The sequence below is a fragment of the Dendronephthya gigantea genome, unplaced genomic scaffold, assembly GCF_004324835.1.
Source record: "Dendronephthya gigantea isolate DGI-Jeju-01 unplaced genomic scaffold, DenGig_1.0 000077F, whole genome shotgun sequence".
In the NCBI taxonomy this organism is placed as follows: Eukaryota; Metazoa; Cnidaria; class Anthozoa; order Malacalcyonacea; family Nephtheidae; genus Dendronephthya; species Dendronephthya gigantea.
The window spans coordinates 42,042-330,399 of record NW_021163087.1 but is presented as its reverse complement, the minus strand read 5'-3'; the positions used below and the strand labels follow the sequence as shown (position 1 = coordinate 330,399).

The 288,358-nt window shown below is 35.8% G+C and overlaps 21 protein-coding genes, 1 long non-coding RNA gene and 1 pseudogene across 22 annotated transcripts; 14 read left to right on the top strand and 9 right to left on the bottom strand.

Annotated features, from left to right (window-relative positions):
• The first annotated feature begins 534 nt into the window (after positions 1–534).
• Positions 535–8,089, top strand: LOC114532045 (alpha-N-acetylgalactosamine-specific lectin-like). The gene is made up of 5 exons (XM_028553634.1): positions 535–596; positions 803–1,138; positions 1,330–1,372; positions 5,981–6,151; positions 7,104–8,089. The coding sequence occupies exons 2-5, from the start codon at positions 806–808 to the stop codon at positions 7,331–7,333; spliced, it is 777 nt and encodes a 258-aa protein (XP_028409435.1). The 5' UTR covers positions 535–596; positions 803–805; the 3' UTR covers positions 7,334–8,089.
• A 4,494-nt stretch (positions 8,090–12,583) lies between these two features.
• LOC114532058 (C-type lectin lectoxin-Thr1-like) lies at positions 12,584–17,440 on the top strand. Its single transcript, XM_028553646.1, has 5 exons — positions 12,584–12,658; positions 12,864–13,199; positions 13,399–13,441; positions 14,559–14,729; positions 15,854–17,440. Exons 2-5 carry the CDS (start codon positions 12,867–12,869, stop codon positions 16,084–16,086), a joined length of 780 nt encoding a protein of 259 aa, XP_028409447.1. The 5' UTR covers positions 12,584–12,658; positions 12,864–12,866; the 3' UTR covers positions 16,087–17,440.
• A 1,539-nt stretch (positions 17,441–18,979) lies between these two features.
• Positions 18,980–23,266, top strand: LOC114532081 (ladderlectin-like). The gene is made up of 5 exons (XM_028553671.1): positions 18,980–19,013; positions 19,139–19,474; positions 20,421–20,463; positions 20,799–20,957; positions 22,405–23,266. Exons 2-5 carry the CDS (start codon positions 19,142–19,144, stop codon positions 22,632–22,634), a joined length of 765 nt encoding a protein of 254 aa, XP_028409472.1. The 5' UTR covers positions 18,980–19,013; positions 19,139–19,141; the 3' UTR covers positions 22,635–23,266.
• Positions 23,267–31,064: 7,798 nt separating this feature from the next.
• Positions 31,065–32,854, bottom strand: LOC114532055 (zinc finger protein ZIC 4-like). The gene has a single exon (XM_028553644.1). The coding sequence runs from the start codon at positions 32,599–32,601 to the stop codon at positions 31,390–31,392; it is 1,212 nt and encodes a 403-aa protein (XP_028409445.1). The 5' UTR covers positions 32,602–32,854; the 3' UTR covers positions 31,065–31,389.
• A 21,613-nt stretch (positions 32,855–54,467) lies between these two features.
• Positions 54,468–55,846, top strand: LOC114532093. Its single transcript, XM_028553681.1, has 2 exons — positions 54,468–54,851; positions 54,952–55,846. Exons 1-2 carry the CDS (start codon positions 54,579–54,581, stop codon positions 55,534–55,536), a joined length of 858 nt encoding a protein of 285 aa, XP_028409482.1. The 5' UTR covers positions 54,468–54,578; the 3' UTR covers positions 55,537–55,846.
• A 22,633-nt stretch (positions 55,847–78,479) lies between these two features.
• Positions 78,480–86,376, top strand: LOC114532026. The gene is made up of 3 exons (XM_028553620.1): positions 78,480–79,575; positions 83,422–83,595; positions 83,866–86,376. The coding sequence occupies exons 1-3, from the start codon at positions 78,480–78,482 to the stop codon at positions 85,152–85,154; spliced, it is 2,559 nt and encodes an 852-aa protein (XP_028409421.1). The 3' UTR covers positions 85,155–86,376.
• A 1,883-nt stretch (positions 86,377–88,259) lies between these two features.
• On the bottom strand, positions 88,260–90,597 carry LOC114532096. The gene is made up of 5 exons (XM_028553683.1): positions 90,516–90,597; positions 89,966–90,107; positions 89,424–89,566; positions 88,675–89,330; positions 88,260–88,363 (listed from the first exon to the last, which is right to left on the bottom strand). The coding sequence occupies exons 3-5, from the start codon at positions 89,564–89,566 to the stop codon at positions 88,260–88,262; spliced, it is 903 nt and encodes a 300-aa protein (XP_028409484.1). The 5' UTR covers positions 89,966–90,107; positions 90,516–90,597.
• LOC114532025 lies at positions 89,776–92,482 on the bottom strand. The gene is made up of 6 exons (XM_028553619.1): positions 92,459–92,482; positions 92,070–92,214; positions 91,162–91,289; positions 90,516–91,002; positions 89,966–90,107; positions 89,776–89,851 (listed from the first exon to the last, which is right to left on the bottom strand). Exons 2-6 carry the CDS (start codon positions 92,209–92,211, stop codon positions 89,776–89,778), a joined length of 975 nt encoding a protein of 324 aa, XP_028409420.1. The 5' UTR covers positions 92,212–92,214; positions 92,459–92,482.
• A 1,002-nt stretch (positions 92,483–93,484) lies between these two features.
• Positions 93,485–95,808, top strand: LOC114532024. Its single transcript, XM_028553618.1, has 5 exons — positions 93,485–94,266; positions 94,326–94,447; positions 94,740–94,792; positions 94,905–95,143; positions 95,231–95,808. Exons 1-5 carry the CDS (start codon positions 93,813–93,815, stop codon positions 95,470–95,472), a joined length of 1,110 nt encoding a protein of 369 aa, XP_028409419.1. The 5' UTR covers positions 93,485–93,812; the 3' UTR covers positions 95,473–95,808.
• Positions 95,809–99,215: 3,407 nt separating this feature from the next.
• LOC114532022 lies at positions 99,216–106,100 on the top strand. Its single transcript, XM_028553617.1, has 3 exons — positions 99,216–100,311; positions 104,151–104,324; positions 104,593–106,100. The coding sequence occupies exons 1-3, from the start codon at positions 99,216–99,218 to the stop codon at positions 105,879–105,881; spliced, it is 2,559 nt and encodes an 852-aa protein (XP_028409418.1). The 3' UTR covers positions 105,882–106,100.
• Positions 106,101–113,953: 7,853 nt separating this feature from the next.
• LOC114532021 lies at positions 113,954–118,004 on the top strand (annotated as a pseudogene).
• Positions 118,005–118,959: 955 nt separating this feature from the next.
• Positions 118,960–138,091, bottom strand: LOC114532101 (aflatoxin B1 aldehyde reductase member 3-like). Its single transcript, XM_028553687.1, has 13 exons — positions 137,555–138,091; positions 124,498–124,580; positions 124,191–124,252; positions 123,879–123,942; positions 123,468–123,510; positions 123,137–123,283; positions 122,171–122,220; positions 121,897–121,976; positions 121,016–121,082; positions 120,391–120,491; positions 119,978–120,132; positions 119,668–119,748; positions 118,960–119,249 (listed from the first exon to the last, which is right to left on the bottom strand). Exons 2-13 carry the CDS (start codon positions 124,552–124,554, stop codon positions 119,182–119,184), a joined length of 975 nt encoding a protein of 324 aa, XP_028409488.1. The 5' UTR covers positions 124,555–124,580; positions 137,555–138,091; the 3' UTR covers positions 118,960–119,181.
• On the top strand, positions 125,170–129,368 carry LOC114532099. Its single transcript, XM_028553685.1, has 6 exons — positions 125,170–125,516; positions 126,168–126,428; positions 126,820–127,138; positions 127,740–127,853; positions 127,950–128,084; positions 128,176–129,368. The coding sequence occupies exons 2-6, from the start codon at positions 126,168–126,170 to the stop codon at positions 129,237–129,239; spliced, it is 1,893 nt and encodes a 630-aa protein (XP_028409486.1). The 5' UTR covers positions 125,170–125,516; the 3' UTR covers positions 129,240–129,368.
• On the bottom strand, positions 130,059–131,435 carry LOC114532100. Its single transcript, XM_028553686.1, has one exon. It carries the CDS (start codon positions 131,257–131,259, stop codon positions 130,114–130,116), a length of 1,146 nt encoding a protein of 381 aa, XP_028409487.1. The 5' UTR covers positions 131,260–131,435; the 3' UTR covers positions 130,059–130,113.
• LOC114532097 lies at positions 134,467–147,195 on the top strand. The gene is made up of 17 exons (XM_028553684.1): positions 134,467–134,800; positions 136,295–136,378; positions 136,782–136,909; positions 138,230–138,287; positions 138,884–138,932; positions 139,158–139,262; positions 139,605–139,777; positions 140,119–140,214; positions 140,676–140,711; positions 140,990–141,057; positions 141,535–141,637; positions 141,776–141,892; positions 142,517–142,574; positions 143,084–143,200; positions 144,164–144,228; positions 144,927–144,965; positions 145,361–147,195. The coding sequence occupies exons 1-17, from the start codon at positions 134,504–134,506 to the stop codon at positions 146,489–146,491; spliced, it is 2,724 nt and encodes a 907-aa protein (XP_028409485.1). The 5' UTR covers positions 134,467–134,503; the 3' UTR covers positions 146,492–147,195.
• Positions 147,196–150,145: 2,950 nt separating this feature from the next.
• Positions 150,146–164,274, top strand: LOC114532013 (low-density lipoprotein receptor-related protein 6-like). The gene is given in 18 exon segments (XM_028553611.1): positions 150,146–150,310; positions 151,489–151,900; positions 154,070–154,470; positions 154,549–154,677; positions 154,827–155,027; positions 155,461–155,559; positions 155,562–155,655; positions 156,292–156,683; positions 157,212–157,334; positions 157,686–158,079; positions 158,643–159,178; positions 159,424–159,838; positions 160,288–160,490; positions 160,961–161,164; positions 161,637–161,759; positions 162,011–162,232; positions 162,592–162,741; positions 163,139–164,274. Coding segments are annotated over 18 exon segments (4,935 nt in total). The 5' UTR covers positions 150,146–150,255; the 3' UTR covers positions 163,921–164,274.
• Positions 164,275–165,975: 1,701 nt separating this feature from the next.
• Positions 165,976–166,967, bottom strand: LOC114532020 (ryncolin-1-like). The gene is made up of 2 exons (XM_028553616.1): positions 166,712–166,967; positions 165,976–166,079 (listed from the first exon to the last, which is right to left on the bottom strand). The coding sequence occupies exons 1-2, from the start codon at positions 166,965–166,967 to the stop codon at positions 165,976–165,978; spliced, it is 360 nt and encodes a 119-aa protein (XP_028409417.1).
• Positions 166,968–168,953: 1,986 nt separating this feature from the next.
• Positions 168,954–172,914, bottom strand: LOC114532019 (fibrinogen C domain-containing protein 1-like; the record flags this gene model as incomplete). The annotated part of the gene is made up of 3 exons (XM_028553615.1): positions 168,954–171,228; positions 172,204–172,587; positions 172,881–172,914. Coding segments are annotated over 3 exons (687 nt in total), but the record flags the coding sequence as incomplete, so codon positions are not given.
• A 4,486-nt stretch (positions 172,915–177,400) lies between these two features.
• Positions 177,401–182,523, top strand: LOC114532075 (microfibril-associated glycoprotein 4-like). The gene is made up of 3 exons (XM_028553666.1): positions 177,401–177,721; positions 178,174–178,560; positions 181,773–182,523. Exons 1-3 carry the CDS (start codon positions 177,496–177,498, stop codon positions 182,030–182,032), a joined length of 873 nt encoding a protein of 290 aa, XP_028409467.1. The 5' UTR covers positions 177,401–177,495; the 3' UTR covers positions 182,033–182,523.
• Positions 179,401–181,384, bottom strand: LOC114532077. The gene is made up of 2 exons (XR_003687921.1): positions 181,116–181,384; positions 179,401–179,652 (listed from the first exon to the last, which is right to left on the bottom strand). It is a non-coding gene; the product is annotated as an uncharacterized LOC114532077 (long non-coding RNA).
• Positions 182,524–189,226: 6,703 nt separating the features above from the next.
• LOC114532071 (microfibril-associated glycoprotein 4-like) lies at positions 189,227–192,424 on the top strand. The gene is made up of 5 exons (XM_028553662.1): positions 189,227–189,354; positions 189,692–189,915; positions 190,271–190,280; positions 190,915–191,304; positions 191,879–192,424. The coding sequence occupies exons 1-5, from the start codon at positions 189,264–189,266 to the stop codon at positions 192,127–192,129; spliced, it is 966 nt and encodes a 321-aa protein (XP_028409463.1). The 5' UTR covers positions 189,227–189,263; the 3' UTR covers positions 192,130–192,424.
• A 46,328-nt stretch (positions 192,425–238,752) lies between these two features.
• Positions 238,753–239,552, bottom strand: LOC114532018. Its single transcript, XM_028553614.1, has 2 exons — positions 239,229–239,552; positions 238,753–238,838 (listed from the first exon to the last, which is right to left on the bottom strand). Exons 1-2 carry the CDS (start codon positions 239,506–239,508, stop codon positions 238,753–238,755), a joined length of 366 nt encoding a protein of 121 aa, XP_028409415.1. The 5' UTR covers positions 239,509–239,552.
• A 6,487-nt stretch (positions 239,553–246,039) lies between these two features.
• On the top strand, positions 246,040–248,913 carry LOC114532017 (microfibril-associated glycoprotein 4-like). The gene is made up of 5 exons (XM_028553613.1): positions 246,040–246,103; positions 246,424–246,647; positions 246,995–247,004; positions 247,635–248,024; positions 248,600–248,913. Exons 1-5 carry the CDS (start codon positions 246,040–246,042, stop codon positions 248,836–248,838), a joined length of 927 nt encoding a protein of 308 aa, XP_028409414.1. The 3' UTR covers positions 248,839–248,913.
• Positions 248,914–288,358: the final 39,445 nt, after the last annotated feature.

The window sequence follows — 288,358 nt, the reverse complement described above, 5'->3', positions numbered from 1 at the left end:
AATAAGTTAATTTTATGAAATCCGTCCTAAATTCAGGCTCAAGGTCCTAAAACAAAACAGGTCCAATGTCATTTGTGGTTGCCACCTGTAGAATATTTTACATTTTAAAATTGAGCCTGAGTTTACTTGCTCGGGTATTTTCTTCATACTATACGCTATATAATAATAATCATAGAATAATTCTACCCTCTTTGGAGTTTAATTTATTTCACATATATGACAGTTGTGAAAAATGTTTCGTCACAAGATTATACCGGCAAATTGCGGGTACTCAAATACAGAAAATTATTTGAAATTCCTTCATTACGAGATTCATCAAATGAATTTAGCTTCGGCTGAACTTTCGATCTGGTTTCACGAAAACTTCAAAGGACCATAGGCTCAGCTTGAGCTGAAATTTTCTACTGTAACTAAATTACCTTTGAATGAAACGTCCTTGTAATCATGCAGCCACCTGTGTTGTGGTAACCAACCGCATAAAATATATCCATAGCAATGGCATATAAATAAAACCACTTAAACTCACGGTACACAGTTGTTAACACTATCAGTACCGGTTTGAACAAATTGTGGATGGTTTGCAATTACGCGTTAAGGTAAGTTTCACACGTTCCTTTTGTGGAGTTCGCATCTTCTAGATTTTTATCCCATTTTGTGTTGTTTCTTCCTGTAGCTGCCTGTCGCAGCAAAAATACCCCCTCCCGGTCCGTACACGTACGACTGTGTTACATAACTGTAAACGTCCGTATATACTTATTGTATTGTATTAAATCTACTATTCACATCATCAAAATTGCTTTAGAAAATGAGTCACAATTGGCTGATGCTTTGCTTTGCGATCGGTGTTCAATGTTTGGTGTTTCCACTTACAAATGCTGGCCAAGCAGATTCGTGTTTTTCCTCTTCTTTCTCAAGAGCCATTGGTTACATCCTTCAAGGATTTTTACTTGGTGAAATAGAAGTCGATTCGATTATTGAATGCAAAAGACGATGTGTTGCCATTGCAAATTGCAATTCATTGAATATCTTGTCAAATTCAGACGGAAGCTTCATGTGTCAGTTGAACAGCCACCTTAGAGAGAGTGGCTTGAAGGAACAATTTGTACGTCATGCGTCCGGGGAATATTATGGTTTAAAGGTAAGTAAGTAATCCAGGATAACACGTATATCCTTTGTTAGTGATACGGATAGCCGGTGAATTAAATTCAGTTTTAATTAAGAGGTGCCGACAACCTTCAGGAAAAGATTGCTTTGAGGATGCTCTCGATTTTGACGGTATAAACTATGTAATCGAATTTTCAAAAATAACACCATATTTTATCATTATAGGAAAAGAAATTGTGCAACGATAATGGAAATACTTGCAGCTCCGGTGAGAACCTTTCTTTATAAGAAACATTCCACTGCATGAAAAACCGCGTATTCACAGGTGAATACGTGCGAATATGAGTTCGAATATGGTCCATATTCACACGTATTCACAGATATTCACTGTGAATATCCTCGGAATATTGGGGGTATTCCGATGTGAATACCTGTGAATAAAACACACCGCGTATTCTGACCTAGAATACCTTCGAATACTCTGTGAATATTTTTCAAGACCTAGTATTCACACTTCGGCATAGAAAATGTGATTGTACGCATGAATACGGGATAATCAACGAGTTATATTGTGTAAATATTGCAGGAAATGCGTTTATATACCACGGAATAGGCAAAGGTTGTTTCAGTTCAATGCTGGTGTCAACTGTTATCGAGCATTTTTTCTCATCACGGTCAGAAATTGAAATTGCGCTTAATTTGTTTAGGCGACAGACAATAAAGACAATAAATGTTACCAAACGCACGATGATTTTTATTTGATTAATTTTTTTGCTGCCGCAGGGATGTCGAGTATCGTATATCCTCAGTCGATGAGCGCTGAGTAGCCTCGTAAGTCGTAAAAAAGCTGTATAAAAAGAGAAATATCCATCAATTTCTTTAATTACCTGTGTAAAAGAAGTTATATATAAAAAATACTTTTATTTTTGCTTGGATACGTAAACACATGGGTAGAAAGTTGATGATTCTGTATCGTCAAAAGCATCCGTAATCTATACAGTTCAGTGTTGGGAAATCGTAGGAAATTTCCTTTGGGAAATTTCCTCTTCGACATGTTAGTGACAATTTTTGCGCCAAGGAATTGCGGCGAAATTGCGAATAAATGGCGAAATTCGGAGGTCGTATAACAGTAACAAATAAATGTCTTTAAATGATTCCTCGCAAAAGTTGTCCAGTTCCCTTTGTTTACAAAACGATAACATGGCACAAATGTCAATTGGTTTCAACCAGGGCGCTTATATATAAATGCGTGGTTTCAACAGAAGTTCAAGCTGTTCAACTTTGAATTGTTAAAGATGTTCGCGATGCCCCAAAATAATTCTTGTGGCGGCGCTAAAATCAGGTAAGTTATTTAATAAAATAACAAGAGTTATGTCATACTATAGTCCTGAAACAACACAACACAACAACAATAGTGCGAGGCCAACGCTTTTACGGCTGGGCTCATCACTTTTTTTGTTTTTATTAATATAAATAGATTACTATTGTGTTTATTGTAGCTAATTTGTACACAGCTAACTGTACCTGCTTGTAAATAAATAAATTGTATGATGGTTTTCATCAATCCTACCTCCATCACACACTAATTATAGTAGGTACAAATGTTTGCCATTTCAAAGCCATACTCAATACAAACAAAATTTAAAAGTTTGCCAATACTGAAAAGGGACATTACTTTCTTACCTACCACAAATATTCAGAAAGCTGCTGTAATCATAACTTTAACATAACATAACCCTTAGATAGACGTTTCAAGATGCATTGAAATGAGGTGCATTGGTGCATTTCATGAGGGTTTTTTATATTTTAGGCAAAATTTATATATTATAGATATATATTGTTATATAATTGTCACAGAATAGCTAATGATTGATTGCCAAAAGATTGAAATCTTAACAATCAGCTGCCCAAAGACAGAAATCTTAACAGCTTAGAAATCAAAGCCAGACTGTGTTTTTTAGCTATATATAATACATATTTTTTAACAAAATAATGGCCTATATTTTTCCTTTTAGCATATATGAATTATATTTACACTAATATTTACCACAGAATAGCTATTGAACTGGTTGCCAAAAGATAGGAATCTTAACAACCAGCTGCCCAAAGACAGAAATCTTAACAGCTTAGAAGTTCATGCTAGACTGTGTTTTTAAGTGAAGCCTTTTAACATTGCCCTCATCATAATTTATAACTGAGACTGTTTACTGATTTGTTTGCAATTACTTTTCCGTACATAAATTATAATCACAATACTTAAAGAATATACCATTAAAGTGTAGATGAGTTTACTACAGCTTCTCGATGTTTGCATACTAGGAGTAGCTATGTGTATATACAGCTTTAAGTTCATGGAAGAATTTGTTTCCATTTTTACCCTAATTGATTAGCTTCCAAATTATATGAATGGTGTGTACATTGTACATTGTACATATACATTCTCCTAGGAATATTATAATTTCATTACACTGCATAAATTCTATACACAACAATAAAAACAAATGGCCATGCATGCAACATCAGCTTTTACCATTATCATTAACCTTTCGGATAATAATCTATTATAGCTTAAGAAAGTTTGCTATCTATTTTGTTCAATAATTGCTTTAAGGTGGTTTTAATTGTTTTTAGCCATCAGGGGTTGCAAGATTGAGAAAATTCCCAAAAGAGTTGGCCTTAACTTTGCTAAAGATGAAGAGGATTTTTCACCCAGTGAAAGAAGTTCCTGATTCATTATCTGCTCACCTATAGTTTTTAATATCTTACCAAGTGAAAAAACATCACTTGCTTTGCTCAACAATTTACTATTAAGTATAATTTCTGACATACTCCAGGAGCAATGTTTCATATATACTAAAACAACATTGCTTATAAATTAACAATCAGCTGATGAAAGATTGAAAATCATAACAGCTTAGTAGAAGTTCATGATAGGGTGTGTTTTTGCTACATATTTTTGAACAATTTGTGATGTTCCAATAATATTTTATAAAATGTGAAATGTTGTAACCCATCACATGTACATGATCTGTTAAGGACTGTATAAAATTTAAATAATTGACTGAAATCTTAGTATTGCATTTGATCAACCTTGATAAACCACATTAACTGTGGATAAACCTACCATTGCAATGTGTATGACTGCTATGCAAATTAACATGGCAACCTAAAGATTATGCATGTTTGTTCATATTGATATTTTCCTTAATGGACAGACTTGAGGGACAATAAATGCCTAAACATTCGCACAGGCTGCGAACGCATAACCCATTAACCTCTAATATCACCAGGTAATTTGTTAATAAAATGTTGAGATTACTCCCAACATGGTCATAGGGTATAGTCTATAGGCCGGCTATTGAATTCAACTGCACGATATTTAGTCACTTACCGAAGAGGTCCCTTACGCACAAACAGTATATGCGTTTTCGGTTTTGAACAATAAAAAATCCTTGAAATACGGTTAATATTCGTTATCATTTTACACGTATTAGCGAACATAAGGTGCTGTGGAAATCGCGCCATGCAATCTCATTTCTATTTCGCGCATTTTCTTCATCAGACTTTGTGGGAATCGTAGCATACAAATACTCGCCGGCATGCTCTTTAACTGCGACCAGAGTTTCCAGACTTTACCAAGCCCTTGGCATCCTTCACTCTCTTCCCTTATTTATAAGCGCCAAAAAGATTTCTTACAGCCACAAACGCACGATCTCCTCGTTCAATGTTTATTAAACTCGAAAGCGCGCTTTTTGGTTTTTGCGCCAAATTATTTATAAAATTCCACTTCAATTTTTCAGCATTCAAAATAAAGTTTAAAAATGTCAGCTGATGAATTTATTTTGTGGAAACACGGATTAAGTGAGAAGTGAGATATTCCAAGTGTGAATATTGGTCAGAATACGCGGCATATTCACGGCGTATTCACACTTAGAATACTGAAGAATACGATGCCATATTCACACTAATACTCCATGTCGGAATACGCTTGCAATATGTGTTTTATTCACACCCGTATTCACATGTGAATACCTTGGAATACGGCGCTTTTCATGCAGTGTCGTAATATTTAAAATTAGTTTTAAATATTAATTTAAAATTTTTGTATTTTAAAGGATGCAAGTATTTTGTAAGTTTAATATGTGGATTTATCAGCAAATGTATGACACCTCGTTCTTGATATAGGATCAGTAATGTAGCCAGCCTGTCAATTTGTTCCGCTATGCTAATATTTTGGTGTACGTGTTCACTGATTGTGAAAAAAATAGATTTCTAAGATATGAATAATTATAATAACTCAAAATTTATATAGCTGGACAAAATCGTCAGGCTGGCTACGCCACTGAATAGGATGTAACTTATACGACTTCGATCATTCAGCAGAAACAAGTATTATAGAATTTCACCGAGTTGGAATATATGTTAATTGCTTCCCCTCGATTTTGCGTGCATATTTCTGGTAGAATATGAAATATATTTGTGACTGAAATGGAACTGGAATTATTCTAAGAAAATTGACGTAAACATGCATAGCACCGCATTTTTCTGAAAGGCTCAGCTACAGTGCATTCTACAATTTAAAATTTACGTAATTGAGCAATTCTATTAAAGGTATTCTTGAAAACTAAATAGCTCCTCAAATTATGACGAATTAAAGCGTTAGATATGTTCTTTGAAGTTTTGCATGGTGTTATTAAACATAGTTGTCAATTGCTTTTCATTTACCCAGTGTAATTTAGTTATTTCTAACCTTTTTTAAGCGTTAGAATCAACAGATTTGGTGCATTACATTACCGCGTTATAATATACTGGGGATTTATTTTTTTACAAGAAACAATGTATGTTGACTGTGATATAATTCAATCTTTGATTTTAGTTTCGTCTTGGTTTGCTTTCAATCAGAGTTCTTTCCAGCTTGTCAGCAATCGCCTCACATTTGAAAATGCACGAAAAGTTTGTCAGGAGATGAAAGGTGACCTCGCGTCCACATCAAGTGACGAGGAACAGGCATTCTTGTACAAAATATTTCTAGATAGTAATCCTCCGGGTGAGTACTAAAGTGAAAGTTAATTCCTCACTAACAAATATCCGTTGACAAAGCGCATGGTCGCCAATGCCGAATGCTAATTTGAGATAAGCCGCGTTCAGATTAGTAGGATGAGGAACCCTTTAAATTAATGGTCAAAACGAGAAGTTGTCATAATAAATCTTAAGAAGTTTAAAGGACCTGTTACACGGTGCAATTTTTCTTGCAACTTGCAATACAACTCTATTTTTAAGAGATGTAAATTCTTGCAGAGTATTCAAAATGTAAGTGTAAAAAACGTACATGGAGTGTAATAAACATAAAGGGTTCGTAGTTGCCAAATATACATCTCTTAAAAGTAGAATTTCATTGCAAGTTGCAAGAAAAATTGCACCGTGTAACATGGCCTTACGAATATCGCTTGAATGGTGGGAATACTTTTGCTAAAGCGAATTTGAAGTTGCATCTGACGAAACTTTGAATGCCTGAACTCAATTCAATTAATTAATTTAGCTTGTAGGTACACCACGTTAGTATTTAATACTGCAAAAGCTTCCGGTCCGTTAACCTGGGCCTTCATCAGTGGAATTGATGAAAGCTTTGCAGTATTAAACACTTACGTGGTGTAGCTACAAGCGAAATTACTTATCGATTGTCACCAATGCAAAAATACCAGAATATTATCAATTCAATTAGTTCGTAAAAATAATCTAATATTCGCGCTTTGCGCCTTTTTTGAGGCAAACGGAAGAGAGGTGGTAAAATGTTTCAGGGAATTTGAAGGAGAGGCGGAAATATTCGAGGCATGCACGAAAAACCGCGCAAGGCACCAAGAATGGTTATCTCCTAGGGCTGGGTGAATATCACACTGAACCTTGAATGAATCTATAGTTTTATGCAGGGATATTCTGTAAACGAATAATTGTTAAAACAATAGTGATTTTCCTGAGCTTATTGTGAATTTCAAATTCAGCGGGCAGCCAAGTGTATGTTGGGTTAAACGATATTACCAAAGAAGGTGTATTTGTCTGGAGTGATGGATCTCCAAACCTATACGCAAAATTCCGTAGCGGACAACCCAACAACGACGGGAATGAAGATTGTGTTACATTGGAAGAAAACTTTGGTGATGCTGTGTTTAATGACCGACAGTGTGTTGAAGAAAAAAGATTCTTCTGCGAGACAAGTCTTGTGAACCTTTGAGTTATAAGTATTCAGTAACAATCTCGTGGAATTCTGCATGATCTTAAAACAGAATGAAACACTGCAAACACTTTCACTAACCTCACCATAATTAATAATTAAATAAATTTTTATGTGCTTACATCGATATAAACTTGTAATTTAAGTAGCAGGTTTATCCACATTTAGGTAAAGCAAAATTTCTTTCACTCATAAAGGCTCAAAATTGCCGCAAATATCTTATGTAAAATTATGATCTACGGACAGTTGTATACGAAAAATTTGAATCATTTTGTGATCACCGCTTTGTACGGGTAAAACGTTACTATTTTTGCTTTTTTATTTTTTTTTCAAAATTTTCAATTTTTAGAGGTACTTCATGTTATTGCTTTGTTTAATCACCCCACGCGAAATCTACGCACCGTTAACTTTTGATTAGTTAACCAACAAACTGACTACGTTTTGACCAACGCAGTTAAGGCGTGTAGTAACTAAACTGTCTAGTTATAACGCCAAATATACTAAACTCCAACTATCTTTTTATACAACCGACTACAATAAATGAGATGCAAAGTTTAGATTATTCGTCTGCGAAAAACTCAGCCTGTTGTACTGAGAGAAATTTTGACGTATTTTACAAAAGTCTTCCTAAATATAGCTATATATATATAGTCTCGCTTTCTCGTTCACCGCACATAAAGCAAGCAAGCAAGTGATATTGCAACATTGTAATGACACAGAATATTCTAGAATAACCCCTCGTTGTAAACGGGCTTGGAACAGAAATTCATCAACTTGTTTTTGATTTACTTCTTTGATGATTTTCGCTGAGATTCGGCGTCTCATGCCTTAAGCTTATAACAATGCCGAGACCTCTCTCGTGTAAAATTTGCACATATTTCGCCATTTGAAGAGGTGTGAATTTTTTCTGCGCTGGCCAGTAAATTGCGGGCCTAAAGCTCTTTTTACAACATTTTCGTTCAAATGGGTTTTTGCTGTTTTCAATGTGGCAAGTCAACGAGATTTTGCTGGGATTTGTTTTCAACAGGCAATTTTTTTTAAGTTCAAACCAACGAACTTTCATTTTAAGCTGCGAGAAGATGAGGCAAAATGCTTGTAAAAATAATGTCAATTTTTAAGACAGTTATGAGGCAAGGAAATTTTTTCGGGAAACTACGGGTAAGTCAGTACGTAATATTTTTTCAGCTTTTTAACTTTTTTATTATAAGAATAAAATGTTTAAACATTTTATACTAGATCGTCACACAAGACTTGAATCACTTGATTGCCGTTCAAACTTGGTTATTTTCGTGCATTTTCAACGCAATTTTGTGAGAAATCTAGTCGAGTGCCTCAAAAGGAGAGCCGCTTTAAAAGAGCCTTTATTCTATAAACTTTTTATTTTTACAGGAATTGTTGTAAAAATTCGGACTGATACGAGTTTTGACACATTTTTAATCATTATTCATTTTAATCAAAATTTGGCCTCATATGTTTGATATGCGAGATAAGAAAACTCAAAAAATCTATCCGCACACTGTGAGCTCTCGGCTGAGCTAACAGGCACGAGTAACGTACCCCTAGCTCAGCTGATACCTCTCGTGAGCTGCAGGCTTTACGAGGGTAGTCTGACCACCTCCCAGCATCCAACCAATGCGAAATTCCTATTGTTTTTTTAATTCTATTTATTATCTCACAAATGCAACATGTTTCGTTCCTCTTTGCTCCACCGGCAACAGTGAAAAATATTGATACGTTTTCAAGAAAAGGCAAGAGAAAAACAAGCGAGGCTTTAGTTTTTTGTGTATTCATTTTGTTTTGGCTTTTAAACACTGAGCTATATATAGTAATTATAATAATTCCTGGAGGACTTGCTTCTGTCAAAAAAAGTGAAGCAAGAAACACGGCGGATTTTTTCGTGCTGACGCCAGATATGGTCCCACTGGGCAATGGTAATGACCACTGACGACCGCGATACAGTGCTTTAGGCGCACTCCTTCGCCCTCCGGCTGTCTTCGAAAAATATTTTGGTTTTTTTATATCTTTTTTCAAATGAATCCGACTATTTTTTACTACTTTTTCGACCTTTTATAAAAAAATGGACTCTTTTTTCAGTGCGTTGATGCAATTAGTCTCCAGAAGGGATAAATATCGACTCATACTTGTAAACCGATTTATATTTACTTCTGAAATTTCAAACAGCAATTGAGATTCACGCTTATAGTTTTATCCGCATAAATTGTTTCTCATATTGTCAAAGAGGACTACTAGACTGGTCAGTTATGTTTTAAAAGCTGGCAAAAAGCCAAGTTAAATATAAAGGACAAATGGGAAAAATATTTCTGTGTTTTTTGATCAGCTTTTTCGGCTAGTTTGGCAATCTTGGGCCTGTTCAAATTTTAGGTTAATTCTTCAAATGAGAATAGACTATTCAGAATCAGCTGCCCTTTGGCTAAATGACATTGATTATTAATTGTTTTTCACACATATACCACTATGATACATAGCATGAGATTTTCAACCAGCTAGTGAAAGACTGAGTCTGAGCACAATGACAATGAACTGATTCTCACATACAAAGTCAAATTGTAGTTCATAGTTAATACTCTGTCTTATATATCATAAATGGTGAATATGTAATACCACTTAAGCCAACCAAGCGTACCTAAACGTAAATAATTTCCGTTTTCTGAAAATATGATATGAAAAACTTCATATTCAAATTCTTTTCAGATTTTAGTTCGCCAATGTTTTCAAATATCACCATTATTTACTGAAAAATTTCAGCTTTTAGTAATCGTATGCCACATTTAAAGCACGAGAAGTACGTGTCAGTTGTGTAGATCTTAAAATGAAATTAACAAATAGTAGAAAAAAGGTCGAAAAATAAAAATTCATAACGAAAACAATTTACCGCTAAGTGTTTTCAAAAAATATGCAGGGGGGAGTGAATGTTGGAGCGGGCTCAATATTGTGCCGTGTCAGTGGTCATTACAAAACATTAGGAGCAAGTCCTCCAGGAATTAAAATATAGCTCAGTGCTTTTAAACTTTTAAATACCTAAATTTTCCTGTGCTTTTAAGGGAAGACGTTCTCGCGTGTGTCACGCGTATGCCACATAACACACACACTTTTTTGTTCGCGAATTCTCTGACAAAATTCCCACCTCTTGATCATAATATTATGTGTTTATACACTTGCAATATAATGGTTAGTTGCTAAAATGACATTACTGGGGAACCTGTTAAAGGTGATATAAAAATATGGAAAAATTGTCATAACGGTACTGAGTTTCTGCCCGTCTTAAATCAAGCTCGGCAACTGCAATATGTAAGATAGAAGTTGCTTTAATTCCAATATATAGTGCCTTATATAGTTCTATAATAACAAGGCAGCCATCTTTGATTGCGAAATCCCGGCATTATGAACTATTACATGCACGAAGATCTTAGAAAGTTAGTGAGTAAGCTATATACCGTTTCCCAGAGTTGTAAAATATAAAATTTGTGACATGCCACAGTCCAGAGTTATAACATCTCATGCAAGCAAATTCCATGTTTGCGTTCCGCACGTAAAGCAAGCAAGCGTTCAGTTCTCCAAGCTGGCAACTTTCGTGCGAAAAAATTAAGCCGAACGTTATTAAACGTTTCACGTTTGTCCAATAACAGCTTTCTATTTACGGTTCAGCGCTGTTAGCCAATGGGAAACTGTTTTTTAACGATTGTTTCGTTCAGTAATGAGACTTTGCGTTCGTTTAACACCTTCGGTGAATGTTAATTAGTTAGTCGGTCGCAGATTCAGTAGTGACACTTTGGAGGAGTTTTGTCATTTGAAATGAAAATTGATTTATGGAGGACTTGCTTCAGTTGAGACGGAGTCCGAACCTTTAGTTGGGGGGCGTGGGAGACCGTAGGAGAAGGTAAGGGAACGTAGGAGAACGTAGGAGAACGTAGGGGAACGTAGGGGAACGTAAGGGAACGTAGGGGAACGTACGACAACGTAGGGAACGTAGTGCAACGTAGGCGAACGTAGGCGAACGAAGGGAAATGTAGAGGAACGTAAGGCAACGTAGGGGAGCGTAGGGGAACGTAGCAGAACATACGGGAACGTAGGTGATCGCCAAGATGGAGTGACAGAATTGATGAGTGACTAAAGAACTCAAAGTTGCCAAAATTATCCCTATTTTGGAAAACGTTGTCAAAAAGACGCTGAACACAATCTGTCTGTGCCTAGTAGAGGCGCGCGGTTAATAGTTTTTTACATCTTCTGTGGAAAAAATACCTCGCAGCAAGGGTGAAACTAAATTGGATCATGGTGAGTAATAATTTGATTGTACACTTAAAAGTAGGAAATTAAAAATAAAGCAATCACATGACCAGTGACTACCTGCGCCACGGCAGCCAACCGCATTTAAAGCAATCAAAGTTTCTCTTAACAACAAAAAACAAACAAAGACAATTTACCTCAGGTTTAAACAGCAAAGTTATTATTCCTTAAAATAAGTTTCTTTAAATCGCATGGATACGACAAGTATTAATACAACAGAACTAGTCATTGAAATTAAAAAGGATTGGAAGTTTCAGACGTTGTCCAAGTTCTATTTACAACTTAATATATCAGGTCTTGTGTTCGTCTATATTTTATGCCGAAACAATTACTATAATCTATTTTGTGAACATTCCTGTTATCTGTAAACTTCTAACTTAACATGCAAAAAATTAAAATCATGCAAAGCCAACGAATAAGTTAATTGTATGAAATCAGTATTTGTTTGTCGCGTGCTACTCGAGGTCCCAAAACAAAACAGGTCCAGTGTCATTTGCGGTTGTCACCAGTAGAATATTTTATATTTTAAAATTGAACCTGAGTTTACTGCTCGGGTATTTTCTTCATACTATACGCTATATAATAATAATCATAGGATAATTTCATTCCCTTGGGAGTTTAATTTATTTCACATAAATGACGGTTGTGAAAACTGTTTCGTCACAAGATTTTACCGCCGGGCAAATTGCGGGTACCCAAATACAGAAAATTATTTAAAATTGCTTCATTACGAGATTCATCAAATGAATTTAGCTGCGGCTGAACTTTCCATCTGGTTTTACGAAAACTTCAAAGGACCATAGGCTCAGCTCGAGCTGAAATTTTCTACTGTAACTAAATTACCTTTGAATGAAACGTCCTTGTAATCATGCAGCCACCTGTGTTGTGGTAACCAACCGCATAAAATATATCCATAGCAATGGCATATAAATAAAACCACTTAAACCCACGGTACACACTTGTTAGCACTATCAGTACCGGTCTAAAAAAATTGTGGATGGTTTGCAATTACGCGTTAAGGTAAGTTTCACACGTTCCTTTTGTGGAGTTCGCATCTTCTAGATTTTTATCCCATATTGTGTTGTTTCTTCATGTAGCAGCCTGTCGCAGCAAAAATACCCCTCCTGGTCCGTACACGTACGACTGTATTACATAACTGTAAACGTCCGTATATACTTATTGTATTGTATTAAATCTACTATTCACATCATCAAAATTGCTTTAGAAAATGAGTCACAATTGGCTGATGCTTTGCTTTGCGATCGGTGTTCAATGTTTGGTGTTTCCACTTACAAATGCTAGCCAAGCAGATTCGTGTTTTTCCTCTTCTTTCTCAAGAGCCATTGGTTACATCCTTCAAGGATTTTTACTTGGTGAAATAGAAGTCGATTCGATCATTGAATGCAAAAGACGATGTGTTGCCATTGCAAATTGCAATTCATTGAATATCTTGTCAAATTCAGACGGAAGCTTCATGTGTCAGTTGAACAGCCACCTTAAAGAAAGTGGTTTGAAGGAACAATTTGTACGTCATGCGTCCGGGGAATATTATGGTTTAAAGGTAAGTAAGTAATTCAGGATAACACGTATATCCTTTGTTAGTGATTTGGATAGCCGGCGAATTAAATTCAGTTTTAATTAAGAGGTGCCGAAAATAGTGTTCTTCAGGAAAAGATTGTGCTTTGAGGATGTTCTCGATTTTGACGGTATAAACTATGTAATCGAATTTTTCAAAATTATACAATATTTTATCATTTTAGGAAAAGAAATTGTGCGAAGATAATGGAAACACTTGCAGCTCCGGTGAGAACCCTTCTTTATAAGAAATATTTAAAATTAGTTGATTACAAGTCTAAAATAAAATATAGGCTGGTAATCACCGAAACCTGAAGCGATTAATAAGTACACAATTTCTCTGACGTTGTTTTAACACGAAGGTTTCTGAAATCTAAAAATTTTATATGCGATTTTCCTCTTTTGATAGATGTGAACGAATAATCAGTTACAAATGCTTTGATGTACAAGCGCTCTTATTAGAATATCAGTAACTAACTGACTCATTTACATCTATCAAAAGAAAAAAATCGTATTATGACAGAGAATGCAAAAGATGCTTTCGGAAAAACTTGGATTTAAATTGATAGTAAAAAATCTACAATTTTGGGACATTTTTGGAGTGTTTTGAATAAGTAAATGGGTAGATTTTGTATTTTAAAGAATGCAAGTATTTTGTAAGTTTAATATGTGGATTTATCAGCACATGTATGATGCCTCTGAACTTATTTGTCAAATTCGTTAAAATTTTTTTGGTGCGGTAATTATTTTCTGTTTGAAACGGAATTGAAATTTTGCTAAAAATTATACTAGTTGTAGTATTTAAAACTATTCGTAGCACAACTATGATTATTGTTGAATTTGATAGCTCGAGAGTCGACTTTATAATAATTGTTCTCGATATAGGATTTCACTTATACGACTTCGATCATTGAGCAGAAACGAGTTTTATACAATTTCACCATGTTGGAATATATGTTAATTGCTTTCCCTCGAAATTTTCATGCATGTATTTCTGGTAGAATATAAAATATATTTGTGACTGAAATGAAACTGGAATTATTCTAAGAAAATCCTGAAAAGGCTCGGCCCCAGTGCATTCTACAACTTAAAATTTACGTAATTGAGCAATTCTATAAAAGGTATTCTTGAAAATTAAATAACTCCTCAAATTATGACGAATTAAAGCGTTAGATATCTTCTTTGAAGTTTGGCATGGGGTTATTAAACATAGTTGTTAATTGCTTGTGATTTACCCCATCTAATTATTTATTTTTATTACGGCGTAATAATACATTGGGATCTAGTAGTTTTTTACAAGAAACAATGTATGTTGACTGTGATATAATTCAATCTTCGATTCTAGATTCGTCTTGGTTTGCTTTCAATCAGAGTTTTTTCCAGCTTGTCAGCGATTCCCTCACATTTGAAAATGCACGAAAAGTTTGTCAGAAGATGAAAGGTGACCTCGCGTCCACATCAAGTGACGAGGAACAGGCATTCTTGTACAAAATATTTCTGGATAGTAGTCCCGCGAGTAAGTACTAAAGAGAAAGTTAATTCCTCAAAAACAAATATCCGTTGACAAAGCTGCATGGTCGCCAATGCCAAATGCTAATTTGAGATAAGCCGCGTTCAGATTAGTAGGATGAGGAACCCTGCTAATTAATGGTCAAAACGAAAAGTTGTCATAATGCTGCTACACGGTGTAATTTTTCTTGCAACTTAATTGCAACTCTGCTTTTAACAGATGTAAATTAGTGATTCAGAGTATTCAAAATTTAGGTGTAAAAAACGTACATGGAGTGTAATAAACATAAAGGGTTCGTAGTTGCCAAATATACATCTCTCAAAAGTAGAATTTCATTCCAAGTTGCAAGAAAAATTGCACCGTGTAACAGGGACTTAAGAATATCGCTTGAATGGTGGGAATAGTTTGGCTAAAGCGAATTTGAAGTTTTATCTGACGAAACTTTCAATGCCTAAACTCAATTCAATTGTGGTAGATTTTTGTTGTGTTCTCCACAACGAGAGAAAATTCACCGCTTTATATAAACCAATAACTTTAATAATGAAGCTTTCTCTTTCACAGACAATCACAATTCTTTTACACTACGACTTGCTTTGCTAAGCATTGTTCTTATCACCTGTCAATCACCACTAAATATAGATGTTCGATTACTTATGTCTAATTATATTAATATTAATTATGGTTAATGTCAAATCCCTAGTTTTAACATAAATTCCCGACACAATTAAGTAATTTAGCTTGTAAGTACACGACGTAAGTACTTACGTGAATACTTACGTGGTGTACCTACAAGCTATATTATACTTATCGATTGTTACCATGCCAAATACCAGAATATTATCAATTCAATTAGTTCGTAAAAATAATCTAATATTCGCGCTTTGCGCCTTTTTTGAGGCAAACGGAAGGGAGGTGGTAAAATGTTTCAGGGAATTTGAAGGAAAGGCGGAAATATTCGAGGCATGCACGAAAAACCGCGCAGGGCACCAAGAATTGTTATCTCCTAGGGCTGGGTGAATATCACACTGAACCTCGAATGAATCTATAGTTTTATGCAGGGATATTCGGTAAACGAATATTTGTTAAAACAACAGTGCTTTTTCTGGGCTTATTTTGAATTTCAAATTTAGCGGGCAGCGAAGTGTATGTTGGGTTAAACGATATTACCCAAGAAGGTGTATTTGTCTGGAGTGATGGATCTCCAAATCTGTACGCAAAATTCCGTAGCGGAGAACCCAACAACTACGCTGGGAATGAAGATTGTGTTGCATTGGCAGAACCACTTGGTGATGCTGTGTTTAATGACCGATCTTGTGATGAGGAAAAAGTATTCTTCTGCGAGACAAGTCTTGTGAACCTTTGAGTTATAAGTGTTCAGTAACAATCTCGCGGGATTCTGCATCATTTTAATTTTCAAAACAGAATGAAACACTGCAAACACTATCACTAACCTCACCTTAATTAATCATTAAATAAATTATTATGTGCTTACATCGATATAAACTTGTAATTTAAGTAGCAGGTTTATCCACATTTAGCTGAAGCAAAATTTCTCTCACTCATAAAGGCTCAAAATTTCCGCAGGTATCTTATGTAAAATTATGATCTACGGACAGTTGTATACTGAAACTCTGAATCATTTTTTAATCACCATTTTATGGGTAAAACGTTATTATTTTTTATTTTTTTGTTTGCTTTTTTTTCAAAATTCTCAATATACAGGGGTACTTCATGTTATTGCTTTTTTTATCACCCCACGCGAAATCCACGTGCCGTTAACTTGTGATTAGTTAACCAAGAAACTGAGTTAACAGAGTACGTTTTGAGCAACGCAATTAAGACATGTAGTTAACTAACCTGTCTAGTTATAACGCTAAATATACTTAACTCCAACTATCTTTTTATACAACCAGTCGCAATAGATGAGATGCAAAGTTTAGATTATTCGTCTGCGAAAAACTGAGCCTGTTGTACTGAGAGAAAATTTGACGTAATTTACGAAAGTCTTCCTAAATATAGCTAGTCCTGCTTTTTCGTTCACCGCACATAAAGCAAACAAGCAAGTGATATTGCTATTGCAACATTGTAATGACACAGAATATTCTAGAATAACCGCTCGTTGTAAACGGGCTTAGAACAGAAATTCATTTAATTGTTTTTGATTTTCTTTTTTGATGATTTTCGCTAAAATTCGGCGTCTCATTCTATTCAGCCTTTTCACCAGCAACGTTCTTTGCATCGATATTGCGAACGCCCGGCATTATGAACTTTTACATGTACGAAAATCTTAGAAAGTTAGTGAGTAAGTTATTTACCGTTTCCAGAATTGTGAAATATAAAATTTGTGGCATACCACAGTCCAGAGGTATAACACCTCATGCAAGCAAATTCCATGTTCGCGTTCCATACGTAAGCAAGCAAGCGTTCAGTTCTCCAAGCTGGCAACTTTCGTTCGAATAAATTAAGCCAAACGTTATTAAACGTTTGTCCAATTCTTGATTGCTATTTTACGGATTCAACACTGTTAGCCAATGGGAAACTGTATATTTTTAACAATTGTTTCGTTGAATTCGTTCAGTAATGACACTTTGCGTTCGTTTAACGCTTTCGGTAAATGTTAACTCTAGTTAGTCGGTCGCAGATTCAGTAGCGACACTTTGGAGGAATTTTGTCACTTGAGATAAAAAATAATTCATGGAGGACTTGCTTCAGTTGAGACGGAGAACGAACCATTAGTTGAAACATAGGGGAACGTAGGGGAACGTAGGGGAACGTAGGGGAACGTAGGGGAACGTAGGGGAACGTAGGGGAACGTAGGGGAACGTAGGGGAACGTAGGGGAACGTAGGGGAACGTAGGGGAACGTAGGGGAACGTAGGGGAACGTAGGGGAACGTAGGGGAACGTAGTGGAACGTAAAGGAACGTATGGGAACGTAGTGGAACGTAGGGGAACGTAGGAGAACGTAGGAGAAGGTAGGGAACGTACGGCAACGTAGGGGAACGTAGTACAACGTAGTTGAACGAAGGGGAATGTAGGCGAACGTAGGGGAACGTAGGCGGGCATAGGGGAACGTAATGGAACGGAACGGAACGTAGGGGATTGCCAAGATGGAGTGATAGAATTGATGAGTGATTAATGAACTCAAAGTTGCCAAAATTATCCTAATTTTGGAAAACGTTGTAAAAAAGTCGCGTAACACAATCTGTCTGTGCCTAGTAGAGCCGCGCGATTAAAAGTTTTCTACATTTTCTGAGGAAAAAATACCTCGCAGCAAAAGTGAAATAGAATTGGATCATAGTGAGTAATAATTTGATTGTACACGTAGTAGTAAAAGTAGGAAATTAAAAATAAGGGAATGAAATGACCAGTGACTACCTGTGCACGGCAGCCAACTGCATTGAAAGCAATCAAAGAGTCTCTTAACAACAGAAAACAAATGAAGACAATTTACCTCAGGTTGAGACAGCAAAGTTATTATTCTCTAAAATAAGTTTCTTTTAATCGCATGGACACGAAAAGTATTAATACAAGTAGTCATTGATTGGACGAGTCTCAAACGTCGTCCAGGTCTTGTGTTTGTCTATATTTTATGCCGCAGCAAACCTATTTTGTGAACTTCCCTGTTAACGGTAAACTTCTAACTTAACATGTAAAAAATTAAAATCATGCAAGGCCAAGGAATAAGTTAATTGTATGAAATCAGTATTTGTTTGCAGCCTCCTACTCGAGGTCTCAAAACAAAACAGGTCCAGTGTCATTTGCGGTTGTCACCTGTAGAATATTTTACATTTTAAAATTGAACCTGAGTTTACTTGCTCGGGTATTTTCTTCATACTATACGCTATATAATAATAATTGCAGAATAATTTATCCTTTTGGAGTTTATTTTCATTCACATTATTAATATGACAGTTGTAAAAACTGTTTTGTCACAAAACATGATTATACCAGCAAATTGCTGGTACTCAAATACAGAAAATTATTAAAAATTGCTTTGTTAGAGATTTATCAAATGAATTTAGTTCCGGCTGAACTTTCAATCTGGTTTTAAAAAATTTATAAATCCTATACACTCAGCTCGGGCGGAAATTTTTTACTGTAGCCAAATTACATTTGAATAAAAACGTCCATGTAATCATGCAGCCACCTGTGTTGTGGTAACCAACCGCATAGAATACAGCCATAGCAATAGCATATACATGAAAACACTTAAAACCACTGTACACAGATTTTAACACTGTCAGTACCGGTTTGACCAAATAGTAGATGGTTTGTAATTACGCGTTGAGGTAAGTTTCACACGGTCCTTTTGTTGATTCTGCATCTTCTGCGCTAATGAAAACATCAAAACTTCATAATCAGCTGTTTTGCTGTAAGTCTCTTTATCATTACTCTTTATATCAAATTTATTTAGAAAATGAGTCACAATTGGCAAATTCTTTGTTTTGCGATCGGTGTCCAATGTTTGGTGTTTCCACTTGCAAATGCCAGCCAAGCAGGTTCGTGTTTTTCCTCCTCGTTCTCAAGAGCAATTGGTTACATCCTTCAAGGATTTTTACTTGGTGAAATGGAAGTCGATTCGATTATTGAATGCAAGAAACGATGTGTCCTCAGCGCAAATTGTCATTCAGTGAATATCATGTCAAATTCAGACGGAAGCTTCATGTGTCAGTTGAACAGCCACCTTAAAGAAAGTGGTTTGAAGGAACAATTTGTACAATATGCGTCCGGGGAGTATTACGGTTTAAAGGTAAAGCCGGGGACAATAGTCCATTTGTGGGTGATTTGAATAGAATGGTTTTATTTATGCTCATCTTGAGGTTTCGTTAAGCGGTTAAGCGAAATATGAAACACCTTGCTAGCTGATGCAAGATGACAACATTTACTGTTCTCTTTGTGTGATATGACTCATTCCAAAGTAGTCAATGTAATTCTACAGTCTCTCTGAAACATGATAGAAACAAAATTACATATAACGGGGCAGACGATACTAACGATATTACTGGATATATCTATTACACCAGTCTCAAAATACATAACTTCTCCATGGTACATTCATAGTTTACATGGTACATTCATAGTTTACATGGTACATTCATATTTTACATGGTACATTCATAGTTTACATGGTACATTCATAGTTTACATGGTACATTCATGGTTTACATGGTACATTTATAGTTTACATGGTACATTCATAGTTTACATGGTACATTCATAGTTTACATGGTACATTCATAGTTTACATGGTACATTCATAGTTTACATGGTACATTCATAGTTTACATGGTACATTCATAGTTTACATGGTACATTCATAGTTTACATGGTACATTCATATTTTACATGGTACATTCATAGTTTACATGGTACATTCATAGTTTACATGGTACATTCATAGTATACATGGTAAATTCATAGTTTACATGGTACATTCATAGTTTACATGGTACATTCATAGTTTACATAGTACATTCATATTTTACATGGTACATTCATAGTTTACATGGTACATTCATATTTTACATGGTACATTCATAGTTTACATGGTACAGAGTAGCAATTTTTCTTGAGCAAAATTTTTAAAGATAAAGTCTAAAAAGAACGTCTTTTGGAGGAACCTCGTTATTGTGCATGTAGCATAAAGTTACACCCTACAGTTTTTAATAATTATATTTATGATTTCATCGTTTCAGGAGAGGAAATTATGCGAAGATAATGGAAAGAATTGTGGGCTTGGTGAGTACCTGTTTAGAGAAGATAATAATGTGGAATATATATAGTTGTGGAGTTTTGTTCATCTTGAGGTGGCTCAAACTTTGCAGTTGAAAAATATCATAGCCAGATATATACATAAGATATCAGAGTTGATGTAACATCATTGACAAATAGTGTTATTATATATCACTTGTCAAAGCTCGCTGTTCCTAGCCATTCATTGGTCGAGAGCCGAATCACGCCAGAGTGGCGAAATTTTGATGTTGCTCTGATTTACTGTAACATAATCTAATGTTAAATTATTTAAACTAATAAAGTAATGTGACATAGTCTAATTTGCTGTGACATAATTCTAGATGCATCTTGGTTTGCTTTCAATCAGAGTTATTTTCAACTCGTCAATGATGTTCTCGCATTTGAAAATGCACGAAAAGTGTGTCAGGGAATGAATGCTGACCTCGCCTCTACATCGAGTGAGGAAGAACAGGCATTCTTGTACAACACCTTCATGAATCGTGAGTACTACGAATTTAGGCATTATGTAATAAGAAGTTAAAGGTTCTTAATGAATCAATATCTGCCAATCAGCTAAATACCCATCGAGCTAATCGGCTAAAATCCCCCGCAATGCACCAGGCCATTGTTTCCAATAAAGCCAGCATTGGACATTTTGGCTGCATTGACAAATCTCGTAGACGATCAAGATATCACATCTTATCTCTCATTCGACGAGTTCTGCATGCTAAGAAAAATTTTACCTAATTCTATTTTGCCACTCTTGGCTCATCCTAACAACGCTCCCTGCGATTTGTCTTAACATGGCGTCCTCACATCAACACCCCCCCCCCCCTGTCACGAATATTTAAGTTCTTGATATACCTCTCGTGTTTTACTTGCAACGTTTAAACAATTTCTCGATGTCTCGTTTCCATTCTCCTTTTCTCGATTTTCTCTCTCTCTGTGCTCCTCCTCTTTCATTTCTGGCAGACAGCAATAACGTAATGATAAACATTAGGCAATCAACACTAAATGATCGTTCCCAGCAGATCATGGGTATTTGCACCAAGACGTCTAACTAGACCAGCAAGATCTCTCTTTCTATTAACTAACTGCCAATTGGTTCGCCTTGTCTTAATTTGGTTTTTTTTAATTGTTGAAAATGTTTCATTGTTCTCCAGATTACTGTTAACGCCACGTGTGTAATGCTTCTGTAAGCATGAAATGACCCTGAGGGAATAAAGACGCTCAAAACGCGAATAAAAGGGAGAAGCGCTAATAAAAAAAAACTAGAAATACATGCATGCAGCAACCCCTCGCTATTTCAAACAAAGTACACAATTTCCTGAGTTAACCTGACATAAACTTATATTATGAAATGACACAAAACTTAAATCTGTCTGTATCATATTTTACCGAATATATTATATATCGTTATTAATGTTTCCATCATGCGATGAAAAAATAATCATAAAGCTAGGGTAAACATTGGCCGTTCAATTTTGTTGCATTATTCCATGGCGTAAACTAAGTAATGGTTTAAAATTAAAGTGTCAAACGCTCAAAACAGTTTAAAATCTTCAGAGACAAAGTTAAATTGCTGACGTTCGCATTGAAATACAAACTTTCTGTCTTAGCCAATCAGAACGTTCGTTGATTACCAGATGTTATTCGCGCATGCGCATAAATTACAAAACCACCCAATGTCAACCGTCCATGACATAGACTTTTGAGAACTTTGGATTCCCAGCTATGTTATCCCGGGTTTCGGGTGTAATTCCTAATCTCCGAGCGGAATTAGTACTCTCGCAGGCGCTCCGCACTCGCTCGGGATAAAGTAAAATAGGTGCCAAGCAAGAAAAAAATGGTGGGAAGAAAAGGCGAGAAACATTAGATTCGCCGTCCCTGGGGCGAATATTTGTTAAAATTAATAGTTATTTTTTGCTTCTTTGATTTGAAATTTAGCGGGCGACACATTTTTTGTTGGCTTAAACGATCTTGTTGAAGAAAATGCGTTTATCTGGACTGATGGATCTCCAAATGTTTACGCAAGATTTTTCACTCCGCAACCTGGCAATGATCCTAACAGTGAAGATTGTGTTGTCATCTCCACCTTAGAGAATGGTGGGTATTCTGACGTTCCTTGTGACTATAAATACAAATTTTTATGTGAAACAACTTTTGGAAACCTTTGAGTAAATAAATTCTTTCGATATAGTACGCAGTATCATGGCAATCAGTATAATTTTAAAATAAAATGTATTACGGTAAAATATCCAGTAATTAAACTAGAAGTACTTTTAACGAACTTGAACAATTGAAACTTAATATTAATAAACTTCTCAACGTATATTTTAAAAGCTATATACAGTAGGTATAGGTACTGACAATCATTGAGTCATATTATTTGGGGTAGTGTATGTCTCGAAAACAAAAACATACAGGGTAAACACAAAAACCTAAACTTGTTTGACGCCAAAGAAACGCAGGGTTTAAAATACAAATTCTGTTCATTAGGCGCAAGTTTGGGAAATGTTTTTTTAATCACTTCAGACAATTTTCGTGTACATTAGACCGATAAATAAATTTCTACCTACGCAGTGAGGAAGGCTCATTTTTTCAGCGCATGTGCATGTTTAATGTTATTCAGCAAAATTTTATTCAGTGGATGAAATGCAAAACTTTTCATTCTTCGGCTATTATCAACCGCTGAAAAAATGAGCCTGCTGTAAATATTGAAAGACGGTTACCAAATTCTCCAAAAATTTCCAACACCACCCCCCCCCCTCCAGTTTAATTATAGCTAAAATTGTTCATTTTTATTCATCCTGTAAATTTACCACTCATAATAATTATATTATGCACAAATAATATTAATATGAAAAATATAAAAAATATCACTGCAACAATAAATGTAATGAGAATTCCAGAATAAACTCTCGTATTGTAAATTGATCTATTGAAATGGTGAAGCGTCCATGGTTTCCGCGTAATTTCCTTCAAAATTACAATGACGAAGGAGGGAAAGATCTGTGTTGATAAGATATATTATGCATTCATTTCAAAAGTTCTTTATTTCTCTCTTTTGACATTGCTAGACCACGATAAGGACAGCCATATCCGGCAAATAATCCGGAATCCCTGATTAAGTATAAAATGAAACATACTCCGATAAACAAAGACATCAGGCAAACCCAAGATGTAAGTTATAAGAAAGACAAGACGCAATATTCAATTGGTGATATCTCGAGTCTATTTTAGAGTTATTGTCAAAATTTCTGACAACGTTTCTGAAATAGAGCAGAAATATCACAGATTAAATACTTGCGTCTTGATTTTCCTATATCGTAAATCTGCCAAAATATCACAGTGTAACCTGGTTGGTTTACAGTTTAACATTCGACGGTTAAAACAAACGTGATAAAAAGCTTGCAAATAGCTGTAAGCCATCTCAATTCTCCAAGGCTGAGAAGAACAAAGAGAGGTGACAATCCTGACTATCCCATAAATACACACTAACCGCTCGCTCTTGTCAGCTATTTCTGTAGCTCAGTGAGTGACAAAAACATTGGACCGGTACCGCAAGAGCGTACGTTTAATATTTAATTTTTTTGCATGGGTCATTTTTTATTGCCTGTCCCTTCCAAAAAATGATATTTTTGCACAAATCTACTTAAAAATGAAAAAAAAGGTTTCAAGTGGTAATGACCACCTTAATACTGATTTTCTCAACTTTTCCTACCTTGAATTTGGATCGTGTAAAAATTCCTCTCAAAACTGAGATAAGAAATCAGTATAAACATAGTCATCAGCGAGTAAGTGATAAAAATTAAACCTCTATTTCTTCGATTATGTCGAACCTCTGCATGCATGGTCATGCAGGTTCGTATAGACCCTTAAGTCTTAGAATAATCGCATGCAAACGCGGTAAGATGGATGTTATACGGAGTTTGATTGGCTTGAACCACCTTATGGTGACACTATCAATTGAAAACATCATCAGTTTTAAATTTTGGCGCCAGATTCGTGACAACATGCACGTATTCCCGCATGACTAAAGAGTGTCTAATCAAGCAATTACAAAACGCGTGCGTTTTTTTGAGTATTTTATGCCCGGCGTGATAGCTTTTTTCTAATCACATGGATTGATGTAATAGAATGTGTTAATATTTTTAAACCCTCCCATCACAGTTATAGCTTAGACCACCCATGAAGAAAGTTCGGTTTCTGGAGTTCTTTTAATCAACGATTTATAAGACATTACTAATTACTTCATTTCATTCATGTTTTCCGCTTTCTTTGCTGGGAGGAGTCGATCAATTGACGGTGGAGTCCTCAATATAACGACCTCCAGTGATGATGTATTGAGACCATCTGCGGAGAATTTGCCATTCTAGAATTCATAAACAATGCATGTGCGTACATTAAGGCCTTTGCCAAATTTACATCGCTTAATGACATTGACTTGCGCTAATTTTTAAGCCGATGAGTTAACGCTATTGTTAGACAAACAACTGCATTGTAGTCAAATATACTCAGAGTTGTGCTGGTTGACTATTATAGTTAACAAGTCACTGCATGGGAAGCGTGTTGCCCTCGCTCGCTGTTACTATTTGTATGTATCAGTTGCCTTGACTGTTTACTTTGAATACAAGGGGAGTAGTGATTGCTATTATCCATAGTCAATAACAAAATAGTATTTGATCAAACAGCAGGACTGGCGTGAAGTACGTATTACTCGTGTTTTGTATTTCGACCATTTGAACATTTCCCGTGTTCTAAAAATAAGCATGCAAAAATCGGAAAGAACGAATTGAGTTCAATCATTAATTTTTTTCTCACGCTCATAAAAGATGAGGTTAAATATATAAATATAGAAATCTCGATCTATATACGCAACCTTATGTCACCCTACCTTAAAGGCGGACTATAAATCTCATAGTGTGTGAGGAAATTAGCCCAGCAAATTGCATGTTCACTTGGCAACTGAATACCACAATAATATCAGATAAATTCACTCTACGGAAATAGATTGTATTATCCCTTTGGTCATAGCCAGGTTTTGCTTATACAGAAAAGACTTATTTAATGTTTGAGCGTCGAAGTGACGTAAGCCATTTTAGATCACGACAGCCGTTTTTATGTTTGCTGAAATAGCAAACTTGAAATCCTTTCCACTGCCGTTCTACATTTCACTTAGATCTCACGTTCTGAATTACGGACCGTTAACGCGGGAATGTAGCTACTCTTAAAAATTGTACGACGACCGTGTTGTTAAAAAATATAATGTAGCGACATCTTTCTCGCTATATATTCATGAAGACCGACCTTTGACTAAGCAACCTCGCGAGGATTGTTCAAAACATCGCGGGGAAGAGTTAGAAATATTATGCAAATAACTGGGGATACAGAAATTAATACACATGCATTCGGTCAAAATCCGATATTTTTTCCATTAAGGAAAAATTCGCATCTAACGTATCTTGATTCCCTGATATAAAAGTTTATATATACATATATGTATATCTACTCTATATAGCTAATTTTCGTGAGTAAAATGGCATATTGAGTCAGTGATGACTTCTTTTCCTCAGGGGTTTTCCGGATTTATGCTTTTGTCTGCTATCATAATTATACTGCACGCAGGTCAAAAATGAATGGGGCTTATATCCTGGTTCCCATTTTGGTCTAATTGTTGTGAGCAAGTGTTTTCACCGATGAAAAATAAACAGAATGTATATTTCATTTTGTTTTTATTTTCTGTATCCTGTCATTGTTGACTGCATGCACAGAGAATGTTTTATCACATCAACTACCTTGACATGCTCACGAAACGCCCGACTAAATAGAAACCAGGTTTATATATCTGAACTTTAAAAATCGTATATTAAAATGAAGCAATGCGCGTATAAGATAGTTTGACCTTATGGTGTTATTCTGCAGATATTTACGGTGTTGGATTCCAAACACTGCGACTCTAGAAGTCAGTTCAGGCTGAGGTCCCGCTTATACATATTACGGGATGATAAATCTTGGACCTTATACATTCAATTTATTTCCCTGTTTACGAATAATTTCTATTTACATGCATGCATCATTTAGAAGAGGTATTTCCGACAGTCAGGTGAATTAGGCCAAATTCATGTCAGGATTAAATTTTTCTATCCGTAGTTCAACCTTTATGCAACTGCATGGAAATGGAGAAAAAATAATTTGTTTATGACATGCTCTGCCCTCTATAGCTCGCAAATTATCGTAATTTATCGTAACCTCAGTCAAAGTTTCCTCTAAAAAAATTCCAGCCTATATGCGTTCTATATAATTTATATGTTTATATATATGTTATAGCCTATATATAAAGGGCTCCCAAAGCCGGCTTATATAGTATTTGGTTTAGCATAGAGCTTCCATGAAAGTCGAAAATCTTAACGGCTCGTAGATAAATTGGAGTTTAAAAGCACGCATTAATGAAATCATATAAGGCAATATATTCCTTTCATTTTAGCTTTGAATTGTAGCGAAGAAACATGCCTGATATAAAAATTGTCACGAAAACATATAAACTATAGGATCTTATAATGATATCTTACATCAGTTAATATATATATAGGTAATACCGAGTATACTGATTTTAATATTCATCATGCATCTTGAATTCGGCTGAATTAATACGCATTTTCCGGGCTGATATTATGGCGTGCGGTGACCGAAATCATTTCTTTAAGTTCAAAATGATAATATGAAGTAGACTAAAGCCGGCTGTAGCATGTAAATGATACCACTGGCACTGGCAAAGTTTCAAAACAAAATTGCATGGTCATAATTGATGAAGTCAACTGGCTGTGATGCCATCGCACTAGAAAAGCTTTGAACTCATTCAGAAATGTTCAGAATTGAACGGTTTTCTCTCAGTTAAATAGTATGCAAATATACAATTATCGTCATGGGTAATCACTTTCATTCAATATAAGTATACTTTGATCTTTGAAACACATTCCATGTAGTGCATGCACATAGTCTTGAGTCATGTTGTATAGGCCTAGGCACAGAATTAAGCTGCTTCATTTCCACAGTTATTGATAAATCACTACAGTTAGTTTATATGAATTTTAATATTGATGCTGTTATATATTCTTGCACTTAAAAGTATAAAGAAGCTTTTCTTATATCAGTAATAGCATAGAAATATAGATCTTGCCTAAATGTTTATATATATGCCCTGTTTCTTTGACATCACTAGCTGTTTTCATATTATTTCAAATTAATGGTACATGCATGTTTGTTAATGCCAATCAGTGCACTAAGCTGAACGACATTGAACGCTTTATAGCCTAGTGTATATATTAGTTGATATTATATATTGTGCGCGAAGAAAATTCATCTGTGTGAAGGATTTTATAGCAAATCCTTGCAATGCATGTTCCTTATAAACAGCAATTGTAGTGATTTTTTTGGATGGCTTGAGTCTTGCTCAAAATATAACAAAGCAATTCGTTATTAATTTTACCAGCTATTTCTATACACACTCCTAAAGATTTTATAAATTGTTCCAATAGAAGTCGTTTCATATAGCATAATCATGCACACCCTGTCGGTGTATATATACACCTTATATATACATTTAATTTAGTAGCTAGAAACTATTTACATTATCAGCTGTCATGATATTTAAACTGATAGTTAAAATAGAGTGATGATGAAAAAAATAGTGTTTATTTGAAACATCATTGTGTGATTGTTATCTGAAAAGGTTATAAACAAGTTTATACTTTAATCAGAATCAATGAAATGAAGCGGCACGGCAAGGCTGACTGGCAAGGCTGACTGCGGAATAAACTGGATTTTACACTGTACATTAATATCTCTAAGACTATGACAATAAAAATCACTGCATTAAAGGTGTATTTTCCTTTAGTTATGATGTTTCTCGACATGCATGCGAAAACGAAACTACAGAGAAGAGATAGCGATATCTGGTGATCGAAAATATTTAAAGATATTTAAAGCCGACACGCCTTTTTATATGCGTCACCCAAATGCCCAATATATAAGTCTGTGTATGTCATCATGCATTTCCACGTTATTCCTGCATGATATTTGAGGGTAGGCAACAATTATTCGGTGAATCCTCAGCTGATTTTAAATACACAGTGCATGGTCAAATGAAAAAATCATATTCGACCTTATAAAGATTGGATACTGAACTACGCGCGCCATACTTAGTCATGCAGATAAACCAAAAAAATAAATATGATATTGATATAGGATTCAGTCAACGTGGCGTTTGAAACGCCAGTGCCATTATGGATACGAAAGTCGATAGAACAATAAAACTATAAACAATATTTTGTTGCCAAAAAAACATAGATGCATGGATATAAAAATGCTTGTGAGCAGAATTATACGAGATGCCATATCGCCCCGGCGGCATGCAAGATTGATTCGACAACTTAAAATTCCTCAGCATATTAGTTTTTGTTGACCTCTCGAAAATATATGCGGGAGCAAAATAGGGAAGTAAAATAAAACTAAGAATAAAACTATAAACACACATTTTATTAGATTTTTCAGATTTAATCTTACAGCTGCACTTTTTTTCTGAAATCTCGGTTCATATGTACATTAGACATTGTTGTCGTTTAACGACTTACATCCCCCTCAGTCAAACCCATCTAGACCAAAAATATAATTTACAGCACGTTTATAAATTAAAATACATTTATAAAACTAGAGATTTTGTCTAGATTTCACAGCACCCTACAGAAATCGTCGGGAATTTGTGTTCAAATTTGGTACTGGTCAATTTTGTTTAAACTTCTGCCCTTATAGCAATATTATCAAAAGTACGTTTCATACAATGTTTACATTTTTACAATGAGTTCTTCTACTGAAAGATGATATGAAGCACAAAAAAGGAACAGAAGTTTCCTTCTCAAAATTCAAAATCTGGAATTTGTGCATGACCTTTGAAATTGTCTATGGCCAATACCTAGCGGTTTAAATATGAAATGCATGGACATGCATGTTAAGATTTGTTTGAAATATTCGACAAAGAAGTCATCAATCTGTGTGTATTATATATAAAGACAAATCTGATCGTGCTAGAAATCTATCTATAAATCGACAGGATACATTCAAAGCTATGTACTGTGAATAACTGAGGGCATGCAATGCTGTTCTCAACTTCAATTTCAAGCAAAAACTTATGTTCGAGTCACTGAGAATCATTTTTCTCAAAGCAAAACGTGTGATAATAAGCTTAACAATCTTATAATACATGAGGCAAATACATCAAGTAACATGCGAAAATATGTCAAGCCAAGTTGAATCTCTCATACAAAAATCCAACTCCAAACATTTGTTGAGGAAAAAATCCGCGAAAACATGTCTGCTTTAATTCATCGCGAATATAGTCCCAAAAATAGATCTTTACTATACCTTGGCCTTACTGCATGTTTCTGCTAAAGATGCACTTATTCTAGGACTTTAACTTCGTGCAATCTACCTTACGATCTTTCGTGTTTTATCTTACAGCATTTACACTGATTGGAATACTTGTATTTGCAAGTCATTCTCTGCTTATCTCTTCTATTTTCACAAAACTTCACACTTTTTGCTTATAGATCAATCATTATCAGCTTAAATTATCCCGAACATAGGAAAAACCAGCCATTAAAGATTCGCAAATGTTTATATAGAAAAGCAAAGAAATATGAATTGAATTTATTCAACCTTATCTTTGTTTGATCCGGTTCAAAATGTGTAGCTATAATGCCGTTTTCAAAAATCTAAAGCAATTTGCAATTTGGTTCAAAGAAGAACTTTGACAAAAGCAGTATAAAAGATATACTCGGTACTTTGATTGCAAAACAAGATAAAATTTGGAAAACATTTGCCAAATTTGTGGCTATATCATGCTGTAAATATGAAATGAAAATCGTTTTTCTTTATTCAAAACACCAATTAGTCATGCGAGAACAATTCGATTTGATGCTCAAAACTCGAAAAAGGTCACCAACCTCACTGCTTTTTGCCATATTTTTACCTTTCCTTAAAACTTTTTACTTAATTAATCCCGTAGATTTTTGGTATGCCAAACATACGCCTTTGCACTTATATTAAGTACAACGTCCAGTTTTTTTTAATCTAAGAGCGCTACTGATGTTAAAATTATCCTTGATAAAATATATTATATATTGATCTTTCCAGTATCTCAATTTTGTACATTAAAGCAGAATCATGTATATGAAATTCCATGAATGAAAGTTAGTTAACCCAATAAATAAATGAGTTAATATTCGCAAGTGAGAAAATTTGTAAACACCCATTAATTAATACGATTTGACTTAGGACTAACATATATCTTTACTTTTCACAACTCTCAGTCATATAATTATTGAGAGCTGGATTAAGAAATGCTGTACTTATGCATAATTATTAGAACTCTAAAGTTTATTAAACATATGTGCAATTATAGATGAAGAAATTAAACATACTAAATTGGAAACAATGCAACCTCAAATATAGAGAGTTAATACATCTATAATTGTAAAGATCTCTAACCCTATTTTCTAAGAAAGAAAAATATTGTTAAAAGCATATTATTTAAACTTATATTTACTTATTTACCTACATCTAGTACTTGTTCATTGCCTCTCTTATGGAGTTTTTCCTGCCAAACAAGCAGTCTATATACACAATCATTTTCCAATCCTTTATACCAATGCACTGTTAATTTCCCTAAAGGAGTTTATATGGCTATCTCAAATCTTGTTGAAGTTCATCTTTTATCACTATATTTTTTCCGATCAATCTACAGCTTATAATCTCAATTCTCAATGCTTTTTGTGCGGGGCCCTGTCGCTGAAAATTTCACATTGTTATATAGATTCACTAAAATATCAATATATCAAGTTGTTATAGATTGGTCAAAATAGTACAGAAATAAATTTAATACCATGATGATGTTGTAATCTTGCTTGCTTCAGAGACTTGAGATTTTGATCGAGTTTCATTTGGTAGAGGAGATGTACTTGGTGAAGGATAATCATCATCTTCAGTTCTAGAGTCATCATCGCCTTCGCCGTGCAGTTTCATGTGTTTTCTCAACGAACTTGGGTGAGTATAACTCTTCCCACAACTGTTTATCCTACATGTGTAAGGCTTATCAGAGGTGTGGACGTGAGAATGTTTCTTTCGATCACTAGAGTTCGCAAAACGTCTATCGCAATTCGGAAAATCACAGACGAAGGGCTTCTCACCGGTGTGGGTACGTTTGTGTATCTTCAGATTTTCCGATCTCGCAAAGAACTTTCCACAACCGCGAAACGGGCATGCAAACGGTTTCTCTCCCGTGTGAACACGAATATGATTCACAAGTTTGTACTTTGCTTTGAAAGGAAGGCCATTTCGAGCGCAATTCTTCCAGTGGCAAACGTGAAGGGATGAATCATTCTGGCTTACATGATCATCGTTGATATGACGGACAATATCGTGCATCATGGAGAACTGCTTGCCGCATGGTTTGCACTTTGGAAAATACTGTGGATCGATCCATTCGCAGGTTAGTATTTGATGTTGTGGTCTAGGAGGGTACACGAATGGTCCTTGATGTTGGAAACCTGCGTCACAGCCCTGGTATAAATACATGCCTGTATCTGCAGGATTTTGGAAAAGATAGTGAGATCTCACCATGTCTGGTTCTGAAGGGTAAATATTACTGCCACCCGGCTTGTGCTCTGTTTTGCCAGGATAAACTAAGGAGTTGCAAGAGCTGCCGTGAATATTTGGCTGGGTTGTTGGAGGAAAAAGAGTTGGACATGACGGTTGGAACATCGAGTTATGCGATTGTTTGTAGAGAGTCGGGATATACTCGTGGTTTGGATGCTGATCTCGGCCATGAGAACGTTCATAGGGGCCGGGAAGATGATGATTTTGTGACGTCCACGGTGGGGGAAAGACGTAAGGTTGGGATGTGAATGATGGCCGGTTATCTGATAAGTTCTCTGTAAGTCGTGTACTGACTGGCGGGAGATGAGGGAATATTGGAACACTTGGTTCAATATGGTTGTATATTGGATCTTTAGTCATGCCACTTACTTCAGACGAGTGAGAAAATCCGGTGCTTTGATTGCCAATGATGCGTTGATATGCCGATTCCATAACCTTCGTGCCGTGTGTAACTTCCTTTCAACTCTTCGCTGTGAGAATGCTGGGCTTCACTGTTTTCCACTTTCTGTCAAAACAGCGTAGCGAGTGTAAAACTTGAGGAGGCGTTCTTTACATATGTGTCCCTGTGACGAGATCTTATGATTGATTGCTGGACGTCAAAATGAGATGCAATTCAATTCAGAGCAATCACTCAACACCAGCGGATTAAAACACTAGGAATCGTCACTTAGTGTTGTGCCGCTTTTCCAACCTTGCGCACACGACGAACAAGAGGCTGCCTTAGTTTATCTCGTGTAAAGACTGGGAATATAATTCATATGAGCGTTGGCTTCCAGTTGGTCTAGTTGGGTAAATGGCACCTGTAGGCTTAGTGAATATACCGTGAACACCTCAGTGTGTGTTGATTGTATGAAACAAATGATTAGAAATCAGCACGATATATTTCTTGTTCAACATTGCAAATGAAAAGCAATTTATAACGCCAAGTACTGGGCTTCATACAGTTTTTCATTAGTCAAAAGACAAAGACCTCGCTATGGGGTAGAATAGTATAAAATGTTCCCTTACTTTGATAGTGCGACTTCAAATTTTCCCTTCTCCAACGAGATGAAAAAATGTGAAACTATTAGCCATGAAACGAATATTTCTGCGGGCAAACCGCACGAGAGGTTTCCGGATTAACACATAGGAAATATAACAATCCTAGCGGGATACACTCGCAAGATTTCATGATAAATAATCAATTAGATTCTCTCCTCAAGTTGCAGAAGAACCTAGAGTGTTGCGCGCTGTATCGCTTGTCTTTGCTACGGCCTGATTTGATTTCACACTAGAAGGTGATGTGTTGTAGAACAAATAGTTGAATAAGAGGTCAATTTACGAAGGCGTTAAAATCTCAATTGGATAACCCCTCCCCTTGAGATCTTATCATTTCATGTTAAAAGACCGACAAGTGCCGTGTACTTAGAGCAATAACCATTGTTTCCTGCCGTTCATAACTTTATATCTTTCTCATCAAAACATCAACGTAAGCTTAGTATGATCGCCACAATGCCACAGCGGCTGACATGTTTTCTGCCCGGAGAGAAAAACATCCAACATAAGGGAACTTTGTACGTTGACTTCAGTGCAGGGGGTTCTTACTATTGTATAAATAAAATTAATCTTCTTTACGGAGTGGATAGAATTTTAATTTGTCCGGCCTCCTACTAGTTAGGAGGCGGTGTTGAAAGCATTTGATGTTTGATGAGTAACAGCATACGAGGGAATATAATGTACTAAATTGCATATAACACAGGAAAGATGCGTTCTCGTGTTTGACGAACTAGCAGAGAGTAAGTGTTAGCTTGCTGTGAATATTTTGAAATTGCTAGCTAGGCATGGGATGCAGTATATCGTTAATGTACAGCAGTGATCACAGCTGTGAACTACATGAATTCACAATGATCACTATAAATAACATTTCAATGTTCTTTCTTTCCAACTACATCTCTACATCCTAACAACGCTGCGAGGAAACTCGCCTTCAGCTCACTGTAAACAGTCCGTTGGATCGATGATCGTTTGATTCAGTCGCAATCGGTCTCGCGTAGAAGGTGGGTGTTTTGATATTAGGTTTTGTGTATATACCATTTCCAACACACGCGGAGATACAGTTACAACGCGAAGCGTGACTAATCTAAGATGCTTTCCCGTTAGAACAAACTAATTGATTAATTGCAACTTTTTCTCACACCGGCGAAGCAATATCGAACGTATTGTAAGCAAGCATAAGAATGTTCTCTCAACTTGGTCAATTTACGGTTTGCGGCTGCATAATAATAGAGCGATCTAGGGGAGCAAGTCTCCAGCGTTTTGAATCAATACTTTATTTATAATGAGAGGGTAAAAATAATTTTTGACGCACTCAGGGTTACGCATGTTTAGAAAAATGAAGTGCTGAAGTAATTTTACATATCTTATCACTGTAGTTAATCATTACAACATATTGTTTATCTACACTAAAACAACCATTTGTGATATTGGACGTGAATCGCTGCAGTCACTAAGCATGACCGCTTCGTTCAGTATAGTCATTTGCAGTGCTATTGCATGGCTTTGGCTGTGCCGGAAAATAAAACAAAACACAAATAGAGTGTCAGTACGTACATCATTATGTACTTTATCTAATGTACAATTTGAATCTAATAGATTAACGCAACTGCTTTTGTCTACACGCTAATTGCTGTATTACAGATATACTAAGGTATAAAGATAATAATTGATAAAATCTACTATGTGTTTATCACGACAATGCGGGTTAACCTTTAGACAATGCTAACCTCTACGGAAAATCAATTTAGCTCAGACTGTAAGATGATTATATATTATTATATGACATTGCCCATTGGCAATTTTCCCACGATGAATTGCATGGTGATTTCTTATAACAGTATTCAAACATGCCAGATCAAAATACGACAGAAAATACGGCACATTTCATGCTACACTGGGCAGCGAGAGTGCGTTTCATACGCTGCAAACTCGTTGGTTCAAACATATTCGCGCCTTTCGTGGATTATAATACAGACTAAACCAGTTATTAACACTGAGATACGGATATTGTGTATATAATTATACCATCAAAGATGAATAGGTTTGCTTGTGCCAGTATGTAGTCTCGTGGCATTTTTTTAATAGTTTATGCTGATGAGATCTTTGTTAATTAACTTGAACCTACGAACCAGCACATGTCACATTATCAACACAAAATTTTCGGACATCGATGGATTTTGGCGCATATAATCATCTAATAAAGGCATAGTAACAGCTCGATCATTTCAACGTGCATTGAGTCATATATACATATAACTCGTTTACATAGTACCAGATTCTCTCCTCACGACCCTTCGTTTGCCCTTATAGAGCAATGCTTATTAAATTGAGATATCTATATAGATGGTATATTTATAAGGTATATATAACTATAAGGTCTCGGAAATAGAATTAGCTACAACCTTTTAATAACCACAAAATTCTAACCTGTTCCGATAGCAATTCGGCATGGTCAGTATATAGTAAAGGGGGCATATAGACCGGCGATATCGTTAGATACAGTATAATATATTATTTCGATTAGATTCAGAACGTTGGTGAGAAGCGCAACGTCTGAACTAGGCCTAACATGGATACAATACAAATATGGTAATATAAAGTAAAAGAGAGAAAGAACTTTAATGGACATAGTTTATACCACAGAGTGCAGGACATTTTATCTTGTCGTTCAGCTATAGCGATGGCGATGGCGATGGCGATGGTTAACAGCGGCAATTTACTTCTTGTCATACTTATTGGTTTAACAGATTCAAGAAAATCTTCACAGCGTTTCACTACATCTGCATCATAAATACCTACAAAATTGGAGTTATCCTGATGGCACGGATAATGACTGCATTGCAGAATCGGTCGCGATGCTTTGGATCAATGTCACAACATTGTGATAATTGTATTCATGTGGACTGCACAGAATTCTAGTCAACGCGACTAATTTCAGACCATCATCCTTCATAGCTACATACATGTCGATTATATTTGATTTAGGAATGAAAATTCTCCAATATATAGGTCTCGGCATATATACTATTTAGGATTATATTTATATGGATCATAATATGGCAATGCCGGACGCGGAGAGCATGTTTGCTTTATAATTTTTGCAAAATTGAACGTTCCTTACAAAAGGGGGATTATTCTTACTAAAGGAGGTTTTAATTTTTCCCAATGGCATGAGTGTGTAAGAGCTTGTTTATTCTTAAATTAAACGACGCTTGTCGCAGATCTATTTGCTTGACTTCACACATGAACAGTTTTTAGTAAATAGCATTACTTTGATTTTTGAAGTCTTTCCCGACCTTTCTATATAGTTATATCAATCGATATAACTGTATTAACTAGCGTCTAAATACTTATAATATAGCTATAATCCACGAAGGCACTTGATATATAAGATCAATCATTGTAATGTCGCCTTGAACGCGGCTGTATGCATGTATATAGTTTTTCATCGGCATTTCACGCCTCCTGCAGTAAAACTCTTAAAATATTTAACACATTTCGTTTACTATTTCAATCATGACATTGTTAAACGTGCTAAGACGCCTTTTGGGGTTTACCGCAATTTATGCTAAAGAAATGAAATCAAAATCAACTCATCTTACGGTTCGTGTTATAAACAAAAAAATGTTCCTTTCGACGTGAACTTCACCTCTTGTCAACGACTAAGATGATCGTATTTGCTAGTTCTACAATTAACTTTTCGTTTTGAAATTACTTTGTTTTATTTACCTAGCAATCTTACAATATTTTTTTCATTTCACAATATTCAATTCGAATTTTTCAGTGTCCATTATACCACTTAAAAAGCTCTTACATTTAAATACACAGATCATTTTGTTTTGATATCCGTATGAAATCTTCGACAACAGTCCGGCATGGATTGACTGATAGCTATCTTAAAGTACAAATAAAAAGTCTGTCAACACGAAGTGTTTCCCATGCAGACTATGTTATGCACTAGGTATAGACAATGCAGGACATATCCGGTCAAAGTTTGTCAGAAAGGGGACTTGAAAATAAGTGGCCTAATTATAAATTGTTTGATTGCTCGCATAAAAGTACCCTCCTCGAGCACATTCGGAAGTTAGTATGTATTCATGGATTAGAAATTATGGAGATTATGGATAATGTGATTAGAATTTTCGAAAGCCAACACTTATTGATGATATATTATTGTGAAAATTCATGTCACTACCCAATATGCAGTAACGAAAAAAATTTCAGAAGAGACTTATTATGAAACATTTTCTTCATTGCTATTGACAAAAGCGCATCTAGAGATGCATAATTATGTCAGGTATTAGGAAAATACAATTATTTTATCCAGTGAAACAACGCAATGATTATTTTTATCGTAAATCTTATGACCCCGCAGATTGATGTCTTGCCGCGATACTTTTGATTTATTGAAAGCAGTCATTATAATCAAAATTCTGCCAAACCAGGTAAGATGTGTTTAATCGAATTATATTCTAAAATGAATATAATTTTAAGAGCGGTAAACGTTTATTATATAATATTAGACTTCAAATCTTACAAACATCAACATTGAATACCTCTTGATAATATTTTGGCCAATACTAATTTCTGTAGTCATGCATCATCAAATTATCCCAGTCAAAGGGATTGTATGAATATAGTCCTTTTCCACACAGTTATATGCAGAATACAGACACTCTATAGACTATATTTCTGTGTTAAATAAACGTTTAAAAATGTAATATATTCTTCAATTTAAAGACATAGGAAGAATTTAAGTTTATTTAACATTGTTGCTCCACGCATGCATGCACTGCCAATAACTGCACGAGCACTCCGTGCTTCCTGATTAATCAGGGTTGTATGAAATTCTGCCAACATCAACACAATGCAACGTACAACGTGCGAATTAGAATTCGACGTATTTTGAGTATTGACAAGGTAGAATAGCATTACGATTGCTTCAGTTTATCCTGTAATTGCTTCAGGTAATCTTTAGATAATCAATTGCTGCTTTAAGTTTTGTGTTGACAGGACACTTACGAGTTAAGCACTTTGCACTTCATTGAGATAAACAGATATAACATTGGAGGGAAACTGCAATCATTTCTATATACGGACTTTAAGCATGTATGACGGCAACACGATGACGACGCGGCTTTTAAACACTTCTTTACATAAATGTGGCTATTTATGATTTATGAATCGTATCAATGCGAAATATGACATTAAAAACACCGGGTTAATGTTTGGTAACAAATTCTCGAGAGAGAGAATAATTCGAGGTAGCGTTCGCTGTGTCTTGAAATATGCGTACGTTCTACACAGGACGTGAAAATCGACGTTTTGCACGTCGACAACGTCTAAAACTCCCATAGCTCTTTTATTTAATTATTCATTTCTTTTCAAAGACCCATCGTATAAGTCATGGAAATTATGCTTAGATGCTTGATGGATATATATATATAAATGACGCAACTATAATAAGCAGTCAAGGAAATATAGATATCAGTTAGTCAAATCTAAAACTTTGAATTAATATTTTTCAAAATATCTTTACTGATAGCAATTTAAATGAAGCATGCTTTCGCGCACGCGCAGGTGTGCAGGCATTTTCTGCTTGAGGATGTTTCCCCTTTTAAATAATTTTTGATGAACTGTGCACAGGCTGCTGGACATTCGAATTGTTTCTTTTCATTTACGAACCGAGTACAAAGGATGCATGCATACGCGGTTCGACCTAACATCATATGTCATAATGCTTATGCGAGCAAGCGTTTTCCTTCCCAATATCTTCCAAAAAAGATTAATTCTCGATTGATTTTAAATAAATTTAATAAGAAAGCAACTCTACTTATTGTGCTGCAAATCAATAATAATAATAACAATGATTATAATTTTCATACATTCATATTCCTACAGGCAACTATGGCAACCAATTAGACCCTGTACCTTCTAGCAATTAGTTATTCGAGTCTCATTGACGTGTGTCGCTTAAATTCTTTACTATAGTTTTCCTTACACCTAAAGTTTTCCGTGCGTAAATAAATATCACGTAACTCGCACCATATTGGGCGAGACGCGGATACGGACGGACGAAAGGACGGAGTTACGGAAAACCTCTGTGGTTCGATAAATTGTTTCAATTCATTAGTTGTTCTTCGTAACTCTACATGTGCTATTTAAAACAGCATCTCGGCAAAATATCTACAATTTAAACAATTTGTTTCATAGTTTGTAGTAAAATATAAAAAGTTTACCTACCTACCTACTTACCTACCTACCTATCTATTGTACCTACCTACCTACCTACTTACATACCTACCTACCTACCTATCTACCTATCTACCTATCTACCTACCTACCTACCTACCTACCTACCTACCTACCTACCTACCTACCTACCTACCTACCTACCTACCTACCTACCTACTTACCTACCTACCAACCTACCTACTTACCTACCTACCTACCTATCTACCTACCTACCTACCTATCTACCTACCTACCTACCTACCTACCTACCTACCTATCTACCTACTTACCTACCTACCTACCTACCTACCTACCTACTTACCTACCTACTTACCTACCTACTTACCTACCTACCTACCTACCTACCTACCTACTTACCTACCTACCTACCTACCCACCTACCTACCAACCTACCTACCTACCTACCTACCTACCTACCAACCTACCTACCTACCTACCTACCTACCTACCTACCTACCTACTTACCTACCTACCTACCTACCTACCTACCTACCTACCTACCTACCTACCTACCTACTTACCTACCTACTTACCTACCTACCTACCTACCTACCTACCTACCTACCTACCTACCTAACTACCTACCTACCTACCTACCTACCAACCTGCCTACCTACCTACCTACCTACATACCTGCCTACCTACCTTACCTAAGTACCTGCTTGCCAACTTACTTGTACCTGTCAATTAACTCATTTTTCTAACCCAAGGTAAAGGATCGCTGCACTCATTAGAGTGTTACCGATCATTTAAAAATCTTAACTGATAATCATCGCACTTGCAAACTATGAAGTGACCGCTATTTACTCATTAAAATTTTAGCAGGATATGGAAGAAAAGAAAGAAAAATTGAAGCTGTAGAAGATTTGTTGAAACCTCTGAGTATGCGTTAATGGCAAGATGGAGTGTAGACCAGTAAGCCCAGTTATGGGCAAGGAATATATCAATTATATATATTAGAAATATAAGACAGAAGTATAATAATTATTTATTACTTGTTCATACATACTGAAAAGCCCTATTGGGAGTATGTTTTATGTATAATAACAATAATAATAGTAATAATAAAGTTTTGGACCTTTATAACTAATAACTAAATAATTTCAAATGTATTTAACGAGCTTTTAAAACAAGTGTAAGTTTTAATTGCGGATTTTTCTCTAAGATGTCTTATTTGACTGAAAACAATGATCTGACCACCATGTTAGATAATTTATTTTTCTGAGTATTGCTTATTATAGTGTCCTTACACACTTCCTTCGTCGTATTAGCAATGTCCAAAGAGATATCTTAAAATCCACTCCTAGTTTTTGACAGAGAGAGCTTCGATAAGTACATATTCTAAGCTTCAAAATAATACTTTTGTATCACAATCGCTGGAAACCTTAAGGAGTTCCTAAACCAAAAAAGTTCACATATTCCAGCTACGCACAATGAACAAAAACATGCTTAACGCTTCAAGCTTCAAACGCGCGAATTCCATGCTTATTTTCGATCGATATGGCACGCATCAACTGCATGGAACCATACAGCCAACACTTGGGTCCGGGTTTGAGATTGAAGTTTCAAAACTAATTTCAATTCCCACTATACTGGTCACATGATTAGTATGAAAGAAATCGAAATAGACGACATTTGCAATAGCTTTAACTGCTTTTTGTGAAATTTGGTGACGGCAACAACTTCAAGGGAAAAGAATAAATGTTTGAAATTATTTTGAGTGTTGAGAATAATATCCAGGATCACAATCTTCTCTCAGACTATATACAACCATCTTCTAGCTTCTATATATTAGTATATTTTCTTTCTATATACACCACCATCTTCTTTCTACAACGTCTTTCAATGTATCACCATCTTCTATCTATATATCACCATTTTCCTACATCTGTATAATTGTATTACCATCTTTTATCTCTATACACCACCATTTTCTTTCTATAGATTACCATCTTTTCTCTCTATACGTCATCACCATCTTCTTTCTATATGTTACCATCTTTTCTCTCTTCACATCATCACCATCTTTTATCCAAACCCGTTTTTCTAACATTATTTTAGCCTTTTCCAGAAACTTCTTCACACATTCAACCAGCACATTCAAAACAATGGCCTCAATTTATCTATTAATAGTTGCAATTACCAGTTACCATAAGAAGAATTTCAATAGTAGTAACACAAATGAGTACGAATCGAATAGCTGATGCATTCATGTAAACAAAACAGTTATACAAAGTTGTAAATATTTGCAATAAAGGTCCAGGATCATACTCTTAGAGACTGACAGAATGGCATCAATATTCAGCAAAAACCAAATTGAAACCGGGCTTCGCATTGATCAGTGAGAAATTGATCAAAGTAGAAATAAAAATATCTGCACTGTAGTCTTGACAAAATCTACTCTAAATGACTGTATAGGAGTAGGACTGATCGAAAGTGCTCAAAATAGCCGGTGCATGCATTGCCAAAGACTGGTAGGATTTAAATCACTGTAGAACAAGTTCTGTGTACATACGCACCACCATAATGCATCGCGCGTGAGTTCCGTTAGCCAGCAAACTATTGGGCACGCTCAGGCTCGCCCCACTTTATTCTTGAATATAACGAGATCTCTTTTTGGTGGTAAGTATACGTACCCGCAACCTGATTTGCTTCTAGGCAGGGTTAAAATGCGGATAGAAAAATGCGGATTAGGGGATAAAATGCGGATGAGAGGATAAAATGCGGATTAAGAGATAAAATAATGCGGATGAGGGGTGAAAATATTGCTGTGTGTCCAACTTCCGAATTTATCTTACGATCGAACAAGTATTCAGGATTTTTTGCCTATTAATAAAATTAAAAATACTGAAATATGTTGAAGTAGATATGTCTGATTCTAGTTCACAACACAGACATTGACGTTCAGTGTTCGCTTCAGCACGAGTTTCGGAGTTTAGATACACGACCGAAAAGAAATAATTTTTTGCGCAATGTTTCCGAAGTTAATTTGGTTATATTGCGGCAAAAACTCTAAACTAAGCTTTCACTTGGCACACTGATCTCAAGATCTGAAGTGAAATTTAAAACTTTTGAACGACAAAAAATGATTTTGGCGCACAAGTTATGATCCCATCGCTGATTTATGTCTTTAGTTAACGATTATAAGATGCCCACAGATCATATGCATTCCACTGGCGGTTTATTACCTTCATGCATCCAATGCGGTGTTATCGAGTGTGTTATTTATAGATAAAATGTATGTATAGAAAAACTCCCATTGCTCACTCCGAAGCCAAAAAAAGAACTGGAAGCCTCTACATTTTGATTGGGGAAGCATAGTCAAGCAAAAGAAACTTGGCTGCGGTAGTTTTCGGTTCTGTGTACCTTGCGAAATATAATGACAATAAAGTGAAAACTTTTAAGCGCGGATCCGTTGATTCAAAAACTATCCAAAACATACCGAAATATCACTAAATTTATCGGATTTTGTAACAGTTCTTACTCCATCAGCATCATGATGCAATATTCGTGTTTTGACTTTCCCAATTCAACAAACCTCACCTCTCTGGCAGATTTCGTTGAATTTATCGATGATGAATACGACTTTTCCTCATTCTTGGATGTGTCTTAAATGGACTAGACCATCTAAATACTCATAACATAGCTCACCGCGGTTTAACGCCGAATAACATCCTAGCTTCTAATCGGCTGAGCAATCTCATTACCAGAAATTTGTGACATGGTGATTTGCATATAAACTTAATTTGCATATAACTTTCAATAGCTTAAACTTTTACTATAAAATACATATAGCAAAAGTACAACACATAAAATTGCCGTTACTCTGGATGTTGACGTTTTGGACAATTTTGGACTCTTTGTTATATGTGACTGTAAAAATACTGACTGGGCAAATCAAATAGTTTATCCTCAATGAAATCTTTGTTAAGATCTTTCTCCTTCTAAACTATGCTTTATATTATCAGACGATGTGTGCCACCATCCCGGAACCTTACTCTCTTTTTTGTTCTGTTCACCTATTCTGCTTAAAAAAATATATAGCAGCTTTATCGCAGTTAATAATGTTTTACAGGCTACCCACATATACGCATTGCGTACCTATTTTTATCCCAGTCCCCGTTGAGACACCGCACTGCAGGCGGTAACGGTACAGGTAGCACGTACATATCGTACCAAGAAGCTATTAACATGCGTCAAGTCTCTTGTTTCTCCGAGCTTCCTCTGTAGATATTCTATTCCGGCTAAAAAGTATCGAGTAGATAAAGCGAATACTTGCCCTAAACATTTACCCACTTAGGGTACGCCTATCCCCTCATCCGTGTTTTATTTCCTCAGCCTAGTTTTATCCCCTCATCCGTATCCGCATCCGTGTTTCATCCCAACTCGTTCACGGTGAGCCGTGAACCGCAAAGGGCAGACTAAAATTAACATTCCTCACTTATCTTTCCCGATGTATGGAAATTTTGCCCGTGAAAATTGAAGCATGAAACGTAAACCGTTAAAAATATGTAGAGTTTTCTTTTAAATGTGACTTAAAAGTTTGCCGCTGTCGGTCACCGGTTTGCCGTTAACGTCAATTTTAATGTCTTTATTAACAAACTAACCTCGGCAAAGCCCTGTAACGTTCCTGTAGCGTCATCCGGGAATCATTAATATTATTATAGAGCTCAGTGAAATAATTGAAACAATGAAAATGCCACGTTACAATGTAGCCTCCTCCGCAAATATAAGTGCCTAATATATACATGTTATTTACCGGTTGTGAGGTCCGGATGCAAAAAACAGTTGGCTTTATTGACTTCATAAAACAAAAAAATACAACAAATTTAACGAATAAACTATAAAAACTATAAATTCTGCTAGCCATTTTAGAAATTTAATACGTCAACAACTCCTTATAAGGATATCCTACGCCAATACACAAGAATAACTCAAGACACAAGTATAATTTCTAATATAATATAAGTCTGCTTCGAATGCAATTCGTATTTACATTCACCAAAACATGAACGACAACGAACCCAGGAAAGCGCGCGAAAGCGCCGGAAGTGAGTCTAACATGCAATACTAATTATCTACTTCATGTAACATGCCACAAAGGTGTGGCGCTAGGCGAAAAAGGGCGTAAAAATCCAAACTAAGACGTTTTTCGGCTATGTTTTTTTATTTTTAATAGTCTTTTAGCCTTTTACAGAAAGGTTTTCACACATTTTAGCCGTATGTTGCTTTGGTTTTCGTTTGGGGGAAAACGCGGACTGCGGACGGCGGAGTGTGGACTGCGGACTTTGGTTTTGGCAGCATATTAAATGTCGCATTACTGCGCATGCCTATCCCGCATGCTCAGTAAAACACCGATTAAAACCCATCTATTACAATAAGGGTGAATAATGTTAGCCAATCAGTGCGTTTGTTTACATTTTTTGTTCTTGACCGATCAGAATGCGCGAAATTCAAAACATATAAACAAATAGAGTAGGAAAACCACGTTCTAAGCCCTCTGTGCCATTCGATATTAAACTTTTCACTTCAAAACTAAAAAATTGTGACAAAGCGTGACTTTTTCTTTAATTTCCTCTTGAGGATTTTCTAAATTCGATCCACAACGCGAAATATTTATGTTTGAAAAACCCTGTGTCAACGCGCGTAAAATAGCAGACACCCTAATAGCCTGTCTTTAAAACGCATATGAAATACTTTGTCAAACTCTATAAATTTTGTACTTTAAACGTATTTCCTTCGAGTTGACTGACTATTGTGTAGTAAAGACCCTATTCTGTGGTACAGAGTAATATCTTTTTCGTCGGAACACGTCAGAGTTACAAGTGTAGTGTTATTATTAAATATCACAATCATGACTCATATCCGTTTGGCTTCCAGGAAGAGGAACTAAAGCAACGGAATGTCAGAGCCAGACCTTCGCCCAAGGGGTTAATATTTTCTCCAAAAAATTGTTTACTGTTGTTTAATTCTGTTTGTTTTCTGTATCATCGTCGTAGTCTTCACCGTCATCATCTTCAGGATCACTCCCTTTGTCGCTGTGATTGCTTCGTCAACGCTGATCGCAGGAGAAAACACAGCGTTGTTTGCTACTTGCCAAGAGCTTCAAATGCAACTTTTGCCAAAAACGTTGCTTGACAAACTGGGCAATGGCTAATGATAGCAAGAACACATTCAATGTGAAACAAATGTCCACATCCACGGAAAGCATTCCAGACGGGGTTCACTTTTGTGCAGGTAGGCAAATCGCATTTTCTATGGTGGAAATATTTTTAAACTACTTTTAAGGATTTACACAGCGGGCCGGATGCATTTCACAGCGGTGAAACGTTTCTCAGCCAATCAGATTGCTTCATTTACACAGTTAAAAAATAAAAATACATAAGAGATGCCAGCGGAGGAGACACGTTACAATGCAATGCAAATAGTTATCTTGTTTCTAAATCACTTCAGTTTGTGATTCCATAATACCAAGCGACTCATTGTAGGTAAGAAAATCATAACTTGATAATCTATAAACAGGGTTTCAATGTGCATGGGAGTCAAGAGGGTGAACAAATTACACCCTTAAGGCGATGAAAAGACTACACTCTACTGTAGTCTGTAAAGTCATGTTAGGAATTTACTACAACACTAACGCATCATGTTTCGACAATATTGCAACTTGATTTCGGAGTTGGACTGACTAAAGAGGTACAAATTTTCGCTGATTATTAGGCTCCGGCATGTCGTTTACGTGAATAGACCAATCTTGTTTACTGTGCAACGGCAATAATTATTACTGCTATTTGCAATCAAACGCGCCGCGAGCCGAATTTTTATCGTTGTTTATTAGCAGTCAACGTTACTTTAATAACCTCTAGTCATGGTTACGTTCACCCACACTCAACGTTACGTTGGGCTATTGCCAACGCAACGACTCACAAGTGATTATCAACGTAAGATGCTGTATATTCTTACATTTATATAAGATTCACTGCACACTTTCGAAAGTAGAGTGTTTACTGAATAAAATTAGCCAACAATAAAAGGCTATCTGTAAAACAAGGAACGGGGAATCGGGGAAAGGAATGAGGAAAGGAACGGGGAACGGTAAAACCAGGAATGAGAAAAGCCGGAATCTGTAAAACCAGGAATGGGAAAAGCCGGAATCTGTAAAACCAGGAATGGGAAAAGCCGGAATCTGTAAAACCAGGAATGGGAAAAGCCGGAATCTGTAAAACCAGGAATGGGAAAAGCCGGAATCTGTAAAACCAGGAATGGGAAAAGCCGGAATCTGTAAAACCAGGAATGGGAAAAGCCGGAATCTGTAAAACCAGGAATGGGAAAAGCCGGAATCTGTAAAACCAGGAATGAGAAAAGCCGGAATCTGTAAAACCAGGAATGGGAAAAGCCGGAATCTGTAAAACCAGGAATATAATATAATAATAGATAGTAAAAAATAGTAAAAGGAACAACATAATTTTATATTTCTTCGATTTAGCATTTTTTATACCCAGCAAAAAGTCTTAGATACGTCCGGTGATTTATGATCGAAGACACCTATTGCGCGCAAATCTTAGCGAGGTTAATAATAAACTTAAACTTAAACTTAAACAAAGGTTCAGATTTGACTCCCACTAACCACTACCATTAATAAGGGAACATGATCCAATCAAATGCGAAAGAAAGGTTGTGGTAGTGGAAGTCAAATGTGAACCTCGCTAATATCGACAATCAAAACGAAACAAACCCTAATAAACCCTAAACACAACATAACAGGAAAATACATGGCCAACACTGTCCTACAGCGTAATAGCTTTAAAATCTTAGTTGCTAAATAATAAGTCTGCCTATACAAGTAGGCTATTATGTGAGCGGTAGCTGTCTCATACCGGGATGTTTAATCCAAAATTTTGCGTCAATCGATTTAAGTGTTCTTGCTTAAGAGATGCGTAAAATACTGGGCTAATTTGAAGCAGACCAACATGGAACGTAGGATATCGCAGCAAAATACATTCACGTCGAAAATGGAAATGGACGTTTTGCACTTCCGCATTTCTCGTCAGTTGTCCTGTTAATCTATCTCGGTATTCCCGAATATCGCGACAAACGACAACAAGATCATCTGGACAGTGCTGTGGTGGATTTTGGATTGCACCACCACATCCATAGCACCTTGATACTTTCGTCCCTTGTAACCACTTCAACTGAAAGGCACTCGCGGGCAAACGACTCGGTTGATTAGTCACAGGACTATGTTGGTTAGCACTCGCGGACGATCCAATCAAAGAATATTGAAACGACGGGGTAGAATTAAACTCCACCGTTTGGGGTGCTTGTATGACACCGCTGGGGTAATGTGAAGGCATGGCGGGATATGCTGTCATTGTGGGATACGATGATGGCAAGCCTGCAGACGATTCTGGTGCCCCGTAACTTCCAACTGCTGACATCGAGTAGGGAAAACGTGATGGTTGCATTTGAGAATTGACTGTTGCAAATGAAGATTGTGAAGGTACACTAGATTGCAGGTTCGGCGTAGGTTGCAAGAGTGGCAAATCCTCGTTGTTGCCTAACACATCGACGTATTCCATGATTGGCTTAGGTTTGGCATTCGTCCTTTTTCTGGTAGATGGCTTTTTCCCAGCGGACTTCGGACCACTTTGCTAGACCATGTCCATCATCATGGTTCTCTTTTTTCTTCCCTTGAACCAAGATAGAAATTCCTTGAGTATCCCTTTCACTTGCGCTACGGCCAGAACGTGCTCGCAAATCTTTGTTGAGAAGTTGACACAGGTGCGATCACATGACAATGAATTGCCCTTGCCGGGTTGCACAATGTGAATTTTGTTGGACGTTCCAGCAACAACGAATGATCCATCGACTGCTCCTGGTTTGGCAATTACGTTTCCAGGGACGCTTAAGAGGTTTGAAGCTCTTTCAAACAATGACTCTAATATTGGTAACGGAATGGACTTTATACCACTTTCTTCTGCGGTTACACTGATATATACTTTCGCTGGGTCTTCGCCTGACTCAGGTTGTACAGGGATAACTTCTTTCATTTCATTCATCCCAGCTTTAATGAAGTCAAGGGATTTCTTGCTGATTTGGGCATGGTTTAAACGGCTTCTTTGCACATCGTTCACTGTAAGATGCGAAAACTGTTGACATACTCGGTACGGACCCATCCCGAACACTGCACGAGTCTCGTTGCGTTGTTGGGTTTCGATGATATTTTTTATTTTATCGACAAACTCGTGAGGTTTACTAGCCTCGAAGTGCAGGCCATGCTTTATCAAAAAGTTGGCCGACTCAGGATCATTATTCTTATATTCAGATGGTGGGTCTCCCAAACCGGCATCTATTCTCACTGGCTTTATCATCGAGTCTTTCATATCCATTGCCTGCAATTTTTAATTGGTATATATGAACACCTGCACGAATATATATATATATATATATATATATATATATATATATATATATATATATATATATATATATATATATATATATATATATATATATATATATATATATATATATATATATATATATATATATATATATATATATATATATATATATATATATATATATAACACAGCATGAGAAACACGAGTTACTTCATCGAAATTTATTTATTTATACCGCTCTGCGTAAGCATTGAGCGCTCTATCCGGACGATTTTGTATATGAGTTGTATGATTTCGTCACGGCAGTTACTATCCCTACATTTTCATGTGCATATATAAAAAAATGAAAATACACCTCTACAAGAAGACCGGCATTTTTGGCATTATATGCATGTTCTATGCAGTGAAATTAAGTCCAGAGATTTTCTTACCTTTTCACGCGTAAACCATTCGTAAAAGGTTTTCTTCTTGTTCTTGTTTCCATTCGCCGACTCTCTTTGTTCCCAACTGTCTTTCAGATTATGAAGCCTGCTGTCAAATTGGTCAACTGAATCACTGTCAACAAGTCCAGTGTACTTCGTTGTCCCTTCTTGTTTACCAAATATCTCGGTCATATATTGGGTTTTAGCTTCCGTGGAAATACCCCTCTCAGAAAGTTCTCTCGCTATGTTATCCTTAAAATGAGTAAAACAACGAAGGAAGACAGCAAATCGCAGGTTTCTTCTGAAACCATCGATGAGAGCTTTTTCCCCATCGGTCCCGCACGCGAGAATGCCCTCAAGATCTGGCTTGGCTGTGGTGATGGAATGCGCGAATTTAGAATATGTTTTCCAATCTTTTCGCTGGTGCATCAATAACGGTCCGACAAATACAGGCGGCTTTCCAGTTTTGGTGTTTTCTAATTTCAGATTCCTGTAAGTTGTTACCGTTAAACTAATGTTTCTATCAAAGATATTAAATGTTGGATCAATACCAAAAACGCTGAAACTCCTGGGATTTGTGCAAAATTTGACCAGCTCGTCCAGTTGCTGGTCGTTTGCAAGGACAATAAAAAGATCGGGGTGTATAGAACATTCCCTTATAAATATAGAGTCTCTTGATTCTTCTTCTTCCCTCTTAGCGCGTTCTAAAAGTGTCCAAACATTGTCCAAACTAACATGCGTGGCACTTTTTCCCGTCTTGTTAGAAGAATCGTTTGACTCACTTTCAACTTCAACCTCTTGTCTTCCGGTACGCCTTGCGTTGTATATATCAGTGGGTCCCCTGGGTAGTTCACTTACACTTCTGGCCCTTGTCACGTCACCAGCAGAAATGTAAACCTCGTCAAGAACTTCTTTTGGAGTTTTATTCTTGTTCATGACAGATTTCTTTAACTTGCTCCTGGTGCTTGGCAGTAGTCGTTTGTATGACGATCCAGTCTTTGCGTTTCCATGAGGCAAAATTCTATTTACTTCATGTTCTGGGCCATCAAACACGTATTGCACTAAGGCAAACGGAAGGGGTTCACCAGAGTTGTCTAAAAAGAAATATGACATGAATTAATTTATAGCAGTAAAACTAACTATAGAAAAAATAAAATGGTGAGGATGATGTTTGTAATGAGTAAACTTCGAAAGAAAAATATTTACATGGTTCAGGTCACCAGCGATTTACAAAAAATATTATATGCTTACCATACAAAGTGCACACACTCTCGCGGACTTTGCGGTCTGAAACATTTTGATAGTACACTCTTTTTAAAGTATACACGTCCTCCATTGGTTGCCGCATTGATCTCGTCTCAATTTTTACAATGTTTGCAATCCCTTGAGAGCCTCTAGATACTTGAAAACAGCATTTCGGCGACCCTTTGTGCCGCCAAGCGCTTGAACTTACTTTGTTGCCTAATTTTGATGATCTCTTTCTCTGTTCTGTTGGAGATTCTTCTTCATTACTCCCGCTCTGTTCATCACTCTCCGTATCTTCTTTGCATTAAAATAACACATGACACCAATTAATAATAATATTATATTAACTTGACACAAAGAATATAACTTTCTCTATGAATATACAAACCGTGAACTGAACTGGAACTTAGTAAACTGATAAAGGGAACAGTTATTATTTCATCATGTGCACATTGCCCTGGATCATTCGCCACAGTTTTCAAAAGTCGCGGCTGAAAACTAAAATTTAATTGTTTATTTTTGACATGTACATCATAATTCAATTACAGGCGTTATACATGGTATTTACACGTAATTCGTTTATCTGACGCTGTGGTACGTGACAGAAACATGCATTGAATAAACTTAACTTACCCTTTTTGGTGATCAGTGTTCCTTATACCACTTGCAATTGTTGATATCAGTCGTTCCTGCAAATTAGCAAAACCGATTAGATATTAAATGGAACACGATTGCTTCACATTAAGCGGATCAAAAACATTGCAATTTGTAACATTCTCCAACACAGTTACAGCAGTATACATGTACAGTTTCATTACCGGGGCTTGCAGGTTGATTTTGCAATAATGGATAAGAAGGTTTTTTATACATACCTGTCTCACGACGAATTGCTGATCGGGTGATGCTTGCTTAGAATTAACACAGTGTGAACTAAAATGAGCAGAAATTTATCTCAGTATTTATATACAAATATAGTCTTTGTCATGGCAGAAATTAAATAAAAGAAAAACATTATAGAATATTATCAGTTTTTACCTATATAATTCTCCGTTTCTCATCACTAACAGTGATTGTGGACAAACAGAAACCACTCCAGAGCATTCAAGCCTCTTCCACAGCCAGGTACATGCGGGTGCGAAGATTCTTCAGGCGTTCCTGGGAAGTATTTAATCATCCCTGTCGATTTACCACCAGCTGAAGGAGGGACGGGATGAGTATCCAAAATAAACAACTTTCCCATCAACGATCCGAAAAGAAGAACATACGGTTTACACGTGTAGAAACCAATTGAAACGGTACCCTCACCCAACATGTCCATCGCAGCTTTCAAGAGATTTGTCTTTCCCTCTTTTGTGAAGACACCATACGAATAAGGCAATTTCTCGAAAAACTCGTAGCCTGAGGGAAGGCAATCGATTTCCCGAATTATCTTGTATGCTTCTCCAATGTCATAGTGCTTGGAAATGTCCCTGTGTCCGTTAATTGCCTGTGGAAAATTGGCGATGACTTCTTCAGAAATTTGAGCAATTTCACGCCAACTTGCTTGATCTTTAGTGCTTCCCGTAAGAACCTTATGCGCAATTTTCAGACACAAAAAGGCGCAAGCGTTTGTACCATCACCGGCTAACTTTCCTTCTTGTAGAATTGCGTCCGAAACGCCACAGTCCTTGTTATTAACTAAATTATGCATTTCACCAGCAATGTTACCATCGAGATTTTCAATGAACGACGATTGGGATATCTTTAAGTGAATCTCATGCGACGTGTTCTCCAGTACAACAACGTTTGGAGGTATTGTTTCTTCTTTTGCAGATTCCACACCAGCTGGCAAAGCCGCGCTACACCTTTTGTCATTCTCGAAAATTGTAATGACTTGTTCGGTGCTTGGCCTTAACCAGGGATCGAACATAGTGCAGGATCTGTATAACTTGACCAATAACTGCCACTCGACATTTTGTTTTTCGTCGTACTTGGTTTGCTTCTTGGGCGCTTCCTTTGCTTTTACGAACATTTCCAGCATTTGCAAAGGGGTTTTGCTAGCGTATTGGCTTTTCTGCATGTTAATTTCGAACGGATGTTTCAAACCAGGATTTGTTAAACTGAACAATACCATTCCATAAGACCACATGTCAGCTTTTTTCAAGTCGTCAAATGTTGCCACGGGTAATTGAAACTCCTTGACTAAAATTTCTGGAGCCATGAAAACAGGCGTGCCTCTGTTAACTCGGTTGGTTTTGGTCGAAACAATTGTGTTGGTATGGAATTCCTGTGATCTGCTTTCTCCAAAATCGGTGAGTTTGCAAACCAAAGGCAATTCAGATGAAATTCTTTCCATTTCGGCAAGGTTGGGCACTTGGCAATAATGTTGGTTAGAAACTAAAATGTTTGCAGGTTTTAAATCCCTGTGGGTAATGCCTTTACCGTGAAGATAATCTAATCCAGACACCACATCGGTTGCTACCTTGTAAAACACATGTCGGTCTATATTCGCACAATCGTTTCTGTCAAATTGACCAAGAAGGTCTGCTAGACAATTCACCTTTGTATCGAGACCAAAAGGTTTAAAATCGAAATAGACATATTCTAACAGTATAGCGTACTTGTCATTACAAATACCAATAAACTCTACGATATTTGAGTGGGCAAGGCTGTTCAGGAGTTTGGCTTCTTTCTGCATTTTTTTCCTGGTCTCTGGGTCATCTTCGATGCCAAGAAACTTTTTGATTACCACTTTTTTGCCACTTACCGGAATCTCAGCTGTGAATACCGTCGCAAAGCCTCCACGACCGATTTCGTCTTTATTCACCAAATCTGTAAATTTGAAGCACGGTAAACCATCAACTTCACTGACATTCTTCTCAGCGTCTGTTGTGCGTTCGACTAACGACGAAAAGCCTCCAAAAACAGACATTCCAATTTCTCAAACAAGATATTATTGTTGAAGAAATAACATATTGCCCGTCTTACACGTGTAGTACATTCATGGTGCCAAAATACCTCTAACGAAAAGACTCAAGTCCAGAAACACGTTTTGTTATGCAGCGACCGTTTTCATACAGTATATATACGTTTACAAAAATATGAAAAACACTCGATGTGTATAAAAGACAACTTTGACGTAGCAACTCTGCGTATATATGATCATTATCATATGTCTCACGATGTAAATTACATCACCCGACATTGTGATTATGACAGGAGAGCTATAAATAGAACCAACTCATCGCGAGTCGGACGTCTACGAAGACAGCATCATGCTTGTTTCGTTTTGATTGTCGATATTAGCGAGGTTCACATTTGACTTCCACTACCACAACCTTTCTTTCGCATTTGATTGGATCATGTTCCCTTATTAATGGTAGTGGTTAGTGGGAGTCAAATCTGAACCTTTGTTTAAGTTTAAGTTTAAGTTTATTATTAACCTCGCTAAGATTTGCGCGCAATAGGTGTCTTCGATCATAAATCACCGGACGTATCTAAGACTTTTTGCTGGGTATAAAAAATGCTAAATCGAAGAAATATAAAATTATGTTGTTCCTTTTACTATTATTTACTATCTATTATTATATTATATTCCTGGTTTTACAGATTCCGGCTTTTCCCATTCCTGGTTTTACAGATTCCGGCTTTTCCCATTCCTGGTTTTACAGATTCCGGCTTTTCCCATTCCTGGTTTTACAGATTCCGGCTTTTCCCATTCCTGGTTTTACAGATTCCGGCTTTTCTCATTCCTGGTTTTACCGTTCCCCGTTCCTTTCCTCATTCCTTTCCCCGATTCCCCGTTCCTTGTTTTACAGATAGCCAACAATAAAATGCGTATGGTTTGATTAGCCAGTTCTAATGAGTTGACGGTTGAAATATTTTTAAAACTGTCACTCAAATCATCGCTGCATATTCAATCCGAATATAAAGTTGATTAGGGCAGAACGTAACCAGAGGAGGTTGGACAGCAGGCCGCAAAGCATGATGGGTATTGAGCGCTCAATTATGCGAACGCTTCATTTGACGTTTTGACTGTCGTGATGTGAAGAGCTCTGCGAGTATAGGAAAAATGGATGCTTTCGAAAGACAGGATTTTCAAGCTGCGATAGTGCAAAATACTATGATGTATATGTATTGTTGCGATCCGCATTACGACTTATCTTTTACTGTACCGAGTTTACCGTTTTTTAAGCTGCATGGGCTTTGCTGCCATTTCGCCTTTCATAATACTCCGTCTGAAAGAAGACTTTGTATTATACCAAACACCGAAGCACTGCTTTCGAAGTTGAATGGCCTTAAATCTCCTTGTGTCATCAACGTTAAAGCAAGTACTATATTTGAGGTTAGTATAAAGTACTTGTCAACACCTCATTTTTTAATATTTTTTATTAACTTTTAAGGCTTGATTTGTGTATTAAAATTTAACTGAAACTTTTTTTTAGTTTGGTACTATCCCTGATGAATTTATTCATTGTAAAGCGGAGAGAATGCTTTTAATTTGGGATTTTGATGTGGATCGTGTATTGACAGAAAATACGAGCGCTGTGGATGCGGTTACTCCTGATTTTGATGACATCGAAATTAATAATGAGGACAGTGAAGAAGATGAAAGTGAAGAAGTTGAAAGTGATGAGGAAGAAATCACTCATGCTCTACCATTCAAGTGCATTGGAGCTGCTCATGAACAAAGTTACCAACATCATCTGGAACAGGCATATCTTGCCCTTGAATATAATGAATCAGTAAATGTTAGACTAAGACCAGAGCCGGAGAATCCTCGGGACCAAAATGCAATTGCTATTGATCTTCATTATGGAACTCAATGGGAAAATGTTGGATATATAGCTTCTGAACATTGCAAGTATTTACATCCACTGATTGCAGCAGGAGATATACTAGACGTCTATGTTGAACACATCAAGTTTCGGGTTAACTTTTTAAAAATAGGATTTTATCCAAAAATCTGGATAAAGAGGCGTGGTAAATGGGAAGGTCAGATTGTAAGGGCTAGTATGAGTGTACGTTGACATATAATTTCATAAGAACCAGGGTTTGCAAGTTGTGAATTTCTGCAATTATTTCCATTGGCTAACCTATGTAGATTTTTCCAGCATTTTTGCCATCAACTTGTTTTTAGTCTGGTTTCCATATGACAATCAAGTTGTTGCATAATAACTAATAATGATAGATATTTTTCTTAATGGTTAACACAACACCCTGACAATGTTGTATGGAAACCAGGCTTTCTATTTTATATCCTCAAAACCTATTGTCTATAACCAAAGCACTTCACTGTCATGTGATATTTCATACAAACCCTTGCAGTATTAAGAAAATTAGAAAAATATTCATACAATACATGGTATAAATATGTAAATCTGTATTTATTGATGAACAAATAAATAAACTCATCAAATTTTATTATGGTTATAAAATATTGTAAGTAAAATTGCCTTGACAAAACAGCCAAGATTTTGCATTTATACATATATTTACATGATGTTCAAAAAAGTAAAAACCTGCATACACACACCATTGTTTTTTGTTTCTATGCTATTGTTTCTATGCTAATAGCATTTACAATTCATGCAAACTTGAAGATCAATTGTACTAGATAAGGTGTTCATGCCTTTAGCTTTTCAATCAACCTAATATACATAAATATTGCCAGTTCTAACACACAATGGCTTAGTAATGCAGATCTTAACTCACACTAACTGTAAACATCAACAAGCATCTAAAGAACAGAACCAATATAAAATGTCAGTTTATTTTACTGAAGAAGTGAAAACATATAATCACACAATATGTTTCATATTTATCAATTTTGTGAAGGTGGTGGTGGTGGTAAGCCTTCTGGTTGTTTGAAATGTGCTGATCTAACACTCAATTGACCACGTTGTGGGATTACAGCTAGGCGTTAGCGAATGAGCATAGGAGTCGTCACTGCCAAAAATGGAAATCTATATAAAATACAAAAAAATACTATTTTCCCGTCTAAATGTTAATAACTAAGGAAGTTAAACCATGAATACAAATAAAATTTACATTAATATTACAAATTATGTAGTTAAACAATATTTGAAAGGGAAATATCCCATTGACCCGAAATGCGCTATTTTGAACATCTCAAAACAAGAGTGGTAAATTCAAAGCCCGATATCTCGGAAATGGTGTGGGGTCGCAAGGGGTCGATCCAGCCGATTTTTTTTTTACATACTTAACTTCATTCTTACAAAGAATCTCAAAAATCGAACCACAGGAATTCGAGATTTTCAACTTTGAAAATTGTAAACAGACAAGCACATGACTCATCACTTCGGAACGACCCGACCAACTTCAGTTATAAAAATCGACTTAAAAAGTAACGCTTACCTCGATAATCTCGACAGATATCGCCAGTCCAATGAATCTTTTTTCAAAAAATATGCGTTTTAATCAGTAAACTTTAAAAAATATACTCAATATTTTTATGTTTCTCCGTCTTATGTAAATTTTCTCGCTCAAAATCTTCGCAAGCACGCTTGGAAAATAGCGCAATCTCATTGGTCGAGAAATTCACGTGACAGCTGTCCAACCTCCTCTGGAACGTAACGTTGAGTGTGGGTGAACGTAACGTTTGATTGCAAATCAAATAGCAGTATTGTGGTATTCAAACAAAATAATTATATGCTATACTTTTGTCCTCATGTTTTCTCTTCTGTCTGACAACAAACTACAGTACATAATAAAACAGTAGTCAGCGAATTATATTAGCTAAATAAATAATATTAATACTCCAAACAAAAACGATTCAAATCAAATCTATAGCACATATGAACGTTCCTCTTGCCGTTGTATGAGCGAAATTTTAGACACGTCATTCATACAAGTTTAAATATTTTAAACTGGGCTCAACGTGAGGAAATTTCGACATACAACGCAACACTTTTAAATTCTGCCCAAATTTTACCAAACAAGACGCCCGGTAAGGCGTTAACTCGGGCTATGTAGCTGGCAATCACTGAAACTGATCTATATTGATACACTGTAAATACGCGACTGTCCGCGCGGAAGACTCGGCTCCGAGTAGTGATCAGGCATGGCCTAAAATGAGAGGCTGCATATGGGTTATGGATACACAAGGCTGGTTATGATGTTGTTATTAAAAGACGGAAATCGACATGGGGTGGTTTTGCAATAATAAATAGACATACATTAATTACAAAATTATAAATAGCCTGTGAATAAATCATTTGAAACAATCACGATTCTCCCGCATAAATCAAAGGCTTTTCTTGTGAACACACGCATGCATGGTATCGCGATATCGGGTTCCACATGCACTCGTTCATAAACAAGGAACTCGAAGTTCAATACTGCACAAGGCGAAGTTCAATACTGCACGAGGCGAAGTTGAATACTGCACAAGGCGAAGTTCAATACTGCACGAGGCGAAGTTCAATACTGCACTTCTCGACCCTTATTTATGAACTGATGCGTGTAAAACCCGATACGATAACGCACTCGCAGAATGCTTTAACCAATACCATACACATCACAGACGATAAAGCTGAAAGACATTGCGGACACTTTTCAATCTGACCAAGTGGTTCAAGAAAGACAAGAACCCACTCGAGTAACTCGACTAAAAACTGAATCAACAACTTCAAGCACGTTGATTGACCTTGCATTTACGAATAGACCAGAAATTGTCAAAATATCAGATTGTCAGGTGTCGAACATTTGGGAATAAGCGAGATTGCTCTGATTTCGAGACCGAGGGGAAATATTTTTCTATCTGGATCTTTACAAAAAGCGGCGTTCGGTCGTATTATCATTGCGTAGTCAGCAATGCCGACAAAAACATGACAATCAAACGATTATTAAAATCAATTATTAAAATCAATTAAATAATGATTTGGAGAGGGTACATAGGTGTCTGCTGGCCAATAAATTAACTCTTAACACGCAGGAACTGTATATATGATAATATATTTATAGGCTCCCGGCAACCCGAGTCAAAAAGATAAAAACATTAGGAATTGTTGAGGATCAACTTTTGTGATAAAAATAGTATAGGTATAGGTATAGTATAGGTTTCTAACAGAGGAATTGGTCTAACAAGACGTATGAAAGATTATATGCTAATGAGTACTTTGGTGCAAGTTTGTAATGCTATAACCCCATTTACCCCATTTCGGCTATTCGACAATTGTGAACGAATTAGGCTTGTAATCAATAATTAATAGATGAAAACAAAAAAGCAATTCTTATGTAAAAAGTAAGAAACAACTGCGCAAATGAAGCAATAGCTCAGATGTTTGAAGTAGGGGATAACCATACAAAACATATAACAAAGGTGTATTTTTAGCGTTTGGTACTGTGCACATTACAGTTTACTATAAACCGAATTTTCTGGCCATGAGGCCTGTAGGATTCGATGAGGGTTTCGAGTACCGGACTATAACTACGTATCGGTCTGTTTTACCAACATAAAGCAAACCGATACGTATTTGTAGTCCGGTACTCGAAACCCTCATCGAATACCCAAGCAAGAAAGCTGCATGGTTGTATTTGCCGAAGTGGGCTAAAGTGAATCAGTTTCCCTGGTGATACACCAGCTATTCCATTCTACGCGGAGTTATAAACTGCGCTTGCGCCTCACCTCCACGCTGCCAAAATGGGTCTGGAAATCGGCCCAAAACGACGTGGCAGAACTAGAACTGGAGTTCCCAGCCTCGCTCGAGGAAGACTGACCGTCCGACCTCGATTCACTCGAATATTCAAACTTAGAACGTTTAGACCTCTTCCCGTTGGATTTAGAGGGCTTCCGTTCCGGTTAAAGCCGACGCTTTTTCGATTTTTTCTGCGTGAAAGCCTGCGGGTGATTGATTTTTTTGCACTCGGTTCTGCAACCGGCCTTTCTAACGCATATCACCTCGCGGTGTTTATGTTCTGTTCTTCTAGGCACTTCTACCCCATCAGATCAGATGCCATCACCAAGGTAGTAAGGTGAAACTATTTTGGCTAAAAACATAGTTATTTTTCGTCTTAAAAAAGCATGTGCAGTGTAAACTGAATAATGTCGAGGGCATGCTTCGCTTTCACGTTCTTGGTTTGCCGTAATACAACGTATATAGAAGTTACCATATTTTCATCACCTGTGTAAATTGTCTATGATGAATAAAGCATTGTTATATCGAACTTCTGTGTTCGAAATATAAGCTAAGCTTAATAATTGCAATAAAGATGGTGCGTATTGCGCGTTATAAGGTTGATCTCTTTTGCGTATAAAATTACCCAAAATACTTATTTGTGCCGTGAACTAATTTGTAGAATCTTTCTGATTATTGCAGTTTGTACTTGAAACATGAGAAACAACGCCCGTAGACAAATACCTCGCTGGTCACATGCAAAGAAACGACAAAATTTTCTCATCTTCGCTGTTACTGCAGCAATCTGTAATGTCCTCTGGCTACTCTATGTCTTCCCCCGAAGTTTGATCGATATGTAACGGAAGCATTTGAGATCAAAAATGTCACATTTACGTCATCGTTATGCCCCAAAATGAGAAGCCTTCACAATATTGATGATATATAACAAGATATGATGTGTCAACCACGTCCACCTTCTAAAAAATCCTGCGAATATACTGCTGAACATTTTAAAATATTGCATTCTAATTTAATCTGCCAAGATCAAGACGAACCATCCTATAATCTCTGCAGTCTGTCAAATGCGATCATTGAGGACCAATCAAATGAAGTGAAAGTAACATGTGACCTCTCGATTTGCGATATTGATAAATATCTTATAATAGAAGAAATCAACATGTCGAATGGAAATATGAGGGGTCAAAAAGTGGAAAAAAGCAAACGAGATTCGAAAACTTTTGCAAATCTTGTAAAGGCCGCTCTAATACGAGCAAGAGAAAACAACGTTAATTTCATTTTTTTAAACTGCATAAGGAAAGGGAAAAACAGAACAATCTCACAAATGATTAGCATTGTGCCAAAGTTGCAATATCTTAAACCTGATGAACCTAAACCTCTTGGGGGAAAACTTAATTTGAATGTTTTGGTGCTTGACTCGATTTCAAGAGCACACTTTTACCGTTCATTTCCGAAGACGATTGAATATTTGCGAACAAAACGAGACAACAGAAAACCAAAATCAGCGTCATTCTTCGAGTTTCAGCTTTTTCAAGGCATTCATACAAATACACACGAAACAGAGAAAGGTTTTTTTACTGGTGAACTGTACCCAATGAATTATACCCATAAACAGAAAGCAACTGAAACATCACACCCAAATGTCCTCTTCGGTATTATGAAAAACGCTGGATATCAAACGATGTATCTAGAAGATATATGTCACACATGGGGAAATGGTCTCCTATCCACTTTACACGTGAGAGGATGGAAATCTTTGAAAGAGAACATTTTTAACTCCAAGATTGACACAAGTGGTGAGTGCACCGGATCATATGCTGTTACCATTGTCATAATCATATTTGTTATATAGGTGCTTTTTATTTTGAATGTGATTGGTTCATTCGTCGTCACATGACTTTAAATAAATGCAATGTTTCGCGCCAGGGAACAAGTGAAAAATTGTTGCCCGCTTCATGTCATAACAGTGAATTGGGGTTTTTTTAATGAAATTGTTGTGTAACATGTATGTTTTCCTTCCTATATAACAAAACACTTAATTAATGTACATGCACTACCTCGGGAAATAGTAGACTCTCGGACTCTCACGAAAACAAAACTCACGATTTCTCTCGGTAGTATACGTTATAATTGTTTATTATATGGCACGCGGTCTCGTGACTAAAATGGCGTGCGCTGATTGGTTCTTTACCGCTCTGGAATCCCCAAGTATTAGATCGTTGCCGTAGTAACAGTCAAACTCTCATATTTTCGAGCAAAAACAAGCTTGCACTTTTATTTTTGACACGAAAAATATCGACGGAGAATGGACGAAGAAGGGCTACATTTCGTGCACGTAAATATTATATTTATTCATCTTTGATTTTTGTTTATGTTACTGCATTATTCTTATTTAACGTGTAAAAAATAAAGTTTTGGAAGCCGCTTCAGTGCTTGCTTGGCGACTGGCTGGCGAAAGAGCTGGCAAGAATGCTGCAGCGCATAGTATAAATAAATAAACTAAATACTGTATGCCATATAATAAATCCCTTATTAACCGAATACGTTCGGTCCGTACTGGAATAATATCAGACCTCGGTCTTTTATGTATGGACCTCGCTATCGCTCAGTCCGTACTGTCAAGACCTCGGTATGATATTTTTCTAGTACGGACCTCAAATTCGGTTAATAAGTGGTATATATATTTTTGTACGGTTGGGGTAATTTACTGAGAACTAAAACATTCGTATAACTCATACGCCACTACATCCGGGGTACAGTGCGGATATTTCCGTATGTCACGTTTGGGAGTGAGATAACTTGTTTTGAAAATTTTCACGCAATTTCCATTGTTGTTTTTTTGTGAAAATACAAATGGTTTTTGCTTCGTATATAAAACGAAATTAACGTTGGATATACAAACGAAAACATTTAGGAGACATATTTTGATAAGTAAATTTGCTCTACTTTAATGTTTAAGTTATAATTTAAAAAATATTCGCTTTTAGTGCAAATATTTTGCCACTCTGACTGGACTGCTCGCGCACTTTTAATCAGCGACGAGCGTGGCAATTTACACGTCATATCTAGAGTTTAGAGTTTCATTAAAAATCAAGTCTGAGAGGCAGCTAACAAGCTGGGACCGGTTGTATAGGGCTCTTAACTACTTTTTAACTACTTTTTAACCACCAAATTGTAGTTAAAACGTAGTTAACTTCTAAAATCTAGTTAAAGTTAACTATCCTCAACAAGGGCATCGTTAACTTTCCAAATCGTAGTTAAAAATGGCGTCTTGAGCTTTTGAGGAGTGAGAAAACATTAAAATCAACACATACCAAAGTTTTCAACCGTTATCCACTCAGAAAGGGCCCCGTCGAAGCTTGTAAACTCTCAATATGCTTTTATTTTTGTCATTTGGGCAGCAACGGAGTATATTTTTGCTTCGGGAGACGTCTCGATGCCAAATTACGATCCTAGCAAAGATTAGCCATCTCCATTTTCAATTGAAACCGGTATTTTTACTCAAAGAAATCTTTTTATAATATTAATAGCGCCGTTTTTGTTGAATTATTTTGAACTTTTTCCTTGTTTTATTGCATTTTCCTCAATATTTTAGATTAAAATACTATCAATTTTTGTAAACACAAGTCCACAGTCTTGTTCACAATCAATAACAGCGGTGAATAATTTGGTGATACTTCATGCTATTTCTCTGTTTAACAACCCCACGCAAGCTCCACGCAAGTTAACTACGTGATTAGTTAATCATCCGACAAACTACGTTTTGTGCAACGCAGTTAAGTCGTGTAGTTAACTTATCATAGTTAAGAATTTAACTACAGTGCTTAGCGCTAATCATAGTAATAAACACCGCGCGCTAAACAAACAAAACAGACGCAATTTTTAATGATATATTCAATGATCGCTCAAATAAATGCACTATCCTAGTATTTAAGTCATAATTCGGCATAAAAGGCTAAAAGCCTATAGTAAAGTATATCGTTTAACAATATGAATAAAATATCGAATAAATAGGAACTCGACAGTAAAAAACTCACCAAAATACCTTATACCTCTAATACTTCGCAGTACTATAATATTTAGCCAAAACGTAGAATTACGTAAATTTCACCTTCTGTCTAAAATATCAACTTATAAAATATAAAAGAACAGTTAAATATGAATAAAACATTGAATAAATATGAACTTGATTACAAAAAACTCACCGAAATAGTTTTCCTTCTTCGAAATAAATTCGCCAAAGTTTACGCAGCCAACACGTGGAATGGTATAACCTGACACCAACTCCAACATGCAATGCGTCAAAAATTTTCACCGCAGGTGACAAGAGTATTATGTTTCGTTTATATCGAAAATCTACTGGCACCCGAATACGCTAATACAATGTTCCAAAGCACGTTTTCACCTTTATTCACAATATAAATTAACATACCATACACGTAGTATCACGCACCGCACCGCGCAAGGTAAAAATCGTAGCCCTCCCCAAAATACATGAAAGAATTTCACAAACGTGTAACAATAAGGTCGTCAACAATAAGGTCGTCAAATTGCTGTTCGCCTGCTAAAATACAAAAGAAATATCCTACATTGTGTTCAGGTGAATGTTAATTATTTCTCTCTCACGCTACATAACATATGCTCTCAGCGTGTCAACTATAGCCGGAACTTAAATTCAGCCACCCCCAAAATAAAATATGTTCCTCCATCCCTGCCACTGGTACCGTCATGCAATGCGCCAAAGACAAATTTTGATTTGCGCCCCCATTTCTAAATTAGGATCTGCTGCCTTGCTCGCTCGCTTCAGGCTCGCTCGCTGCGGCAGCAATTAATCATTATTGCCAGCCATGTTGCAAACTCTCTTATTCTCTAACAGTATACATATTGTAATAACTAATAAGTAAATACAGGTTTAATTATATATCATCCAGTATTGAAATATGAACTATAAGTATTAAGCAAGATAAAGAGCTTTGTTCTCTCAATGAAGATGCTAATGATCAGCAACACTTGCCTTATTTCATTGCATTGTGCTCTTACCTTTATTCGTTTACTTTCGACGTTAAAGTCGGGCAATACAAATGCGCATTTGGTTACTACAGTTACCATCTCTAACCTAGAAAGCTCAGTAGCATAGGCAATTTCCACATTTGCTTCAGTGTTTTGCACCAGCGATGAATGAGGAGGTTGACAATCAATAACGACTTCTGGCGTTGTATTTTCATCGTACTGATCACATGAAAATTGTGGTTGAGAATCTGAATGACACTCCGACTCCGTCAGGGAAATATTTGTGGAAGATGACCGATCTTCACGAACCATTTGCGAGGTACTTATCCGATGTGGAGCTCGGACTTTTGACTGATCTTTAGCAAGATTCTCTCCAAATATATATTTCCTCTTACCATTTATAACAACAGTTTTCCAAGGCTTCGTCCTTTTTCTCTTCGAACTTTCCGCCATCTTGGTTAGGTCCTGCTGCGCCTGCTTGATCACTGGTCTGCGGTAGATGCCAATGCAGGCGATTAATTTGCATGGTTATGTACCCAGATTCTGACCCATATAATACCTCCTAATGATACATGAGAGTCTCCTCATCACCAAACTTAAGCCTTCTCTTAATGTTCAAGGCAACTCTATGCCTCTCAATTCATTTTAGTCCTTACTTCGTATTGTCATCGTGTCGTGACGTCTCTGTCCCTTGTCCTCTTATGTACTGTTCCTCACTTTGTCCTTGTTATCACCCTTTGTAAATTGATACCTTGTAATTATATTACTCATTTAGTCTGAAATGTCTTAAGTTAAGACGAAACGTTACTACCAAATATATTTTTATTACTCTCAAATGGTCTAATTGTCTTTTATGGCTTTACTGAAAGCACTGTGTTGGGCTTTAAAATTTATATTTCGAATACGCTTCCCGCCCGGCACGTCTCTGGCAACAGGTCAATTATTATTTACAAAAGTGGGTTATTATATTTACAAAATAGGGTCCGTGCGAGTTCTTATCAGAGGTGGTGTGTTCCTTAATGCGTGTAATTAAATGACGAGTGGTTTCGTCAACATAACGGGCATTACATCCCGCACATGAAAATTCACACAGGCTACTGTTGAATTTCCTAAGCTTCACTTCACATAACTACAAGACGCGACTAATAAAAACGCTTATTGACCGTACACGCAAAAATCAACAACACATCTATTGGTTACCCGTTATGTTGGCGAAACCACTCGTCATTAGGAGCACACCACCTCTGATAAGAACTCGCACGTATACAAATATCTCCACAATTCACCACAATGCAAAGCTGCATACACTGAATCCTGCTTTCGCGTACTAGACCATGCACAATCTATAACTCAAAGAAGCTCTCTACGTCAAAAAACTCAAACCAGATCTCAGTAAGCAAATACAGCATTTTAATACCATTTTCAACTTGTAAATATACTCGACCCTATTTTGTAAATAATTATAATAACACACTAGCTTTTGTAAATAATAGTTGACACATGTATTGCGGTGCCCGCGCCAAGTTTGGCACCGCATTATATTCTGCCTGTGAGTTTGTTTGTTCGCATCAATACGTTTCCTTAATCGCCAAGTAAAAATTCCTTGCACATACTTGGAATGCTTGGAATTTTTTCCTAATTATTACCATTAATCTTGTTGTACGTTTGGCAAATTCCTTTTTTAAAGGAACGTTCTTTTTTCAATTTCAGACTACGTTTACACAGCTCCGGAGCAAGAAAGTGACGGCAGAATTTGACTGCGTTTACACTGCTCCGTTTGAATTCCGATACTGTCTCGTTAGCGTTTACACACAAGCGTTCTTCGCTGTCAACATTCGTAAGTTCTTCGCGGGAAATTGCGCCATTTCTTTCTGAAACATTGCTTGACGTTTATATCTGTAGTCGTGGGCCGCAAAAACAATGAAAATAATACCGCCGATATAGCGAGAAAGGTGCTTGTTGATAAATTGTTGGAGAATTGTTCGCTATATTGAATTACGGCAACAACGCGCCAGGCATTGTGGCGGAGTGGTATCTAAAGTGTAGCGGAATATTAACGGTGCAGTGTTTACACAACGCCATGTAGCGCTCCGTTTTCGTTCGACCACATTTAGAAAGTGTGGTCATTTCGCTACGGCAAAGGTGACGTTTTCGAACAAATCCGCTCCGGTGCAGTGTAAACGCAACCCCGTTTTGATACTTTTTTGCACCGTTTTCAGACCGATCTGGAGTAGTGTAAACGTAGTCTCAATCTCAAACTCTGATAATTGCGTGTATGATGTATCTCTGCTTTTATGCACCCAAGAAGGACAAAAATACCACCATTCGATTCAGCGTAAGAAATTATACTTACAGGTCTTAAATATATTACTAAACAAGAGTATTCGCAGCGATTTATGACGTTTGAAAGACAAACGGAATTGAATTGTTGACAAATCGCTCAAAATTACTATGCTATACTTTACTAGTAATAGTAAGTTTGGTCTTTGATATCTTTCATATCGTTGGTTTTCTCTTTTAATTTTCGTCCTTAAATAAGTGGATCGGTCTTACATTGCGATTTATTTTATAGTACTTTGAGCCAAATATATTCTATTTCGAAGGTTTTAAAGTATAGTTTCAATAAGCGAACTTTATGACAAATCGCTCAAAATTATTAAACAAATTAAAAATGCAATACGCTTAATCCTTGATTTCTGTATCGTTGCTTTTCTAGTTTCCGGCTCTACGCCAGTTTATTCGTCTCACGTTTCTCTTCATTTTGATAGTATTCTTATATAGTATTTTTAGCCTAAATATTTTATTTCTGAAGATTTTAAAACGGCGCAATTTTGACCTTAATGTACCAACCAACCAGGCTGCGGCCGACAGGAGAATGTAAGTTGTTAGAAATGAGCGGACGTTTTATTTCCAGACAAGCATTGCGGGCACCGCATTTTAGTACTGTGTCTGGTTTGTTATTGTAATCTGATATTTGTATCATATGTCACAACTTTATTGTATCACACATCCTGCTGTAAATATTTTTAGCTCACTTCGCACTCAAGATGGCTTAGCTTAAGCTGAAACATGTTTGCTATCAAAAATTTAGTCGTTTACCTCAAATGTTAAAATGTTGATGTTTTAATCTCTGTCCCTGCTGACACACCGCACTACAGGCGACAACGGTACAGGTAGCCCGTAAATATCGTAACAAGAAGCAATTAACACGCGTCAAGTCTCTTGTTTTTCTGAGCTTCCTCTGTAGATATTTTATTCCGGCTCAAAAATTATTGAGCAATTAAAGCGAATCCTTGCCCTGAACTTTTACCCACTTAGGGTACGCCTATCCCCTCACCCGTGTTTTATTTCCTCACCCGTGTTTTTTTCCCTTATCGATATCCGTGTTTTATCCCACCTCCGTATCCGTCTCGTATGTATCCGCGTTTTGTCCCTACCCGTTCACGGTGAGCCGTGAACCCCAAAGGGCAGACAACAATGAACATTTCTCATTGATCTTTCCCGATGTATGGGAATTTTGGCCGTGAAAGTTGAAGCATGAAATGTAAACATTTAAAATATGTAGAGTTTTCTTTTAAATGTGACTTAAAGTTTGCCGCTTTCGGTCACCAGTTTGCCGCCAACCTCCATTTTAATGTCTTTATTTGACAAATCTTACATCGGAAAAGCCCTGTAACGTTCCTGTTGCGTCATTCAGGAATCATGAATAATAATATAGAATTCAGTGAAATCATTGAAACAATTAAAATGCCACGTTACAATGCATGTTTCTAAATCACTTCAGTTTGTCATTCTAAAATACCAAGCCACTCATTACTCTCTTTCCATAAATTTTACATTCAACCAGAGACGAGGGGAAGCAATTTATTATAAACAAGAATATATATATATATATATATATATATATATATATATATATATATATATATATATATATATAAGGTAAGAAAATCATAACTTGATAATCTATAAATAGGTTTTCAATGTGCATAGGAGTCAATATTGTGAACAAATTACACCGTTAAGGCGCGATGAAAAGACTACACTCTACAGTAAAATCATGTTAAGAATATACTACAACACTACCGCATCGTGTAAACACATTCATGGTATCGCTTCAATGATTTGACTATTTTCAAGAATGATTCTGAGAATAAGGAAATTAATTTAGTAGTGGGAGATTATAACTGCGGTTGGAGCATGCAGTTAAGTTATTGACTATAAAACACATGCACTCGTTCATAAACAAGGAACTCGAAGCACTTCTCGTCCCTTGTTTATGAATGAGTGCGTGTAAAACCGGATAACGCACTCGCAGAGTGCTTTTAATCCAATGCCACATTACAGACGATAAAGCTGAAAGACATTGCGGACAATTTGACCAAGTGATTCAAGAACCCACTCGAGTGACTCGACTAACTGAATCATCAATATCAAGCACATTGATTGACCTTGCATTCACGAATAGACCAAAAATGTCAAAATGTCAGGTGTCGAACATCTATGTAACAATAAGCGATGCTCTGATTTTGAGACCGAGGGGAAATATTTTTCTATCTGGACCGACCACCAAACCGTATTCTTTACAAAAAAGCGGCGTTCGGTCGTATTATCATTGTGTGGTCAGCAATCGCAACAACAACATAACAATTAAATGATTAAAATCAATTAAATAATGCATGACTTGGAGAGGGCACATATAGGTGTTTGCTAGCCAATAAATTAACTCATAACACGGAGAAACTGAGTATAATTATGATAATACATATAGGCTCCCGGCAAAGCTTGTATAAAATCAAAGTCAGAAAGTCAAAACGATTAGGAATTGTCGTTGAGGATCAAATTTGTGAAAAACATCATATAGATGCAATTGTTTCCAAGGTTTCTAACTGAGGAATTGGCCGTCTAACAAGACGTATGAAAGATTATATGCAAATGAGTAATTTGGTGCAAGTTTATAATGATACCCCTTCTCGGGTATTCGACAGTTGTAAACAATTATTAGATGAAAACAAAAAAAGCAATTCTCATGTAGAAAAAGTAAGAAACAACTGCACAAATGAAGCAATAGCTTAGATGTTTGAAGTAGGGGATAACCATGCAGTTTCATATTTTGAGAAGAAACAGCATTAACTTTTAAATTCCCAAGTCTAAAACTAACTTCACGAAAAAGAGCATAAGTTACTCCATTAAATGTTGTAAAAACTGAAGGACTATTGTTACAGGACTAACAATGTGGGCAGCACAACATTGCTCATCCTGTTCATATCAGTATTCCATCAACCTGATCGTTTTTAGTCGTGTAGGATTCGATGAGGGTTTCGAGTATAAATATACTTTATATAGGACTACGTGCTACATAAAGCATGTGCTGAGCAAACTGAATAATGTCGAGGGCCTTCCTCGCTTTCAAGTTTTTGGTTCACTTGCCGTAATGCAAAGTATAGTAGTAACCAGATTTTTCATCAGCTGTGTAAAGTGACCATGATGAATACAGCATTGTTATGTCGAACTTCTGTGTTCGAAATATAAGCTAAGCTTAATAGTTGCAATAAACATTGTGTGTATCGCGAGCATATAGGTTAATCTATTTTGCAGTTTATTTAATTTATTAAATTACCCAAAATTCTTCGTGCTGTGAACTAATTTGTTGAATCTTTCTAATTATTGCAGTTTTTTACTTAGAACATGAGAAAGAGCAACGCCCGCCGTAGACAAATACCTCGCTGGTCACATGCAAAGAAACGAAAATATTTTCTCATCTTCGCTGTTACTGCAGTAATCTGTAATGTCCTTTGGCTACTCTATGTCTTCCACCCAAAGATTGATCGATATCTATCGGAAAAATTTGAAATAAAAAATGTTACATTTACGTCATCGTTATGCCCCGAAATGAGAAGCCTTCACAATATTGATGATATAGAACAAGATGTGACGTGTCAACCACGTCCACCTTCAAATGAATCTTGTAAATTTACTGCTAAACATTTCAAAATATTGCATTCTAATTTAATTTGCAAAGATCAAGACGAACCATCCTATAATCTCTGCTATCTGTCAAATACTATTATGGACCAATCAAATGAAGGGAAAGTAACATGTGACCTCTCGATTTGCGATATTGATAAATGTCTTATAATAGAAGAGCTCGACCTGTCGAATGGAAAGATGAGGGGTCAAAAAGTGGAAAAAAAAAAACGAGATTCGAAAACTTTTGCAAATCTTGTAAAGGCCGCTCTAATACGAGCAAGAGAAAAAAACGTTAATTTCGTATTTTTAAACTGCATAAGGAAAGGGAAAAATAGAACAATCTCACAAATGATTAGCATTGTGCCAAAGTTGCAATTTCTTAAACCTGATGAACCTAAACCTCTTGGGGGAAAACTTAATTTAAATGTTTTAGTGCTTGACTCGATTTCAAGAGCACACTTTTACCGTTCATTTCCGAAGACCATTGAATATTTGCGAACAAAACGAGCGAATAGAAAACCAAAATCAGCGTCATTCTTCGAGTTTCAGCTTTTTCAAGGTATTCATTCAAGTACACACGGAACAGAGAAAGGTTTTTTTACTGGTGAACTGTACCCAAAAAATTATACAGAAAGACAACTTAGGGCAAAACCATCAAACCCAAATGTCCTCTTCGGTATTATGAAAAACGCTGGATATCAAACGATGTTTCTGGAAGATATGTGTTACTTATGGCGATATGGTCTTATGGCCAGTTTTATAGTGAAAAGATGGAAACCTTTGAAAGAGAAACTTGATAACTCGAATATTGACACTATCGGTGAGTGTGCCGGATCATATGCTAATTCCATTGACATATTATATAACTATACCTGGACAGCCTGCTCATGCACTTTTAATCAGCGACGAGAGTGCCAAATTACACGTCATATCTACTGACGAATATAAACGTACATGAAATGGTGTACATCATTGAATCTGAAAAAAATACAACAGCTTGAAATGAAATTGAAATGAAAGCTGATCTTCGCGCCAAAATTGTAGTCAGGATCCGGAATACTGATTGACTTCAACACTCTCATAATTGCCGCCATTTTGAATCACGCATTTTTAATGACCAGCAGGCAGTCCAGGTATATATATTATGTCAATGGCTGAGACACATAATTATGTACTTTCACGATTGTGTTACCTATGTACCTCACAATCACACGATCCAATATCCCTGATTTATTCAGTCATTAAAGGAAAAAAAACGCATCCATTGTAGAAAATAGTATTTTACAAAAAACAATGTCTTGAAAATTTTACAGCGATTTCAATAAAAGGGTGTTTTATGCAAAGTTGTGTTGATCTCAAATATAGTGTTTACCTCAAATATAATTTCCCCATATTTTTGCATCGTTACCCAATAACCCGAGGTTCCTCGACCAATCCGAGGGAAGGATTTTGAATAGTCACCTGCGTTTCAATGGAAAACATTTTCGACCCTTAAAAATTCATATTCTTTATTCTCAGGCATCACACACTCTTCTTGCAAGATTGTCTTATCAGCAAGCCCTGGAACATCACATCAATTTAGAGCAAATAAACATAATCAATTGTGTTACAATGGAAAACACTTTCATCAATATCACCTGGATTTTTTAACTCGCTACATCAAGACAGTGGAAAGCAGGCGCGGATATAGGGGTAGGCATGGTAAATTATCCAGATAATTATTATTCCATTCCTATAATATTCCCGTGATATAATTGTCCGATACTGATCTAGCGTGATTTTAATTTCCTGTTTTGAATATTTTCTTACTTCTCAGTTCTGATGCATGCTGATGAACCCTAATATGGGGTGAAAGTTAGGTGTGTAATTTTGTCAATAACCAACACAGTATTATCCTCATGTATGAATGGCGTCATGAAGTTTTGACTAATTAAGGTATGAAAATTTCCTAGATCCGCGTCTGGTGGAAAGCACTTCAAAAAGCAAACCATTCTTCTCATACACAAATCTGCGGGTGTCTCATGATGACGTTGGTCTTCGAGTGCAAACTGTGGATCAACATCTTTTGGAATTCATTGAAGATATGTCCCAGAAAGAAAATACGCTGACATTCATCCTTTCTGACCATGGAAACACGTACACTGGTTATCAGAAACATAAAAGTATAATAGATGGAAGACTTGAAATTAGTCATCCTTTCTTATTGGGCATCATTCCGTACAATGTCGGTCAAATATTAGGAAAAGAAATTTTAGACAATCTAAAAATAAACCAGCATCGTTTGTTGAATATTTTAGATTTGAGAGCTGGGCTAATCGAACTTTCAAAATATAATGGAGAAGCCAAGTTACGTCCTGCAGGATTGCTAGGAAAGATTTCAAAATACAGAACTTGTAAAGACCTGAAATCCTCACTTTCCGTTTTTTGTATTTGCAACGGTTGGTACCTCCCAGTGAAGCTTTCCGCAGAACAGATAATCATTGCAGAGTTTGCTCTTGGTAAATTGAACAACATGATTCAGGATTCACTGGCGATATCCAGGGTAGAAAATAAAATTTCAAACACCCCACATTTCCTCTTTGGGCATTGTCAACGATTACAAAGAAGATCAATTATAAACATGAGACGGCGGAAATCAGATGAAAAAAAAATAGCTGAACTAATGGATATTCTTGTGCAGTCAAGTCACCTCATAAAACAAAACGAGGTTTTCACGGTTTCTATCGAGTATAATGCAGATTCCAAAGAATCGTACGACATCAAGTTTGTGGATTATAAGAGGTTATCAACCTTTGGCATATACGAGCAATGTGCTGATCCAAACGTTGAACTTCAGCTGTGCATATGCAACAACAAATATCTTGCGCAAAACTTTACAATGCCATCAAATGTTGATTTAGTGCGAACCAAAAAGCATCCAATATATGACATAGTCGGTAAATCAGCTGAAATTGAGGTACGTGAGTCTTGCATTCTTCTAATTCAACGATTCATTTCAGATTCAAATATTCCAAGAAAGCTTCGTCAAGCAATAAGAATATATGACATAGCCAACGTTTGCGATGACAAAACTTTTAGCGTCCACGTTAATGAAACAAATTCAAAGAGTATTTCAACAGCGAAGCTTCCAATCTCTATGATCATTCCTCCACGAACATTATACTTTGTGACCGCACTCAAATCATTGGTGGTGTCTTATAAACCGAAGATAGACTGGATTATAAACGTTGTTCGCCCTTAATTGCGTCAGGTTAGAATTGTTTTGCCCTATGTCCACTTCTTGATGAATTTTAAAAAATATTATATTCAGCATTATTTAGTTCTATTTCAATAATTTTTATTATCATTTAATATATCTTTTACTCAATTTTGGTTGGTTGATTTACCTGCAGTTAACTGGGTGCAAATAACACTCTGAGCATGCGCATTTGTAAAAAACGTGGCTCAGCTACAAATAATACTCTGAGCATGCACATTCATATCAATTTTTTAAACAGTGGCGACTCGCTTTACCGAACTATCAGAACAAATTAACATTAAACATTAGCAAAACTGAGTATAAATTATGCTTATTGGATCACGACAAAGGATGTCCCAAGTTAGTGCCGATCCAATCTTTTCACGGGGATCTGAGGGTATTAACCCTGTTTCATCCACCAAACCACTACGTGTGGTGGTAGATGATTGCATCACCTGGAAAGACCATGTTGATAAAGTGACAAAAAAGCTGCAAAAGGGATAGGAATGTTGCGTATATCTAAACACTTATTCGATAAAGATACGCTTAAAACCATTTTTAATGCTTACTTTTTACCTCATTTTGATAATTGTGCGCTAGTATGGAATAATTGCTCCAAAACCTTGCAACCAAAATTGCAAAAGCTTCAAAACAAAGCTGTTCGAATAATTAGAGGTGATTGCTACAGAACTCCCGCTGATATTTTTAGAACTAAGCTTTCATGGGACACCCAGGAGGCTAGGAAAGAGAATCAATTGGAGAATCAGTTTGAAAGTTTAATGACAATCAAATTACAATCCGTACCAACCACAAACGTATGAATTGTTCGACAAGTATGCTCCCCACTTGTCTGAGCCAATGCTTTAAAACGCAGTTTTAGTTATAAAGGGCTGCAATGTGGAACAATATCGAAAAAGGAAAATATAAATTTTAATGATGTTTCAGTTCCTCTTTAACTTTGTTAAGACACGGCCATCTAAAAATAAACCTTTTTATTTTTGCATATGTGTTAAATTTTACTATACTTAATGTGTAATCAGGTTTTTTTCTGATTGGTTGAGATGCGACCGTGTATAAATATTTGTAAATAAATAAAGCAGAATTGTCTTAATTATGCGTAGATAAAAATACAGAAATCAGCCATCAATGTTTTGTTAGTTAAACGAATCTGGTTTTTATTATCAGATGCTATTTTTGTGTAAGCTGTATAAATGAGTTTTCTTGGTTAAATAAAATATTGGGTCAAAAATTCCATGTACGTGTTTCTATAGTAATATTTTACAACGAACTCAAAATTGAAAGTTGAGTTGTGAATGATAAATCAATTATTCACTGCTTGCCACCGATATTTTGCTCGAAATCGTCTAATAATTGATTATTATCAGATACAAAATTTCAGCCAGTATCGTTTTGTTCTATCTTCTTCTGGTAATAAACATTAATTATTAAAATGCCCTATGTTCATTGTCCAATTAAATGTCATAATTTTTGCTCGTCCCAGACATCGCGCAGCACTTCAGTTTGTGACTGCAAACATGGCGAAACAAGAACATGGGGATTTAATTTTCCACGGATGGAGAAAGAGGATACGCCCAAAATTTTCCTACTCTTTCTATAGATGAGCACAATATTAATATCACATTTGAGAAATAGAAAAAATTTTCCGTGTTTCTGTACAGTTATAGAAACACGCGTGAGACTTTGCGAGAATGAGAAATAATCAGTGGGAAAACGAGACCGTAGGGCGAGTTTTCCACGTAATTTAGAGCTCTTCCAAACTCCCACAAGTGTTTCTATAACTGTATAGAAACACGGGGAAAAATGTTTTCTATTTCTTTTATTAATATAACTCAATAAAAAGATTTTGTACAAATATTATAATTCGATTCAATTCGATTCTCAGTACATTAATTCGATTCCCATTACATTACTTCGCTTGACAAGTTCGGCGGGAAAATTCCCGTGTTTCTATACAGTTATAGAAACACGCTTCTCGACCAATCAGCACGCGCGTACTATAAATGTTATATTGTAATTATTTTATAATATAACTCGATAAAAATATTTTGTACAAATACAGTGCAGGATTCAAGGAATTCTAAGTGAATGGTCCTTGCGAAATTTTCCTAACTAAAGAATTAATTTTAGTCTCCATTTTCCCTACATTGCGCAAAAAATTGAAGGTTTTATTTTGTTGGTTTTAGAATTCTTAAGCTATTGGTTAAACATTGAAAGGTTTGACAAGTACGTAGCTCTAAGTTCAAATATCATTATAATGGTAGCAAGAATCTAGCAAGAAACTTGAAAAAAGAATTATGAGACTTTTTTATTTTGAAAATGTCAGATTTTTACATGACTCGACACAAACATGATAAAAGGCTTCACTTAATTAAAAAAATAATGTTTAATATTGATTGGCACATTGAAATATATTCGTGGGGTACACGCAATTCCAACTAGCACACGCGCAACAAATTTCGCGGCTGTTAAAATGTTGTTGTTTTAATCTCTGTCCCCTGACACACCGCACTGGAGGCGACAACGGTACAGGTAGCTCATACATATAATAACAAGAAGCAATTAACATGCGTCAAGTCTCTTGTTTCTTCCTCTGTAGATATTTTATTCCGGGTTAAAAAGTATTGAATAAATATAGCGAATACTTGTCCTAAACTTTTACCCACTTAGGGTACGCCTATCCCCTTACCTGTGTTTTATTCCCTCACCCTTGTTTTATTCCCTCCTCCGTGTTTTATTCCCTCACCCTTGTTTTATTCCCTCCTCCGTGTTTTATTCCCTCCTCCGTGTTTTATTCCCTCACCCGTATTCTATTCCCTCACCGTGTTTTATTCCCTCATCCGTGTTTTATCCCCTCATCCGTATCCGTCTCGTACGTATCCGCGTTTTATCCCTACCCGTTCACGGTGAGCCGAGAACCGCGAGGGGCAGACAACAATGAACATTTCTCATTGATCTTTCCCGATGTATGGAAATTTTGGCCGTGAAAATTGAAGCATGAAATGTAAACTGTAAAAACATGTAGAGTTTTCTTTTAAATGTGACTTCAAGTTTGCCGCTTTCGGTCACCGGTTTGCCGGCAACCTCCATTTTAATGTCTTTATTTGACAAATCTTACATCGGCAAAGCCCTGCAGTAACGTTCCTGTAGCGTCATCCAGGAATCATGAATAATAATAGAGAGTTCAGTGAAATCATTGAAATCAATTAAAATGCCACGTTACAATGCATATTTCTAAATCACTTCAGTTTGTCATTCTAAAATACCAAGCGACTCATTACTCTCTTTCGATAAATTTTACATTCAACCAAAGACGAGGGGAAGCAATTTATTATAAACAAGTATATATCTATAAGGTAAGAAAATCATAACTTGATAATCTATAAACAGGTTTTCAATGTGCAAAGTCAAGCTAAGATTGTGAACAAATTACACCGTTAAGGCGATGAAAAGACTACACTCTACAGTAAAATCATGTTAGGAATATACTACAACACTACCGCATGCGCATCATGTGAACACATTCATGATATCGCTTCAATAATTTGACTATTTTCAAGAATGATTCTAAAATAAGGAAATTAATTTAGTAGTGGGAGATTATAACTGCGGTTGGAGCAATTAAGTTATTGGCTATAAAACACATGCACTCGTTCATAAACAAGGAACTCGAAGCACTTCTCGTCCCTTGTTTATGAATTCGTGCATGTGTGTAAAACCGGATAACGCACTCGCAGAATGCTTTAATCCAATACCACATCGCAGACGATAAAGCTGAAAGACATTGCAGACAATTTGACCAAGTGATTCAAGAACCCACTCGAGTGACTCGACTAACTGAATCATCAATATCAAGCACATTGATTGACCTTGCATTTACGAATAGACCAAAAATGTCAGGTGTCGAACATCTATGTAACAATAAGCGATGCTCTGATTTTGAGACCGACCACCAAACCGTATTCTTTTCAAAAAAGCGGCGTTCGGTCGTATTATCATTTTATGGTCAGCAATCGCAACAACAACATAACAATCAAACGATTAAAATCAATTGAATAATGCATGACTTGGAGAGGGCACATAATTATATGTGTTTGCTAGCCAATAAATTAACTCATAACACGGAGAAACTGAGTATAATTATGATAATACATATAGGCTCCCGGCAAAGCTTATATAAAATCAAAGTCAGAAAGTCAAAAAGATTAGGAATTGTCGTTCAGGATCAACTTTTGTGAAAAAAATCATATAGATGCAATTGTTTCCAAGGTTTCTAACTGAGGAATTGGCCGTCTAACAAGACGTATGAAAGATTATATGCAAATGAGTAATTTGGTGCAAGTTTATAATGATACCCCTTCTCGGGTATTCGACAGTTGTAAACAATTATTGGATGAAAACAAAAAAAGCAATTCTCATGTAGAAAAAGTAAGAAACAACTGCACAAATGAAGCAATAGCTCAGATGTTTGAAGTAGGGGATAACCATGCAGTTTCATAATTTGAGAAGAAACAGCATTAACTTTTAAATTCCCAAGCCTAAAACTAACTTCACGAAAAAGAGCATAAGTTACTCCATTAAATGTTGTAAAAACTGAAGGACTATTGTTACAGGACTAACAATGTGGGCAGCACAACATTGGTCATCCTGTCAGTCATATCAGTATTCCATCAACCTGATCGTTTTTAGGCGTGTAGGATTCGATGAGGGTTTCGAGTATAAATATACTTTATATAGGACTACGTGCTACATAAAGCATGTGCTGAGCAAACTGAATAATGTCGAGGGCCTACCTCGCTTCCAAGTTTTTGGTTCACTTGCCGTAATGCAAAGTATAGTAGTAACCAGATTTTTCATCAGCTGTGTAAAGTGACCATGATGAATACAGCATTGTTATGTCGAACTTCTGTGTTCGAAATATAAGCTAAGCTTAATAGTTGCAATGAACATGTGTGTATCGCGCGCATATAGGTTAATCTATTTTGCAGTTTATTTACTGATTTATTAAATTACCAAAAATACTTTGTGCCGTGAACTAATTTGTGGAATCTTTCTAATTATTGCAGTTTGTACTTGGAACATGAGAAACAACGCCCGAAGACAAATACATCGCTGGTCACATGCAAAGAAACGACAATATTTTCTCATCTTCGCTGTTACTGCAGCAATCTGTAATGTCTTCTGGCTACTTTATGTCTTCCACCCGAAATTTGATCGATATGTAACGGAAGCATTTGAGATCAGAAATGTCACATTTACGTCATCGTTATGCCCCGAAATGAGAAGCCTTCACAATATTGATGATATAGAACAAGATATGACGTGTCAACCACGTCCACCTTCTAAAAAATCTTGTGAATATACTGCTGAACATTTTAAAATATTGCATTCTAATTTAATTTGCAAAGATCAAGATGAACCATCCTATAATCTCTGCTATCTGTCAAATACTATTATGGACCAATCAAATGAAGGGAAAGTAACATGTGACCTCTCGATTTGCGATATTGATAAATATCTTATAATAGAAGAAATCAACATGTCGAATGGAAATATGAGGGGTCAAAAAGTGGAAAAAAACAAACGAGATTCGAAAACTTTTGCAAATCTTGTAAAGGCCGCTCTAATACGAGCAAGAGAAAACAACGTTAACTTCATATTTTTAAACTGCATAAGGAAAGGGAAAAACAGAACAATCTCACAAATGATTAGCATTTTGCCAAAGTTGCAATATCCTAAACCTGATGAACCTAAACCTCTTGGGGGAAAACTTAATTTGAATGTTTTATTACTAGACTCGATTTCCAGAGCACACTTTTACCGTTCATTTCCGAAGACCATTGAATATTTGCGAACAAAACGAGACAACAGAAAACCAAAATCAGCGTCATTCTTCGAGTTTCAGCTTTTTCAAGGCATTCATACAAATACACACGAAACAGAGAAAGGTTTTTTTACTGGTGAACTGTACCCAATGAATTATACCCATAAACAAAAAGCAACTGAAACATCACACCCAAATGTCCTCTTCGGTATTATGAAAAACGCTGGATATCAAACGATGTATCTAGAAGATATGTGTCACACATGGCTAAATGGTCTCCTATCCACTTTACACGTGAGAGGATGGGAGCCTTTGAGAAAAAAAATTGATAACTCCAATATTGACACAATCGGTGAGTGCACTGGATCATATGCTGATATTAGTGTCATAATAAACAATTATGGGATGAGGTTTTTGGGATATGCAGAGTTCGGCTCGGATGATAACGCTTACCTCGACCTTGACTCTGCATATCACAAAAACCGAATTCAATAATTGTTTTATTATACATTTGAAAAATAGTAAACATAGTATTAACGAATGAAAAACCTTATTTAAGAGCAACATCTAAAAATACATCAATTATTAATACATAAATACATTTAAATGAATACCGCTTGTTAACCACCGCAGGCTCACTTGGATATAACTCAGTTATCTGCTAGCAGATAAATGAATTTTGCGTGATTGCGCGATTTATCTGTCAACTATTAGCCAATCAAATTGCTTAACTGCTATAATGTATAATAATTATATTTATTATACGGTTGGGGTATTTTACTGAGAACTAAAGCATTCGTATAACTCATACGCCACTACATCCGAGGAATAGTGCGGATATTTTCCGTACCGTAATTACTCGAATTACGCCTCCCTCGAATAAACGCCGCCCTCGAATAAACGCCGCAGAGACAAACAAAAATATCATTAAACGCCGCCCTCAAATAAACGCCGCAACCTTTTCGTCATTGCGGAATTTATTCGAAGCATTTATTTATAACCACTGTAAGAAATTCAAGTATTTATCTTTACAAAAAAAGACAACATTGAATCTAAACCAGTAGTGGAAATTTATTTTTCTCAATTTGAATGTTATTCAGTTCAAAGTGGTTATATTTCATAGCTTTGCTGCTCAGCTATTTCTCCAAAACTTCTGCGATGCGTAATTCCGTGGTAACAGCCGAGAATCTTGCCGATACCACCACAGGTAGCCCGCTATTGGATTTGCTTTTAGTTAAATATTAAATACATTCTATACAAAATAACATGAAGTGTCGCCGTCCTTCATTCACTGCTGACATATTAACGCAGGCGGCAATTCGTGCGGTGCAGTGCAACCTTTATGTATATATTAATATAAGGTTGGCAACTCTTTGTCGTATTTTCACATTTACGAATTACATACACAAATTACACATGAAAGTACTCGTACTTAAACACAAAAATATACACAAAAAACTAAATCTATGTGGGAACTGACTCTCCTAAAACATTTCCGAAACATTTGTTTGTCTTTAAAGCCATTACAAATATGTGAAATTTACGAAAATACAAACACTTTTTGGTTGAATTTTTTGAAAAGCCGTCGGGATCCCATTACCCTGCCCTACGTCACAGCAAACACGCAATATGATTGGCTTAGTTTTGAATTTTGAAATTTGTTTACGTTAACGGGACTCAACCAGCCAATCATATTGCTTAGTTTTGAATTTTGAAATTTGTTTACGTTAACGGGACTCAACCAGCCAATCATATTGCGTGTTTGCTGTGACGTAGGGCAGGGTAATGGGATCCCGACGGCTTTTCAAAAAATTCAACCAAAAAGTGTTTGTATTTTCGTAAATTTCACATATTTGTAATGGCTTTAAAGACAAACAAATGTTTCGGAAATGTTTTAGGAGAGTCAGTTCCCACATAGATTTAGTTTTTTGTGTATACTTTTGTGTTTAAGTACGAGTATTTTCATGTGTAATTTGTGTATGTAATTCGTAAATGTGAAAATACGACAAAAAGTAGCCAACCTTATATTAATATATACATAAAGGTTACACTGCACCGCAAAAATTGGCGCCTGCGATAATATGTCAGCAGTGAATGAAGGACGGCGACACTTCATGTCATTTTGTATAGAATGTATTTAATATTTAACTAAAAGCAAATCCAATAGCGGGCTACCTGTGATACCACTAGATTGTATTGGTTAAATTAGCGTTTAAATTACACAATAACTTCAGAGTTGTCACGAGTTTGCAATAAACGCCTCCTTTGAATAAACGCCGCCCTCGAATAAACGCCACATCTTAATTGCTAAAAATTTAATAAAAGCCGCGGCGTTTATTCGAGTAATTACGGTATGTCACGTTTGGGATTGAGATAGCGAGTTTCGAAAATTTTCCCTCAATTTCCATTGTTGTTTTTTTTGTGAAAATACAAATGGTTTTTGCTTCGTATATAAAACGAAATTAACGTTAAATACATTTAAACATTTAAAAGACATCTTTAGATAAGTAAATTTGTCCTACTTAAATGTTTAAGTTACAATTTAAAAAATATTCGCTTTTAGTGCAAATATTTTCTGTGTCGGTATATCCATTTAAATTATGCAAAGATTGGAGCAATTGATTGTTTAAGCCCTCGAGGTCTTGTCTTAGTTGTTTTGCTCTATTAATTTCGCTTCGAAGCTCTTCTTTTAATTCGCCTATTTCGAAAAGTTCCGGCGTCGCTTCTGCTAAAACATATTTGCCCTTATTTGAGTTCACAGGTACTTTCACGGTTGTGTTACCTATACAGGATGTCTCAAAAAAAACGTAACCACTTAAATATGCAAGAACATTAATACAGCCCCGGCGCACACTAGAGCTATCGGTGCTTAGCAAAAAGTCATTCGTGGCCATTGGCGTAAACCAGTTGCTCTCGTGTGCGGGCGACTTTTCAGGCGACTTTGGTCATTCGTGCCACTTACGGCAAATATCTAGCATGTTTGATAATTTCTGCCTCGCGCGCCAAAATCTTTCCGTGTGCGGCAAACTGAAAGCTATCTGCTTATGGATTGTCTTAACAGCGCATGCGTCATAAACAAAAGTAAACATCAAAAAGAGCGGTGCAAACAAAGCCAAACGAATTGGTGGCTGATCATGAGGCCAAATTGGAAGACAAACTGGTTGATCTTTGGTCAAAATACAGTTGTTTATATGATGTGAACTCTGCAGATTTCAGAAACAGAGAGAAACGGGAATGCGCTTTGCAGAAATAGCTAGTGAGCTCTCTCCAACAGGTAATATAATTAATAGCACTTGGATAACGGTGTTTAGTCTAGTCCTACGCAATAGCAACAAAAATAACAACACCTCTTCGTCTTCATTTTCATCAATAATTTTGTTTTTGCAATCTGTACGCCATCTTGGATGTTTACATTCGTATATTACGCATGCGCTGTTAAGACAATCCATAAGCAGATAGCTTTCAGTTTGCCGCACACAGAAAGATTTCGGCACGCGAGGCAGAAATTATCAAACATGCTAGATATTTGCTGTAAGTGGAACGAATGACCAAAGTCGCCGGAAAAGTCGCCCGCACACGAGAGCAACTGGCTTACGCCAATGGCCACGAATGACTTTTTGCTTAGCACATAGCTCTAGTGTGCGCCGGCCTTAAAGCGCAATGGATAAGCACCTCTGGAAATTGAAAATGGCTCTTAATCCTTTATTCAAAATGCTAAAAGTCATTTTACCCGAACTATGGTTGCGTTTTTTTTGAGACACCCTGTATACCTACCTCACAATCACACGATCGAATATCGCTGATTTATTCAGCCATTTTAGTTACATCTCCGTACTCCAGATTAATAACTGGGTAATTTTTCAAAAAAAACAAACAATTCATTGAAAAAATCCATTGTCTTTTCAAAAAACAATATCTCGACAACTTTAGAGCGAATTATATAAAAGGGTGTTTTATGCGAAGTTTTAAAGTAATGTTTAACTCGAATATAATTTCCCCATATTTTTGCATTCTTCGTTGTTCTCGGTACAGCATTTTCTTTAAAATCACTCTTTTTCACTGTGTCACTTTCATCTGTCATAATTGCGTAACAACCCGAGGTTGCTCGACGAATCACAGGGAAGAATTCTGAATAATCACCTCCGTTTCAATACGAAAAATTTTCGTCAGTGAAAAATTCACAATTTTTTATTTTCAGGCATCACATACTCCTCTTGCAAGATTGTTTTATCAGCAAACCCTGGAAGGCGACATCAATTTCGTGCAAATAAACATAATCAATTGTGTTACAATGGAAAACACTTTCATCAATATCACCTGGATTTTTTAACTCGCTACATCAAGGCAGTGGAAAGCAGGCGCGGATCTAGGGGTAGGCAACATAGTCAAGTGACTATGGTAAATTATCCAGATAATTATTATTCCATTCCCGTAGTATTTCCGTGATATAATTGTCTGATATTGATCTAGTATAATTTCCTATTTTGAATATTTTCTTACCTCTCAGTTCTGATGCATGCTGATGAACCCTAATATGGGGTGAAAGTTAGGTGTGTAATTTTGTCAATAACCAACACAGTATTATAATCATGTATGAATGGTGTCATGAAGTTTTGACTAATTAAGGTATGAAAAATCCTAGATCTCCGTCTAGTGGAAAGCACTCCAAAAAGCAAACCACTCTTCTCATACACAAATCTGCGGGTGTCTCATGATGACGTTGGTCTTCGAGTGCAAACTGTGGATCAACATCTTTTGGAATTCATTGAAGATATGTCCCAGAAAGAAAATACGCTGACATTCGTTCTTTCTGACCATGGAAACACGTACACTCGTTATCAAAGACATAATAGAATAATAGATGGAAGACTTGAAATTAGTCATCCTTTCTTATTGGGCATCATTCCGTACAATGTCGGTCAAATATTAGGAAAAGAAATTTTAGACAATCTAAAAATAAACCAGCATCGTTTGTTGAATATTTTAGATTTGAGAGCTGGGTTAATCGAACTTTCAAAATATAATGGAGAAGCCAAGTTACGTCCTGCAGGTTTGCTAGGAAAGATTTCAAAATACAGAACTTGCAATGACATGAAATTCACACGATCCGTTATTTGTATTTGCAACGGTTGGTATCTCCCAGTGAAGCTTTCCGCAGAACAGATAATCATTGCAGAGTTTGCTCTTGGTAAATTGAACAACATGATTCAAGATTCAATGACGAGCTCCAGGATAGAAACTAAAACTTCAAACGCTCCACATTTCTTCTTTGGCCATTGTCAACGATTACAAAGAAGATCAATTATAAACATGATACGTCGGAAATCAGGTAAAGGAAAAATATCTGAAACAATGGATATTCTTGTGCAGTCAAGTCACCTCATAAAACAAAACGAGCTTTTCAAGGTTTCTATCGAGTATAATTCAGATTCCAAAGAATCGTTCGAGATCAAATTACTGGATTATAAGAGGTTGTCAACCTTTGGTATATACGAGCAATGTGCTGATCCGAACGTTGAACTTCAGCTGTGCATATGCAACAACAAATCTCTTGCGCAAAACTTTACAATGACATCAAATTTTGATTTAGTGCGAATCAAAAAGCATCCAATATATGACATAGTTGGTAAATCAGCTGAAATTGAGGTACGTGAGTCTTGCATTCTTCTAATTCAACGATTCATTTCTGATGCAAATATTCCAAGAAATCTTCGTCAAGCAATAAGAATATATGACGTAGCAAACGTTTGCGATGACAAAACGTTTAGCGTCCACGTTAATGAAACAAATTCAAAGAGTATTTCAACAGCGAAGCTTCCAATCACTATGATCATTCCTCCACGAACATTATACTTTGTGACCGCACTCAAATCATTAGAGGTGTCTTATAAACCGAAGATAGACTGGATTATAAACGTTGTTCGCCCTTAATTGCGTCAGGTTAGAATTGTTTTGCCCTATATGTCCACTTCTTGATGAATTTCAAAAAATATTATTTTGCTAGTGTTAGCATTATTTAGTTTTATCTCCGTCAATATTTAGTTCTATCTCCATAATTTTTATTATCATTCACTTTATCGTATTCTCAATTTTGATTGGTTAATTTGCCTGCAGTTAACTGGGTGTTAAAAAACGTTGCACAGCTGCAAATAATACTCTGACGTGCACATTCATATCAATTTTGTAAAAAGTGGCGACGTGCTTTACCGAACTATCCGTTATCCGAACAAATTAACTTTAAACATTAGCAAAACTGAGTATATGCTTATTGGATCAAGACAAAGGCTGTCCCAAGTGCCGATCCAATCTTTTCACGGGGATTGGAGGGTATTAACCCTGTTTCATCAACCAAAACACTATGCGTAGTAGTACTGAGATGAATGCATCACCTGGAAAGACCATGTTGATAAAGGGAGGAAAAAGCTGCAAAAGGGATAGGAATATTGGGTTGATCTAAACACTTATTCAATAAAGATACGCTTAAAACCATTTATAATGCTTTTATGTTTTACCTCATTTTATAATTGTGCGCTGTTATGGAATAATTGTTCGAAAACCTTGCAACCAAAATTTCAAAAGTTTCAAAACAAAGCTGTTCGAATAATTAGAGGTGAGTGCTATAGAACTCCCTCTGATATTGTTAGAACTAAGCTTTCATGGGACACCCTAGAGGCTCGGAGAGAAATCAGTTTGAAAATTTAATGACACAAATAATGAAAGGTAATTCAGATAATTACCTCAGTGATCTTTTTACAATCCGTACCAACCAAACGTATAAATTGAGAAATATTCTCCGAACTTGCCCAAGCCAAACACCAATGCTTTAAAACGCATGCGTTAACATAGTATTCACATTTTGTAAATAATTAATATTTTTATTGTTCCTCTTTTAATGTCTTTTAACTTTGTTAAGACACGGCAATCTAAAAATTAACCTTTTTTTACATGTGTCTTAAATTTTATTATAGATAATGTATAGTCAGGTTTTTATCTGATTGGTTGAGATGCTACCGTGTATAAATATTTGCCGGTAAATAAATAAATAAAGCAGAATTGTCTTAATTATGCGAAGATAAAAATGCAGAAATCATGCAGCAACCAATGTTTTGTTAGTTAAACGAACCAGGTTTTTATTATCAGATTATATTTTTGTGTAAGCTATATAAACGAGTTTTCTTGGTTAAATAAAATATTGAGTCAAAAATTCCATGTACGTGTCTCCATAGTAATATTTTGCTATTCTGCTTGCCACAAATCACAATATTTTGCTGGAACTCGTCCAATAATAATCGTCCCCTAAGTGTAGGGTAGTTTTTACTAAATTTGTACTTCGTTTTTTTGCAATGAAACGCGATTAAAAAATGAAAACATGCGAAAAGTTTGTTGAAATTTTCCGTGTCCCGATGCGGAATGCTTGTTGCCGTGCAAAAACATCAATTTCAAAACTCGTATACGCGATCTTATTGGTCATAACAAAACGGTCAAAGCTGCATGACCAATAGGATCGCGTATGCGACTTTGAAATTGATGTTTTTGCACGGCAGCAGGCATCCCGCATCGGGACACGGCAAATTTAAACAAACTTTTCGCATATTTTCATTTTTTAATCGCGTTTCATTGCTAAAAAACGACATACAAATTTATTAAAACTACCCAACACGTAGGGGCTTATTTTTTTGGCGTATTTTATTTCAAGTTGACTCATTTAAGAGAGATGTAACAGTGTTATTTAAATTTGACTTATCCACCGTTTAAGCTAAACGGGCTTGATACAAACGGCCCCTGACGTAATTATATACTGTATGCGTGACCCGAGTGACGTACGTAATGCAGCGCGCGGTCAAAATATATTGAGACTGGCAAGAGTGTCTTGTTTCATCAAAAACCTGATTGTTGGGCTACCTATGATAAAACACAAGTTTCGCAATTGGTCTATTGAAAGGCGAAAAAAGGCGAAAAACGGCGTAAAAAATCCAAACTATACGAAGTTTTTAAGGTATGTTTTTTATTTTTAACAGTCTTTTAGCGTTTTCCAGAAAGGTTTTCACACATTTTAGCCGTACATTGCTTTGGTTTTGTCGTTTTGTTTACATTTTTCACAGCGGGTCGGATGCTGCATTTCAAAGAGGGCCGGATGCAAAATTCCGCTGTGAAACGCTTCTCAGCCATTCAGATTACTTCATTTACACAGTAAAAATACATAAGAGATGCCGGCGGAGGAGGCTAGTTACAATGCAATGCAAATAGTTATCTTGTTTCTAAATCACTTCAGTTTTGATTCCATAATACCAAGCGACTCGTTGTATATAAGGTAAGAAAATCATAACTTGATAATCTATAAACAGGTTTTTAATGCGCATGGGAGTCGAGGTATTATATGGGTCAGAATCTGGGTACATAACCATGCAAATTTAACCATTAATATATGTATCGACGCATGCGTGATGACTCATTGACGCAGTTGTATTCAAAATGGCGGATGAAGTTGATCAAGTTGTTCTACGTGCGGTAAGTGCCTAAAAATTTACATATTGAATTAGCATATTCATTGCTGGATTGAATGAAAATCATGGGTCTACAGTCTCCAGTTTAATTAATCTAACAAGTCTTAGTAAAGCCTACACATGTATAAATTAGTACATAGAAGAGATATCTTTGATGTGATTTTTTCCAAATAAAACACTTATATGAAAAATACATAAATAATGAGTAAAATTCCAAGCCAATTATCGAAACGTTTTTTTATATTTGTTACAAACCCGTTAGAGCTTAGAGAGTAGTATCTCAATCGCTTGAAAATCGCATTAGCGTGAAACTCTGAGTAGCGATTTGTAAATATTATTAAGCAATAAATAAATATTTCTGCTCTGTTACTTTGTTATCATCGAGCACTCTTCATATTAACAACAAAATTGCATTTTTATTTATTTATTTATATATATATATATATATATATATATATATATATATATATATATATATATATATATGTATATATATGAGTATGCACTTTGGAATAAATGAAAAATATAACCATCACACGTTCACAGTGTTACCTCGTGTAAATCGAGATCGCAAGATTGTAAATGGCATATCTGGGGATTCGTTAGTAGTCATTACGGAGTATCCATAGTTTATACCTGAAAAAATTATCATAAATTTGTTGTGAGAACTAATATCGAGTAGGCTGCTTTATTCTTGTGCGCAGGATATACTGTACAATATATTCATTCGTTTGATGTGGTTTATATTTCACTTATCACGATTTCATAGTATTAATAACCATTTTACAGTTTTCCATAAGCCATAACAAAAAAGATCTCGTCAAAATTATGGCGAATTCTGGTGCTTTTACACCCAAGATATATAAGGGTTTTAAAATTGGTTTTCAATTATATGATATCGCGCGTTAGCAAAAATTAAAAGAATAGTCATTAACAAGAGAGCTTACCATGCTGACAAAAAATAAGGAATATACCAGGAAGAAGAGTGGGATGTCTTCCAGACTTTTTCGTGCATGGATTCTCAAACGTTTGCTTTCCTTTGTCTGCAGCGTATGTCCCTCTGCCACGAACAGGTTTTAGGGAAGGGAAGTTTGCTAACAGCGAGGAAGGATTTACAACAGAATCATCCTGCGGTGCTTCACGATCTTTGAAAGCATTGTCAGCAATATTGAGCAGGTCGGTCAACAAAGGTATGAATTCTGCAGGTGCAAATGAATCACTTAAAGATGAGAAAATGCCAAATAAAGCAGGACACTTTCTTTGCAACAATTCCATATCACTCGGAAATTCTTTAACAGGCACACTTCTTTTAATTTTGTCACAAACACGTCGTAATTCTTCATCAAGAGGGAGAATAGCACAAATAGGGGTATTACAGGAAATGTCCTTTATGAACTTTGAAATACCAATCGGAAAAGCGGCTTCATTACCATAAATCGCAAGGCACCAGTCCAGAAAATTTGCCAGGGACGGTATACTTTGGTGTAATTCGGATTGAAGTGCATTTAGCTCATTTATATCAATTGCGGATACATCTGTACAAACTCTCTTCAGTGATTTTCTTGTATCCTTCGATTTCACAAAAACTCTGTTACTGTGCCTGGTAAAAAAACAAACAAAACAAATTCAAAGTATGATTTCATTATATTCTTAACATTTTTTTGCAATTAAATTTTATCAGCTTGATAATACTTATCTTCCATGACCGGATTGTGCCGTTGTAGTAGTGCACTGATGGGATGTGTAGAGTTGAACATAAGTTCTTTCTATATGCCAAGCTTGTACCGTCACATATGATAATTTCGGGATCACTTTTGCACGTTGGGCATTCAAAACCATCTGTGAAATCAATGTCCAGAAGTTGCAAGAACGCATACCATGCTGATCGCCAATGGTTATATTTTAGCGTATCGTTTAAATTGATGTTCAAAGAAGACTCTAGAGACAACGCCCATGACTGGTAATACGTATTCATGGATACACTGTAAACAAAATACGTCATTAAGCTAAATTGATCTACATGTACAAGGCTGCTTGGTAACTTTTTGTCAAACGTTCGGAAGAACACGAGCACTTTTAATCTTCACCAACCAATGATATGATGTGAAGTTTATTAAGAGCGAGCTGGGGAGATGATACAATTCTTAAAATACGCTTTTAAAATGTTAATGTAAATCTAAGATGTAGATTTAACAATCCTATTACCTAAAATAACAATTAAGCATATCAATGACTAACCCTCCTTTCAAAAACAAGAACATGTATTCCCTTAGAACTTCATAGGATATTAGGTAATTCCCCATGTTCAGTACGGTGTAAGCATAACCATCAAACTTCATATCATTCACGCAATTTTCCCCGGAGCATGGCCGTTTGTAAACTATAAAAAAGACATTAACGATAATACCCTTCTTTCCAAAGACGTCAATCATGTCTTTATAGTAGCAAATACAAAAAAAGAAACTCGGAAGTTGAAGCTTTTTCTCTTTGAAATTTCTGAGGCAGCCTAATTATGTAATTTCACTGAGAAGAAATAAGAAACCATGTTGCGTATATTCTTGAAACAAATCCCGAAAAATGCCATAAACCATTTTACTTCCTCGATCGCATGGCAACATGCATTAGGCTTAAATTTCCATGTACGCTCATGCTCAAAGCAATCAGTTTACATGTATTGGTTTTGATTATTGCTTGCATAAATATTAATAATTCAAACTTAAACTGAAAACTTTGTAAATGATATTAGAATAACAAGATAAAGAACAAATTGTAATCAATACTAGCATACCTAAACAGTCAAAGATTTTCCTCTTTCCGTACAATTTGACAGATTTAATATACCAAGATTCTTTGTCTCTCGAATCTTCATCTCTAAAATTATTCCCACATAACTGACATGGTTCATCATTTAGGGCCGGAAAAGGGGGGAAAAGAGCTAAAAACATCTTTCCTTCATCGTCCATAACTTCCGGGAGAACACATTCTGGTCCATTTTGGAAAGAGCGACGTTGACAGCCAAAAAGATCGAAGGGTATCTTCCTCGAGGATACTGGAGAAATCAAACTATTCCCGGAATAGCCTGTAGCAACATCCTGTTCCAGAAAGTCGACGAGGAGCTCAGGAATGTCAGGATCATCCATCGGCCATTGCTTTACAAGCATAACATGTTCACATTGAGATGAGGAACATGGTATACATTTAACTGAGCCATCACGTTGCTTCGCAAGTACACCAATACTGTCATTCATCTGAATACCAAACAGGTTTGTGGTACTCTACAGATATAATTATAAAACGTTACTCAGTCAAGGAACTGAAGGAAGATACCTTTATTGGCTTTATAATATCATACTGATAATAATTATATAAATAAATACATAATTTGTACAACAGAATTAGATGTAGAAAGAAAACATAAAAATTACTTTAATTACCTTATATGTATGGTCATTCATTGAACTTTCTTTTTCTTGTTCTTCTGGAGTAATTCCATGTTGTGAGTCATAATCCAGAAGTAAGTGACATATTGCTTTTATGTGAATACACACTGAATTACGGAGATCTAAATTAAGTTAAACCAAGATTTTGTCTGCAATGCACTACACACAAATGTGAATTCCTCACTAAATCCAGACTAACCATATTCAAAATATCATTATAGAATAAAACTTATTATTAGTGTCATGCGAGGATGGAGTCGGGGGAGGGGTTGGGTTGGAGAAAATGGGTAACTACCATGACATTTTCTGGAAATTATTTGCATTCAGTTTGCTGGGGCATTAAGAAAAAAACACTTATACTCACAGATATATAAAGATTTATAAAAATGTGTACTCATTTTTACAGATCAGCTTACTGGAAGAGGTAGATATAGGCTGTTTTCACAATCTCAAGGATAAAAATTTTGACCCTATGAGCCTAAACATTACATACCAGGACCTAAACATCACTGAACACCTCTATATCTTACAAATTTACTAACAATGCATCCAGATATACTTTTTCCCCTGACCAATAAAACTATCTGATGCCATTGAGTAGCAACAATTGCCACTCCTTGACATCATATTATTTTATTGCACACCTAAAAATCACCATGTTGATGCACATTGTTAAAAACAGGAGTGATCTATGTTGTGCTGCTGCATCCTGCGAACAGTATTGTTAACAATGTTGTTGAAACTTGTTGAGATATCAATGCTGTTGCAACTTGTCACAACAACATTGCATCAACACTGATGATTCAACAAGGTTCAACAACATTAACAATACTGTTTATAGAGTGCAGCGCAACATTGTTTATCCCTGATGCAACATATGGCTGTATATGTTGTGTACTCACGGGATGGTTCCTGCTGTAATAACTTTGACAATCCAGAGAGCAGTTGACTCCTTCTAGGTGAGCATGAACAGCTGTATAGCCAATCATACTGATTGGTAGGTAGTAGCAGCCAGACACTTCTGTGTACCACAATGAAGTTCATTTCCTTCAGCACAATAATTGGTAGTTATTTTGTAATTAATCATTATTGCCAGCGATGTTGCAAACTCTCTTATTCTCTAACAGTATACATATTGTAATAACTAATAAGTAAATACAGGTTTAATTATATATCATCCAGTATTGAAATATGAACTATAAGTATTAAGCAAGATAAAGAGCTTTGTTCTCTCAATGAAGATGCTAATGATCAGCAACACTTGCCTTATTTCATTGCATTGTGCTCTTACCTTTATTCGTTTACTTTCGACGTTAAAGTCGGGCAATTGCGCATTTGGTTACTACAGTTACCATCTCTAACCTAGAAAGCTCAGTAGCATAGGCAATTTCCACATTTGCTTCAGTGTTTTGCACCAGCGATGAATGAGGAGGTTGACAATCAATAACGACTTCTGGCGTTGTATTTTCATCGTACTGATCACATGAAAATTGTGGTTGAGAATCTGAATGACACTCCGACTCCGTCAGGGAAATATTTGTGGAAGATGTAGACCGATCTTCACGAACCATTTGCGAGGTACTTATCCGATGTGGAGCTCGGACTTTTGACTGATCTTTAGCAAGATTCTCTCCAAATATATATTTCCTCTTACCATTTATAACAACAGTTTTCCAAGGCTTCGTCCTTTTTCTCTTCGAACTTTCCGCCATCTTGGTTAGGTCCTGCTGCGCCTGCTTGATCACTGGTCTGCGGTAGATGCCAATGCAGGCGATTAATTTGCATGGTTATGTACCCAGATTCTGACCCATATAATACCATGATACATGAGAGTCTCCTCATCACCAAACTTAAGCCTTCTCTTAATGTTCAAGGCGACTCTATGCCTCTCAATTCATTTTAGTCCTTACTTCGTATTGTCATCGTGTCGTGACGTCTCTGTCCCTTGTCCTCTTATGTACTGTTCCTCACTTTGTCCTTGTTATCACCCTTTGTAAATTGATACCTTGTAATTATATTACTCATTTAGTCTGAAGATGTCTTAAGTTAAGACGAAACGTTACTACCAAATATATTTTTATTACTCTCAAATGGTCTAAATTGTCTTTTATGGCTTTACTGAAAGCACTGTGTTGGGCTTTAAAATTTATATTTCGAATACGCTTCCCGACCGGCACGTCTCTGGCAACAGGTCAATTATTATTTACAAAAGTGGGTTATTATATTTACAAAATAGGGTCAAGTATATTTACAAGTTGAAAATGGTATTAAAATGCTGTATATATAGGATAACAACCTCATGGTCGGTCTTTCATTGAAATTCAAGACCGAGGCGCGCAGCGCCGAGGTCTTGAATTTCAATGAAAGACCGACCATGAGGTTGTTATGTTGTTTATATACCGACCACACCCATTCTCTATTGTTCTCAAGAGGTTTTGCAGGGTTTTTGACAGTTTTTGTTTGTTATTTGTCAAGCGATAAGCGTGCGAGTGATCAACGTTCAATTTCGATCATTAGGTAAATGCATGAGGGTTTACGTAAAGCGCACACAATGGATTACCTTATTTGTCTATTTGAGATGTTTTGTTTCGGCCATTTAAGAGGGAGTGGTGCAGCTTTTGTAGGTGTAAAGTGATGAAGAAGTAATGGAGTCCGGCGATTCGGATCCAGAAATGTATATTACCCAGTCAAGTACACAGCGAGAAAGATCTTTCCCTGTACTTGATGATTTGTACCAGGATACAATTGCGCCAGATGAATATATGTGGCCTTTTGTTGGGGAAATAAAGGAAGTCGAAGAGCAACCAAGTGTAACGGATTTGGATCGCTTTGGCAAGCCAGTATGTGAGACAGAAGTTCGGGCAAAGATAGATGATTGTGTGCCAAAATCAACAAGATACAAGGATAAGTGGGCTGTTACGTTGTTTGAGAATTGGCGAGAACAAAGGAACATAAAAGTTCGCAGAGTAAACGAAAGAAGTGTTGATGATGGGGATTGTGGCTTAGAAGTTATAGAAAATTCCGTTGACGTGATGTCTGACGATGAACTAAATCGGACATTGGCATGTTTCATTTGCGAAGTCAGGAAAAGTGATGGAAGTAAATACCTCCAAACACACTTTATGGGATAATTGCGGCAATTCAACATTTTTTGAAAGGGAAGGGAAAACAAGTGAGGTTATTGAACGACGACAAATTCGAGTATTTGCGAAATGCATTGGACGCTGTGATGAAAGAAAGTGCGTCGGCAGGTCTTGGACTTACAAGAAAACAAGGCGAGGTAATAACATTGAGAGAAGAAGAACAGCTTTGGGAGAAAGGGGTTCTCGGTGATTCGCAGCCACAACAACTACTTGACACTTTAGTGTACCTTTTTGGCATTCATTTTGCGTTGAGAGGGGGCAATGAACACAGAAGACTTCGAGCAGATAATTCGCAAATTATAAAAGGCGTTGACAAGGAAACCGGCTTACATTACTTAGAATACCGGGAAGACGTTTCAAAAACAAACGCTGGGGGAATCAAAGACCGAAAATTGAAAAGAAAAGTGACACGAGCATACGAGAATAAAGAAAATAAAGAAACGGTGTATTGTTCGTTTGTACGACAAGTATGTCAGTTTGTGGTAGGTATATTATATTTGCTATTCAATTTATAATAGTAATTAGGAAATAACTCAAGCGTAATTTTAATGCTAATGTGTTTATATATTATTTTGTTTTTATATATATATATAGCCCTAGTGTTGGCGCTGAGAGTTCGACGGCATTTTATCGTACTGCTCTGAAATGTCCGAAGCCGAATTGCTGGTACAGCAGTGTACCTGTGGGGCATAATAAACTGGCTTCAACTGTTAAACGATTATGCGAGCTGGCGGGTCTTTCTGGCTACAGAACGAATCATTCTCTACGAGCAACAGCAGCAACTAGGATGTACGATAAGGGGGTTGATGAGCAGCTTATATGTGAAAAGACAGGTAAATCACACGAGAAAATATAAAAACGTATAAATGATTTTTTAAATTGTGTAAGAACTCGTGACTGTTTTTAATTGTCAATTTTAGGTCATCGAAGCGATGCTGTGAGAGCCTACAAGAGAACTTCAAGTGAACAGCAAGTTGAAGTGTCTGATATTTTGTACGGTGTTCATGCAAGTACGTCCAAGAAAATTAAGGAAGAAGAACGATGTGAGACTAAAGACAAGGGATGTGTGGAAAATAAAAAAGGCGAAAATGAGAGTTCAAACGCAAGGATCAGTGGTGATAAGTCTTCGATAAACATAAATTTCAGTTTTATTGTGAATTAAATAATTTTTAAGTTGTTGTGTGGTCGTGTGTATGTTACGTATAGTTTAAGCGTGTGTATGTTATCAACATTTAAGTAAATTTTTGTTGTGTTCCCTGCGTTTGGATATTTTATGGGTATTTTTGAGTTCAGCTAATACCAAGTTTTGATTCGTAAAAGTACAAGTTTTGAATTGAATTTCAAGACCTGAACTGGGTCTTGAATTTGAATGTAAGACCCGTACCGGGTTTTACATTTTCAGCCCCGCTCTCCCCTCTAGAAATCAAAAACCGCGCCCAGCTTTCAGAACGAGGTCTTGAGTGGGAAACCAAAACCGATTTAGAACAATAGAAAATGGGTGTGGTCGGTATATAATTGCGTATTAAGATCTGGTTTGGGTTTTTCTGATGTAGAGAGCTTCTTGCCTTCTTTGAGTTTGAGAGAGAACTGAGATTGTGCATGATCTAGTACGCGGAAGCAGGATTCAGTGTATGCAGCTTTGCATTGTGGTGAATTGTGGAGATATTTGTATACGTGCGAGTTCTTATCAGAGGTGGTGTGTTCCTTAATGCGTGTAATTAAATGACGAGTGGTTTCGTCAACATAACGGGCATTACATCCCGCACATGAAAATTCACACAGGCTACTGTTGAATTTCCTAAGCTTCACTTCACATAACTACAAGACGCGACTAATAAAAACGCTTATTGACCGTACACGCAAAAATCAACAACACATCTATTGGTTACCCGTTATGTTGGCGAAACCACTCGTCATTAGGAGCACACCACCTCTGATAAGAACTCGCACGTATACAAATATCTCCACAATTCACCACAATGCAAAGCTGCATACACTGAATCCTGCTTTCGCGTACTAGACCATGCACAATCTATAACTCAAAGAAGCTCTCTACGTCAAAAAACTCAAACCAGATCTCAGTAAGCAAATACAGCATTTTAATACCATTTTCAACTTGTAAATATACTCGACCCTATTTTGTAAATAATTATAATAACACACTAGCTTTTGTAAATAATAGTTGACACATGTATTTGTTATTGTAATCTGATATTTGTATCATATGTCACAACTTTATTGTATCACACATCCTGCTGTAAATATTTTTAGCTCACTTCGCACTCAAGATGGCTTAGCTTAAGCTGAAACATGTTTGCTATCAAAAATTTAGTCGTTTACCTCAAATGTTAAAATGTTGATGTTTTAATCTCTGTCCCTGCTGACACACCGCACTACAGGCGACAACGGTACAGGTAGCCCGTAAATATCGTAACAAGAAGCAATTAACACGCGTCAAGTCTCTTGTTTTTCTGAGCTTCCTCTGTAGATATTTTATTCCGGCTCAAAAATTATTGAGCAATTAAAGCGAATCCTTGCCCTGAACTTTTACCCACTTAGGGTACGCCTATCCCCTCACCCGTGTTTTATTTCCTCACCCGTGTTTTTTTCCCTTATCGATATCCGTGTTTTATCCCACCTCCGTATCCGTCTCGTATGTATCCGCGTTTTGTCCCTACCCGTTCACGGTGAGCCGTGAACCCCAAAGGGCAGACAACAATGAACATTTCTCATTGATCTTTCCCGATGTATGGGAATTTTGGCCGTGAAAATTGAAGCATGAAATGTAAACTGGTTAAAAACATGTAGAGTTTTCTTTTAAATGTGACTTAAAGTTTGCCGCTTTCGGTCACCAGTTTGCCGTCAACCTCCATTTTAATGTCTTTATTTCACAAGTCTTACATCGGAAAAGCCCTGTAACGTTCCTGTAGCGTCATCCACGAATCATGAATAATAATAGAGAGTTCAGTGAAATCATTGAAACAATTAAAATGCCACGTTACAATGCATGTTTCTAAATCACTTCAGTTTGTCATTCTAAAATACCAAGCCACTCATTACTCTCTTTCGATAAATTTTACATTCAACCAGAGACGAGGGGAAGCAATTTATTATAAACAAGAATATATATATATATAAGGTAAGAAAATCATAACTTGATAATCTATAAATAGGTTTTCAATGTGCATAGGAGTCAATATTGTGAACAAATTACACCGTTAAGGCGCGATGAAAAGACTACACTCTACAGTAAAATCATGTTAAGAATATACTACAACACTACCGCATCGTGTAAACACATTCATGGTATCGCTTCAATGATTTGACTATTTTCAAGAATGATTCTGAGAATAAGGAAATTAATTTAGTAGTGGGAGATTATAACTGCGGTTGGAGCATGCAGTTAAGTTATTGACTATAAAACACATGCACTCGTTCATAAACAAGGAACTCGAAGCACTTCTCGTCCCTTGTTTATGAATGAGTGCGTGTAAAACCGGATAACGCACTCGCAGAGTGCTTTTAATCCAATGCCACATTACAGACGATAAAGCTGAAAGACATTGCGGACAATTTGACAAAGTGATTCAAGAACCCACTCGAGTGACTCGACTAACTGAATCATCAATATCAAGCACATTGATTGACCTTGCATTCACGAATAGACCAAAAATGTCAAAATGTCAGGTGTCGAACATCTATGTAACAATAAGCGATGCTCTGATTTTGAGACCGAGGGGAAATATTTTTCTATCTGGACCGACCACCAAACCGTATTCTTTACAAAAAAGCGGCGTTCGGTCGTATTATCATTGTGTGGTCAGCAATGGCAACAACAACATAACAATTAAATGATTAAAATCAATTAAATAATGCATGACTTGAAGAGGGCACATAATTATAGGTGTTCGCTAGCCAATAAATTAACTCATAACACGGAGAAACTGAGTATAATTATGATAATACATATAGGCTCCCGGCAAAGCTTGTATAAAATCAAAGTCAGAAAGTCAAAGCGATTAGGAATTGTCGTTCAGGATCAACTTTTGTGAAAAAAACCATATAGATGCAATTCTTTCCAAGGTTTCTAACTGAGGAATTGGCCGTCTAACAAGACGTATGAAAGATTATATGCAAATGAGTAATTTGGTGCAAGTTTATAATGATACCCCTTCTCGGGTATTCGACAGTTGTAAACAATTATTAGATGAAAACAAAAAAAGCAATTCTCATGTAGAAAAAGTAAGAAACAACTGCACAAAAAAATGAAGCAATAGCTCAGATGTTTGAAGTAGGGGATAACCATGCAGTTTCATAATTTGAGAAGAAACAGCATTAACTTTTAAATTCCCAAGTCTAAAACTAATTTCACAAAAAAGAGCATAAGTCGTTCCATTATATCACTGTTATAAAAACGGAAAGACTATTGTTACAGGACTAACAATGTGGGCAGCACAACATTGCTCATCCTGTCAGTCATATCAGTATTCCATCAACCTGATCGTTTTTAGGCGTGTAGGATTCGATGAGGGTTTCGAGTATAAATATATTTTATATAGGTCTACGTGCTTTATATAAGGCATATGCTGTGCAAACTGAATAATGTCGAGGGCCTACTTCGCTTCCAAGTTTTTGGTTCACTTGCCGTAATGCAAAGTATAGTAGTAACCAGATTTTTCATCAGCTGTGTAAAGTGACCATGATGAATACAGCATTGTTATGTCGAACTTCTGTGTTCGAAATATAAGCTAAGCTTAATAGTTGCAATAAACATTGTGTGTATCGCGCGCATATAGGTTAATCTATTTTGCAGTTTATTTACTGATTTATTAAATTACCAAAAATACTTTGTGCCGTGAACTAATTTGTGGAATCTTTCTAATTATTGTAGTTTGTACTTGGAACATGAGAAACAACGCCCGAAGACAAATACCTCGCTGGTCACATGCAAAGAAACGACAATATTTTCTCATCTTCGCTGTTACTGCAGCAATCTGTAATGTCCTTTGGCTACTTTATGTCTTCCACCCGAAATTTGATCAATATGTAACGGAAGCATTTGAGATCAGAAATGTCACATTTACGTCATCGTTATGCCCCGAAATGAGAAGCCTTCACAATATTGATGATATAGAACAAGATATGACGTGTCAACCACGTCCACCTTCTAAAAAATCTTGTGAATATACTGCTGAACATTTTAAAATATTGCATTCTAATTTAATTTGCAAAGATCAAGATGAACCATCCTATAATCTCTGCTATCTGTCAAATACTATTATGGACCAATCAAATGAAGGGAAAGTAACATGTGACCTCTCGATTTGCGATATTGATAAATATCTAATAATAGAAGAGCTCGACCTGTCGAATGGAAATATGAGGGGTCAAAAAGTGGAAAAAAACAAACGAGATTCGAAAACTTTTGCAAATCTTGTAAAGGCCGCTCTAATACGAGCAAGAGAAAACAACGTTAATTTCATATTTTTAAACTGCATAAGGAAAGGGAAAAACAGAACAATCTCACAAATGATTAGCATTTTGCCAAAGTTGCAATATCTTAAACCTGATGAACCTAAACCTCTTGGGGGAAAACTTAATTTGAATGTTTTATTGCTTGACTCGATTTCAAGAGCACACTTTTACCGTTCATTTCCGAAGACGATTGAATATTTGCGAACAAAACGAGACAATAGAAAACCAAAATCAGCGTCATTCTTCGAGTTTCAGCTTTTTCAAGGTATTCATACAAATACACACGAAACAGAGAAAGGTTTTTTTACTGGTGAACTGTACCCAATGAATTATACCCATAAACAAAAAGCAACTGAAACATCACACCCAAATGTCCTCTTTGGTATTATGAAAAACGCTGGATATCAAACGATGTATCTAGAAGATATGTGTCACACATGGCCAAATGGTCTCCTATCCACTTTACACGTGAGAGGATGGAAACCTTTGAGAAAAAAAATTGATAACTCCAATATTGACACAATCGGTGAGTGCACTGGATCATATGCTGATATCAGTGTCATAATAAACAATTATGGGATGAGGTTTTTGTGATATGCAGAGTTCGGCTCGGATGATAACGCTTACCTCGACCTTGACTCTTCATATCACAAAAACCGAATTCAATAATTGTTTTATTATACATTTGAAAAATAGTAAACATAGTATTAACGAATGAAAAACCTTATTTAAGAGCAACATCTAAAAATACATCAATTATTAATACATAAATACATTTAAATGAATACCGCTTGTTAACCACCGCAGGCTCACTTGGATATAACTCAGTTATCTGCTAGCAGATAAATGAATTTTGCGTGATTGCGCGATTTATCTGTCAACTATTAGCCAATCAAATTGCTTTACTGCTATAATGTATAATAATTATATTTATTATACGGTTGGGGTATTTTACTGAGAACTAAAGCATTCGTATAACTCATACGCCACTACATCCGAGGAATAGTGCGGATATTTTCCGTACCGTAATTACTCGAATTACGCCTCCCTCGAATAAACGCCGCCCTCGAATAAACGCCGCAGAGACAAACAAAAATATCATTAAACGCCGCCCTCAAATAAACGCCGCAACCTTTTCGTCATTGCGGAATTTATTCGAAGCATTTATTTATAACCACTGTAAGAAATTCAAGTATTTATCTTTACAAAAAAAGACAACATTGAATCTAAACCAGTAGTGGAAATTTATTTTTCTCAATTTGAATGTTATTCAGTTCAAAGTGGTTATATTTCATAGCTTTGCTGCTCAGCTATTTCTCCAAAACTTCTGCGATGCGTAATTCCGTGGTAACAGCCGAGAATCTTGCCGATACCACCACAGGTAGCCTGCTATTGGATTTGCTTTTAGTTAAATATTAAATACATTCTATACAAAATGACATGAAGTGTCGCCGTCCTTCATTCACTGCTGACATATTAACGCAGGCGGCAATTCGTGCGGTGCAGTGCAACCTTTATGTATATTAATATAAGGTTGGCAACTCTTTGTCGTATTTTCACATTTACGAATTACATACACAAATTACACATGAAAGTACTCGTACTTAAACACAAAATATACACAAAAACTAAATCTATGTGGGAACTGACTCTCCTAAAACATTTCCGAAACATTTGCTTGTCTTTAAAGCCATTACAAATATGTGAAATTTACGAAAATACAAACACTTTTTGGTTGAATTTTTTGAAAAGCCGTCGGGATCCCATTACCTGCCCTACGTCACAGCAAACACGCAATATGATTGGCTTAGTTTTGAATTTTGAAATTTGTTTACGTTAACGGGACTCAACCAGCCAATCATATTGCTTAGTTTTGAATTTTGAAATTTGTTTACGTTAACGGGACTCAACCAGCCAATCATATTGCGTGTTTGCTGTGACGTAGGGCAGGGTAATGGGATCCCGACGGCTTTTCAAAAAATTCAACCAAAAAGTGTTTGTATTTTCGTAAATTTCACATATTTGTAATGGCTTTAAAGACAAACAAATGTTTCGGAAATGTTTTAGGAGAGTCAGTTCCCACATAGATTTAGTTTTTTGTGTATATTTTTGTGTTTAAGTACGAGTATTTTCATGTGTAATTTGTGTATGTAATTCGTAAATGTGAAAATACGACAAAGAGTAGCCAACCTTATATTAATATATACATAAAGGTTACACTGCATCGCAAAAATTGGCGCCTGCGATAATATGTCAGCAGTGAATGAAGGACGGCGACACTTCATGTCATTTTGTATAGAATGTATTTAATATTTAACTAAAAGCAAATCCAATAGCGGGCTACCTGTGATACCACTAGATTGTATTGGTTAAATTAGCGTTTAAATTACACAATAAATTCAGAGTTGTCACGAGTTTGCAATAAACGCCTCCTTTGAATAAACGCCGCCCTCGAATAAACGCCGCATCTTAATTGCTAAAAATTTAATAAAAGCCGCGGCGTTTATTCGAGTAATTACGGTATGTCACGTTTGGGATTGAGATAGCGAGTTTCGAAAATTTTCCCTCAATTTCCATTTTTGTTTTTTTTGTGAAAATACAAATGGTTTTTGCTTCGTATATAAAACAAAATTAACGTTAAATACATTTAAACATTTAAAAGACATCTTTAGATAAGTAAATTTGTCCTACTTAAATGTTTAAGTTACAATTTAAAAAATATTCGCTTTTAGTGCAAATATTTTCTGTGTCGGTATATCCATTTAAATTATGCAAAGATTGGAGCAATTGATTGTTTAAGCCCTCGAGGTCTTGTCTTAGTTGTTTTGCTCTATTAATTTCGCTTCGAAGCTCTTCTTTTAATTCGCCTATTTCGAAAAGTTCCGGCGTCGCTTCTGCTAAAACATATTTGCCCTTATTTGAGTTCACAGGTACTTTCACGGTTGTGTTACCTATACAGAGTGACTCAAAAAAAACGTAACCACTTAAATATGCAAGAACATTAATACAGCCCCGGCGCACACTAGAGCTATCGGTGCTTAGCAAAAAGTCATTCGTGGCCATTGGCGTAAACCAGTTGCTCTCGTGTGCGGGCGACTTTTCAGGCGACTTTGGTCATTCGTGCCACTTACGGCAAATATCTAGCATGTTTGATAATTTCTGCCTCGCGCGCCAAAATCTTTCCGTGTGCGGCAAACTGAAAGCTATCTGCTTATGGATTGTCTTAACAGCGCATGCGTCATAAACAAAAGTAAACATCAAAAAGAGCGGTGCAAACAAAGCCAAACGAATTGGTGGCTGATCATGAGGCCAACTTGGAAGACAAACTGGTTGATCTTTGGTCAAAATACAGTTGTTTATATGATGTGAACTCTGCAGATTTCAGAAACAGAGAGAAACGGGAATGCGCTTTGCAGAAATAGCTAGTGAGCTCTCTCCAACAGGTAATATAATTAATAGCACTTGGATAACGGTGTTTAGTCTAGTCCTACGCAATAGCAACAAAAATAACAACACCTCTTCGTCTTCATTTTCATCCATAATTTTGTTTTTGCAATCTGTACGCCATCTTGGATGTTTACATTCGTATATTACGCATGCGCTGTTAAGACAATCCATAAGCAGATAGCTTTCAGTTTGCCGCACACGGAAAGATTTCGGCACGCGAGGCAAAAATTATCAAACATGCTAGATATTTGCTGTAAGTGGCACGAATGACCAAAGTCGCCGGAAAAGTCACCCGCACAAGAGAGCAACTGGCTTACGCCAATGGCCACGAATGACTTTTTGCTTAGCACATAGCTCTAGTGTGCGCCGGCCTTAAAGCGCAATGGATAAGCACCTCTGGAAATTGAAAATGGCTCTTAATCCTTCATTCAAAATGCTAAAAGTCATTTTACCCGAACTATGGTTGCGTTTTTTTGGAGACACCCTGTATACCTACCTCACAATCACACGATCGAATATCGCTGATTTATTCAGCCATTTTAGTAACATCTCCGTACTCCAGATTAATAACTGGGTAATTTTTCAAAAAAAACAAACAATTCATTGTAAAAATCCATTGTCTTTTCAAAAAACAATATCTCGACAACTTTAGAGCGAATAAATTATATAAAAGGGTGTTTTATGCGAAGTTGTAACGTAGTGTTTACCTCGAATATAATTTCCCCATATTTTTGCATTGTTCGTTGTTCTCGGTAGAGCATTTTCTTTAAAATCACTCTTTTTCACTGTGTCACTTTCATCTGTCATAATTGCGTAACCAATGTTTTTCGACCAATCAGAGGGGAGAATTTTGAATAATCACCTCCGTTCAATACGAAATTTTGGTCAGTGAAAAATTCACAATTTTTTTATTTTCAGGCATCACATACTCCTCTTGCAAGATTGTTTTATCAGCAAACCCTGGAAGGCGACATCAATTTCGTGCAAATAAACATAATCAATTGTGCTACAATGGAAAACACTTTCATCAATATCACCTGGATTTTTTAACTCGCTATATCAAGGCAGTGGAAAGCAGGCGCGGATCTAGGGGTAGGCAACATAGTCAAGTGACTATGGTAAATTATCCAGATAATTATTATTCCATTCCCGTAGTATTTCCGTGATATAATTGTCTGATTTTGATCTAGTATAATTTCCTATTTTGAATATTTTCTTACCTCTCAGTTCTGATGCATGCTGATGAACCCTAATATGGGGTGAAAGTTAGGTGTAATTTTGTCAATAACCAACACAGTATTATCCTCATGTATGAATGGTGTCATGAAGTTTTGACTAATTAAGGTATGAAAAATCCTAGATCTCCGTCTGGTGGAAAGCACTCCAAAAAGCAAACCACTCTTCTCATACACAAATCTGCGGGTGTCTCATGATGACGTTGGTCTTCGAGTGCAAACTGTGGATCAACATCTTTTGGAATTCATTGAAGATATGTCCCAGAAAGAAAATACGCTGACATTCGTTCTTTCTGACCATGGAAACACGTACACTCGTTATCAAAGACATAATAAAATAATAGATGGAAGACTTGAAATTAGTCATCCTTTCTTATTGGGCATCATTCCGTACAATGTCGGTCAAATATTAGGAAAAGAAATTTTAGACAATCTAAAAATAAACCAGCATCGTTTGTTGAATATTTTAGATTTGAGAGCTGGGTTAATCGAACTTTCAAAATATAATGGAGAAGCCAAGTTACGTCCTGCAGGTTTGCTAGGAAATATTTCAAAATACAGAACTTGCAATGACCTGAAATTCACACGATCCGTTATTTGTATTTGCAACGGTTGGTATCTCCCAGTGAAGCTTTCCGCAGAACAGATAATCATTGCAGAGTTTGCTCTTGGTAAATTGAACAACATGATTCAAGATTCAATGACGAGCTCCAGGATAGAAAATAAAACTTCAAACGCTCCACATTTCTTCTTTGGCCATTGTCAACGATTACAAAGAAGATCAATTATAAACATGATACGTCGGAAATCAGGTAAAGGAAAAATATCTGAAACAATGGATATTCTTGTGCAGTCAAGTCACCTCATAAAACAAAACGAGGTTTTGAAGGTTTCTACCGAGTATAATTCAGATTCCAAAGAATCGTACGAGATCAAGTTAGTGGATTATAAGAGGTTGTCAACCTTTGGTATATACGAGCAATGTGCTGATCCAAACGTTGAACTTCAGCTGTGCATATGCAACAACAAATCTCTTGCGCAAAACTTTACAATGCCATCAAATGTTGATTTAGTGCGAACCAAAAAGCATCCAATATATGACATAGTCGGTAAATCAGCTGAAATTAAGGTACGTGAGTCTTGCATTCTTCTAATTCAACGATTCATTTCTGATGCAAATATTCCAGGAAATCTTCGTCAAGCAATACGAATATATGACGTAGCCAATGTTTGCAATGACAAAACTTTTAACGTCCACGTTAATGAAACAAATTCAAAGAGTATTTCAACGGCGAAGCTTCCAATGACTATGATCATTCCTCCACGAACATTATACTTTGTGACCGCACTCAAATCATTGGTTGTGTCTTATAAACCGAAGATAGACTTGATTATAAACGTTGTTCGCCCTTAATTGCGTCAGGTTAGAAGCATTTGATAAAGATACGCTTAAAACCATTTATAATGCTTTTGTTTTACCCCATTTTGATTATTGTTTGCTGGTATGGAATAATTGTTCCAAAACCTTGCAAATAAAATTTCAAAAGCTTCAAAAAAATTCAGATATTTACCTCAGTGACCTTTATACGATCCGTACCAGCCAAACGTATGAATTGAGAAGAATGCTCTACACTTGCCCAAGCCAAACACAAATGCTTTAAAACGCAGTTTTAGTTATAAAGGGCTGCAACTTGGAACAATATCGAAAAAAGAAAATAGAAATTTTAATGATGTTTTAGTTTCTCTTTTAATGTCTTTTAACTTTGTTAAGATACGGCCATCTAAAAATTAACGTTTTTATTTGTGCATGTGTCTTAAATTTTACTATGGTTAATGTATAATCAGGTTTTTTCTGATTGGTTGAGATGCTACTGTGTATAAATATTTGTAAATAAATAAAGTTGAATTATCTTAATTATGCGTAGATAAAAATGCAGAAATCAGCCATGTTTTGTTAGTTAAACGAACCAGGTTTTTATTATCAGATGATATTGTTGTGTAAGCTGTATAAACGAGTTTTCTTGGTTAAATAAAATATTGTGTGAAAAACTCCATCCACGTGTTTCCATAGTAATATTTTACAACGCACTTAAAATTGAAAGTTGAGTTGTGAATGATAAATCAATTATTCCACGGTTCCCCGAAAATATCGTGATTTGTCGGCTGCTTGCCACCAAAAAATCACAAAAATTTTGCTCGAAATCGTCCAATAATTGATTATTATCAGATACAAAATTAGAGCCAGTACTTTTTTGTTATATCTTCTTCTGGTAATAAACATTAATTATTAAAATGCCCTATGTTCATTGTCCAATTAAATGTCATAATTTTTGCTCGTCCCAGACTTCGCACAGTATTTCAGTTTGTGACTGCAAACAAGGCAGAAGAAGAACATGTGGATTTAATTTTCCACGGGTGAAGAGAGAGGATACGCCCAAAATTGCAATACTCTTTCTATAGATAACCACTATATTAATATTAATTTAAGGAATAGAAAACATTTACCGTGTTTCTATACAGTTATAGAAACACGCGTGGGAGTTTGGGAGAACGAGAAATAATCAGTGGGAAAACGACCCCGTAGGGCGAGGTTTCCATGTTATTTCGAGGTTCCCCAAATCCCACAAGTGTTTCTATGACTGTATGGAAAGACAGAGAAAAATGTTGAAAAAAAAATAATATAATGAAAAAACCTAATTGAAAAAAAAAAGTGTAATATTGATTGGCACACTGAAATATATTCCTGGGGTATAGCGCATGCGCAACAAATTTCCCAGCTGTTAAAATGTTTTTGTTTTAATTCCTGTTCCCGCTGACACACCACACTGCAGACGATAACGGTACAGGTAGCCCGTACATATCGTAACAAGAAGCAATTAACATGCGTCAAGTAGATATTTCATCCCGGCTCAAAACATATTGAGTAAATAAAGCGATTCCTTGTCTCAAACTTTTACCCACTTAGGGTACGCTTATTCTCTCACCGTGCTTCATCCCCTCATTAGCGTTTATTTTCTCATCCGTGTTTTATCCCCTCATCCGTATCCGTGTCGTCCGTATCAGCGTTTTATCCCAACCCGTTCACGTTCAGCCGCAAACCGAAAAGGACAGACTAAAGTGAACATTCCTCATTTAGCTTTCCTGATGTATGGAACTGATTTTGGCCCAATTGATTTGGCTGTGAAAACTAAAGCATGAAATGTGAACTGTTAAAAATCTGTAGGTTTTACTTTTAAATGTGACTTAAAGTTTGCCACTTTTGGTCACCGATTTGCCGTCAACGTCAATTTTAATGTCTTTATTGACAAATCTTACATCGGCAAAGCCCTGTAACGTTCCTGTATAACTTCTCTGTAACGTTCATCCATATAGGAATTATGATTATACTGAGCTCAGTGAAATAATTGAAATCAATTAAAATGCCACGTTACAACGCAATCACTCGTGATTCTAAAACACCAAGCGACTGATTACTTTGTTTCGAGAAATTTTTCATTCAATCAAAGACGAGAGTAAGGAATTACAATCATTTATTTTAATCAAGCATATAAGGTAAGAAGATCATAACTTGATAATCTAACCAAGTTTTTTTGTCTGCATGGAAGTCAAGAGGGTGAACAAATTACAACCTTAACGCGTTGAAAAGATTACACTCTACAGTAAAATCATGTTCGGAATTTACTACAACACTACCGTATCATGTTTCTAATCCATATGACCATATTGAAACTTGACTTCTTCGGAGTAAGACTGACTAAAGAGGTAGTAATTCTCGCTCCGTTTAGCTTTCGTGAATAGACCGATATTGTTTACTTGGCAAATGCAAAAGTATAATTAATTATTATGGTATTCAAGCAAATATATATTCTATACTTTTGCCCTCATGTTTTCTCTTCTGTCTTAACAAGCTACATGCAATATATTTATACATAATGAAATAGTAGTCAAATAGTTCAAATATTTAAACTGGGCTCATATTTCGACTTGCAACAAAGCACTCCGCTTTGTGCGTTCTCGAGTTTCTTGGAATAACGACTCGCTACTATTAATTGGGTAACAACCGTAACAATCTTCTTAATTCTTTGACTTTTCTGCAACTCAATTGAAATAACATTCAATAATGTGCCGGAATTAGCACGTTTACTAAAAATCGGATCTGTGCACGTGTTATTAAAGTATTAGATCTGTGTTATTAGATATTAGATTTTGGCGGGAATAGCATTGATGTAAAAGCCTTTAGTGGAGTTCGATTTAATTTAATTAGAGTTTATATGATAAAAGTATTCAAAGACATATAAACGGCAGAAAATCGTCACGTAGGTGGGGGGCTAATATTCATAATTTATGATCACGTTACATATTATTTCTTCCTTTTGAAATAGATTGACCGTCTGGTAACATGGCCTAATTTGAAGGGCTTCAAATTTGTCTTGATGAAACTATGCTATGATAGCTCAATTTCGAACGAAGAAATAATGATAAATGATATTATTATATACCACTTGTTAAAGTTTGGTGTTCGTAGCATTTCATTGGTCGACAGCGAATCATGCGAGAGTGACTTAACTCGTTGATGTCGCCAGTGCGACCCCCTGCGTGAGATAGAGTGAGGTAACGTTAACATGGGAAATAACAACTTTAATATTCGAGTGCGGCGCACCTGCATGGACGTGCGAAATTATCCATTTATCAGATACAAATTACAGCCAGTATTGTCCGTTATCCGTTTATCCATTTGAAATTATGTCTTTTATGAATAGATATTTCGTTGTTTACCTTGTAGTTTGGTTTTTCTTTGACAAGTGGTATATAATAAAAAACTTATTTCCCAAAAACTCAGAAAACAAACATAACGTTTCCTTTGTTCGCAAGAGCGAAATAAGTGTTAAATGTTGTTAGAAAGACAGAAATCGACATGGGGGTGGTTTTGCAATAATTAATAGACAGACATGAACTAATATAAATGGCCTATGAATAAAGAATTTGAAATAATCCGATTCTTTTCTTGTGAACACATGCATGGTATCGACTACCACATTCTCTCGTTCAATGTTTTGACTATTTTCAAGAATACATGACAAAAAATAAATTAATGAACTCTTAGAACAAGGAAATTAGCTTAGAGGGAGATTATAATTGGATTAGAGCAAGTTATTGACTATTAATATTCAGTTTTTGTAAACTTACGTTCTGATTGGTCGATTTGTACCACGTGAGTGAATTTTATTCCATTGTCAAAATGGTGGCAATTAATTCGGAAAAAATAAAAATTTGCCGAACTTAGCGAGGATGAAATTGAAAAGAATATAGATGATCCACAACTAAAAATATGGTGATAATTCCGTATTTATTGGCAAGAAAGTGTTATTTATTTAAGTCTTTATGTGTATTTATAAAAGTCTTTATGTGTCTACTCAAAATGAATATTAGGTCACTCTTTGTTCGTGCGTTATCGAATTTCAGGCGGCAAACGAGGCGAAGTTCAATACCTCACTTCTCCTTCCTTGTTTATGAACTTGTGCATGTAAAACCGGATAACGCACTCGCAGAGTGCTTTTAATCCAATACCACATCACAGACGATAAAGCTGAAAGACATTGCAGACAATCTGACCAAGTGATTCAAGAACCCACTCGACTAACTGATCAATATCAAGCACATTGTCATCAATCATCAATATCAAGCACATTGATTGACCTTGCATTTACGAATAGACCAGAAATTGTCAAAATATCAGGTGTCGAACATTTGAGGATAAGCCACCATGCTCAGATTTTGAGACCGAGGAAAAATATTTTTCTATCTGAACCGACCAAAACGTATAATTGTGTTTTCATATTATTGTGAAAGAGCAGTTATTTAGCTTTCCAATGACACCCTTCTTCAGTTTATACCAGTAAGAAATGATCAAATATTACTAAAAATGAAAATGAATGAAGACCAGCCTTGCCCAGGACTGACTTGATCCATCGAGCAATAGTGCATAACTTTACCGGGGCGGGAGGCTTACGGTAGCTAATTAGTAACTGATACGTACGGTTGAGAATGGGAGAGACAAGGGCGAAATTGACGTGTCTTTCCAGATAGTTCATTATTCTTAGGCTGCAATCCCAAATAGTCCAAACTGACCATCGAAACGACCGAAGAACGATGGTAGCGACTAGCGAGGAATAGCAGGCCACAAGTTTAAAACACACTTAAACAGCTAGGCGGATAAAGAGTGGGTGCTGACCCAACGCGAAGCCTTCAATTGGCGCCAGGACCCCAGACAAAGAAGATCGATACGTATTTATAGTCCAGTCTTCGAAACCCTCGCCGAATACCCAAGCAAGAAAGCTGGTTATGTTTGCCAAAGTAGGGAAAAGTGGATCAAGTTCCCCCCAGCTTCTGACACACGAACTATTCCATATTTCTAGGCGGAGTTATAAACTGCGCTTGCGTCTGACCTCCACGCTGCCAAAATAAGTCTGGAAACGTCCGAGCAAATGCCTCAAATGGAACCATCGTTCTCATCAACCCGAAACGACGAGGCAGAACTAGAACTGGAGTCCCCAGCCTCGCTTAAGGAAGAACCGTCCGAACTCGATGCACTCGAACATTCAAACTTAAAACGTTTCGACCTCTTCCCTTTCGATCTAGAGGGCATCAGTTTCGGTGAAAGCTAGCCTACGCTTTTCCGATTTTTCCCGCGGTTTTGCTACCGTACCTTTCTCGCGTGTATCAGTTCGCGGTGTTTATGTTCTGTTCTAGACACTTCTACCCCATCAGATAAAATCACCAAGGTACTAAGGTGCAATTTTTTTGCTATAGGCCAATTGCGAAACTTAGTAACCGCGCCTTCGCATAACATGGAAGCGAGGCTTATTGTGCAAAAAACATTATTTGTATTTTTTGCAGTACAAAGCTATCCGCCGAGTTATATCCCGGTTTTCGCCTTTGGTTTACATGTTTTTCGATACCTTTAAAGCTCGGTTTCATCATTGTTATCATAGTTTTCAGGTGAGGGAGTTTTGCCTTTCATTTGAGGCGTTTTTGTGATGTTTTCTTTCATTTTTTCGGCTGCTTTCGTCGGGAAATATGGAAAAGGCCGACACAAACTCAGGTAAAAATTCAGTTTTTCCAAACTATTTCGTCTCAAGTTTTAAAAATTTTCTTCCTCTTAAAAAATTTCATTTTTCTTCCTTTTATTTGTGCAAATTACATTTTATCGATCGATAAACTGTAATTTTACAGCAATTTTACAGCTCAGAAAAAAATTAGCAGATATCTGTTGACAGAAACAATCGGAGATAAAATATACAACGGAGTTTTTTGGTTTATTTTCCCTGTGTATATAGACTACAGTACATGTGATGTGATGCAAAACAACTCTTCAACTTGGCACACATGCATGACATGGATAGTAAAATACTTATTTCCAAGGCATAATATCATTCTCTATTTTGAATTGCCATTTAACCCTTATTTAAAACATCTATTGCATGGTAGTAGCATAGGAACCCCAATAAATATTTTTGAAGTAATAAGTAAATAGTCCAGTTACGTTGCGAGTTAAGTGACGTCAGTGATCGCGAAGCATAAGATATAGTTATTGAGAAGGATGGAAACTCTTGTTATAATATAAACATACATACGAATTTCACTCGCAAAATTTCATATCAAAACAACGAGAATCCCTCAAATAAATTATCACAAATACATTTTAGATACTCGAACAATAAATATTCCATTAAAAATATTTTAAAAAACAAATGAAAATGCACAAAAAATGTACAAAACTTTTGCCTATTTGCCGAAAAATATCGTGGAACCATGCGAGATATAAAATGCGGTTTGAGGAACGAATCTGATTGGTCAAAAAAATAAACAAAAGACGTATGCTTGTCAAGCATCCGGGGGGTAAAGTCAAAGTTTAATTCAAGTTGAAAGAAAACGTGAAGACACAAAAAAAATTAAAGTTTGTATAAATACATGTCGAAAATTTATAAATACTATTTTTATGCGAACGTTTTAAACGCAAATGGGCTAAAATTTCAAGAAGACTGCAAAGGTTAAACCGGTTTTTTAACTTGAATTAAACTTTACATTTACCCCCCGGATGCTTGACAAGCATACGTCGTTTGTTGTTTTTTTTGACCAATCAGATTCGTTCCTCAAACCGCATTTTATATCTCGCATGGTTCCACGATATTTTTCGGCGAATAGGCAAAAGTTTTGTACATTTTTTGTGCATTTTCTTTTGTTTTTTAAAATATTTTAATGGAATATTTGTTGTTCGAGTATCTAAAATGTATTTGTGATAATTTATTTGAGGGATTCTCGTTGTTTTGATATGAAATTTTGCGAGTGAAATTCGTATGTATGTTTATATTATTACAAGAGTTTCCATCCTTCTCAATAACTATATATTTATATGCTTCGCGATCACTGACGTCACTGAACTCGCAACCGTAACTGGACTATTTACTTTTTCTTTCAACAATATTTATTGGGGTTCCTATGGTAGTAGATAGAAAGAATAGTGTTTTGTAGTGACACAAAATATACAAAACGTCAGATGCGTTCGAATTCGACTCTTAAATAAAATTCGGCCTTCATGTCGGTATGCAAGCCATGCATCGTCTGTACTTTTTAAAACGAAATAAACAAAAACATTTCAGTTTGTTTACTTTTTGCCATTTTCACAGTATTACTCTGGTATAAAGATAAAAAATATAGGAGTTTGTGTCGGCCTTTTCCATATTTCCTGACGAAAGTAGCCGAAAAAAATAATGAAAACATCACAAAAACGCCTCAAATGAAAGGTAAAACTCCCTCACCTGAAAATTATGATAACAACGATGAAACCGAGCTTTAAAGGTATCGAAAAATATGTAAACCAAAGCCGAAAACCGGGATATAACTCGGCGGATAGCTTTGTACTGCAAAAAATACAAATATTGTTTTTGCACAATAAGCCTCGCTTCCATGTTATGCGAAGGCGCGGTTACTAAGCTGTGCCACAGAGTAATCTCCAGGGCATGCTTTGCTTTTGACGATTTTGATGTGCCGTAATGCAATGTATAGTAGTTACCAGATTTTTCATCAGCTGTGTAAAGTGTCTATGATGAAAGCATTGCTATTGTCGAACTTTTGTGTTCGAAATATACCCTAAGCTTAATAGTTGCAGTGAACATTGTGTGTATCGCGCGCCTATAGGTTAATCCATTTTGCATATTAAATACTTCGTGCCGTGAACTAATTTGTTGAATCTTTCTGATTATTGCAGTTTGTACTTAGAACATGAGAAAGAGCAACGCCCGCCGTAGACAAATACCTCGCTGGTCACATGCAAAGAAACGAAAATATTTTCTCATCTTCGCTGTTACTGCAGTAATCTGTAATATTCTCTGGCTACTTTATGTTTTCCACCCGAAGTTTGATCGATATCTATCGGAACAATTTGAGATAAAAAATGTCACATTTACGTCATCGTTATGCCCCGAAATGAGAAGCCTTCACAATATTGATGATATAGAACAAGATATGACGTGTCAACCACGTCCACCTTCTAAAAAATCTTGTGAATATACTGCTAAACATTTTAAAATATTGCATTCTAATTTAATCTGCAAAGATCAAGACGAACCATCCTATAATCTCTGCAATCTGTCAAATGCTATTATTATGGACCAATCAAATGAAGTGAAAGTAACATGTGACCTCTCGATTTGCGATATTGATAAATATCTTATAATAGAAGAGCTCGACCTGTCGAATGGAAAGATGAGGGGTCAAAAAGTGGAAAAAAACAAACGAGATTCGAAGACTTTTGCAAATCTTGTAAAGGCCGCTCTAATACGAGCAAGAGAAAACAACGTTAATTTCGTATTTTTAAACTGCACAAGGAAAGGAAAAAACAGAACAATCTCACAAATGATTAGCATTGTGCCAAAGTTGCAATATCTTAAACCTGATGAACCTAAACCTCTTGGGGGAAAACTTAATTTAAATGTTTTAGTGCTTGACTCGATTTCAAGAGCACACTTTTACCGTTCATTTCCGAAGACCATTGAATATTTGCGAACAAAACGAGACAACAGAAAACCAAAATCAGCGTCATTCTTCGAGTTTCAGCTTTTTCAAGGTATTCATACAAGTACACACGGAACAGAGAAAGGTTTTTTTACTGGTGAACTGTACCCAAAAAATTATACAGAAAGACAACTTAGGGCAAAACCATCACACCCAAATGTCCTCTTCGGTATTATGAAAAACGCTGGATATCAAACGATGTTTCTGGAAGATATGTGTTACTTATGGCGATATGGTCTTATGGCCAGTTTTATGGTGAAAAGATGGAAACCTTTGAAAGAGAAACTTAATAACTCGAATATTGACACTATCGGTGAGTGTGCCGGATCATATGCTAATTCCATTGACATATTATATAACTATACCTGGACAGCCTGCTCATGCACTTTTAATCAGCGACGAGCGTGCCAAATTACGCGTCATATCTACTGACGAATATAAACGTACATGAGATGGTGTACATCATTGAATCTGAAAAAAATACAACAGTTTGAAATGAAATTGAAATGAAAGCTGATCTTCGCGCCAAGATTGTAGTAATACTGATCGATTTCAACACTCTCATAATTGCCGCCATTTTGAATCACGCATTTTTAATGACCAGCAGGCAGACTGTCCAGGTATATATATTATGTCAATGGCTGAGACACATAATTATGTACTTTCACGATTGTGTTACCTATATACCTCACAATCACACGATCCAATATCCCTGATTTATTCAGTCATTGTACTGACGTTTACCTTGCTTTAATAACTGTTTATATTATATCTCAACTGTAAATCATCTAATCAGAAAGCTCGATTTGTACCACGTGATCAGTAAATTAATCATAGAGTTCCATCGAATTTTTTCACATTATGCTATAAAAGTCGAATACCCCGCTGCAGCGGGGTATTCGAGTTTTCGTGTACCACGCGTGGATGCCTCGCACACGACTCGAGGTTGTCAACAATTTCAAAATGGAGGCAAAAGAAGCCATTTCACGCAGCTTTTGCGCTGCCTACACGTTGTTTCGATATAATATATAATTTATAGACCTTCCGCTCGGAGAATTCGACGAAATATTACCCCCTCGGGAAGATATATGGGGGTAATATTTCGTCGAATTCCCCTCGCTCCAGGTCTATAAATGATAATAGTATCATTTCTAAGGTAATTTTTAAAGAAAAAAACCCATCCATTGTAGAAAATAGTATTTTACAAAAAATAATGTCTCGAAAATTTTACAGCGATTTCAATAAAAGGGTGTTTTATGCAAAGTTGTGTTGATCTCAAATATAGTGTTTACCTCGAATATAATTTCCCCATATTTTTGCATCGTTTGTTGTTTTCATTACAGCATTTTCTTTAAAGTCAGTAAACTTTTTCATTTGTCGCTTTTATCTGTCATAATTACCCAATAACCCGAGGTTCCTCGACCAATCCGAGGGAAGGATTTTGAATAGTCACATGCGTTTCAATGGAAAACATTTTCGACCCTGAAAAATTCATATTCTTTATTCTCAGGCATCACACACTCTTCTTGCAAGATTGTCTTATCAGCAAGCCCTGGAACATCACATCAATTTACAGCAAATAAACATAATCAATTGTGCTACAATGGAAAACACTATCATCAATATCACCTGGATTTTTTAACTCGCTACATCAAGACAGTGGAAAACAAGCGCGGATCTATGGGTAGGCAACATAGTCAAGTGACTATGGTAAATTATCCAGATAATTATTATTCCATTCCTATAATATTCCGGTGATATAATTGTCAGATACTGATCTAGCGTGATTTTAATTTCCTGTTTTGAATATTTTCTTACTTCCCAGTTCTGATGCATGCTAAGTTATTTAAGGTATGAAAATTTCCTAGATCCGCGTCTGGTGGAAAGCACTCCAAAAAGCAAACCATTCTTCTCATACACAAATCTGCGGGTGTCTCATGATGACGTTGGTCTTCGAGTGCAAACTGTGGATCAACATCTTTTGGAATTCATTGAAGATATGTCCCAGGAAAAGAAAATACGCTGACATTCATCCTTTCTGACCATGGAAACACGTACACTGATTATCAGAAACATAAAAGTATAATAGATGGAAGACTTGAAATTAGTCATCCTTTCTTATTGGGCATCATTCCATACAATGTCGGTGAAATATTAGGAAAAGAAATTTTAGACAATCTAAAAATAAACCAGCATCGTTTGTTGAATATTTTAGATTTGAGAGCTGGGTTAATCGAACTTTCAAAATATAATGGAGAAGCCAAATTACGTCCTGCAGGTTTGCTAGGAAAGATTTCAAAATACAGAACTTGCAATGACCTGAAATCCTCACTTTCCGTTATTTGTATTTGCAACGGTTGGTATCTCCCAGTGAAGCTTTCCGTAGAACAGATAATCATTGCAGAGTTTGCTCTTGGTAAATTGAACAACATGATTCAGGAATCATTTGCGATCCCCAGGATAGAAAATAAAGCTTCAAACACCTCACATTTCCTCTTTGGGCATTGTCAACGATTACAAAGAAGATCAATTATGAACATCAGACGGCGGAAATCAGGCAAAGGAAAAATATCTGAACTAATGGATATTCTTGTGCAGTCAAGTCACCTCATAAAACAAAACGAGGTTTTCACGGTTTCTATCGAGTATAATGCAGATTCCAAAGAATCGTACGACATCAAGTTAGTGGATTATAAGAGGTTATCAACCTTTGGCATATACGAGCAATGTGCTGATCCAAACGTTGAACTTCAGCTGTGCATATGCGACAACAAATATCTTGCGCAAAACTTAACAAAGCGATCAAATTTTGATTTAGTGCGAAATAAAACGCATCCAATATATGACATAGTTGGTAAATCAGCTGAAATTGAGATACGTGAGTCTTGCATTTTTCTAATTCAACGATTCATTTCAGATGCAAATATTCCAAGAAAACTTCGTGAAGCAATTAGAATATATGACGTAGCCAACGTTTGCGATGACCAAACGTTTAGCCTCCACGTTAATGAAACAAATTCAAAGAGTATTTCAACAGCGAAGCTTCCAATGACTATGATCATTCCTCCACGAACATTATACTTTGTGACCGCACTCAAACCATTGGAGGTGTCTTACACACCTAAATTAGACCTGAATGTAAACGCTGTTGACTCTTAATTAAAAAAGTGTAATGTCTAGAATAACGATTTAAAATTGAAGTTAATAAGCTCATGGCGACCAGGTATATAATCCATCGCAATTATCGACCCTACTAGACCGGAGGGTCGAAACGTTGGGTCGTGAATGTAATCTTTCTGCGGTGATTACTTTTTATTTATTAGTAGCGCATTAAAATTACTGGAGGCTGATTGGTCGAGAGGGGTAGAATTATTTCATTAATTGTACTGCAGTGCCTTTTAATGATTTTGTGACGGAACGTTTTTTTGCATAGAAACTAAACAGGCCTGGAGGAACTAAAAAAGGCCAGAAAGGTAAACGAACATACTGCCAAGTTTACAAAATAATAGATAAAAGGTTGATAATGGTTTTCACAAGAAACTATCGTGTTTTCATTTAAAATTACGCCCGAAAAGATCGCGATGTTACAAAATGTCACAAAAGTTGGAGGGTTTTCTGTCAACTTTACGTCAAATTTTGTTCTGTTATGTTTATTTTTTGTAGCAAGCACTGTATATTCAACTTAATGTTTTTCTTCTTATACCCCTGTTTATTGTAAGGATGGGAGTATTTTACTAAGAACTAAACACTCGTAGAACTCATACGCTGATACGCCACTACATCCGGGGCACATTGCGGGTACTTTACGTACGTCAAATTTGGGGGTGACATAACGAGTTTCGAAAATTTTCCCGCCATTTTTATTGCTGTTGTTGTGAAAATACAAATGGTCTTTGGTTCGTATACAAAACAAAAATAACGTTGGAAATACAAACGAAAAACTTAAATAACATCCTTAGATAAGTAAAATTTATTCTACTTTAATGTTTAGGTTATAATTTAAAAAACAATCGCTCTTATAATGGTCTTTTGCGGCTGATTTACTTGGCGTCTTTGTGTGTATTTTTGTCACTCATATTTTAGTTCATATAATGAACAAAACATTACACGGTTTTCTCGAAGATACTTGCTAAGTCTCATTTTGATCAAATCGTAGCTACTTTGCCTAATCTTGTCCAACAAAGAAACATGTAAGTATCTTATTATTGATCCGTTTTTGCTCAGCATGATTGATGATAACTATATATGTATGTCAATATGATCGGCAATTCTCTTCACTTTTTACCACAGAACGTAGCTAGTGACTTCGTAAAGTTTTGTCGTGGTTATAATTATGTTCTCTGTTGAAAAACATTGTATTTTAATACGCAACCAAGTAATCTTTCTACTATAGAAACTGATGCGCCCACACTGTTAACTATAATTATAGATTACTTTCATTTTCTTGAAAGTTGTACACATGAAGTGTAAAATTTAGCTAATTCAGAATTATATTTAACATTGTTAATTAATCAATTATCAACTCCCATTAAAACTCAAATTCTCATGATACAAGACCGCCAAAAATTCATCTAGTGTATTCAACATAATATGAAAGGTTACCATATCAACAGGTCAGTATTCAATAAAACAAGCTGTAATTATCTGTTATAACGTGGACAAACGCCTCTCACTCTCTCCCAAGACCGATCAAACGCAGATACAACACCTAAAACAAAAATAGTTAAATAGAGCGACATGAAGGCGTGTGACAAAACCTTGTATCTAAGAACTTCGTTAGCCGCAGAACTATATATTTGCACTGGACAATTGTTTACACGTTTATTACACAGGTCTAACTTTTCATTAATTGACAGGTTCCCAATGTATGCTTCACAATACCTGTAGAAAATATTGTAGAAAATATGCATGGCTACTCAAAGACTTGCGCAATTTGAAAAATATCGAAAATACTTTGTGTATCATATTACAATTTGTGCAGTGTGTTTCTTCGACTATCACATCAGTGGTTAATAATTCCCTGCTGGTCTGTATGATGGTGATTTAAATCTTTTCATAATTCTAAAGCTAGCATATTGGCTTTACAAGTATGAATATATTTATAATGAATTGCTTGACACACATACTCGTATCCAGAGGGCCTTTATTTAAAAATTTCATGTTGTTCTCCATCTGTGAGAGTGACGATCCTCCAAGAATTACACCATCTAAGAAAAACAGTATGATTGAAAATCACACAATTAGGCAGGTCAAGCGCAGGACATCTGCATGCATATAATACTGTATCGAAATGTTGTTTACTCAGCTGGTATATGCCGACTTTCGGATGCGTTTATGTAAGGAAAATACCAGCCTGCTTATTTCAAATACCAGTCTAGAGATTACAGTCTGCTTTTTCCAAGTGACTGAAGAATCCTGTAAAAACCCGAGCCATACCTCCACATTCTTGAGACAACATTGAATGATGGTACATCCATCTGTTAGACGCCTCAATCAAAGAAACCTTTCCTTCACCATAACATGAAGTTAAAGATTTCTGAATATCAGCTACGCCCTCAAAATACTCTTTATTCCAAAATCGTTTACGGTAGCTACAAACAAGTAAAAAATCATTTCAAGAAGGTTTAACAATATCTGAGATTTTCACATTGCTTAATTCAGATAAACAAAATGTAGTGCTTCGTATGTCACATGCAGTTATTTTTTTTATAATTTTAAGCGTTATACCCCCAATGTAACTAATATTTAATTCATTAATAATTGAAATGTAACTAATTGAGTAATTTGTAAGTTTTTTTTGCAAAGCAAATTTCATTAACTTTTCAAATTCAAATTCAACTGCAACTTACTTCGACGGCCACAATGCTTTTCCAAAAAACCTTCCAACTTTAGTTTCGTCTTCAGGATGATCGTCCATTTTGTGTTTACCAGTCAACAAACCTCCAGCTAACTAAAATTGTTTAACTTTGTGGCTAAGATATGTTTCTGCCTTTATCAGAAAGAATACTTAAATCACCTACATCTTTTAGTAGCTAACTGTTTCATTCGAAAATATGTGTCATCGCTGCGCATCTCATATAATGAACTTTCAGAACAACTGTTTAAGCGGTCGACCTTGAATACATTGTATGCATGTGAATTAATTTCACAAATTTTAATTCACCTCTGTATTCGTTAAAAATATTTAGTAAAATTTTTAAAATTTTTGCGATGAACAGTACCACCAGAGCCAATTAAAAGTACTGAGGTACATTGACATTTTGAGTTGATCGTCTCCAATACCATAAATTTACGTCGTAAAATAATCGCTTTCAGTACCCTTTCCAATAATTTTGAAAGACTAAAATATTGTACGGAATAAAAACATCACCCAATAAACGCTAAAAACCACTTGTCGCCATTTTGAATCATGCCTTAACCAATCACCTTTGTAATAATACGAAATATATAGATAATATAATAATTATGCAATACCATATTGTAGGCAAAGAATCGTACTCCCAATCTTCGCATGCAAGGAAATAATTCTGCCTCAACCATCCTGAAAATATAGAAGACAATGATCAGTATTATTAACTCCGGCGTGACGCACGTCCAACTCTTGACTATAAAGCTTCTGAACATAAACACTACAGATTTAGAAGCCGTGCGAACCTAAATGTTGTTCGATATTTAGACAACACACCTTGTTTTAAAAGTAATGAAGTACGTTGTGAACCCGCTAAATGTTGTTCGATATTCAGAAGCACATCGTACTTTAAAAAGTATAGCGATATTATTATCAGCGATATCATTAAAATAGGAGCAGAATCCACATGTATTAAATATATTCTTACCCCAATTAAACCTAAACTTTATCGAACAGCATCAAAAGAACGGTTTATTTGTTCCTCTTGGAGGAATTGCCGTATCATGCGAGCGAAATCAAATTGCGCATCGGAAAATTAGCCAAAGATTTCGAGCTGTGCACCACAACTCTTGCGAGACAAAACTGTGACATAGCTGATAAATACGATCACATACGCTCTTCAATGATTGTCGCATCCAGTCAAGTCCTGGGTACAAATGAGCATTTAAGTTTTCAAATAATAGTATATTTCGCGCCGGAGTCTAGTTTACATGTGCACTGGTTGGAATTCTCCAGGGACCTAGCTGTTTTATATACAACCGGCCCCACGCAGAAGTTGATAAACGCGCAGTTCACAGATAATTGCGAACATGTGCAATACGACATGCGCGAGAGGACTGTTTCTCAAAGAATATCAGTTGCTTTCTCAAGATGCTTTCAAAATATTCTCTCTACTCTGTGTGGAAAGTTCACCAACACACGTTTTTCCAAAACGGAATATAGCTACCTGGTCAGTGGGTTATACATCCCTTGATAAACTGTTGGAAGTACCCAGTTATTTTGCTTACAGATGAAATAGATCTCCGCCTAAAATGTGTAATGTAAAGATTACGCAGCATAATATCCTTCACTTTAGATATTTCAAAATACTTTAAAAACGGAAACCAATTTCTATCGGTTTTCAGGGGGTAAACTCTGAAACATTTTTCGATTATTTATACGACGAACTGCTCAGCAAAATCGTACAAAACACCGAGTCTAATAACATTATGGTATCTTACCAACTCCCAAGCAGCATAATTACTGATGCCAAGTTCTTTGAACTTCCCCTCTGTATTAAAAATGAGAGAAATATCCCAAATTTAATTTAACTTACGAAACTTGTTAGGGTTCTACTGCCGCGTTTATTGCACGTGTATACGTACGCGAACGTAACAATTTAAATTTTGTTTAAATTATTTTATGCCAGATTAAAGGCTCTGTTACACGGTTCAATTTTTCTTGCAACTTCCAATGCAATTCTACTTTTGAGAGATGTATATTTGGGAACAACGAAACTTTTGTGTTCATTAAACTTCATGCACTTTTCTTCTACAAGACTTTTCACTCATTTACATCTCTTAGAAGTAGAATTGCATTGCAAGTTGGAAGAAAAATTGTACCGTGTAACATGGCCTTAAAACAGAGCAAATCATCAACAGAATCCAATCTTATATGCATCCATTCAATCGTTAATTTCATAAGTATCATCAGTTACATGATTTTAAACTTCTACGTGCGTACACGTACGTGCAAAAAACGCAACAGTGGAAAACAACCCTTTTAAATGTTGACTTAAATGCATGCTCACTCTTGGATTATCTAACGAGGATTTGTAGTACTAGAAAAGAAAACGTTTAACTAATCATATAAATTATACAAATCCACTCGAAATTAATCCTGACCCTTGATAGGGCTTTAAAGGCCCACACAGACCGGACGCGAATTGGCAACGCGGCGCGAATTTTCAACGTTTTTAATTTTTCAAAATCAAATAAATTTTAAACTATCATAATATTCTTGCAGATTACATAATAATAAAACATTTTGACTGCTCTAGCGTCCTTAGTTTCCAAATTTTGCTTCCAGAATTTAATTTATATGCTTCTAAAAACTCAAAATTCGCGTCGCGTTGCCGCATCGCATCCGGTCTGTGTCGGCCTTAACCCTTAAGAATTTTCAAAAAAACATCAAAAATTTAATCTTACGTTTATGCAAATGATCACAAGCTTGTAAAGTTTTTTCGATGGAGAAATTCCGATCAGGGTGATGTAGATAAAATATGTCCACATACTCAGTTTGTAATTGATTTAACGACTGATTCAGCTGATCAACAATACCATCAAAACTGAACCCTGCAAAGTAGACGTACCAAGGTTGATTATGTGCTTCCATGGAGCCCAGGCCTGTACCTAGACTGCTTAATTGGGGTGTGTATATAATCATATATTCATGTTTAAATATTATAGGAACAATGGGTACAATAGGGTACAAAATAAATCATGCTAGGCGTAAGACAAATATATATGAATACCCAACCTTTTTCACTGTAACCAGGGTAAGCTTTCGTTGCTATGCACATCTAAGAAGACAGAATGTCAAGTGATAGGTATCACACGTACATGATCTGATAAATATATTTCACATTTCATGCATCATGCACGAATCATGGATATCATGCATGTGTCAGTTAACCAATACTTGTGCAGATACATACTTCACCTGAACATCACACTTAAGCTGTTAGATAATTTATTAAACTAATACCAACTAAAAAGCTAGAGTTATAAGTCAATAGTTATTTTATTAAAACAAAGTAGAAACTCACAAGAAAATAAGTGATTAAAAAGCACATTCTTCATACTCATGCAACTCTTACAGCAATGATGAAGGCAAACAGTAGTCACACTGCATGAACAAGGTTAACTAATGGCATAATCTTAAAATTACCTTTGATCTGCCTTCTTTTGCAATATATTTGCCAATGATTTTTTCACTTTTCCCTCCATTATACCTAGAGTAAAATATTTTATTACTTTTATTAAAGGGTATAAATTTTTATTTCATTTTTTGAATGTACGTATAAGCATGCAAGATAGCTGTTAACTACACATTACTGGTATATATATCCAACTAAATATTCCTTTTGAGGTTTTATAACCAGTAGGTACTAATTCGGATGTCAAAGGTATAGACCTATAGTGTACAATGTTATTCTAATGTACTTATAGAAAATACGAAATAGAAAATATCAAAACTCACATGAGAGCTGTATCAAACCATTTGAAACCTTTATTCAGACAGTAATCCATTACTTCAAAGCTCTATAGGAAAAATATATGAAGGGATATATTACTTTATGTACCAATTTATAATATATACTGCTGTTGGATCAGATCTATAACAATTTTGAGACAGCTGGATTCTGTGAAATACTTTTTTGTTGTTCGATCGATCAGGTCTATTGTTTTTGGATCATATTTATCGCAATAATGGAGCTGGATTCTCTGGGCTACTTTTAATGTTGTTGCACCTTAAATAAAATTCAAATTATGTTATATTTAAATACCTCAGATTCGTTAGTCTGCCTGCCAAACACCATAGCTCCAATTTGTGTATCAACCATTTTGTAATGTTGGTCTGATATGTTTCCTAAAGATTGACAAAGACATGTTTTCTCTACAACGATCACACTTTTAGTTATTACTTAATATAGTATCATTTCTAAGTTATGGTGACTGATCAACCAGAGCTTCTCAGCATGTGCTATTACCATAAAATTTCATTTTTTGTCTGTAGGGTTTTATTTAGAGTCAGTTCACAACAGATCACAGCAACTGATTATTCTAGATTACTTTAATTAATACAACTACAACTGCAAGTATGGAATTTGAAACATTTCTTCCTGGATGGTCTATGAATTCATTAGAGAAAATCAGGGTAGAAAATTATCACTTATATTCTAATAATGCCAATTAATGAACCTTTGAATCTGACTTTGGATCTCATTAGCATAACTAACAAATTAATGTACACAGTTACAATTAGGGAATTAAATCAATCGATTCAAGATAATTCAAAATCCTTTTGCACGTTTTGCAGATGGAGGTTCACTATAAAAATAATATCTCACTCTAGACCGTCGAGATCAATATATCTGCAATGAAGGGTCAACTGTGAAATGCATTAGTTTCTTTATGATAGAGAGTACGGTGGCCCAGAAGTGCAAACACACGCACAAATTGAAATACACACGCACAAATTGAAATACATGCGCACAAATTGAAATGCACAAACGCAAATTGAAATACATGGACACAAATAAAAATACACGAACGCAAATGATAAACGAACGCACAAATTGAGATACACGCACACAAAACGAAACACACGAACACAATTCAAATACACGAACGCAAATGGTAAACGCACGCACGAATAGAAAACACGTGCACTAATAAAAAACCCATGCGAAAATAGAAAACACATGCAAGCCAAATTTGGCAGTCCAGCAAACATATTTATATATATTATATTTTGTATTATTTTGTTGACGAAGTATAATTGAATGAATCCTGATTATCAACGGTAAGTACAACTTTAAAGGGTATTTCTGCTATTTCACTCTACTGGTCTATTATTTATACGTTTATAGGCGTGTATGATCTTAGTATTTGTTTATATAAATGTGGTGTAACTAATAATTTATTTACATATATTATTAAATTATCGTATTTGAATATCCGGCTCTTTAATATACTAGTATTGTTCTTTTCGTAACAATACATATTCTTATATTATGTTTTCACATCTCTTAAGATCAAGTTATTTAATGCTCAATATTTTCATTTTCACTATAATAATATTTTGTATATGAGGGGGGGGGGGGCAAAAGGAAAATTTTCTACTCCTATCAAAGATCAAAGGTGTTGGGGGGAGCAAATATAAAAAATTATTCAAGCTATTTTCCACATACCTAATACCTGCCCAATTCTAATAATGACATCTTCCCTAGAAGATGTATAAAAAATGTACTCAATACTATATTATAATACTTGGCATATTAAATAAAGTTGGCATCAATGACAAATCAGAATAAATTGTGATTTTGGTAATTGATTTTGAATTCCCTAGAGGATTAATTGCAGGCCCTGGGAACGAAATTGCATGCTGGGTGTATGGTACTGGTATTTAGTTTTATAAAAAATATTGCATGGTTAATTTAAGAATTATATCTAGATGTTCTGCCAGACATGTGGAACTTCATGTCAGAAAAATGCAAACTTTTGTGAGACCTGTGGGACAGCATTAATCACTAATGATGGTAAGAAAGAAAAGGATGGCAATTCTACATCACAGCCACTGAGTTTTAAAGAATACATGGAAAGCAGACATGTGTCACAAAAACAAGATATGTCATTTACTGCCATGCAGAAACGAAAAACAAATGAACGAAGCCAGAGCATTAAAAAAAGAGCTAAGAAAAATGAAATTGTACAGGTTGGTTTGCATTCATTTGTGTGGCTAATTAATGTGTGGCTAACACTGCCAGAAGCTGTTTAACCCATGGGCTTGCATTGCTCTCTGATGAAAAATACTTCTTTCATGCCGGGTGATTTTAAAACTTGTTTAATTGGTTAACCCATGAGTGGCATTGTGCCAAGATGCCAATTCCTGACTACATTACTGTAGTTTTTGCTATGTCTAATGCCGGATGATTTTACTTGCAAGGGTAGATGCATGCTGGTGCTTAATTAGAGGGAGTATTACAGATGAGTTAATTAACAGCTAGAGGCTCTCAAAAATATATAGTTTTTGAAAAAAAGTGAAGTGTATAATCTCTGATTTAAAATTTTACTTCTAAAATATTAATTTTCTTACCCTTATGTAGATTAATATTGGAATTGCTGAAAGTGATAATACTGGAAGACAACTGAAAATTAAGAGAGGGTCTCTTCTGCCTATTGATGTCAAGAAATGTGATTCTCATGTTGTAGTAAAGAATCTTGCCATGGAAAAACAGTTCGCACATAACAAACAACTAAGAGAATGTGATCAATGTGAATGGGTACTTTTGTACCCAGACTTTGATCTTGTGCTAACAATTCCTGGAAAATCGGAGCCGTTTTCCGTCGAACATTACAAAGAATCCATAGGCAAACCATTTTCTCGAGTCAACCTTTACCTCTGTAAATTGGCAGATTATGAAAGTAAGAAATAAGTCTTTTTGTAAAAATATTTAGTGTTCCTACACACTAAGTCACTATTGACTTCTTTCAATTTGCAAAAGATTAAAATTTTTGTGATATCCATGCGACGAAAATACGTCACAAGGAAATGCCAAAGCCAATTAATAAACTAAAGACTGCAACCAGATGCAGTATATAGCGCGTAGCTTTTTCCTTTTGAAGCAAATAAATTCAATTCTTGAGGGAAATTTTGTTAGCTAGCTAATATGCCAATGGGCCTCGGACATGTCAAAATGTGCTATTATTCAGTAATTATCAAGAATAACAGAACAAATGCTTTTAAAAACTCAAAAATTCGTGAAAATCGCGTGGCGTTGGCGGATCGCGTCCGGTGTATTTTCACAGACTATTTTCGACGGTGATTTTCTTTTTCTGTTATTGAGTAAATTGTATACGCGCCTGTGTTAGCTTGCCGAAGTAAAGTAATCTACTCCGTTTAAATTACTTAATAGCATACATCAGGAGAAGTAAGTCGCCGTCATCTAGAAATCGACCATGTTTCAACCGGGTATTTAGATGATCTTTATTAGGGTAATTAAATTTTTGGGTTTGCCTGTTGTAGGTGCGAATGATTTAGAGAGCGACCCCGAGAGTGATATAAGGAAAGAAAGCAAGACAAGTATTGCAAGTAAAGAAATACAGAATAAGGTTGCTGTCCCCCAGTTGGATGTTGAAAGTTAGTTTAATTAAGAATGTACTCCATTCCATAAACCGTCTTTTACTAAATCCATACCATTGATCTGTAATTGTGTGCATATATGAATCTCCTTAGTCAATCTCTCTGAAGAAGGGAACACTGTGGATCTCTCTGAAGAAGGGAACACTGTGGGTCTCTCTCAAGAATGGAACACTGTGGATGAAACAACGCAAGTTTTGGCTGATTCTCTTCCTACAGGAATTTTTGAAGGTAGAAAATTTAACGCTTTTATAACATATTGCGTTGTTCTGTGCCTAGTAAAGAAATAATAATGTAATCCATGCATTTTATGACATTTTAGATCAAAACTTTGAAGATATTGGCAGTAGCATTGACTGTTTTGCGGACGAATTAGCAAAGCCAATGGAGAGTGAGATATTAGTTATTCATAGGTCTAATGTAAAGTGTGACTTACTAAACCATTTTGTGAATGATACCTTATTGCATAAGATTGTTGATGTAAAAATGCTAGATCCCAGAGGTATGGAAGAAAAAGGCGAGGGCGTTGGGGTTGTGAGGGATGCATTCTCACTCTTTTGGAATGACGTGTATAATAGTTACATGCTAGGTGAAGATGAGAGAGTTCCTATTATACGCCATGATGTATCCCGGGAGAAGTGGCAGGCAATTGCCAGAATTCTTTTAAAAGGTTACATGCAAGAACGATATTTCCCCATAAAGATTTCAAAAGTCTTTTTGTGCTCTTGCCTCTTTGGTGAAGACACTGTCACTGAAGATATGTACTTAGATTCCTTTATGAAGTACGTTTCGAAAACCGAAGCGCATCTTATAGAAAGAGTTCTTTCTAACTCTCTTAGTACTGATCATGAGGAAGTGGTCGATTTCCTGTCGGCATTTGAATGCAAAAAACTCGTAACTGCTGCAAATTTTAGGGAGGTGGTTATAGAAATTGCTCATAAGGAACTTGTGCAAAAACCTAGGTATGTGTGCGATTGTTGGATGGACGTATTATATCCCTTGAAATCCTTCGTTACGACAAGAGATGCCCTCTTTGAAATATATCAGTCACTCTATCCTACCGCAGCAAAGGTTTGTAAGATTATTAAAGCAGATCCTCAAACTTCTGCAGAAAGGGAGTCAATTAGCCATCTTAAGCGGTGGATCAAAGGTTTAGATGAAAATGCTCTTGCAAAATTTTTGAGATTTTCTACTGGCTCTGACGTTATTTTGTGTGAGGCAATCAAAATTACTTTCACTACGCTTGCTGGAAAAGGTCGGAGACCATTCTTTCATACATGTGGCTCGGTCATAGAGTTACCGGCAACATATGATGATTTTTGTGATTTTAGGGAAGAATGGTGTAGTATTATCTCTAACGTTGACATTGAAATGGGCATAGCTTAAATACTTTATCTAATAATTTGATATTTTATACGTTATACGTTAATCACCTGCTTTGCATGTGTCATGTGGTAAAAAAGTTTAACAGTCTTACTGTAAACATGGTAAAACATAGTTTAACTGAAAGGGAAAAGCAATAGCCACTTAGGAAAGATATTCAATATTTGCGCAACAAGTATATTCGATTTGCAACGAGTTTTCCGTTATATTATAATTATCGAGTTAAAAAACAAGATATTATTGATTAGTTAAATAGTAATCAGATAGAGAAAATAGTGTCAAAACTTTTTTCTCGTTTCAATTTTCCCAATCAGTTGAACAGTTATATTTATGTTAGTGATAACGAAAACATTTTTGTGTTGGTTGTTAATATTAAATGTTCTGGGCCGTGACGTGTTAGAATTAGGGGATGTCACCAACTCTAATATGAAATATGTAATACTATTTAATGTAAATGATATAGAAGAATGATAGTTAACATTGGGCGAGGGAAGTTCAAAAAGGACCACTGTAGCTGGTGCCGAGTGAGAGCATTTTTTATTTTACTAAAAAAAACAATTCGCCAACTTTTGTCATTACGAGGTATTGAGGTGACATGAAATTCTCTAAAGAGTTATAATTATGTTAATTTAGATTTTTTTACATTGCACATTTTCTAATCTTAAAATTGATTAAAAGTTGCAATTTCTGGGTGTTACAACAGACTACGTCGTATATTTTCTGGCATGGATTTATCCCGCTGCCTTTTTCCTCGACATGATGACAACTTAACCCTACGATAACGATTGATATTCAAGCCACTGTGTATTATACTACCACACTTCAAATAGATTTAACACAACTGTTTCAAAGTTTTTTAAACGTTAGTTTTATTCTATTACTCGGCAACCCCAATCAAGCGTTGAAACATTGCCAGGGATTCTCTCCAAGTGTTTGGCTCCTGAAATCCTAACACGGCAGAACTGTATTCAAAATACTCTTGGTAGATTTGATGGGATTCGTCTTCGGTTGCTGTGGCGATATAACGTTCAACTTCATCCATATCAGGTTGTAAATATTCTTTCTGATAATTTTCGGCACCAACAGACTCGGGTAGAAAGAAAAGTTGATCAGGGATTCCATGTGCGGTATAGTATCGCGATTTTCTTATGTAATGGGTATTCCATGATTCTTTTATTCCTTTCAGGTCCTTCTTCATAACTTTTACGAAACAAAACCAGAGGCACTCGAGATGTATTTCGTTACTTGTATCCAGAACGCCTGTGGCTGCCAGATCTTTGAAAAAGTTAATCCACCAAGACGACCATGAACGGCGCAACATGGCCCACCATGCTTCTATCCGTTGATTAGTATGAGATGACCCATAACGATGAGCATTTGTACCTCGCTGGCCATCCACGTGATTACGACGCAAGAAACATTGGGCCGTAGCCATTATGCCGTTTTCTGTCCCTTTATCTGTTCTTAAAACTGTTGGACAACTTCGTTGCTCTTTTATACAATCAAGGAACAGCTTTCCTACAACGTGTGGGTTATTGTTTGTTCTGACAATCTCAAGCCACATGATTCTTCTACTAAAACCGTCTATACAACCGTGTATGGGAAAACCGAATTGCTTTAGTTTATCATACCCGTCAGCATGCCAGCTGTAGTTCGGTCCTGGATTTAGGTATTCCCTACGCTGTAGTCGATGGGCTTTTCTTAGTCTTGAACCTTCAGGATCAAGCTCAGAAAGAATAGTTTGGACTGTTAAGCGACGTACATATATTCCATGATGAGACTGAAGTTTCCTCCACATTGCCCGGTATCCCAGTAGCCTCCCGTTGCCATCGAGCTCTTGTTGAATACATTCCCTTACCTGATCGTCATTGGCGTTATACCTCCTTCGGCCTAACCCATATTCTTTAAGCTTATTGAGAAGGGTCCTTTTGGATATTTTTATGTCATGAAACTTTTCCAAGCAATCTAATATAGTTTGGTATTTGTACTGTTTATTAAAATAATAGCGAATCGCCGCTTCCATTCTCGAATACTAAACTCTGTCGTAAAGCTTGTTAACTATATATTATTACAATTCAAATATTCGGAAACAAACATTTTTGAAATTATTTAGTTGCGTTGTATTTCAAATTGTGTGCGTGTATGCGAATTGAATTTGCGTGGGTTTTTTATTAGTGCACGTGTTTTCTATTCGTGCGTGCGTTTACCATTTGCGTTCGTGTATTTGAATTGTGTTCGTGTGTTTCGTTTTGTGTGCGTGTATCTCAATTTGTGCGTTCGTTTATCATTTGCGTTCGTGTATTTTTATTTGTGTCCATGTATTTCAATTTGCGTTTGTGCATTTCAATTTGTGCGCATGTATTTCAATTTGTGCGTGTGTATTTCAATTTGTGCGTGTGTATTTCAATTTGTGCGTGTGTTTGCACTTCTGGGCCACCGTACTTAGATCTTAAGACTTTCATACAAATTCAGGTATGTATACCGATTGTAAAATACAAATTATTACGAAAATCACTAAACTGCAGACACTGCCGCTATGAATTTCAAACGGCGGTAGACGTTTGATCATTTCAAATTCAAATTCGGTTAAGTCATGTGATCAAATCGGTTCACACCCTAAAATCATTTCGCCATTTTGCGACTTTATTTGTTCATCTTTCTTGCTTTCTAAACATGTCTCTGGTTCAGCTTAAAATAATTTATACATATTATTCAAGAAAAAGGACCACACCGCTCTTCATTCTTGTCTAAAGCCGGTTTTCCACTAGCGATATTTTTCGCACGAATCGATATTTTACTTTTGTCCCAGGGCTCTCAACTGCAACCATCTGGAACAAATTAATCAAATACAAAGGAATAAAGTCGCTTCGCGCGAAAAATATCGCTAGTGGAAAACCGGCTTAAGGCCTTTCCTTGGTCATATGTTCGTCCAAATGTATTTATTTTTGTACAGTGCTGCACCGCCTGCACGCTAAGATTCGCGCGTAAATTAAAATTAGAAAAACAGTCAACAATAACACGAAGTCATGTGACTAAAACGATGAACCGATTTGATCACATGACTTAACCGAATTTGAATTTGGAATGATCAAACGTCTACCGCCGTTTGAAATTCATAGCGGCAGTGTCTGCAGTTTAGTGATTTTCGTAATATACAATAGCGTAGACCATAGAATACGCCTCGAGAAAGCGCCAACTGTACGTTTTAACTTTTAATTTTGTTACATCAAGTTCCATTACGTGGTCGCCAGGCAGACTGGGTATTCAACAGAGCATAACGTACGGTGGCTCACAGGGGCCACCCATATAAATACGTAAATACCAATCCACAAAATTCAAAACACAATTTAAATATTCCGAAAGGCACTTTACATGTTTTCAAACGCACTTTAAATTTTAAATATGTGCCAACACACTTTAAAAATTTTTAAACGCACTTTAAGTTTTCCAGCACAATTTAAGTTTCTCAAACGCACTTTAAATATGTTCAAACACACTTTAAGTTTTCCAACACACTTTAAATTTTTGAACGCACTTTAATTACATGCGGCGGGCTCATCGCATAATTACGCGTATGCGCAAGTCAAGGTTACTTTATTTTCTTTTTTATCCTGTCGTGCGCGGTGCGTTTTTTCACTCAATTTAATTGAACTTAAAAGCTCACAGGAAAGCAAGGAGTCGAATATATAAGCAGTACATGATTGATCATTATGAGTTGTGCAGGGTGCGAAGTACCCTGGGAAGGAAATACAGCACATCAGGAATTCCAGACACTGTTTCATTCTGGGGCTTGCGTATATAATGGGTATTCCAGTGGTCTTTCACTTTAGTTAAATCATCCTGAAGTATCTTGTTGAAACAATACCATAATGCTTCTATGTGATATGTGTTGCTAATTTCCAATATTCCTTGCTCTATCATGTCTTGGAAGAAGTCAATCCACCAGCCTGACCTGTTTCGTCGTAAATATGACAACCAAGCCTCTATTCTCTGGTTTGCTGGAGATGAACTATATGCATGAGCTTTTTCCCCAGCCCATTCATCATTACCATCTGACCTTAGATAGCACTGCATGGCACACATAAGAACGTTTTCAGTTCCACAGTCTGTACGGAATGCGCATAGGACAACCCCCAATCTCTTTCATTATTTTCGCTACGACGTGACGACTAACGTTAATATGGTGGCGAAGCCTCAAAGCATGCCAAATACTTCTACATCCAGACAGCCTTCCTGCTCCTTCAACTTCTTCTTGAATTACTGTTCGTAAATGTTGATCATCAATGACCTACCCCCTTCGCTTTAAACCTAACGACTTTAAACGACGTTTTAGTGTTCTTAAAGACGTCGATACACCAGCACTATTTAGAAGAACAACGGTTGCTCCATATGGGTATCCACGGTTAAAATAATTAACAATAAGATCCGTAGTCTCTTTCTCTCACATGACGTTTCTGCATCACCCGCAGCATTGCCGCACCCTGCACAACTCATAATGATCAATCCTGTACTGCTTATATCTTCGACTCCTTGCTTTCCTGTGAACTTTTAAGTTCAATTAAATTGAGTGAAAAAACGCACCGCGCACGACAGGATAAAAAAGAAAATAAAGTAACCTTGACTTGCGCATGCGCGTAATTATGCGATGAGCCCGCATGTAATTAAAGTGAGTTCAAAAATTTAAAGTGTGTTGAAAAACTTAAAGCGTGTTTGAACATATTTAAAGTGGTTTGAGTAACTTAAAGTGTGTTGGAAAACTTAAAGTGTGTTGGAAAATTTAAAGTGTGTTGGAAAACTTAAAGTGCGTTTAAAAATTTTTAAAGTGTGTTGGCACATATTTAAAGTGCGTTTGAAAACATGTAAAGTGCCTTTCGAAATATTTAAATTGTGTTTTGAATTTTTGTGGATTGGTATTTACGTATTTATATGGGTGGCCCCTGTGAGCTACGTTTCTCATACAAAACAAGCTTCGGTTTTACCATAGCTTTATTCTTCTGGGGCCTCTGGGCCCAGTTGTATATATGAAAGACAAGTTAACATTCAACTGTAGTTAAGAGCAGAATTGACCAATCAGAGGCAGGTATTTCGAGTAAGCCAGGATTTAACTATACAAATGTAGTTAATAGAAGAGTTTTATAAGGGGGGACAACCGGCACCTGAAGTTTGAACCTTTGTAACTATTATACTTCTTCTTACATCAAGTATCCGTCCACAATAAAAAGAGGTCGGGGGGGGATGACGAAACAATTTTTTTCCAAGGACAGGTAATGACAAATAAATTCTCAACATTTTATTCAAAAATTTTGCAAGTCATTTTCTTGTCGATATTTGCCCCTGCAAGACATAATGTAGCTGCATTTGAAGGAAAGGATTGGCATTTTCATTCACAAATGGCTTCATTAAGATCATATTTGCCGCCAGCTGGCGGTTCTGTGTGGAGAAATGAACGAACATTGACAAGGACATCATCCAGTGGAGAGGCTGAATGTAGATTATCTCGCACGAAAATAAAACATATTGTAATACGTGAAGTATGGAAGAGAGATGTCCCGTCCTCTCATGCTGTAAGTCTTTGCCGTCGTATTTTACTAAAAAGCTTGAAATTTTACTCACCCGATGAATATATCCTTCTCGAAGAAGAGACCTCTGATTTTCAAGGATCGAGTTCTCAATACCTCTGATAGCCTGAATTCTGTAGTGCTATGTAGTTAACTTTAGATGTATATGTACGGTGTATGTATAAAAGGAAACTGCAATTTAACTTGCGTGTCAGTCACTGCGTTTATAATGGCATCTTCTGATTTAAAAAATTGTTTTAAAAACTCTTTATGGTAAATACGGGTTCTATTAAGATCTGTTCACACGATCCAATTTTGTTGGATCCAATTCACTTCTGATGGATGTTTTATAGTCTGTTGTTTTATAATGTTTATGAGCAGCATGCGAATCCACTGAAGCTAAATGCAGTACTGCTTATCAATAACAGACTATATTCCATTTCCATCCATCAGAAGTGAATTGGATCCAACAAAATTGGATTCTGTGAACTGACCTTAATAAAAAAAGAACTTTGATAATCACATTGGTGTTGTGTTAATTCCTATGAATTTGTAAATATTGTACTATATCCACATGCTAATAGCCATTAGTAAGTCTTAGCTACTGAATTACCTACTGGTAGGTAGGTACTTAAATTGCAAGTTACTATTACCAAGTCAGCTAGGACTCAACTCATAGCAAATTTATTAATTTCAATATTTTCATGCTATACATATTTTTGCTGCTATGAAAGAATGCTTCATATTTCTCTGCCTTAACATTTACAATATATTTGTTGTTCTGCACTGAAAATGCAATGGAAATATTGGTTACACATCAAATATATTCAAACAGAAATATTAAAATTGATAAATTTTCAACTTGTAAGTTCCAATGGAACTTGCCGGGGCAGTTGATCTAATCACATCATGCTGGCTGGAACTGGGGGCTATGCAGGATCACAATTTTTTTTTAACTAGGACAATGCCATTTGTATGCCAATGTATGCCCTCCCTCGATCGCACACAAACTAGTTACTGTTCATTTTAACAGTAAAAGTGCCCTTTTTGTTTTCTAAACATACAATGCACAGTATGCACTTATACACAATAAGATACTAAGAGGTGATTTTGGAAAATTTGGAAAATAATAAGTAAATTTAGAATATTGATGATTTATTGTATCTTGATTGTGTTCACAAAAGACTTTATAAACTGAATAATCAGAGGAACTGTGGATAATACTATAAATGACTCTAACCTATGATGGTTTGTTTCTTTGGCCATCAAAAAATGCTTCTTTTAGTCATAAACATATATTGCAGAAGCTCATATTTGGTGATTTGACTAATAATTTTCACATGCAAGAGACATGTTTTTTTGTGCCCCCAAAATACTGTGTTTGTACCATGTGAGAAATGATCAGTTTAATTTTTACATGCACTCACAATCTTGTTTGTTGCTCAATAAATACATAACCCTGGCTATTTTGAACATCTTGTATTTTTATCTTTTTAACAGCTTTATAAGATTGATGTAATGACTCAGTCAAATCATTGGTTTATTCTACGTCGTTATCGAGAATTTCATTCTCTTCATGTTGATGTAAGTATTGATTTGGATAATTTTATACGAATGAAAAAATAGTTGTAGAATTAGGTTTGGAAGATTTATCGATGGCTGTGAAAATGCTGTTGTTTTTCACTGTTTTTCTTTGTTTTGTTTTAATATGAATCCAAAATACTGCTTCAAATTTCAATCCAGTGTTACTGTACATGTGTTATACTTCATATACTTCTAAACCACTGTTCATTTTAAACATTTGGGAAATATGACTTAACCATTAGTCCAGAAAATATTTATGAAAAAAGATATTCAACTTGTAAACAAGCGAATTAAAAAATCAATGTTAAGATCTGCTTTAACCCAGAGTTAAGCCAAATGGCATTTGAGCAACTGGTGTGTGAAATAATCAACTGCATGTTTTCATATTTTTTTATTTTTTTAGCTTGTCCAACAATACAACATTCCAAGTGACATGCTGCCAACCAAGAAACTGTTTTCCAATATGTCATTGGGTCATCTTGAGAAAAGACGTAATGCTCTTGAACATTATCTTCAAAGACTTATCAACAGGTGAGAAATTCAATTTGATGATTTAAATGTTAAATTTAATTGTTAAATTTAACTGTTTAAAGGAGTGTCTAACATAGGAATTTGCATTCCTTGTTTGCACTCTTAGCCTTGCTGTTTGAAAATCGTGCAATAAAATTAAACTAATTAGCTCTGGGTAGTGGTAGTGGTGTGTTTGTACACACAGGATGATTGGTGAAATGAAATAACAGACTTTTATGAAGGATATATCAAATTTAATTATTTAATTATTTCTGTAGTATGAAGGAATTAACAGTTATTTATGATTCTTTATACATATTTAATGATACCTTTGACCTTTCTTCAATATGTTGGTGTATAATATGTATTTCATAACAGCCAGAAATGATGCATGTACGCCCCAATATAAGAATGATCATCAATTCCAAGCGGTGGGAAATGTGGTTTTCGACCAGTTTAATCTGTAAACTTAACTCGGGCCCCATCTTTAAAATTAAAAGTTGATGAAGGCCGGAAGCCGAAAACACACTGACTATCGACTATATTAAAATACATGTACAAAAATTAATGCAAGGCCTAAATCCGCCTAAAACAAATCTACATACATAATATATACTATATTTTCAAGATGAAAAACGATTTTCGGGAACTTAGAAGAATACTTACCTTATTTTTGGGAGAGTTTAAGAGCGTCAGAGCGACGTTTATTTGCGACGATATTTCAAATACCAGTTTCCAAAACAAAGTTGCTGCTACTCAGATTTTTGCCCATACCTGTAGACGGCAACTTTTAAACTATACAGAAAACTTGAATTCTTTGAAATTAAAGCTATCAGATAAAAAAAAGTATTATCCTTGCAATTTTTCGCTCGAAAAGACGAAAACAACCTCGCACATTTCCAAACCTGGGAAGGAAGATGGCGCCGCGTTGGCACATTTCCCGCCTTTATCAGCGATACTTCATTTATCGCTCTATATATTTTAATGCAAGTTTTGTAGGCTTTCCATCCAGTACGTGGCACCAGCTGTTTCCAGAGTACGTTTTACTTTTAAGGTGGTTTGCGTGAAGTCGAAAACGAATTATAAAGATTAACGTTAACGTTAAGTAAATACAACAGGAATGGTCTATTGTCGTTGTAATCGCCTCATTTTCGCTTTCATACCATTTCATTCCGGCACGGCTAAATCTCCTGACTGTTTATCCCATGCCATCCCTCATATGGTCTATTTTATCCCACATGGGTCTATTTATACATTTATACAGTAGGAGCGGTGTCTATAGCCATGTGGTATAAAAGATTAGTAACCATGCACTAATTATGAAAACTGTATTTTTTCTAGTCATCATGATATTGCTGAATCTCAGGAACTATTCCAGTTTCTTAATGTCCAAACTCACGTATGTTCGATGTTATACGATGTTAAAAATTTAAAATATGTTCTGATACACACACACGTTGAAATTTTGGTGTAAAGCATCAAATTGTTCCTATACCCGCGGTATTGTGGCGTGTCAGTTTGACCATGCATTTAAGCAATTTTTTAACCAAAGCTGCAGTTGTAATTATTAATAAAATCATAATCTGACTGGATCTCGTAAAAAAATCGCCAGATCAGCGTACAGTATACCGTTATACATCCTATATATCTATATATCAATAGTTATGTATAATAGGCGCAAACTCGGGTTTTCGCTATATCCATATAGTTACATATGTATAATAAGGTTGATAAACGATATCCAAAAATCCTTATCGGAGTTTTGTTCATACCTGAATTATCACCGTTTCCAACAAGCAACGCAACTTCATTGTAGCCTCGTAGCGAGGGCACTGCGTTGGACGACAAAAGAGGTTTAGGTTCGATTGTTTTATCACAGCGTTTTCGTTTATGTCTTCAACTTAATCGTATGTTTGCACAGCTTCGTTTTCCCCAAATTTCAATCATCCCCTCCATGAAAACCAAGAAAGGTTAATTGGTTGTTTTTAAATTAAGGATGTTCTTTGTGTGACAAGACAGCTTGCTAAAGTTTTAGAGAAGGAAGGTATGTTAATAATATTGTGTTGTTGTTTTTTAAAAAAAGTTAAAATGCATGCCGGGAAAGACGTGCATATGGTACTTGTTTTCCTTCACGACCACCACCCCCCTGCCACAAATTCCTTACTTCTATGAGAAGGACAGCAGTTCGAAAACACATAAAGTCATGCAATGGCTTTAATTTCGACTAATTATTAATTAGTACATATATTTTTTGTTCTTTTACATAAAGGACGAAATATTCTGGCAAGTGGTGGTATTTTTACGTTCTCTCCCACTCAAATGTACTGCATAACGCGACAATTGCAACTACCGCATATGGCTATTGAAGAATCAGGTAAAACATGATATTTTACTATTAAACAAACAGCAATTTCCCTATTTCTGTTATTGTCATGCTTGTGGAAAGTTTTTTTTTGTACATTTCCTGCTGCATGTAAGTGATAGTATAATTTTTTTTGGCCATGCATTAAAACAACCGTGATGTTGCATGAATTGTGCAATTACGCTGTACATTTATTTAGTAAAATAACAATTACAGTTTTTTCAAGCAAAATATACGGCGTAAAGACGTAAACTCTCTATTGTGGAAAGAGTATTTACACTAGTGGGTGGAAAAGAGATCGATATACTTATCAGCACAACTTTAATTGTAGCTAATTGTGTCATTTCTTGATAGATACCTCAAACCCAGGCGACAATATGGTCGATTTAGGTCATCTTTACGGCTTTATTCAGGAGTTAGAGAGTTTGTGTGTCAGTGGAGTTTCCAGTCGTTCATCACCATGTCAAGAATTGATCAGCAATCAAGCTTTTGATATCTCACTTTTTAAATCCTTAACAAAGTTACAGGTAAGGCTAATCTATAGAAACATGCAGCAGGGCATGACGCATGCTGGGCTTTGCTGAATGAGCCGCCCATCATAACCTTATTCTGCTTGATAGAAGAAAGGCTGACCAAGATTTGAAGTCGGCAATTGAATTTGTAATTATAAGATACACGCAGGACCAACACATAGGGCACTTTTCTTTAAGCGGCCAAAATGGTCAAAACGGTCATATTTTATATTGAAGCTGCATTTTTAGTGCGATTTTAATGCAATTTTCTGGAAACACTCTAAAATTCCAGTAATCTCTCTGTACTTAAATACAACTGGACCAATAGGGTGATGCAGTGAATCTTTGCCTTGCAGATTGAAAAATGTCATATCAGTGTGATAGATGGGTTATTTCGGATACAGAAACAGCTGACACATGTAACATTATCCCACTGTCTCAGTTCTATGAAGGTTTGTATAGCTACTGTACATACCAAACTATACTGCTATTTGATGATGTGTAAATTGTATTATTAGTATTGTATTTCATTATTGTATTATTAGACTAATAATTAATTAGTCTTGAGTGTCGTGAACATGTCAAGGTGGCTGATGTGATAGAATATTTCTAGGTGTAAAGTAAAAAACAAATTCCGGAAAGACAAGACATTTTGAGGGTCAATAAATGATTCAAACAAAACACAGGTTGAGACTGTAAATTTTCCACTTTATTTCAAAGTCATCTTCGGACAGAATGAAATGCAATCAGGGCCGTAACTAGAACGATAATTGGAGAGAGAGAGAGAGAGAGAGACTCAACGGAACGCCAATTTATCCAGACAAAGCGAAACTTGATAATCTTATGCATGTTGTTTGAGCTATACTCACTTGTGTGGTATTGTTTGTGCAAAATATTGAAATTTATTTTTTAGGAGTTCTTGGTTGATTGTGCTATGCAGAAACGTGCTGTAAGTCTCATATATAATATTATTTTAATTCAGTTTATATTATTCATTTATTCTACTGGACCAGTATAATATATAAGTATTAGGCCTAAAGTCAAACGTCGCTGAACCTAATGCATGCAAATGAGCTCAAAAACAAAGACTTTAATTCATTTGCATTAGATTCAGTGCAAGAAAAGGGCAACGTTTGATCTAGACCATACACGTAGTGATAAAGTAATAATTACTAGAAATATTAAATTATTAAAAATATATAATATTGTTCCCTTTTCTCCTTGCAGATTAAGCAAGCCTCTAGTAACGTGGAGTCTTGGCGAAATATGTCAACAACAAAACTTACTGACAATCGGTAATATATTGTGAACTGTAAGGGGCTGTTTACATGAGCCCGGTTACCCGAGACTCAACGAAGCGTGAGATGATTTTGAGGTATTAAAATGAGCAGATAACATGATCCTGGCAGTCGTATAATCACCACAACAATAGCATGTCCTTGTTCGGTGTCATGAAGACTTATTTCAATACCTCAAAGTCCTCTCACGCTTCGTCGAATCTCGGGAAACCGGGTTCATATAAACAGCCCCTAAAGCAATCGGTGTGATTTGTTAGGTCATGCATGCAGTACCTTTTAGTTTTTCTTAGTTTTGAGGAGAAATACCCTATTTTAACCTTGAACACGATGCTTCAGCAGAGGAATCGCGACATTTCCTCAACGCATATATACATATAGCCATCCCAGCAAGAGATTTTTAACGCGAGGAAGGGGCCCAGAGCTTGACAAGTGGAAATGTTCAGCTGCTTTTTATATTAATATTGTTATTTTTAGTGTTGTGGTTCGGCCATGGGTACTCCTTACTCACATCAATATGAGTCACAATAATATTTCAACATTGGATCATTCTTTGAAACTATTGCCATCTTTGGAGCAGGTGAGATCAACAAGTCCACCATATGCGATTTCCTATCCATCAATGACTTGCCTCTACGCTCTTTACCATCCCTTCTCAAGAATAACTTTCTCAAATGTTTTTTCTGAAAATTGAATAGTGTTTTAATATCTGTTTTAGTTGGACTTAAGCCACAACGAGTTTGTCCACTTGGATTTGGAACAATTAACGTCATCCACGTTAACATTTCTTAACTTGAGTTACAATCAGATTCATTATGTATCAGCCACTTCAAGGGTACGTGACTTTTCATGACTAAATGGGGGTTACTGTTGAGATCAGGAAGCATTGGGGGTGACGATTCATGTAAATGGCTTTTTCCTGCTGTGCATGCTTTTTTTTTCGCGAACTTCTAAAGTGTATTCCCTATTCCATGCATTGCTTGCTTGTTTACAAATTACCTTGGCCGTACGTTTTTTTTTTCACATTGAATAACTTGCAGATCGACAAGACAATCTGATAGTTTAAACGTCCCACTTTTTCGAAGCGCAAGTGGTCAGAAATCATTTCAGTATCGTATAGTAAAACTTTGGAATGATTTACCTCCGTACCTTAAGTTATGTGATAGCATAAGTAGTTTTAAAGTTAATTTGAGAAAAAACTCTGCTGAGTGAATTTATATATAGAGAGATGGATTTTCGATGGATTTTCGATGAACATTGATATGACTTTTATAAATTTTAATATGGTATTCAACATTTATGAGAAAAGAGTTCATGAGACTATCGCAGTACTAGATTTTATAACTATTCAGAGGAAAATAGTATTTTATTTTATGTAAATTGATTCTGAAAAGCCCCTGTGGGGGGTGATGAATAAAAACCTCATCATGATCATCATCAATGTTGCTTTTCTTGACAGGATCTTCGCAACCTGAAGTCACTACTTCTTACAAACAATAAATTACAAAATCTTGATGGTTAGTGCATTATTATTATTATTATTATTCAGAAAAGTGTTATGAAACATATCGTCCAAGTTCCAAATTATGTACTTTTGATCGGGTTCTTCAACATACTGTATACAACGCGGACGTTTGTATGAACCTTCATATTGTATGAAAACTAACTACATTTGGAGTTTGAATCATATATTAATCTTAGAAATGCACGAAGCTAATTGGTTATAAGCTGCATGTGTACCTTCTCTGAAGAGTCAACTACTTTTTTAAACCGGTCCGATGCCGACTGAACAATCAGGGTTATTGCATGTTGTTCTTGACTACTAGAGCAAACGTAATTGGATGTGCTTAAATATGTTAACTAACTGCATCAGTTCGATAATAGTTCAGATCAGTTCAGTAAAATATTTATGTTTTATTTCGAGAGATAAACGTTATTTTAAGCAAACGTCTGTTATTATCAAGTTAGAATTTTTAACGCATGCATTTGTCCAATATTTTTCATGAAATTTTCCTGTTTCTTGAAGGTATTGAATGTTTGCGAGGATTGGTAGAACTTGATGTAAGGCATAACGATGTTAAAGCGATTGAAGAACTGGTGAAGATATCATCCTTACTGCACTTGCGAATACTGGCTTTAACAGGTATACTCAGCGAGCTGAGCCTTATTTTCCTCTTTTCTTCCGACAGCTAGCCTATATTAAAGGCTAATTTCCACTCAGGAAAATTATCTTTTAGATCGGACGGGACAAGAAAGCTTCCTTTGTATAAACGCCGCCTGAGAACTCACCGACAGAGGAAATTTTCCTGAGTGTCCGTCTCGATCCAAAGGAGATTCTTCCTGAGTGGAAACTTGCCTTAAGTATTTTGTTTGGGAATCGTATCTCAAACGTTGCGTTTTGTGATTAGAAAGACCCCCAAACAACGACTCGGAATTCATTTTGGTGCACTGGCGTAGGAAGGGGGGGGCACGTGCCCCCCCAAGATTTTTCAAGGGACCAAAAGTGCCCTTTTTGTGAAAAAAAAGCCTTTTTGGAAAGCGAAAAGAAAGAAAAAAGTATCTACTATTTCCCAATAATCCTTAAATTGAGAGGGATTTGCGGCCATTTCAGAGGCATATATCTCAAAATTTTCTCGGGGGAGCATGGACCCCCTAGCAGTACGAAGCCCAGGAAATACGAAAAATGCTATGCGGTCGGCGGTCCCTGAATCAAACCGTCCCTATATATATATTTTTATTAACCATTTTAACCGTCATTTTTATTAACCAAAAGTGCCCCTAGAAGCTGGTGCCCCCCCAACCTCTGGATGCTTCTTACGCCCTTGTTTTGGTGTAGCTGCTATGTACAACAGTATGCAGTAATAAAATAATTAACACTGCTAGAAATCGTTATCAGAACTCCAATATAGATCATTTCTGTCTTCACCTATCATATGCGTAAGACATTTAAAGAAAGTTTTTCTATAGTTGATAAGTTTTTTCGCTGATTCCTATGCAGACAGTTCGATTAACAAGCTTGACAAACACTTCAACTAGATTTGTCATTTGTTGCTTAAAACTTTGTCAGAATACCCGTTATATAAAATATATCCATTTCTTTATATAGGAAATCCTTGTGTTGCTGCAAAATCGTACAGAATTAAAGTATTTTGCCAACTCAAAGCTAGAGAGGTGAGCTATTTTCTTCCATGAAATCTTGTTACTCAAACTCAGGTTCACTAAACGCCCTTTCGCACGATCCAAGTTTGTTGGATCCAATTCACTTGAACTTGACTTCTACTACAATGTAGTTTTTTAATAACTTAGTATAGTGCTGCATTTGGCTTTAATTGATTTTATGCCCACATACATTGCAAGTCAACAGACTATAAAGCATCCATCAGAAATGAAATGGATCCGACAAAATTGGATCTTGTCAACAGACCTTAAGATTGGCTAAGGAGGAAATTGACCTTTTAATAGACCAGCTTGTGATCTAGGTAACAAGAAATCTAAAATGAAATGATGAAATAAATCACATGCACAACATCTAAAAAGAGCATACCGAAATTAGTATATATTGCCAAGTTTGGCTACAAAATGTCAAGTCGTACGGAAAATATATAGCCCAGCGAAAGCGTGTGACTAAATTAGTTAGTAAAAAGTATACAAAATTACCAACTTCGCATGGCTATATTTTCCGCACTTTACAATATTTCGCAGCCAATCTTGGCAATTTTAGTAACAATAGTATCAACTTTTAGGAGATAATACCTTTTTGTTGCCTAAATCAAAAGATGGTCCATTAGGGCACTAAGTTCAATGGATTGGCTTCAGCTGAATAACGCTAATTTATGATCCTAAGTTGATTTTTTGTTTTATAAATTTAGCTTATATTGGATGGTATCAAAATTACAGAGATTGAAAAGGTAGGTTTGGAAACAGAGATATGAAATCACCCAAGTCTATATAATTTAGATTTGTTATATAGGTGCTGTGTATTTTAAACGTGATTGGTTCATTCATAGTCACGTGACTTTAAATAAATGCAATGTTTCCCGCCATGGAGACAAGTGTAAAATGGTTGCCCCCGCACTTTGTCATAACAAAATAAAGTTTTTAAATGAAATTGTGTAACATGTATGTTTTTGTTCCGATGTAACAAAACACTTAATGTACACTACCTCTGGAAATAGTGAGTTTTGTTTTCCCTCAATGTTTCATCAACATTCAGACTCCTGGGAAAACAAAACTCACTATTTCCCTCGGGAGCATACATTAAGTGTATATTATTCAAGACATTTTTATCTTATTTTTTGTATAGGCGAAAGTTAATCTTTTTCAAGGTCGTAAAATATCAAACACTGATTCTGGACATACTCCCAAGCACAATCTGTCATCTGTTCCCCAAACACAAGTGAATCAAGATATGAAGAAAAATTTCCCGCCATACAGAGATGATGATCAGGATTCGGGTTTTGGCGGGAATTATACCGGAAGTGTTGATGAAGGGGGCTTGGTTTTTGACTGGAGTTGCTATAGCAACCACTTGGATGTCTTACCTGAGACTTTTCAATGTCAAATTCCAGGTCCCAATACATCAAGGTCGATGTTAAGAAGCCCACCACCTTCCATAAGGAGTTCAAGAGGTGAAATAAATCAGAGAAATAATAAAAATGCCGTTTCTAAAAGCGAGAATGACAATAATGTTCTCTTTACTACAAACGATGCAGTATTGAACTCGAAAAGCAGACATGGTACTGAAAATGTTCTTTTAGAGCGTGGAAAACAACCTTTAAACAAACGTAACGTTAAAAGAAATACAAAATTTTCTGTTTCTGCTCCTTCGACGCTCCTGCAAATATCATTGAATGGCAAAACAAGTGAAATAAGTGAGGTTGTGAGCCATGCAAACAAACAGGATATGAATGATGGTATTTGTGATAGGGACAATACAATATCAATTCAAAACAGCACGAAGACTATTCATGATGACGTGGATAATTGTCAGGACAACACGGAAACTTTTAAACACTCCAGCAACACAAGGGATATAGGTCAGTGTCCCTTAAAAGACAATTTAAACCCTGATCAGGATACGGATGCGGAAGTCAGTAAGGGTAACGTCAATCACCATCAGGACAGCGTAAATTCAGTCCACGGTGACTCGGTTTCCATCCAAGACACCACGAACTTAGGCAAAGATAACACAAATTCTATTGTTAAAAACACAGATTTCTCTCAGAACAGCACGAATTTGGCTCATGATAAAACGAATTCAATTGGCGACAAAACGGATCTCTTTCAAGACAGCACGAATTTTGTTCATGATAACACGAATTACATTGTTGACAAGACAGATCCTTCTAAGGACTGCACCAGTGAGTCGAGTTCTCCTTTTTACGAACAACCTCAAACTATCGATTCTACGAACGAAATCAATGAAGTCACCTGATAAATTCACCAAAATCCACACCACGCAGTCCTTCACCTGAATGAAGATTGGGGAAAGAATTTACCAAATGCCATGCACGACTGCGATATATTTTTTTGAATGAAAAAGTTCTTCATAAAATCTTGTGATATTTAACAATTTGCTGAAGGTGATGTAAATGTCGTTGTATAATTACAAAGATGATTGTTTGAATTGTTCAACCGTAAACGAATGTCACCAAAATTTTAAATGAAACGATGTATCATTAGAAATAATATTATGATCATTTTGGGCCATTTTTTTCGCTTCTTTCGTTGTTTCTTCATCTGTCACCAACAAGAAATCACTCGCCGCCATTTTGACAATTCACTCAGGTGATTATCGAATATTCCGAGTTCTTTCAACCAATCAGAGGCCAGAATTTCCAATAATTCACCTTTGTAAATTGTAATTGTACAAAAACGACACACAAACAGCTGCATGAACAAACAAAAAGACCTAATAAAGTAATATGCATGCGATGCTAGAGCAGTTCCAGCATTTGTATTCATTAACAATATTACAAATAATTTATTGAAAATATTAATTTATATATCAAATATAATACACAGCATTTATATATAATTAGTAGTCCACATGCATGTAGTGAATATTGACCTTGATTTGAAGGGATATTTGTGGTATTTTTTCGCATTGCATCGATTGACATAATTTTTAATATATATTACCCCATAAAGAATATTACAATAATTATTGTATTATGCATATGAAATATTATTATTACGAAGGAAATTTGGTCCAAGGTGTTTTACTTTGCCACCTATAATTCACTTTGAAATAAATTTGTGAACCGCTTACAAACGGTGACATGACCAAACAACTGGGGCCATGCACTGAGTTTTATCAAAGCCGTTACGTTAGGAAAGTCAAAATTACATCTCTCTTGAATTAGTCAACTTGCGCAGGGGGGGGGGCGAATCTCGAATAAGGGCACATTTGTTTACTAAGGCAAACAAGCAAAAAATTAGCCCCTGTCTTCAGGGGCGTAGAACCGAGCGGGGGGGGGGCAAAGGGGGCACCATGAGCATATAAAGGGAAGCTGCCCCGTTAGCACAGGGCAGGGGGCGGCTGCCCCCGTGATTCCGGCGCCCCTGCTTTCGCTCGCGCTTGTGAATATTAAATATAACATATCCACCAACAGGCCATAGCGCGAAAACAAAGCTTCGTCGAGTCTTATAAATCTTCACCCGAGTTCACCGCTCGCACGAAAGCTGCTGATTTGAGGTGATAGAGAGCTTAAATTTAGCAGTAACAACGAGTACAGGCTTAAGATTCGTCACTCGCGAGTGCTTACGCGGCCATCAGCCAAAACTCCTAGTCGTTGAGCTTTGAGTACGAAATCTTGCCAACAAACTCGTACCACAGTGTAAACAATAGATACAGAGCTGGAACCGGTGGCGAATAAAGTAATTATAAATATGACGGGTTTTCAGTGCACCCGCTTTTTTAGTGCCCGTGAGCGCAAAGTGACCAACTGCGCATGCTCGGCTTAGTAAGGAAAAGTGTATTTTAAAATATCGTATTCAATTTTCCTTTCACAGTTTGACATTCTTGTCATATATATCTGATGTCATTTTCTACTTTCCCCACAGGCTGGCCTACAAGATCTGCTTTCTCTTTGGGCTTAAAATCAAATCCTAAACGGATATAGACACCTAACATATTTCCTAACGCAATACAAAATGTTTAGCATTAAAAAGAACATTCGCAAGATCTCGAGAGCTTAAACTTTAGTTCCTTTCGACTGCTGCAATATTCAGTGTGGTAACACACTAAGTATATCTGCATTTATAATTCACCGTGATTTCGTTTTCGGTGAATCACGAAGTGCAAAGACCAGCTTGTTTTTAACTATTAAACATTTTTCTGAAATTTATTTCTAAATGACTAAACATTTCAGGATAACTAACAATATTTATAACAATATGAACTGCTGCTGATGTACTAGCTGTTACGGTACGTGACCGTTCATTTGACATGAATAATAAGGAAAAATGTTCAGTTTCAGTATGCGGGCAGTTTTACCTGAATACTGCAGTGAGTTTTAAGCCTTTTTTGACCGACTCGGAAAATTAACGCAACAGACTTGTGACAGATCCACCCGTCATCACAATTTTCGATGTTTCGACCGAAGGACCTTTGTAAGTAGAGTTGGCATTCAAACTATTGAAGCTAACTCAGACGAAGGTCCTTTAGTCTTAGTACGTCGAAAAATCCAAAAGTGTTTTTGCCTATCTTTGGCAGTCGTGAGGAAACTTTTTATGCAAGTCGTTGCTTTTTGGTTATATCTTACACATGCAGATTCACACAATTGACCGCTCACGTGTTCTTAACTCGTATTGAACAAATAGTTTAGAAAATGCTTGGAAACACTCAGTTCGACTTACATTCAGACGAGCTTGTCCACGACTCCACATAAATACGTGGAAAATGGGCAAAAAAAACTCTGTATGAGCATAAAACCTACTGAACAAACCTATTTATAGAAACTTATTTGTATAACTAGTTTTTAAAATTTTTCGGCTCTGCGCAACGGTAGCTAAGAGCTATATCGCCCTTGATCCCACTCTTTAAACAAAGACTTTGTCTTTTTGCCGAGTTGGCACACATACAACTTATGTGTAAATAATTACCCTTACTCTTACAATTATTAATTATTTATATATAACAGGGTTATAATTTATATTTATATTAGGTTATGATCGACAGAAGAAGATGTTTATACGTCTGAACCAATTATCTCAAACTTTAAATGTTCACTGAGCTTCTAGATCGTCAGAATGACTGAATATTAGCTAGCTGAGACTTGTTTACCCGAATCCAATAATTTGCAGGCGTAACAAAAATTTAAAAGATCTTTATACTTTTCATCTTTCATCCTGATACAACTTCATCCGTGTTCAACACCCCTCGTCATCTTTTACTCTCTCCACCAGCCAAAACTGAACTGATTCACAAATTTCCTTGGTGTATTTAAAAGCAAATACACTCCAAAAAATACCAATTAAACTCAACAAGACAGTCAAAAAATATCAACGCAAAATTGTTATGCGGCCGGTTTATTTGATGATACAAAACTATTTCAATTTCAATTGAGAATGTTATAATTTCGAATCGTCGAAAATTATATTTTTCAAAATTTACTTTTAGTACTACTGAAAATTATGTCTCTTTTGAAAATAATAACCTAAAATAGGGTCAAAATATCACCATATAATCGGGTGAAGAGAGCTTTAGTTAATAATTTTTGATAATTTATTTTAACCCAACGTTTTCCAACAGAAATCCCAGCTTTTCATTTTGGGGTGCGTGTTTTAATCAAGAGTCACGTTCTAATACGTATTATTTCGGGAAAAAAGTACATTGAGTGAGCCAAAATTGAAAATGTAGCACTCGAGTATTTTCCTGATTGCTAATTGTAATTCCTGTAGGAGTTGAATTTCTTTGTATTCTTACGAAGTTAAGAAGCATTCGATCTAATATTGCTCCTCCCCTCCTTACCTCAATATTGTTCGCTCAAAAAATATTGATAGCTTTATCAGTTTTGGAACCAATCAAACTGCATTATTTAGTCACGTGTCATCATATCTCAACACACTGGGCAATGCACCTGGGGTGTTCAAGTACTGTGTTGTCGCGAGAATAAACGAACTATGAGCAAGAATTTCGTGTATCAAATCATTTTTAGAAATCTCAGATGTCTATAAAGGATTGGAAGACATAATATGAAGCTCTTTGCTTTTATAGCTTTACTTCTATTTGGTCTAAATGGAGTTTTTGGTAAGGATTATTACAGAATTCGTTGTGGCGTGTGAAGCGCTGTTGTCTCGTTCATATGTTCACTGATCAAGAAATTGCTACTTATCATTGAGGAATATTTTGCTTTCACTATTCCAAGTACATGGATTATTACATAATTGAAATGTTGGAAATGCTTGGAGAGTAAAATTGAGGATATATCACACGATCTTACGGGGATATATGGACATATATTTCATATCTGAATGGACAATTATCGTGTATAATTTTCTTGCATGGGTTAACGCGCCGTTTCGCTCGCAAAGTGCTGTATACTATGGTGTTTGTTGGGGCCATATTTCTGATTTATCCGAGCATAGACAACGCTTGCCTCGAATTGTGGTCGCTTGATAACATTTCAGCGGTCCTTACAGTGGCATTTTCAAGAAATCGTGCGGGAATTATATGTTTGGTTTATCGCGTGAAGCAAAGCAAAACGCGAGTATTATGTGTCATATTCATGCTTTGTTGGCGCAATTTGTGCTGTACATTACAAGCTCTTGTTCCATCTTCATGCCAATGTCGCAATTATTTGCTAAACGTGTTCTTAAAGCGATGAAGATATATATTATTATTATTTAAGACGCTCTGATCCAATGCCCAGTTAAGGCCACAAAACACAACAAGCTTGACGATTATATTTGTTGTGAAGCGTATTTCACATCTGGACCGCTTTGCGTGATATTTAGCCACATAGAAGCGGTGATTTTTCGACCTGTTTATAGCAGCATGTAAACTTGATTGACTTTTGGTTAGATTTTTTGCGTTCGGAAAGCGAATGGGGGATAAAAACATCTATAGTTGCCTCTCATTATGGACATTCATTTATAAAGGCATTGTAGTCAAGTAAATGTTTATTTACATATCATTTGACTTGATTAGAAGCTAGATTCAAGCTTTACTCAATTTTCATCTTAGTTTAAAATAAGCTTTACATGCATGCTGTTAAACAAGAGACATTATATTTAGTCTAGAGATCGCTCAAATGTTTTGTGACTGATTGTTTGTACAGATCCGTATCTTACAAAAATATTCATCCATGCAGCTGTGTAGCAAAATGCGAAGAGTATTATGTTTCGCTCGTTGTCGGGTTATAAGGCTAAAATACTCCGGCAAGTGCTAATCAACCAAATATTACTTGTTTTCTTTGCTTTTTTTAGTTGAACCGCTCAGGCTTTTATACTCGGAGAGACGGAACATTCGTTTGCTGCATGTGGAAGGAGATCTACGTGGTCAAAACAATTTAACTACCACAGTACTTGCAGATAACTTACAGGATGCTATAGCCGTCGCATTTCATTATAAAGATCAAATTTTATTCTGGACTGATGTCTCCCTCGGAAAAATATTACGGAAATCTTTAAAGGGAGACGGTCGCATTGAAACTGTCGTCTCCGTTGATTTAGTAAGACCCGAAGGAATTGCAATTGATTGGGTCACAAAGAAAATTTATTGGACTGACTCGCACTCGAAATTAATCGAAGTTGTGAATTTGGATGGAACGCAACGTTCTGTGCTATTTTGGAACAACTTAGACCAACCAAGGGCGATTGTTGTTGATCCCATCCATGGGTATGTTACATTTTTTTTGTACCGGATTCCAATATATTTGGCTGGGTTTCAACCTGCAGATTATCTCAAAGGGTCGTCGAATGGAATTTCTTCATGAAACCTGAGATATTGCAGATTCTAGCCAAAGTTTGCCATCAATGTTACATATGTCTATACATTCGATTTTTTTACAATTTCACTAGAAAGTTGATCTAATTGGATTTTCGAAGCCATTAAAAATCCATTAGAATTTGCATGATCGAACATAAATATATTGGTTAAGAAATGGTTGGAATTATAAGCAAGCTTCCAGACTTTAAGTGTAAAATAATTCATTTTATAGCCTAGAACCCATGCTGTTTTGTATATATTGTTAATAGTAAGCCATTTCGCAATGTTTTTTTTTCAATTCACAAAGTACTGTTGTCGAAATATGAATATATAGGAATATTGGTGTGTTCGAAGTTTAATATAAAGATAATGCCCTGTGAGGGAGGTCATCCAGCGTGTTTCTCACAGTTGGAAATACTGTATAAGGACTGTAGTATATCCATTGCGGCGGTATCTTTTAGAATTAATTCTATTTATCATGCAAGGAGAAACAGCTTTAGTTTACACAATGATATCTGAAACTATTTATTTTTGTACGACGCGTAACTCCGGTAAATATTCTGGTATTTTTAAATAGTAACAAAATATACCCTTGTGTGGAATATTCCATGCAATTAAAGATCAATATCACTGAAAGCTTCTATGCAGTAAGAACGTTTTATGCAGTTTTATTTATTTAGTTAAGGAATTTGGTGCTAATTATTCTCCTTTTAACGGAAGCTTAATTGTTTGCGACGTAAGCTTGGCGCTATCGCATTATGCGCTGGTGGTTTGAGCAAGCCTATGGCAAAGTGAAAGAAAACTTTAGCTAAACGTGTTTTGTGACATTTTAAAGTGTGTATTGTTCGCGCTCGATCTATTTTCTACGGTTATGTTAGTTTTCTGGCAGTCAGTTGGGGTGAACTCCTGCTGTAAGCCCCAGTTCCGGACTAGCAATTGCCAAATGGAGTTTCAAAATTACATGTGGTGCCATTGAATATAAATATGTTCACTCCTAAAACACTTTCTAAAAAAATACGTTGTTTGGTTTGTGTTATTCATATCCTCTAAGGAGGTATCTACATGAATGTACACATCAACCATTGATTGATTCTAATAAAAAATGTAGTCATTCAAATTAAATTTTATTATTTGAATAAAAATATATACACACATGCAGTGCAATATAGTGTAAAGCCTTTCTGCTTTTGTAATAAATCACACTTGAACCATTTCATTCCTGTCCATGAAATTTATATATGTGAAACATATTAGGCTTTCATACATGTAGTATTAATGTCTGAATAAAGAGATGGTCATTATTGTGCATTCATGTTATTTCTGTGCTTCTAAGCATTTTAAAAAGAAATTTTACCTAAACTATGAAATTTAATCACTCATTGTAATATATGGTCTATCTGCAACAAGTAGTTTGGTGTCTGAGTGGTATTATGTGCATAAAAATGCACACCACTTGTATTATTTTTTGAAATTCCAAACATACTATATTGTGTGATGCATGTTTTGCATTTTTAGTTCAAACATTCATGTTTTGTGAGTTTGTCCTGTAATGAAGTAGAAACAAAAGTTGAATATAATCAATTGAGTGCAAGAGTATATTGTAACCTATTAATTGAGTTATTAGTGGCAAAAGACATTTGCCCTAAAGCATCCTAACCAAAAAAATGTAGTAATAGCATTATTATTTTCTGAAAAATGCTGTAAATATTGGAAACATGTTTTAATCTGCCTAACACCATATTTTGAACCCAGTGGTCTCTAGTAAAGCTTTCATAGGATTTCCTGTATTGTATTTCTTAATTTTAATACCTTGACAAATTAATTGTTGAACTGCATAATCATAATTTGTCTATCATCCTATACCTCAAACACTTTTGTCTGCAGTAATTTAATACCTCCACTGAAAAGTGTAGCCTGACATTTGATTAATGAAAATGCATTAGGGAAATTTATGTAGGAGTGTGGGATATCTGTGGGAGTATGATATTTGCTGCCAAATCAATGCCTAGCTCAAATCATCCATTGCCATTGGTAAACACTGTGTGTCAGCAACTGTTAAATGTTGACATTGTATTTTAGGTACATGTTTTGGTCTGATTGGGGTGAGAAACCCAGAATTGTGCGAGCGTCAATGGATGGTTTAGGCCGAAGGGATCTGATCACTGAGGACATCAAGTGGCCGAATGGTTTAGCTGTTGATTACAAAGACCCTAGATTATTTTGGCTTGATGCCCACAAGGACTTCAGTCGACTTGAAAGCTCAAATCTTGATGGAAAGAATAGAAAGAAATTAATTGGCAGTTCTTTGCCACATCCATTTTCAATTACTATATATCGTGATAGAGTATATTGGACAGACTGGGAGAGAATGTCCATTGAATCTTGCAACAAAAAAACCGGGCATGAAAAGTGGCTTGTTAAAGATAAAATAAAACATTTAATGGATCTTCGAGCTTTTGAAGCTGAAAGACAACCAAGCGGTATGATTTTAACAATTATTGGCAATAATACATAGCATGTATGGAATAAATATATTCCATATTTTTTCTTTTATTTAGTACCAAACCCATGTGCTGAGAATAATGGTGGTTGTAGTCACTTGTGTTTACTGGCTGCAGGTGGGAATTATTCCTGCGCATGTCCAACTGGGATTGTTCTCTTGGATAATAATAAAACATGTGAAGATGGTAAGAAAATACCTTGGCTTATGAATATAGGGAACTATAAATTTTCCCATCTTTACACCTATGTGTCAGTTTGGTGTTTGATAAGGTGTAAAGAGGGGAAATTTATTACTACAGTTCAGACTCTATTGTATTTTTTGTCTTTTTGCTAGGACCACAAAATTTTGTGATTGTTGCCAGAACGACGGAATTAAGATTGATCTCACTAGATACACTGGATCACACCGCAATAGCACTGCCTATCCATAATATGCGCCATGTTATTGTCATTGAGTTTGATCCAGTAGAGAGATTTGTTTACTGGACTGATCAACAGTTACATCTCATCAAGAGGGCTAAACTCAATGGCTCAGGTACAATAAGATAATTTATATTCTGTATAATTTATGCAAATGCACTAAACCTTGGCGACCATCATTGAGGTGAATGTGTTTAGTAAAGGTCGTAATAAAATGATGCGACCATGCCACTGAGATGAATGAGTTTAGTAAAAGTCATAATAAAAATGATTACCCAGGAAATTAGCTCATTAGTCCTTGACTTATGACTTATGCTCATCTCATACTCACACTCATACTCATACTGGGCCGAAAGTAGTCTTGTAGGCCTTGTATCCACGCCATTACAAACTACAATAAGGGAACTGGGAACACTACAATTTCAGCAGCAAGTTAGACTTCCTTCCAGTCTTGAGTCTTACTAAATCAATCTTTTAAAAAAACCTTCAGTCTCTGGCTAGAGACAATTCACTGAGACTAAGTTGTGTATTTGAATTTTCGTGTGTAGAAGAACAAACCGTCGTTCAAGCAGAGGTGAAATTCCCAGAAGGAATTGCTGTGGACTGGATTGGCCGTAATCTTTACTGGAGTGACACTGGTACTGACCGTATGAAGTTAGTCATTTGAATGGTTCTTCAAGGAGAGTCCTTGTGTCTGAAAAACTTGATGAACCTCGAGCCATTGTCGTCGATCCAGGAGAAGGGTAATTATTGCATTTTAGTTGGCAGATATTGGTACCCCCCCCCTGCCAGTGGTTGATTCCAGTAAGGGCGCAATATATCGCTACCCGTGATGAGTTTGTTGTACGAAGGCCAGATATACCGTTACCCACCAGGGATTAGTTGTACCAGGGTTGTACGAAGGGCAGATTATATCGTTACGCACCAGGGGCTGTGCGGGTTGATAGTACGAACGGCAGATTATATCCTTGGCCACCGGGGGTTGGTTGTACGAAGGCATATTATATCGTTACGCACCAGGGGTTGGTTGTACGAAGGGCAGATTATATCGTTACGCACCAGGGGTTATCCGGGTTAATTGTACGAAGAGCGGATTATATCCTTACCCACCAGAGGTTGATAGTACGAAGGGCAGATTGTATCCTTACGCACCAGGGGTTGGTTGTACAAACGGCAGATTATATCCTTACCCACTAAGGTACAGATATCCACCAGGGTGGTTGTTCAAAACCTACAAGATGTTCGAAGGCTCGTTGTAAATCGTTACTCGCCGGTGTTCGGTCTTTCGAAAGGCAGATTTATTGTTATCACCAGGACTTGCAATGACGCGGTCCTTTTTTCTACGCATGTCACGATCGTATTTTCTACTGTATTTTTAGCTACATGTACTGGTCAGACTGGGGATCTCGTCCTAAACTGGAACGTGCATGGCTCGATGGTACTCATCGTGAGGTCCTTGTCAATACTTCCATTGAGTGGCCTAATGGTCTTGCTCTGGACTACTTGGAACGTAGAGTATACTGGGCGGATGCTAAACTTGATAAAATTGAAGTTTGTAATTTAAATGGTAGTGGCAGGCGTGTGGTACTGGATACAGATGTGCCCCATATTTATGGCTTTGGTTTGATTGGCAAGCATCTTTACTGGACTGATTGGCAAAGACGTAATCTTCAGAAGATTAATGTTGATAGCTCACATAGCAAGGACATTATTGTCGAGTTATTACCAGCTGTAATGGGTCTAAAGGTTGTGGATATGAAACTCAAATATGGTATGTATAAATAAAACAGCCTGTTGAAGTTGACATGCATAATATGTTTCGTGGACAGCGGCCGTAATGAGCCCGGCGAAAAATCTCATAAGACAGATATAGATTGAGGACGGGAACGTTATGTATTAGATAACATGAAAATGTGGATAAAATGGTTTGACGTTTTCAATTTCTGAAATGCGAAATAACGCGTTTTATGCAATCTGGACGTTTAGGAATTGTCAATCTGGAGACTTGAGTTAAAATACTGTATTTCAAGAATGAACAACATATTCATCTGTTTGTTCAACATTCCGCCCTCAATTTCCTAATTCTTAGAATCTTTGAAAGTTTCAGAGTGTCGCAGTTTTCTCATTGACCAATTATTTCCAGGAGGAATGCAAAATTTCTTCGAACCTCTCGCATCCATAAAAAAATCCGTCCATGAGCAAACTATTGATGAGAATGGCAAATTCTTCTCATTTTCGTGCTTTATAAAAGTACAGTAGATGCTCATTCATGATGTTTTTGATGTTTAGGAGGTAATGAGAGGTAATGATTGCCAGAAGAATAATGGAAATTGTTCTCATTTGTGTCTCTACACGCCGATTGGAGTCCAATGTGAATGTCCCATGGGATTAGAACTTACTAAAGATAATAAGACATGCGTTGGTAAGTTATTTAGAATCCACAATGTCAAAGTAAATGAGCTTGTAGGCACACCACGAAAGTACTGCAAAGCTCCCGATCTGTTAACGCGGGCCTTCATCAAACACATTTACACGTCACGTGAATATCACGAAAGCTTTGCAGCATTAACTACCTACGTGTGTACCTACAAGCTAATATACTTATTTGATGTCACCTTGCAAACTTACAAAAATATTAATGTTAATTCTTCTCGTGAAGTACTTACTGTACATGTTGACATATACCCATAGTTGCTACTGAACTTTCTTCTACCATTTAACTGTATTTATTTTAGATTCGGTAAAGTAATTCTTGTTTCTATTTTGTATTTAGTTCCGGAAGCGTTCCTTCTATTTTCTCGCCTGAAAAGTATTCGTCGCATATCAATTGACACGACCAATGGCGACAAACCAATACCCATACCTGGCATTATTGACGCGAATGCGGTCGATTTTCACATCAACTACAGCAGGATATTCTGGACCGACATGGAATCAAATAAAATAAATCGAGCATTTTTAAATGGCAGTCAATCGGAGGTGGTTGTGGATGTTGGCATATCATATCCCGATGGTTTAGCTGTTGATTGGGTGGCAGACAACATCTACTGGACGGATACGTTCTTTGCGCGAATCGAATGCGCGCGACTAGATGGAGCGCACAGAAAAACATTGATTTGGAAGAATTTGACTGAACCGCATTCGTTAGCGTTAGACCCTGGCAATGGGTAAGTCGCGGTAATTGTTGATAATTCTATGCACAAGTGTCAATCGTCTGGTATGCATTTTTTCGTTGACATGAAACGGTTTTTGGTGCATTCTCCGTAAAGGTAGATTAAAATATACATTTGTATCGAAAGGATTGATTCAAACTGAAATTCCTTTGCTTGTAAAGTATGTGCCTTTAAATCACGCCAAGTATATCTGAGCGCCGCACAAAGCATTTTTCGTTTCCTAGTTAACGATTTGTTTCCACTGATGCAGGGAGAAAGCCCTTTAACGGAGTCCGAGATTAAAAAAATCCATCGATCGTAAATCTTACCTTTTATCAAACGATATATCAATTATATTGCGATTGGGTGGGTGGCAGATAGCATCTGTGTACGGTTTTGGAGAAGATACATAATTGCCAAACTAAGAACCTTCGAAAAATTTTACTTTAACTAAAATTTAATTAATTAGATTTTATCGAATCCGCTCACACAAGTTTTTATATAGTTAAGACGCGAAAAAATATAGTCCTGAAATCATCCTGCATGCCGTTACTAAAATTCATTAAAATTTTATGTAGACACATGTATTGGACAGAATGGCTACAGTCATCTTCTGCGGCTGCCATACTTCGTGCAAATATGGATGGAAGTAATATGACTATCCTTATCACCAATCGTACTGACATGGCTCGGCCGAAAGCGTTGGTCATCGATTTCTTTGAGAATATGATTTATTGGACAGAAGAACATCACAATCATATTTTACGGGCAAGAATTGATGGTTCTGGTCTTGAGAAGGTTGTTCATCATTATCTTCCGCATCCCAACTGTTTAACACAATATAAAGACTTCATTTACTGGGGAGACCAACAGGAAGGCACCATTACCAGAGCTAGTAAATATAACGGCGGAAACCGAACTACCATCGAGGGTAATGTAGAGTACATAATGGATATGAAGGTATTTCATGATAGTCGGCAGGTTGGTTGGAATGATTGTGGAAATGAAAATGGCGGATGTAGCCATCTTTGTTTGGCTGTATCAAATGGAAAATACACCTGCGCATGCCCAAACCATTACACATTGGATGAAAAGAACAAAAAAACGTGTATCAGTAAGTATTGAAGATGTTTATTTTGATATACTTGTTTATAATGGTGGTCTGCATGATCAGTTACTTTTACCTTTTGAAATTTGAGGCTTTAACATTTTGACTTCTCAGTTACAGTTAGCTATTACTAACAGCGCCAATCAAAGCTATTTATCTTACATAAAAACAACTTTACAAACCTTCATCCAAACTGTTTTTTCAGTCAATGTTTATAAACAATTGTAATGATGAAAATCTTCTCACTCTAGGTCCTCAGCTTTTTCTACTCTACAGCGATGGTAATACAATACGCAGACAAACTATAGATCACGTCGACAATTTTGACGTTTACCTCCCGTTAAATATACAACATAAAGTACGTGCGTTGGAGTACGACCCAAGGACTGACATGGTATACTGGATATCAGTATATGATGATCACGCGTCAATTTACAGAAGTTCTCCAAATGGTTCACATGCAGAGAAAATTCCCACCTCGAGTAATGACGAAGTATTGACTTCGCCACTGGACATTGCTTTAGATCCGTATGGTAAACAGTTGTACTGGACGGATGATATTTCGAAATCAATCAAAGTCACCAGTCTAACGAGTGGTGCCATTGGTACAATAGTAGACGATGAAGAAAGTAATCCAAAGTCTATTGCCTTGGATCCGAAAAGAGGGTGAGCCAGTGAAATTGTCTTGAACGAGTTTTGCGAGTCTCCTGTAATAATGTGAATAATTTATGTTACACCATTTTAGGGCCTGTTCATACAAGACAGGCCAGGCCAGCTCGGCAGTGCTGAGATATCGCTTCACATATTATTTCACTATATTTGTAAAATTGCATTCATATGGAACCGGGCCAGCCCTGATCTCGCGAGATCCCGTCTGAACGGACGGGCTCATATAAAAACATCAAGCGGGGGGCAGCAAAAGCGAGCCAGCCCTCACCCGTCTCATATAAACAGGCGCTCTGAATCATGCGATTCTGCTGATAATTCCCCAAGAAGAGACATACTACAGTAAGGATGTTTTAAAAAAGAAAAACAAGTGATTGAACATGTCGATAATTTTTGCATTCCGACAAGCGAACATTTTGGCATTCATCTAACGCTGCTGATTTTTCTAGATATATGTATTGGACAAACTTCACAGATAAAACAGCAAGCATCGAGAGAGCAAGAATAGACGGTGTTCGAGATCCTGACAAGCCTCTTTATATTAAAGATCGTAACAAAGTTCAACTTGAAGCTCTGGTTGTTGATCCTAATGGGGAGTATCTTTTTTTTGTCGAAGAGATAAAACAGAAGTTCATCAGACTTTCTTTGAAAGGTATGTTTGTGTGTATGTGACCTTTATTTAAAATCTGATCGACGATAGCCTGATCAGCATTTCCTGTTTTCCATGAGAGGCGTCGATATACATTCAAAGAAATAACTATTTATAGACAATAACATGAAATAACAAAGTTAAATACAAAGTTAATAGAAAATATGTACATTAAATTTTTTCGGCGTGACCCTATTTAATTATAGCCATTGGAGTTTTATAATTACTGCACTGCTTCACACTCTGGGATTTTCCAAGTCATATTTATACCTGCGTATTGTGTGATTAAAATACGTTGTGAATACGCAGCCGTTATTTACGTCGGATGTTGAGCACTGCAGTACCCGCAGGCTTGTTTGTAAGGAGCTAGCGCATGATATGCTAAACTATCGTATACTGTTATTGTATTTGAGCTATATTGACCACGTGGCGATACAAGCATTCCTAATTTGTTTGAAAACAAACTTTCGTAGATTTAACGGAAGAAGAGCTTGACGTGAGCAATCTAATAAAAGTGCACAGTCTTGCGGTGTATGCAAATTTCTTATACTGGGTGGATTCAGGTTCTGGTAAACTGAAACGTGTGAATAAGATGACTGGTCAAGATCAAGAACTTATTCAAGGCGGCATTAAGGAACCTGTTGATGTTATGGTTGTTGATAAATATTCGTTCGATGGTAGGTTTGCGGGACTCGATAAAGCCTTTGAACTTTGTTCTTTTTTGACTGTGTACATGTCACGCGATCATCTACGATGTATCACGATCATCTACGATGTATCACGATCATCTACGATGTATCACGATCATCTACGATGGTTATTGTCTCTGATCAATGACACACAAGTACTTTGTTATTTTCGATAAATTCGTCGCCTACAGTACATGCATGGCTGAATGCAAGGGACATATGAGAACAAGGCTTGCTTGGTGCACATACAATCTGACAGGAAAAGCGGCCGATGATACCATTTATAAGTTTGTTTTGATCTATTGTGTATAAAGATAGATATGTGGATAATTCGATCAGAAAAGCTTGCCCATTAGTGCATGATTTTATACAAAGTGATAACCTTCCCCTCCCCACCCACTACACTATATTTTCTGGTCTATTAAGCCAAACTATAAACATCTTTCTCCCTTCAATTTAGACAATCATCCATGTTTGAAGAGCAAGAGTGTTTGCAGTAATCTTTGTTTTGCAAGTCAAGATAAACCTGTCTGTTCTTGTCCGAAGTATTTAGTGCTCGGAGAAAACAAACGAACATGCCAATGTGAGTGTACTTTGACGCAGTAAGACTAAGAGGACGCTTTTTATAGCTAGGTCGCGTATTTTGGTGTTCACTGCATATTTCAGGATTGTTTAAGATTGTTTTGTTAGTTATATTACGTTGAATGATGGATGAAATATCAATAACACCTTGTTTTCAAGTCAAAATTTTTTCGTGCGAGATATTTTCTTGTGTATTTCTTCGGCGGTTTTTGAACGACATTTGACTAACTGTTCGTTATTGGTTTATTCTAGTTCCCCCAACGTGTGGTCCAAATCAGTTCAGTTGTAAGAATGGTGAGTGTGTACATATGGCGTGGAGATGTGATGGTGCACATGAGTGCGAGGACCAATCTGATGAGATGAATTGTCCTCCATGTAAAAAAGATGAATTTCAGTGTAAAAATAAACAATGTGTCCCATTAAAAAACCGATGTGATGGCGCACCAAGATGTAACGATGAATCTGATTCGTGCGGTAAGTTCCGTTCTTCAATATACCGTCTTTATAACAGCTAGTAAACTTTTAATAGTAAATCTATAACGAATTTTCCTGACTGAAAGAGTTTATATTGATTAGGTGGTCCAACGTTGTACTGTCATTATGATTTGAGCCCGAATGATGAAAACGAATGTTATCCATATGAAATCCCCATCTATTTTTGACCATGCAGTAGCTTATAAATACACCTTGCACTAGCTATCATTAAGATTTCTAAAGGAGCTTGAAACAACCAATGTTTCATCGTTATACCCAGTTACATATAGAAATCTTGTATTATATCATTTCAATTTCTGATGCTTACTGATTCAACCGGGATATTTTGTTATTGTTAGGCTTGAACTGTGCGGAAGGTAGCTTTGTCTGTTCCGACGGGAAATGTCTTCCTCCTACGTGGAAATGCGATGGTTTGGAAGATTGCTCTGATGGCAAGGATGAAGATGCTAAAGCATGTGCTAATGCCAACAATGGAGCCAGTAACAATGGTAATTATTCGTTCCTTCATATTCTAAATATACTCTATTTATCTTCAAGAGTTTAATTTAATTTGTACTAAAGATAGAAAACGTTACGTGGTTTATCGTAGTTTATGTATCCGTTATAGCTCCTCTCCCAACCGTTTTCAACCGTTGTAAAAGTGCTTTAAAAAGCAATGGAACTACGGAACTACGCTCCACAGCCAATAATTAGCAATAAATTCGGATTGAAAATTCTCTGTTTAATCTGGGCTAAAAGAAATCACCTGTGATTTTGAGCGATTTAGAAAACCATGCACCATCCCAATGAGCAGATGGTGCATGGTTTTAGATGGTTGAAAAGTTTTTAGGCGGTCTGATCTTGGTAGGTTTCCTAATGCAATGTTCGTTTTTTTGTTCAATTTAGGCACCAGGCTTCCTACACAGAGTAGAGATATGAGTGGATCTTCTCATCGTGATAAGATTGTGATCGTGTTCACTTGTGTCGCCGCCATTATCTTCGTTTTGATAATATTGTTTTTCTTAAAACGAGCCAAACTAAAGCAGGAAAACCCGTATATGCCACCGCTAGTCCAAACAACAACCTGTCATGAGTCATCGTATAACGGAGATTCTGATGGCACTCATTGTTACTCAAAAAGATTAAATGTTACAGTTAACGCTTCGATATCTTTGACCAGTAACCCCACGGACACCGGAGATACCTTCTATAACCGTGATAATCTTACTGGTCAATCTCAGTCGGCAATTGGTCAAACTTACCAGCATTCACTTTCAAATCCTCCACCATCACCAGTGACAGATCGTTCACATTTCACATCTGTCTCAGGGAAGTACTACAATACTCCTTCACCGTCAACATGTGAACTACACATGTATCATAGACCTTCTATGCCGAACTATACCACACCAGCAACGACAGATGTTGAATCATCTGTTTCAAAATATATCAATTATGAACGTAAACAGACCTCTAGTGCATATTCGTCAGTCTCTGATGAAGACTTTGAACTCGAAGAGGATCTTTATGCTCCTCCTCCCACTATATGCACGAACTATTTCTCAGAGGGGTTACACTTCTCGGATGATGGAGGTCCCCCACCATCCCCGAGCAGTGAGGTGGGGTTCATACATGAACCGGATCCTCCACCGCCATCACCCGTTACAGATAGTCCCTCAATGGCGTAGCCTTAATTTATACGAGGAGATAACGGATGGAAGAAGGTCGTCAAGAGACTGGTAACAGAAGCTCCAGAGATAGTATAGTGTCAAATCAACATCTAAAGATGTTTGCTGAGTTGCCGTGGGGCGTGGATCCAAGTTGACCGCATAACAGAGTCCGAAGTCAATATATTGAATATTTTAATATGAAAGATAACTTGTATATAAGTAAGAATATGTATATATAACCTTTACAGATTAACGTGTAGAAATCTGTATTTTTATCATTTTTATATAGAAAACTACACTAGGTTCGTGCTACGAGCCCAGACCAGATATAATATATATATATATAGATATATGAAATAGACATACATATAGAGGAAGTATATACTTAAAATTGTGTATATTTTGGAATAAGAAATTTTATACATATTTTGCTGATGAGAAATTGATTTGAGCGTAAAATGAGTGTGTGTGCGCCAACGGATAAACGACCACGCCATCCAGGTAGGTACAGTGGCGTAACGCCACCGCTGGGGGGGGCGTCCAACAGCCATTTGTGCCCCCCCCCTCCTTTGCTCCACTAAACTTGGCTGAATGCACGACTTACGTCTACAGAATAAATATATATTACTATGCAGAGATCATACGTCTCCAAAAATTCATAATAACACAATATTAATAGGCTGCCTATACCATGTCCGTGGATGGTAATTTTATTTTCCATAAATGTGTTATTAATTTCTATGCTAATTTTGTCGGGGGCACCCATCACTTCACACCCTGACACCCCCAAGTTGAGAAAATGAGATATTTATATTCTGTTCACCTGTAATCAAAATTGATGTTCAGTTTGGTTGATTTATAAAAACTCCAGAAGTTAAAAAGGTCCGGTCCACTGAGAACATTATAAACAGAATGTATGCTCCCGAGGGAAATAGTGAGTTCTGTTTTCCCAAGAGTCTGAATGTTTCCCGAGACGAAGTCGAGGTAAAAATTGAGATTGAGGGAAAACAAAATTCACTATTTCCCGAGGTTGTGTGCATTAAGTGTTTTGTTATATAGGAACAAAAACATACATGTTACACAACAATTTCATTTCAAAAAAACACTTTGTTATGACAATATGCATGCTGGCAACTTTTCGCTTGTTTCCCTGGCGGGAAACATTGCATTTATTTAAAGTCATGTGACTACGAATGAACCAATCACATTTAAATTACACAGCACCTATATAAGAAATAATTCCCAGGCATTAACTCACTGCAAATTGTAGGCGTGGACAAGCAGATTGACTTTGCCTGCTTCCCTGCCAGTACTATCCATATATGCCCATATACATTCTAGATTTACCCAAGAGATACACCCGTCGAAGAGAAAACAAGATTTAATATTAATAAATTTCCTGAGACACCTTTAAAAGATACATCACGTAACCAAACGATGGGGAGCCCTGAAATCTTTTGATGGTTCAAATTCGATTTTAAAAACGTCTGCACATGCGCAGACGGCTTTGCTTTTTGCATGGAGACGGCTTTGCGTTTTAAAAAAAAGTATTTTGAGTGTACATATGCAATTACTAGTACTCAGCGATACAATTAACAGTTTCAAACGTGTAAAGGATGATCTTCACGATGCGATTAGTCATATACGATTCTTATCCTGACGTATGAAAAACGTTGGTGACGCCACAGTCTGTTCAGTCATCAGTTTATAACGAAGTTTAAATTGTGACATCTTTACACGCATTTATTCGACAGTATACGAATCGTGTGCGACTAATTACATCGTGTAGATCGGCCTTAACATACTTAGTGAGCGATGAGTTCATGATCTATAACTAAAACATTATTATAGTTGCGTTGGAGCATTTTTTTATGACAGAAATGATAAGCACCAATCAGAAATAAATTAAATTTTTATTGAAAGATTGAAAAATAAATCTCAAAACTTGACGTTCATGAGGGTAAATGTGTTTTTGGTTCTCCTGAAGCTCGTCTATATTTCAAAACATGTTAGGACGTATTTTCATCGTCATCTTTTTCAAAGAAGAATATGAATTTCCCCAGGTGAACCAGATTATTCCTTTAGTACCAGTCTGACCTGCACCCAGATACAGGCCATTAAGGTTGGATTGAAGACAGCTTTTGTACCACCAAGCTCCTTAAAACAGCCTACCACAACTGAATGGATGGATATCATTGTCATTATCCTTTGTTGTGAACTGCATTTCATTGTGATAAGTAAAAGAATCACCTGCATTACCTTTTATGAATATAATAAGAAAAAATATTCAAAATTTCAAAGCAAAGAGTAGTAATACGTTCAAATTTTCTAAGAACACCATTTTCAATTCTAATACCGTCCTCCGGAAAAATTTGTTGTCTTTTTTATTGAAAACAGCGTTGAAGGACTATCTCATCGGCGATCGTAAAATTTATGTTACACTCAATGAGTGAATGCGAGTGAGCTTTTTTAATACAGGCGTTACTTTTCGTAAACCGACAAACGTCATCGAATATAGTCCTCGTTTTGCCCTTCTGGGGCGGTTGTTCGAAAGGTCTTTAGCTTAAACGATGGAAAAATTCAAAATGGAAAACAAAATTATCTATTTATTGAACAACTGAGCTGAAATATTTCGATGTAAATAGTTTAATTTTCAATGGAGTACATATTAAATGCATACAATGCAGGTTCAGTGATTCACAAGATGTGAGAGTATTTTTAAACTTTGGCTTTGCTGCCGTTTAAGCTAAACGCCTTTCGAACAACCGGCCCCAGGTGTATGAATACGTTTTCTTATGTTAAAGTTTACCTGAGTAATCTCCAACGCTCAATCTGTATTTATCTGATTCATCAGCCACGCTAAACACTCCATATTTGGCATAACCTAGCTTCAACAGTGTTAAATTTAATTTCATCAATTCCAGATTTATTTTATCAAGACCCAACCAGAACTCCCCGTTAAGATCACCAAAGCCTGCTTTATAGTCTGACCATTCTAAAGAAGACAAGATGGTAGTGAAGACTTCTTCCTGGAACACGGTCCAGTCACCCCCGTCTGTGGTCATATCTGACTGATGTTGAACGATCCGAGGCCATCGGGATCAATCGTATAAACACCATCTTCTCTCACTCCTGATTTATAGAGATCAGCACAACGTTTTTTGAACTAAACAAACGGAAAAGGAAACAATATGTCAGAATGGTCATCAAGGCATCAGCATTTACATTACGTTCGGGACATGTAAAGTTAGACGTCGGTCAGAAACGTGCTTAAGTGAACATTAATATTCAGATCATACCAAAGCTGTGTGGATAGGGAAGAAAATTTCCTCTCCTTTTACAGCATATATCGTTTACTTTTTCTAGATTTCTCCTTTATAAACACTACACAAAAAGAAAGTTCCATCTTATATTATACAAGGAGTCCCAAAAAAGTCGCCATTATTGAAATGAAGCTTTTGTCGGAATTTAAATGCATGATCATTGCAGCAGTGTGTAAATAGCAAAGTTATTAGGTTGAGGTATTCAAATAAAGCGTCTTGCTTTCAATTGGGTTTTATTGATAATTTGCTAAATGCCATAAGTAGAATAGGTTAACTCGGTCTTTAAAAAAGGGCTTATCGTCCATTGAATTCAAAACTTCCCAAATTAGCATTTAATAGGGAGCATATTCGTATATTCGTTCTGCCCGACGGATTTCTTTTTTATCTGTCGGCGTATATTTTAGCTTATATTTTTTGAAAATTATCTGCTGGTAAAAGAGCTGGAAAACGTGCTAGCTGGAAAACGTCATGATTGAATATACCAAGAAGCGTGAAGAAGTGTTAGTACTTAGAAGAAGGGCAAGGCCTAAACTTATGTGTTATGAGACACCGCAGAAATTGGTGTTTAAAACGTTTCAACCCGAAAATCTAATCGCTGGTTCACAATTGTGCATTTCTGTATCGCCCTATCAAAGAGAAACCTTTTGAATATCTTAAAAAAGTTCAATTTTTCTTCTGAATACGCATTCTGCAATCTTTTGACAGCTCATCATACACATCTGACCGCTGTGAAATGGCTATTTTGAGGCTAAAGTATACACAAGGTTATTAATTCAGACGATTCGTTTTTACCGTGAGCAAGCTTCAAATCTTTTGTGCAAGACATATTTTCTTGAATATTTATAAATCTTTTTCCTCACCAAGTTTGAAGTCTAAGTATCGAGAATTGCGGCTAAGCCTATACCAATTTCCGCGGTGTCGTGTTATGACCGGATCAAAAGTTAACAATGTAAGTTCTTTAATCAAGTTAAGTGGGCATTTAGATTAAGAACAGAGTGAAGCTCTGGTTAATTTATACCAAAGCTGCATGTGTGCATGGGCCAAAGTGAACTTTGCTATTATTTCGCCGTTTTCCTCGAATTTTGCTATTATTTCGGACTTTTCCCTAAGTCTGGTTTTAAAATATGAACTAAGCAAGGAATACAATATATTTAAACAGGGCCGAAACTAAATACGATGATTAAGGAGGGAGTGCATATAAGCGAGGATCGTGTTTTGAACACAATATATCCTGAGCGAGGTTAAGATTCTCGATGTCAGATTTGATTTCATCACAGCAATGCGCTCTTGTGCAGCCAGTTTGGAGAACAATCTGGAACAAAATCACCACCAGAAAAATTCTCAACATTATCAGGTCTCGAAATTCACAATTAACCGTCCAAGTAGAAAGCAACTTGATCAACTGAGAACAGAGTTAAGCTCTGGTTAATTTATACAAGAGCAGTGTGCATGACGAAGTGAACTTTGTTGTCATTTGGCTTTCCGGTCTCTTTTGAGGTCTGGTTCGCGTTTCCTGCATGTCTTTTTCAAAGTGTGTTTTGAACAAAGAAGCAGAGGCCGCTGAAAATCGTTAAGTGGTTAGGTGGGAAGCAAATATTTATATTCGACTTGACAGACCTTAAAAACAATCAATTTCAAAAGAAAAAACAGGCATATAATCCATCGCAATTATTGCTACCATGGTTTAATCAATGCAAGTAATCACTACGTAAAGATTTAATTCACTAATCTATCGTGGGTCTTAAATGTAGTCTTTGTGTGGTCACTACATTCAGTAATCGAACCAGACTAGCGCCGTAACTGCAATAATTATATGCATTATTTGTTTCCTATCGTCAACATTCTTTCGCTCCCCATGGAAAGAAACAATTATTTTCAGATCAGGTCGCACGTGGTCCTCTTCTTAAATTCGTATAGGAACATTGCTCCTCCCATCGCGGCCATCACAACGCTTGTTAAATACCTACGTGCAAATTTACTCACAGGCAAAGGAAGACATCGTGCAACACTACGGCGCGTGTAAAGTTTGACCTCTGAAAGCACCCTTAAGTGGGCATTAACCTAAGATTGACCCAGTATTGAGTCAAACTCTGGTTGATTTATTCCAAAGCTGCGTGCATGCATGGGAAAGTGAGTGTAAAATGACAGAGGTATTGAAATGAGTAAATATCATGATCCTGGTATTCGTGTGCTAATCCTAACAAATGTCTTTTCTCTCCTTTCGTTTTCTTCTTTCACGTTCAAATTCTCGTCTGGGTTTTTCGCTATATGTCTATTTTAAAGAGTGAATTAGGGCTGTTCACATGATCCCTCAGCCGAGATTAACGAAACAATAATTAAATGACTTTAGGTTATTGTAATGGGGCTATGACTTGATCCTAGTTGTCGTGTAGTTAACCCAATATTGCTATGTGATTGCTTTATTTCATAAAGCCATATTTTAATATCTTAAAATCATCTCACACTTTGCAAATCTCAGGTAACATGCAATGCTCATGTGAACAGCAGCCTCTAAACAAAGTGTAGTGTAAATGGGCTGTCACTGGTTCTTCGAAAGCCGTTTAGTTTAAAACGTGGATAAGTTCAAAAAGGAAAGCAAAATTATTTATTTATTGAACAACTGAGATGAAATATTTCGATGTAAATAGTTTAATTTTCAGTGGAAGTACATATTTAATGCATAAAGAAGCGTGAAGAAGTGTTGGTGCTTGAGACGAAGGCCATGCAAGGCCAAACTTATGTATTATGACCGGATCCAAAGTTGACAATGTAAAGCTCTTTAATTAAGTCCGGTCCTTTCCCGGCCAAATTCCAACTTTTCATGTGCCGAACTAAATGCAAATAAACTTCAACAAAGCTTCAGCTCATTAACGTTAAGTTACATATTAGATTACACGATAAGTTGTATGCAATTATCATTCTGACGAATGCCAAAGAGGGCCTATGCCACAATCTTCATTCAGTTTTGTTCAAGTTGAAATTTAAAGTCCACGTTTGTAGTGTGTTTATACGTTCACATACGCCAGGGTACGAATCGTATACGACAAATTGCATAGTGTAAATAAATGGGTCTTTAAGATTCGGATCATCAAAATTAAGGTTTCTTCACACGATCCAATTTTGTCGATCCAATTCACATTTTGAAAGATGTTTTTATGTGACTTGCAATGTATATGGGCAGCAAATCAACTAAAGCGATGATTACAGTACTGATTTATCAATAACAAACTACATTCCATACGTCAGATGTGAATTGGATCCGACAAAGTTTGAGGTCTCATGCTCTGGTCAATTCATGCCAAAGTGTTGTGCATGGGAAAGTGAACTTTGCTCTCTTCTGGTTTTCTTCGACTTTAAAAGTCTCGTTTGCGTTACCTTAATGAAGTAAGAGACTTATGACTGAGATTTGATTTGAGACTATAATATCAATATGCAACTCAGTAGAGAACGCACGTCGTATACTTCACACGTAAACGCACTTCTTGGTGTATTCAACCAAATCTCCTCCAGTATGGTCAACCAACCCTTTTACCGGCGTGAGATGATTTTGAGATATTAAAATTATATATCTTTATGAATCAAAACAAGCACAGGGCAATATTAGGATAACTATACGACTATACGATCATGTTATAGCCTGATTTCAATATTAACCTCAAGCGGGACTTGATTAAAGAACTTTACATTGTCAACTTTAAAATGTGTTTTTGGTCCTCATGAAGCTGGTCTTTATTTCAAAACTTGTTTGGACGAATTTTCATCTCCGTTTCTTTCAAAGAAGAGTATGAATTTTCCCAAGCGAACCAGACTATTCCTTTAGACGAAATCGCACCTGCGTCAAGGTACTTTCCATTGAGGTTGGATTGAAAGCAGGCTTTGTACCACCAAGCTCCTTCATGCTGCTTAGCACAATTCTTGAGATCGCTGAGATCATTGTCACTATCCCTGGTGGTGAACTGCATTTGATTGTGATAAGTAAGAGAATCACCCGCGTTACTTATTGCTGAAGAAAATAATAAAAAATCTTCCGTTAGTGACAATTTAAAGCAAAACAATTTCCGTTCAAATTTCTAAGTTAGAACATCTCTTTGTCATGGCATAACAGGAGGTTTCATTTCATCCAGAATCGTTTTACCGGCGACTTGTTGTTTTGTGAAAACTCAGCTTTGATTATTAACTAACCATTTTCAATGCCAGACCAACTTACATTACATACACTGTTTTTCCTTCTGAAGAGTTTGTAGCAAAATATTTATCCAGATAATGTTTTTTTTATCTCAAACTTGTAGTTCCACAAGTGAGTCTAAGTTGCAATCATTAAGCAGTATTTTGGTCACATGTGTTCATCTGTAATTCTCCATAAAGGTCTCATGAATTGTTAATTAATAAGTTAACTTTGATACAACCAATCTTAATTAGTATTCATAACTTTGTTACACACATGCCCTAATATGCATTAAGCTTAATTTATTCATTTCACAAGCACGTTAAAATACTCGCAGCCGATCTGTATGGGATTTACAATGGCTCGTGCTACGCGCTCGCGATTGTAAATACCCATACAGATCGGCCGCTCGTATTTTAAATAGTACATATTGAATTTGCCACCCTAGTGCGCGTTATTATGGGATATACAGTGAAAATAGTGAAAATAATTTTTGTTTTAATTTTATGCTAACAGGCAAGTATGCTCCGGTTTTGTCATAAAAATAATTAAAACAATAACCACGACAATGGTTAAACAGAAAATTTGTCGTGTTAATCCAAGTTTTTATTTCATGTATCTTTTATTTCATATATCATATATTTCTATGCATTGAATGAGTAGCGTGATTTAAGGCGCATGCTCGTGATATTTTTACTGAAACCAATGAGATTCATCAAATGTTTAAGAGCCGCACGAGCGTGTTCGGATAAGTTAAACAGCTGAGATTCCCTGAGAATCTAAATTCAGGCACAGCGCATGCGTGTAGTTTACCTGAGTAATCTCCAATCTTCAATCTGTATTTGTCTGACTCATCAGCCACACTAAATTCTCCATATTTGGCATAACCTTCGATGCTTTTGAAATCCATCAAATCAATTCTTAGAACATTTTGGCCAGATTTCGTTAAACGATGTATTTTATCAAGACCCAACCAGAACTCGCCGTTAAGATCACCAAAGCCAGCTTTATAGTCTGACCATCCTAGGAAGAAATCCTGGCTTCCATCTTGTCTTCTTTGAAACACGGTCCAGCCACCCCCGTCTGTTGTCATATCACAACTGACGTTGAACGATCCGAGGCCATCGGGATCAATCGTATAAACACCGTCTTCTTTCACTCCAGATTTATAGAGATCAGCACAACTTTTTTTGGCAACTGCACAAACGGAAAAATACGAAATATCAGAATGGTCATTTCGATAAGAAAGTATCAAAATCTTTCCGGTTGTTGAGCGACTTGGTAGCGGGAAAGTGCAAACCGGACAGAATGATATATTCTTCCGCAAAGGAGTTTATTTTTCCGCTGGAATGCAACAACTGTACTCTTTCACTCTACTATTGCTTTAGCAATTGAAAAAAATCAATACATTCCGCTTGTTAACGTTCTTCGTGTTTATAAGAGAAAGTTGATTAAAATCATAGTTTAACTAAATAAAATCGCAATGTTACCTTCTTTTTCACACAATATTCCATGCGCTTGTTTTTTTTTTGAATGTCGCGTTTTATGTCACCACAGCATGATTCATAGCGTGGATCGTGTTTTGAACACAATATATCCTGAACGAGTTTAAGATTTTTTATATCAGATTTTATTTCATCACAGCAATGTGCTCCTGTGCAACCAGTTTGAAGAGCAATCTGGAACAAAATCACCACAAGAAAAATTCTCAACATTATCAGGTCTTAAAATTCACAATTAACCGTCCAAGTAGAAACCAACTTGATCAACTGAGAACAGAGTCAAGCTCTGGTTAATTTATACAAGAGCAGTGTGCATGACGAAGTGAACTTTGTTGTCATTTGGCTTTCCGGGCTCTTTTACGGTCTGGTTTGCGTTTCCTGCATGTCTTTTTCAAAGTGTGTTTTGAACAAAGAAGCAGAGCCGCTGAAAATCGTTAAGTGGTTGGGTGGGAAGCAAATATTTATATATTCGAGTTGACAGACCTTAAAAACAATCAATTTCAAAAGAATCTAAAACCGGCATATAATCCATCGCAATTATTGCTACCATGGTTTATTCATTGCAAGTAATCACTACATAAAGATTTAATTCACTAATCTATCGTGGGTCTTGAATGTAGTCTTTGTGTGGTGACTCTTTCAGTAATCAAACCAGTTTAGTGCAATCGATAACTCCAATAAATATATGCATTATTTGCTTCCTACCGTCAACATTCTTTCGCTGCCCATGAAAAGAAACAATTATTTTCAGACCTCTTCCTAAATTCGTATAAGAACATTTCTCCTCCCATCGCTTGTTAAATACCGTGCAAATTTACCAGTTACTTACTCACAGGCAAAGGAAGACATCGTGCAACACTATACGGCACGTGTAAAGTGTGACGTGTGAAAGGACCCTTAAGTGGTCCCTTAAGATTGACTTAGTATTGAGTCAAACTCAGGTTGATTTATTCCAAAGCTGCGTGCATGCATGGGAAAGTGAGTGTAAAATGACAGAGGTATTGAAATGAGTAAATATCATGATCCTGGTATTCGTGTGCTAATCCTAACAAATGTCTTTTCTCTCCTTTCGTTTTCTTCTTTCACTTTCAAATTTTCCTCTGGGTTTTCCGCTATATGTCTATTTTAAAGAGTGAATTAGGGCTGTTCACATGATCCCTCAGCCGAGATTAACGAAACATTAATTAAACCACTTCAGGTTATTGTAATGGGGCTATGACTTGATCCTAGTTGTCGTGTAGTTAACCTAATATTTCCATATGCTTATTTCATAAAGCCATATTTTAATATCTCAAAATCATCTCACACTTTGCAAATCTCAGGTAACATGCAATGCTCAAGTGAACAGCAGCCCCGAAACAAAGTGTAGTGTAAATGGACTGGGACCGGTTCTTCGAAAGCTGTTTAGTTTAAAAGGTGGATAAGCTAAATATGGAAAGCAAAATTATTTATTTATTGAACAACTGAGCGGAAACATTTCGATGTAAATAGTTTAATTTTCAATGAAAGTACATATTTAATGCATAAGATACAAGTTCAGCAATACCCAAGATCTATAATTTTTGTAATTTGAGTATTTGTAAACTTTTGTGTATCCATCTTTTGAGCTAAAAGCCTTTCGAACAACCTGCCCCTGGTTGACAATGCTATATGCATGCATGTAGGCAGATAACGCAGGTATACTACAGGAGATTTGGTTGAATAGCAAGAAGCGTGAAGAAGTGTTGGTACTTGAGACGAAGGCCATGCAAGGCCAAACTTATGTATTATGACCGGATCCAAAGTTGACAATGTAAAGCTCTTTAATTAAGTCCGGTCCTTTCCCGGCCAAATTCCAACTTTTCATGTGCCGAACTAAATGCAAATAAACTTCAACAAAGCTTCAGCTCATTAACGTTAAGTTACATATTAGATTACACGATAAGTTGTATGCAATTATCATTCTGACGAATGCCAAAGAGGGCCTATGCCACAATCTTTATTCAGTTTTGTTCAGGTTGGAATTTAAAGTGCACGTTTGTAGTGTGTTCATACGTTCACATACGCCAAAGTACGAATCGTATACGACGAATTGCATAGTGTAAATAAATGGGTCCTTAAGATCCGGATCATCAAAGTTAAGGTTTCTTCACACGATCAAATTTTGTCGATCTAATGGCACTTTTTGAAAGATGTTTTATGTTACTTGCAATGTATATGGGCAGCAAATCAACTAAAGCGATGATTACAGTACTGATTTATCAATAACAAACTACATTCCATACGTCAGAGGTGAATTGGATCTGACAAAGGTGGATCGTGTGAACGGACCTTTAAAGTTTGAGGTCTCAAGCTCTGGTCAATTCATGCCAAAGCGTTGTGCATGGGAAAGTGAACTTTGCTCTTTTCTGGTTTTCTTCGACTTTAAAAGTTTCGTTTGCGTTACCTTAATGTCTCTTAAAGTATGAAGTAAGAGACTTATGACTGCTCACATGCTCCCGCTTAACCGAGATTTATTAACTGAGATTTGATTTGAGACTGTATAATATCAATATGTAACTCAGTCGAGAATACACGTATACTTCACACGTAAACGCACTTCTTGGTGTATTCAACCAAATCTTCTCCAGTATGACCAACCAGCCCTTTTACCAGCGTGAGATGATTTTGAGATATTAAAATTATATATCTTTATGAAACAAAAGAAGCACATGCATGGCATTATTAGGATAACTACACGACTATAGGATCATGTTATAGCCTGATTTCAATATTAACCTCAAGCCGTTTTACGCTTCGTTAAATCTCGGCAGAGGATCAAGACATGGATAAAGACATGGATCAAGACATGTCAATATGTAAAACTTTATTCTTTTAAATGCACATATAGAAAACCCAGACGGGAATTTGAAAGTGAAAGAAGAATACCAGAGGAGAGAAATCTTATGCACATTTCTTTGGCGTAATTCAACCAAAGCTTGACTAATTTAATCTCAATGTTAATGTCCACTTAAACTCGCCGGAATCAGAATTTCAGTCGTCGAAATTTACATGCCAAACATAATGTTAATAGACCTTTCCCCTTTTCGCTTTTAGCCATAGAAGCGATTTAGCCATCAGAAGCGATTTAGCTTTAAAAAAACAAAAATTATCGGCAAGGTTTTCTTACAAGCAAATCGCTTCTAAGCAGAGCGATATCGCTACTCAAAGTCGCTTGATAATCCAGTACTGTCTCGCATTGTGCGCTTGAAGAAGAAAGGTCTATTAGCTAGTGTATTTGTTTAAACGAATGCTTATAATTTATTTGCATTCGGTTCGGCACATGAAAAGTTCACTGTTTGGAAAGGGCGCGACTTGATTAAAGAACTTTACATTGTCAACTTTGGATCCGGTCATAATACATAAGTTTGGCCTTGCATGGCCTTCGTCTCAAGTACCAACACTTCTTCACGCTTCTTAGTATTCAACCAAATCTCCTGTAGTATACGTGCGTTATCTAGTTGCATGCATGCATACAGATTTGTCAACAGGGGCCGGTTGTTTGAAAGGCGTTTAGCTCAAACGGTGGATAAACCAAAGTTTAGACTTTAGTCTTGTCCTTCGTCTCAAGTACCAACACTTCTTCACGCTCTTGGTATTTAACCATATATCCTCTTAGCGCACGTTTTGAAGCTAGCATGGTCAACGGGCCTGTCCTTTTACCACGAGATATATTCAACTCACATTCCAGAATCGTCAATTGAATTGCGTTTTGTTTTACGTTTGCGCGATGTCTTCGTTTGCCAGGGAAAAATTCACTGTAGTCTCTGCTTATAGTACAGGGCAGGCTACATCACTACCAACATCATGCTATTTACTCATTTCAATACCTCAAACTGTTTTTACGCTTCCTTAAATAAGAGATTTATGTGAACAGTGATCCCTTAAATCATACTTTGAAAGAGACAATCTAGATAATGCAAATGAGACTTAAAATATCAGGGGTAAAAGAAGTGCAAAGTTAACTTTCCCATGCACACAAATTTGGTAGAAATGAACCATGCAGTGTTTGACTTTGTCAATCTTGATGCCCACTAAGTTCGTTTCAGGCATCCGGTGAATTTACATGTGCCTGTACATGTGTATTGCTGTTGCAGGATCAGTCTTTGTTTGTTAGAGAGTAAATAAACGGTAAATCTGCGCGTAGATAATTAACAAGTGGTTTTGATGGGAAGATAAAAGCAATGTTCCCATGCTCGTTTAAAAAGAATGCATGCAACGTGTGATCTAAGATCTGAATAATATTGTTTTTTGCACAGGCTGCGAAAGGTCATTAAGTAAGAGGCAAATATAATATAAATTATTCGCGCTCGGCATTTTAGCACGAATATATAAATATTTGCCTTCCACCCCACCACTTAACGATTTTCAGCGGCCTCTGCTTCTTTGTTTAGTTCATACTTTGAAAATGACATGCAGGAAACGCGAACCAGACCTCAAAAGAGCCCGGAAAGCCAAATGACAACAAAGTTTACGTCGTCATGCACATAGCTCTTGTATAAATTAACCAGAGCTTAACTCTGTTCTCAGTCAGATCAAGTTGATTTCTACTTGGGCGGTTAATTGTGAATTTCGAGACCTGATAATGTTGAGAATTCCTCTGGTGGTGATTTTGTTCCAGATTGTTCTCCAAACTGGCTGCACAGGAGCGCATTGCTGTGATGAAATCAAATCTGATATCGAGAATCTTAACCTCGCTCAGGACATATTGTGTTCAAAACACGATCCTCGCTATGAATCATGCTGTGGTAACATAAAACGCGACATTCAGAAGTTAAAACAAGCGCATGGAATTATGTGTGAAAAAAAAGGTAACATCATCATGCGAGTTAGTTATGTTTTACTACGCATCAAATGTGGTATAACAACTGCCTAAAATAGACAAAACACTTCTCGACGTCTCGCCCTGAGGGCCTTCGTCAGGAGAGTTAGTTACGAAGGCCCCCAGGTCGAAACGTCGAGAAATGTTTTGTCTATTTTACGCAGTTGCTATACCACATTTGATGCCAAGTTGTTTGAGGACGCTGCCACGCTGCGCCCTGGTTATATTGGAGCGTATGCTTTACTAAAATTAGTAGCAATAGTACAGGGTTACCAGGTTGTTACCGACGGAAAAATATATCCTAAGAACTGCATGGCTTAAATGAAAGAACAAAACTCCTATGCGAAAGAATATATTGTCATTCGCATTCCCGCGTATAAATTGCTCAACTACCGGAAAAACTTTAATATTTTGATATTTCATATTTTTCCGTTTGTGCAGTTATTGTCAAAAAAAGTTGTGCTGATCTCTATAAATCAGGAGTGAAAGAAGACGGTGTTTATACGATTGATCCCGATGGCCTCGGATCGTTCAACGTCAGTTGTGATATGACAACAGACGGGGGTGGCTGGACCGTGTTTCAAAGAAGACAAGATGGAAGCCAAGATTTCTACCTGGGATGGTCAGACTATAAAGCAGGCTTTGGTGATCTTAACGACGAGTTCTGGTTGGGTCTTGATAAAATACACCGTTTAACGAAATCTGGCCAAAATGTTTTAAGGGTTGATTTGATGGATTTCAATGGCGCTAAAGCTTATGCCAAATATGCAGAGTTTAGTGTGGCTGATGAATCAGACAAATACAGATTGAACACTGGAGGTTACTCAGGTAAACCATACGCATGCGTTGTGCCTGAATTTAGATTCTCATCTGTTTAACTTATTCGAACACGCTCGTGGCACAAAGATTTTATTCATGTCTTTAGTTTCCGTAAAGATATCATGAGCATGCGCCTTAAATTGCGCTACTTATTAAATGCATAAAAATGATTAATTATGATTAATTATGATTAATTATAATTAGATTAGTATAAATAAGTATTAATTATGATAATTAGTATTTAAGAGGAGATTTTTTAGAAAATCGCGTATTTTTGCACAAAATCGCTCAAAACTTAGCAACCAGGCCTTCGCTAAAATATGCTTTACAGCCATTTTGAATTTACAAGTTTGGTAAAGTTTTCGTGTTGAGTGACAGCTGTTTTACTAACTTTTGGGGAATTTCAAAAGACGAAAAGCTCCTTGAAACAAAGAAGAACAACAGGTGAGTGTTCGTTCCATTGTTTTGGTATATTGAATGATATAATTTTCCATGCGTACATTTTTATTAGTGCGAAGGAGTGACACACAGTCACAGTCACACACTAATGTGTAATTGACAGTGTAAACATATTGAAATATACTGATTTTAGTGGTTTAGAATTAATCTTGTGATAAAATAAAAATCTCAAATGTCAACGTTTTTATTTCTAGGTATCCAACACATCTTGGAAAATATGAACAATAGTTTCAGATACGGACATGCCAGTAAACTCGCATTTGCGTTGGAGATGGTGGATAGTTAATAGTTATGTACATAGTAGCTTGAAGATCAGTTTATCTTTATCACAACAATAATAAAAAAGACCGTAAATAATTTATTCAAGAAACAACACAAAGAAAGGGAAAGTCAAACTATTTTGATTTATTTCAAAAACAACTGCCCTCTCTACTTTATTAACAATGAATTCCTTGTGTGGTGGGTACATAATATGGGACATGTAGGTGGGACAATCATGCGACAATTCATTCCAAAATTATACAGCTGTAAGTATAGGTAATATAAAATTGTAATGTGACTTTGTTGTTAAAATATTATATCATTAATTGCAATAAATAGTGTTTTTGCAATCTTGTGTTGTTTCCACTGTTTTTTCAAAGCCTGCAATAAAAAGTAATAGATATGTCAAATATGTGGCAATGGCAAATTCCTCTATAAGAGATTTATCAAGACAAGTCTGGAGTTAACAAGAAAGGGCTTAAGGGCATGTAGGATGTAGCATCCAGGGCCTGATTTGCACAAACTTCCAGATCTGCAACATGTGTTCAACCAGGATAAATAAAACCCTATACAATCACCATAGAAATATAAAATGGGCTGAAAGCCAATTGTTTGCACAGCTTACAGTATACATTTCATTTTATATCCAAAAATCAGATAGCAACACTGGGCTATTCAAGTAAATACATGTTGTGTATACAGCAAATCTGTTTCGTGTTGAAACAAATTGTAATTTTGTCTCCTCATTGAATATAGGCTAGTAATCACCTTGCCTTTAGTCAGTAATTTTAGGATTTTACCATTTGTAATAATATTTAAGTGAATAATATTTGTCAAAATATTGGGCAATTGGAGAAAGATACATTGTAAAGATACATGCTGGACTGTACAATAAATACAGGTAGAGAATATCACACAAATCTGGTTCATTTTAAATAGTCGAAAAATGCTCCACGGCGTACCACTCCAATTTTAATTAAATGATGGTTTTTGTAAACTAGCATACCTAGGGCAAATCATGAAATACGCCTTAGGTTGATCGGAAATGGTTCTCAGTTGATATTTAATCATTTAACTTAAGGTGAAGGTTCCCTCCATATTGGCCAAATCATGGCTTATAGAAAACCTGTGGATTTTGGGAACAAAACATGTTCAAACCATCTAAAATCATCATAGAAGTGTAAAATAGGTCGAGAGCCATGTTTGCACAGCTTGTAATATGGCGCTTCGCGTTATATTCAATAAACAGATAGTAATGCTGGACTGTACAAAAAATACAGGTTGAAAATACACAAATCTGGTTCATTTTAAAAAGTCGAAAAATGCTCCACGGCGTACCACTCCAATTTTAATTAAATGATGCTTTTTGTAAACTAGCATACCTAGGGCAAATCATGAAATATGCCTTAGGTTGATCGGAAACAGTTCTATAGTAATTTACAAGTGGTGAACAACAGTTTTACAACAGACTTATGTATTCATTTTATACTCAATTACACAAAAATATTAATAACTTTTTAGATAAATTTCATGCCTAGATTTTGGGACCAGGGCAATTGTTGTAACAAAATACATCTTAGTTAAACATTAGACGTTATAAATTATAATATGAACACTTAGCTTGAAAGATAAGAGCAAAATACGGATTATAGTGACTGCATTTTGTGAAAATTTAAAATTTGAATCGCTTCTAAATTTAAGCAAGATTTACTCCGAAATAACCAAGTTAAGTTTATATAAGATGCCTTAAATTAAAACTAGAATGTCTAAGGAATGTTGCAAGGTATGATTTATTGTTATCGATGGCAGTAAAATATGAAAAATCCGCAAAAATGCACGCCTACCTTCCATGCTTCTGTGAGAGCCGAATCCTTCCAACCCCTCTGTGTAACATTGCATTGCTTTTAACTCTTCAATTACTGTTGAATTCATCTTGTTTATCATTTTACACATCATTCCAATAGTATATTGACGATATTTAACAAAATTAAACGAAAGTCAACAGTTGACTATGTGAAAACACGCAGTAAAGTACTCACACGATATAAGAACCAGCCGCCATGTTACCACCCGATTCATTCGATTAAATCTTAATTTAGTTTTGAGCGCCCAATACGCGATTTTCAAATAAAACTCCTCTTAATAGCATTAATTATTTATGTTGTATTTATTGTCATGAGAAACTAAAGTGAGCACATTTGCCTGTTAGTATAAAATGGAAAAAAGTTATTCCACTATTTTCATTATATCCCATAATGTCCGTGCCATAATGTCCCATAATCCCATAATGTACCATTGTGAAGTGGAAGAAGTTTAAGAAAGAAAATAATTTGTCATTTTGAAAGAAAATAATTTTCCCCCGTTTGCTATTGAAATACCTATTGGAAATAGTTCATGATAATTTATTTTTTCAAGGCTGAATTTAACGGCGTAAAACGATTCCGGATAAAAATACCCAGAGAATGTTATTTACCGTGGAATTTTTTTTATATTCTTCAAAGGTAACGCAGGTGACTCTCTTGCGTATCAGAATCAAATGCAGTTCACTACAAAGGACAGTGACAATGATGCTTGGAAAAGCAATTGCGCTTCGTATTATGAAGGAGCTTGGTGGTACAAAGCCTGTCATGCATCCAACCTCAATGGGAAGTATCTGAGTTCAGGACAGGTTTCTACTCAAGGAATAACCTGGTACAATTGGAAAAATTCATACTACACTCTGAAAAAGACGGAGATGAAAATTCGTCCCAACACCTTTTAAAATAAAAACGAGCTTCTAGAGGACTAAAAACATTTACGCCAGACACATTTCACCCGTTCAACGAAAAATGTAAATTTATTATTGTTTTTTCCTCACAATTTCAGTCTGCAACACACGCTCCAAAGTAACTCTTGTAGTTATGTTTAAATTGAATGATAAATTAATTAAAATGTACATAGGTGGATTTCACTCAAGATTAATACATAGAGAAACACTTGGTGGTCAACTTCACAAATATTGCCGAATTATGCCTTGTGGAAGTGAGCAAATTTCGTTAAATTGCACATAACATCTACTCAACATTAGGTTAAAACCTACAATGAATGTTTTATTTGATTTGATAAATATTTTCCATCTGGAGTTCACCACCAAGTGCTAAATTTGTCACGTGACTGAAACCCAGCTATTAGACGTTTTACTGTTTATATTACACTGTTTTATCTCCGAGTACCAGTAATTGAATATGTTCATTTAATAAAATTCATTTTAAAGCCTTTTCAATGCTCGCGCATGGAATTTTTGTGCAGCGCATGCGCATACGTTTGTAAAATCGTATTTGATCAATCAAAAAGATAAGAGATGCCTTTTTTATGCTTCTAATAGCAAAATGTTTAATACTGAATAGGTTTTATTTATTCTAGTTCAGCTCCGAAGCAAACATATTTAGAACTGAATAACACCAATTCCGTCTTTCTAAAGTTAAAACCTAGTTAATTAACGTGTTTACAAAATTCCTCTATTTTGCATCATTGGGTGTGTCTGGTCTGGGTAAATAATGCTTTAAGACTCTTACAAGGCTTTTTTCACTCAGAGCAAGTTTGCTTGCAATATGGCATGAACATATTTTCATATTTTATAAAATTAAAGAAAAAAATTGTATAGTGGACCACCATAATCAAGTAAATGCAGGCCGGCCAGCGGTGAGGTGTGTGGGTTCATGCGGTTCAGTTTTTCAGTGCATTATTCAGACCAGTGTCACTTGTATCATGCAACAACTGAAAAAGAATGTAATGGCGTTCAAAAGTTGGTGTTCTTCATCGCGTTGGAGAACACATTTACGCGTCTTTTTAAGCTTCTAAAATGCGATGTGCATAAAGCAAGAGTCTCTACGAACCATCTTGGAAAATTTGATCTGTAAGGTACCTAATATGCCTGGAGTATATAAATACTTTCTTATTCAATTTCAATCGTGAAAATATTCTTTCGCGGCGGGAGCATATTTGGGCATCTCGAGTTGCCCTTAAATTTTCAGTGTTTAAAGATCGATAAAATTGATGATGTTTTGGACTTCGACAAAGTAAAACAAAGAGCAAATCTGAATGATTCTGCCATCAATTCTTAGGCGCGACGCCATATTGAATTTCCAATTAGTGCTATATAAGGCTAAGTCACGCATGCTTGGCGGCCATTTTGGCCTGCATTTCTGGCCATGATTTTAATTTATGCCTTTAACGAAGCAAAGACATAATTTATTCTATCGTAAAATGGATGATATCATAGATATTATATCTATGGACGAGATACAAGTTATTATTCATTCCTTTAACAGTATCATTCGTATATTTACTTGCGGATTACCAGTTATTTAATCTCGGGAAAACGAAGACATCTTGAAAATGTAAAACAAAACACATTTATTCAAGTGGTTGTTATCGCACAATATCTTCACATTTTTTTTTATTTAATACTCGTCCAATGTGCAATAAATAGTGTGCTAAGGTAGGTTCCAGACCTGTTTTTCGAAAAATATTCTTGCACTTCGTGAGAGTTGTCTCTTCTCAGCTTCCTCTGTCCTCACGAGGTCGATCCCTCGTGTAGTTCGTCTTTTAAACACTCTCCTCCAAAAATTTTTGGCACCGGTGCTGAGAGTTTACTGTATGTGTAATGTGGAGAGGCGCGGACGTTTCGGACGTACACATGTTTGTGAGATGCAAACAGAATACGTGGTCCGTCTGAAACGTCCCCGCCTCTCCTAGCCACCTATGACTATAGCAACTGGTTCAACCTTTATATCTTCCACGAATGAAAAGACATCGACGGAAATCAGGCTGCCAGGACGCTCTCTCCAGCTGTACAATCATAGGCAGCCCAGTTATTGATGCTCTTACTTTCAAAATGAATCTCAAAAAGAATTCGCGTGTGGATTTTATCACGGTTGAGTGTGACGCTCGCGAAAGCGTTTGCCATCACGATTCACTTAAAATCAAAAGCATTAATAACTGGGCTGCCTATAGTGCTTTTATGCTATTTCAATCTTTGGGAAGTCGTGATACACTTGCACAAACCCAGGCTCTCGTATGAGCCTATAGCTTAGAAACCATAATTTAAAGACGAGTCGACGACTTCGACTTTAGGGACTAAGTTATTCAATTTAAATGGATCAATGTCGGTTTGCATCAGATCTTCTGGTAAACTGGATTTGAACTCTTTGCTGGTAATGAACGGATCATTCGTCTGAAACATATTGTTGGGAAAATGTCTCGAATTCAAAATATAGCTCTCTGTAGCAACATTTCTAGACCAGATATTTCCATACAATGTATTCATATTGTCTTGTGAAATTTGCCATTGACTTTCGGCGCTTGATAACGCAGTATCAAGCACGTTTCCTTCAAAATTACTGGACGTTTCTGGCAGTTTCACATCTGTATTTTGTTCATGTTTACAAATTCTCATGCCATCATCCATATGCAATTCGGGTTTTGTAAATAAATTTCCGTAAACAGATTCGATATTTTCATCATTTAGTCCTTCAGATCTTAGGAGCGATCCAATGTTATTTGATAAATCTGGCAATTGAGAGAAGTTGTCATCGGTCGTTTCATTTAATACAATACTTGAGACGAGATATTTTTCCAGCTCGTCATCTATTGCTAGCATACTTGAAGGAGTGTCTCCATTTTGAGTCCTGTTGCAGCTGTTGTTAGATATCTGCGTGTCCGTTTCCATCACCTCTGCTTTAATGTTCAATTTCAGTTGGTCCGGGGATCTCAAGGATTGTGATGAATCTTGCTCTTTATGTTGACCAAGTTTATCGTCTTGCGTAAGTTCACCAGATTCACCCTCTGAATCGGTTTCTGATAAAATTGTGAACATCTGTTTATTCTTTTCCTTTGACACCTCAATGCCACAAAGTAGAACTTCTGGAAGTTCAATATCCCTATCATCTTTCCTTCGCTCTTTAAAGAAATCTGGACAAAATGTTTCAGCGAAAGATGGAAGCTGGTTGCTTTCAAATTTATATTTAACCATTGTGCATTTTGGAATTTTATTTGTCGTCAACAGTTTGATTAACTTTTTACGGATTTTAAATATCTCATTTTCTTTCGAGTTTTGTTCGTTGTCGTGTTGTTTGATATTTTGCTCTACTAATTTTATTTCATGGTTTGTTTTGACATCTGGCCCAACATATTCACTCACAGAATGCACGGCGCTTCTTTCTGTTTTCAGATTTTCTTTACAAACACGAACGGGAGTCTCAGGTATAGTCTCCTTTATGAAATCCTTTAGTATTTCTTCTTTAAAATCACTTCCCGCTTCTTTCCTGATACTTTTAGAGTCAGATGGGAATAAGACGTTAGCAGGTGGTATTTCAAAGCGTTCTTGTTCGCTTCTGACCTGTTCTTTGTCATCGACAATAAACATTAAAGAGTCAATTGAGTTCTCTCTTGTTAAATTCTCGTCTGGCCGAGTACTAACTATAGAATTTGTCGCGTGTTCCGTTTCGCTACCTTTGTTGATTTTAGTGTAGCTATCTTCCATATTTTTAACAAATTCACCTTGTATTTGTTGAGTTGAAACGCTTTTGTTTTTTCGATTGGCAAAATCTATCGTTTGATTTTGGTCAGGTACGACCTGTTCATTTAAATATCCTTCTCGCAATGATTTTGTTTCCGTTTCTGACCAAGTTCCTTTAGAATTTAAAACAGAAAACCATCTCTCGGAATCACCGAGATCGCTTTCTTCCTTCACGACTCTATCAATCAAATTTTCAGTTGTAAAATTAAATTCAGGGGATTCGAGTGGAAAATCTGTCGCTGGTGAAACTTTCCAATCTTCGAGATCAAACGGTTTATAGTTTTCAGAGCCAACTCCAATTATGTCTTCGTCTCGAAGAAAATATCCATCCATACCGTAGCTTTAAAATGCTTTCGTATACATTCGAAACGCGTTTTACTTATAAAATTACATAAATCTAAGCAATGACTGGTATCTGACCTTTCAGTGACCTTCATCACGTGACCCAGATCTTAAGGCAATGCAACCTGCTTATAAAAAAATAACAAATATATAAAAGAAAGATTTTTAGGTATGAATTTTTTTCATAGTTCAAGCGAAATTTAGCGCCTTTGGTTCTTTTGATTCACTTTAATACAGAAAATTAAGTGAATTTCATAAATCAGGAGGGGGTGAACCCGCCGAGTCAATAGCTTTAAGGGGCTGTTTACATGAGCCCGGTTACCCGAGATTCAACGAAGCGTGAGATGATTTTGAGGTATTGAAATGAGCAGATAACATGATCCTGGCGGTCGTATAATCACCGCAACAATAGCATGTGCTTGTTTGGTTTCATAAAGACTTATTTTAATACCTCAAAGTCCTCTCACGATTCGTTGAATCTCGGGTAACCGAGCTCATGTAAACAGCCCCTAAAATAGATTCTTATATACAGCTTTAAAATAGATTATTGTCTAGATGGTTCTAGTTGACAGGTCCGAAACAAAAGTAAAATGTCGCTTAGCGCGAATATTATCGCTGGTGGAAAACCGACCTTACTCCGATATTAGGGAGCTTTAGCAGTGACTACGAGTACGACTACGAGTACGAGATTCGTCATTCTCGCGCGTTGTTTGCTTACGCCATCAGCCAACACTCGTAGTCGTTGGGCTTTCGAGTACGAGTTTTTTGATAAATTTCGTAGTCAAAAGCCCAACGACTACGAGTTTTGGCTGATGACGTAAGCAAACAACGCGCGAGAATGACGAATCTCGTACTCGTAGTCACTGCTAAAGCTCCCTATTATCACGGTGCATGACGACATGCCCTAAACTTCTTCGTCAAATATCTGCTGAATTTCAATGACACTGCATTTGATCAAATCATCGTACAGATGATCAAATATTTACGAATTTTATGTCGCAAATGTATTTTTCCTTGTGAATTAGTCACGGCATTTAAATGGTCGTGACCAAAGATCCAACGACAAACATTTCATATCAAAGAGATATAGGTCCTGATGGCCCAATTCTGTATATATACTTAAGGCTAGTTTCCACTCAGAAAAAATCTCCTTTGCAGTCGGGACAGACAGGAAGATTTCTTTTGTCGGGCGTTTATACAAAAGAAACTTTTCTGTCCTGTCCGATCCAAAGGAGAATTTTCCTGAGTGGAAACTAGCCTTTACGGCTGGTTTCCAGTCAGGAAAATTATCCTCCGGACCGATGAGACAGTATGGTTTCCGTTGTGCTTAAGACAATTAGTTATGGTTGAGAAGACATGGATAAAAGAAACTTTTTGTCCGACCGGTCGGAAAGAAAATTTTCCTGACTGGAAACCAGCGTTTACCTTGGGACATGTTGTTTTAGTATTTTAAATTAAAATATCTTAAATAGCTGTTTTATTTTAAATTAAAGCGTATTCTAACTGAATTTAAATAGCTTAAAATAGCTAATATTTGTGTGAATTAAATAAAAAATTAATTGCCATAATATTAATTGCCATAATTGTCATAACATTAAGTGCCATTAAATTTTTCTAGGTCGCACAAAGCTGCCGTAGGGTTTTTTTTAATACACATAGTTGTGATAACTTGTCACAATCAATCAAGACACAAAGTTAAAAAAGAATTTGCAATCTACAAAATGTTCATGCAAACAATAAGAAATCAACATAAAGTTTCTAAGCAGTTAAGAGATATTAATTCGATTCTATGAATTATGCAGTTAGCAATCCGTCACTAATTTCGATCCTTTGTGTATATACACAACTTAAGGCTAGTTTCCACTGAGGAAAAATCTCCTTTGGATCGGACAGGACAGAAAAGTTTCCTTTGTATAAACGCCGCCTGAGAACTCACCGACAAAAGAAATTTTCCTGTCTGTCCCGATCCAAAGGAGATTTTTCCTCAGTGAAAACTTGCCTTTAGAAGTTTTCATTAATGTGAATAAATCGAAATAAGGTAATATTCTGTTAGTTTATACTGCGCGTATAAAAACGTGCAAAGTTTGGTTTTCAGTCAGGAAAATTATCACCCGAAACGTATAGGACAGTATGGATTCTTTTGTGGTTAAGACAGTTTATAGTTTTGGTTTTGAGCAAAAGGATAAATGAAACTTTTCTGTCCGATACGGTCCGAAGGATAATTTTCCTTCGATTCTCTCGAATTCACTTGATCGTTATCATTTAGGACGGATTTAATTGCAAACCGCCAAGACTAGCTTTAAAATCGATTCTCGTAAGGTAGACGCGCACTTACTTCAGCTAGGACTCACTCAAATTATCATTGTGAAAAACATGTCATAAAAAATGAGTCTAGACTTCTTGGCCAAATATTCGCTGAACTTCACTTACACATCATTTAAGGCGATTAACTAAGGCATGCTGCATGATCATCAAATATTTACACAGACAAATTTTATTTGACGAATTTTATGTCGCAAATATATTTTTCTTGTCCATGAATGTGAAATTAGTCACGGAATTAAATGGATCGTGATTTCGTATTTTAAATTAGAATAGCTTAAATAGCCCAAATATTATATATTATATAAAAATTATGCAGTTATTAATCTGTCAACAATTTTGATTCCTTGTGTACAACGTAAATGTTTTTATCATAATTGCTTAATTGGTATCAAATCCAGTTTGTGAAGAAAAGCTAATTCGCTTAAATACTGTAACTAAAAAGGATTTTCAACTTTAACAACGGAAAAATTATTGAGCTTTTAAATCTTCCTATTTAAATATTATTTAAAGTATATAACTTAATTAATTTTTGGTTGGTGTACTGAGCGTATGAAATCGCGTAGTTGGAAAGTAGCTTTAATGTTGCAATTATACGTCAGCAGCGTCTTTCATAATTGATAATACGCAAACACCAACAACAGGTAATTAAATTACTGAGACATACACATTAGAGAGCGCATTCGTGCGAGCATATTCATTGCATCTTGAGGGAGAAGTAAAGAACTAAGCAGAAACAATTTTAACGTATCATCGACCAGTCCTCGAAATGTTGATTTTCCTCAGCATTTTATTGATGACTTTGTCAATGCTAGAAGCTCAACGTTGTGCTTCAAGACATTTCAAAAACGTCAGTGTTGGTAAGTGTGTAATTTGCTTTGTTTTATGCTTGGTTTCCATATAGTCGTGAACACGTCAATGTGGCTGATATGATATGAATAAACTTCACCGGAGACGAGCTTTACAAGCATATATTCACTGCGCTAAAACCTTTAAGATTCAAATAAACGTGGTCCCTTTTCTTCACAAATCATGCAGCGGGAGGAATCCTGGCCTTCCAAAATTGGTTGTTGTTTAACGAATAAAACACTGGCTTTTCAACTCAGAGGAAATTATTTTGAAATTTGCACTGTTTTTACAGTGTATGAATCAAATTATCATAGAAAATTGATTTTCTGAATTTTCTATTCTATGCAGGAAATGAAGCGTTGCGTCCATCAGAGTTGATTTCAAGTCACAATATCCACAGATTGGGAGAGTGTCATTTCCTGTGCATTGAGAAAGAAAATTGTTATGGTTACAACTACAGAGTGAGACCAAGCAGTGTTTATTCCGTAAACTGTCAACTTAGCAACCGCACAAAGAAGTGGAACAAAACAACGACTAAATATGGACCATGGGTTTACTACGAGGATGTTAAGGTAAGGTTAAGTTTTCGACTACTTCATGAAAAATAGCAATCCAGAGTGCGATTATCAATGCATTGAGGCGGATTTCCAATCAAAGCGAAATCGTTCGCTAGCGAAATATTCGCATATTTTCTTTCGAAATTTAACAGCATAAATGAATTTGTGCGACTTGACTGTTCTCAATTCAAAAGAAAATATGCAAATATTTCGCTAGCAATTAAATGATTTCGCTGTAAGTGGAAATCCGCCTTTAAAAGGCCTAGGCGATTGATCGCTCAGTGTACCATAATAGCTCTAATCATTTTCAATTATTTTGAAGTTTGAACAATAAATCCGAAATAGCTGATTTAATTTCTCTTTCATATAGGTCACAGAAGGTAAGAATGAAGAATCTCATTAACTATAATAGATGTGAGCGATGTATCCGTAGATATTCTTCTATAAAAGAAAAAATGCAACCATGATCATTAACAACAGCAGAAACACAATGAAATATCCACCAAAGGGAGAACCACCTCATAGGTCAAAATTACTGATTTTTTAAAAAAATACGCAACTATATTAAAACGAAGTCTATCAATATGACATTTATAGTACGCACCCAAGTGAGGTGAGAATTTTTAAATAACGTGGAAAACTCGTCCTACGGGATCGTTCTCCCACTGACTATTTCTCGTTCAACCAACCCTCCCCACGCTTATTTCTAGATCTATAACGGGATAGAAACATGGAAAATGTTCTCTATTTTTTAATTATTATTCATGCAGATATTGACGAATGTTTCCTCGGGACACACCTATGTCATGTGAATGCTATATGCAGCAACTTTATTAGGGCCCTAAGGTCGAAACGTTGAGACGTGCTTTAGGCAGTTGTTAACACTACCACATTTGATGCTAATTTTCAAAATCTTTACTCTTTTTGGAGTTTCTATTTTTATATATTGCAAAGCTTACATAGTTTCTGTACTTGTGTAAATGCATCCACTTTCATAATCATATGTTACACAAGTTTCAGCTACAAGTTGTCTCAACTTGTACCAGAACGGTAAGAGATCTGATGGAATTTACACAATCAATCCGGACGGTAAGAGTTCTTTTCAAGTCTGGTGTGATATGACAACCAATGGAGGAGGATGGACGGTGTTTCAAAGAAGACAAGATGCAAGTGTAGATTTTTTTCGTGGTTGGTCAGAATATAAAACAGGATTTGGTTCTTTAAACGGAAATTTTTGGCTTGGTTTGGAAAACATTTTTCGCATGACAAAAACTGGAAACAAGAATTTAAGAATCGACCTGACAGACTTTGATGACTCAACAGCTTTCGCTCTTTATTCCACATTTTCTTTGGCCTCTGAGTCTGAAGGTTATAAATTGAACATCGGAGGGTTTTCCTCGGAGAGTAAGTAAATTTTAGTACACTCTAAATGTCGAAGTGTCCAGCAAACACAATAAGTGTAAATACACACAATTTTGGTGTAACTCAGTATATTACATCCACAAAGTGCAAATATATATTTCATATATGAAAATTATTGCATTTTGCATAAAAATTATTTTATAGAAATGAAACCAAGGTTTATGTTGGTTTGTGCGCATTTCACTTGGGTGACACGATCTTTACTGCTCTTAGTTTTACTAATACGGTGCCGCACTTTAAACCCAGCTAATAAATTGGTGGGATTTTGTTTGGCTTACAAATTATAGAGAGCAAGCAAGCATGGAAGCGACGTTTTGACAACACGGACGTCACGCGTACTTTACAGCAAATTATTGCGTCAGCAGTCCGTGCTTGAAATCCAGAACCGGGCAGTGGACAGGATTTCACCACAGAGTAATTAGGTGGAAACAAAGAATAGGGGTCAATTAACATTAGGTTTGGCTCATGAGGGACGCTACTTTTCAGGAAGAAGACTAATTTGGCACTGGTTTCTTCTGGATACAGCTAGTTAATTCTCTTTTTTACATAATTTCAGGTAATGCTGGCGATTCTTTGACATCTACGCATAACGGAATGAAGTTCTCTACAAAGGATCGCGATAATGATCGGGATGGTGGTAGCTGTGCTGCGCATTGGAAAGGTGCTTGGTGGTATAACAGATGTCATAGTTCCCACCTCAACGGCAAATATCTCAATGCAGGTGACAGATCTTGGAGTGGCATCACCTGGGGCAACTGGAAAAGCGATACGAGATCTATGAAAAAAACTGAGATAAAAATCCGCTGACCTCAATTTTGAACTGTCATGGTTGCAACGTTTACTCAGTACTGAAACTACGCACTATATAATGTTCGTAATTAATTAAACATCTCAAACATATATCATAAATTCTTACTTCCTATGCAATCCTTTTAAAAAAGGATAATTTTATTTCCCTGTCGTTTTTTATCTTAGGCAGTGGAATAGTGGTATATAAAGCTAGCTAGTCTGTTGTAGTCAATGAAGAAAGGCATGGAAACACTCACACACAAAGTATCTTCAAGGAAATTGATTATTTCTAACCTATATATTTACCTTTCTCTGTCAGATGTGTCGAATATATTAATAATTTTGTAAACTAAATAGGCTAACATTAAGCTGTTTAAACCACTAAGGTATATAATTTATAATGATCTGTGCATAAAAAATTGATGATAAAATCACTAATTAGTTTCGTGTTGTCTATCCTTATGTAATGACAAAGGATCGAGTAAAGTACTGCGTACAGTGTCTGACGACGTTGCATCTAATAATTATGGTGTAACAAGGAGTTGACTCCTACTACAGATCAAAATTGCCTTCGCAATAGTGTATTTTTTAAAGTGTTTTTGAAAATCCGTAACCAATAACTCTGTACTCTTAATAACGCATTTTTAATTCAAAATTTATTCCACTAGATATCAAGTACCTAAAATTTCAAAAATACTTCGACATTTTGACCAATGGGTCTTCGTTAGAAAATTTAGTAAGAAAAGAAATTCGAGAGCATATGTTTGACGTCAAAACACGTGGTAAAATAAACCAACGTAAAACAAAAAATTCCAAAAAAGTTAGAATACCATACTGGACGTTGCCCTAGAGTTTTCACGCCTGAATTGCAGGCTAGACAACCAGCAAACAAGGAGGCCTGAGTTGGCGAAGGAACCATATTGCAATCTGTTTTGTTGTAAACAACATAATAGCATGTAATTCATATCTTTATTGACGGTGAACTGAAGTGAAATAAATGAAAGGTAGTTATTCATTTATAAGACGAAGAGTGCAAAGACTGTGAATGAGTCACATTTCTTTTTGTTCGCGGTTTCGATCAAAGATGGGACAAATAAGAAGCCCTGGATTCTTATATTTGAGACACAAATCACAATGATTACCAAAGGTAAAATATCTAGGAACAGACCTGATGTTATCGTTGTTGTAAACATGCAAACATACGGTGATCACCATATCTTACCCTTTCAGGTTCCCTGATATAAAGTAATCACTAATCAGTAAACCTCATTTGTAGCCAGTTTGTAAATCTAAAAAAATAGACTTTGTGAAATCGCCGAGTTGCCGACTCAATACTCGACGTAATAAGCCACATTTGTTGCAGAAGATATTCTTATATTAGTATATAGTACAGACATAACAAAACGGTACAGGACAGTAACTAGAACTAGAAGCATATGATTGGTAACCATTCGATCGGTGGTGCGAAACGGATGTACTATTGACCCAGAGGTCGGCAAAAAAGCCTGGGCTCAGGGCAATGGCGATTTTATTCATTTTATGTTAATGTACCGGTACATTGACTGTGTGTATTTTAAGGCCGGCGCACACTAGAGCTATGTGCTTAGCAAAAAGTCATTCGTGGCCATTAGCGTAAGCCAGTTGCTCTCGTGTGCGGACGACTTTTCCAGTGACTTTCGTCATTCGTGCCAAAAGTCGCCGGAAAAGTCGCCCGCACACGATTGCACCTGGCTTACGCCGATGGCCACGAATGACTTTTTGCTAAGCACATAGCTCTAGTGTGCGCCGGCCTTTATGTAACATTGAAGACCTCTATGTGTGGGCAAAATGCAAATGGCTTTTATGCCTCGCATATTTTTAGAGAATATTTTATTCTAATTAGGTCTCTATTATTTTACATTCGATAAACAAGATTTAACAATTATTCTCCAAATGTGAGGTAGTATCGCTGGATATACATCTGCATGGAGTCGAGGCGACTACGTCACACTCAGTTAAGAGTATCTTCTTTCAGTATTCTTTAAAAACGATTTAAGTTTACTCATGCTGATATTTTCTCCTGCACAAAATTTTTTAATTGTTCTACGACCACTGATAAAACCACGAGTGATTGACACGTTTGTATAAACGATCAAATACAAAATGTACTATAGTATAATGCGCGGTTCTAGGCCAAAACTACAATCATATTCCACAATAATTTTTATAGAATTATCATTCTGGTCATTTTCATTAACACAAACCATTGTCGATTTATTGACAATATGAAATAGTAATTTTGATTTTCAATATAAAACTTTTCAGTTTTACTTTGCCACGCTTGATTGGTGATTGGTTTAGCAAATAACAATAAACAATGAATGAAATCAAATAACACTGTCACGGTTCAAGAAGCAAAGACAGGCTTTAAGTTGCTGTAATTCTATTCCTTTTACAACAGTACAGTCGAGAAAATGTTTTTTTATAGTTTGGTAAGCGTAGTACATATACCAGAGGATTGACAGCAAAGTTGATGTGGAATATTCCAGAAGATACCTCATTCAAAACTTCAACAGTTAGATCATCACTAAACAATTTTTGAAACACTTTCATGTGAAAGAATATCGTCGAAGGCACAACACAAATCACTTGAATACACGCCACAATAATAATTGTTCTCAAAAATTGTTTTTCCTGCATAATTCGCGCCTGTTGCTGTCGATTTGTAATGTTCTCTAGAGCTAAATTTTTTGACTGTTTTTTTAACTTGTGGTACGTTAACCCGTACATCACACTTGCAAACAAAACTGGCAAAATCTGGGTAAGAATCCTTATGTGTGTGTCCACGTCAGTTACTATAGCAAACACAAAGTTTTTTATGGGAAATGCCGAACCAAAAAGCCAAACACAAGCCAACCACACGAACATCTTTTTTCCTTTCGTCAAAGCTCTATGTTTGAAAGGACACAGAACCAAGAAAAAGCGATCAAGCGAAATTGACGCTATTGTTAAAATGGATACATTCATGCAAGAGAAAACAACGAGGTGCCTCGGCCATTCCCATTGCCAGTTTTTGGGTATGCAACATTTTGTCGGAGTTATCAGGCAGACCAGGAAGTCTGAAGCAGCTAAATTTACAACAAGATATGTTCCTGAATTCTTGAAGCATTTTAGAGGATCTTTGATGAAAGCAATAATAAGGAACGCATGTAATATTACACCAACAATACAAACACAATAGGACAGCATGTCCAAATAACTTATCTGAAAACCAGCGAATTTTTCCTCTGCCATGATCTATAAAGTTATTAAAGCAGCTCTTCGTAGTATGCTTTAAGTACTTCGTATTGAGTCTATTAAAAATACGTTTTCATTTAGAGCAACTTGCTTCATTTAAATTAAAACGCTTCATAAACCGTTTAAATATCGAAAGACCTATATTCCACAATAATAATAACACATGTAAAATTTAATGAAAAAAAAGTAAAACCACCAATCAGAACCATCTTGTTACAAATAGAACAAAATTTATGTAGTTTATTATTGACATGCATGTAGCTATTGTAGGGTGCTAAATTAAAAGTGCAACTAAGATCTATAAGTTCTTTAATTTAGCATTATATACTCATATATGTCTTACGACTGACAAGACTTACACTACACACACTTGATAAGTTAACCTCGGTTAAGGTGAGATACTATTCATAATTTTAGTATATATTTCCAGAAAAAACACTTGATACACTAAAATTGGTATAAAACATCCAATGTTGTCTTCTTTACCAATTAACACAATAAATATATTGCATATAGTTTTATTAATAACACGCATTTAAATTACATAAAAATGATAATATGCATGCAAGCTAAAGTTATTTTAGTACTCACTTATTTATTCATAGGTCTATAGAAATAAACAGAATGGATTTTTTCAATATAACTAACATATTAAATAAAAAACTTTATAAATTTTAGTACAGTCCAGAAATAACCTAACACTGTAGTTCGGTCGACCGAATAGAAACCGCGCAGACGAAAAAATACGATCACGGTCGCAATTCGCTTCAGAACGGAATGTTATGAACAGCTGAGAACGACAACACAATAATCATATCTAAAACAATCAAAACATCTTAAAGAAATATCTGTCAGACTGAGTTAGGCCGAGCTTAAACCGCGATCAGACTGAGGTTTGACCTTGGTTAACCGCAGTTTTTGTTAGGTTATTTCTGGACGGTACTGTAACTCCATAGCACTAGATAATCCGTGTTTCCTGCCAAAGAAACACAGATGCTAGCTGGCGGGTCTTTCAATGTTGTGTTGCTTTGCAACAATACAACAAATAAAATGTTTTTCTATAGTTTGGTAAACGCAGTACGTACACCAGTGGATTTACAGAAAAGTTGAAGTGGAATAACCCATGAAAGATCTCCTTTAGAATCCAAACAGCTGCTCCATCATGAATTGTTTTTTCGATTGACTCAGGGTAATACGTGGCTATAGACGTAGGGACGATGCAAACGAATTGAATGCACGCTACAATAATAATTGTTTTCAAAAATTGTTTTTCCTTTATAAATCGCACCTGTTGCTGTCGATTTGGAATGTTTTCGAAAGCCACGTTTTCAGATTGTTTCTTTACTTTCTGGTATGTTAATCCGTACACCACGCTTGAAAATACGATTGGTGACATTTCGCCAAGAAACCGCATGTGTTTGTCCATGTCACTTTCAAAGGAAAGGATAAAAACTTTTACTGGATATGCAGAGCTAAGAAGCCAAATACCAGCCAACCACATGACCATAATTTTTCCTCTCATTAAAACTCGATGTTTCAAAGGATGCAGAACTAAAAAGAAGCGATCAAGTGAAATTGATGCGATCGTTAAGATCGATACACTTGTGAAAGAGTACTTCACGAAATTCGTAAGCCTCTGCCACAGCGAATATCTTTGTGTCATGCAACACCCATCGAGCGGAGAAATCAGACAAAGCATGAAATCAGTGCACAGCTAGATTTCCGACGAGATATGTCCCTGAGTTTTTGAAGAATTTCAAAGGATCTTTGATGAAAGCAATGATAAGAAGTGTATTTGAAATTATACCAAAAATGGAAGAAAAGTGAGGTACTTGGCCCATCGTACCTAAATCGAAACCAGCAAGTTTAGTGCAGTGAATTGCGGAGAGAAACACTCGTTTAAATAATTGTAGTCTGCATTACATGCATGAGATTAATAGTTCATTTTGATTGAAACACCTGCAAAAGCTGTCGTTTTGCACCTTGATTGACATTTCCATTTAATACTTAAATTGCCAGCACAATCTATGTGCTATAGTGCATGATACTCTGTCATTACTTTGTGGATATTCACTCCGAAAACTATCCACAAGGTTTTAAGTAAACGTTTTACAAAATATTGTACAATAATTTATAAGAATTTACAAAATGTTCAGTCAGAAACCTTCTGTTCTTATGAATAGGTCATGACTGCATGCATGATTTAGATATTGGGACCAAATGTAATCTACATATTCTAGTAATCAGTAAAAACATAGCAATATTCAATTATACAATACTGATTGGAATTAGTTTTTAATATGAAATAGTTAATTGGAAAGACAGTTTTTAATGCATTTCACCAAAATTGTAACTTTTTATAAAGAATGCTTTCAAATGTATTCTAGCATTTGAAAATGATCAGTCTATTTTGTGACGCCCTTTTCCACTCATTGCAAACACCTACTCCCAAGCTCCTTTGCGAGTGCTTGCATGACAATTAAAATCAATCTAAAAGCAATTTCATTGGATGAAACCCTTGCTTGTGAGTTCGCCATTGCGATGTGTGGAAAAGATCTTAATAATTGTTAAAAATAATGGTAAAGCTTCAAATTATTAGTAGAATCGTTATCTTCGAAATGCTTATCCTCGGGCTGGCCGAAGCGTGCTGTTCAAGGGTACTAACTCAGGCCGGAAATTTAGAATTTCACCTAGCACACGGTTATTATTGTAAAAGAAAAATGCGAAATATGTCATTTTTCGAAGACATAAGCGAATATCAAGGGCTATTCTACCATTGCTTTAGCATCAAATGGGTTTTTGAACGGGTATAATATTGAAACTTTGATTAATGTAATCAAAGCCTTTAAATTTAACCACCAAGTACAGTGAGCGCAAAACAAATGTACCGAGTAGATTCAAGTGACCGAGTGGATTGCATCAAAATTCATTTGACTTTCTGTCGGAGATGTTTGTCTTTTAAAGTTTAGAAAATTCTGGATGAGAGCAGTGTAAGGATTGCAATTGAAAATAATCTGAAAATTCAAGAAATACAAGGTGGTTGGTCCATCTGTTCTACCTTGAAATAATTTTCAGTTTGTTCTATTAAATTTCCCTCTGTTCTATTCACGCTGTCTGCTTTGAATGTTTCGTACTTGAGTTTAGTTATACCCTGCACTATATACGTTGGATTATTTGTTTGATTGAAAACCCGCATGCAAAAGCCCTCTTTCAACGCGTTCATTTGACATTTTTATTTCAGTTGATACCCTGCCACCCAACAATATCACAATCCCTGCCATGTATATACTCAAACACTCATGCTGTGTATAAAATTAGTAACCTTGTAGAAATTTTATCATTGCTTTGGGAATGCGGAAACACATTTTCAGTGACTAAAGTATACTCATAGATCGTACTGTTTAAATTTTTTATTGATGACTTTATTTAAATAAGCAAAAAGGAATATATACACAGTCAGGAAGTCTACAAACATGCACAGTCCCATAGGAATATTAAAACTCAAAATTGCATTTAATATAACATATTATAACATATTTTAATGAAAGGAAAGCTTAGTGTTCTAAATATTACAGCAATGCATCATCTATTTAAGTCAGTTAAAAATGCCTTCAAAATTTTTTGAAGCATTTGAAAATGAACGTAACGTTAACAGTTTATTTACCGGGTGTTTATGCTTAAACGTAATGCTAAGTATTACTATAATTTAGAACTCGCTGCTGTAAAATGTGAATTTACAAAGTTTTCAGTTAAACACCAAGAGCAACATGTCGTCTAATGTCGTGTTGCTGGGCAACAATACAACAAATAAAATGTTTTTCTATAGTTTGGTAAACGCAGTACGTACACCAGTGGATTAACAGAAAAGTTAAAGTGGAATAACGAATGAAAGATCTCCTTCAGAATCTTAACAGCTAAGCCGTCGTCGATAGTTTTTTCGAACACAGGATGATAACCAACTACAGTGTTGGGAACGATGGAAATGAACTGAATGCACGCTATAATCATGATTGTGTTCAAAAATTGTTTCTCTTTTAAAAGTCTCGCCTGTTGTTGTCGTTGTGGAATGTTTTCTAAAGCGACATTTTTAGACTGTTTCTTTAAATTGTAGTATGTTAATCCGTAGACCAGGCTTGAAAATAGGATGGGCAAAATTTCGCCAAGAGTCCATACGTGTATATCAATGTCGTTTTTAAGGGAGAGAATAAAAACTTTTACTGGATATGCAGAACCAAGAAGCCAAACACCAGCCAGCCACATGATTATAATTCTTCGTCCCATCAAAACTCGATATTTTAAAGGATACAGAATCAAGAAATAGCGATCGAGTGAAATCGATGCGATGGTTAAAATGGACACATTTGTGCAAGAATACACGACGAAGTTTCTGAGCCTCAGCCACAGCGGATTTTTTGGTATCATGCAACACTCGTCGAGCGGCGACAGGAGAGAAACGAAAAAATCAGTTACAGCCAAATTTCCGACGAGATATGTTCCTGTGTTTTTGAAGCATTTTAAAGGATCTTTGATAAGAGCAGTGACGAGGAATGCATGTGAAACTACTCCAAAAATACACGAAATATGAGGTAGTTGGTCCATCCGTGTTCTAACTTTAAAACCAGCGAAATTTCCGTTTGTCCTATATTGAAGCTGTCTGCTTTCAATGTATCGTATTTGAGTTTAGTGAATAACTGGGTGGGTCACTCGTTTAAATATACCCTGTGTTATATCGCATTATTAGTTCATTTTAATTGAAAACTTGCAAAAGCCGTCTTTCATCGCGTTGAATGACATTTTGATTTGATACCTTAAAAACCAATCACAATCCTTGTATCATGTTCTTTTGGTGCATATTAAAACACTAATACACGTATTTTAAGCAAACGATTTTTATTACTAATTTTATATAAATAAGCAAAATAGAATCTACATACAGATAAATATAGTCAAAAGCACATATTGCAAAAGGGAATATTAAACTCATAATCATGTTTTAATACCAAAAGTGTAATTAAAAACATCACTGAGTTTTCTATGTAATTTATCCACTTTATAGTATATATCGAAGAATCTTTTGGAGATAATCTGCATGTGTATCGGCCACTGGTGCCTAGCTAGCTTTATATTACAGCTGAATCGTGTCATGCTTGGTCACAAGTACGTGTTAGGTGTTCCTAAAGGGGTTAGCTTAAAAGATACGTAAGACCTGCGTTTAATACGTTGACATGCATTGAAGTTAAAAGGTTAGAACAATTGTTGGTTCATTCTTGACGAAAGACGTTCCGCACAATTTTCAAGCCGGTGTTTGATTTAATATGTGAGAATGTCGTTGCAGAAAAAAACGGTTGTAGTGCTTGTGTAATAATTGTCAATTGAGGTGTATATATTTTGTTTATTTTGCATTTGCAGTAAGGATGAAGTTTATTTGTACATATAATTAAGCTATGGTAATGTCTTTTAAGGGCTATTATATGCACCGTTGCATGTTTTCAACATCAAATGGCTTTTTGCATGAAAATTTGAATTTAAATTTAAATTTTGATAAAACAAGTGTCGATTGTATCAATTTGGGAAAAATAACAGTTAACTTTTAGTCGAAGAATTTTTTGCAACATTTTAGAGGATCTTTAATTAATGAGAGCAGCTGGGATGATGAATACAAGTAAATATTAATTATTAAGCTGCTTCAAGGTAGCTGGTCCATCTGTCATACCTTGCAGTCGGTATAATTTTTGTCTGCCCTATTAAAGCTGTCTGCTTTCCGGCAACATTCTCTGAGTTGAATAAATTATTGCATGGGTGGAACACTCGTTTAAAAATACTCTGCGCTACATCAGATTATTAGTTCATTTCGTTTGATATGATGACATTTGATGTATGACAATTACATTGACTTATGACATTTTGATTTGATACATAAATTGCTAAAAACCAATCACATTCCATGTACCATATTATATAAGCTGACTTTCTGTCATTTGTTTTGGAATGTTTAAACACTAATATAAACCTATCTTATAAGCAGGCGCTCTCAGTTCACATAATATTATAGATCATGAATTATTATTACTGTTATGACTTTATAAAAATAAGCAAAATGAATGATAATTTATTTTTCTGATGTGTGTGGCATGAAACATGGCAAAAATGCTTCCTGCAATAGCCCACCCTCATCGCTTACTTAAAAATATCCCAAATATCTTTTTCTTTTTTTTTCATGGATGGACATCTCTTTGATTTGAAAATGTAACCAGTTCAAATCTGAGTTTCTGCGGTAAAGTTTTATCCATTTATCCTTCCTCTCTCTAACAGACTCAGCCTTTTTTACTGTCCATCAAATCAAATTTAACCTCTTACATTAAAGGAAACATGAAATTAAGATCAATGGCTTTCATACATTAAATTTTGTCAACTTGTTTCCTTATCAAGATACTACATAGTATGTGGTCTACGCATGCGCATCATGCATGTCACTCATGTTGCATCATCTCGCATAATAACGAGTTGAAGAATAGCAGCAATAAACAGAATAACTTTAAAAATTTAAGCACAAGCTACACTACACTGCATTTAGAAGTTTTGGTACGAATTAAATTCGGACCATCTATTTATAGGTAGAATTCGAATCTCAGCTTTGTTCTTACCAAACCTCAACTTAAACCATCTAAACGGGATAAAATTGGTAAGGATGAAGTTTTTTATCTATTGGCAAGTTAACATTTCATCCCAGCCAATATTTCCCGTATCGTACCAAACGACGGTATCATTTGTGTGTAGTGTGATATTCATTGATATCATATTCATACATATTTATGATTATGAAATTATGTGATACGTTCGTGTTAAAGTTTTGCATGCATGCATGGTGTTGTTAAATGGTCGTTAAATGTTTGTGATACATACCATGTAATTTATTTATTTCTAAGCTATGTGATGTCATGTGATGCAAGAGTATGATATAGCAGGGTTTCAGTCACATGACAAATTTAGCACTTGGTGGTCAACTCCAGATGGAAAATATTTATCAAATCAAATAAAATATTCATTGTAGATTTTGACCTAATGTTGAGTAGATGTTATGTGCAATTTAACGAAATGTTCTCACTTCCACAAGGCATAATGTGTGAAGTTGACTACCAAGTGTCCTGAGTGAAACTGTGAAACCCACTATTCGCATCGGAAAATATTACAGAGAAATTTCACGTCAAATTATTTCAAAGATCCTCAACATCTTTTACAATAAAGCAGATAAAATGTTTTTCGATAGTTTGGAAAACGAATCAAATAAATCAACGGATTCACAGCAAAATTAATGTAAAACATTGCTAGGAAAATTGGTTTGAGAATTTTATAGTTCGTCTTGGCAGAGGAAGTATCAACCTGGAAAACTATCACAGATGGACTGTACAAATAAAGGCAATACAAGCTACAATAATAATTGTTTTTAAAATTTCTTCTCTTTCGTTAATCTTATTTCTTGTGCACGACTTTCAGCGGAAATTTGCAGAGCAATGTTTTTCGACTGTTTCTTCAACTTGTGATACGTAGCAGTGTTCATGAGTGCGGATATTGTTGCAACAACATTGTAAAAATATAGCTGATAGTTCCCTGTTTTTCTTCATGTAAACGATTAAAACGAAACACTTCTACACCGATTAGGATTGAAGTTGCCATCCAAATTGTAGCTAGCCATATGATTACGCTTTTTCCATTTACCAAAGTGCGATGTCTTATTGGATAAGCGATCATCAAAAATCGGTCGATCGATATTGATGTTATCGAAGCGAATGAGGTTGCCCCAACACAATATACAAGAAAACTATAAACCAGACGCCAACCAGTCAAATGATCGGTTTTGGTACAGCTGGCTGCATATAACGGACCAAGTAGAGACATTAGACAATCACAAATTGAAAGATTCATTACGAGATACGTTGCTGAGTTTCTGAAGCATTTTAAAGGATCTTTAAGAAATGCTACAAGAAGAAACGCATTCGAAATGCTCCAAGGATGCAGATTATAATAGTCGGTGAATTGCTGTAGGTTATTCGAAGGTTTATTCCAACTGTACTAATATTGTTTGCCATCTTTAATCAATAAAATCGCCAGCTAAGACTTATTATATTCGGCTACTGCTATCGATTCTGAGGAATCGCATGTTAATTAATTGATATTTTGAGATGTTTTCATATTTTTATAACATTACATGTTGTCAGTCTTGTGATAGAGATCGAACGTTTTAACTCTCTTCAGTGATGTGAAATTTATTAATTTTTGTTCATTAAAGCTTTTAAATATGAAATCAAAATACTGAATGCAAATTTTTTCAATATATTCTTCAATACATAGCAAACGGCATACATTGATTATGATTGGTCGTTCTCGCCTAACATGCAAGCCAATCGTACAGGACATAGATTTTGATTGGTCCTAAGAAACCTATCAGATTACGCAATACATATCATAACTCAATTGTGCTAAAGATGATCTTTGCAGGTGTTTTAGAATGTTCAGCAAGGCTGTCGCAAAAGTCAGAGTTTAAATATGGCGAAAGAAAAACTTTAATTAATGTATCTACGCGAATTAAAACTATTGCTCATTAATTTTGCAAAATAAGAACTTAAGATATGGATTTTTAAGGATTCTTCAATGTTAACGAGAGTTTTTAATATCGTAGCTAGAGATTTGCCAGGCGGAAAACGGATTCTTATTATAAATATGAGAGCCCAACATATAACATTTAAGAAAGCCATCAAAACAATTTAAAGCTTAAAAGTAAATATATTTGTAACGTTTCGTCTTTAACCTAAGACATCTTCAGACAAGTGATATAAAATTACATGAGATTTGAATATATATAATCTATTTACATATGTAAATTAATGACGGATAGGAAGGTATAAGATAGTACATGACAAAACTGCACAGACGAAGGGACATAAACACAATACAAAAAGTAACCAGAGTATAATATCATTGCTGTATAATGTTTTGAAAACATACACACAAAGGCATCATCATTGACAGATGAATACGACATATTAAGATAATGATTACGTGGTCGTAATTCAGCATGCCCTATATCTCATCTTCATCTTTGTACAAGCTATGAAATCAATTGTGCCAAGAACACTGAAAAAAAAACTTAAGCACCATGCATGTAATTGCATTTTTCTGCATTTTTCAAACGATTAGCTTTTTGAACCACGAGTAAGTTTTCGATTGTTCTCTCTTTGACTGTCTGCCTGTTTTCATTACATTTCCTCTTCATATCATATCCCTAATCCAGTCAACTCCCCTCTCATTATTTCGTCTCGCTAGCAGCAATGAATACATGCGCACTGATTTTTCTGTTCAATGATTCCTCTCGACCAACGATATTTTACCACCAATTTTTATGGAATTTTTACATCAACTTTGCTGTAAATCAATTGATATACGTTGTACGTTTTCCAAACAGTTGATTGATAAAAATGCCTTTACTGCTTATGCTTTGCTGGTCAGTTTTGTATTTAAAAGTTAAAACCATTTGAGATACATCATGGAATATGGTGTATACTTTCATGAATAATTTAATTTGTGCGCAAAAGACGTTGTCTAATAAGAAAACTAAAGCGTGTCATGTTATGAAAAATTTACTGAATTAATAAAAATTATCAAAAAACCTAAAATACATTTTACGTTTTGTTATCGATTCTAATGTAAACACTTCGAAGCCGCGCTCTTTGTTACTCAAAAAACATTAAAACATAACTGTTTGCATCGAGAAAACGAATTTCTCCCTATCGCAAGAACAGCTTTCTAAACTGAGGGTAGCTGCAGTTCAGGAAAGACCATTTCTACATGTGATTTTTTAATTAAAAGAGACTAGAGAGAAAACTCTTTGCTCTGGTGAAATGAATTCTAAATTTAGTTATGATTTTTTACCAGCTACTGTATTCTGTATCTTTGGAGTAATTTCAAATGCGTTACTTCTTGTTGCTTTTCTCAAAGATCCTCTAAAATGCTTCAGAAATTCAGCGACGTATCTGGTAATGAATCTTGCAGTTTGTGATTGTCTAATGTGTCTACTTGGTCCCTTGTATCGAGCTGACAATATAAGAATCATTCGTTTGGCTGGTTGGCAATCGAAATTCTTTGCTTTTCGATCGGGACGGCTTCATTTACTTCGATAACATCAATTTCGATTGATCGATTCTTAATTGTCGCTTATCCGACAAGACATCGCACTTTGATGAAGGGAAAAACTCTCATAATATGGCTCGCAACAATATGGTTAGTAAGTACAATCCCTGTTGCTGTAGAAGTGTTTTATATCGTACAAGAACAAATAAATCTATCGTCCATACTTTGATGATCATGATTGTTGCTACATTACCCGCCTTTATGTATGCTTTCACGTATTACAAATTGAAGAGACAATCAAGAAACATAGCTCTACACAATTCTACTGAAAGGCGTGCACAGAAACTAAGAGTTATAAAAGAGAAGCGGTTTTTAAAGACAATTAGTTTGATAGCGTGCTTGGCCTTTGTTTGCACCGTGCCATCCTCATTAATTTTCCAACTTTATGATCATGCCTTTACCGTGGGATCAATCAACGATATCCTACAACCAATTATAGCACTTTTTTACATCAACTTTGCTGTTAACCCATTGATTTATTTGGTACGTTTTCCAAACTATCGGAAAACATTTTACCTGCTTTTCTGCAAAAGAGGCCGATCTTGACTTATTAAAACAATTAAAATAAAACTTTATTTTATACAATGCTTTTTGGAGGATAGTAAAGACAAGACGATTATGAAAATTATTACATTTTGTTACAAATATCTGAAACGTAGGGTAGTAATGCATGAAGGTACATTGTAGTCGGAAATGTACCTGAAAACAAAAAAAAACTTCGTCAGCATTACATCCCATACTACTTTATTCTATACCTAGAAATGCCTCTAGCTAAAAGGGGCGAGGTTATAATGTGCTACAAACGAGGGACAGGTAACACTACTGCCATGTATTAGATTATAGAAGTATTCTTTTCATCAATATTAATGTAGTTTGTGTTTAAATAATATGTGCCAGAAAAGTCTTGTGTCACTATTTTAAATTAAAATATTTTCCACCGAAATGAAATATTTAGATTTCAAAGCGATGCGACAAATTAATTATTTAAAATAAATATGATATATGACGGCACCAAATTACATTTTATCGTAACCGAAAAAAACTCTAAAGGGCTTTGCGGTATGACAAGAATAGTCTAGATCTTTCATTTAATATTTCAGCCATAAAATCTAGCCATGGTTGTTAATTATTTGTGATTTATCTGAAGTCTGCACGGCGAACGCTAAAGACGCGAAAAATAGTCCGGCGTGGGTTAGAATTTTTTGCGGACAAAAATATGGCAGAGAACAGCTCAACGACATCTGCAGTCGTCTTTGAATTGGAATACCATACGTTTTCTAAACTATCGGAAAACATTTTACCTGCTTTTCTGCAAAAGAGGCCGATCTTGACTTATTAAAACAATTGAAATAAAACTTTATTTTATACAATGCTTTTTGGAGGATAGTAAAGACAAGACGATTATGAAAATTGTTACATTTTGTTACAAATAATTATCTGGATCGTGGGATACTAATGCATGAAGGTGCATTGTAGTCGGAAATCTACTTAACAAAAAAACTTCGTCAACATTACATCCCATACTACTTTATTCTATACCTAGAAATACCTCTAGCTAAAAGGGGCGAGGTTATAATATGCTACAAACGAGGGACAGCTAACACTACTGCCATGTATTAGATTATAGAAGTATTCTTTTCATCAATATTAATGTATAGTTTTTGTTTAAATAATTTGTGCCTGAAAAGTCTTGTGTCACTATTTTAAATTAAAACTTTCTCCACCGAAATGAAATATTTAGATTTCAAAGCGATGGGGCAAATTAATTATTTAAAATAAAATATAATATATGACGGCACCAAATTACATTTTATCGTTACCGAAAAAAACTATAAAGGGCTTTACGGTATGACAAGAATAGTCTAGATCTTTCATTTAATATTTCAGCCATAAAATCTAGCCATTGTTGTTAATTATTTGTGATTTATCTGAAGTCTGCACGGCGGACGCTAAAGACGCGAAAAATAGTCCGGCGTGGGTCAGAATTTTTTTGCGGACAAAAATATGGCAGAGAACAGCTCAACTACATCTGCAGTCGTCTTTGAATTGGAATACCACAATATTCCTGTTATTGTCGCGGTTATTTTAGGAGCAGCTTCAAATATGTTACTACTCATTGCTTTTATTAAAGACCCTCTGAAATGTTTCAGAAATTCAGCGACGTACCTCGTAATGAACCTTGCAATTTCTGATTGTCTGACGTGTATATTTGCTGCGTTATATTTATCAATACCTTTCTGGAATTCGGTCATTGGGTTTTTACTGGGAATATTTTCCATATAGCCTCGCTTTTTTCGATGACATCAATATTTGTCGATCGGTTTTTAATGGTGGCTTATCCGTTGAAACATCGCATTTTGATGAATGGAAAAGTCATATTCTCATGTCTAACGATTACTTGGCCAGTCAGTTCTGTCATTGCTGTGTCAAGCCCACAAAATATCTTTGCTCGTTACCATATAACAATCACTGAACACGTATCTCTGAACACGTAGTTATCACTAACATGCACGTATATCTCTGAACATGTAAATATAACAATCACTGAACACGTATCTCTGAACACGTAGTTATCACTAACATGCACGTAATATCTTTGAACACGTAAATATAACAATCACTGAACACGTATCTCTGAACACGTAGTTATCACTAACATGCACGTATATCTCTGAACACGTAAATATAACAATCACTGAACACGTATCTCTGAACACGTAGTTATCACTAACATGCACGTATATCTCTGAACACGTACATATAGCTATCACTGAACACGTATGTTTGAATAGGTATAGTTATTACCAAACACGTATATCTCTGAACACGTATAGCTATCACTGAACACGTATCTCTATACACGCATCATCATCATATAATCTCTAAACACATCTTACTGACACTGAACACGTAAACTTTAATGTCATAACTTCGTTATTTCGTTCAAAAAAAGTCTTTGCGTAGAAATTAAAAAAAGTTGGGTCAAGACGAAAAATAAAACAGCTGGTAAAGCGTGAGACGTCTTTGGCAATGGCGTATGTTTAGTTATTGTTTGGTTCCATAAAGAAAAATTGATAAATTAACACTTCTCGTCCTTTTTTAGTCTCATCCCAATCTCTTGCCATTCAAATTTCAGTCAATGAATTAGGTATAGGATTAATTAGCTTCCGATGATAAATCACGACTCAGATATATACGGAAAACCATGCAGGCTTCTTCAGCCCCGTTCACACGGTACCAGATTGCTATCGTAACATGTCAAATTTTGCTCACGAAAGACAGTGGAGATCCTAATGTCCGAGACCTGGAAAAATATACAAAATCTATCAAATTAAACAGCATTTAATTGCTAATAATCAGTGGCGTAGCCAGCCTGTCAACTGAACTGCGAAGTCTCTGGAGTATTTATTTACAAAGGATCGCACTTGAAGAGCACACCGAATGTATCTGGAATTTGAGCAGAAGGTTTACAGTGTACACTGATGATTTGATGTTCAGAAACTCGAATATGTAAGTGTATAAAATATAATATGAAACAATCATTGAAACATCCTTCTCGAGGAACATTATTTTTTATACAACTGGCTCAGGGCAGTTTCTTTAAGTTAGATTTCTTCATCTTAGCATTGTTCCGCGATTTTTGCTGCGATTTTCTTCTTACGATAGATGTGAACGAGTGATAAGTTACGAATGCTCTGATGTGCACATGGTCCTATTTGAATATCCATAACTAATTCACTCGTTCACATCTATCAAAATAAGAAAATCGCATATAATTAAAATCGCAGCAAAAATTGTAAACTGACCTTTAGGTTGGACTCGTACCCGACGGTGAGCTCAAGTCAACCACATAATAAGAATCCATTTGAACAAGATAATAACCAATCTGGAGGATATGTTTCACCAGTAATAATGCTAGGAATTTCAAATTTCGGTGTATCAGGATAAAGGATACAATAATTTACAGTTTTGTTTGTTTACGTATCAGTTTGCTGTGATTAGCTTGATTGAGCCGATTGGAAAAGTTTAGGGTCGAGTCACGCCTTCATGCATGTAAACCGCTCCAGATAAAACTGACATCCAGCCACCACGTGTAACTAATAATGACTCCGGGTTAAGACAAAACGTGTACTCTGGACTGGAAGATATTCCACATCCGTTCACGTTTTTGCGTGAGAGTATGGCTATAGTGCATGGTAAAAGTTGCAAAAATATATTTTCAAAGTTTGGATTGAGCAGTGCACCACACGCTTAGCTGTAATAATGTTAAATTTCGTACACAAGAGAAATAATATGCTTGAAAACTTCGCTGGTCTTGGAGTTTTTAAGCGGAAATCGCAAGCGGAATTCTTTAGTCACTTCTTTGATACTATTATTATAAGGCGCCGTATTGAATATTGCTGTGAGTTTTAATACGTTTCCATGCAGAGCGCAATGATTTCTTCATTATCAGAAAGTTTTACAGCTTTCGAATAATGGTTAAGCATTGAATAAACTTTAGTGATGGAGGATCCCAGTGAGCACACGACGTCGTTTCGACGTTGATTTATGGTTGAATTTTGGTCGCGACGTCGATCAACCCAATATCGACTTCGTTTCGACGTCGATTTCACAACGTCATATCGACGTCGCAAACTGACGTTGTTTCAACGTTGTTTCGACGTCAGGTAAAACTAGAGTTTGCTGCGTTTGCCGCATTTAATTTGTATATGAATTCACAACAATATTGGGAAAGTGTTGTGAACATCATATATGCAGTGTAATGATGTGTTTTTGTCAGGTCGTTAAAGCGTCGATATATCAACGTATTCTCGACGTCGTTTTTGCGACGTTTATTCAACGTTGTTTCGACGTTATATAAAAACTTTACAGGACCAGCTTGCAAAGACTCGCAATGGTAATAATATCATTCCTGATAGATAGTTAGGACGAATGTTGCGATTTTAGGAAGTGTTGAAAATTAATTTCTACGTAACAGACTATTTAAAACCATTATTGAATACCTCGGGGCCTCCCCGGAGCAACATCGGTCATGCATCGTTGGTAGAGTGCGCGCAGTGCATTTCGGGAAGGTCGAAATAAGCGCGTCCATTGAAAATTGAAACATGTTGTCCAGCGACGGAATATGAAACATTGTAGCTGTATTTAGGGATATTTTCACAGGATTTTCTCTCAGTTTAATCGTTGGAATCTTCATCAGCATAAATCCAAGAAAGCAAGTAAAGGTTAGTGAGAGTCAGTTTTACAGTGTGTATTGCCATGACAAAAGGCTATGAACGCGAGATATGAAATACGCGATCGTGACATCGTGATTATATTTTGAAATTTAAACGCTTAAAACATTGCCCAAACTCTTTGATTCTCTTTTAAAAATGGTTCAGCTAAACGAATAACGATACTTGCTCATTAGATTTTGTTAACTTATGTTTCAACGTTGTGTGATCGCGGGTTATTCATTCTAATATGACTTTGTATATACAGTATAAGATCGCCATATTTGACGCCAGAACTAATTGCATTTATAATCCAATTCAATCCGCTACTTAGTTTCGATAATTTAGACCCAATTTATGGTTCCGTATGTTAGTCGTGTGTTCTTTATGTGTTGAACGCAATTCGATTTAGCTATTTGCTTTGATTTTTTGAAAATTGCGTACTATTATAAGCCCTTTGCTAGATGAATAAACTGATTTTTATTATGCTGCTCCCTTTGCCGGTTGCCTTTCTCAACTGAAGTGTCAACGTGCTACATCATTAAGCTTAGTAAATAACTAGCAAATGGCCTAGCACAGACCTATAACAAATATATGGGGTAAGCGCACACATAGGGACCACATATGTAGTAAACAATATCATCTCAACTTTTAAGGTTGGCCAAATCGCAAATCGCAAATTGTCATCACAAGTAAATGCCCCTCCTGTTGCTGCGTGTATAAAGATGATGAAAAGATTGTTCAGAATGAAGGGAAAGATAACATACTCGAACATAATATCCAATTCCATAGTGGTCAATAGTGTCCAAAAACTTACTTTTTTTTTACAATACTGATCGAGACTCTTCTCGCACTATTTTGAGACGAGATTTTAAGAAAACATAATCTGAGATGAAGGAATGCCAGACAATTTTTCGAATCTGATTTCTTAATTTCAAATCAAGTATATTGTAGATTTAAACAAGATGATGTAAATTGAATAAATTTGTTTAAACTATAGAGTCAGTGCAAGTATGTCTATGTTTTTTATATGCATTTCAAAATCTAGCTAAAATCCTATGCACGGACGTTGTTTTAAAGGCAATAATCTAACGTCGATTCGATTTGTGTTTTCAAATCATTTTCGATGTCGTTTCGACGTTGAAATTTCATTAATTGCAGACGTCGATTCGACGTCAATTACCCGACGTCGTTTCGACGTCGAATAATCGACGTCGATTCGATTTGCGTTTTCGAACCTTTTTCGACGTCGTTTCGACGTCGCTGGGTGACGTCGATTCAACGTTGAATCGACGTCGTTGTGCTCACTGGGATAGAAGTTACAAAAACAGTACTAAGTGTTCCTGAAATGGGATCTCGAACCATTTAAAAATGTATTGAATGACTACTGGATCGATATTTTCGATAACGCATGTTTTTGAGATAACGAATAAAAATTTTATTAAATTTCTTCTGAATACTTACTGTAAATGTCTCTTTTAAAGATACATTAAATTTACAATTGGCTATACTTGATAATTGTATGGATATGAATATTAATAATGTCTATAATAAATACTGACATCAGTGACATGCAATGGCATATAATCCCGTTTACGCTACAGCCGTCAATTTTTTCGCAAGGCACGGCTAAATGGACACGCGTACCCAACTGTATTAGTGCTCAAACTAGCAATTCAAAGGCTGAGCACGGATAAAATGTGCACGGGTACTCCGATGAATCGAGTGTAGGGTAAACGGGGCTATATTTTTAGTATCTTCAATAAGCATTTAGAATAATAATAAATATTATTAATAATAAAGAAAGCATGGACGTGTATTATAGGCGTCGAGGACTCTTGCTATCGCTTTCGTAAGACTCATTTGATTTTCTATCGGATATTTTCTACAAAATTTGTAACGCCGGGTGTCCCAATTGTCCGGGTTTGATAAGATAATAACTTTTTAACCAGTGAAGTCATTACACTGAAATAAATTTTCATAGATAGAGGGAACATACAAAAAAGAACATACTCGGAAAAATGACATCTTGTAAACTGAAGATATGAGCTATGGGCAACAAGACAGGAATTGTTCAGTTTTCAGTCATTCTCAAACTCGCAAACAAGTACCAGTTGACTTAAGGCAGATGCCAGCGAACACAACACCATTGAAGAAGAAGGCAAAAATATTTCTCAGAAGATGCTAGACGTAAAGTTTGGATTAGAATATCTTTTTTTTGGCAGACAGGGAGAATTTCTAGTTGAAAAACTCATCAGGAAAATACAGTGGAATCTCACAAAGCCGGTTAAATTTGTGGTAATTATTTTATGACACTAAGAAGGTATCATATTTTTTACCTAAAAACTCTGCGCGGTAACGCGGTAGCAAACATAACACCATTGAAGAAGAACGCGAAAATATTTCGCAAAACAGAAAGATATTTGGCTACCCGTTTATCAGAACATGCAGATCCACAAAAAAGTCCCATGGCAAAACACTTGTCGGAAAATTGCACCACCGCATTATTAACAACCTTTATGCATGACACGAATGACAATGATGCCGCCAAGAAACCTGATGCAACCCATGCACAAACTCTAACTTTCTGCTATTCCGTGAAACTCTATACTTTAAATATAGAAAGCCAGCGCTAAATCATGGTCTAAAAGCGTCAATAGAACTCGCGGTCTTTACCTGAATCGTGAACATGAGTTGTTAATCCCCGAGCCGGTGCTGAGCACCGTGCGAGGTACTAATTCCGCCCGGAGATTAGGAATTACACCCGGGACCCGGGAGAACATAGCGGAATCCAAAGTTGCTTAAATGTCATGGACGTTCAATGGTCATGGTACTTGTGCGCATGCGCGAAATGCAAACGAGTGTAGACTGGTAATCAGCAACTTCCTGATTGGCTAAGACGAAACGTTGTGTTTCAGTGAAAAACGTCAGCAATTTAACTGTCATTTTGCAAACTATTTTTTAAAGAAATGTTTCGAAAACAAAATATGAAATGTGGAATCAACTAACAGATAAAACACTGGGAAGAGTTTAAAATATTATCAGAACTGGAGGAATTAGCGGTGAAAAGGAACAACTCGATTATAATCCTTGAAATGGTAGGAGTCTATTTTGTTTATTTCGAGGTTTATTTCGTATTTGCTGTACGAATACATTTTATGACCTTGGTACAGTATGTCGTTTTTCTCGGTTTTGCGAAGAGGTGACCGACTATTTAAGGCTTTACATCATCGTTTTAACTTCCAAAAGAGTCCTTAAAAGTGTAATTCGGAGTTTTAATATAACAAATATCACTTTAAAGGTTTATATATAGTCGACTCCAATCACTGCATGAATTTAATAATCGAAAAAAACATTCGACGTTCACTGCTTGGTTATTTATATTATTTGGGCTGTTTTGATGTTTTGAAGGTTTACTGAAAGCAGCAGGAAAACGGGTGATTTCATTTCACCTTTACGACTGTGTTTGTTTCCGAAATATTTGAAACATCAGCTATCGGCTTTACATTTAGGACATTTCATAATATTGAAGGTTAGGTCTGGCTAGCTCAGGAAATATTTTGCTTCGTTTGAAATGGCGAGGGGTTGCTGCATGCATGTATTTCTGGTTGTATAGTGTTACGCTATGACGCTCTTCTTATTTCTCTGTATATTTAAGGATTAAAGCACTCTGTGAGTGCATTATCGGGTTTTACATGCACGAGTTCACAAACAAGGAACGAGAAGTTCAATACTGCACGAGGCGAAGCTAAGTGAAGTATTGAACTTCGAGTTCCTTGTTTTTGAACGAGTGCATGTAAAACCCGATCATACACAAACAAAGAGTGCTTTAATGCTTTTAATATTCATTTTGAGTAAACTCGTAAAGACTTTATATCATTTTAAAACTTAAATAAACAACACATGCTTACTTTTAAATACTAAAACACCCTAACCGGTTGCCCTTTTAGTATTTTTCGGGGTGGATTCATCTATAATTACATTAATTTCTTTTTAACTAAGTTCAGCAAATTTTTTGTTTATTGCCGCCATTTTGATCGTGCAATAAATTCTATAACGGCACTGCCGTGGCGTTGTTGCTATATAAAATTCACTCACGTGGCACAAATCGACCAATCAGAACGTAAGTTTACAAAAAATGAATATTAAAATACGATAGCAAGCTTGTAAATAGTTTATTCTGGTTTCATAATGACTTTGAAATAAAGTCGAAATATCACCTTAAAACTTTATCTTGTTGTCTATAGCTGATATCTTGAGTTGACAAGACGTCATTTTTCAGAGTATGTTTTTTCTAGCATTTCATCAAATTGTCTGCTGGTAAATGGTAATTGTTTTTAGAACGAACATTATCTTAGCTTTTGGTATATTGCAATTATAATATACTGATTTTGAAAAGTAATATCGCCATGAATTTCCATAAAATTAAAAAAACAACAAAAACAAATGAAAATGGAAGTTGGTCCAAAAAGTTTTATCTTTAGCAATGGAATGGAAACCTGGAAATGGAAGAAAGGAATGAAATAAATCCGTAAATTAATCAATCAATCAATCAATCAATCAATCAATCTCTCTCTCTCTGGAACAAGCATTGCCATAGAAGGGTTTGCACACCTACCTGGAACAAGGATTGCCATAGAAGGGTTTGCAATTGTTCTCACAGAACCTAAAATTAAATTATTTCGTTTTAGATTTTCATTGAACTAACCACGTTCGCAGGGCCTTTTGGGACTTCAATTGTGTGGTTGAGGCTGGAGTGAGAGGACAGAAGAGGAAAAGGCCCTCGGATCGCCGTTCAAATTAGCCACCTTTCCCGGGTATTTTGTATAGGCATAATTACTCCGGCGCCAGCGACGGAGTTGAAAATTCGCCCCGGTTTTGTTTTGTTGTTTTTTTATTTTTCGTCGTCGCAAGTCTGTAATGGCGCGAAATATACTAGTATTTGAAATGTGTATGTGACCGTATTTATCTACCTCCCAGTCTTATCTCCCAAGAGTTGTGGTGCACAGCTTTGGCTAATTTTGCGATGTGCGATTCGATTTTGCTCGCATGCATGATACGGCAATTCCTCCAAGAGGAACAAATAGACCGTTTTTTTCATGCTGTTCAATTAAGTTTAGATTGAATTGAGGTAAGCATATATTTAATACATGTGGATTTTGGTCCTATTTTAGTAATATCGCTGCTATTTCGCCGTTAAACAAAATGTTGTTGTCGTGTATGGGCGCGTTGAAACGTCATAGTTTGCACAGGATTGAAGATTTAATCCCCGAGCCAGTGCGAAGCACCGGCCGAGGGTACTAATGCCGCCCGGAGATTTTAATTACTCCCGGAATGCAAATGCGAAATGAAAGTTGTCCGCCATTATGTCATGGTCGTTGGGCGTTTTTGTAAGTTATTCGCATGCATGAGTATAAAACGAGTTTAAACTGGTAACTAGCAAACGTTTACAAACGTGCGATTGGCTAAATTAAAATTTGAGTTCACGTCAGCATAACTGATATTTTGAATTATAAAACTTTTATTAAATAATATTTCTCATTTGGGTGGTGTTAAAAATATACGAAAAATTGACTAGTAAAAATACGGCAAAAAATATTTACACCCTGGTTGGGGGTACAATTTCAACTTTTTGAATTATTTATTCAAGTTTTGCTCCCAAAGAGCGGGTCATTCTGTGGAAAATTAACTACACCCTTATATATATATGGGATAGAGTTTACCCTTCAGATTTGCAGCATGGAACATACTTTAACGATGTTATTGTTATCTTCTCTGAGTGTGAGGGATTTTAGCTTAGTTTGGTGAGCGTTTCGATGTGAGAGAATTATTCGTCATTTCAACTGCATTTACTCATTTTTGTGCGCAAGCCGTTTTCTAATCACCCGTAAACTAACCTCTTTTTTAACCTGCTAAAACAATAATATATTTAACAAACTCTCTGTAAAAGTTGTGTCTGAACGTCTCAAGCTATCTACACATAGCAAATGATTTCCCTTAACTACGAGTGGGGTGTATACGCCTTGAAGATATTTACAAAATGTAAACTTTTTTTTACACCCTGTAAAGCTTTATTCCCTTTTGATATTAAAATAACGAAAGAGTTTACAATGGCACTCACCACTGTTGTTTCCGGGCGTAACAGCATCTTTTGCCAAGTGGACAAGTAAATGTCGAAGGACCATAACAAACGTACGTTGAAATAGCATACTGCGAAACACAGAAATCGGTGCATGTCTGAACTGCAAAGGAAAGGGAAAGTCATGCTCAGCATTTAGTCAACTTTGGTGAATGATAACGATAAGGTTTCAGAGAACAAAAAATAATTTTAAAAAAGAGTTGGGATTGCGATTGTGTAAAATACAAAAACATTTAGGATCGGTTGACAAGCAGTCATTTGAAATCGGCTTCACATGCTGTGTTTTAAAATTAATAAGCCAATATTTATCAGAAGAATTACATTATTATCGTTTGTTGATATGATAACCTTATAAGTTATATTAGTGTGAAATACAGGGTGTAAAAATGACAGCGAGCAGCTCACATAAATAGCGTGTTGAAGGTGGATAGTATAATTATATAAGGTTGGCAAGAATATTTTATTTGATATACATCGTTTAAATATGATCAAAATTTTAACATCTATTCAATAAAATACGCCAAAAAATAACAGCCCCTAAGTGTAGGGTAGTTTTACTAAATTTGTACGTCGTTTTTTTGCAATGAAACGCGATTAAAAAATGAAAATATGCAAAGAGTTTTTTGAAATTTGCCGTATCCCGATGCGGGATGCCCGTTGCCGTGCAAAAACATCAATTTCAAAACTCGTATACGCGATCCTATTGGTCATCACAAAACGGTGAAAGCTGCATGACCAATAGGATCGCGATACGAGTTTTCAAATTGATGTTTTTGCACGGCAACAGGCATCCCGCATCGGGACACGGCAAATTTCAAAAAACTCTTCGCATATTTTCATTTTTTAATCACGTTTCATTGCAAAAAATCGACGTACAAATTTAGTAAAACTATCATACACTTAGGGGCTGTAATTTTTAGCGTATTTTATTGAATAGATGTTAAAATTTTGATCATATTCAAACGATTTATATTGAAAATAAAATATTCTTGCCAACCTTATATTATATAGACTATAAACGTGACCCGAGTGACGTACGTAATGCAGCGCGCGGTCAAAATATATTGAGACTGGCAAGAGTGTCCTGTTTCATCAAAACCAAAAAACCTGATTGTTGGGCTACCTATGCCCCTAGTTGAAAAAATTGACTTGAGTTAAAAAAGTCATTAACCATGTCGCAGAATATATTTGGTAAGTTTTCAGATCCAGGTGCAGTCAAGGGCATCGATAACTCTATTGCAGCATTTGCATGTCATTTAAAGAAATGAGAAGAACATTAAAATGATTGGTATTTCAATACCGCTGAAAGAACTACAATAGCGCTGATTGAAAATAAATTGTAGTAGTGCGAAAGTTCAACAACAACGCCTTATTATATATTCCGTAAAGTGAAAATCAATAGAACGAAACGCAGAACAATTGCATTAACTTTTTGATCATTAACATTTTCGGAACAACAACAGCAATAAATCAAACGTTAATTAGCGTAAAGAAATACTCATTTACACAAAGTTCTCTCATCTGCGTTCTAATATGTATACATAAATTACAAACAAAAGATAGCTATAAAGGTACAGATGAGAAGACGTTGTTCACTTCAAACGTTGAATTTTTCAAAAACAAATTTTGATAGCAGCTGCTGAACGGAATGTGCACTGCCTAACCATTGCGAAATGTACAGCATGGGCAGACTTATGCATGCAGACCTACTTGCAACTTGCAAGAGAACATCCAGGGATAAACATACTGCACGTATATTGCTGTTGTGTGAACAGACAAATATTATAGAATGCGAATTCTAATATTTACTTTGTACACCTTTAATTAATGAATATTTCTCTATGCTAAATGTCGTTTGATTTATTGCTATTGTTGTTGCGAAAATGTTAATGATCAATAAGTTAACGCAATTGTTCTTCGTTTCGTTCTATTGATTTTCACTTTACGGAATATAAAGGGTGAGTAAAAAAAAACTGACACCTTTGAAATTCAAATTAGCTGCAATGTGTCTATAATCGGCTCATAATGTGACAGAAGTTGCCTAAATATCTCATGGGTATACGAAGCATATCAAATAAGTGAACCCATTAATTAACCTTGACCATAAAGTTCGTTCCCTTTGGGAGTTAAAATGCATTCTAAGCTCTGTAATAAAAACGAACGTTGAATTAGTTCAATTGGTTTAAACACTTTCGCATTAATTAACCACGTCTTGTTGATTGTACACAATGGGAATTGTCAAATTCCAGCCATAAGTTCGCAGCTAATTTGAATTTCAAAGGTGTCAGTTTTTTTTTACTCACCCTGTATAATAAGGCGTTGTTGTTGAAATTCCGCCCTAATACAATTGATGTTAAATTAGCGCTATTGTAGTTCTTTCAGCGCATTTGAAATACCACTCATTTTAATGTTCTTCTCTTTCCTTAAATGACATGCAAATGCTGTATTAATAATAGCGAAAACAACTGTTAATTATAACCTACTTCAATTAACGTTCAATATGATGTACGAGAGAATGAAATTTTATAATCTTGGAATGGAAACCAATCCTGCAAAACACTTTTATAATGCAAACCGGCTGTATTAAAAACATTATAGCTCTTCTTAATTTAGTTTTAGTCTTATATTATGTGCTGGAGTCGGTTGTAAAAAACTCGTAACTACATTTTGATCAACCGGATAGTGATTTTTTTCAACCGTTCTAAAATTCCTTGAAAAGCAATAAAATTTATATTTCGCAACAATCAATTTTTAAAGAGGATCCTCAATAATAGGAATACTAAGTTTTAATCAAAGTTAAAATCAAAGCCCCTGGTTAGCCCAGGAATACACAACTCTGATTGGTTAACTAAAAGTGAACTAGTTCTCTATACAACTGGCCCCTGCAAATTAATTGCAGTGGCCACAATCATAATAGCTTGTCAATAATAGTTTTTTTATTAACACGATTTTATAAAATTAAATATAACACGTTAAAGCAATGGTGTTGTAAAAGCCTTTCACGGTGAATTATGTCTTTGAAAACGTATCAAGCTCATAATTTATGCAAATAAACTGCATCCTTTATACCGCAAACACAAAGATTAAGAATTACACCCGGGTATTGTGATGAAAGACAGCGTAGTCCAAAGTTGTCCAAACTCTATATCATCCAAAGTTGTCCAAATTCTATATCATGGAAGTTGGATAGTTTTGTTAGTTATGCGCATGCACAAAACTTTAACGAGGGAAACTGTTAATCAGCAACCTACTGATTGGCGATTTCGCAACTCTTTCATAAAACTCCTTGAAAAAAATAATGACAGATCCAATAAAATACGTCAAAAAAGATTTGTCAAAAAAAAAAGCGGTCTAGATACCCAAAGGTACGATATAAATCCCACTCAAAACAACGAAATTGTTTGTTGCTTTCTACATGGTTAGATTAACATGAACTAGGCTAATTAATTTTTCATATTGCTGTGTGATTTTGCTCTTAAATAAGGTTTCTATATTCTAGTTGCTTGAAAAACGGAAATAAACAAGCTAAAATAACTACGGAAGGTGGGAAACAATTTGTAATAATGAACATGCACTTCGCAAGCATTTTTGGGGGATTAAAAACATATAAAACACATTATTATCAAGAACAGCAAGAATATAGCAATGAAGCTAGTCGTGTGCATAATATGGATTATAAATGTATTCCTGTATTCAGTTGCCAGTCCTCGTAATGCGCGTCAGCCTTGATGTTGTATATCTTAAATTTCGAATGAGATACAGATACTAAATCAGGACAAAAGACATTAGTTGTCTATTAACATACCTGCTATAATAATTCTTACATGGCATTCAATAGAAAATGTCTGATATTTGCTCATGAAACTGTAGTTGTAGTTGCGCGTGTAATTACCAACAGAGAACCATCCACTGGTTGTGTTAGGATTGCTTCCACTTGGCGTTGTCGGGCATCTAGGTTTAGGCTCTGACCAACTGATGAAAGCTTTTTCTCTTTGACTGCGCACAATCCTCGTAACAGTTTGCGGGCATGGGCATGAACAAGCTAAATGAGAAATTAAAATGAGATTGAATGGTAATATATAATCTTAGCAAACTTAACCGTAAAAAAATTGCGATATTTTAAGCATGACAAACCATGTGCTAAATCAGAAAGTGAACCGTTATAGATACTTACGGACAACAGTTAAGTTTACAAAACATTTAAATTGAACCACTTTGCCATCACGTTTATACGAGTACGGGTAGGTAATCACGTGCTTGCCCAGTTGCAAATTTGCAGGAGACGCGTCATAAGGTGGATCAACCTGGCCTCTCTCATAATCAGAACATGTGACTTCCGGTATTTTCCAATTGACCAATCCAGCAATTGCTCCGGGTTTAGTATATGCAGTAAACTCATAATTTCTACCATTTTTACATTCGCATTTGCCTGGATTGAGGGAAATTAAATATAGTAAAATTAGAAGCTACTCATAAAAATTAATGCTGGAAATCTTGCAGCGAAACTTGATAATGTTACGAATAAAACTAAATAATACTATTTAGAACATGTGATAATATTATTTAGTTTTATTCGTAACATTATCAAGTTTCGTCTTGCTCGGATTAACTAATGGTCTTCCGCCCACATGTTGGATTGACACATGAGCGCTCTCTCTGTAAATCAGTTATGATTTTCGGCACTTCACTCGATGCAGGTAAATTCTAAAGGTTCAAATGGTCTTAATTTCGAGTGGAATTATAAACACTTCAAATTCAAGCCAGGAATTGATCATAAATTGAGTTAACTATCGGTCCAATCGGCTCTCTCTCTGTGCTCTCTCTCTGTATATATATGCCTTGTAAAGTATTGTATTTCATTCTGTCTGAAGATGACTTTGTAATAAAGTCTCAACCTATGCCTTGCTTGATTCATATTTTGACTCTCAAGATGTCCTGTTCATTCGGAATTTGTTTTTTACTTTACTTTTTTATTTTGTCGGCAGTTCGTGGTTTATAACTCAAGGAATGATTTCTTGCTTTAAAATGGCAATGGTATCAACTGAAGAAGAATCTATTTAGCTTTTGTATTTATTGCATATTTTCATTTCATAAGATTTTTTCTCTTTCCCTTGAAAAAACATTCTTCTCCACGATAAAAAGCTTACATATTAAAATGGCAGCGGCACTATTCATCAGAATACTCAAACGTCGCTACATATTTACTACATTAACGCGTCCTAACTATAGTTTTTATAAGTCAACTATAGTTTTTAATTTTCAATTATATCTAAAAACGTTTAAATCCAAAATAGTAGAAACTTTATATGCACAAGCCTCTACAGCTGATTTAACTGGTATGTGACATCACAGTTATTAGAATATACATGGTTTGGAAACTAGATGAAGTATATATATATATATATATATATATATATATATATATTATATATATTATATATATATATATATATATAAAGAGTTTCACGGATTTCCCATAAAATCAACATATGCAGTAAAATCACGTGACTGATATTTACGTATTTATATATTTTAATATGACAACCTTTTGATAACGACTGTATATATATATATATATTATATATATATAATATTATATATATATATATATATATATATATATATATATATATATATATATACAGTCGTTATCAAAAAGGTTGTCATATTAAAATATATAAATACGTAAATATCAGTCACGTGGTTTTACTGCATATGTTGATTTTATGGGAAATCCGTGAAAATCTTTATTAAAAATTTCATAAATATAATAGTAAGGTTAACAATATTGATAATAATAAAGAAACAAGACAAAAATGAGCGAAATAAACAATGTTTAATGTTCACGTGATTGATATTTTATATATTTATATATATATTGATAGGGACAACCTTTTTGATAACGACTGTATATATCAAAAAGCTTCACCAAAACTTACCGAATGACGTGCAGGAAGCATCTATTATCGTTTCATTTAAAACTTTCTCCAACGTGGCTAATTTTACTTGAACCTCTCCCTCTGGTGTTGGCCATGGTTTGACACGAAGTTTAAAGCCTGCAAAGTTGAACTCTCCTGAAATGCTGCCTGTTAAACCTACAATTGTGACTTTCTTTTTAACATTTTTACATTCATTTAGGAACAATTCTTGATCTTTTAAAATATCGCGTGTTTCGTTGCTTAGCAATAGTAACAATATAACGTCGTGAACATCAGGACGGAAATTCTTAGGACTTGTGTCGTTTAATACCTTTAAAAAACATAGCAAAAACTTAGAATAATGTATTATCTGACTCTGAAACACTTTCAATCAATTTCTACAGCCTATTTGATTTTTTCGCCTTCCCTGATCGAAGACGCAAAATATCCCAACGCTAGCTCTTATACCAATAACAAGACTTTAAGAGTTTAGTAACAAAAAAAGTTATTAAATCTTTTATCAGTTATTGGGGGAGTGCTCTTAATCATTTGCTTGATTCGTGATTATTAAACTTGTCAGAAAGCAATGGTGATTTTCATCTTTTTGGACTAAGTAGGGCGTGCATGTGGGAGCCAGCAACATTTTGTTACACTTACACTGTTCACAAGATCACAAACACTTTTTCTGGTCGCGTTGCTATAGCTATTTGAATCATTGTAAACATGAATGCTATCCAGCCACTTTAACAACTGTGTTTTATTCCTAATTTCTCCAACTTTCAATAATTCTCTTGCTCTGCTGTTTGTGAAGCTGATGAAACCCAGATGGGTGCCTTGTTCCGACACTCCAAGTTTTTCATTTTTAATAAACCTCTTCAGGATTTTGACATGTTGATTGATGCCAACGAAATTGGAATTGTCCCACAGAACGAGAATATCTTTTTTGCAACCTTAAAGTAAATGCAATTTAAAGGTAAATGCAATTTACTCGTTTATTAACGTGCAGGTATTAGAAGTGCTTAACAATGTTCAAATTTGAAGGAAGATATTTTGTAGCTATTTTCTTTATTTCATGTGTTGATTTTTTCCCTGCAATTAATTTTATTTTATAATGTCAGGTTGACAAAACAAAATCACCTAAAACGCTATTCATTTTCAGAAACTATCAGGTTTTCATCCCCAAAATAGAAAGTGTTTCAACAGGCAAGAAAAGCATAATTATCAACAAATCTGTCAGTCTAAATCGTCATATGGAATAAGATCAAACTAATCACTATAGTTCAGTTCGGGTGGACGATTAAAAACGCGAGTCACCCTATGAATCGCCGGATATTACGTCATCAGCTCTGAGCAGCAATGCATGTGAAATCAATTTAAATTGGAACATTGCATGTCAATGACATTGATAATAATTTGGCTCACTGTAAGTTATATGTAACACGGCCATTATTGCTGTTTGCAAGCTACAGCTGTAATCTAAGTTGGACGTCCCTAACCTAACTATATTCGCTTTCCTTTATACACGGTAAAAAGTGCCAGACCGGTCCCGTTGTATTTCTGTACAGACAGAATACTGCATGGTATTTTATTAACTACATAAAGTTGTGTCCCATTGTGGACAAGTTTTAATGATCGTACTTTGCTTTAATTATATTGCTCTAGTCTTATGCATGGCGTTCTGGAGATGATTTGTATAATATAACAATTGAATACAAACTAACTACAGGGTGTATAAAAAAAAAGGAGACCTTTAGAAATCAAGCTATTGTTAAAATTTGAATGCCTTTTCAATTGCATTTGCACATTTGCTGAACCGTAGTGCATTAAATATTGATGGCATGCATGCATACATTAGAAAATCAATGAATTGACGTTTGTACACAAGATTGTCTGCTCCTGGGAATTTGAAAATAACTTTAATAGCATTAGCATAAGGGAAAATAACGACCCAAAAATATTCAAATGACTAAGCACACTACCAGAACAAAAATGGTTCAACTGACTTCGGAGCAAACAGTTTTTGTAGTCTTAAATTATACCTAGCCTGCCGTCATCAGAAAAGCAGTTCGCGATAAGCACAAGCGTACGGTAGTTTGTGTTGAGAGAAATGGAGGCCACGTTGGAGGTCATGGTCCATGACATTCAGTTTTTGTGGGTAGCCTGCGCATGCGCGGCTAACCACTATGTAGTCGAAAAACTGTCCGGATGTGTCTGTCTGTCTGTTGCCACATGTTCGGCAATCGTCGGATATACGAGAGATGAACGAGAGATGACGAACGTACTGTTCGTTCTACTTCCGGAAAATTTCATGGCTTTCGGATCGGATGAGAGAACCGAACTACGTTAATACGTTTGTCAAATTTTAAAGCAAAGGTGAGTACTTTAAAGTTTGTGTATTTTATCTGACATTTGTTATTTTAATCGCTCGTTTTTCTACCGTGGTCGAGGAATTTCGATCGCAATCGGATTATTGGAGCGTAGATATATATTCGGGGCAAACTTGCCTGCACTGACGGTTTGTCAGGCGCTCTACGTGTCGGAGGTGCACGTATCAAAAATCAAAATCAAACAACCTGGAGCCATTGTTGCTCGCACTGCTCGTCATAGAGCAGGGTACTATTCACGTGAAAGGCCACGTATCAAAACTAAACCTAGCCATTGTGCAGGTATTGAAACTAAACCTAGCCATTGTGCAGGTATTGAAATCGAACCCAGCCATTGTGCGGGTATATAAAACGACAGCCGTTGTGCTCGTACAAACAAACTATTTAACATTGCTGCCAACTTGCAACCCAAATATACCTGCCGACTTGCTGGCAGATTACTGACAAATAAGAGACTTTATAAATTCAAGAATTGACATTTGGTTTCTGAGTTCTGGACCATAAATATGGGTGTTACTATTGAAGTTTATCGCGCCAGGATTGGTTCACATCACAATTTTACAGATTGTCGCAACAGTCTGTGTCGTCTTAAAGGTATACTTTGGAATCAATTACTATTAATGTTTTACTTTAATGTATTCTGCTTGCCTTATCTCAAGAGCCAATTGCATAATAGCCAAAAAAACATTGACTTATTCTTATGGTATGTTCAAATGATATACTATCACAATGTTTATGTGCCATTATTACTGAGACTTTCAAATGATGTGGAGGAAAATCCAGGTCCTAGGACTATAAATGATATAGTTGACCCTGCTTGTACAATCCATGCTGATTTTAATCAAGGTAATGAGCTAATGTTTGGTGTGAATGCTGGTAAACAGTGTGTAGCTATGTCATTATATGCAATTGTTTACAATGAAATTAAATCTGTCAATATTTGGGACAAGTCAATTCTAAACTCAATTTTAGTAAGTGGAAACAGTTTGTATTGTGTTATCAGCCAAAGTATAAATAAGAGTTATTTATTATTAACTGATGTGCCTGAGTTTGTAGACATAGATAATCATACCTTTAATTTGCAATATAGTGATTCCTTTTCAGGATCATTATATTTGAGTGAAAATAATCTCCCATATGTGACTCTTGAGCATGCTCTGAATGAAGTATTTCATTCTTTAAACTATAAAAGTTGTTTACTTACAATTGGTATGAACACTGTGGCAATCATGATGCCTTTTCCTGATGTATTTAAAGTGTTTGATTCTCATTCACGAGATATGTATGGTAGACCATCCGCATTGCATTACTGTGTTTTGATATCAGTGGAAGGAATAGAAAATCTTGCAGAGTATTTTCGGTTAACTTCAAGGTGCAATGAAGCAAATATTGTTTTGCCATTTGAGTTAAAGGGTTTAAGGTGCATCGATAATAATGATTTAGAGACAGCTACTCAGCTACTTGAACAACATAGTGTTAACAGAAAAGAATTGAACAATCAAATAATCGGCAATACATTTAGAAAAAGGGTGAGACCAGATGAGTCACCAGAGAAAAAAGAAGCTAGACTTGCAAAAAATAGAAATGCTGATAAAGTAAGAAGGCAAAATGAGTCAGCAGAGCAAAATGAAGCTAGACTTGCAAAAAATAGAAATGCTGATAAAGTAAGAAGGCAAAATGAGTCAGTAGAGCAAAATGAAGCTAGACTTGCAAAAAATAGAAATGCTGATAAAGTAAGAAGGCAAAATGAGTCAGCAGAGCAAAGGAAGCTAGACTTGCAAAAAATAGAAATGCTGAAAAGTAAGAAGACAAAATGAGTCAGCAGAGAAAAGGAAGCTAGACTTGCAAAAAATAGTAATGCTAAGAAAGCAACAAAACAAAATGAAACTACTGAGCAAAGGATTGCAACAATTGCAAAAGAGAAAGAAAGAAAGAGAGCTTCTAGAAAAAATACTTGCTCTGAAAAGCAAAAGAAAAGTAATGAATCACATTCAGTTCAAAATATTGCAAATGCTGAGAATTGTTACTTGCCTAGTGAAGATATTGATACATTGACACTTGTGAGAAATTTTCATAACTCTGTATCTACAGGACCTTTGTATGTTTGCACTTGCTGTGACCAATTATGGTATAAACATTCTGTTTCTCCGGCAGACAGACTAAGAATGGTCAATCCTGATATAACCAAGTATCTACAAAGTATAAAAAGTGTTGATAACATTGAATGGCTTTGTCAAACTTGTACCAACCATTTAAAGAAAAGCAAAGTCCCCCCTTGTGCAATTGCTAATGGCATGAAATTTCCAGAACGACCTTCTTTCTTTGATCTAAATGAACTAGAATGTCGACTTATTGCTCCTCGGTTGGCATTTCAAAAGATTTTTCAGGCCCCAAGAGGTGGCCAACTCAAGATTACAGGTAATGTTGTCAATGTGCCTGCAGATGTAAACAGCACTGTTAATGTTCTGCCCAGACTATCAGATGATGGGTACTATTAAAGTTCAACTTAAACAAAGATTACAATACAAAAGCTCTGCACTTTCAATGAATATAAGACCTCACAAAGTAATGCAAGCAACTGCATGGTTAATTAATACAAGTGCTTTGTATCAAGATCAAGGGATTATTATAAACCAGAATTAATTGAGAAACCTGGAAGAGTCATTGGATGTGACCAGTGATATTGAGACATCAAATGGTGCAGATGATTTAACATCAAACCTCCCTGAAGATGAATGGAGTGAGGCTGAAGCAGAAATACCAGCTGGAGTAACTGATAGTATGTTGACTCCTCCAGACTTTGTCAGTGATAGTGAAAGACAGGAAATCTATAATGTTGCTCCTGGTGAAGGTAACAGGCCATTGAGTATATTTAGAGATCAGTACTCTGAAGAAATGTCATATCCAGGCATATTTCTTGGACAAAAAAGACCTGATGATAAACAAAGGTTAAGAAGTGTTTACTATAGTGACATATGTAAATCTGAGTTAAGAAGATCTGATCGACGAGCTGCCATGTGTGTTGAAAATATATTCTTCAAAGCTAAGAAGTTACAAATGAAATTCTTGATTGGTCAGTCACAGATTGCACTCCGAAAAAACAAAATAGGTACAGAACACTTACTGCTGGAGACCTAAAAACTCAGAAGGTTTACAAAGTTTAATAAACCATGATGATGGTTTCAGATTCTTGAAAACTCTTAGGGGTTCACCACCTTATTTTGAACGAGCCAAAAAAGACTTGTTTGCCATGATTCGTCAGTTAGGACCAGCATCATTATTTTGCAGTTTCTCGTCAGCAGAAACCAAATGGAATCATTTATTAAGAATTCTTGGTAAACTTATTGATCACAAGGATTATGTAGTGATGACGAATTGAACAATCTAATTGGGAGGAAAGGTGTCGACTAATACAAAGTGACCCAGTAACCTGTTCAAGACATTTTGATTTTCAGTTCAATACCTTCTTAAAAGATGTCTTAATGAGTGAGCTTGCTCCATTAGGAAAAATTAAAGATTGGTTTTATAGAGTTGAATACCAACAGCGGGGATCACCTCATTTCATATGTTGATATGGCTTGAAAATGCACCTGTGTTTGGTGTTGATAAAGATGAAGATGTTGTTGCTTATATTGATAGCATAATTACCTGCAGCAAACCAGAAGATGATACAGAATTACTTGATCTTGAATAGACAGACACACAGACATTCTCATACTTGCAGGAAAAAGTCTAAAAATATTTGTAGATTCAACTATCCACAACCACCAATCAGATGTACTCAGATTCTTTATCCACTCGATGGAGATATCTCTTCAACTGTTGCTAAAGCCAGCAAAGAATTGTGGAAAGAGATTAAAACGAAACTAAATGATTTTAAGGAAGGTAAAGACATTACTTTTGATGAATTAGTGCAAGAGTTAGGTGTTTCGGAACGGCAATATATTCTTGCTATACGATCATCTTTGAATACTCCGACAATCTTCTTAAAAAGAAGTCCAAATGAATTAAGAATCAATAATTACAATCCTGTTTGCCTTCGGGCATGGCGAGCAAATATGGACATTCAATATGTCTTAGATGTATATGCATGTGCAATGTATATTGTATCATATATTTCCAAAGGTCAAAAAGGAATGAGTGAATTACTGCGTAAAGCTTGTGCTGAAGCGAAAGAAGGTAATACAAATATCAAACAGCAAGTTCGTGATATTGGCAACAAATTTTTGAATTCTGTTGAAATATGTGCACAAGAAGCCGTGTATATTGTTTTGCAACTTCCAATCCTCGTAGTGTAATTTTCATTAACACATCTCCTCCTTCTGAAAGAGTCGAATTACTTAAACCATTGAGTGAAATAGAGAAAATGTCTGATGAATCAGAAGAAATTCAGTCTGGTGGTCTTTTAAAAAGATATGTAGAACGACCTGATTGTTTGCAAAATGTGACGCTGCCGATTGGGCAGCATGGTACGTCTTGTGGTCAAAAAACATATAGGAAAACAAACAAGCCTGACGTTGATAATCTTCCATTAGAAAATAATGATGAAGATAATGACGACGAGTTGTTAATAAATGACGATAATCTTCACGTTGTAAAAACTCCTGAAAATATGAAAATAAAAAAAGATCTCGAGCTAGAGTAATCCGAAGTGTCTGGTTCAAAAAGAGACTCAACCTGAAAAACATTATCGCGAGTTAATTATGCTCTTTACTCCTTGGCGGAATGCAAACCGATTTGATGGGAAATTATTCCTGTTTTGAAGCACTATTTAGCTCGAAATGAAGAAATCAGTAAGCAAATGGAACAATATGCTGTTTGTAGTGAAGACTTAAATGAAATTGGACATCATTTAGACGAATGTGATGATGATGCTTTTGATACCATTGCACCTGTGACACAAGATGTTGAACGACATGATCAGGATGAAGGATGCGTGGATACACATCCTGATTTAAACGAAACATTTGATCATCTTGCTGAAAATTTGGGCATACCGTCTTCTTTACCAAATAATGAGCCGTTGATTTTAAATGAAATGCAAGATAACGAATATCGAACCTTAGTTCAGCTGCTAAATAAGAAGCAAAGAGAATTCTTCTATCATGCTCTGCATTTGATAAAAACATCAGAAAAGCCATTTTACGCATTTCTCAGTGGAAGTGGAGGTGTCGGAAAGTTCACCTTATTAAATCGATATACCAGGCAGCATTGAAGTATTACAATTCACGAGCAGGGGACGATTTTCATCGTGTTCATATATTATTGCTTGCTCCAACAGGAAAAGCTGCATATCTTATAAAAGGTAACCGATTCACAGTGCCTTGCGCATTCCAGCCAGTCAGTCATTGAAAAATTATAAACCATTGGATTCTGGAAGACTGAATACGATGAGATGCGAACTAAGTTCATTAAAGTTAATATTGCTTGATGAGATATCAATGGTTGGCAACAGCATGTTCACCATTCAATTGAACAACCGTTTGAAAGATTTAAAAGGTAGTAAAGAAGATTTCGGTGGTGTCAGCATAATCACAATAGGTGACTTATTTCAACTCAAACCTGTAATGGATGGTTACATTTTTACAGATGTTCAGTCTTTAAGTTCTTATGATGTTCTTGCCCCGAACTTATGGAGAAAATATTTTAGAATGTTTGAGCTTGATGAAATCATGCGACAGAGAGAAAGCAAGATTTTTGCAGAGATACTTAATCGACTTCGTGAAGGTAATCATACTCCGAGTGATCTACAAAAACTAAAGGAAAGATGTATTGAAGAGAGTGCTTGCCCCAAAGAAGCCCCACGTTTATTCATTCAAAATGCTTTAGTTGATGAATACAATGATATAGTTTATCAATCATTTGATGATCGTGATAAATACATAATCAGGGCACAAGATAGCGTAATTGGAGCCTGTTCAGCTGAACTGAAAGAAAAGATAATGAGACAAATACCACATGTTCCTTTGAAAAATTCAAAACAGTTGGCTTATAAACTGCATATTGCTGTCGGACAACGAACAGAAATTGCGGTGAATATACGCACTGATGATGGTCTGACAAACGGTGCAAGTAATGTCATTAAGCATGTTCAATTGACTGATAATACTAAACCTTCTGGCATCGTTTGGGTTCAGTTTGACGACGAAGATGTTGGAAAGAAAACCCGACAAGAAAATAGAATTCTCTATGCTCGAAGTACATCTATACTAAGTACTTGGACACCAATAAAACCTGTTACAACGCAATTTGCTGTAGGTAAAACGAAGTCTGCTCAAGTGGTAAGAAAGCAATTTCCTTTGAGGCCAGCTGCCGCGAAAACGGTTCATCGATCACAAGGTGATACTCAGTCACAAATCGTCGTTAATTTAAATACAAGAAGAGCAATTCCTCATATTCATTACGTCGCTCTAAGCCGAGTAACAACAATCGAAGGGCTATATATAACTGATCTTTGCGAAAGTAAGATTTCCGTTGATCCTAAAGTTGTAGAAGAAATGCACTTACTGAGAAATGAGTATAAATTAGATCTTTGTTTCACTCCGTTGTACATGCTGAATCCCACTGATTTAAAAATTTGCTATCTTAATGCAAGATCTTTGCACAAACACATTGAAGATATACGAAAAGATATTAATTATACGTCTGCTGATATCCTAATTTTTACCGAAACGAGATTTCGTGAAGAAGATCCTGGTGAAATGTACGCAATTGAAGGCCATGAGTTATTCAGAAATGACGACGTTTCAAATCTCAGCCGTCCATATCATGGAACAGCTGTTTATTCTAAACTTCCTATGATTATTGGATATCCTTGTGCAAGAAACTGTCATGGGATCGAGGTAACTATTATGAAGATGGTCGAACGTCCAGACCTAATTGTAATTGGAATATACAGATCTCCAACACTTGCATTATCATCTCTTTTGGCTGCCATTTCTACGACATTGGAGGAACATCCTTCTCCACAGGTTATAATCATTGGAGACTTTAATGTCAACTGGCTTGATGAGATAGAACGAAGATCACTGTACAATCTTATGATCAATACCAATGGCCTCGAGCAACTTATAACTAGTTCTACAACAGATAATGGAACATTGATTGATCATCTGTATACGAATTTGATTGAAGAGGATATCCAGGCAGGTACTCTTGAAACTTACTTTACTGATCACAAAGCAATTTGGGCCTCTCTAAAGGTAAGGAGGTAATCACTTCCAGACATAACGTTAGCATGTTACAAGAAAAACCATAGTATTGACATGGTAAGATGAACCCAGGTAAGGAGGTAATCACGTCCGACTATAGCGTTAGCATGTTACAAGAACAACCATAGTATTGACATGGTTAGATGAACACAGGCCAATATTTATTGGCCTGGCTCCAATTTAACAAAAGGTAAGCATTTAATTTTGAGGGGTTTTTTTCATTTTCTTTTCTCATGCAATTTGACCATTTCCCTTTATTTTTAGGTTCCGGTGGCGTATTTTCAAATTATTCACACGATGTCGAAGCTGAAACACTAATAATTTAAAGGTGAATAATAGATTCGTATTGCATACTAGCTATACATATGCATTTGTTTCTTTGATAACGCGAGTTTTTGCTTTTTACAGGTCTGAATCAGCTACAATCACAAAGAAGTTTTAAAAATGTCAGCGTTGCTTGTTGCCAACCGCGTGGATCAACGCTAAATTAATCCGAAGATAAAAAGACCACAACACATATATCGGAAATCCTCGTTCCTCTTTGCAGACATCTTCTCTCCGCATACCGCAACTGTAATCTGTTCATCGCAGCAACGAATGCCAAACAAGAACAAAGTTCTCTGGTAACCTCACTGGAAAATGCTACTTATACCTTCATGGTAACTACTACTGATCAATACACATTCATATCAATGATGATTGATGGCATTCAATGTTGACTGATTGTCGGACAGATTACCACAGGGATAAGATATTGTCAACTGATAAATCTAAACTTGGAAAAAGCCACGCAGTTTTTGGACCTACGAACTGGTGCTATTATGTCCAGCTAATTGGTGCTGATAAGTTATCTGTAATCAACATTGGAAACCACCTGTACCTTCCTACTGGATCAATGAAATCATACTATCATCTTCAGTTATAATCGTGAAACGTATTGTCAATAAACTTTGGCAAACAAGTGGTATAATCTTACTGGAACAATAACGTTTAACCTTTATTGACTATTAACATAACTATAACATTGATTTATCAACAAAAGAACCAATCTTGTATGTAACAAAGACATGCTGATAATCAAGGGACATCAAAACGAAATAATTTGAAGAAGTCTGAAACCTTCTTTTTCTCCTTCTAAACTAAGCTTTATGTTATCAGACGATGTGTGCCACCATCTCGGAACCTCACTCTCTTTTTTCTTCTATTTACTTATTCTGCTTAAAAAATTTCATTTCCTATCTCTTGTAAAAATGCTTTTATATATGTTTTGATCTGTCGTAAAATGTATTTAATACAATAAAATATTATAATATATAGATTGTGTAATAAATCGACTTCGTTATAACTGTATTCAACCAGCTAACTATAGCGCGTTTATTCCGTTGTCTATGGCATTAGAACATAAGACTAAAAATATTGCAGTTAATCATGTTTTACAGGCTACCCACATGTACGCATTGCGTACCTATTTTTTTGATGTTCAATTTATCAGTAATTTTAAATCCGGATCGAAATGTCAAGTGAATCTGTGTCAGATCAAGTTGTAATTCATTCCTGACTCATGTGAACAGCCCTAATGCTCGCACGCAGTGTTAAAAATTAATGAACAAATGATTTGTTCATGTTTTGAAGGAACAGCTAAAGCAATTTACCACGCATACTGAGTTATCGCTTTTGTGCTTAGTCATTCGAATATTTTTGGGTCGTTATTTTTCCTTATGCTATTAAAGTTATTTTCAAATTCCTAGGAGCAGACAATCTTGTGTACAAACGTCAATTCATTTTCTAAAGGTCTCCATTTTCTAATGTATCCATGCATGCCATCAATGTTTCACGCACTACGGTTTAGCATATGTGCAAATGGAATTGAAAAAGCATTCAAATTTTAACAATAGCTTGATTTCTAAAGGTCTCCTTTTTTTTGATACACCCTGTATAGCACGAGTGTACGATAGCGAAAAAATATAACAATAGCATTTAACTATGACATGCGACGATTAACACGTGTAACACTGCACTATTGTGATTAGATAATGTAACAGTGCACTATTGTGATTAGATCATGTAACAGTGCACTATTGTGATTAGTTAATGTAACAGTGCACTATTGTGGTTAGTTAATGTAACACTGCACTATTGTGATTAGTTAATGTAACATTGCACTATTGTGATTAGTTAATGTAACACTGCACTATTGTGATTAGTTAATGTAACAGTGCACTATTGTGATTAGTTAATGTAACACTGCACTATTGTGATTAGTTAATGTAACACTGCACTATTGTGATTAGTTAATGTAACAGTGCACTATTGTGATTAGTTAATGTAACACTGCACTATTGTGATTAGTTAATGTAACAGTGCACTATTGTGATTAGTTAATGTAACACTGCACTATTGTGATTAGTTAATGTAACAGTGCACTATTGTGATTATTTAATGTAACACTGAACTATTGTGATTAGATAATGTAACACTGCACTATTGTGATTAGATCATGTAACAGTGCACTATTGTGATTAGTTAATGTAACAGTGCACTATTGTGATTAGTTAATGTAACACTGCACTATTGTGATTAGTTAATGTAACAGTGCACTATTGTGATTAGATAATGTAACACTGCACTATTGTGATTAGTTAATGTAACAGTGCACTATTGTGATTATTTAATGTAACACTGAACTATTGTGATTAGATAATGTAACACTGCACTATTGTGATTAGATCATGTAACAGTGCACTATTGTGATTAGTTAATGTAACAGTGCACTATTGTGGTTAGTTAATGTAACACTGCACTATTGTGATTAGTTAATGTAACATTGCACTATTGTGATTAGTTAATGTAACACTGCACTATTGTGATTAGTTAATGTAACAGTGCACTATTGTGATTAGTTAATGTAACACTGCACTATTGTGATTAGTTAATGTAACACTGCACTATTGTGATTAGTTAATGTAACAGTGCACTATTGTGATTAGTTAATGTAACACTGCACTATTGTGATTAGTTAATGTAACACTGCACTATTGTGATTAGTTAATGTAACAGTGCACTATTGTGATTAGATAATGTAACACTGCACTATTGTGATTAGTTAATGTAACAGTGCACTATTGTGATTATTTAATGTAACACTGAACTATTGTGATTAGATAATGTAACAGTGCACTATTGTGATTAGTTAATGTAACAGTGCACTATTGTGATTAGATAATGTAACACTGCACTATTGTGATTAGTTAATGTAACAGTGCACTATTGTGATTATTTAATGTAACACTGAACTATTGTGATTAGATAATGTAACAGTGCACTATTGTGATTAGTTAATGTAACACTGCACTATTGTGATTAGATAATGCAACAGTGCACTATTGTGATTAGTTAATGTAACAGTGCACTTTTGTGATTAGTTAATGTAACATTGCACTATTGTGATTAGATAATGTAACAGTGCACCATTGTGATTAGATAATGCAACACTGCACTATTGTGATTAGATAATGTAACAGTGCACTATTGTGATTAGATAATGCAACACTGCACTATTGTGATTAGATAATGCAACACTGCACTATTGTGATTAGTTAATGTAACAGTGCACTATTGTGATTAGATAATGTAACACTGCACTATTGTGATTAGTAATGTAACACTGCACTATTGTGATTAGATAATGTAAACAGTGCACTATTGTGATTAGTTAATGTAACACTGCACTATTGTGATTAGATAATGTAACAGTGCATATTGTGATTAGTTAATGTAACACTGCACTATTGTGATTAGATAATGTAACACTGCACTATTGTGATTAGTTAATGTAACACTGCACTATTGTGATTAGATAATGTAACACTGCACTATTGTGATTAGTTAATGTAACAGTGCACTATTGTGATTAGTTAATGTAACACTGCACTATTGTGATTAGATAATGTAACAGTGCACTATTGTGATTAGTTAATGTAACAGTGCGCTATTGTGATTAGATAATGAAACAGTGCACTATTGTGATTAGTTAATGTAACAGTGCACATTGTGATTAGATAATGTAACATGCACTATTGTGATTAGTAATGTAACAGTGCACTATTGTGATTAGATAATGCAACACTGCACTATTGTGATTAGATAATGTAACAGTGCACTATTGTGATTAGATAATGTAACACTGCACTATTGTGATTAGATAATGTAACACTGCACTATTGTGATTAGTTAATGTACACTGCACTATTGTGATTAGATAATGTAACAGTGCACTATTGTGATTAGTTAATGTAACACTGCACTATTGTGATTAGATAATGTAACAGTGCACTATTGTGATTAGTTAATGTAACACTGCACTATTGTGATTAGATAATGTAACAGTGCACTATTGTGATTAGTTAATGTAACACTGCACTATTGTGATTAGTTAATGTAACACTGCACTATTGTGATTAGTTAATGTAACAGTGCACTATTGTGATTAGTTAATGTAACACTGCACTATTGTGATTAGTTAATGTAACAGTGCACTATTGTGATTATTTAATGTAACACTGAACTATTGTGATTAGATAATGTAACAGTGCACTATTGTGATTAGTTAATGTAACAGTGCACTATTGTGATTAGATAATGTAACACTGCACTATTGTGATTAGTTAATGTAACAGTGCACTATTGTGATTAGTTAATGTAACACTGAACTATTGTGATTAGATAATGTAACAGTGCACTATTGTGATTAGTTAATGTAACACTGCACTATTGTGATTAGATAATGCAACAGTGCACTATTGTGATTAGTTAATGTAACAGTGCACTTTTGTGATTAGTTAATGTAACATTGCACTATTGTGATTAGATAATGTAACAGTGCACCATTGTGATTTGATTAATAACACTGCACTATTGTGATTAGATAATGTAACACTGCACTATTGTGATTAGATAATGCAACACTGCACTATTGTGATTAGATAATGCAACACTGCACTATTGTGATTAGTTAATGTAACAGTGCACTATTGTGATTAGATAATGTAACACTGCACTATTGTGATTAGTTAATGTAACACTGCACTATTGTGATTAGATAATGTAACAGTGCCCTATTGTGATTAGTTAATGTAACACTGCACTATTGTGATTAGATAATGTAACACTGCACTATTGTGATTAGTTAATGTAACAGTGCGCTATTGCACTACGCGTGTAACGGGACGAGCTTGCTGCCTGAGACACACACAAACGTTGATTCCCGTTTCTAAGTGTCCTTTATTTCATTCTCGTGCTCCCTATATACATGTGCTCAAGATTGTCATATCTAATCACAATATTGCACTGATAGACTGAAAATGACTAATTATTCATGCATAGACCAATTATATGTGAAATAGCGCATTATTTGCTAAAATGCGCTCCTATAGCTGTGTGATGGTTAACCAACTTACGCATTTGTGGGAACAGTTTAATACTAGCTATCAACGGAAAATAACAAACTTGTGTTGTTTCGCATTTGCAAAATATAGAAAACTACTTTTTACCGACTTAACGTTTCGAAACCAACAGTTTAAAACTAATTATTTATTACTAGTTCAAGGCGTAGTTTTTTTAGTGTTTTGGGGGGCAAGTGAGCTACACCCCCCGGAAATTGAAGCTCCTGTTCGCCCATGTACACACGCGTAGTTATTTAGTGTATATTGTCTGAAATTCAGAATTTATTTTGTCACAAAACAGTGTTGTATAAAACGTATCGATGATTGAGTGATGCCATAATTTTATTTCCCCTTGATTAAAATATTACTGACAAAAGCGGTTGTAATCCTACCTCCTCTTCTGGTATTTTCCTGGGTTGTTTTTTCCATTTCTGTATAAAACAAGTAAATGAAATAATAAAAATTCAAATCGAAGAATTCATAATGAAAACGAGTTTCAATATTCCTCAATTTGAAACAAACAATATGGTTGTACAGGAACATGTCTGGAAACAGCCCAGAAAGGAAAGTGTGATTGACATGTATTAAGACTTGAGTGTTTGACTGCATGAAACTGTTTTGTTTGTAGATGAGAAGGAGTATGCGAGAATTCTTGAAAATTCTTTATCAAAATAGTACTTGCCTTTGCCTTCGCCTTCGCCTTTACAGGAGCGAACATAAACCATAATATCACATGATTTCTCTCGCCCTCCATACAGTTGAAATCTATTCTTGATTTTATTAAAACCAACAGGAAAACTGTGTGGTGATCTCACGTCTGGCTCCACTTTTAGACGACGGATTTGAAGCTTGTGTTGACATGAAATATTTGGCTTCATCCAAAATACTGGATCTGACAAATTACTGTAAGTAACACGCGGTCTATTCCTTGCTCTTGAAAATGACATGTGCATTTGCCCTCTAACAGAAGAGAATGCCAAATTTATCTCGTTTTTTAAAATGACTTGAATGGCAGTTGACTTAGAAGGAAATTTGCGGAGTGTAATCATAAATTGTAGCTATATTTGTAAGGAGACGTGGTGGCTGCCTGCATCCCAGCTCGTTTAAAGTAAACTAGGCATGGTTAGGGAGAACAACAGTAATTAATTACAGTAAGTATGCGATAAATTATTCGTCAAAAACCTTTTATACTAGGCATTGCCAGAAATGGCAATTGAAAAACAAGACAGTGCATGTGGCAGATTGCACAGGTAATTCATTCTTATCGAATAACAAATCATCTCCTGAACGCCATACATAAGCCTAGAGCAAACAAAATAATTAAAGCAAAGTACAATCATTAAAACTTACCAACAATGGGACACAACTTTATGTTGTCATTAAATCTTTCATCAAGATAGTGAAATGTCTCGTTACAACACTGTGATATTTTAATATCATCGTCATTTAAACATTCTCTTTCCCATTGCTTTCTGTCTTCAACAAATTCAGACCATCCTCTTTTACAAAATTCAGACTCTTCTTTCCCAAAAACGAGATTTGCAGCTAAATAAATCATTATAACCGTCTGTAAAACTTCTTTACAGTTGCCAAATATGATTGGTTTACGTTGGCTTCGTTTAGTCCTCATTCTATAAAGATAAGTTAAAGTTGTGTTTACAATGTGTATAAAAAATGTGCAATCTATAAAATCTAAACAGTTTCGGTGTTAGCAAGGGTAATAAAAAACTGGATCGGAGACTAGACTGACTAACAACATAGTTGAAATTCGTGATGTCACGAGTATTGCGAATATGCCAACCTTTCGTAACATCCTTTCTGAACATCCTCTTTCTAACTATAATTCTATCCATGCTCGCCTAAAAAAGAATATCTTGCAGATAGCTGTAATTTATTCATAATAATAAATATATGTTTGTCAGCTGCTCTTCAAATATATTTAGTCTCTTTATTAAATGTTCGAAATATAATTTACTTGACTGTCTTAGTGTCTCACATACATTATGCTGTGGAATGATAATAATGTAACTGCAGATTGCTCAGTTAGCGTTAACGAAACCCGCGATATTTCATTTTGCAAGAGGGGAAGCCAGCGTAAACTTCCGAACAAGAACAGTTCCTGTGACATATTTTGTTCAATAAAAAATACCATATTTTTTTAAACCTCTCCTGCTCGGCTCATAACTACAGCGCTATATCAGAGTTCTTTTGGTCTTGCGATCCGTAAAAATGTAGTTAATCGTGGCCCGTTGGTTGCATATTTGCGAAGCCTATATATACACATTTGAACAGAATCAGTTGGCCGAATGTTGAACTGTACCAATGTTGCGAAACGGCTGTTCTATTGATTAGGTAATGTTAGACATAAACTCAAAAAGCCTTCTTTGGTAACATCAATTGTAACTTGTGAAACATGAAATATTAGCTACTTTGTAGACCTGATAAGAAATATGAGAACATTTTGTGCTCGAAAAAAGAGTATTCTTGTGACATGCATGGCGGTTTTTGTTAAGATACCTGTGGCTGTGTAAGGCCAATTGGCTTCAGCTCTTTAAGATTTTGCTATTCAGGTGTTGAAACATCGATGAATGAGTGATTAAAAGACTACTACTTTGGATAATATAAAATATGATTATTAAAGTACGCGCGTGATAATGATTTCCCGCCTAGCGGCTTTAAAATTTAAAGAATAAACAAAAATAATCAATGCAATAGTAACTATACTTTACCATAAAAATAGACTATAATCCCTTTATTGCACATTTGGACTTATTTTAATCACAGAACAGAAAATATAATGCATCGTTCTTTGTTAATTCATTGTTCATCGTTCATTGTGAATAATGTTGTGAGAATTAATATAATTATGAATTATGAATCAAAACAAAATTTGTATAAAACCTTTTGGTTGAACGATATTATATTGTATTATAGATTATATTAATTAAAATTAAATAATAAAAATTAAAATTAGCAAAGCCCAGCAAATGAGTTTCAAACAAGACATAACAAAGTGTAATATAACTTAGCATCAAATGTGGTATAACAACTGCATAAATAGACAAAACACTTCTCTTAGTATACTAACTCTCTTGACCAAGGCCCTCAGGTCGAAACGTCGAGAAGTGTTTTGTCTATTTAGGCAGTTGTTACTTGTTATACCACATTTGATGCTAAGTTGTTTCAAGACGCTGCCGCATTGCTCCTTGGTTAAAGTGTAATATAGTTTACCTTTAGGCAGCCAGATCTTTTAAATAAGACTTGCTTTTCTTGATTCAACTGACAACACCTCCGCTCTAGACTGAATGTCCCAGGTGATGATGCCTCGTTTTTTTTCTCTTGCTTTGAGCCAAGTGATGATGGACATATGACAACCCAATTATCCTTAAAACCCAATTATCCTTACAGTAGCAAAATGAATATATGAATATGTGCTCCTTAATTATTTATGATAGCTGCGCCACTGGAAATTTCATTTCTAAGATTATTTTCACTATTCCTTATGGCATGCAAAATGTGGTAATTTATACTCTAATTTGTCTTTATACCCTAAGGCACTGTAAGATATATAAGATAACCCCACCTGGGGTGATCCTGAGTGAGTCCAACACGACGCGAATTCTCAGTGTTTCGAGGCAAATAAATTAAATTCTGAAAGGAAATTTTGAGAGCTATGGATCCCACACTACAAAAATGTGGTATCCTTGGGTATTTATCAAGACTGATATCGTAACATATTCAAACGTATATTTCCTCTTGAAAACCGTAAAATTGGTGAAAATCGCATCGCGTTGGCGGTTCGCGTGTGTGTGGCATTAATTCTTTAACCATATTTCTCTGAGTATTGGCCTTATTGTTAAGTACTAAAGTACTGGACAATGTGTTCACTGGGAGGTGCATATTTGCAGTGGCGTAGCCAGCCGGACGATTTAGTCATGCTATGCAAATTTTATGTTATTATCATTATTCATTTCGTTAGAAATTCATTGTTTTCAGTTTTCACAGTTAATGAACACCATGGCGAAAATATTAGCATAGCATGACTAAATTGTCAGGCTAGCTACACCACTGCATCTTCGTATACTTCATAGACCCAATTCATACACTACAACTTTGAAAGTTTTATAACTAACGCATAATTTAAACAGCTGTTAACCAAGATGGCCAGAAAAAGAACTTGCTAACTGTAGAAAGCATAAAAACTACGTAATTCATAAGAAGTTAAGTATATTGGCATAGAATAGATGCATGTTCGAAGGCCTACATGAATTATTTTGGAAGCAAAAAATAAGGCCTAGGTTATACGTCGCATTTTCGTCGCGTCGAATGGAATTAAAACAATAGATAATGAGATGATAAACCTCATTGCTGCTATCATCTCAGTATCTATTTTTCGAATTGCATTCGACGCGACCAAAATGCAAGAATTAGGGGCCACTATGTTGTGCACGATTAATTCCTTCCTTTTGAAAGCGATTGTCCTTCCTGTAGCAAAATGAATAATATACGAATTTTGAGTATTTTGAAGCTAACCCAAGACATGCCAAATTGTGCTATCCTCGGGTATTTATCAAGGTTGATATCGTACACTGTAAAATTCGTGAAAGTCGCGTCGCGTTGGCGGATTCGCCGGCACCCGTGGTGTGCGTGAGCCTTATGAAGAAGCGTTTGTTCGTAGATCGTGGTTCCCGCGGAGTCACAATGATGCACAATGATGCAGAAACGAAATAAGCTCGATATTCGGAACTCTCTTGCAATATTTTGATTTCTGTAAAATGCCCAATAATGGTTAAAATTTGCGAATATACAAGTTTATAAATTATATAAAATAACATATAAACTATAATTTGAAACATCCTCCTAGAGAAAAATTTTCGGTATGAACTGTATTTCTTCTTCTTAGCGTTGTGCCTTGGGTACTCCGATAAATTGAGTGCAGGGTAAACGGGGCTATATTTTTTAATATCTTCAATAAGCGATTTGAATAATAATAGAATATTATTAATAATAATGAAAACATGGACTTGTATTATAAGCATTGAGGACTCTTGGATTAGAATACCTTTTTTGGGCAGACAGGGAGAATTTCTAGTTGAAAAACTCATCAGGAAAATACAGCGGAATCTCACAAAGCCGGTTAAATTTGTGGTAATTATTTTATGACACTAAGAAGGTATCATATTTTTTACCTAAAAAGATCCAACTCTGCGCGATAACACGGTAGCAAAACAGAAAGAAACTTCGCTGAGGCCAAATTATTTTTCAACTAAATGGCAAGTTTCAGCCCGGGCTGTGTTATGACACGTCAGAATTATTTTAAGACCAGGGCTGAAATTTCAGCCCGGACTGAGTTTGTAAAGGCTGGTAGTAGACCTATTTCGATTCTTCGAGGGCTTTAAAATCCCGAATGACAATAATTTGACCTTTAAGGGACTATGACTGCACATGAAATGAAATAAACAAACGAAAAAGCATTGTCAATGCGAGTATAAGGGTTTAAGTTTATTTACGATTACATGACAGCAACATTAAATTTCAGTCCGGGCTGAAGTTTCCCGGGCAACTCAAACCGGGCTGAAATTCCAGCCCGGGCTGATATTTTTGTCATGTAATCGGTGCATGACGACACCATAATCACGGTGCATGACGACATGTCCTAAACTTCTTCGCCAAATATCTGCTGAATTTCAATGACACTGCATTTGATCAAATCAAGACTTTCGAATCGTGCTGATGATAAAATATTTACGAATTTTATGTCGCAGATGTATTTTTCCTTGTGAATTAGTTACGGCATTTAAATGGTCGTGACAAAAGATCCAACGACAAACATTTCATATCAAGGAGATATAGGGCCTAATGAACCCGATTCTGTATATACGATTAGGCCAGTTTCCACTCAGAAAAAATCTCCTTTGGATTGGAACGAACAGGAAAATTTCCTTTGTCGGTGAGTTCCAAAGCAGCGTTTATACAAGGGAAACTTTCCTCTCCTGTCCGATCCAGTGAGGAAAATTATCCTCCGGACCGATAAGACAGTATGATTTCCTTTGTGCTTAAGACAATTAGTTTTGGTTGAGAACACGTGGATAAAAGAAACTTTTTGTCCGACCGGTTGGGAGGAAAATTTTCCTGACTGGAAACCAGCCTTTACCTTGGGACATGCTGTTTTAGTATTTTTAATTTAAATAGCTTAAATAGCTATTTTATTTTAAATTAAAGCGTATTCTAACTGAATTTAAATAATTTAAATAGCTTAAAAAGCTTATGTTTGTGTGAGTTAAACAAAAAATTAACTTACCATAATAGTCATAATATTAATTGCCATAATTGCCATTATATTAAGTGCCATTAAATTCTTCTAGGCTGCACAAAGCTGTCGCAGGTTATTTTTTCGTGCTAAATTGTCACAATCAAGCGTCTTCTATACTCAAACGAGACGTTCTACAAGATACGTTTGCGTACGACAAAACACAAAATTAAAAAAGAATTTTCAATCTACATACTCAAGTTATTGATAACTAAATGGAAAATGTTCATGCATAAACAATAAGAAATCAACATAAAGCTTACTAAGCAGTTAAGAGATATTGATTCTATGAATGATGCAGTTAGCAATCTGTCACTAATTTCGATCTTTTGTGTATAACTTAAGGCTAGTTTCCACTCAGGAAAGTTCTCCTTTGGATCGGACAGGACAGGAAAGTTTCCTTTGTATATAAACGCCACCTGAGAACTCACCGACAAAAGAAATTTTCGTGTCCGTCCTGATTCAAAGGAGATTTTTCCTGAGTGGAAACTAGCCTTTAGAAGTTTTCATTAATGTGAATAAATCGAAATAAGGTAATCTTCTGGGGCCGGTTGTATGAAAGCCGGATAGCGCTATCCATCGGATAGTGATTTTTTCAACCGTTCTAAAAATGCTTGAAAAGCTATAAAATCTTCGCTTTGGAACTAAATATTATTAAAGAGGATCCTCGACTTGGGAATACTAAGATTTAATCAAAGTTATACCTAACAACAGGTGATTTTAAAGCGATTGAAAAAAACACTATCCGGCTTTCATACAACCGGCCCCTGTTAGTTTACTGCGTCGCGTATAAAAACGTGCAAGGGTTGGTTTCCAGTCAAGAAAATTATCGCCCGAAACGCATAGGACAGTATGAATTCTTTTGTGGTTAACCAATTAGTTTTGGTTCGGAACACAAGGATAAATGAAAATTTTCTGTCTGATACGGTCCGAAGGATAATTTTCCTGACTATTTAGCGCCTTTTGCTCCTTCGATTCTCTTGAATTCACTTGATCTTTATCATTCAGGATGCATTTTATTGCAAACCGCCAAGACTAGCTTTAAAATCGATTCTCGTAAGGTGGACGCGAACTTACTTCAGCGAGGACTGACTAAAATTATCATGGTGAAAAACATGTCATAAAAAGTTTAGAGTTCCTGGCTAAATATCCGCTGAACTTCACTGAATCATTTAAGAGGATTAACTAAGGCATGCTGCATGATTATCAAATATTTACACAGACAAATTTTATTTGACGAATTTTTTGTCGCAAATATATTTTTCCTGGTGCATGAATGTGAAATTAGTCACGGAATTAAATGCATCGTGATTTCGTATTTTAAGTTAAAATAGCTTAAATAGCCCAAATATTATATATTATATAAAAATTATGCAGTTACTAATCTGTCCTTAATTTCGATTCCTTGTGTACAACGTAAATGTTTTTATCATAATTGCTTAATTGGTATCAAATTCATGCAGTTTGTGAAGAAAAGCTAATTCGCTCAAATACTGTAATTAAAAAGGATTTTCAACGAAAAAAATATTCAGGTTTTAAATCTTCCTATTTAAATATTATTTAAAGTATATAACTTAATTAATTTTTGGTTGGTGTACTGAGCGTATGAAATCGCGTAGTTGGAAAGTATAGCTTTAATGTTTCAATTATACGTCAGCAGAGTCTTTCATAATTGATAATACGCAAACACCAACAACAGGTCATGAAATTACAGAGACATACACATTAGAGAGCGCATTCGTGCGAGCAAATTCATCGCGTCTTGAGGGAGAAGTAAAGAACTAAGCAGAAACAATTTTAACGTATCATCGACCAATCCTCGAAATGTTGATTTTCCTCAGCATTTTGTTGATGACTTTGTCAATGCTAGAAGCTCAACGTTGTGCTTTAAGACATTTCAAAAACGTCAGTGTTGGTAAGTGTGTAATTTGCTTTGTTTTACGCTTGGTTTCCATTTATAATGTGGCTGAAATGATATGAATAAACTTCACCGGAGACGAGCTTTACAAGCATATATTCACTGCGCTAAAACCTTTAGGATTCAAATAAACGTGTCCCTTTTCTTCACAAATCAGCAGCGAGAGGAATCCTGGCCTTCCAAAAATTGGTTGTTGTTTAACGAATAAAACACTGGGTTTTCAACCCAGAGGAAATTATTTTGAAATTGGCACAGTTTTTAGAGTGTATGAATCAAATTATCATTGAAAACTGAATATAATTTTCTATTAAATGCAGGAAATGAAGCTTTGCGTCCATCAGAGTTGATTTCAAGTCACAATATTCACAGATTGGGAGAGTGTCATTTACTGTGCATTGAGAAAGAAAATTGTTATGGTTATAACTACAGAGTGAGACCAAGCAGTGTTTATTCTGTCAACTGTCAACTTAGCAACCGCACAAAGAAGTGGAACAAAACAACGACTAAATATGGACCATGGGTTTACTACGAGGATGTTAAGGTAAGTTTTGGACTACTTCATGAAAAATAGCAATCCAGAGTGCGATTATCAATGCATTGAGGCGGATTTCCAATTACAAAGCGAAATCGTTCGCTAGCGAAATATTTGCATATTTTCTTTCGAAATTTAACAGCATAAATGAATTTGTGCGACTTGACTGTTCTCAATTCAAAAGAAAATATGCAAATATTTCGCTAGCAAATGATTTCGCTGTAAGTGGAAATCCGCCTTTAAAAGGCCTAGGCGATTGATCGCTCAGTGTACCATAATAGCTCTAATCATTTTCAATTATTTTGAAGTTTGAACATGAAATCCGAAATAGCTGATTTAATTTCTCTTTCATATAGGTCACAGAAGGTAAGAATGAAGAATCTCATTAACTATAATAGATGTGACCGATGTATCCGTAGATATTCTTCTATAACAGAAAAAATACAACCATGATCATTAACAACAGCAGAAACACAATGAAATATCCACCAAAGGGAGAACCACCTCATAGGTCAAAATTACTGATTTTTTAAAAAAATACGCAACCATATTAAAACGAAGTTTATCAATATGACATTTATAGTACGCACCCAAGTGAGGTGAGAATTTTTAAATAACGTGGAAAACTCGTCCTACGGGATCGTTCTCCCACTGATTATTTCTCGTTCAACCAACCCTCCCCACGCTTATTTCTAGATCTATAACTGGATAGAAACACGGAAAATGTTCTCTATTTTTTAATTATTATTCATGCAGATATTGACGAATGTTTCCTCGAGACACACCTATGTCAAGTGAATGCTATATGCAGCAACGTTATTAGGGCCTTAAGGTCGAAACGTTGAGACGTGTTTTAGGCAGTTGTTATACCACATTTGATGCTAATTTTCAAAATCTTTACTCTTTTTGGAGTTTCTATTTTTATATATTGCAAAGCTTACATAGTTTCTGTACTTGTGTAAATGCATCCACTTTCATAATCATATGTTACACAAGTTTCAGCTACAAGTTGTCTCAACTTGTACCAGAACGGTAAGAGATCTGATGGAATTTACACAATCAATCCGGACGGTAAGAGTTCTTTTCAAGTCTGGTGTGATATGACAACCAATGGAGGAGGATGGACGGTGTTTCAAAGAAGACAAGATGCAAGTGTAGATTTTTTTCGTGGTTGGTCAGAATATAAAACAGGATTTGGTTCTTTAAACGGAAATTTTTGGCTTGGTTTGGAAAACATTTTTCGCATGACAAAAACTGGAAACAAGAATTTAAGAATCGACCTGACAGACTTTGATGACTCAACAGCTTTCGCTCTTTATTCCACATTTTCTTTGGCCTCTGAGTCTGAAGGTTATAAATTGAACATCGGAGGGTTTTCCTCGGAGAGTAAGTAAATTTTAGTACACTCTAAATGTCGAAGTGTCCAGCAAACACCCAATAAGTGTAAATACACACAATTTTGGTGTAACTCAGTATATTACATCCACAAAGTGCAAATATATATTTCATATATGAAAATTATTGCATTTTGCATAAAAATGATTTTATAGAAATGAAACCAAGGTTTATGTTGGTTTGTACGCATTTCACTTGGGTGACACGATCTTTACTGTTTTTAGTTTTACTAACACGGTGCCGCACTTTAAACCCAGCTAATAAATTGGTGGGATTTTGTTTGGCTTACAAATTATAGAGAGCAAGCAAGCATGGAAGCGACGTTTTGACAACACGGACGTCACGCGTACTTTACAGCAAATTATTGCGTCAGCAGTCCGTGCTTGAAATCCAGAACCGGGCAGTGGACAGGATTTCACCACAGAGTAATTAGGTGGAAACAAAGAATAGGGTCAATTAACATTAGGTTTGGCTCATGAGGGACGCTACTTTTCAGGAAGAAGATTAATTTGGCACTGGTTTCTTCTGGATACAGCTGGTTAATTCTCTTTTTTATATAATTTCAGGTAATGCTGGCGATTCTTTGACATCTACGCATAACGGAATGAAGTTCTCTACAAAGGATCGCGATAATGATCGGGATGGTGGTAGCTGTGCTGCGCATTGGAAAGGTGCTTGGTGGTATAACAGATGTCATAGTTCCCACCTCAACGGCAAATATCTCAACGCAGGTGACAGATCTTGGAGTGGCATCAACTGGGGCGATAAGAGATCTATGAAAAAAACTGAGATGAAAATCCGCTGACCTCAATTTTTGAACTGACATGGTTGCAACATTTACCTTGTACTGAAACTACTCACTATATAATGTTCGTAATTATTCAAACATCTCAAACATATATCATAAATTCTTACTTCCTAGTATGCTATCCTTTTGGAAGAGGATAATTTTATTTTCCTGTCGTTTTTTATCTTAGACAGTGGAATATAAAGCCAGTGTAATATAAAGCTAGCTAGTCTGTTGTAATCAATGAAGGAACGCATAGCAACACGCACACACAAAGTATCTTCAAGAAAATTGTATATTTCTGACTTATATAATATTTACCTTTCTCTGTCAGATGTGTCAAATATATTAATAATTTTATAAACTAAATAGGCTAAAATTAAGCTGTTTAAGCCACTAAGGTATATATAATGATCTATGTATAAAAAAATGATGATAAAATCACTAAATGGTTACGTGTTGTCTATCCTTATGTAATGACTAAGGATCGAGTAGAGTACTGTGTACAGCGTCTGACGACGTTGCATCTAATTAATAATTATGGTGTGACAAGGAGTTGTGGATTCCTACTACAGATCTAAATTGCCTTCGCAATAGTGGATTTTTTAAAATGTTTTTGAAAGGCCATAACCAATAACTTTATTGATAACGTATTTTCAATTCAAACTGAAGTCACGAAGTTTATTCCATCCAGCAAGGTCTTGAACAGCTAGTGGTAACAGCTACCTAAAATTTCAAAAATACTTCGACATTTCGACCAAAAGGCCTTCGTTAGAAAATTTGGTAAGAAAAGAAATCGGAGAGCATATATTTGACGGCAAACACGTGGTAAAATAAACCAACGTAAAACAAAATTATAAAAAAATTAGAATCATCCTCAGTGAAATGGTTGCCCTAGAGTTTTCCCGCCTGAATTGCGGGCTAGCAAACAACCAGCAAACAAGGAGGCCTGATTTGGCGAAGGAACTATTTTGATGTAAACAACATAATAGCATGTAGTTCATATATTTTTACACAGGGTGAACTGAAGTGAAATAAATGAAAGGTAGTTATTCATTTATAAGACGAAGAGTGCAAAGACTGTGAATGAGTCACATTTCTTTTTGTTCGCAGTTTCGATCAAAGATGGGACAGATATGAAGCGCTGGATTCTTATATTTGAGACACAAATCACAATGATTATTGATTACCAAAGCCAAGGTAAAATATCTCGCAACAGACCTTATGTTATCGTGGTGTTAAACAAACATACGGTTATCACCATTTCTTACCCTTTCAGGTTCCCTGATATAAAATAATCAGTGAACCTCAAAAAATCGACTGTTTCATAAATAGGTTGCCCACTCAATACCCAACTTCATAACCACATTTGTTGCAGAAGATATTCTTATATCAGTATATAGTACATGAATAACAAAACGGTACAGGACAGTGACTAGAACTAGAATCATATAAGTGGTAAGCATTCGATCAGGTGGTGCGAAACGGATGTACTATTGATCCAGAGGTTGACAAACAGTGCCCGGGCAAGGTTCAGGGCAACGGCGATTTTAAGTTATGTACCGGTACATTTACTCTGTGTATTTTAGTTAAAATTGAAGGCTTTTATGTATGGGCGAAATGCAAATTAGTATACATGCATGCGACACTCGTCAGTCACAAATTTCTCTGGCTTTTATGCCTCGCATATTTTTAGAGAATATTTTATTGTAATTAAGTCTCTATTATTTTACATTTGATAAACAAGATTTAACAATTATTCGCCAAAGGTGAGGTAGTATCGCTGGATATACATCTGGATGGAGTCGAGGCGATACCTCACACTCAGTTAAGATTATCTTGTTTCACTATTCTTTAAAAACGATTTAAGTTCTACTCATGCTGATATTTTCTCCTGCACAAAATTCTTTAATTGTTCTGCGAACAACTGATAAAACCACGAATACTGTGAATGATTGAAACGTTTGTATAAACGATCACAATATACAAAATGTACTATAGTATGATGCGTGGTTTTAGCCAAAAACTGCAACCAATTCCACATTATTTTGATATGATTATCATTCTGGTCATTTTCATTAACACAAACCATTGTCGATTTATTCAGCGTGTATTTGGACACGTTGGAAAATATGAAAAATAAAGTAATTTTACTTTTCAATATAAAACTTTTCAGTTTTCTTTTGCCACGCTTGATTGGTGATTGGTTTATCAAATAACAATGAACAATGAATGAAATCAAATAACACTGTCACTGTTCAAGAAACAAAGACAGGCTTTAAGTTGCTGTAATTGTATTCCTTTTGCAACAGTACAGTCGAGAAAATGTTTTTTTATAGTTTGGTAAGCGTAGCACATACACCAGAGGATTGACAGCAAAGTTGATGTGGAATATTCCAGAAGATACCTCATTCAAAACTTCAACAGTTAGGTCATCACTAAACAATTTTTGAAACACCTTCATGTGAAAGAATATCGTCGAAGGCACAACACAAATCACTTGAAGACACGCCACAATAATAATTGTTCTCAAAAATTGTTTTTCCTGCATAATTCGCGCCTGTTGCTGTCGATTTGTAATGTTCTCTAGAGCTAAATTTTTTGACTGTTTTTTTAACTTGTGGTACGTTAACCCGTACATCACACTTGCAAACAAAACTGGCAAAATCTGGGTAAGAATCCTTATGTGTGTGTCCACGTCAGTTACTATAGCAAACACAAAGTTTTTTATGGGAAATGCCGAACCAAAAAGCCAAACACAAGCCAACCACACGAACATCTTATTTCCTTTCGTCAAAGCTCTATGTTTGAAAGGAGACAGAACCAAGAAAAACCGATCAAGCGAAATTGACGCTATTGTTAAAATGGATACATTCATGCAAGAGAAAACAACGAGGTGCCTCGGCCATTCCCAGTGCCAGTTTTTGGGTATACAACATTTGGTCGGAGTTATCAGGCAGCAGGAAGTCTGAAGCAGCTAAATTTACAACAAGATATGTTCCTGAATTCTTGAAGCATTTTAGAGGATCTTTGATGAAAGCAATAATAGGAACGCATGTAATATTACACCAACAATACAAACACAATAGGACAGCATGTCCAAATAACTTATCTGAAAACCAGCGAATTTTTCCTCTGCCATGATCTATAAAGTTATTAAAGTAGCTCTTCGTAGTATGCATTAAATACTTCGTATTGAGTCTATTAAACATACGTTTTCATTTAGAGCAACTTGCTTCATTTAAATTAAAACGCTTCATAAACCGTTTAAATATCGAAAGAATACCACAATAATGATAGCACATGTAAAATTTAATGAAAAAGATGCTAAACCACCAATCAGAACTATCTTGTTACAAATAGAACAAAATTTATGTAGTTTATTATTGACATGCATGTAGCTATTGTAGGGTGCTAAATTAAAAGTGCAACTAAGATATATAAGTTCTTTACTTTAGCTATTATATACTCCTATATCTCTTACGACTGACAAGACTTACACTACACACTTGATAAGTTAACCTCGGGCAAGGTTAGATACTATTCATAATTTTAGTATATATTTCCAGAAAAAAACACTGGATACACTAAAATTGGTATAAAACATCCAATGTTGTCTTTTTTACCAAAACAAAATAAATATATTGCAGTTTTATTAATAACACGCATTTAAATTACATAAAAATGATAATTAATATGCATGCAAGCAAAAGTTATTTTAGTACTGACTTATTTATATATAGGTCTATACAAATAAACAGAATGGATTTTTTCAATATAACATATTAAATAAAAAACTTTATAAAATTATAGTACAGTCCAGAAATAACCTAACACTGTAGTTTCGGTTCGGTTGCGGTTCAGTTGCGATCGACCGATAGAAACCGCAGACGACCGCAAGAAAAAATGCGATCGCGGTTGCAGTTCGCTTCAGAACGGAATGTTATGAACAGCTGAGAACGAAAACACAATAATCATATCAAAAACAATCAAAACATCTTAAGAAATATCTGTCAGACCGAGTTAGGTCGAGGTTAAACCGCGATCAGACTGAGGTTTGACCTTGGTTAACCGCGGTTTTTGTTAGGTTATTTCTGGAGGGTACTGTAACTCCATAGCACTAGATAATCCGTGTTTCCTGCCAAAGAAACACAGATGCTAGCTCGAGTCTTTCAATTTTGTGCTGCTTTGCAACAATACAACAAACAAAATGTTTTTCTATAGTTTGGTAAACGCAGTAAGTACACCAGTGGATTTACAGCAAAATTGAAGTGGAATAACCCATGAAAGATCTCCTTTAGAATCCAAACAGCTGCGCCATTATTAATTGTTTTTTCGATTGACTCAGGGTAATACGTGGCTATAGACGTAGGGACGATGCAAACGAATTGAATGCACGCTACAATAATAATTGTTTTTAAAAATTGTTTTTCCTTTATAAATCGCGCCTGTTGCTGTCGATTTGGAATGTTTTCGAAAGCCACGTTTTCAGATTGTTTCTTTACTTTCTGGTATGTTAATCCGTACACCACGCTTGAAAATAGGATTGGTGACATTTCGCTAAGAAACCACATGTGTTTGTCCATGTCACTTTCAAAGAAAAGGATAAAAACTTTTACTGGATATGCAGAACCAAGAAGCCAAATACCAACCACCCACATGACCATAATTTTTCGTCTCATTAAAACACGATGTTTCAAAGGATACAGAACTAAAAAGAAGCGATCAAGTGAAATTGATGCGATCGTTAAGATCGATACATTTGTGGAAGAAAACTTCACGAAGTCCTTAAGCCTCTCCCACAGCGAATATCTTGGTATTATGCAACACCCATCGAGCGGTGAAATCAGACAAAGCATGAAATCGGTGACAGCTAGATTTCCGACGAGATATGTCCCTGAGTTTTTGAAGCATTTCAAAGGATCTTTGATGAAAGCAATGATAAGAAGTGTATTTGAAATTATACCAAGAATGGAAGAAAAGTGAGGTACTTGGCCCATCGTACCTAAATCGAAGCCAGCAAGTTTGGTGCAGTGAATTGCGGAGAGAAATACTCGTTTAAATAATTATAGTCTGCATTACATGCATGGGATTAACAGTTCATTTTGATTGAAACACCTGCAAAAGCTGTCGTTTTGCACCTTGATTGACATTTCCATTTAATACCTAAATTGCCAGCACAATCTATGTTCTATGCTCTATAGTGCATGATAACTCTGTCATTACTTTGTCGATATTCACTCCGAAAACTATGCACAAGGTTTTAAGAAAACGTTTTACAAAATATTTTACAATAATTTATAAGAATTTACAAAATGTTCAGTCAGAAACCTTGTGTTCTTATGAATAGGTCATGACTGCATGCATGATCTAGATATTCGGACAAAATGTAATCTACATATTCAAGTAATCAGTAAAAACATAGCAATATTCAATTATACAATATTAGAATTAGTTTATGAAATAGTTAATTGAAAAGACAGTTTTTAATGTATTAAACTAAAATTGACACTTTTTATAAAGAATGCTTTCGTGAAAATGTCTCAACTCTAGGTTATTTAGAGTTAAACAAATACCTCTCATATTTCAAATTTTCAAAAGATAGATATGCCATATAGAGCTATGTATGGGCTGTCAAAAGATTCCTCTACCATGAGGAATCTAATGATAGACTTCCATTCTAGAGGAATGTATAGAAATGGAGATATTAGTGAAAATGTCTCCACTGCAGGTCATTTTGAGATAATTAAATACCTCTCATATTTTAAATTTTCAAAAGAGAACTATGCTATTTACATGGGGTATCAATTGAGATAATTAAATACCTCTCATATTTTAAATTTTCAAAAGAGAACTATGCTATTTATATGGGGTATCAAACGATTTCTCTAACCATGAGGAATCTAATGATATGCATTGCATTGCAGGGGAATGTACAGAACGTAAGTTATTAGTGAAAATGTCTCAACTCTAGTCTCTAGGTCATTTTGAGATAATGCAAGTTAGCCATTTTTTTATTTTGAAAAGTAACTATGCTATATAGAGCTATGTATCCCCATACATAAAGGGTATCATACATGAGGGTATCAAAAGATTCCTCTCACCATGAGGATTCTAATGATAGGACTTACATTGCAAGGGAGTATATACAACTAGTGTTATTAGTCAAAATGTCTGAATTTTTTATTTTTTAATATTAAGGAATTTTTTTTTAAGTGGAAAAGGTCATTCTGGTGTATCCAAAATAATAGTGAAAGTTGTTTGGAAATTGAAGGGTGTGCCTTTGGTATTGTCGTCTCGTTTTTCAAAAATATTCAAATTTAATTGCTCCAGTGGAAAAAAAAACCTGTAATACAAAGCATAAGAGTCTTAAGGTGTGTATCATTATGTTTTTACTAAAATTTAATGTGCAATTGTATAAAATAAATACAAAATGGTTTTCAATCAAATCATTACCCACTGATCTCACTAAAAATCCTGGACCTCCGGACAGCAATGTCTCAGAGCGGTTTCAACGGATTTCGACAAAACTTGGTTGGAGTACTTAGGGCGTGGTTACGCACCAGGGACCACGCCCACTTCTAGTGAAAAGAAAATCAAGTGTTTTTGTTTTTTTTTAACTTTGGGTAGGTGTATCTCAGGGGGGGTTTGACCAATTTCGACCAAATTCCGGGGGGGAAATGAGGGCGTGGTCACCCACCCGATGCCACGCCCATTCCCGGTTGCTGGTCCTTTAGTGGATTTAGGTGGTCCGTTAGTGGATCACTTTTAGTGGTCCTTTAGTGGATTCTCCTGGTCCTTTAGTGGATTTTCCTGGTCCTTTAGTGGATCACTTTTAGTGGTCCTTTAGTGGATTCTCCTGGTCCTTTAGTGGATTTTCCTGGTCCGTTAGTGGATCACTTTTAGTGGTCCTTTAGTGGATTCTCCTGGTCCTTTAGTGGATTTTCCTGGTCCTTTAGTGGATCACTTTTTTAGTGGTCCATTAGTGGATTTTCCTGGTCCTTCAGTGGATTTTGGTGGTCTTTTAGTGGATCACTTTTTTAGTGGTCCTTTAATGGATTTCGACAAAACTTGGGTGGGGTACTTAGGGCGTGGTTACCCAGCAGGAACCATGCCCACTTCCGGTGAAAAGCAAATCAAGTATTTTTTTTATTTTTTTAAAATTTTTGGAAGGTGTGTCTCAGGGGGGTTTTCGCTAGACGTGTTCTAGCATTTGAAAATGATCGGTATATTTTGTGACGCCCTTTTCCACTCATTGCAAACACCTACACCCAAGCTCCTTTGCGAGTGCTTGCATGACAATTAAAATTAATCTAAAAGCATTTTCATGGGATGAATGCCCTCGCAGCAAGCTTGTGAGTTCGCCCAATTGTGGTGAGTGGAAAAGATCTTAATAATTACTAAAAATAATGGCAAAGCTTCAAATTATTAGTAGAATCGTTATCTTCGAAATGCTCATATGCTCGGGCTGGCCGAAGCGTTCTGTGCAAGGGTACTAACTCAGGCCGGAAATTTAGAATTTCACCTAGCACACGGGTATTATTGTAAAAGAAAAATGCGAAATCCAAACTCCTCCAACCTCTATGCCATTTACCGTTGGCGGTGGACGGCCGAAGTTGGATGGTTTTGTTAGTTATGCGCACGCGCGTATTTTGAACATTTAAAGACTGGTAATCAGCAACCTTCTGTTTGGCAAAACAATATTTTAAATGAGAACGTCAGCAAATTAGGTAACTGTCATTTCGCAAAGGTCTCGTAAAATCGTTTTATAAACTATTTACAAAATAAAAAATGGTAAACGATCATGAAAATTATCAAGCAACCTTTATTTTAAAAGAACACGGTTAATGTTCTTCACTGATTGGGAAAATAGAAACGCGATAGATATGCTCAAAGCTCTAGGTGTTTTAAAAAGTATCGAGGCGCATGTCTAGTCTATTTTGTTAATCTCGTTTTTACTGTAAGAATGCAGTTCCTTCGTATTTGAGCTTGGTGGGTATGTCATTTTGCGAAGACATCAGCGAATATCAAGGGCTATTTCCACCATGCTTAGCATCAAATGTGGTTTTGAACGGGTATAACATTCAAACTTTGAATTCATCAAAGCCTTTCTAATAAATACTAGCATGCGGGTTTTCTGCGCAAAACAATACACACACACGTTTTTGTGGGAGAAGCACTCCTATAGGATGTAATTCTATATTGTCAATCTTTCATTCCAAAGACTCGTTCTTAAATGGCCTTTATAAATCGTTTTCCTGGGGTTTATATTCTCCCCAAGCGCACACGTAGCATGTGTCATGTATGCGCACACGCTACATACCATGAAAGAAAAAGAGGTAGCTAGCCTCTAAGACATCAACCTGACCAACCGCACACGCTAGTTGGACAGTAAACGATTCGACTGATCTATGATTACAAACTGAACGTAATGCTGAGTTTAGGGGGTTGAACGTAAGTGACAATCAGGAGCGTAAAACAAATGTACCGAGTAGACTGCATCAATATTCAAGTGACCGAGTAGATTGCATCAAAATTCATTTGACTTTCTGTCGGAGATGTTTCTCTTTAACAGTTTAGAAAATTCTGGATGAGAGCAGTGATGTAAAGATTGCAATTGAAAATAATCTGAAAATTCAAGAAATACAAGGTGGTTGGTCCATCTGTCCTACCTTGAAAAAATTTTCAGGTGTATAAAATTTCCGTCTGTTCTATTCACGCTGTCTGCTTTGTGTTTCGTACTTGAGTTTAGTTATACCCTGCGCTATATAAACGTTGGATTATTTGTTTGATTGAAAACCCGCATGCAAAAGCTCTCTTTTAACGCGTTCATTTGACATTTTTATTTCAGTTGATACCCTGTCACCCAACAATATCACAATCCATGCCATGTATATACTCAATTTAAACACTTATCCTGTGTAAAAATTAGTAACTTTGTAGAAATTTTATCATTGCTTTGGGAATGCGGAAACACATTTTCAGTGACTAAAGTATACTCATAGATCGTACTGTTTAAATTTTTATTGATGACTTTATTTAAATACGCAAAAAGGAATATATACACAGTCAGGAAGTCTACAAACATGCACAGTCCCATATGGAATATTAAAACTCAAAATTACATTTAATATAACATATTATAACATATTTTAATGAAAGGAAAGCTTAGTGTTCTAAATATTACAGCAATGCATCATCTATTTAAGTTAAAAATGCCATCAAAATTTGTTGAAGCATTTGAAAATGAACGTAACAGTTTATTTACCGGGTTTTTATGCATGCTTAAACTTAATGCTAAGTATTATTATAATTTAGAACTAGCTGCTGTGAAATGTGAATGTACATAGTTTCTTAAATACCAAAAGCAACATGAGTCGTCTAATGTCGTGTTGCTGGGCAACAATACAACAAATAAAATGTTTTTCTATAGTTTGGTAAACGCAGTACGTACACCAGTGGATTAACAGAAAAGTTAAAGTGGAATAACGAATGAAAAATCTCCTTCAGAATCTTAACAGCTAAGCCGTCGTCGATAGTTTTTTCGAACACAGGATGATAACCAACTACAGTGTTGGGAACGATGGAAATAAACTGAATGCACGCTATAATCATGATTGTGTTCAAAAATTGTTTCTCTTTTAGAAGTCTCGCCTGTTGTTGTCGTTGTGGGTTTTCTAAAGCGACATTTTTAGACTGTTTCTTTAAATTGTAGTGTTAATCCGTAGACCAGGCTTGAAAATAGGATTGGCAGAATTTCGCCAAGAGTCCATACGTGTATATCAATGTCGTTTTTAAGGGAGAGAATAAAACTTTTACTGGATATGCAGAACCAAGAAGCCAAACACCAGCCAGCCACATGATTATAATTCTTCGTCCCATCAAAACTCGATACTTCAAAGGATACAGAATCAAGAAATAGCGATCGAGTGAAATCGATGCGATGGTTAAAATGGACACATTTGTGCAAGAATACACGACGAAGTTTCTGAGCCTCAGCCACAGCGGATTTTTTGGTATCATGCAACACTCGTCGAGCGGTGACAGGAGAGAAACGAAAAAAAATCAGTTACAGCCAAATTTCCGACGAGATATGTTCCTGTGTTTTTGAAGCATTTTAAAGGATCTTTGATAAGAGCAGTGACGAGGAATGCATGTGAAACTACTCCAAAAATACACGAAATATGAGGTAGTTGGTCCATCCGTGTTCTACCTTAAAACCAGCGAAATTTTCGTCTGTCCTATATTGAAGCTGTCTGCTTTCAATGTATCGTATTTGAGTTTAGTGAATAACTGGGTGGGTCACTCGTTTAAATATACCCTGTGTTACATCGCATTATTAGTTCATTTTGATTGAAAACCTGCAAAAGCCATCGTTCATCGCGTTGAATGACATTTTAATTTGTCATAATAATTATAAAAAACAATCACAATCCTTGTATCATATTCTTTCGGTGCATATTAAAACACTAATACACGTATTTTAAGCAAACGATTTTTATTACTAATTTTATATAAATAAGCGAAATAGAATCTACATACAGATAAATATAGTCAAAAGCACATATTGCAAAACGGAATATTAAACTCGTAATTATTTTTAATACCAAAAGTTTAATGAAAAACATCACTGAGTTTTCTATGCAATAAATTCACTTTATAGTATATATTTAACAATCTTTTGGAGATAATCTGCATGTGTATCGGCCACGGGTGCCTAGCTAGCTATATCTTTCAGCTGGATCGTATCATGCCTGGTCACAAGTACGTGTTAGGTGTTCCTAAAGGGGTAGCTTCAAAAATACGTAAGACCTGCGTTTAATACGTTGACATGCATTGAGGTTAAAAGGTTACAACAATTGTTGGTTCATCGAAAGACGTTCCGCACAATTTTAAAGCCGTGTTTGATTTAACATGTAAGAATGTCGTTGCAGAAAAAAATGGTTGTAATTCTTGTGTAATAATTGTCAATTGAGCAGAGACCGCGGAGCAGTTTTTGGATTGGGGGGGCTAGCGAAGCCGAAAGAGTGAACCCACGGGGGGGGGACCATACTTATCTGTTTATATTTTTCTTGTAAACACTTCAATGAAAACATTGTTCACCAACACGGATAGTGAACACATAATTATGATTACACAACTTACTATAAGGAGTTTTTATTCGTATTATTATAGCCATATAAAAATCGCTATAAAGGAATCACATGTATTTTGAAAATTATTGGGGGGGCTAAAGCCCCCCAGCCCCCCCCCCTCCGCGGCCCCTGTTGAGGTGTCTATATTTTGTTTATTTTGCATTTGCAGTAAGGATGGAGTTTATTTGTACATATAAGCTATTCGAATATCTTTTTGTCAAAGCATTAGGAAATATCAAAAGGGCTATTATATGCACGGTTGCATGTTTTCAACATCAAATGGCTTTTTGCATGAAAATTTGAATTTAAATTTAAATTTTGATAAAACAAATATCGACTGCATCAGTATAGGAAAAATAACAGTTGATTTTTAGTCGAAGATATTTCTGCAACATTTTTAGAGGATCTTTAATTAATGAGAGCAGCTGGGATGATGAATACATGTAAATATTAATTATTAAGCTGCTTCAAGGTAGCTGGTCCATCTGTCATACCTTGCAGTCAGTATGATTTTTGTCGCCCTATTAAAGCTGTCTGCTTTCAACATTCTCTGAGTTAAATAAATTACTGCATGGGTGGAACACTCGTTTAAAAATACTCTGCGCTACATCGGATTATTAGTTCATTTCGTTTGATATGATGACATTTGATGTATGACAATGACATGACTTATGACATTTTGATTTGATACATTAAATTGCTAAAAACCAATCACATTCATGTACCATATTATATAAGCTGACTTACTGTCATTTGTTTTGGGATGTTAAAACACTAATATAAACCTATTTTGTAAGCAGGCGCTCTCAGTTCACATAATATTATTTATCATGAATTATTATTACTGTTATGACTTTATAAAAATAAGCAAAATGGAATGATAATTTATTTTTCTGATGTGTGTGGCATGAAACATGGCAAAAATGCTTCCTGCAATAGCCCACCCTCATCGCTTACTTAACAATATTCCAAATATCCTTTTCTTTTTTTACATGGTTGGACATCTCTTTGATTTGAAAATGTAACCAGTTCAAATCTGAGTTTCTGCGGTAAAGTTTTATCCATTTATCTTCCCTCTCTCTAACAGACTCAGCCTTTTTTACTGTCCATCAAATCAAATTTAACCTCTTACATTAAAGGAAACATGAAATTAAGATCAACGGCTTTCATACATTAAATTTTGTCAACTTGTTTCCTTATCAAGATACTACATAGCATGTGGTCTACGCATGCGCATAATGCATGTCACTCATGTTGCATCATCTCGCATAATAACGAGTTGAAGAATAGCAGCATTAAATATAATGACTTTAAAAATTTAAGCACAAGCTACACTACACTGCACTTAGGAGTTTTGGTACGAATTAAATTCGGACCATCTATTTATAGGTAGAATTCGAATCTCAGCTTTGTTCTTACGAAACCTCAACTTAAACAGTGTAAACGGGATAAAATTGGTAAGGATGAAGTTTTTTATATTGGCAAGTTAACATTTCATCCAGCCAATATTTCCCGTATCGTACCAAACGACGGTATCATTTGTGTGTAGTGTGATATTCATTGATATCATAATCATACATATTTATGATTATGAAATTATGTGATACGTTCTTTGTTAAAGTTTTGCATGCATGCATGGTGTTGTTAAATAGTCGTTAAATGTTTGTGATATACAGGGTGAATCAAAAAAACCGGACACTTTGAAATTCAAATTAGCTGGATAGCGGCTATAATGTGACAGAAGTTGCCTAAAATATTTCATAGGTATACAAAGCATATCATATTAATTAACCTAAAACATAACGTTTGTTCCCATTGGGAGTTAAAATGCATTCTAAGCTCTGTAAATACAAAAGAACAGTTTTATCAAATCGTTTTTGTTGATTGTATATGGGAATTGTCATATTACAGCCATAAGTTCACAGCTAATTTGAATTTCAAAGGTGTCAGTTTTTTTTGACTCACCCTGTATACCATGTAATTTATTTATTTCTAAGCTATGTGATGTCATGTGATGCAAGAGTATGATATAGCAGGGTTTGAGTCACGTGACAAATTTAGCACTTGGTGGTCAACTCCAGATGGAAAATATTTATCAAATCAAATAAAATATTCATTGTAGATTTTGACCTAATGTTGAGTAGATGTTATGTGCAATTTAACGAAATTTGCTCACTTCCACAAGGCATAATTCGGCAATATTTGTGAAGTTGACCACCAAGTGTTTCGCTATGTATTAATCTTGAGATAAACCCACCTATTGGCATCGGAAAATATTACAGAGAAATTTCACGTCAAATCATTTCAAAGATCCTCAACATCTTTTACAATAAAGCAGATAAAATGTTTTTCGATAGTTTGGAAAACGAATCAAATAAATCAACGGATTCACAGCAAAATTAATGTAAAACATTGCTAGGAAAATTGGTTTCAGAATTTTATAGTTCGTCTTGGCAGAGGAAGTATCAACCTGGAAAACTATCACAGATGGAACTGTACAAATAAAGGCAATACAAGCTACATAATAATTGTTTTTAAGAATTTCTTCTCTTTCGTTAATCTTATTTCTTGTACACGACTTTCAGCGGAAATTTGAAGAGCAGAGCAATGTTTTCGACTGTTTGTTTCTTCAACTTGTGATACGTAGCAGTGTTCATGAGTGCGGATATTGTTGCAACAATCATTGTAAAAATATGGCTGATAGTTCCCTGTTTTTCTTCATGTAAACGATTAAAACGAAACACTTCGACACCGATTAGGATTGAAGTTGCCATCCAAATTGTAGCTAGCCATATGATTACGCTTTTTCCATTTACCAAAGTGCGATGTCTTATTGGATAAGCTATCATCAAAAATCGGTCGATCGATATTGATGTTATCGAAGCGAATGAGGTTGCCCCAACACAATATACAAGAAAACTATAAACCAAACGCCAACCAGTCAAATGATCGGTTTTTGTACAGCTGGCTGCATACAACGGACCAAGTAGAGACATTAGACAATCACAAATTGAAAGATTCATTACGAGATACGTTGCTGAGTTTCTGAAGCATTTTAAAGGATCTTTAAGAAATGCTACAAGAAGAAACGCATTCGAAATTGCTCCAAGGATGCAGATTATAATAGTCGGTGAATTGCTGTAGGTTATTCGAACGTTTATTCCAACTGTACTAATATTGTTTGCCATCTTTAATCAATAAAATCGCCAGCTAAGACTTATTATATTCGGCTACTGCTATCGATTCTGAGGAATCGCATGTTAATTAATTGATATTTTGAGATGTTTTCATATTTTTATAACATTACATGTTGTCAGTCTTGTGATAGAGATCGAACGTTTTAACTCTCTTCAGTGATGTGAAATTTATTAATTTTTGTTCATTAAAGCTTTTAAATATGAAATCAAAATATTGAATGCAAATTTTTTCAATATATTCTTCAATACATAGCAAACGGCATACATTGATTATGATTGGTCGTTCTCGCCTAACATGCAAGCCAATCGTACAGGACATAGATTTTGATTGGTCCTAATAAACCTATCAGATTACGTAATACATATCATAACTCAATTGTGCTAAAGATGATCTTTGCAGGTGTTTGAGAATGTTCAGCAAGGCTGTCGCAAAAGTCAGAGTATTAAATATGGCGAAAAAAAAACTTTAATTAATGTATCTACGCGAATTAAAACTATTGCTCATTAATTTTGCAAAATAAGAACTTAAGATATGGATTTTTAAGGATTCTTCAATGTTAACGAGAGTTTTCAATATCGTAGCTAGAGATTTGCCAGGCGGAAAACGGATTCTTATTATAAATATGAGAGCCCAACATATAACATTTAAGAAAGCCATCAAAACAATTTAAAGTTTAAAAGTAAATATATTTGTAACGTTTCGTCTTTAACCTAAGACATCTTCAGACAAGTGATATAAAATTACATGAGATTTGAATATATATAATCTATTTACATATGTAAATTAATGACGGATAGGAAGGTATAAGATAGTACATGACAAAACTGCACAGACGAAGGGACATAAACACAATACAAAAACTAACCAGAGTATAATATCATTGCTGTATAATGTTTTGAAAACATACACACAAAGGCATCATCATTGACAGATGAATACGACATATTAAGATAATGTTTACGTGGTCGTAATTCAGCATGCCCTATATCTCATCTTCATCTTTGTACAAGCTATGAAATCAATTGTGCCAAGAACACTAAAAAAAAAACTTAAGCACCATGCATGTAATTGCATTTTCTGCATTTTTCAAACGATTAGCTTTTTGAACCACGAGTAAGTTTTCGATTGTTCTCCCTAGTATGACTGTCTGCCTGTTTTCATTACATTTCCTCTTCATATCACATCCCTAATCCAGTCAACTCCCCTCTCATTATTTCGTCTCGCTAGCAGCAATGAATACATGCGCACTGATTTTTCTGTTCAATGATTCCTCTCGACAAACGATATTATTTTTACGTACCACCAATTTTTATGGAATTTTTACATCAACTTTGCTGTAAATCCATTGAAAATTACGTTGTACGTTTCCCAAACTGTTGATTGATAAAAATGCCTTTACTGCTTTTATAGTTGGTCAGTTTTGTATTTAAAAGTTAAAACCATTTGAAATACATCATGGAATATGGTGTATACTCTCATGAATAATTTAATTTGTGCGAAAAGACGTTGTCTAATAAGAAAACTAAAACGTGTCATGTTATGAAAAATTTACTGAATTAATAAAAATTATTAAAAAACCTAAAATACATTTTACGTTTTGTTATCGATTCTAATGTAAACACTTCGAAGTCGCGCTCTTTGTTACTCATATAACATTAAAACATAACTGTTTACATCGAGGAAACGAATTTCTCCCTATTGCAAGAACAGCTTTCTAAAAGGTAGCTGCAGATCAGGCCTAGGAAAGATCATTTCTACATGTGATTTCTTAATTAAAGAGACTAGAGAGAAGACTCTTGCTCTGGTGAAATGAATTCTAAATTTTTATGATTTTTTACCAGCTACTGTATTCTGTATCTTTGGAGTAATTTCAAATGCGTTACTTCTTGTTGCTTTTCTCAAAGATCCTCTAAAATGCTTCAGAAATTCAGCGACGTATCTGGTAATGAATCTTGCAGTTTGTGATTGTCTAATGTGTCTACTTGGTCCCTTGTATCGAGCTGACAATATAAGAATCATTCGTTTGGCTGGTTGGCAATCAATTTATGAATTTCTTTGCTTTTCGATCGGGACGGCTTCATTTACTTCGATAACATCAATTTCGATTGATCGATTCTTAATTGTCGCTTATCCGATAAGACATCGCACTTTGATGAAGGGAAAAACTCTTATAATATGGCTCGCAACAATATGGTTAGTAAGTACAATCCCTGTTGCTGTAGAAGTGTTTTATACTCGTACAAGAACAAATAAATCTATCGTCCATACTTTGATCATGATTGTTGCTACATTGCCCGCCTTTATGTATGCTTCCACGTATTACAAATTGAAGAAACAATCGAAAAACATAGCTCTACACAATTCTACTGAAAGGCGTGCACAGAAACTAAGAGTTATAAAAGAGAAGCGGTTTTTAAAGACAATCAGTTTGATAGCGTGCTTGGCCTTTGTTTGCACCGTGCCATCCTCATTAATTTTCCAACTTTATGATCATGCCTTTACCGTGGGATCAATCAACGATATCCTACAACCAATTTCTATAGCACTTTTTTACATCAACTTTGCTGTTAACCCATTGATTTATTTGGTACGTTTTCCAAACTATCGGAAAACATTTTACCTGCTTTTCTGCAAAAGAGGCCGATCTTGACTTATTAAAACAATTGAAATAAAACTTTATTTTATACAATGCTTTTTGGAGGATAGTAAAGACAAGACGATTATGAAAATTATTACATTTTGTTACAAATATCTGAAACGTAGGGTAGTAATGCATGAAGGTACATTGTAGTCGGAAATGTACCTGAAAACAAAAAAAACTTCGTCAGCATTACATCCCATACTACTTTATTCTATACCTAGAAATGCCTCTAGCTAAAAGGGGCGAGGTTATAATGTGCTACAAACGAGGGACAGGTAACACTACTGCCATGTATTAGATTATAGAAGTATTCTTTTCATCAATATTAATGTAGTTTGTGTTTAAATAATATGTGCCAGAAAAGTCTTGTGTCACTATTTTAAATTAAAATATTTTCCACCGAAATGAAATATTTAGATTTCAAAGCGATGCGACAAATTAATTATTTAAAAAAATTGATATATGACGGCACCAAATTACATTTTATCGTAACCGAAAAAAACTCTAAAGGGCTTTGCGGTATGACAAGAATAGTCTAGATCTTTCATTTAATATTTCAGCCATAAAATCTAGCCATGGTTGTTAATTATTTGTGATTTATCTGAAGTCTGCACGGCGAACGCTAAAGACGCGAAAAATAGTCCGGCGTGGGTTAGAATTTTTTGCGGACAAAAATATGGCAGAGAACAGCTCAACGACATCTGCAGTCGTCTTTGAATTGGAATACCATACGTTTTCTAAACTATCGGAAAACATTTTACCTGCTTTTCTGCAAAAGAGGCCGATCTTGACTTATTAAAACAATTGAAACAAAACTTTATTTTATACAATGCTTTTTGGAGGATAGTAAAGACAAGACGATTATGAAAATTGTTACATTTTGTTACAAATAATTATCTGGATCGTGGGATACTAATGCATGAAGGTGCATTGTAGTCGGAAATCTACTTAACAAAAAAACTTCGTCAACATTACATTCCATACTACTTTATTCTATACCTAGAAATACCTCTAGCTAAAAAGGGCGAGGTTATAATGTGCTACAACAAGGGACAGCTAACACTACTGCCATGTATTAGATTATAGAAGTATTCTTTTCATCAATATTAATGTATAGTTTTTGTTTAAATAATTTGTGCCTGAAAAGTCTTGTGTCACTATTTTAAATTAAAACTTTCTCCACCGAAATGAAATATTTAGATTTCAAAGCGATGGGGCAAATTAATTATTTAAATAAATATAATATATGACGGCACCAAATTACATTTTATCGTTACCAAAAAAAACTATAAAGGGCTTTGCGTTATGACAAGAATAGTCTTTCATTTAATATTCCAGCCATAAAATCTAGCCATGGTTGTTAATTATTTGTGCTTTATCTGAAGTCTGCACAGCGGACGGTAAAGACGCGAAAAATAGTCCGGCGTGGGTCAGAATTTTTTTGCGGACAAAAATATGGCAGAGAACAGCTCGACTACATCTGCAGTCGTCTTTGAATTGGAATACCACAATATTTCTGTTTTTGTAGCGGTTATTTTAGGAGCAGCTTCAAATATGCTACTACTTATTGCTTTTATTAAAGACCCTCTGAAATGTTTCAGAAATTCAGCGACGTACCTCGTAATGAACCTTGCAATTTCTGATTGTCTGACGTGTATATTTGCTGCGTTTTATTTATCAATACCTTTCTGGAATTCGGTCATTGGGTTTTTACTGGAAATATTCTCCATAGCCTCGCTTTTTTCGATACCATCAATATCTGTCGATCCCTTTTTGATGGTGGCTTATCCGTTGAAACGTCGCATTTTGATGAATAGAAAAGTCATATTCTCATGTCTGACGATTACTTGACTAGACAGTTTTATCATTGCTGTGTCAAGCCCACAAAATATCTTTGCTCGTTACCAAATACAGTACATATTTTTCACTGTTCCCATCATATTTTCTGCGGTTATGTACGTTTTTACGGGTCTCGAATTGAAAAAACAGTCAAGGAACATTGCTCTCCAAAACTCAACAGAAGGCCGTGCACAAGAAATAAAAATCCGTAGAGAAAAACAATTTTTAAATACAATTATGGTTATAGCTTGCGTTGCTTTAGGTTCCATTGTGCCAACCGTGGTATTTTATCAATGGCATCAGGCTACCAAACCAAATTATTTTGGTCTGCACCCTCACTCTCCAGCTCTGAAGATATTACATGAAACATTTCATTTGATATTTTACACAAATTTTGCTGTAAATCCGTTGATTTATATTGTGCGTTTGCCAAGGTATCAGAAAACGTTTCGTTTGCTTTATTGCTGCAGAAGACGATCCTGACTTTTACAAGCAATAAACATTTAGAGAAAATGCATTGATGACTGAACGAACTAGGAAACGAACTAACAAAGGTTCACACAGAAACAGTTAAAAGAGCGCTTAATGTAAATATATGCAATTTCAACTTCGCGTGAGGGCAGTGAGGTTATAATTTATTTAAAAATGTAGCATTGTTAACTTTTATTATAAATACATTGATAAATCAATTCTAGCTTTTAAAATATATATGTACCTGGAAAATTACATAAAAATGTCACAAAAACTACACGACCTAATAATCACGGAGATTTACGTTTCTGTTTCTCACCTTTTAATGCCAGATCTTTTCATATTTATAATGCTATGGACTTCAAATTTCATATTTTAGGTACAATACGTGTGTGTTTTTTGCCATATCACCATCTCTAAGCAATGAACAGTATCCTTGAACAAGTATCTCTGACGTAGTTATCACTAAACACGTGTATCTCTCAACACGTTCAGCTATCACTAAATATCTCTGATCACGTATATCTCTGAACACCTATAACTATCACTGAACACGTATCACTGAACACGTAGTTATCACTAAACACGTATATCTTTGAACACGTATAGCTATCACGGAACACGTATAGATGAACACGCATCATCATACAAAACACATCTTACTGACACTGAGCACGTAAACTTTAATGTCATACTTCGTTATTTTTCTTCGGAAAAAGTTGAGGTCTTTTTTCGTAGCAATTAAATAAAGTTGGGTCAAGAAAAAAAGCGAAACAGCTGAGAAAGCGTGAGACGTCTTTGGCAATAGCGTATGTTTAATTATTGTTCGGTTCCATAAATAAAAATTGATAAATCAACACTTCGTTGAATTTTGGGTAACCGGGTTTATTGTCAACGAACATCTAAAGTTCTCGTCCTTTTTTAGTCCTATTCCAATCTCTTGCTATTCAAACTTCAGTCAATGAATTAAATATATGATTAATTAGCATCCGATGATAAATCACGATTCAGTTATATACGCAAACCATGCAGGCTTCTTCAGCCTCGTTCAGATTGCTATCGAAACATATCAAATTTTATTCGTAAAAGACAGTGGAAATCCTAATGTCTGAGACCTGAATAAATATACCAAATCTATAGCTTGTTGTGATTAGCTTGATTGAGCCGATTTTACCATAAGTGCAGGAAAGTTTAGGATCGAATGACGCCTTCGTGCATGTAAACTGCTGCAGAAAAAATTGACATCCAGCCACCACATCCGTTCACGTTTTTGCTGAAGAGTATAGCTATAGTTCATGGTAAAAGTTGTAAAAATATATTTTCAAAGTGTGGATTGAGCAGTTCACCACACGCTTAGCTGTAATAATGTTAAATTTCGTACACAAGAGAAATGATATGCTTGAAAATTTCGCTGGTCTTGGAGTTTTTAAGCGGAAATCGTAAACGGAAATCTTTAGTCACTTCTTTGATACCATTATTATAAGGCGCCGTATTGAATTTTGGCGTGAGTTTTAATACATTTCAAGACCGCTCAAGATTTGCGCTCAATAAATTTGGGGGCCATATAAATCAACCTGGCAGCAGAATTTTGAACTCTTTGTAACTTTGAGATTTGATAAGCCGGTAATCCGTACAGTAAGCTATTGCAATAATCCATGCAAGGAAGAACAAGCTCATGAACAAGTGTAGCTGAAACATCCATGGTGAGATATTTCCGGATCTTTCGAATATTATACAAGAAATAAAAAGATGTTTTCCATACTTTGTTAATTTGTTGTGATAAGGTGAAGTTGGTATCCATTACAACTCCTAAATTTTTGAGGTTAGAGGAAGGAGCTATTTGCTTCTCGCCGACAGAAATATGACTAAAGTCTACTTTTGATACTTGTTGTCGAGTTCCGATTAACATGCATTCTGTCTTATCATCGTTCATTTTGAGTTTACTTTCAATCATCCAGTCACGCAGGTCTGAAATACATTTTTCCATCTTCTCAATTTCTAACATACTTCGAAAAATGACATCTTGTAAACTCAAGATATGAGCTATGGGCAACAAGACAAGAATTGTTCAGTTTTCAGTCATTCGCAAACTCACAAACAAGTACCAGTTGACTTAAATCTGAGGCAGTTGCTAGCAAACACAACACCATTGAAGAAACAGCCGAAAATAATTATTTCTCAGAAGATACTAGACGTAAAATTTGGTTGTGGTAATTTATGACACTAAAAAGGTATCACATTTTTTACCTAAAAAGACCCAACTCTGCGCGGTAACGCGGTTGCAAAACAGAAAGAAACTTCGCTACCCGTTTATCGGAACATGCAGACCCAGAAAAAAGTTCTATTGCTAAACGCTTGTCAAAATGTAAACACGCTAATTTTATATCCTTAAGTTGCACCACCTCTTGACAACCTTAATTATGACACCAATGACAATACCTTCTGCTATTCCGTGAAGCTTTATACATTAAATATAGAAAGCCAGTGCTAATTAATGGTCTAAAAGCGTCAAAAGAACTCGCGGTCGTTACATAAATCATGAACACGAGTTGTTAATAGAGGGAACATTGTCTTAGCTTTTGGTAAATTTTACCTAAAATTTCACGGAGATGTGAGCCTATTTTTAAACGTGTCTGAATAATGCAAATTTGAATCGCAGCATTGCAGCAAATAATGAGAGAATTATATCTCAAAAAATTATCGTCACAATTTGTAGCGGTATTGCATTAAGCAACAGTTTTTAACTGTCTGCTGTCCACAGTGGGTATTTCAGGTCAGCAAAGTTAGTTTATTATTATTTTTATACAGCGTATTTTGCACAATTATTACAGAAATGATATACTGATTTTGAAAAGTAATATCGCCATGAATTTCCAAAAAATTAAAATGCAACAATAATACATAAAAATGTAAGTTGTTCTCTTCTGTAAACACTGAAAGTTGCTTCGTTGCGATAACTTTAGTGGTTTAGAAGCTATTTTGAATCAAACCGGAGTACTCTTTTTTAGGACACCCACGAGAAAATCTTGTGCGCGTGGTATTTCTTAAGACATGTCCTTAAATAAATCTAAAATATTGAATGAGACCAAGATGATTTCTTCTCAATTAATCCACAAACGACAACGACGACATCTTATGCAACTCCGGGACCTGCGAAATAAATAAATCCGTTAAAGATGTCTCTCTCTCTCCCTCTCTCTCTTTCTCCCTGTAGCAACTCTCTCTACCTACCTGTAGCAAACTTTGCCAAAAGTAAATCTGCGAATTCTGCAATAGTCGTAACAGGTCCTAAAATGAAAAGATTTGGTTTTTGATTTTTACGTTTCATTAAACCCTGACTACCTCCTCCGCAGGCCCTTTTCCGGGCTAATATGGCGGGCGGTGATATTTTGCGGGTAGAAATTTAGAAACGAAAGCGAGAGGCGAAGGGTCTGCCAAATAACATGTCAAAAATCGCGAATATGTGTCGAAAATCGGGAATCCAAAAAAAATCCCGTTGAAATTTCGTTCATCCTTAGTTCAGGGTAATTTCCTCGGCAAACTGGTTTAATTTTGGAAGTTTATTATTAGTCAGGAAGTTTATCATTAAGATAATTTTGACTTATCAAGTATCATTGCTATGCTGGGTTTAACAGGTGGCTTTTCTCCTTTTCTTTTCCTTTTCAAGAACAAAGTGCAAAGAGCTGACACCTTTCGCTCTATTGTTATTCCCAAGCAATATTGCATCGATGTTTGACCAGACGAGACATGTACGGTGGATCACGTGTTGACATTATTTCTTTGATTAAAGGGAAACAATCATCTCAACATATTATTTAACATATTAAATTTTCAATATAGCGGATGTTTGCTACAACTATCTTTACGAATCACGAACATTTTTTTCATTCAATAAACAATCATTTTTTGCATTGAATAAACATTTTTCATTGACATTTACGAAATTGCGAAGAGAATGATCAAATTAAATGCAAGTTAGTGGATAATATCGACCGAAATACTATAAAACTGTAATGATTTAATTGTTTTTGACATTCTTTCCAGACTCATGACTAGAAAGACCCTTGTGAGTCCTCTGTCTATGACTATGTATATATTAATGTTTGCTACAACTATCTTTACGAATCACGAACATTTTTTTCATTCAATAAACAATCATTTTTTGCATTGAATAAACATTTTTCATTGACATTTACGAAATTGCGAAGAGAATGATCAAATTAAATGCAAGTTAGTGGATAATATCGACCGAAATACTATAAAACTGTAATGATTTAATTGTTTTTGACATTCTTTCCAGACTCATGACTAGAAAGACCCTTGTGAGTCCTCTGTCTATGACTATGTATATATTAATACTGTAATACATACTGGCATTCCAATCAGCTGGGATTTGAATTCTTCATAGGGAAAATAGACGTTAGATGTATGGGAAAGCCATAAATAATATCTTGAATTTAGAAGAACCAATTCTAGATTCTTACTTCATCATTCACATTGAAGTGTGGATTATACGATGTTGTCAAGTTGTTCGGTCGCCTACTAAGCATTTCTCAAATTTTCTTGAGCAATGCATATCTCTTATATATTTGCAAAATGGGCAAGATCTTCTTCATCATCACTAAATTTCAGTCTCAAATGTGCGCTAGAGACATTCCCAAAGGCGTTTTGCATGGTTGCGCTTTAGAATCTTAAGCATTGAGAAAGAAAAGACGATTTCTACCCTATAGATAAAATATGTAAATTTTGTACCCTACTACACAGGGTATCTTTTACCCCTGAAAATAGGGCAAAATATATTTACACCATGGTTGGGGGCACAATTTCAAATTTTTAATTATTTATTAAAGTTTTGCCTCCAAAGAGCGGGTCATTCTGTGGAAAATTGACTACACCCTTATATAATTATATGGGATAGATTTTATCCCTCAAATTTGCGGCATGGAACATACTTTAACGATGTTATTGTTATCTTCCTTTAGTGAGAGGGATATTAGCCTAATTTGGTAGCGTTTCGATGTGAGAGAACTATTCGCCATGTAAAACTGCATTTACTCATTGTTGTGCGAAAGCCGTTAAACTAAGCCCTTTTTTTAAACCGCTAAAACACTATTTTAAACATTTTTTTAGTGAAAGAGGTGCCGAACGTCTCAAGCTATCTATAAAAAGCAGATAATTCTCCTAACGACGAGTGGGCGTATACGTCTTGAAGATATTTACCAAATTCAAACTTTTTTATACACCCTGTAAAGTTTTATTCCCTTTTGATATTAAGGTGGCTCGATAAATTCCATCGTTCATCACTTTGACACGCTCAAACAACGCATTTTTATGATTTATTCTAGAGATATTGGGGGTTTTATATATTTTGATGTTTCTACTTTTGAACCGTATTAGTTTTAGTAACAAATCGTCCGTTGCTATGGCGACATAAGTGTACAAAATTCACTTCAAAATGACCAATTGCTTCCGATAGTTGGAAAAGAAGCATGGTGACTCCCGATTTTTTTTCGTGCATTATTTTACTTGGAAGAAAAACTAACAGTTAGCAAAATATAAAAAAAATTCTATAACAGCAAAAAAAAAATATCGAAATGTGGCATTATAGAATTTTTTTATATTTTGCTAACTGTTAGTTTTTCTTCCAAGTAAAATGATGCACGAAAAAAAATGGGGGTCACCGTGCTTCTTTTCCAACTATCCGAGGAATTGGTCATTTTGGAGTGAATTCTGTACACGTATTTCACCATAGCAACGGATTATCTGTTACTAAAACCATTACGAGTCAAAAGTAGAGACGTCAAAATATATAAAAACCCCAATATCTCTGGAATAAATCATAAAAAGGCGTTGTTTGCACGTGTCAAAGTGATGAACGATGGAATTTTTGAAAACTGGCACTTACTTTCCGAAACAGCATGTTTTGCCAGATGGACAAGTTTCTTTCAAAGAATGACAGTAGTTCGCTGAAATATCATCCTGCGAAACGCAGAAATCGGGGCACGTCTGAACTGCAAAGGAAAGGAAAGTCATGCTCAGCATTTAGTCAACTTTAGTGGATGATAACGATAAGGTTTCATAAAACCAAAAATCATTTTTTTAAAAGATTAAGGGCTTCGATGGTGTAGAAAACAAAAATATTTAGGATCGGTTGTCCATGAGTCATTTGAAAGAGCTTGGCATGCTGTGTTACAAATAAGTAAATATTAATTATGAGGCAAATTACATTATTTTCGTTTGTTGACATGATGATTTTATAGCTTATATTAGCATGAAATACAGGGTGCATGAAAAAGGTAATGACTTCATAAAATAACAATCCGATTTCTTTTTTTAATTTGAAATTCGGGCAACACTGAAGAGAAATTTATGCAGGATGGACGCCAAAATGCGAATGTTCTTAAACGGGGCGTAATTTTCACACTGGCCTCCACCTGAAATATTTGAGCCGCCATACCACTCAAAATATCTGCACTAAAATACTCTATTGATAGTGCAACTTCAGCAAGTTTTTGGGCAAGTTTTCGCAAGAGCGGTCTATATAGATACCCATGCAAAGATGCGATCTAAAATCTTCCTCGAAAACACAAAATAGTTTGTTGATCTCTACATGGTTATAGATTAATATGAACTAGGCTAATTGATATCTTATATTGCTCTGTATAAGGTGCTTCTGAATGAAGTGTGGATGTCTATTCTTGCATTCTGTGCATGTTTATTCTATGCAAGCATGGTATTTTAGGAGAATATAGATGAATGATTTTCTAACCACGGAAGGTGGGAAACAGTTTGTAATAATGAACACTCCGCAAGCATTACTGAGGGTGATTTTGGAGCTTTTCGTAACTCAGAACTCATGAATCTATTTTGAAAAACACGCTCTCTCTCATACTTTTCTCATGCACTTAATGCAATATTGGTAATAGCCTGGAACCATTCAATGGTATGCGCGCTATATAGCTTCTACGTAATATATCTTGAATTTCGAATGAGATACATATACTAAATCAGAGCAAAAGACATTAGTTGTCTTTTAACATACCTGCTATAATAATTCTTACATGGCATTCAATAGGAATTGTCTGAAAGTTGCTCATGAAACTGTAGTTGTAGTTCCGCGTGTAATTACCAACAGAGAACCATCCACTCGTTGTGTTAGGATTGCCTGCACTTGGCGTTGTCGGGCATCTGGGTTTAGGCTCTAACCAACTGATGAAAGCTTTTTCTCTTCGACTGCGCACAACCCTCGTAACAGTTTGCGGGCATGGACATGAACAAGCTAAATGGGAAATGTATCGTAAATCTCAAATAACTTAATCGTAAAGAAATTGCGAAGTTTTAAACCTAAAGACCTGTTTGTATGACGGGACATTTTCATCCCGCTTGGCCAAGAAACTCCCCTAGGCGGGATGGTGTGTTTATATGGAGTTCATTTTGTAGTACATGTTCGTTCGACGCCATGTTTTATTTCAGGAAACGAATATACTCATGCAAGTATGTTTATCGCGACATCATCCCGGCCAAGCGGGACGGAGTGTATATAATTATGGCGCATCCCGTCTAAGCGGGATCCCAGCACTTCTTCCCTGGATCCCGCCTAGGTGGAATGGAAGAGTGATCATACAAGCACCTATTAGTGTATTACAAGCGGGATCTCGGAAACTGTCCCGTCCCGGCTAGGTAGGATCATATAAACAAGGCCCTAAGAAGCAGTGTGTTACATCAGAAAGAGAACTATTATAAATACTTACGGATAACAGTTAAGTTTACAAAACATTTAAATTGAACCACTTTGCCTTCACGTTTATACGAGTACGGGTAGGTAATCACGTGCTTGCCCAGTAGCAAATTTGCAGGAGACGCGTCATAAGGTGGATCAACCTGGCCTCTCTCATAATCAGAACATGTGACTTCCGGTATTGTCCAATTGACCAATCCAGCGTGTGCTCCGGGTTTAGTATATGTGGTAAACTCATTAACTCTACCATTTTTACATTCGCATTTGCCTGGATTGAGGGAAATTAAACATTGTGAAATTAGAGGGTATTCATAAAATGCCGGAAATCCGCGACAAAAAAGAAAGAAAAACTAACTTTTTAACATGGCAAGAGGTCTTTACCGAGAAACAAAATCTTTTTGTATAGGGCGATGATGGTAGAAAAATACCGAGTTCCAATTTAGATGCTTGAAAATATGGAATTTTTTTCTCGTGTTAAGAATGATTTAAACAAACAGAGAATGAATGAATTCATTTAAATTCGACAACTCAAGTCTGCATGATTGTGTAGAAGAAATACAGTGGGTGGACAAAACAATTTGCCTCCATAAATTGCAGCTTTAACTCTAATTATATACAGTGGCGTCGCCCAGCATCGATAAGTGGGGTGGACTTATTCATATATTCATGTTCACAGACCGTTAAAACAATCAATTTGAAAAAAAATGAATAATGTAAAACACGAATATATGAATAAGTCCACCCCACTTATCAAGCTGGCAACGCCACTGATTATATAACTAATCTATCTATTTCCGCGCTTGTCTAATTTCAATCTGAGTTCACGGCAACCAGGTATATAATCCATCGTAATTATCACTACTCTGGTTTTAATAAATGAAAGTAATCACCACACAAAGATTAACTTTCACGACCCAACGTTTCGACACTCCGGTCTAGTGTCTTCATCAGGGGTGATCTGATGTTGAAACTCGGTTCCTTATATACTCTCAAAATGACGTCATCTATCAATCAGATGTAAATATTCTTTTGGCAAATAACTTCCGTCATCCCTATTTAGGGCACAAAGACTCGCATTAATATGCCAGGCTTCCAAACAGCGCCTTTGTCCATAACGATCAATAACGTGGTAATGACTTTTGAATCGTTCCACGCAATGTTACGATTAGTTTGACACAAGTGTTCCGCCAAGGCTGATTTTGAACTGTCTAAGTTCGAAACGGCCTTTTGATGTTCTTTTAAACGTGTGCCGAACTGGCGTTTTGTTTCACTTAGATATTCTTTCTCGCAATCACCACATGGTATAGCCATACAGCATGAGTTTTCTGTTTAGTCGCTACGCGATCCTTGGGTTTCGCGAAAATATGTCCCAGTGTCTGAAAGGGTTTTAAGGCAACTTTTATACCACAATTATTCAGGATCCTCCTGATTGGTTCTGCAATTCCCTGAATGTATGGAACTATAGCAAAACCAGTTTTTGAGGAATCACCCTCTGAGGAATTGCATCTAGTCGGGACAGGGGATTTTAGACAATCATTTAAAAAGTTTCGTGGATAATTGTTCTCTCTCAGTACACTGAGGACATAATCACGCTCGTTGTCCCTAGCAAAGCGATTGGATGTTAACGATTCAGCTCTTTGAGACAACGTTTTTGCAACAGACTTTTTATGACTTTTTGGATGGTGTGAGTAGAAGGATAGATATTTGTCCGTATGTGTAGGTTTACGGTAAACATCAGTTTCTAACTGCCCTTCGATATTTCTACGAACATAAGTGTCCAAAAAAGCCAACTTTCCCTCACTCTCGCGCTCTACAGTGAATTGAATTGATGGCTTAATAGAATTCAAGTGTTTCAACAAATTACCGATCGCATTTTTGTTTACCGTAGAGGCCACATCGTCAACATATCGTTTCCAAAACAAAGGTTTAACCGGACCAGAGGCTAAAGCTCTTTGCCCGACATCTTCCATTACTAGGTTAGCAATTACTGCCGAGACCGGGGATCTCATGGCTGTCCCAAAAACCTGCTGGTAATAGTTGCCTTCGAAAGTACCTGCGACCTATACAATTAACAGCAACTCTGTCCAAGATTCTTGAATCCTTTATATATCAATGGATTATGAATGGCATTTATTCTAAATTGGACCCAAGGCAATTTGGTTCGTTGAAAGGTAGTTCGACAACTGATGCTCTGATTAGCATGCTCCATTGCTGGTACTCAAAAACAGATGGTAATGGTGAGGCCGTTCGTGTCTTTCTCCTGGACTTTAGTAAAGGCTTCGATAGAATCAACCATAAAATCCTAATTGAAAAGATCCAGCTGCTTAATGTCGATAATCCTTTAATAAAATGGGTCATAAATTTCTTAACACAAAGAAGGCAGAGGGTAAAACTGGGCACTAAACTATCCGATTGGTCCTCGGTCAATGGAGGAGTCCCACACGGTACAATCCTCCTCTTCCTCATAATGGTTAATGATCTAGCCTCTAACCATAAAGAAAGATGGAAGTATGTTGACGATACTAGTCTCTCTGAATTGAGCAAGGTGGTCAAAGTAATATGCAGTCTATTATCGACGAAATCGATGAGTGGTTCACAGAAAATGGTATGGTCCTCAATCACTCCAAATGTAAAGACCTAATTATCTAATTTCCTAATGACGCGCCAAATTTCCAGCGTTTTTTTATCAAGGATCAGCGTGTACCCTCAGTTTTATCGGCAAAGGTCCTTGGAACCTATCTTTCTTGTGATTTTAAATGGTCCCTGCACATTGAACACATCATATCTAAAGCATCAAAGAGACTTTTCTTCCTACGAGTTCTCAAACGTTGTGGACTTGGGATGAGTTCTCTCCTTCGTGTTTATACTACATGTATTCGTCCTGTGCTCGAATACGCATGTCAGGTCTCGAATTTTAACGCCCCTACCTAAAGGAAGAAATTTAAAGAATACGGAAACGTGCCTTATGTATAACCTGTCCAAACGTATCTTATCGTTTGGCCTTACAAGCCTGTGAGTTATCGTCACTCTCCCAACGAAGAAACGAATTATGTCAGTCGTATTTTAATAAACTGCTTAATCCAGAACACAAGCTGTTCAGTCTTATTCCTAATAGAGGGGAAGACATACGTAATTATAATTTACGTAAGGATCAACATATTGATCTTATTAACTGTAGAACTCGTAGACTTCGTAATCCGTTTATCCCGTCCAGTATCGTAGTTCATAATAACTTTTTATCATGATAATTTTTAATGTATATAGTTTTAATATCTACTAAACTTGTAACAAGTCCTGTACAATTCAGCTTGTTAGCTGCCTCTCAGACTTGGTTTTTTAATAAAACTCTAAAAACTCTCAAAACTCTCAAAATTAAAGTAAAATAAGTCGTATTGAGACAAAAGGATAAGAGATCGATTATATCCTCCACAGGTAACTATGTTCTTTGTGAAAAGGAAAAATCTTCTGTGAGTCTTTTTTCAGCAACTTTGATGGCAAGATTGACAGGGATTTTGGTAAACAAGGAAACGACATCAAACGATACGATACGATACGTATCGTTTGATGTCGTTTCCTTGTCGTTTCCTTGTTGTTTCCAAACGAAACGATACGATACAAAATGCCTCGTCTGGAAACAAATAGTAAAGCTATCTAAGAACTAGGCGGCTATTGTCCGGCACGTCCCAAAATAACAGAATGTAGCATAAACGTATCTCGCCCGCCCCCTCTCTGGTCAGCGGTACCCAACATAAGTCTGCTGGGTAGCGGTAATCTCTTCATTCCCCCTCCCCAGTCCGTAAAGCTGTACGTAGAACATAGGTTGGTGGACTAAAATCATCAGCCGTCGATCCAGGTGCCAGTTTCCGGTTCGTAGCGCTTCGGTGGAAAGGCCCTGGGATCGCCCGTTATTTGGTATTTTGATAAGCATAATTTATCAAAAAAATTTGCCTAATATTTTCAAAATGACAGTGTCACGTAGAACGGATAATACTGTCGCATTAAAGCATATTGGAATTGCACTATTTCGGAATAATTACAAAATATTCCGCCAATTACACATTATTACACATAAATTAGAAAAATCATTTAAGCACTCAGAAATCAAAGCGGCTGGCCGATCCCAGGGTCTCTTACTCCAACCCAGAATCAAGGTAAAAGGCCCTCGGAACGAGGTTGGTGGATTGAGGCGTAGGTATGTCCTGTGATCCTGTGGAAGGGTTGTCCCCTCTCGTTGAGGGGTGTTGGTGGCAAGCCTGCAGCATCAAGACTTGGCTATGGATTGCAGGCAGTATCTGAGGGCTTGTCAACTCTTGGGTTGTTAGGGCTGCAAGGGACGACGCTGCGTTAGTGTAGGTTGGTGGGGGTGGCATTGGAGCAGGTTTTTGTTGCTGGATCAATCGGGTAGCTGGTGTATAGGCACGGAGGAAGCGACGATTTCGTAAGGTAAGTCGCCCTGATCCATCACCTTGGCCAAGAGACTCTACTACAGTCCCTGATCTGTCCCACTTGTTCGAGTCGGGGCCTCGCTGATTCTGCAGGAAGACTTTCTCGCCAATTGCCAAAGGGCGGAGGGGTCTCATGTGGGCTTTCAGTGACTCGGTAGTGTGGGACATTTCGGTTCGTAGAGTTCTTCCCTTAACGCCCATGCCTGGCGCCACAGCGGTCGGATGTGCGGATTAGAGAACTTTCTAATCAATTGACGAAGGACAGCGAGGCGCGGAGGGGGCGCCCAAATAGGATTTGAGCTGCTGAGAGGCTGCAGTCGGAATCAGGGGTGTTGCGCAGTTGCAACATCGCACGGAGGAAGCGGTCTTGGCTTCCGGTCGGGCTGTTACTTGACATTAGCAGGCGCTTGGCAGTTTTCACTGCGACTTCCGCTCATTCGTTTGATTGGGGAAAACTTACGGATGACACACGGTGTTTGACGTTCCATAAGCGCGGGAAGTTTTATGTATGTTGGATGTAAACTCTGGACCGCCGTCGCTTGCGAGTTGTTCTGGTACTTCGAACATGGCGAAGAGGGTGCGGACGTCGCGAACCAGGCCGGTTGAGCCTCCGAGGTAGATGCCTGCTGTAGGAGAACTTCTACCCAACCAGAAAGTCGGTCTCCGACGACCAGATAATGATATCCTCCGTAGTCGAAGAATTCTGCAAATATCGCCTCAAAAGGTGGATGGTGGCAATTGTGGTAGAGGTGGATTGGCTTCTTGGGAAGGGGCGTTACAGTTGCAGTCGGAGCACTTCTGTCTTGTCTCCTCAATGTCCTTTGACATGCTTGGGCACGTTGCTCCATGGTTGAGATACCCTGGTGAGCAGCATGCAAGTGCTGGAGGACTTTACAGCGAAGCGACGCGCAGATTACCACACGGTCGTGATAAAGGAGGACGCTATCTTGTGCATAGATGGTATAGTAGACACTTTATTATGCACAAGCCCCTATACAGCAAACTTAACAGGTTTATGGCATATATAGCGTGATATCAGATATCATCTGTCTGTTTTACCTGGCGTTATCAGTGAAAGAAAAGAGAAACTTGATAAGAGATGTAAAAAAACATTTGTCTTTCTCATAATTCGTACTTTCAATGATCTCCTCTTTCCTGGATAATCATTTAGTATTTTTACTTCCAATAAGTCTAATTGGAAGCAACCCCGTAACAATACAAATATACTAATCCAATCATGTGCCAATATAAATCTTGTCAATAATAATTATGCATTAATATATCAAAAAGGCTTCACGAAAACTTACCGAATGACGTACAGGAAGCATCGATTGTTTCATTCAAAACTTTTTCCAACGTGTCTAATTTCACTTCAAACACTCGCTCTGGTGTCGGCCATCTTTTGACAAGAAGTTTAAAGCCTGAAAAGTTGAACTGTCCTGCAATACCGCCTGTTAAACCAACAATTGCAACATTCTTCTTAACATTTATACATTCATTTAGGAGCCTTTTTTGATGTTTTAAAATATCGTGTGTTCCGTTGCTTAGCAATAGCAACAAAATAACGTCGTCAACATCAGGACGGAAATTCTTAGGACTTGTGTCGTTTAACACCTTGAAAAAACATAGCAACAACTTAGAAATATGTACTCTCTGACTCTAAAATAACACATTTCTACAGCCTATTTGATTTTCCCGCTTTTTCCTGATCGAAGACGCAAAATATCCCAACACTCCTATACCAATAACATGACTTAAAGAGTTTGTGTACAAAAAAATTACTTAATCTGTTGCAGTTATTAGGAAAGGTCTCGTAATCACTTGCTTGTTCCGTGATTCTTAAACTTGTTCAAAAAGCAATGGTGGTTTTCACCTTTTTTATTTAATTTTTGAATTAATTAAGCCAGCAACATTTTGTTACACTTACACTGTTCACAAGATCACAAACACTTTTTCTGGTCGCGTTGCTATAGCTATTTGAATCATTGTAAACATGAATACTATCCAGCCACTTTAACAACTGCGTTTTGTTCCTAATTTCTCCAACTTTCAATAATTCTATTGCTCTGCTGTTTGTGAAGCTGATAAAACCCAGATGGGTGCCTTGTTCCTCCACTCCAAGTTTTTCATTTTTAATAAACTTCCGCACAAATTTGAGGTGGGGATTGAGGCCAACGAAATTGGAGTTGTCCCAGAGAACGAGAATATCCTTTTTGCAACCTTGAAATTAAATACAATGTGCTCGTGTACCTTGTTTAAATTCATATGTATATAAATAATACCGTGTTTAAATTTTGTTAATTGGGTAGACAAAATATGAAAAAAGTTACATCACCTACAGCCCTAAACCAGTTATATCAAGTTATATCACCTAAAACTGGCATGACTAGCTTTTGAGCAAGGCTCCTTGTGAAGGAAAAGTTGACAATTTTTTGCGTACACCAGAGCAAATAAAACTTGGCAAGGAAAACTCGTCAAGGAGAACTTGCCCGTGTGTACGGGGCTTAAATCGCTGTTTATTTTCAGCATCATGCATGGCTAGAAATGCAGCCCGGTAAGCGGTGAGGTGGTATGTGGGCTTGTGTTGTTCAGGTTTCAGTTTATTATTTGGATCAGTGTCGCTCAATTCGAGAACGACAATAATCACAATATTGCGATTGTTTTTATTTCATCAACCAACTGTACGATCTAATGCAAATAGAACCAGATCAGTGGATATACAACCCGATTATACACAAACACAATTATTCAAATTAATACAGTGCATAGTAATATACAAAATGATCTACTTAGACAATAATTATACTCTACATAAGTACTAATAATGTAGTCGGTATACTGTTTAAATTCACAATTTATTTAATCACACAACAGTGTTGTATCAAACGTTTAGAAGATTGAGTGATGCAAAATCTTCCTTTTCCTAAAAAAATACTGACAAAAGTGGTTGTAATACTACCTCTTTTTCTGGTATCTTCCTTTGTTGTTTTTCCCGTTTCTGTGTAAAAGTTGTAAAACATGTAAATAAAATAAAATAATACCAATTCAAACCAAAAAATTAATAATGAAAGTAAGCTTCAATATTCCTCAATTCGAAACAAACAATATGGTTGTACAGAAAAATGTCTGGGAAAAGCCCAGAAAGGAAAGTGTGATTAACATGAATTAAGACTTGAGTGTATGACTGGATGAAACTGTTTTGATTGTAGATGAGAAGGAAATATAGGAAAGAGTTCTTGAAATCTCTTTATTAAAATAAAACTTGCCTTCGCCTTTACAGGAACGAACATAAACCATAATTTCACATGATTTCTCCCGCCCTCCATACAGTTGAAATATATTCTTGATTTTATTAAAACCAACAGGAAAACTGTGCGGTGATCTTACGTCTGGCTCCACTTTTAGACGACGGAGTTGAAACTTGTGTCGACATGAAATATTGGGCTTCTTCCATGATACTGGATCTGACAAGTTACCGTAAGTAAAACGGTCTATTCCTTGCTCTTGAAAATGACATGTGCATTTGCCTTCTAACAGAAGAAAATGCCAAATTTATTTTGTTTTTTAAAGACTTAAATGACAGCCCACTTAGAAGAGTCGGTCAGTTGGATGAGGATAGCTTGCTTAAAAAAGATGCGGAATGTGCCTATAAATTATAGCTATATGTGTAAGGAGTTGTTGTGCTGTATCTCACGAACATGATTAAACATTTAAAATTGCTGAAAGGTATCCATGCACACTTTATTATGCACAAACTTAACAGGTTTGTGGCATATATGTATACAGATTACTTTATGGTTGGCGAGTACGTACGATTTAAAATGCATGAGTTTTGAAGGATCGCAAAACGAACGAGTTCATAATAAAAATCGTACAAGAGATTAATTTGACAACGACATGCTTTTAATGATATTATACAAAAACACAGCAAGCAACAAAAATCGAAATTTTATGCATCAAAACATATTTATTAACGTTCAGTTTCTGTTCAACATCGTACGTCCAGTCAAATTGCATGAAATTAATTTTTACAGTGAAATACTATTTCATCATTTTGCTGTGCATAAATCTCTATACACATGTAATAAAGCGTGATATCATCTCTCAGTTCTTCCCGGCGTTATCCGTGAAAGAAAAGATAAGATAAGAGTAAAAAACATTTGTCTTTCTTACAATTCGTACTTTCACTGATCTCCTCTCTCCTGGATAATCATTTAGTATTTTTACTTCATTGTAATATCCATCATATATAGCTAATTTAGCCTGGGCTAATAACTATGGAATTGATTGCATGACAGCTAATATATAGATATGTAAAAGAGCGCCTGATTATTTTTGAAGTATATTTGTAATTGCATGCTTTACAACATTCTTGATTTTAAAATAAAAATATATTTACGAAACTATATATTCGATAAAGTGGCAGATTGCACAGTTACTTAATTTCTAACGAATTACAAATCATCTCCTAAACGCCATACATAAAACTAAAGCAATTTTTTTAAACAAAAGCTACCATGCAAGTACCCACGATCATTAAACGTAACTTACCCACAATGGGACACAACTTTATGTAGTCTTCATATGTGTGTTCAAGATAGTGAAATGTCTCGTTACAACACTGTGATATTTTGATATCATCGTCATTTAAACATTCTCTCTCCCATTCCTTTCTGTCTTGAACAAATTCAGACCAGCCTCTTTTACAAAATTCAGACTCTTCTTCTTTCCCGAAAACGAGGTTTGCAGCAAAATAAATAATTATAACCGTCTGTAAAACTTCTTTACAGTTGCCAAATATGATTGGTTTTCGTTGGCTTCGTTTAGTCCTCATTCTATAAAGATACGTTAAAGTTATGTTTACAATGTATATATATATATATATATATATATATACACACCCATTTGCAAAAACGTTAATTGGCCGCAGATAGATAGATAGATAGATACTCGAAGTCTAATTAGAAATGCATATAATCACATTTGCATGGGATTTCAATCATATTACACAACATATGCAATTCTAATTAGATTTCGAGTATCTATCTATCTATCTATCTGCGGCCAACGTTTTTGCAAATGGGTGTGTATATATATATATATATATATATATATATATATATATAGCTATATATATATATATATATATATATATATATATATATAGTGATATATATATATATATAGTGCATGTCAAAAAGGTTGTCCCTTCATATAGTAAAATAGCGATATATATCAGACACGTGACTACATATGTGGAATAATTATTGAATTACGAATTCATATTTGTCTGTTTACAACAAGGAGTGTACAAAATTACAATAAATCCTGTAGTCTTGGTTTAACAATTTCACAGTTAGGAATTATATTTAGATTGACGGCAGCATCATACGATTGGGAACACGTCAACATTAATTTTAATGTTACATGTAAACCTTGCGAAAATCTCGATCTATTTACTGAACCTCGACTGAAATTTGATATATTATATGAAAATTCATGCGTGCATTAGCAAAACCCAACATCAGCTTACACTTTCCTGCATTTGAATGAACAAGTATAAATAAGTATTCTCATGCGTGTATGACGACGTATGAACTATTCTCTCGTGTAAGCATTTTGTCTTTCACACTGACTCAAACTCATCGAATATTTCTAGGCATCTAATATTTTTTGTTGGATGTATACTGCATGTGGAGGCATATATTTAGACAAGGTTTCTTGCCCCTATATCTTTTTGTTCTCAAAAGAAAGCGTACTGAGTTATATAGTAGAGGTTGTGCGAGTAAAATAAATGTTAAATTAATAAACCCACAGCACAACTACATGTACATACATATATGCATGGTTGTATTTGTTAAGTTGGCTGTTCACTATAAATTATAGCCTATATGTTTAGTCACAGTCACATGAATTCACAGCGTATATATAGCGTAACTGCGTAATCGTAAAGTGTAACACACAATTAGCATAACAACAACTGAAAATGAATCCTTGCATGAAAGAATGGTAATATATAGCTTAGTCTCGACGAAATATGTAGCTATAAGACTATATGTTTTATCTTAGAAAATATATCTCCTGATACCGAACCACTTGGATTTTTCCATGCATGCATGTATTCTGAAACATGCATGCATATATAGATAGGTATAATAAGTTTCATTAATCATGGAGTCAAATCATTGAGCACATTGCATAATATAGCTACAGTAGATTAAAAGATTAATGCAAGAAGTATATTAATCAACATTGAGGTTTGCCTTGCCATTACAATTCATGTACGGACAGTACTCTTGCATGACAATAAACATATAAACATATAACCAACAATAAAAATATCCATAACAGTTAATAAACCAGTTAATGTATTCCATATAATGTGGTCACGTGTCAGATATATATACCTATTTTACTATATGAAGGGACAACCTTTTTGACATGCACATATATATATATATATATATATATATATATATATATATATATATAATTATATATATATATATATTGAAAGATGTAGATATAAAAGTTACAATGTATATAAAATGCAGTCGATAAAATCTAAATAGTTTCGATTGTATTTGCGAACGTTCATTCTGCATTTTTTTCTCTATATTTTCTAAGCTCCAACCAATATATAGCCTATATATTGAAGCCTAAATTCATGGCATTGTCTTATACAAGCACGCTGATGCCACGACATGGTATTTGAAGTTATTTACTTGAGTAGAAGTTTGCACTTTAACTATACATAACTATGCCTTTCAGTTTTACTTATCTCGAATGCAAATCGAAGTTTTATATTTGGATTTCAAATCTTATTTCAAAACACATTTCAGAATTTTATTCATGCGTCAGAAAAACATTAAAACAGCGCAAAAGGTCTGATTCAATGCTGTCGACTGTGAAAGCTTTCAAGTAACTGAAGGTTCATCAGAATTCAGATTTACATATTAATTATATATATTTTCTGAAATCATTTGCGAATATACCGCAATTTCACTTTGGTGCGATTTGAGCATCCATGACAGGCAGAAAAAAATGTGGCATTGTTCCGTAATAATCGGGCTGGGTGCCACACCAGTTCCTCGGCGGGTCTGTCCCCGCGCGCACAACCTCCTGCATCGTTGAATAACGAAAAACCCATAAAAAATTATATTTGGAGCGTTCAATACAGCAGCGGATTCAGAATAAATTACACAGCGTAATTTCCAATTCAAGATACCTTAATAACAACGCTATTTTGTACTTATTTCTAAAGAATACTTCTACATGAAAATCTACCAATATGATTGCAAATTAGAGCTGTGGTAATTTATTCCGACTTATTCTGGATCCGCCACTGGTTCAATAAAAACTAACGATTTTTTGACCTATAACACATCTCCAGAGTTACTGACAAACATTTCTAATGGACGGATTATTTCTTTATAATTATTTACTAATTGAGAAAGGCTGCTTATTTCTAAATTTTCTAAAGTTAAACCATGCATTTCTTAAGATAGCATCCAGGCGAAGGCCTTCAGGTCGAAACGTCGAGAAGTGTTTTGTCTATTTTAGGTAGCTAGTTGTTATATCACATTTGATGCTAAGTTGTTTGAAGACAAACGATAAACAATGCAATATACAATTTCAGTCCTCTTTCTAACTATAATTCTATCCAATGCTCGCCACAAAAATAATATAATGTAGATAGTTGTATTTAGCATCAAATGTGGTATAAAAACTGCCTAAACAACTATAACAACTGTGTTTTGTCTATTTTAGGCAGTTGTTATGCCACATTTGATGCTAAGTTGTTTGAAGACGATGCCACGCTGCTCCCTGGCTATATTGGAACGTATCTAGTTGTAATTTATTCATATATTAATTATATGTTTGTCAGCTGCTCTAGAAATATCCTTAGCTTCTGTATTAGATGTTCGAAATATAATTTACTTGACTGTTTCACGAAGATTAGGAAAAAACCAGCATTAAAAAAACCAGCGATAAAAATTTTTCATTTTGCAAGGCGGGAAGCCAGCGTACAAAAACAGTTTCTGTGACATATTTTGTTCAACAAAAACAC

Bases quoted from the DNA above. Each gene is read 5' to 3' on its own strand.
- LOC114532045 (XM_028553634.1), top strand. From the start codon at position 806: ATGAGTCACAATTGGCTGATGCTTTGCTTTGCGATCGGTGTTCAATGT. The intron at 1,139-1,329 runs GTAAGTAAGTAA...TTATCATTATAG, and splicing joins GGGAATATTATGGTTTAAAG to GAAAAGAAATTGTGCAACGA. The intron at 1,373-5,980 runs GTGAGAACCTTT...CTTTGATTTTAG, and splicing joins TGGAAATACTTGCAGCTCCG to TTTCGTCTTGGTTTGCTTTC.
- LOC114532058 (XM_028553646.1), top strand. From the start codon at position 12,867: ATGAGTCACAATTGGCTGATGCTTTGCTTTGCGATCGGTGTTCAATGT. The intron at 13,200-13,398 runs GTAAGTAAGTAA...TTATCATTTTAG, and splicing joins GGGAATATTATGGTTTAAAG to GAAAAGAAATTGTGCGAAGA. The intron at 13,442-14,558 runs GTGAGAACCCTT...CTTCGATTCTAG, and splicing joins TGGAAACACTTGCAGCTCCG to ATTCGTCTTGGTTTGCTTTC.
- LOC114532081 (XM_028553671.1), top strand. From the start codon at position 19,142: ATGAGTCACAATTGGCAAATTCTTTGTTTTGCGATCGGTGTCCAATGT. The intron at 19,475-20,420 runs GTAAAGCCGGGG...TCATCGTTTCAG, and splicing joins GGGAGTATTACGGTTTAAAG to GAGAGGAAATTATGCGAAGA. The intron at 20,958-22,404 runs GTGAGTACTACG...TTTGAAATTTAG, and splicing joins GTACAACACCTTCATGAATC to CGGGCGACACATTTTTTGTT.
- LOC114532055 (XM_028553644.1), bottom strand. From the start codon at position 32,601: ATGGAATCGGCATATCAACGCATCATTGGCAATCAAAGCACCGGATTT.
- LOC114532093 (XM_028553681.1), top strand. From the start codon at position 54,579: ATGGATGCTTTCGAAAGACAGGATTTTCAAGCTGCGATAGTGCAAAAT. The intron at 54,852-54,951 runs GTTAGTATAAAG...ACTTTTTTTTAG, and splicing joins AAGCAAGTACTATATTTGAG to TTTGGTACTATCCCTGATGA.
- LOC114532026 (XM_028553620.1), top strand. From the start codon at position 78,480: ATGAGAAACAACGCCCGAAGACAAATACATCGCTGGTCACATGCAAAG. The intron at 79,576-83,421 runs GTGAGTGCACTG...TTTTATTTTCAG, and splicing joins CTCCAATATTGACACAATCG to GCATCACATACTCCTCTTGC. The intron at 83,596-83,865 runs GTAGGCAACATA...GAAAAATCCTAG, and splicing joins AAGCAGGCGCGGATCTAGGG to ATCTCCGTCTAGTGGAAAGC.
- LOC114532096 (XM_028553683.1), bottom strand. From the start codon at position 89,566: ATGGTTTTGAATGCCCAACGTGCAAAAGTGATCCCGAAATTATCATAT. The intron at 89,331-89,423 runs ATAAGTATTATC...TTGTTTTTTTAC, and splicing joins GCACAATCCGGTCATGGAAG to CAGGCACAGTAACAGAGTTT. The intron at 88,364-88,674 runs GTAAGCTCTCTT...TAATTTTTTCAG, and splicing joins CCTTATTTTTTGTCAGCATG to GTATAAACTATGGATACTCC.
- LOC114532025 (XM_028553619.1), bottom strand. From the start codon at position 92,211: ATGAACTTCATTGTGGTACACAGAAGTGTCTGGCTGCTACTACCTACC. The intron at 91,290-92,069 runs GTGAGTACACAA...AACTTAATTTAG, and splicing joins ATTACAGCAGGAACCATCCC to ATCTCCGTAATTCAGTGTGT. The intron at 90,108-90,515 runs GTATGCTAGTAT...TCTTTTTTATAG, and splicing joins GAAAATCTTTGACTGTTTAG to TTTACAAACGGCCATGCTCC.
- LOC114532024 (XM_028553618.1), top strand. From the start codon at position 93,813: ATGGAGTCCGGCGATTCGGATCCAGAAATGTATATTACCCAGTCAAGT. The intron at 94,267-94,325 runs GTAAATACCTCC...ATTTTTTGAAAG, and splicing joins AGTCAGGAAAAGTGATGGAA to GGAAGGGAAAACAAGTGAGG. The intron at 95,144-95,230 runs GTAAATCACACG...TGTCAATTTTAG, and splicing joins GCTTATATGTGAAAAGACAG to GTCATCGAAGCGATGCTGTG.
- LOC114532022 (XM_028553617.1), top strand. From the start codon at position 99,216: ATGAGAAACAACGCCCGAAGACAAATACCTCGCTGGTCACATGCAAAG. The intron at 100,312-104,150 runs GTGAGTGCACTG...TTTTATTTTCAG, and splicing joins CTCCAATATTGACACAATCG to GCATCACATACTCCTCTTGC. The intron at 104,325-104,592 runs GTAGGCAACATA...GAAAAATCCTAG, and splicing joins AAGCAGGCGCGGATCTAGGG to ATCTCCGTCTGGTGGAAAGC.
- LOC114532101 (XM_028553687.1), bottom strand. From the start codon at position 124,554: ATGGTTGATACACAAATTGGAGCTATGGTGTTTGGCAGGCAGACTAAC. The intron at 123,943-124,190 runs GTGAGTTTTGAT...ATTTTACTCTAG, and splicing joins TGGTTTGATACAGCTCTCAT to GTATAATGGAGGGAAAAGTG. The intron at 119,749-119,977 runs GTATGGCTCGGG...TGTTTTTCTTAG, and splicing joins GTTGTCTCAAGAATGTGGAG to ATGGTGTAATTCTTGGAGGA.
- LOC114532099 (XM_028553685.1), top strand. From the start codon at position 126,168: ATGTTCTGCCAGACATGTGGAACTTCATGTCAGAAAAATGCAAACTTT. The intron at 126,429-126,819 runs GTTGGTTTGCAT...ACCCTTATGTAG, and splicing joins AGAAAAATGAAATTGTACAG to ATTAATATTGGAATTGCTGA. The intron at 127,854-127,949 runs GTTAGTTTAATT...GAATCTCCTTAG, and splicing joins CCCCCAGTTGGATGTTGAAA to TCAATCTCTCTGAAGAAGGG.
- LOC114532100 (XM_028553686.1), bottom strand. From the start codon at position 131,259: ATGGAAGCGGCGATTCGCTATTATTTTAATAAACAGTACAAATACCAA.
- LOC114532097 (XM_028553684.1), top strand. From the start codon at position 134,504: ATGACAAATAAATTCTCAACATTTTATTCAAAAATTTTGCAAGTCATT. The intron at 136,910-138,229 runs GTGAGAAATTCA...TATTTTTTCTAG, and splicing joins CTTCAAAGACTTATCAACAG to TCATCATGATATTGCTGAAT. The intron at 143,201-144,163 runs GTATACTCAGCG...TTCTTTATATAG, and splicing joins GCGAATACTGGCTTTAACAG to GAAATCCTTGTGTTGCTGCA.
- LOC114532020 (XM_028553616.1), bottom strand. From the start codon at position 166,967: ATGACCACAGACGGGGGTGACTGGACCGTGTTCCAGGAAGAAGTCTTC. The intron at 166,080-166,711 runs GTAAACTTTAAC...CCATCCATTCAG, and splicing joins GAGCGTTGGAGATTACTCAG to TTGTGGTAGGCTGTTTTAAG.
- LOC114532075 (XM_028553666.1), top strand. From the start codon at position 177,496: ATGTTGAGAATTCCTCTGGTGGTGATTTTGTTCCAGATTGTTCTCCAA. The intron at 177,722-178,173 runs GTAACATCATCA...CCGTTTGTGCAG, and splicing joins AATTATGTGTGAAAAAAAAG to TTATTGTCAAAAAAAGTTGT. The intron at 178,561-181,772 runs GTAAACCATACG...TATTCTTCAAAG, and splicing joins GAACACTGGAGGTTACTCAG to GTAACGCAGGTGACTCTCTT.
- LOC114532071 (XM_028553662.1), top strand. From the start codon at position 189,264: ATGTTGATTTTCCTCAGCATTTTATTGATGACTTTGTCAATGCTAGAA. The intron at 189,355-189,691 runs GTAAGTGTGTAA...TATTCTATGCAG, and splicing joins TTTCAAAAACGTCAGTGTTG to GAAATGAAGCGTTGCGTCCA. The intron at 191,305-191,878 runs GTAAGTAAATTT...ACATAATTTCAG, and splicing joins CGGAGGGTTTTCCTCGGAGA to GTAATGCTGGCGATTCTTTG.
- LOC114532018 (XM_028553614.1), bottom strand. From the start codon at position 239,508: ATGAGGACTAAACGAAGCCAACGTAAACCAATCATATTTGGCAACTGT. The intron at 238,839-239,228 runs GTAAGTTTTAAT...CTCTTCTGTTAG, and splicing joins AAAGTTGTGTCCCATTGTTG to AGGGCAAATGCACATGTCAT.
- LOC114532017 (XM_028553613.1), top strand. From the start codon at position 246,040: ATGACTTTGTCAATGCTAGAAGCTCAACGTTGTGCTTTAAGACATTTC. The intron at 246,104-246,423 runs GTAAGTGTGTAA...TATTAAATGCAG, and splicing joins TTTCAAAAACGTCAGTGTTG to GAAATGAAGCTTTGCGTCCA. The intron at 248,025-248,599 runs GTAAGTAAATTT...ATATAATTTCAG, and splicing joins CGGAGGGTTTTCCTCGGAGA to GTAATGCTGGCGATTCTTTG.